The sequence below is a fragment of the Nomascus leucogenys genome, chromosome 9 (assembly GCF_006542625.1).
Source record: "Nomascus leucogenys isolate Asia chromosome 9, Asia_NLE_v1, whole genome shotgun sequence".
NCBI classification, from domain to species: Eukaryota; Metazoa; Chordata; class Mammalia; order Primates; family Hylobatidae; genus Nomascus; species Nomascus leucogenys.
The window spans coordinates 39,271,812-39,560,169 of NC_044389.1; the positions used below are offsets into that span (position 1 = coordinate 39,271,812).

At 34.8% G+C, this 288,358-nt stretch overlaps 1 protein-coding gene across 2 annotated transcripts; it reads left to right on the plus strand.

Moving 5' to 3' along the window:
• Positions 1-12,396: 12,396 nt before the first annotated feature.
• Positions 12,397-160,619, plus strand: TECRL (trans-2,3-enoyl-CoA reductase like). 2 transcript variants are annotated; one of them, XM_030818425.1, is made up of 12 exons: positions 12,397-12,740; positions 49,975-50,026; positions 98,291-98,335; positions 104,031-104,134; positions 111,899-112,014; positions 116,394-116,499; positions 121,048-121,120; positions 126,278-126,321; positions 136,424-136,481; positions 144,618-144,703; positions 145,084-145,129; positions 159,872-160,619. In XM_030818425.1, the coding sequence occupies exons 1-12, from the start codon at positions 12,507-12,509 to the stop codon at positions 159,886-159,888; spliced, it is 981 nt and encodes a 326-aa protein (XP_030674285.1). In that variant the 5' UTR covers positions 12,397-12,506; the 3' UTR covers positions 159,889-160,619. The 2 variants fall into 2 exon arrangements, with proteins under 2 accessions (XP_030674285.1, XP_003268463.3); XM_003268415.4 differs by lacking the exon at positions 159,872-160,619 and adding an exon at positions 145,974-146,648 and having other exon boundaries at positions 12,403-12,740.
• Positions 160,620-288,358: the final 127,739 nt, after the last annotated feature.

Below are 288,358 nucleotides of genomic sequence, written 5' to 3' on the forward strand. Positions count from 1 at the left end.
GAGTGGGCTCTGACTTGAGGTGGGAAAATAGTCCATCTATGCAGTATAAGTACATAGAAGGACTATATGAACACAATATCAGGTTTATTGATCGATGAAAATTTCCTATGATTGCCTATATTTTCTTATTGAAATATAAAAAAAGTCAACAGTTGAGAGAAAGGAATGGGGGTAAATGTATTGAAAGTAGAATGAAGAAGAGAAATCCTCAGACTCTCAGATATGTTCAGCTAAATACAGATGTACAGGACCACATGCTCTAATGTAAGGGTTAGCTCTTTCCAAACAAAGTATGGTCCTATACATACTGAACAAAAGATAAATTACTTTATAGTAGATAATTTTCTGTTTACTTTTATTACTAAGAAATGATTTTTCATATATGGTTTGATATAGTTGAATATTTTAATATATGGATATATACACATTTTCTTCATCTGTATCTAACCATGTCTTTTTCATCAGTATTTAACCTTTAATAGTTTTGATTTAATTTTCAGTGTTTTTTCAGCTTGGAGACTTTGAGGTTAACAAGCATAACAATAATATTTATCAACACAATAGTTCATAGAAATAACACTAGTTTGGCATATCAACGAATAAAGTTAAAACAATACTAAAGAAAAAATATATATGTGTAGATATATTACCTTGTATTTTATCAGTTAGAGTTATATAATAAGCACACTGACATTTATCACTGTCACTTAGCAAATGACCTATATGATATTTGCAATTCAGTTTTAGGTTGTTTGTATTAATATAATTATCCTGCAGATTTGCTAATATTTACAAAGAAAAGAAAAATCATGAGAAATTACTCTAAAATAAGGAGAAAAACAGTGATGATTTTTATGGCATTTTCTCAGAGTTCCTGGTGTCAAATAGTTATTGCAATATGTATTTTGTAATAATTTTATGGTGATTATTCCTTTTCAGACTTGATTGAGTGCCCTTTCTGTGTAGACTACACAGATGACAATATGTCATTTAATATCATTGCAGTGAAACTCCTTGTTCTGAAGGTTAGCCATGAGGTGTCATGGATCTAGAAAGTAAAATTCTAGATTCCTACATTTGATATCATTGCAAATGAGAAAAACATGGAAAACTACGGGCTTCTCTACTTACATACTTACTTTTCATCCCTTTTGAATGTTGTATATGAGGGTCTCTTCATTTGTAAAAATAAATATCTCTTATTTTGAAATAATTACAAGCTGAAAAAGGAGTTAGAATGGAAAGCAGAGTGAGTATCTTTAACCCAGGTTAATATCCTTAACCCGAACACATTTTTGACATTTATGAATATATTATTTATTCCCAAACTATTTGAGATTCATTTCTGGATATCAGGGCCATATCTCCCTAAGTAACTCAGCAAAACTATAATAAAATTTAATATTTATACAGTGACATTATTTAATATATAGTTAATTCTTACTTAAGTGACCTCAAATTCATTCTGTATAGCATTGCAGAAATTTCTTCTTGGCCCTGGATCTAATTATAAATATTATTATTAACATTTCTTTAGTCTCCCTTAATATAAAATAATTATTTACTTGTCTTATCCATTGCAATTTTTGGAGAATTTAGTCCAGTTGACTGTCTACTATCTGACATTTACTTATATTTAGAGTAAACTTTATTTTTCACAAGAGTGACACAGAATTCCTATTATATCCTATTCAGTGAATTATATCAAGGGATACAAGATACCAGTTTATCCTATGCTTGTTGATATTAACATAAATCACATGGTCATTGTTGTGGCCCCCAGGTTTCAATGATATTCCCAGTTTTTCCTCAGTAAATAGTAATTATACTACATGGAGATACTTTGGAACTATGTAAATATCTTGTTTTGTCGTCCACTGAATAATCTTGCATGAAAAATTTGTTCTACAGTGGTAGCAAAATGTTGTCTTTGAGATGCCAATTTTTTATTAATTGATATTCTATAACAAATATTTTGCCTTTGTTCACTATTTCTGAGCTTATAATCGGACAGACAGGACATACAAAACATACCTGAGACTTTTATCTTCCGTATATATGATTATTTTTTCTCTATCTGTTGTTTGTTCATTCTGCCAGGAGACAGACACAGTCGAATCTAGGTAGCACTATTCTTGACTGGATCTTTATTTCCTTATGAAATCATAGGAATATTCTGGTCTCACATAGACTCTAATTCAATTCTGACAGCTACTGTATTTGTTAACATAAAACTACATTTAACTCATATATTTTTACTACATTGTCTTAAGCATAATTTTTATGTTGACATTTATACATTTATTCACTAAACTTTATTGAAAGCTGACCATACTATGCATAAGGTACTGTGCTGTGCTCTTTAAAAACGAGATGAAGTAAGGTAAATCCTAAGATTTTAAAAAATACAATCTTGGCCGGGCGCGGTGGCTCACGCCTGTAATACCAGCACTTTGGGAGGCCGAGGCGGGAAGATCACGAGGTCAGGAGATAGAGACCATCCTGGCTAACACGGTGAAACCCCGTCTCTACTAAAAATACGAAAAATTAGCTGGGCCTGGTGGGGGCGCCTGTAGTCCCAGCTACTCGGGAGGCTGAGGCAGGAGAATGGCGGGAACCCGGGAGGCGGAGCTTGCAGTGAGCCGAGATCGCACCACTGCACTCCAGCCTGGGCGACAGAGCGAGACTCCATCTCAAAAAAAAAAAAAAAAAAAAAAATCTTATTTATAATAAGGCAAATACCAAAATACACTGTTACAGTACATTGCTGTTCAGTACAGTATGACTTAATTTCCTTATGTAGTAAACATAATGAACCTGTGAGGGCCCTCGTCAATCTTTAAGAAAACTGTCTAACTCTGAGTTTAACTATTAACTCAGAGTTTAAGAAAACTGTCTAACTCTGAGTTTAACTACTAACTCTGGCCCTGTAAATCCCAGAATGTTTGAGATGTAGGAATTGCAGAAAAAGTGACCGATGATATTAATTTAGAGTTATTGAAGGTCAGAGAAACATGAGCCTATTTACCTGTCAAGAAGCATCACGTTTTTCTATTTCATTAAGAGCAAACTTGTCAAAAGCATCACTAATGTTTGTAAGTTCTTAGTTCCTAAGGAATCACTCACACAGACACACACACACACACACATACACACACAAAGATAGTCACACATGGAAGACATTGTGTGTGAAGGATCCCTGGGTTTTAAAAATTGTCATTGAAAAATGTGTATATCTTTCTATTTTGCAGTCCCAATTATATCTTTTTTTTTTAGACGGAGTCAATTATATCTTTTTTTTTTTAGACGGAGTCTCGCTCTGTCGCTAGGCTCGAGTACAGTGGCACGATCTTGGCGCACTGTAATCTACACCTTGCAGGTTGAAGCGATTCTCCTGCCTCAGCCTCCCGAGTAGCTGGGACTACAGGCACGCACCACCACCTCCAGCTAATTATTGTATTTTTAGTAGAGACGGGGTTTCACCATGTTGGCCAGGATGGTCTCCATCCCTTGACCTCGTGATCTCCCTGCCTTAGCCTACCAAAGTGCTGAGATTACAGGAGCCAGCCACCATGCCTGGCCCCCAATTATATCTTGATAGTATATGCATATTTCTGCATACAATGATTTTAAGTATAATGATAAATAATGGACACCCGCATATGTATTTAGCTGTGTATATTTGTGTGGTCATAAAAATGATGCTGTGAAGTGATTAACAGCTTAGACTTCTTCATGACTAGTTGTGCCACTTTTTGAATGTTATCACTTTGGTTAAGTTATTCCAACTCTGTAACATTTAGCTTCTGCGTCTGTAATAATAGCTACCTTATAGAGTTGTTAGGTGGTTAAGCACTGCAAAAATTGCCTCAGCCATAATAAGCCTCACATGAGCATTAACTATTGTTATGTGAATCATGAGTACTTCAATACAGACATAACTTTTTAAAATGTAGATTGATCTATGCAAATCTTGTGGCATAAAGTATATTTCAAAATAAAAATATTCTCAGAATCAGAAGGCAAGATCATAGTATAATGATAGTCAATATCTCTGCTTCTAGGGATAAATATACATCAAACATCCAAGATTATATTACTAAAATTATTTGATATGTGCATATTGACATGAATAAAAATAATAGTGATTTTTTTAAATTATAGAGAAGAAATGTCAGCTCCCTCACTCTGTACTGTTTCATTCTTATCTGACTGGTATATTTTAAGTTTTCATGAATATCTATGAAACAAAGAAATGTACTGTCCTTGATCCCCTCACTGCCATGAAAAAAAAACAGCTACATATAATTTAATAAAAGTAAACTTAGTTCTTGATTCTCAAATTAAATCTTAACTTTTTTGGGTTATAATTCTCTCACAACTTACCAAACTATTTAGAAGTCAAGGTACATAAGAAATGTGTAGTTTTGTTTCTATGTGTGTGGATCTCGAGCAAGGGGATTTTTTTTTTTTTTAAGTTATTTCAATGTTGGTAAAGGAACTCTTTGTGATAAGAAATCCCTGAAAGGAAAAGAAGAAATAGGCATGGCCTCAGCTCCCAAAATAAAGGGCAGCATGTGCCAACACAAAGAGGGGAACAACTGCAATAGCAAGGCTCAGATTCGGGAAGGGCAGAGTGGAATGATCTGGAAACTCTCCAGGAATGATTCAGAGAACACAGAAGGTAGAGCCAACTGCCCTAATAAAAGAATAGCATGCAATTAAAGAGAATGTAGCAGGCAGGGCTGAGTTAAAGATAGACTGAATGATTTGTAGTGAGTTTGTATAAACTGTTCTAAGAAAACATTTTTGTAAATATTCATATAAATTTTCAAAAGACAATCAAGTTAGTGGCTTGGTTCAAATTGACTTTGAAGAAAGTTCTGTTCCCTCTTTTTTTCCGCCTTTTCCATACATCTGTTAATTTTACAAGTAACTTGAATCTTGTACACACAAGATGAGACAATTTTCCCTAGCTTTCTTAAAGGAAGATTAAATCTCAGTCTGATTTATATTCTCTATAGGAAACCATTTAATTTTACCATAGTCTTAAGTAAAGAGCCTTCCACCTCTGTCTGGTGTATTAATTATTAATATGGTCGTAGAAAGTCATAGTATATTTTTACAGATATTAATCTGTACAATAATCTTTTCAGGGAAGAGCTTTGTGCAGATTTTATCTATTGCGCAGTTTTAACTTTTTAGCTAACACTGATTTTAAATAGGAAACAAACTTTCAAAAATTGGTTAGAAATCATAGAAGGGTCATTAGAAATCATGTTGAGGATGACTTCATTTTATGAATTAGATAATTTGTGTTCGGCCAGGTTACCCGGTTTATTCAATATCATACATCATACACTGGCAAAGTTTGAAAAATAATTCCCATATCTGACTTTTAACTCTGAAGCACTTTACGTTGCAGCTACACTGTTTTTTAGAAGAGCAATACCATTTATGTATAATGACATTAACTGATTTATTTTTGTTTCTTATTGATAATCATTTTAGGTCAGCAAATTCTGCTTCGTTGTTCAAAACTTTAAAACTGATATTTTGTTGTAACAACACTTATTTTTACCTTTTCTCCCTTTTCTGCTTTTACAAGGGATATATTTCAAGTAACCAAAATAATTTTGTAATTGTTATATATTAGTTGAAATGTTAACACTGGTGCTTTTAATTTTATTGGTCAAATAGTTTTTTTTTTTTTTTTTTTTTTTTTAGCTATTTCAGAAGCTTGAGATTCAGAAAATAGTTTATTTCTGTGTCATTAAGATCTCTTCGTCTGGGCGTGGTGGCTCACATCTGTAATCCCAGCACTTTGGGAGGCCAAGGTGGGTGGATCACAAGGTCAGGAGTTTGAGACCAGCCTGACTAACATGGTGAAACCCTGTCTCTACTAAAAATACAAAAATTAGCTGGGCGTGGTGGTGTGCACCTGTAACCCCAGCTACTCAGGAGGTTAAGGCAGGAGAATCGCTTGAACCCGGGAGGCGGAGGTTGCAGTGAGCCCAGATCATGCCACTGCACTCCAGCCTGGGCAACAGAGTGAGACTCGATCTCTAAAAAAATAAAAAAAAGTAATTGGAAAAAGAAATGAAATGAGACTATATAAACTTTATGGGTGAAGAGGATAATGTACTTGAAGATATTTCTGTGAGTCAATTGACCTGGTTAGAACCCAGTGCCAATAATAAACCTAAAGGATACAATCCTAAATGCCATAATCCTGAAATCAGAAAAGATTTTAAACAATCTCTATAGATAAATATTCCCAAAGTCTGAAATTCCTAATGTCTTAAGTCTAAAATTCCTAATGTCTTAAATCTCAAAAGATTAAAATCCCAAATATCAAAACCCTGAATGCTGAATGCTAAATGCTAGGTAAGAGATTAGTGTGTTTTCAGTTGTATGCAGGATAGTTGCATCATGTTAGTGGCATCATGTTAGATTAAACTACTACCTTGTTACTGTCTTTATTTGGAAATTAAGTGTGATTTAAGGAGATGAATATGGTGGCCAGGTTGACAAAGGTTGGAATTGTGGACTTAATTTTAAGTGTCAACTGGATTAAGGGTATCTAGAAACCTTATAAAATATTATTTTGGGTGTGACTCTGCGGTGTTTCCATAGCAGATTACTGTGTAAGTCTGGGTGGACCAGGTGGAATAGATCTCTCCTCATTGTTGCCATGGACCATCAAATCAACTGGGCTCCCAGAGAAAATGAATACATAAGGATACTTGATATTTCTCTGAGAGCTGAGACAGACTTTTCTTTTGCTGCCTTAGAGATCAGATCTTCAGGTTCTCCATCTTTTGGACAAAGCCCTGTTACTGACATCCCAGGGTCTCCAGCTCACAGATGGCCTGTTGTGGGACTTCAAAACCACAATAATTGCATGAGTAGACTTCCTTATCAAGTCCTCTTTTATTTATCTCTCTATATATCCTATTGATTCTGTTTCTCTGGAGAACCATAATATAGATTTTGTATTGGGGAAGCCAAATATTATTCCTTTTTACTGTATTTCTTACAATACAATAGAAGAGACTAGTGAAATTGTTCTCTCACAAAATGCTATTAAAATTAAATTTACTAGACCACTGAATGGTGAAATATGAAGTCTTAAAGGTCATTATTATCAGTGTTTCGAAGGCAGAGAATTTTTTAATTGCAGTGGCTGTGCAATAACCAGATATTCCAATGGGCAGCATATACTTACAGATTTAGTAGGCCACAACCATTCTCCAAATATAAGTGCAGTGAGTGTTTCAAAGAATGCAGAAGTAAAAATTCAGGCAAAAAATACAACAAATCTTCCCTGCCAAATTATTTAATATCATATAACCTTTTCCTCTTCACATATAGCACCAATTTACTATGCTATGTATTCCATCTTTGCCTAATTCTCAATACTGGGGGGATATATATTGTGTAAAGATATTTAGATCATTCTAATTTGTTTTATGCATTTTTTTGCAAATTTGATTTCATGAACGTGTATTATCACAACATTGTGTTAGTGTTGTCAAATACAGAAAGTCCTTGAAATTTCCTCAGTAAATTAAGAGGTGTCACTTTTGTATATCTGCATTTGCACACAATAAAATTTCTCAAGATCTTAGCTCTTTAAGCAACTGCACCCGTCACAGTTTTTGATCAATCTTATAAGAACAATTAGGTAGTCCATTATGGTACTTTAAATTACTGCAGTTAAAAGCTAAAAAAATTGGTGAACAAAATTGCCAACTACAGTGCTATGTGTTTACACATTTTACTTTTTGACCTATTTATTTATGAATATGGTTCATCTGCTCATACTTTATAGTGATGTGACAGTTCTTAGTATACGAGTGTCTATACTTGCAAAAATATGCATGTCATTATTTCCTAATTTATTATGTAAAGTGGTCCATGAAGTATTCTTTCATATTTTTAATGTTTCTGAAGTAAATCTATTTAAACATATAAATAAACATTTTATAGAATTTTTAAATACTTTTTTTCAGAATTATATTTTTGGGATTTTGATCTTCCAGGACTTTGATTTACAGAGTTTTAAACTGTAGGAATTTTTATCTTTTGGGATTTCAGCATCCAGGGTCATGGCATTCAAGATTGTGTCTTTGGGGATCAAGGCCCAAACCTATTAAAACAGTTTGCCTATTAGTATACTTATTACTATTAAATGTATTACAACCATTTAAATTTTGAAAGAGAAAGCACAGAAATAATTTTAATGTTTGAGCAGGGTGATGGGGAGAAGAAAGACACATAAATCTGATTTGAAAAACATAGATCTGTTTATATATATAATCTGTTCATATATATATAAAGCCTTCTGTTTTCAAAAAAATTCCGTTTATATGAATTTTCTTATTAGATTCCATAAAAGTCCTATAAGATTCATAATGTTATAAAAATGTGTCAGTTAATAGAAATCTTGAGGTCATATAACTCTTTAATTAGAAGAAAGAGCTTCTTGAATCCATACAATTTCCAGTAAATGATGCCATTTTCTATATGTATATTTCTTACCTATGTGTTTGCCTACATCTAACAATAATGTAGCTTGATGTATACAGTATTTTGAAAATCTACTCATTACATAAATTCCTGAATTCCAATTCTTTTTATCCAATATGTAACATTTTTGCATGAATACTAACACAAAATAATACAGGGCAAGTGGTTTGCCTTTAGAGTCCTATTTTGTTTTCACTTTCACCAGCCCATCCCCAGGTTCAGTGTCTTCCAACATATATTTGGGTAGCATTTAGCATAGATTAAAAACACAATTTTTATTGTGAGGTCCTCGAAGAGAAACCACAGACTGGAAGTTTGTATTTGTAACACATATATCTGATGAAGGAGCTATATCTATAATGTACTAAGAACTCTTAAAACTCAAAAATAAGAAAACAAATTAATTACAAAATGGACAAAAGATGTGAACGAACACCTCACCAAAGAAGATATACAATTATCAAATATGCATATTAAAGTATATTCAGTATCACATATCATTATGAAATAAGACAAAGAGATGCCACAGAACATCAGTTAGATATGGCTAAAACCCAAAACACTGACAGTACCAAATGCTGGAGAGGATGTGGGTGATAGCAGCTCCCATTCATTGCTGGGTGGGATGCAAAATGATACAACCACTTTAAAAGACATTCTGGCAGTTTCTTATAAAGTTAACCATAAGCTTACCATTCATTCCCGCAATTATAGCTATTTACCAAATAAATTTAAAATTATATTCACGTAAAAACCTGCACACAAATACTTATAGCAACAACCAAGGTTTCCTTTAATAGGAAGGACAAGCAAAATATGGTACATCCATACAACTAGGTATTTTTCAGCAATTAAAAACAATTAATGAGCTGTTAAGCTATGAAAGAACATGGAGGAAGTTTAAATGTGAATTGCTAAGTGAGAGAAGCCAGTCTGAAAACATTATGTGCTACATATTCCAACTAATGACATTATGGGAAAAGCAAAACTATGAAAATGATAAAATCATCAGTGATTTCCAGGGCTTAGAGGGGCTAAGGAGGGATGAACAATTGGTAGATAGAATATTTTAGGTCACCAAAACTATTCTGTATAATATTGTCATGGTGGATACATTATGCATTTGTCACAACACAGTAAAACACAAACTGGGAAACCTAAAATAACCTAGTGAAATTAGTTAATGATAATATATCAATGTTGGTTCTTCAACTGCAAAAATTGTACTACACTATGAAAGATGTTAAATAATAATTAAAGAAACTGATGTTGGGGATGTGCGAGGGATTATTAGGAAAATCTATGCCTTATGCTCAATTTTTCTGTAAATTAAAACTGCTCTAAGCATGTTGTTAATGTTAAAAATGAGCTGAAAAGAAGTAACACCTCAAATGGAGACTAATCTGAAATGAAATGCTTTTTGTCAAAAAATATAAAAAATAGGAAGTGAATATAATGTAATTTTTTCTGTTCAGTGTTTTTAACAACTAAATGCAACTGGAATGAAGATTCCATCTTGTGACTGTGTATTTTTATTAATGTGTGTGTATTTTTATTATTTTTTAATTTTAAATATATTTTAAATTGCAATATAGTTTACCAAATGATATCCATTATCTAGTACGAGTATTAATTCAGTGTTATTTTCATTGTGATATGTTTAGCAAAAGCCATTTATTAATTTATTTATTATGTATTCAATCATTTATTTATAATGGTATGAACTGCTAGGTATACTGTTTTGTGAATTTGAACCCATTATTATTAGTACTTATTTTGTTGCTTGAATTGGCTATGAGAGCTCTTTCAAATTGGCTTCTGAATTCTTTTGACTATTTCTTTTTCTTTTTATTTTTTGAGACGGAGTCTTGCTCTGTCACCCAGGCTACAGTGGAGTGGCATGATCTTGGCTCTCAGCAACCTCCACCTCCTGAGTTCAGCCTCCCAAGTAGCTGGGTCTACAGGCGCTTGCCACCACACCCAGCTAATTTTTGTATTTTTAGTAGAGACGGGGTTTCACTATGTTGGCCAGGTTGGTCTCGAACTCCTGACCGTGTGATGTGCCCACCTTGGCCTCCCAAAGTGCTGGGATTACAGGCATGACCCACTGCACCCAGCCAACTATTCCTTTTTTTAAATAAAAAAAAAATCTGGAGAAACATTCTATGAATAGTGTTTAGGTCATTTCAATATAATGCAGTAACTTAGCACCACATCATTCTGTTACACATTCAAATTACACTTTTTGGTCATTAATTAATTTATTTAATACAGTTTATGGATCACCAGTCTATGTTAGAAACTGTTCTAAATGCTGTAAATAGGTTAGGGGATATGGTCAGAGAGATGTCATAGGGTGCTGGGTGATGCAGAACTTTGCAAACCTTTGCAAAGATCTTTGGCTTTTTTTTTTTTAACATAAAATAGAGAGCCCCTGCAGTGTGTTGAGCAGATTAAGTTACCCACTTAATAGCCAGGTCACTCCAGCTACTGGGTTAAAAATAGACTGTAGATTGACTAGTGTTGGGGTAGGAAGAGCAGTTTGGATATGCAATACAGGTGAGATTCATGCCTGCATTGTAACTGTGAACAGATTGTGTAGTGGATCTCTGATGGATTAGATGTGAGGTGTGGGAGAAATGGAGAAGTTAAAGATGATTCCAAGTTCGAAGTGCTGAACAACTAGATGATAAAGTTGCATAATGTGTGCCCGCACATGTGTGTAAAAACAGACACATATCCCTATCATTTATATTTTTGAAAATATAAAATATTGAGTGTAATGTAATATAAAATATTAAGTGTGAACATACTAACTGAAGAGTGTAAATTGAATCTCTAGGGCATAATGTATAATAAAACTAAAAATGAATACATTATTTTAGTTGTTTATAAAAGTAAAGATTAGCCTCAGGGAGATAACCGGTTTCCTCCCCTATATATTTTGTGTCATTTTATTTTTATGTTTTCATTGAAAATCACATTCCAGAATATTTTCCTTTAATATCATTTTGAATCAGTGATAATATATTTTGGATTTTTTTTTCAGTTGTTTCTTCATCAGATTTACATATCTCAGAGGACTAGGAGTTTTTCTAAAAGCTCTTTTCCAGGATGTTTTTCAGATTTCATTTTTCATTCTGAGGCTATCTGTATTTTCCATAACATAGTGTTATAGAAAATGTGATGCTTACTACAGATTTTGTATATCAGTTCAACAGATTTCCAAAGACATACAATGTTAAAATAATGTTTACTTCTTTTTCCCCAAGTTACAAAATTGTTCTCTATCAAATTCTAATCTCATAGTTTGCTATCTTTTCAATGTTTATATGAAGTGAAGAATTCATCATTTTTTATTGTGTAACAGTTATTTTAAGTTAGTTGGGATTTATAATTAGTACTGACAAAAATAAATTTTTCATTTTAGAATGCTTTAAATGCACATGCACATATAACATATTTATATATAAAACATATATAAACATATATATGCCACTTCTCTTTATCTTAGACAGCATTTTTTAAATGTTACATAGTAATGTACTAGGACTTTTAAAAATTTAACTTTAAGATAGCACTTTGCTAATGTTAAATACATCTCAATGCAAATGTGCGTGTGTGTTTGAAGATTAGCGCATCCAGAACTCAGAGATAATGAAAATGTTCTGTCTATTCTTGCTTTGGAATTTCAGATAAGAGTAGTCATATTACAAAGCAGAGATAAAAGGAGAAAGCAAGAAATCATTCAATTGCTGGTAAAGTAATACTCTTCACAGCCAATCACAATAGCGTGTTATATATAGAAATAAGATCAGTCATTGTTTTCAAGCCTGCTAAATAAAACTGAACTCTTGGAATGGCATACCATTTGACCTTTCGAAGGTTCTCTAAGCAGTATTTAACTGATGCAAAAGGAACATACTTGCAATTGTCTACTTTTGACATGACAGACCCTCCTCTTAGTTCACACAATGTTCAAAAGGCACAAGTCCCTCGCTTCAGAACGCAAGAGAGCATTACTTTCCCAAAGAGCTACACGGTTCATACTGAAGGATGATATGAGAAATTTTCACTTTTTGTCAAAACTTGTACTCTCAGCGGGGCCTCTAAAACCAATTCCAGCAGTCAAACATTCAAAAACGACTCACTTTGAGATTGAAATACTTGATGCTCAAACAAGGAAACAGATATGTATTCTGGATAAGGTGAGTTTATTTATTTATTTATTTATTTGTTTGTTTGTTTGTTTGTTTTTTGTTTAAGTGTTTCTTCTCTGCCCCAAATATTATTGATTGCTTGATTAAATTCTAACACGACTGTTCTGAAATACATTTCTGACTTCTACCTTAATTTTGTGGTGAACAGGGTGCATACTCTATACATTGTTTTAATAGAAGATGTTCAATGCATCTCTCGTACTCAATTTAAATTAATTAAATGGTAGATACTAATGCGGTTCTGTCATTGGTCTGTGAATTTTATGCTGTCATTGACCATTGTCCACAGGTAAAATTACAAATGCTCAACCTATTTTCCTACATGTAAAATGTCTCCAGGTTTTTGTCTTCGTGTACTTCATTGTATATACAAATTATCATAGAGTTTGATTAGTTTCTATAGAAAATAGTAAGCAAAAGCCACAGTAGTTGTTAGAAGTAACATGTAATATGTCTGAAAAAATTTAATCATTTAAGCATTATTTTGAATTGATTTTATTATTTTTCTTAAAAAGTGACTACCTCACTTTTTATGAAAGTTTACTTGCTTCAAAAACACTATATAAGTTCATGAAAATAATGTTTTGAAATGTTACTCATCCAAATCCATATTCACAGATGTCGCATTAAGGAATGAGAAAATATACTCTTCTTAGGTTAGAAAACTAAATTATAAATATATGTTTATATTTTAGATAAACATATGCATAAGTAATATTCCAAGCATTTTCAGTTTTTAATAAATTTGAAAAGTACTATTAATTTAACTTAATATAAGAAAGGCATATTTGTACAGGTAATAAAATAGAGCTTGATTTTGTTTTACAAAAATGTTGAATACGTTTTTGTTGCTGTGTTCTAAAAATAAAATGCACTCACTCATTCCATTTTTCCATGTTCTAGCTAGGTCTTTAGAAAAAAGGAAAAAAGAAACTGTTTAGTCCTCTCTTTAATAATTGCCAAGTACATAATATATAATTTCTTATTCAGTAATTATAACACTATGAGCAGTTTATAAATTGAGTTATATTAACTTTAATTCATAGATGGAAAAGAAAGATTAAGACCTTTTATAAGTGCACACAGGTCATCAATTGAACTTAAAAGATCTAAAACCATTTCCGTACAGTTTTAAATCATATGCTTTTTCTATAGTTCTACTGAGGCCATATATAAGCGGTGAATATATATCATATAAAATAGAATTTTGATATATTAGTTTCAGGACTTCTATAATTTACTTTTATTTTAGTATCAAGGTGAAGTTTTGAGATTTTTAAATATCATACAAAATATTTAATATTCAAATATATTACACAAATATTTAATATTTAAATATCATAATAAAAATAAAAAAATAAAATTACTCTTCAGAAGTTGCTAATGTTTACAATATTCCACTATGAAAAACACAAATCTTACAAGAAAAAACACAGTTAAATTCAAGGACACAATGCAACAAATGGAATGAAAATCAAATAAGACAAGGATTTCCAAAGACTATGATTCTAAAATGATACTGGTTATTGTGTCCTTTCTGACATGTGTGTAGACCCTGACAGGCAATCCACCTTAAAGTAATGAAAAACTAATGATGTTTAAATGTTCTTTTACCTAATTACACACACACACACGCACACACACACACACACACATGCCGATGAGTTCCTAATTATTTGCCTCATACATTTAAATTTTTTCTTATTCATATTTTATTTGAAGGTAAGACAGGGATTTTTATATTTTTAGGTGTTAATTAAATTGTGAAAAAAACATTTAGAAGAAATGACATTTAAGTATTCATTATTTAGAGATAAGAATTTTGCAATTTTGCATGGGAATCTCATGTTTGAACTATGAGAGTCCTGACATTTGCATCTCAAGTGGCAGATCTTTATAGAAACTTAGCAGGCTAAATAGAGGATTAACACTGGATTGCTCATAATCCTTTATTGCACAATCAGCCCTATATAATGTGCAATTTACTGCATTCAAATCTTTGACGTCTGAGTAGAACTGGATCTTGTTGTGTCTTGTTTTAGTTTGTAAATTGATAAACTTTCATAATAGTGGTGAGACACTTGAGAGAAAAAAGTCTTCTAGATTAATTTTTTTTTTTGCTTATTGATTTCTAACATTTTGAATTTTTAAACATAAAAAAGACTGATTTATTAATTATTATTATTATTCCTGATGTTATTTTTCTTAGACAAATTAACAACTTCATAGTAAGATCATATTAAGTGCCCTTCATTGTACCTGGCTCTACCCAGTGTACAAAAGAAATGTTGCTTGTAACTTAGTGCCTGTCTTTCAATACTTACTATGCTGTAAAGTGGTACAAATTACATACCATGTACTTTGGAATTAAGCATATCTGGACTCAATCCCTGTTACATCATTTGTGTCTATCAAGGATTAAGAAAGTCACTGAATTGCTCATTCCCAAGACCCTTATTTAGAATATGGGTTAATAAAATCATATCAGTAAAGTTAATAAATTTTACTTTGGAAACGTCTAGTAGAGTAGGGATAATATATGTTACATGCTTAGAATAGTGCCTTGACCATAATATGGACAAAATTATTATTATTATTTTATTTTTAATAATCATTTGGAGAGAGAAAGTAATGTACATAAAAATATAAAAATAATAAATGCTGAGCCTTTTGATAACTGGCTAAGAATTTAAATTTGACTTCTTAATATTTAATTATTCTTTGACATGATTTGTTATAATGCTTAGGATAGATATAATGTTTTTCAAATATCTTAAATGAGAAGTATTATCTTAGTAATATATGTTCTAACAGAAACTTTGTTTTATGTTTATTACTCAAACTTTAAAATGGACAAAGTATGGACTCAAAATACGCATGAGATAAACATTTTGATAAAAGTCCTGGGATGAAAGAGAATATATTTATTATGTTCTTTAACTTAATCACAAACACACACACACGCACGCGTGCACCTAACAAATAAAAAAACTTTCTCTTGCCTCTGCTGTCTTCTCTAGTTTTTGCCCATTTCTCTCATTACTTTCCTCAGGTATTCATATTGTCAGCTTTCATTTGCCTCCTCTCACTGTATCCTAGTCCCAATTCATTTGGGCATTCTCTTCCATCAGTTCTCAGAATCTGAACTTACTGAGGTCACCAGTGAGGCACGGCAAATGCTTTGCTAAACGCAGAGGTCTATTCTCACATCTTATCTTACTGGGTATATCAACAACATTTTCCACTGTTAATCGCCTCCTCCTTAACTAGCATTTGTTATTTGAGTTCCAGGAGAATATACACGTTTTTTAACCAACTTCATTGGCTTTTCCCTTTCCTTATTGCTGATTCTTCATCTGACTTATTAGGAATGGACTTTCAAGAACTGAGTCATCACAACTTCTCCTCCTCTACAATAATTTACTTTATTCAGTTCCATAATTAAAAAAAAAACTTCCTAGTGATGTCTCATAAATATATACTGTAACCTATTATTTTCCTTCGACTGTAAATCTACCTATCTATATATCGATTTAATCTATTGAGCTATCTGGATGTTTACCAGGCATATCAAACTTAATACCTCTAAAACTGACCACTTGGTCTTCTCCCAAACATCTTCCACAGAGCTACTTAAGCCAATAAGTGGTAACTACATCCTTCACATAGCTCAGGCCAAACACTTGGAGAAATCATGACTTGTCTTTTAATCTCACACTTCACATACAATCCATCTTCTTGGCAATAGCTTCAAAATACATCAACCCTTCTACTTCTAGCACTCCTGATTCTTCCCCCTGCTTGTGTCTTTATCACTTTCAATATATCCCCTACTAACAACAAGAACTAACCTGTTAAATCCTGGCAGATAATATCATTTGCTCCTCAAAACTAGTCAATGCTTTTCTTTAGGTCTTAACTGTTAACATTTCCTGGAGGCTTTTCCTGACTACTAAGAGAGCAAAGCTAGCCAACATTTTTTATTATGCTTCCTTGTTTTATTTCTTTACTAGACTTATTGCCAACTAAGCTACTATTTATTTTTCTTTCTTTCTTTAGTTCATTATTTGGCCTACCCTTAGTATATAAGCACAAAAATATCAGATTGTTTGTTTTACACACTTGTATCTTCAGCATTAATAGCAATGTTTAACACAGAAAGTGTTTAAATAATATGTGTTGAATAAGTGCACTCCTGTTCAAGAAATATGTGAATTTGACACAGCATTCATGTTCGGTAGTGATAGTTTTGAGATGGAGGAGTATAATATTTGAAAATAAAGTTTGTTATTTTCTATATCATATCAAATTATTGTTAGAATATTTGTTCATCCATTCACATAAAAAGACATTCTCTCAAACCATATGCTCAAATTCTCCCCAGCTTATCCTGAAAACAAATACATATAATTTAACTTTGTGTTAGTGTATAATTCATTAATAGACAGTTATGTTCTGCTGACAATTTTAATAAGATTTTCATAAAGCAGATGGGAATATTTATTTAGCTCAGTTCCCATGAATGATTAAAATAACTAATCTTGGATAACAAAATGGAGAGCAGATTTAAAATAACTGTTAAATACCATTTTCAAGTATTTGTTGGGACATTAAAAATATGAGATTGTAGGAAAAATAAATTTTGTAAATATAACAATGAATCATTTCCAGTTGCTGCCTGCTGTTGTCTCATTTCTTTCTTGTAAAATGTCAGAAGCTTATCTACTGATAAGTCAATGATTCAAGAGCATGCAAGAACTCTAAGAGCCTGAGCTGATAAATGGTAAATGTTTCCAATATCATCTCATTCTATTTTCTTCAATCTTTTCTCCAAGTAACCTGACCTCAAGAGCTCTCTTTCTCCTATTGTTTTTTTTGTTTTTGTTTTTTTTTTGGTAAAACTCTCAAAAGCTTTTTAAATATTTCTTATGAATAAAACAAAGCATTCAATAATTCTCTAATTCTTCTAATAGTAAAAGTAACAATTGTCCTCAGAAAACAGTAGAAATAATTATAGGATAGTAAGAGTGCATACAAATTGTACCTTTGTAACCTTAGAAATTTTGACAATTCTTAATTTTTGACTTTGCCATTTTAATACTTTACCTTGTACATGATACTTAGCATATTTATGCCTTAGTTTGTTCATCTGTAAAATGGGAATAGTATCTGCCTTAGAATGGCCACGTGGCAGTTTTCAGAATTTCATGTACATGCAAATGACAGTATCTTCTTTTTTTTTTGTCTTTCTGTTCATTTTTCCTTCTCTTTTGTTCCATCTACTCTTGTGCCTCTTCCTCACATTCCTGTCCCCCTTTTCCTCCTCCTCATGCCCCTTCATTCTTCTTTTTCCTATTTCTTATGATGTTTCATGATATAAGAATTAATCAAAAGCATATGCGAGTTGAATTCAGAAAGTCTAGTATATTAGTATAAATCTGAGAGTGTGATTTCTTTTTCCTTAGGCATGGTCTGGTATCTCTGACTTTTATTCATTTTTTATGTAACAGGAAGGCTTTCCTGGAGAAGTTATATTTATGTGTGTCCTAGATAGTTTATAAGAAGAATATAACAGGGAGATATGCCTGAGGCTAAAATAATTTACTAAGTCTGTGTGTGTGTGTGTGTGTGTCTGTGTGTGTGTGTGTGTGTGTGTGCAGGGAGGGAAGAATATTGTTTGCTTGCTTGTTTGCTAGCTTGCTTTCTTATTTTGAGTGCAGACAAGTAGACAGGAAGTTAGAAATCATCCTTTTTTTTTTTTTTCATTTTGAGTTGGAGATTCCTGTGAGATATCCAAGCAGAGTTAACCATTAGACCTTTGGCTGTGAACTCAGGAGAGTGGTCATGGTTAAATATGTTGATTTGGAAATTTAAAATGTATAGGCGATCTTTGTAGCTGTTGGATGAGAGAAGATACATTTGTAAAGAACAATGTAACGAGTAGGAAGAGAAAAGAACCAGTTACAGAGGCCTGAGAAACTTCAGCATGTGTTTTAAATAAAGAGAAGATGACAAGGGAAAACAAGGAGAATGTACCAGAGAGATAGAAACACGGGGAATGTTGCATCACAGAAACCTCAGCGAGATAATTTAAGTAAAAAGGACAAGATTAGTTGTGTCAAATATGGCTAAGAAGCACAGAGAAATGCAATAAGTATCCCTTATATTAAATGGTGTGACGTTCATTGAGTTTAACTAGCCTATTTTAGGCAGAGTGATTTAGGGAGAACTCTAATCTGGAATGGGGGATTATAAACAATGGGAGATAAGACGCGTGAGTTCACTGGAAGGCATTTCTTTTGTAGGTAGCAGATCTTTCAACAGACTTACCCTTCATTTTTCAACTTTATACGTCTCTTATGTACCCCAATTCACATTCTTGAGATTACTTTCTAGCTCTTCTCTATTACTACGTGTGTCAACATTCTATACTACTTATCAGGCTCAAAACACATTTTGTAACTTTTATGTCTTGAGTTTCAGGAAAATTTGATTCCCTTGCTTGGAGTGTGCTCCGTCACAATCTGTATAGTTCATATTCATTCCGTATTGTCCAAAAGAGATGACAACTCCTTTATGTGCCACTTAGGATCTCCTATAAGCAGATGCACTCCTCATCCCAGTAATGATTCAAATATCTATTATTACTGTATATAATCCAATAGTTAGGAATGGGCATTTGTAAGCTATCATATCATAGACATTTAAAAGAGATATTTTATGCTTGCCCAATCTAATATTTTAATCATAAAATAGTGAGGTTTATATATGATATATGAATATTTTTTTCTAATAGTTTATTTTCATTGTATTTTACAAATGTATCAGTCCATGACAAAATAGAAGTTTTAAAAAAATTTACATAGTTTGAGAAGCACCAAATTAGATGACATGGAAATATTTTTAAAACTGCCATGATTTAAACATATGAAAGTCATCTAAATGTTATTTTACAATAAAAATATCTTGGGTTCAAAAAAAAGAATAGGTCATATCCAGGCTTTTCTTGAATTTGATTCTAAAGTTTGCATTTCCCTTGGTAGGCAAGGGAAAAGTAACTCTCAAATGTTTGTTTTGTACATATAAAAAATAGCAAAAATGACTTAATTTTTTTAGACCAATGAAAAGTGAATAAATTGTTTTCTTTGGAAATTTTCTACTTAAAATAGTAAATCTGAGAAGATGAGGTAAACAAAGAAATGCTAACCATTAAAGGAATAAAATTAAGGGGAGCATATTGTGCAAATAAAAGAAAACCTATTTCCTATTAAATCAAGATTGAATGAATAAAGTTAATACTGGAAACACTTGTTTAAAAACATACATAAAGCTTAGACAACATTTCTGTCTACAGAAACTAGCAGTGAAGTGGTGACTATATCAAGAGAGACATACACATTTGAGAGAGCTATGCCTGCTTTGTTATTCAAATAGTTTAGATTACATGAAGCTTATAATGAAATGTATTTGCTAACCTTAAAATGCATGAATTTAATTGGAAAGACAGATAACACATTTAAAACAAATTACAATATAATAAATAGCATACACAAGTTCAACACAAATTATACTGAGAAGTCTAGGGAAATATTTCTTTTATGTAAAAGAAATTTAGGTATGAGTATGAGAGTCAAAGAATTGCGTAGCTGAAGATGACACTTGAAAAGATCTTAAAAAATATATAGTATAGAACATTAGCCTGGTTGAGGTCGAAAGAGCAACCCAGGAAGAAAATTTAACATACCCGAGAAAAAAGAGGCAGGTAAGTAATAAGCCAAGCCTCTTGGGCTGGTGTAATTAAGTACATGGTGTGATACTTCAAAATGGAGCAAACTGAGATTAAAATGTTACAGCTGGGACTGATGAGAAAGGGCCTGATTGCCTTGCTAGGGCATTTAGACTATTTTGTCTTTGAACAGGGTAATCATTTTTTTTTAGATCTGCCTTTCAGGAGTTAAATCTGTCACCTACATGGAATATAAAATGTGTAGTAGAAACCCTGAAGACAGTTCTGTAAAACGGAGAAGAAATCTTGAGTGAGCTTGTTCAAGACTGCCACATTTGGGAGGCAAGATAGTATTGGGATCTGCTTAGGCTTTAAGACACTCAGCCACCTCACACACTTATCCAGGTTGTGACACTGGGCAAACTTACCATGTTTTCCCTTATATTTGTTGCATTAGGCCATTCTCACATTGCTATGAAGAAATATCTGAGACTGGGTAATTTATAAAGAAAAGATGTTTAATTGGCTCACAGTTCTGCAGGCTGTACAGGAAGCCTAGTGGCATCTGCTTCTGGGGAGGCCTCAGGAAGTTTCCAATTGTTGCAGAACGCTAAGGGGGAGCAGGCACTTCACATGACCAAAGCAGGAGAAAAGAGGAAGAAAGGGGAGATGGCACACACTTTTAAACCATCAGATCCTGCAAGAACTCACTCACTATGAAAAGCACAGTACCAAGAGAATGGTACTAAACCATTCATGAGAAATCTTCTCTCATGATCCAATCACCTCCCACCAGGCCCCACCTACAACACTGGGGATTCCATTTAAACATGAGATTTGGGCAGGGACAGATTCCCAAACTATATTTTTCTGCCCTTGGTCCCTCCAAAATCTCATGCCCTTCTCACATTTCAAAATACCCTCATGCCTTCCCAATAATCCCCCAAAGTCTTAACTCATTTTAGTGTTACCTCAAAAGTCCAATGTCTGAAGTCTCTCTGAGACAAGGCAAGTCTTTTCCACCTATGAGCCTGTAAAATCAAAAACAAGTTAGTTACATCCAAGATACAATGGAGGTACAAGCATTGAGTAAACATTCCCATTCCAAAAAGGAGAAGCCCACTAAAAGAAAGTGGCTACAGGGTCCATGCAAGTCTAAAACCTAGTAGAACAATCATTAAATCTTAAAGCTCCAGAATAATCTCCTTTGATGTTGTGTCTCCCATCCAAGACACACTGGTTTGATAAAGTGAGCTCCCAAAGTCTTGGATAGCTCCACCCCTGTGACTTCGCAGGGTTCAGTCCCTGTGGCTGCTCTAACAGGCTGGTAGGTTGGCATTGATTGCCAGCAACTTTTCCAGGCAAACATTGCAAGCTGGTGGATATATCATTCTTGGGATCTGGAGGACAGTGGCCCTCTTCTCACATCAAGAGGCAGTGACCCCGTGAGGACTCTGCGTGGAGACTCCAACTTCACACTCTGCACTGCCCTAGTAGTGGTTCTCCATGATGGTTCCACCCCTGCATCAGGCTTTTGCTTGGACACCCAGGCTTTTTCATATATCCGCTGGAATCTAGGCAATGGTTCCCAAGCCTCAACTTTGGAACTTTGTGCACCTGCAGGCTTAAAACCACATGGAAACTGCCAATGCTTATGGCTTAAACTCCCTGAAGCAGCATCCCAAGCTGTACATAGGTCCCTTTGCACCATGGTTGAAGCTCCAGCAGCCAGGAGGCAAAAGCAGTGTGCTGGGTCTAGGCAAGGCAGCCGGGCTCAAAACCTGGCCCAGGAAACCATTCTGTTCTCCTAGGCCTCAGGGCTTGTGGTGGGAGGGGCTGCCTCTTAGCTATTTGAGATGCCTACCAGGCCTTTTTCTCATTGTCTTGGCTATCAGCACTTGCTTTCTTCTTAGTTACACAAATTTCTCTAGCAAGTGGTTGCTTAGTAGCCTGCTTGAATTCCTTCTCAAAAAACTGTTTTTTTTCTATGCCAGGTGGCCAGGCTACTTTTTTTTTTGCAAACATTTGTGCTCTGCTTCTCTTTTAAATATAAGTTCCAACTTCAAGTTATTCCTTTGCTACTGCCTCTGAAATTAGGCTATGAGAAGTAGCCAGTGTGCATCTTGAACACTTTGCTGCTTAGAAATTTCTTCCACAACCAGAGGTGTCCCAGGGAGAGAATACAGTCATGGGTTCTGAGTTTCTGTTTCTGGTTGGGCCAGTAAAGCCTCTTCTTCATCTCTCTTTTCTGCTCATCACTGAAGACAGAAACTAAAACCATGTCTACAGGCTGCTTCAAGCCTAAAACAACAAAATAAAACAGCAACAACAAAGTAAGGCAGGCTGGGCACGCTTGCATCATTCTCAAGTTTAAAGTTCCACGGATCCCTAGGGCACAGGCACAATGCACCCATGCTCTTTGCTATTTTATAACAAAGTGACCTTTTCTCCAGTTCCCAATAAGTTTCTCAGTTTCATCTGAGACATCTTCAGCCTAGAATTCATTGTCCGTATCATTATCAGAATTTTGGTCCCAATCATTTACTCAGTCTTTAAGTTTCAAACTTTCCCTCATCTTCCTTTCTTCTTCTGAACTCTCAAAAGTCTTCCAACCTCTACCTGTTACCGAATTCCAAAGCTACTTCCAGATTCTCAGGTGTGCAATACTTCACCCTGCATTAGGCTGTTCTCACAGTGCTATAAAAAATACCTGAGACTCGGTAATTTATAAAGGAAAGAGGTTTAATTGGCCCATAGTTCTGCGGGCCATACAGGAAGTATGGCGGCGTGACACCTGTTTATGGGGAGGCCTCAGGAATCTTACAATTATAACAGAAGGTGAAGAGGGAGCAGGTGTATCATATGGTGAAAATAAAAGCAAAGAGACAGAAGAGATGTGACACACCTTTAAACAATCAGATCTTGTGAGAACTCACTCACTTATTTTGAGGACAGTACCAAGAGAATGGTATTAAATCATTCATGAGAAATCAGCCCCCATGATTCAATTCCCTCCCACCAGGCTACGTCTCCAGCATTGGAGTTTCCATTTCAACATGAGATTTGAGCAGGGACAACATCCAAACTATATGATTTAATGATATGAGCTTTCTCATTACAGGCACCTGAGAAATACAACCTTCCATAAGAAAATTTTCCCTAGGAAATGGCTATGGGACAGAGCCTCGAATAAATTAGGACATAGATAACAAATTCAAATTTACAAGTTAAATAATAACATGAAAATTCTCACATCCACTAAATTTATCAAACTACTATAAAATAAAGGAATGTTTAATGAAAAGTACTCATTGTAATAAAATTGTTAGAGATAATTACTTTTTAATATATGTGTTTATAAACAGTGTTTGGGGAATAAGTATAAAACAACTGAAGTTAAATATAAGTCATTGGACACATTTTTTAGGACACACTTGAAACTATTAGAAATACACAAACACACACACACGCACATATTTCTTTTCTATCTTAATTTTTACAGAACACCATCTGAAAGAGTAAAGGCAGACCCAGAGCACGCCAAACGCAGTCAAGAGATCTTTATTAGCAGAGTCAGGTCAGGTGGCGCAGAGAGAGAGAGTGCTGTTGGGATGGGATATTTATATCCCTTAGGGCTACGTGGTTATCGATGATTGGGTCTGGGGGGCGGGCCTGGGGATGAGCGGGGCGGGGGGAGCGGGAGGTGTTATTTTCTTATTGGGTCTTTCTTGGCGGGTTTAACATTGCGTCAGGTGTGGAGAGGGAGGAAGAACCCGGTCGCCATCTTGTGGTACGTTACGTGTCTGCGCCACCCAACAGTCCTCCCTTTTGTTTTCTTTAAGAGGGGGTTGAGGGGCGTAGTGATTCGTCTGGCTACTTCCTGCTGAGTGGGGGCGTTGTAAGGGGGAAAGAGAGTTTTAGGGAGGGCTGTTAGGGAGGTTTGACACGGGGTATGATGGGTATAATAGGAGAACACCGCTTGGGCGGTGTAGTCTGTGAAGGTCCCTTGAAGATCCAGATCTTCTAATGCCGTAAGCCATCCGAGCGGTAACGATGGATCAGCGAAGAGCCAGCTGTCAGTGCAGAGATCGTTGAAGAACTGCTGGAATCGGTATGTTGTTGTCATTTCGAAGACTGATGTTTGACTGAAGGGCCGTTAGCAGGCTGTGAGACCGTCTATGGAGCCTGCTTCGTCTTCACAGGTAGGTAAAAGTTGAGAATTTCTAAGGAGAAGCTGGTTAAATGTCTAGGGATTGGGCTGTAAGTCTGAAAGTTGGGACACACTATATCCTAGTGAAGTGGCTGCTAACCCTGTGCCTAGGAGAGAAGTTGTTAGAGAGATTCCGAGCATGATGGGTAAAAAGATTGCTCGTTTTTGTCGAGGGCCTGTGATAGAATTGGACTCAGGGTGATCAAACTGGTAGGCCTGGAGGCCTTCAGAGAAGGAGAGTAATGTGAGTTGAGAGACTAGAGTGGTAGGTATACAGGGGCCGGGGAGGGAGGAATTGATGGATTTGAAGCAGTCGGAAGTGGGAACTTGAGAGGCATTAAATAGAAGTAGTCCTTGATAGAGGAATAGTTGCCAAGAGGAGTGTATGGGGATGGTGTTGACTGGTGAGTGTAATTGTGATTGTAGTTGTGACTGTAATTCGGTCTCACCTAGCGAGATATGCTCGTTGACTTGAGACAAGGCTTGTTGAGAATTAGTTTTGAGTGTGCGGGTGATGGTTAGGGTTTGTGCTGGGTAGGACCAGGCATTGCTTGGGTATCAACTGAGGACGCGTTAATGGGGCACCGAGTGTAGCTGATGACATTTGTGTGTGACCTTCTGTGAGCGTTGTAGGTTTCTTTTACAGTGAATAGGTAATAAGGTTGTGATGAGAGACTGCTAGGGGAGGAAAGTCCATGGAGGAGGATATAAGAGGCGGAGAGCCAGAAGAGAGGGCCTGGAGTATGAAGTTTATATTTCTGGAATAGGGGAAAGAGGAGGTGTTTTGGAGATGCGGATCTTGAGGGGGTTGTTTGGTATGGGTGTGCAGGTATAGTTTGTAGGACGGTGTGAGGCAGGTAGGCTCCTCGTTTGATCCGGGTTGGTAGCTGGCTTCAACCTGGAAATGTGAAGCCAGGGGGTTAGTTGTCCTGGAGATTCTTGGAGTCTGGCAGCAGTGGGAGTGCAGAGCACAATTTGGAGGGGCCCTTTCCATTTTGGGGTCAAAGATATTGGCTGAGTGTGACTGGGCGGTAAGTAAAACACCCATTCACCTGGCGTGAGGGGAAAGGTGGTTTCTGTGTTACTGGCATCCGGCAGGAGACACTCTTGTCTTTTCCATAGTTCACAGCGGATGAATGATAGGAGGGGAGAAGTTATGTGTTGTGGGGCTGTTGGGGAGGTGGGATTAATGCCGGGTGGAAGTGCTGGGCGGCCGTACATGACTTCAAAGGGGGATATAAGGGTGGGCTTCTTTGGGAGGACCCAGAGTTTGAATAAGGCTGTAGGGAGTAACTTTATCCAGTCTAGACGGAGTTCTAATGACGGTTTAGTGAGGGTTTCCTTGAGTGGACGGTCGGTGCGTTCAACCTTTCCAGAGGATCGGGGGTGATAGGGGATGTGGAAATGCCACGGGGTGTTAAGAGCGGCAGCTATATTTTGTGAGACATGGGATGTAAATTCGGGACCATTGTCAGTTTGGAGGGATGTGGGGATTCCGAACCTCGGAATGATTTCTGATAGGAGGATTGAGGCAATGGTACTTGCCTTTTTATTGGTGGTTGGGAAAGCCTCAACCCATCCGGAGAAGGTGTCAATGAGAACTAAAAGGTAATTAAATTTTTTTATGGAGGGCATGTGAGTAAAATCAAGTTGCCAATCGCTGCCTGGAATGTGTCCTCTGGCCTGATGGGTCGGGAAGGGTCCTGGCCTTAAGGGAGTTTGTGGGTTTGTTCGTTGACAGATGGGGCAGGCAGATGTGAGCTGTTTAAGGAATTGTAGGTCAGAGGAATCTAGGGTGAAGAAGGAGTTGAGGAAGGTTTTCAGTGTTTGAGGATTTGTGTGGAAAATAGAGTGAAGGTACGAGAAGAGGGCGTGTTTTGAGAGGTTAGGCGACTGTGTTGGTGGTGGCTGTGTGAGTTGTAAAGGGCTTGATGGCTCGCCTATGGTTAACATGAGAGTGGGGGGTAGAGCTGATAAAGCTGCCTGTCTGGCCTCCTGATCTGCTTTGTTGTTACCTTGTGTCACTGGGGACGAGTCAATTTGGTGGGACTTGCAGTGAGTGATGCCTATTTTAGTAGGAAGTAAGGAAGCTTGGAGGAGGCGAGTGATGAGGGTGGCATTAGTAATAGATGTTCCTTTGGTTGTCAGGAGTCCTCTTTCCTTCCAAATGGAACGTGATGGAGGTTTTGAATTTAGAGAGGATATCCCTTCCTAGTAGGGGAAGGGGGCATTGGGGCATGACTAGAAACCAGTGAGAAAATATGTGGCCGGAGAAGGTGCAGGAGAGAGGAGGGGTGGCTCTTGGACATATGGTTTGGCCTCCAACCCCGACTATAGGGGATCCAAAAAGGGATATTCATCCCGGTTATGATAAACCTTGAACGCCGTTGCCAATATCTCGGATTGAGGGGTGAAGGGGCCTCTGTCTAACTTCTTTAGTTTTTGTCTGATGTCGGGAAAACTTTGTGCAAAGAAATGGGACATGAGGAGTTGTCTACCATCGGGAGTTTCTGGGTCTATGTTGGTGTATTGTTGGAGTGCCTTTGTAAGGGTTTTCATGTTTGTCTTGTATTATTTCTTGGAGTTTTTCAAAATTAACTGCCTTTTGGGCTGCTTTGCTTAGTCCAGCCATTAGGCAGGTAGCAAAATGGTCTCTGGCTGCTACTCCATTTTGGGTGTTATAGTCCCAGTTAGGCTCTCGCTTGGGCACTGCCTGCGCCCCCAGTGGCAAGGCTGGGGTCGTTTGGTGAACCTCATCTGCGTAAGTGCGAGCGTGTTCCCAGACTCGTCTATGCTCCTCAGGAAGAAGGGTGTTGGAGAGGACTGTGTAGATGTCATGGAAGGTGAGGCTGTAAGCTTGGAGAAGGTACTGAAATTCCTTAATGTAGGAAGCGGAATTGGAGGTGTGGGAACCTAAGCGTTTTTCGATTTGGGATAAGTCAGCTATGGAGAAGGTAATGTGGACTCGGACGATACCTTCTACTCCAGCTACTTCTCTAAGGGGGGCGAGAATGGGATGGTGAGATCTCGAGTGGGTGTTGGGAGGGCTAAATGATGGGGGGGGAGGGCCGGCAGAAGTGACGAGGAAGAAGGGGAGGAAGGGGGGGCGAGTTGGGGAGGGTGGCGGCCGGAAGGGTGGTGGCCGGAAGGCGAGGCGGAGGGTGGTGGTATGGGAGGGGCTCGTGGGCTGGGTCGAAGTCGGGGGCAGAGGGAGGGGTTGGCAGTTTAAGAGCGGCAAGGAGCTGCTGGGGTTCGCAAAGGAGGCAGAGGTTAGGTCTGTCCCGTAGGAGGAAGAAGCCATGAATATATGAGATCTCTACCCATTTTCCTGTTCGCTTGCAGTAGTTGTAGAGATCTTGAAGGAGATTGGGATCAAGGGACCCGTACGTGGGCCATTTGTTTTGGTTGTCTAAGGGATAAGTGGGCCAATTTTGAGTGCAGAGTTCAATTAAGCGTCTAGGCTTGATATCTGAGGCGAGGCCTAGAGCGGATAGGTTGTTTTAGAAACATTGTAAAGGGGAGTCGGCTGGCAGGGATGCAGAGTCTCCCATTATGAGAGGAGGGGAATATACGGCGTCGGGCTGGGTAGGGTGTCCCCTAGTAGCCGATCGACCGTGTGGTGAGTCAGAGCTTCTGAGTCGATCGTCACCGAAACGGAAGGACTGATGGGCCTTTGGAAGGCCGAGGGCTGTGGGCCACCTGGTACCAGGATTTTAGTGAGTGAGAAGGAGGGGCCCAGGCTGGGCGAGTGAGAGGGAGGGAGAAAACTCAGTTCCCTGGAGGCGGAGACTGGGTTGGGTAACTTGGGGTCCACCGTGGCCTTAAGAGCCCTCGGCGAGCTATGTCTGTTTTGAGAGTGGCTAGGGTGGGGATCGAAGGGCTATGTTAACGGTCTGCCTGAAAGGTAGGCCCCGGAGGGGAAGACTTACCGAAATGAGGCTGGTGTTGTGCGGAGAGGTCGGTGAACAGGAAAATGGGTGAAGACTGGTTTGGGGTCTGGGTCGGGCCTGGAAAACGATCGGGATCCCACTGAAGGGTGGGGAGTCCCGATCCGAGTCATGGCACCAATGAAAGAGTAAAGGCAGACCCAGAGCACACCAAACTCAGTCAAGAGATCTTTATTAGCAGAGTCAGGTCAGGTCGCGCAGAGAGAGAGAGTGCTGTTGGGGTGGGATATTTATATCCCTTAGGGCTACGTGGTTATCGATGATTGGGTCTGGGGGGCGGGCCTGGGGATGAGCGGGGGAGCGGGAGGTGTTATTTTCTTATTGGGTCTTTCTTGGCGGGTTTAACATTGCGTCAGGTGTGGAGAGGGAGGAAGAACCCGGAACTGTCGCCATCTTGTGGTACCTTACGTGTCTGCGCCACCCAACACCAACCTTGTGTTTAAGTCATTTTGAGCTACTGTAACAAAAATATAAAATACCAAGTGGCTTATAAACAACAGAAATCTGTGCTAGATTCAGCAGCACATTGGAACAATAAAGAGATTAGCATGGCTGCTATATAGCAATGACATACACATTCGTGAAGTGTTCTGTATTTTTCTTCTGGTTAGTAAAAACAGAAAAAAATATTTCTTATAGTTCAAGAGACTGAGACATCCAGAATTAAGGCACCAGCAGATTCGGTACCTAAACAGGGCCGGCTTCCTGGTTCATAGTTTATGGCCATCTTCTGCCTGTGTATTTACATGGCTGAAGTAGCCTGGGAGTTTTCTCAGGCCTTTTTTGTAAGGGTGCTAATCCCTAATAACCTCACGAAGGCACCACCTCCCAATGCCATCATCTGGGCATTAAAATTTCAACATATTAGTTTTAGGAGGATCTAAACATTCATCTTAGGACCATGTATGTAACAAAACTTAATAAATGTACCATAGTTCCTTTCAAAGATACTTACAGCCACATAGGTTAGGCAAACTTATATATCCAGGGGTAATACAATTTAGAGTGTGGTATTACAGAGAAAATAAATATGATATTCCATTGTCACTTATTTTAGTTAAATTTAGTTTAACCTAGATTTTACCCTTTGGGTATACAATGAATGAAGGCAGTCTCCCTATATAGAAACCTGAAAATGTGCATGACACACTAATTAGCAAAAAAGTTCAAGATAATTTTTTTTGTTATTTTGTAATATAAGAGTTCAAACAAAATAGATAAAGATGTGTGGCTTTATTTCTGGGTTCTCTCTCATGTTCTAGTAGTTCATGTGTCTGGTTTTGTAAGCTGTTTTGGTTATTGTAGCCTTGTAGTACAGTCTGAAATCAGATAGTGTGATGATCTTCAACACAGCCAACAAAAACAAGCAATGGGGAAAGGGCTTCCTATTCACTTAATAGTGCTGGAATAACTGGCTAATCATATGCAGAAGACTGATACTGGACACCTTCCTGTCACCATGTACAAAAATCAACTCACAATGGAATAAAGACTCAAATGTGAAACCTAAAACTGTAAAAGCCCTGGAAGAAAAACTAAGAAATATAATCATGGAACTAGGAACTGGCAAAGATTGTACGGTGAAGACTCCCAAAGCAATTACAGCGGAAGAAAAAAATGACAACTGGGACCTATGGAAATTAAAGAGGCTCTTTACAGCAAAAGAAACTACCAACAGAGTAAACAGACAACCTATGGAAAGAAAGAAAGTGTTTGTAAACTATGCATCTGATAAACTCTAATATCCAAGATCTATAAGGAACTTAATTGAACATGCAAAAAAAAAAAACAACCATATTTAAAAATGGACAAAGGACATGAAAAGATACATGTAACCAACAAGAATATGAAAAAATACTCAACATTACTAATCATTAGAGAAATGCTAATCAAAACCACAGTGAGAAACCATCACACACCAGTCAGAATGGTTACTATTAAAGTCAAAAATTAGGAAATGCTGGCAAGGTTCTAGAGAAAAGGGAATGCTTATGTACTCCTGGTGGAAATGTAAATTCATTCAATCATTGAGGAAAGAAGTTGGAGATTTCTCAAAGAATTTAAAGCAGAACTACCATTCAGCCCAGAAATTCCATTCATATTTCCACAGGAATATAAATTGTTCTACTAGGAAGACAAATACATGCACATGTATATTCATCACAGCACTATTCACAATAGCAAAGACATGGAATCAACCTAAATGCCCATCAGTGGTAGAATGGATATAGTCAACATGATACATGTATACCATGGAATACTACACAGCCATAAAAAAAAAATTCATGTCCTTAGTAGCAACATGGATGAAGCTGGAGGCCATTATCCTAAGTGAATTAACTCAGGGACAGAAAACCAAAGACTGCATGTTCTTACTTATAAATAGGAGCTAAACATTGATTATACATGGACACGTAAAAGGGAACAATAGACACTGGGGCCTACCTGACGGTGGAGGGTAGAAGGAGAATAAGAATAAAAAAACTAACTATTGGCTACTATGTTTATTACCTGGGTTGTTTCATACTAAGCTAAAACTCCTATGTCATGCAGTTTACCCCCATAACAAACCTGCACATGTACCCTCTCAATCTACAATAAAAATTAAATAGAAAAAGATGATAAAGATTTTTCTTATATAATGTATTTGTATTTTTGGGAAATAGTATCAGTTTGCCCTTTTTATGGTTTTGTTTGATACTTATTTTAGAAGTCAAGTCCAGATTACATGATATTGATATATTTTGGTAGCCTGACAATGAATCTATCAAATCATTAGCTAGCTTGGTTCTATGATCTTAGTGTGTACTTAAATATAACACATTGTGATTGTGTTAATTGTTCTTTTTCACTAAGGTTTTGTGCTCAAACTTATCTAGTGACAACTTTCTTTCCTCATAAAATTAGCATTTAATAAATGAGCAGTTATTTATGACAATAGTAAGTAACTTTTATAACTTAGGTTAAAGGTCCATGTATGCAATTGATTAAGTATTTAAATATAATTTGGCTGAAATACTTAATTTACAGGGCTTAAAAAATTTCACGTTTGGCTGGGAGCAGTGGCTCATGTCTGTAATCCCAGCACTTTGGGAGTTCGAGGCAGGAGGATCACCTGAGGCCAGGAGTTTGAGACCAGTCTGGCCAACATAGACCAGCCTGGCCAGTCTGTTTCTACCAAAAATACAAAAATTAGCCAGGTGTGGAGGCGGGTGCCTGTAATACCAGCTACTCAGGAGGTTGAGGCAGAAGAATTGTTTGAACCCAGGAGATGAATGTTGTGGAGAGCTGAGATTGTGCCACTGCACACCAGTCTGGGTAACAGAGTGAGACTCTGTCTCAAAAAAAAAAAAAAAAAAAATCATGTTTGTTAATTTGTCGACTTGTAACATTAGGAAAATATTTATATTTCATGATCTCAAATTTTTTTATCTTTTAAAGAGCTCAGTGTTTCCTACTTCACAAGGTTATTCATGATGATCAAATGTTTATCTGTATACGTAGTAAAGTAGTACCTGCTGCACAGTAAATGCCCAATAAATTTTTCTCCTCCTATTTCCATTTTACTCTCTTCCACCACGTAGTGTAGTATAGTGGTTAAGGACAAGTATGGAAACACTCTGTGTTCAAATCCTATCTTTACTGTTAACTGTGTGACCTTGTTAAATAACCTTGTTAATTATTAACCTTGTTAATATCCACTTTGGGTCACAGTATTTTCATTTGTAAAACGTAAGCAAAATATATATTTTAAGCCACGGGAATTGTGAGTGAATTAAATTTTTTAATGAAGATAAAATTCTTGGACTAGTACCTTTGGCTGCCTTTTCTACATTAAAGTCTGTGAAATGAATACATTATGGAAGGTATGTCCACTACAACTATCGAAGATTACGCTTTCCACTTTCAAAAGACACTAGTAGTGTTAATTTTTAAAAATCTAGCTGCACAACAATGAGGAAAATGGTGCTATTATCATGTCTAATAGTTGTCTCTTCTATACCATAAGGAGCAGAGGCTAAGCTACCTGCCAGACTGCAGTGGAGAGGAAATTTTTATTATTATCTGCAATGATGATTTTACAGTCACTATACATAGCAGGTCATGTTGGTAATGAAAGCGACATCATAATTCACATAACAAAATAGTCGATAGTATATTTTTAACATCAGATGAGCTGACCATTTTTATTTATCTTATTTTGCCCAAGAAATGAATGTGTTGGTTAAGGACGGAGAGAACATATTTTGAAGAAGGAAAAACTAAATTACATTTCTTATCATATTTTCCTCCTCCAAAAAAGTCTGAATTTTCCAACAGCATTATATATATGTGTATATTTAGACATATACATAATGCTTAAAATATATATGTAACATTGTATTTTTATCTATCTAGCTAGCTCTTCAGAAAGAAAAATAATATGCATGATGGATTCTTCAGACTCAGAGAAAATATTGTAATCGTAACTGGGACTCTGATCTTCTTGAATACTCCAGATAATAATTTTTTTAATTTTAACAATTCTTCCTTGAGTCCATAATTTCTAAATACAATCATATATGATGTATTAACAATACATATATTAGATTCATTATATTAATACTTATTTTCTGTAAGATAGTATAACTACTCAATACAGAAGCAGAAATGGGAAAGCTATGAACTCTAAGTCTGATAAAATATATTTTAAGAAATTAAAATATCCTCATATTGTTTTCAATTTTAATGTCCTTAGGAGGGCAGCATAATCAAAGCAACTTAACTCCTCTTACAAGGAGGAATTTGTAAAATTATTATACAAATAATTTTGAAAGTAACTTTTCCATTCGAATATCTCTGTGATTGCGGGATTGTTATGGATAAGGCAGGAGCATTATTTATCTTTCCATATACACGGAAGGAATTCATGTTCCCCCCTTTGCAGTCAAAATCACGTTTGGATTTGGAATCACCTCTATCCCTTTGGAGTTACATATGATCACATGCTTTTGCAAATAAAAAAGTGTAAAACTAAGTGATGCATGTCCTTTTTTGCCAAAGATTTCAGTCAGGGAGAATTCGGAATATTTTCCCCCCTCTAATTTAAATGCCAAAAGCCTTCTAGGTAATAGGTTTACTATCAATTACATCACAGATTTTGGTAATAGAAACAGACTGAACTATTGGTAGAAATGTAGCATCATCAACCAATCACTATTATTTCCAGATTCTGGGACTTCGGGGTTTGTTAGTCAAGCACAAATGACACTACAGCACCACCTCATTCCTAGCACCAAGTTATGTACTAAGCAGGACAGTAGAGTGACTAGTATATAACTTGATGCTAGGAATGAGGTGGTGCTGTAAGACATATTTAAACGATGTAGAGATGGCTTAATTGTTCATTGTTGAGTAGTGAGACAAACATCAGAAGCTGGAAAGATGAAAATCCAGGTCATGCTGTGGTAATTTGTAAAGTGCTGTGGATAGCAACTTATAAAGTACAGCATAGACCTGATGAAATTGCTGATCTAGAAAAAAGTTGTTAATACCACCTGTGGTATCCAATAAAAGTTGGATGCTTATAGCAACGCATTTCAGGAGAGAAGAGTTTATATGAAAACTTGCAAAGCTGACCGACAATAAATATAAAAGCAGAGTTTACGTCTTAAATTCAAAATATCTATCAGCCTCGACTAAAAAAATTACTTTATAAGCCTTAAAATTATTGTTTTCTCCCCAAATGCTTGGGGGTAGCTAATGGGCTCTAGGAAGGCAGATAATGTCTTTTAGTTCACACGTTGCTAGGTTAAATAGGCATCTCTTATATCATTCAGACAGTCCGGAGTTTGAGCTCGATGTCATGATTAGAAGGGGTTTTGTGTTTCTTCAGGATATGGTTGTGTATTTTGAAAATGTAAAGGAGATTGGACTAAATAGTTGATGATCAGAAGTGTAGACGCTAATAAATATTACTATTTTGATTATGGTTTTTAACTGGTTCTCATACAGGAACATGGTAGGATTTAATTCACCTACCTCCCTGAGGTAACGTGTTTTGTGCTGGTGAAATATGGGTGGAAGGCATACATTTATTAGCAGACCGAAGCTGGAAGAACCTAACCTAATTTAATTACCTTTTCTTTTAGCCTTTGCCTTAGTGACAGTCAATGTTGCAGATGACTTCTGCTTTGTCAGTATAGATTCTAAAGTGAGGAGAATGCGGAGTAGATACACCAGTTAATCTGTGATATATATGCAGTTGTGTGTAGACAATAAGCATGGGCTGTTTTAAACCACTGGGTTTGCAACACAACCTAGACTATTCTAGCAGGTGCATTCAATTAAATTTGAATGAAAGACAGCTTTTGTGATTTTGTCAGGTTATTATTAAAGATCCTTCAATCATTAGAAGAACCTATAACAAAAGAGAGTGTGAGAGCAGTTTTCTGTATCATTGTAACATATTTCTTCTTAAATTATTGCTTGTATATCAATGTCATATATTACATTTAAAAATGGGAGGCATATTTATAATGTGTTTTATTGTTCACATAAGACCATTCAATAAATTGGCTATATGAGTTAATCTATCCAGTCTCTGTTAATGTCTTCAATGAATGTACCTCCTATATACTAGGATCTCTAGTCAATAATATTGAGAATAAAGACAGCAGAAATGAGCTTATCTTAAATATATGAAGTTGTACCAAAAGAATGATGAGATTTCTTAGATAATTAAGTTGAATGATCAGAGTTGACGTAAAGATTCTGGCTTAAAAACTGTTTGAGTGTTGATGTTATTAATGGGGTAGACATAGTTTTTTGCCTAATACATATAGTACTCAGTTCTGGTCATTTAACTTTGAAATTACTCTGAGACAATCATGCAGACTGGTTAAACATCCAGTTGTATGTGTAAGTTTGCAGCTGTGAAAACAAGTTGGTGCTGGTAATATACATTTGAGAATATGAAAATATATGGCATTCAAAGTAATGGGAATGAGTGAGATCAACTTCCTTGATAAAACATAAGCTATTTTTACATAGGATCACCAAAGCAATTCAATTATGCGTTGAACCTTCATGGTTCATTTAATCATCAAACTTTTTTTAGAATTTCAGACCTACGTAATGATAAAATTTTCATTGTTCTCTATAATGTCAGATACTCTGAATTTGTTTATATGTTGAGGACAAATTCATCCAAGAGCCTGCAATCCACATAGTTAAATTTAAAAAGTAATGCAATCATTTTTAGTGGCTGGCAATATGTAGTAGCATTTATGAGGACAGTGAGCCAATGATGCAGAAATAATTGGAGCCTCTATCTCTGTGGTTTGATGTCAAACAATTCATTAGTAATATGAACGTTCTAAAATTGATTTTCCTCCCTAATTATTTTTGCTTGAAACTCATTTCATATTTGCCATATTTTAAAAACTGTAATATAAATCTTTAAGTAGGAAAAATAAATATATGACCATCACTTCAAAATTTGAAGTGCTCTAAATTTTTGAAATCAGTCTTAAATCTGTTATCTCTCAGGGATATAGGATGTGAGTTTTTTTATGTCAGTAGATTTAATCTAGTTATCTTAAAAAAAAAACACACCACTTGGACAATATAGACGATATACAATTAATAAGAGGACTGCTCAGTTTAAAATAAGCAATGACTCCAAATAATCAATAATGTACAATAACAAAAGTCTAATGCTCACTTATATGACATGACGAAAGTGGAAGAACTGTAGCTTTCCTCAAAGACCTATTTATTATGGAGCAGATTAAATTAAATGGTCCACATTTTCACCATGGACTCCTCTAATCCTAGCCCTGGGATAGCCCCTCAGCCCTCATGGGCCCCAAGACTAGTATAAGGAGCTGCCTGGAGTCCACACAATGACATTATTCCAGAGAGGGCGTTCACATTGGGTTACACACATCTCTTAAGACTCAAATTGGCGGCTGCACTGCTCCATTTTGAGAGCTCAGTCCCCAATGAATTATATCCTGCCTTGGGGCCCAACAACCCCTGCATCTCCACATTCCTAGAGCCTCACTGACATCCCCTCATATCCACCTAGAAAGCTATGGCAACGTGACACCAGATGGACATAGCAGCTCGGATGGTTCTTCAGCACCCAGCCGATGCAGTATCCTGTGTCCCAAGAAACAGGAGGGGGTATAGTGCATGAGGAGGCGGCTGCCAGGACAAAGAGAGTTAAAGTACACACTCCCACAAGCCTGAGAGCTGCCTGTTTGCAGCCACTGCAACATTGCACCATGACCTCTCTAGCAACAGGCTGCTCCAAACCTGCATGCTCCAGGGTGTCTGGGGACTGGCCAAATTGGACACTATCCTGGGGCCTGAAGACAGGCCTGCCTCACACACCAATACTACTCCACAACTGGCCAACATGCTGTTCAGGAGCTTAAGGATCAATCCACCTGGCCCACCACAGCTAGTAAGCATGTGAACCATCAGGGGCCTGGGGACTGGCCCACCTGGTCACCAGAGCCACCAGCCTCTATGAGGATTGTGCAGGAACTGGAGGATTGACCCACCCATCTGTCTGTCCCTGGTACCCACATACACCATCAGGAAAACCTGACAGCAGATCCACCCCACCCACAGCCATTAACTGTGTGCATCATCCATGGGCCTGGGAACTGATCTGCACTGCCCACCACTACCACTGCTGGATGTAAGCACACTATTTGGAGGCCTGTTTCACCCACCATAGCCTATGCCTGCAGATAACATTGGGGAGAACTGAGGACAGGCCCACCCAACCTGGGACCACCTTTTCCAGTGTCTGTGCACATTATCTAGGGGGCTGAAGCCACAAGAACTCAAGCATAACTTCCAGGAGGCTGGGGACTGGCCTATTCATGCTGTCAGGGCCCTATACAATGTCCAGAGGTATGAAGATAAATCAGCCACAACCTGTGTCCATGCACACCATCGGGGGCCTGAGAACAGGTCCATACAAACTGGCACTGCCCCTACCAAAGCTTGCATGCATCATTTAAGGGTGTAAGGATTGACCCCTCCATCCACTACCACCAGTACCTATAAATGCATTCTAGGGGGCCTGAGAATGGGACTTTAGCCTACTGATGACTGCACACATTGTCTAGCGCTCTGAGGATTCACCTGTTCCATCTGTCACCACCAGTGCCTGCATGTGCCTCTTGAAAGCCTGAGGATGGCCCCTCCCAGCCTGCCACCACCACAGTTAACAGCACTCATTTGCATATGCCAACTTGGGGCCTCAGGACTGCCCCATTCGTCCAGTTGCCACCACTGCTGACACTTGTGCATGCTACCAGAGGTCTTAAGGGTTGGCCCACAGACAGGACTGGCATGAACACCCCAAAGCAAGAGGCCTGAGTACCCACCTGCCTACCCAGCTGAATACTGTCACTGTAAGCACATGAGAAGCCACCAAGAGGCCCAAGAATCATCCCATCTGGAATACACCACCTAGGTGCCTGCATACACCACCTGGGCACCCAATGACTGGCACACATAGCCTGCTGCTGACACCACTGATGTCTAAGGATTACCCACATGATGTTCTAATTTCCAGTAAAGCCTCACCACAGCCTTCACCTACAACTGCAGCCTAAACCTCTGAGTACCACACAGACAATACTGATGCTTATTACAGCATAAATCATACAGAGACTAGAATACTGCACCCACCAAGAATCAAAGGCAAAGTGCCCTGCCCAACGAACACTGTAGGGACATCTACAGGAAATTTTTTTTCCATGAAAGCCAATCCATAAAATTAGAAGAAGCAACTGTTACATCAGATCTGCAGATATCAGCATATTGAGGCAAGAAACATGATAAAACGAGAAATCATGGCAAGAAATGTAATAATTTTCTGGCAACAGATCTCAATGAAAAGAAATCTATGAAATCCCTAAAAATAAATTCAAAATAATATTAAAGATGCTTGGTGAGATATAAAAAAGCACAAAAAATACAAATTAATCAAAAACATTTGTAATCTAAATGAGAAATTTAACAAAAAGATAGATATAATAAAAAACATTTAAACCATACTTCAGAAACTGAAGAACTCAATTAATTAAATAAAAATACAACGGAGAGCTTCCACAATAGACTAGATCAAGCAGAAGAAATAATTTCTAAACTTGAAGACATGTCTTTTGAAATAACCCAGACAGACAAAAAGAAAAGAATAAAGAAGAATGAAGAGAGCCTGCCTGACATATGGGGCATCATAAAGCAACCAAATATTCAAAGTTTGAGTGTTCCAGAAGGGAGACAGACAAAAGTATAGAAACTCCACCTAAAGACATAATAGCTGAAATTTCCCATCTTGCAAGATATAGACATCCAGATACAGGAGCTTAAAAATGCCCAAATATATCCAACCAAAAAGATATTATTTAAGACATGTTGTAATCACACTGTCAAAAATCAAAGACAGAGAGAATACTAAAAAAACAGCAAGAGAAAAGCATCAAGTCACATATAAAGGAAGCTTCATCAAACAAACAGCTAATTTCTCAGCAGAAACCATTAAGGACAGGAGAGAATAGGATAACCTATTAAAAGTACTGACAATCAAGAATACCATATGTAGCAAAGTCATCCTCCAAAAATCAAGGACAAATAAGTATTTTCCAGATAAGCAAAAACTGAAAGAAATCATTACCACTAAACTGATCCTACAAGAAATGCTTAAGAGAATCCTACATCTGAAAGCAAAAGGATGATATCTACCACCATGAAAATACAAAAAAGGATAAAACTCTTGGGTGAGCCGGGCACGGTGGCTTACGCTTGTAATCCCAGCACTTTGGGAAGCCGAGGCGGGTGGATCATGAGGTCAGGAGATCGAGACCACGGTGAAACCCCATCTCTACTAAAAATACAAAAAATTAGCCGGGCGTGGTGGCGGGCGCCTGTAGTCCCAGCTACTCGGAGAGGCTGAGGCAGGAGAATGGCGTGAACCCGGGAGATGGAGCTTGCAGTGAGCCGAGATCGCGCCACTGCACTCCAGCCTGGGTGACAGAGCAAGACTCCGTCTCAAAAAAAAAAAAAAAAAAAAAACTCTTGGGTGGAGCAGACACAATAAGAAAGGGAAGGACTCAAATATTACCACTACAGAAAACCACCAAACTGCAATGATAATAAGAAAATAAAGAAAGGATCAAAGGACATACAAAATAATAAAATAACAGTTATAAAAATTACAGGAATAAGTTGTATCCTGTAAGTAACAACCTACAATATAAAGAGATTAAATTTTTCATTTATAAGATACAGATTGGTTGATTAGGTTACAAACTTGACCCAACTATGTATTGCCTACAAGAAGCTCACTTTATCTGTAAAAACATGTATAGAATGAAAATGAGCAGATGAAAAGATATTCCATACAAACGAAAACCAAAAGAAGACAGGATTAGTTAAGTTAGTTAAATTTGTAAATAAAAAACTTAAAAAGAGACAAAGAAGGTCATTATATAATGATGAAAAGGCCAATCCAGCAAGAGGATATAACGATTCTAAATATATATACACCTAACAACAAACACCTAACAATACCTAACAACACTATATAGTGTGTGTGTGTATGTGTGTATATGTGTGTGTATGTATATATATACAGAAATTTCTTCTGAACATACACAACCTACTAATATTGGGTCAGAAAGAAATAGAAAATTTGAAGACCAATAATGAGTAACAAAACTGAATCAGTAATAAAACATCTCCCAACAAAGAAAAGCCCAGCACTGGGTTGCTATACTGGTGAATTCTATCAAACTTGTAAATAAGAACTAATGATAATTTTTCTCATACTATTCCAAAAATTTTAAAAGAAAGGAATTCTTTGTAACATTCCATTGTCCAGCTTTATCCTGAAACCAAACCATATGATCACACATGCACACATCCCCCTACACACACACGCGCATGTGTGTGCACACACACACACGCAAATAATACTACAGGCCAATATTCCTGATGAAAAAAGACACAAAAATCTTTGAAAAGTACTAGCGAATAAAATCTTACAACACATCAAAAAGATAATACACTATGATTTAGTAGGATTTATTCCAGGAATAAATGTATACTTCGATATGTGCAAATCAATGAATATGATATATCCTATCAACAGATTGAAAGATAAAACTCATATGATTATTGTAATAGATAACAAATAAAGCATTTAATACAATGCTCAATCCCTTTATGATTAAAAAAATAAACCTCTCAACAAATTAGGTATGGAATGAACATACCTCAACATAAGGGGCGTATATGACAAACCTTCAGCTAACATCATTCTGAATGGGGAAGAAAACGACAGTGTTTTATCTAAGAACTGGAACAAGACAAGGATACCCACTCTTATTCAACACAGTACAGGAAATCCTATTCAGAGGAATCAGGAAAGAAAAAGGAAAAAAAAAGGGCATCCAAATTGGAAAAGTGGAAGTTAAGTTGTCCTTTGTAGATGGCATAATCTTATATATGTAATAACATAAAAACACCACCAAAAATATTTTAGAACTGATAAATAAATTCAGTAAACTTTCAGAATACAAAATCAGCATACAAAAATCAGTAGCATTTTTATACACCAATGAGAAACTGGCTGAAAACCAAATAAATAATTTTATCTCATTTACAATAGGTACCAAAAAAAATTTGAATAAATTTAACCAGGAAAGAGAAGGAACTTTGCAAGGAAAACTGCAAAACTCTGATAAAAGAAGTTGAAGAGGACACAAACAAATGGAAAGACATCTGATGCTAATGGATTAGAAGAATTAATATTGTTGAAATATCCACACCATCCCACCCAAAGCAATCTACAAATTCAATACATTCCCTATCAAAACACCAATGACATTCTTTACAAAATAGAAAAACAATAGTAAAATTTATATGGAACCACAAAAGACCCTGTATAGACAAAGCAATATTGAGCAAAAACAACAAAGCTGGAGGCATCATACTTCCTGACTTAAAATATACTTCAAAGCTATAGTAACCAAAACAGCATTGCATTGGTACAAGAATAGACATAGACCTATGAAACAGAGAACCCAGATATAAATCCTTGCATTTATAGTCAACTGATTGTCTTCAAAGATGCCAACAATATACATTGAAGAAAAGACAAGTTCTTTAATATATGGTGCTAAAAATACTGGATATCTATATGCAGAAGAATGTAATTAGACCCCATCTTTTATCAAACACTAAAACTCAACTGAAAATTCATTGGAAACTTAAATGCTAAGACCCCAAACCATAAACTACTAAAAGAAAACATAGGAGAAATGATTCAGGACATTAGGTGAAAAATTCATAACTAAGACCTCAAAAGTATAGGTAGCAAAAACAAAAATACACAAATGGGAACATGTTAAAATAATAAACTTCTGCATAACAAAGGAAATAACAGAGTGAAGAGGCAAAAGAGTGGAAGAAAATATTTGCACATTATTCCTCTGACGAGGGACTAATATTCAGAACTAAATAAGGAACTAAAATACCTCAATTCCCAGAAGCATAAAAACAAGCAAACAAATGATTCCATGGAAAATTGGGCAAAGAATCTGAGTAGACATTTCTCTAAAGAAGACATACAAATCGCCAACAGATATATAACAAAGTGGTCAACATCACTAACATCAGGGAAATACAAATCAAAGCTACAATTAGATATTATCTCACCCCGATATGAATGGATATTATGGAAAGACAAAGACAAAACAAATGCTAGTGAGGATGAAGATCAAAGGAAATTCTTATACATCGGTGGAAATGAAATTAGTACAGACATTATGGAAAACAGTAGAAAGTGCCTCAGAAAACAAAAATAAAATTTTTATAAATTCCAGACTTCCACCCTGGGTATTTATCCAATGGAAAACAAATCAGTATATCAAAGGGATACCTGCATCCTCATGATTATTGCAACACTATTCACAATAACCAAGCTATAGAATCAACTATTATTTGCAGCAACATAGATGGAACTAGAGGTCATTATATTAACTGAAAAATGCCAGGCATTGAAAGACAAATATTGCATGTTCTCATTCATGTGTGGGGGTTTAAAAAGAAGTTTAACATTATAAAAAGTTTATCTCATGAAGGTACAGAGTATAAAATTTACCAGAGGCTGGGAACAACAGTGAAGGAATGAAGAGGGGTTAGTTAATGGGTAGAAACATACAGTTAGAGGCTACATACAGAAGTAGCTTCTACTGTTTGATAGCATAGTAGGGTGACTATAATTAACAATTAGCATACACTGTATATTTCAAAATAGCTAGAAGAGAGGATTTGAAATGCTTCCAACACAAATAAATGGTAAGTGTTTAAGGTGATGGATATTCTAAATACTGTTTTGATCATATCACATTTTATGTACATATCAATATAGCACACGCACCCCATAAATATGTATAATTATTAGATATCAATAAAAATTGTCTTAAAATATGACTACATGGTGGGTTGTCACCTCTGCATTGTGCAAGGGTCAAGTGTGTGTGTGTGTGTGTGTGTGTGTGTGTGTGTGTGCATAAATAAAAGACCAGTAATGTTTTAGGCTGTACTTCTAAATAAAATTTACACATAAGTTCCTAGAAATAAAAATTTTCACATGAAAGAGCATTATTCGGATAAAAACTTTCTTTGGTAAATACTTTAACAAAATCAATTTATATGTTAATTTTTACATTATTTTTCAATAGAAAAGGCATAATTGATATTAACCAAATTGTTATTGCAATATAAAAAGAAACATTTTGTATGATACAAAACCAGGATATGTGTGTATGCATGCACATATATGTATATACATATAGTTTTACTTAACAAAGAACTAATTTTAAATGATTTAGTTTATAAATAAATAAAACTGATACACTATAAAACATTTCAATTTCTTAAATAAAATTCAGTTAAATTTAAAAGGCGAAAGATTTATATGATCTGAAGAGAAAACATAGTATAATTCAGTTAAATTTAAACATTTAAACCTTGTTAAAACTCATATTTCTTGAGATTCACTGTGTGCTGTCAATTTTATTCATAGTGAAAATTCTTCCTATTCTACAAAATACTGAACACATTTTGATTGTATAAAAATTATTTTCTATAGATTACCTACTTATCTGAGCAATCTGAATGTTACTTATTAGTAAAATAACGTCTGCTTACAGAGAAAATCCTTGTCCATTCTGAATAAAATATGCAAATTTACATTCTATTTGCTAATCTACTACATTCTTTATCTTTGTTTGTTTGTTTGTTTGAGACAGGGTTTCCCTCTGTCACCCAGGCTCCAGCATAGCTGGGACTACAGACACACCCCTCATGCCCTGCTAATTTTTTTTTTCTTTTGGAGAGATGGGATTTCTGCCATGTTGCCCAGGCTTGTCTTAAAGCCCTGGGCTCAAGTGATCCTTCTGCCTTGGTTTCCAAAAGTGTTTATTCTACAAGCCTGAGCCAACAAGTCTGGCCTAAAATCTTCTAATGGAAATTCTCAGAGCTATTTTTTCCATTTTCCTGAATTAATCAAGCTTAACATGTGATTCTTTTGGCAATTTTCTTCCTTCTGTCTTCAAAAATAGCTCTGTTTACTTAGGAAACCTGCATTTGGCATTTTGTATTTCTCTGTGTATCTGTGTCTGCATTTTCACACCACTATATCTAATTATTTATATCAGTTTATCTTTTACTTTGGTTTTATTTCTGTACTTTTACTTCTGGACAAGTTCTTTGTTTTAATAAAGTTTAGTGACAAATTTAGGTTTTTATACTACAAAAACCCCATCAAATGAATGTCAAGTGGTTGCTTTTTTTTCTTACAATTTAATTTTTATTGCTCTAATCAGGATGAGCAGTATTTTGGAGACATCTGTCCATCTTAAGAATTTACTTTGGCAAATTCCTAAGATGGACAGATGTCTCCAATAACAGGCTCTGAAATTGTGGAAATAATCAATAGATTACCAACCAAAAAAGGTCCAGGGCCAGATGGATTCACAGCCAAATTCTACCAGAGGTACAAGTAGGAGCTGGTACCATTCCTTCTGAAACTATTCCAATCAATAGAAAAAGAGGGAATCCTCCCTAAATCATTTTATGAGGCCAGCATCATTCTGATACCAAAGCCTGGCAGAGACGCAAACATAAAAGAGAATTTTAGACTAATATCCTTGATGAACATTGATGCAAAAATCCTCAATAAAATACTGGCAAACAGAATCCAGCAGCACATCAAAAAGCTTATCCACCATGATCAAGTGGGCTTCATCCCTGGGAGGCAAGGCTGGTTCAACATACACAAATCAATCAATGTAATCCAGCATATAAAAAGAACCAAAGACAAAAACTACATGATTATCTCAATAGATGCAGAAAAGACCAATGACAAAATTCAACAGCGCTTCATGCTAAAAACTCTCAATAAATTAGGTATTGATGGGACGTATCTCAAAATAATAAGAGCTATCTATGACAAACCCACAGCCAATATCATACTGAATGGGCAAAAACTGGAAGCTTTCCCTTTGAAAACTGGCCCAAGACAGAGATGCCCTCTCTCACCACTCGTATTCAACATAGTGTTGGAAGTTCTGGCCAGGGCAATCAGGCAGGAGAAGGAAATAAAGGGTATTCAATTAGGAAAAGAGGAAGTCAAATTGTCCCTGTTTGCAGATGACATGATTGTATATCTAGAAAACCCCATCGTCTCAGCCCAAAATCTCCTTAAGCTGATAAGCAACTTCAGCAAAGTCTCAGGATACAAAATCAATGTGCAAAAATCGTAAGCATTCTTATACACCAATAACAGACAGACAGCCAAATCATGAGTGAACTCCCATTCACAATTGCTTCAAAGAGAATAAAATACCTAGGAATCCAACTTAAAAGGGATGTGAAGGACCTCTTCAAGGAGAACTACAAATCACTGCTCAATGAAATAAAAGAGGATACAAACAAATGGAAGTACATTCCATTCCCCTTGGTAGGAAGAATCAATATCGTGAAAATGGCCATAAAGCCCAAGGTAATTTATAGATTCAATGCCATCCCCATCAAGCTACCAATGACTTTCTTCACAGAATTGGAAAAAACTACTTTAAAGTTCATATGGAACCAAAAAAGAGCCCGCATCGCCAAGTCAATCCTAAGCCAAAAGAACAAAGCCGGAGGCATCATGCTACCTGACTTTGAACTATACTACAAGGCTACAGTAACCAAAACAGCATGGTACTGGTACCACAGCAGAGATATAGATCAATGGAACAGAACAGAGCCCTCAGAAATAATGCTGCATATCTACAACCATCTGATCTTTGACAAACCTGACAAAAACAAGCAATGGGGAATGGATTCCCTATTTAATAAATGGTGCTGGGAAAACTGGCTAGCCCTATGTAGAAAGCTGAAACTGGATTCCTTCCTTACACCTTATACAAAAATTAATTCAAGATGGATTAAAGACTTACATGTTAGACCTAAAACCATAAAAACCCTAGAAGAAAACCTAGGCAATACCATTCAGGACATAGGCATGGGCAAAGACTTCATGTCTAAAACCCCAAAAGCAATAGCAACAAAAGCCAAAATCGACAAATGGGATCTAATTAAACTAAAGAGCTTCTGCACAGCAAAGAAACTACCATCAGCGTGAACAGGCAACCTACAAAATGGGAGAAAATGTTCACAACCTACTCATCTGACAAAGGGCTAATATCCAGAATCTACAATGAACTCAAACAAATTTACAAGACAAAAACAAACAACCCCATCAAAAAGTGAGTGAAGGACATGAACAGACACTTCTCAAAAGAAGACATTTCTGCAGCCAAAAAACACATGAAAAAATGCTCATCATCACTGGCCTTCAGAGAAATGCAAATCAAAACCACAGTGAGATACCATCTCACACCAGTTAGAATGGCCATCATTAAAAAGTCAGGAAACAACAGGTGATGGAGAGGATGTGGAGAAATAAGAACACTTTTACACTGTTGGTGGGACTGTAAATTAGTTCAACCATTGTGGAAGACAGTGTGGCGATTCCTCAGGGATCTAGAACTAGAAATACCATTTGACCCAGCCATCCCATTACTGGGTATATACCCAAATGATTATAAATCATGCTGCTATAAAGACACATGCACACGTATGTTTATTGTGGCACTATTCACAATAGCAGAGACTTGGAACCAACCCAAATATCCAACAACGATGGACTAGATTAAGAAAATGTGGGACATATACACCATGGAATACTATGCAGCCATAAAAAATGATGAGTTCATGTCCTTTGTAGGGACATGGATGAAACTGGAAACCGTCATTCTCAGCAAACTATCGCAATGATAAAAAACCAAACACCGCATGTTCTCACTCATAGGTGGGAATTGAACAATGAGAACACATGGACACGGGAAGGGGAACATCACACTCTGGGGACTGTTGTGGGATGGGGGGAGGGGGGAGGGATAGAATTAGGAGATATACCTAATGCTAAAGGACGAGTTAATGGGTGCAGCACACCAACATGGCACATGTATACATCTGTAACAAACCTGCACATTGTGCACATGTACCCTAAAACTTAAAGTATAATAATAATAAATTTTAAAAAAAGAATTTACTGTGAAAATGGCTACAATACGGTTTTAAAAAGAAGCAATATTACAAAAAAAGGTTTCTGTGAAAAACTGTGGTAAATGCATATTGGGCAAATTCAAATAAATTCCAGATTAAATGCTTGAATGAAAAAGCTTTTTTGTTTTCATCAACTTAAATGTAGGGTAAAGTAATAATAACTCAAATTTTAACTATAATCAGTTAAAATTTAGAAGTAAATTTTTGGCTTAACTAACATCATTTGCCTTGCCTACTCACTATTTTAAGATTCATTTTCTTTTAAGAGGAAGAAACATTAATGAAGGGAATATTAAGGTTTCAAATGTAGGGTTTCAAGTAACTCCCATCTGTATAATTATGGAAATGAATAAATTATCATGATGATCGTTTATCCTTTTTAAGATGTTGTAAAACTGACTAAAAAGTGGAAGTTGTGAAAACTAAACTCCCTGATGAAGCCACTGAGACATCAATTTAGTCATCAGAAGCTCTTATATGCTCAGTTAATTATCATATTTTCCTCTCTTCGTGCTTTCAGTACAACTAAAGGACTGAAAAGAACAGAGCAAGCACAATCCTGGGGCTAATTGAATATGTGTCTGAATCATTTAGGAGTTAACTTCTTTCTGATTTATTTTGTCCAAAATTACTGCAGAAAGGGCAGTTCTCAAGGATTTATTCAACATCAGCACTTTTCTAACACGTGAAAGTCAAATGAAAATTTTTAAAAATGTTAAGAGCTCATAATACATCCCTATTCCACATGAAGGTTTCTTTCAAGAAAACAGTGTTAGTCTTGAAAATAAGGAAATTCAAAGCAAAATGCATATATAAATTAGAAGGTTGCCTATTGCATTATTCTGATGTGGAGAATAGCATACAGCTTTTGCATATCAGATTAAGAAACCTTGATCTTACTCTGTTTTTACGTGTTTGCACTCACAGCTTTATTTTTGACTTCTACAAAAGTTAATTAAAGCTTATTATATGCTCTGTGGTGTACTACATGATAAAACAAAACAAAAGTAACACTGGGTCATTATCCTCAGCTCTGTATAGATTAAACAACCAATGCATAATACAAGATAATGTGCCCTCATAAAGTGCTAGAGGAACACATATCAAACTCAAATTGAGGGATTATTGATTATGAAAATTATTTTTTGTTTAAAATTACATGGCCCTTGATACTACTAATGGACAAATATTTGTTACTCTAGGGAATATCACTTGGCCTTTACTCCACTCTCTCAGAGAAAGCAACATATAAAGGTGCTGAATGAATAAGAAACATTGAGATTAAACAATGGACACTGTTAAAACAATATTTTAAAAATAAAATTTAAATATTAAAGGTTAATAACCAAAATTAAAATATATGCACAAGTATATAAATATATGTTACTCTCTCTATAAACTGTTTTTAAATTTTTTTCTAACATCTTTCAGAGAAGAGCAATGCCATGAAATATTTATAATTTTATATACACAGAATGTTTTAGGATCACTTTTCTATTAACAGCATAACACAAATTAGAATTCCTATTACTTTTTAGGGCTTAAATCTTATAACTGTCTTATTTAGTAAATCATATACACACAGGAAATCATAAAAAAATTCTGAACAGTATACTGAATGCTTAGTCACAATCCTGTTAAGTAGAAGGCAAAATATGTTAAAATAAATGTATTTGTTGTTATACTTTCAGTGTATAATAAAACATCAAATGTAATGTAACAATATTAAGAACTACATGGTTCTTATGGACTATCATGCACCAAGATTTTATGCATTTTTTATTTAACCCTTTCAAAACAGCTCTAAGGGGATTTTAGTGTAGCATAAATAAATCATGTAGACATATGATTATAATAAATTTCACTAGTATCATATGCTTATTCAGGGAAAGGAAATATATTTTCTTGAATTATCATAAAAATTTCTTTTGAGACAAATTCAGAAAGTCAAAAAAGCATCATGATGGCTTGAAGTGTTTGTATGGAACTTTAGTACTCAATAATTTTTAAATTTAGATGAATAAAAAATATTTTATTCATTTTTTAATTTATAGATTTTGTTTTAGTAATTTAGTACCAAAGATTTTGTCAAATTACTATGTACCTAAGGAATCCAAAAAATATATCTCACATGTGTTTTAATAGACCTTTAGTACTTTTATTTGGGGATTTAAATAATGTCAGTAGGGGGCTTAAGGTGACTTTTGTCTTATAATATTCTGAGATAAACATTTCTCTCATTTGTCCATATAAATTAACTTCACATCCTTGGGTACTATTGCTATACATTCTTTTACATTCCTGTGTATTAAAACATATTTTTAATTAATAGTTTTATGAGATGTGGAAAAATACATTGACTATTTTGGACAAAGAAAATTCAAAAATATATCTTAGGGACACGAATTGGATTGAATCAATGTAATAAAGCTATTACTGTTGTATACAAACAAAATTTTAAGAAAATTACATTGTTACTGATTGCAACATTTAAAGTTTGTCTAAATAGTAATCACTAAAAAGATAAATGAAGCAAAAATTCTTATTGTGTAAGAATTTTATGATATATTTAAATTTTTTTTCTTAAATGGATAGAAAACAAATTAACAGTTTTTAAAAATAACTCTATTTTCTTTTCCTTTTCAGGTGACACAATCATCTACTATTCATGATGTTAAGCAAAAGTTTCACAAAACATGTAAGTTTTATATATTATTTAGAATTTACATCATAAAGTTTTATTTTCAAATAGGTTTAAATTTTTCTATAAGTGCAATATATGATAGAGTGTATGAAAACCATAGTTTTACAAGGAACTCAAAAACAATAGTTTGCTTAATATTTCTTTGGCATAAATATTCTAGCATTTAACTCTAATTGATCCTTTAATCTCCAGCATTTCCAATTTTTCTTCACAAAGTTGTTTTAATTTATATTTAAACTTGATTTTATTATAACAGGAAACTTTCTATATGTTAAATACATTAATTGATGCAAGTATTTATTTATATTTAAGCAAAATATTAGGCAAATTTTTGCTTCATGTATTTATACTGGCCAAGTATCATTCACATAGAAATCCTTCACACTGTTCATCTAAATTATAGTGTTTAATTTTATTAATAGACCTAAAATTAATAGGTAAATTAAATTTACCTCTTCAACTAATCTTTTATTATTTACTTAAAAATATTTATATTTGATGTATTTCAATTATATTTTATTTGTATACCTTCTTGATAAAGTTTACTCCAAATGTTAAACATAAAAATGTCTATAATTACTGGCAAATATTGTTTTTACAAACTTTATTTTTGGAGCAGTTTTTGTTTCATAGAAAAAAATTAAGTAGAAAGTACAGAAATTTCCCATATAACAATGTCCCCACACATGCATGGCCTCCCGCATTATAAATATCCCTCAACAGACTGGCACATTTGTTGAAATTAATGAGTCCTTTGGCAGACCAGAGTAACCAAAATTCTATCGTTTAAAGTTCTGAAACTGATCCAATAGTCCCATAGACAGTTATTTTTGTATAAACAACGAAATTAACCCTTCTGTTCTTAAAGCTTTATACTTTTATTTTATCTGAGTTCTTTCCTCAGGAAAGGGTCCCTTAGCCCTCTCAAAAAGTATCAAAAAACTAAAACTCACCAGATCACCACATCCAGACAATGAGATGCTGGACCCCTCATTCATCATAACTGTGTCCTTTCCCCTCCATAGTTCCTGTTTTCTTACACAGTTACATTTCCTCCCTGTTATATAAACCCCTGGTTTTAGTCAGTCAGGGAGACAGATTTGAGACAGCTCCTATCTCCTCGACTGCAGCACCCAATTAAAGCCTTCTTCTTTGGCAACACTTGTAGTCTCAGTTACTGGCTTTCTGTGCTATCAGCACCCAGACCTAGACTGAATCCCTGGAATTTTGCTAATGGTTCACTGTTGGTGTTGTATATTCTGTGAGTTTTGGTAGGGAACATTTTTAATATTTTAGATTTAGTTGAGCAATGTTTATGTTGTGAAAATAATCATGAAACTCATAATTTAATGCCTTAAATTAATTATATTTCACAGTAAATAAGTAGAACTCTTATATTACTTTATTTTAGGACAAACACAGAATAACTACTGAGTACTTTCTGTACATATGGCATTATGACAAACATAAAGACTAATTCAGTAAAGGTAGAAAATGTGCCATAAATTGTCAAAAAGTAGTCTTATGTGGAAGACAATATAATCATCTAAATAATATAGAAATAAATTGCAAATAGTGAATGTACCTAAAATTTATAAACATTTGAGTACAATCTATTTAAAATTTGTGATGAAACAGAAAGCCTACACAGGAAGGAATATAATTGCTTGAAATATGCTTACTCTGTTTAAAATTTTTGAGGAAGGTGACATTTTTTATTTTGCTATAAAGTCATATAGGAATTGGTTATGCTGAAAAGTGCCAGAAAAGCATTATAGTAAGGGACAAAGAACAAAACCAAAAAGATATATATCACTATATACGGTATATATATATATAGTATATATATAGTGTGTATATATAGTATATATATAGTATACATATAGTGGATTAAGTTTCTAACTATTGGATTATAGTTGTTAGCTATAGTTTTATAACAGTATTTTCTAATACATTGAGCTTTTTATCAAACTCATATTTTTATCTAATCACATAATCTATATGAGCCATGTTACTCTGATTATCTCTATAAGTATTTTTGGTGTATTTCTACTTAAAATAAATTTATTTTAATAGTTATTTCTATCTTAGCATAAAACATGGATCTCATTAAGCTAGTAATTGAATTGCCACCTGTGTAATGACTTAGACCAATTCTATCTAATAAAGTGGCTCCAGAAAGTTTAGATTACAGTAGTAAGTAGGAAGACATTTGAAAATGACTTTTTAATATAAAGTAGAAAGGGGTAACAAGATGATTGTGTGTAAAACAATAATAACAAAGTCATTTCTATTGTTGGAAAATGAGTAAATGAATCAAAGTCGAATTTATGTGTAAAAGAATGTGCAGTCACCCTCACAAAAAAGTATTATTTTTATAATAATTTATGTCAACTAATAGACATAACAATTACTTGAAATCTTAAACTTTTAAAGGAACGCGTTTTGTGTTGATGTGATTTAGAGTCTGATTCTAATAATTAGGAAACTGAAGTCAAGCAGCTTACAAAAAATCCTGGAAATATCCTGTTGCAAAAGTAGATAGCTGACAATATGACAATAGTCTAGTTTCCTATATCAGGACAAGAATTATTGATAGCTATTATTTTATTTTCCTTTGTAAGTACTAATCTTTAACAGCTTTACTTAAATTGTGACTTTTTTCACTTTTTCAAAATTATCTTTATTTTGATATTATTTAAATCATCTAAAATATAAAAATAATATTTCAGCATTTTCCCATATATCATAGTGCATTTCAAAATTTTATTGATCTTTAGGTTTTACAAATTGAAGACACAGAAAAACACTTTTTGCTGCATTACATTATACAAAGTATTTAAAAGAATGTATTTGCCAATTTTTGAAAGACATTGAAAAATCTTGCTAATCCTGAAAAATCTTTAAACACATGGACATCAGTAAAAATAACTTCTCTCAATGGCCTTTGGATCTTATCTTTTTAGCATATTTTAAAACTAGATAACATTGAATACTTATTAAAGTACATAAATATATACCAAAGAGATTACTCATATACCTACAAAGCCACATTTGTCAGGTTTTAAAAAACTTTACTTTTTGACACCAAATTAATTTTTATGACATTTCTGACATTGTTTGTTTTCAGGCCCTGGAGTAGGAATTTAATCTTGGGAAGAAAAAAAAATATCTTATCAGAAGACATTATTTCCTGAAGGCAGAATTCTTGTTATATGTCTTTTATCTCTATCTTTTGTTCTCGTTTTGATCAATCCTGATATTTTGTCTTCCTGCGATTTCTCAGACTTATCAGCTTTACATTTTTCTTTGTTTTATTTTAGAACTTTTTTTATGTTCTAAAAAAATATGTCTTCTATACAATGACAATCTTAATGTTCTCCCAAGGTTTATAATTTTTAAGTTCTGCTTTGTTACAAGAATAATCTCTTAGGTTACCCTAGTAATGCCACAACAATCAGACCGGTGAAGAAACAGAAAGAGAGAAAACCACTATTCATGAGTTAGCTGCTAAGGCAAGGAGACAGGAATGTTTTTCATGAAAAATAGAAGCATATAAAACTACAAACTGGATCTATGCATACACATACAAACAAATAATTTCACCCATTTCTTATGCTTTTCTCATTTAATGCAGCAAAAATGTATGAAATGTCCCCAGCTGCAAATCCTCAACTGATCTTTCTTTATCTTGATCTATTTGTTTCTTAACACTGTAATTATTGTTCTTGTCTGCATCTTCAACTCTCTTCTAGAGAGCTTAAGAAATTTTCACGCTTATGTCTCTTTATATCATGCTCTATCATGTTCATCTGCTCACAAGTATTCCATACAGGAATTGTACATTATTTTAAAAACCTAGCTGAAAAATAAAGAATTATTAGTCCCAGTGACACTCTGACTAAATCTGTGTAAATATTTTTTAACATTTTTAAGAGATTTTTAAAACTTCTGTGTGTCTTTATTATTTATTCTAGCAGAGTAATACCACTCTATTTCTATTGTTACCCAGTTCAACAAATAACCTACTTTTCTCTTGGGATAAAATATGACTTTATTAGAACATGTTTGGAAACAAAATCATAACAAATTTCATTTAAAGAAATAATTGATGGTTATTAGCTACTTATAAATTGGGCAGTATCTTATCTAGATAAGACGTAAGTAGAAAAGAGCTTCAATAAGCGTGACAGAACAGTTGATTTTATAAAGCGGCTACCTGGAGCAGGAATGAGAAAAATGTTTCTGCCTCCAAAGAAAAGTGAAAAATTCCAATAGTCTAGGTTTCCACAGAAAAGTAGATGAATGTGATATTTTGCATTAATAAAATAAAAAATATATTTGTGTAAATACTTTGAAAAATTGATAAAGTGAAGGTATATTTAATATGTTCCATAGGAACTGCAGCACGAATTATTGTAAGCCAGGAAATCTCTAACAGAGATTCGGAAATAGCACTGTATGAACATGTATAAAGGTAGCATTTTGCATAAAAACAGTTTGTAAAATTATTTCTAATTATTTATTATTTAATTGTTTATTATTATAATTATTTGGTTTTGATTAAATGTAATTAATTGTAATTGTGATTGTTTTACAATTTAGTTAATTATAATGACAAGGTAATTGTATTTTATTATTGAATTGTATTTATAATTTACAATGTAAATTACAATATAATTAATATAAAAGTAATTATGTATTATTATTACTGGGTTTGTTGTTAAAAGTGATTTGTTTTCACAAGATAAGATGCCCTCAATGGAGCTCCAAATAGCGTGTACAGTTTCTACAGCTATCCGTCAGTTATAATGGATGACCACTTCTGTGATTATTCAATGTGGGTAAACACTATAATTACAATTAAGATCACAGGTTTGAAGTTGGGTGAAAAAAATAGTGTGCGAAAACATTGAATGAGGTTCAATCTTCATGCAGTAGCAAATCATGCCCTTTATTAAATATTTTCAAAATTATATCAGAACATATTTTCAAAGCTTATGTCAAAGCTCATACAAAATGTACAGTATGAACTATGTGATATTTTAGTTTAGATTAGCATATTACTAAGCACATGATTAATAGTTTTCTTTCTGGATAATTCATCATAAATATTGTGGATCCTTACTTGAGATAAAAGTTTTATTACATGTTTTGGTAATTTTTTTTCTTTTTTATGATGATTCTTATTATACTTTAAGTTTTAGGGTACATGTGCACAATGTGCAGGTTTGTTACATATGCATCCATGTGCCATGTTGGTGTGCTGCACCCATTAACTCGTCATTTAGCATTAGGTATAACTCCTAATGCTATCCCTCCCCCCTCCCCCCACCCCACAACAGTCCCCAGAGTGTGATGTTCCCCTTCCCGTGTCCATGTGTTCTCATTGTTCAATTCCCACCCATGAGTGAGAACATGCGGTGTTTGGTTTTTTGTCCTTGAGATAGTTTACTGAGAATGACGGTTTCCAGTTTCATCCATGTCCCTACAAAGGACATGAACTCATCATTTTTTATGGCTGCATAGTATTCCATGGTGTATATGTGCCACATTTTCTTATTCCAGTCTATCGTTGTTGGACAATTGGGTTGGTTCCAAGTCTTTGCTATTGTGAATAGTGCTGCAATAAACATACATGTGCATGTGTCTTTATAGCAGCATGATTTATAATCTTTTGGTTATATACCCAGTAATGGGATGGCTGGGTCAAATGGTATTTCTAGTTCTAGATCCCTGAGGAATCGCCACACTGACTTCCACAATGGTTGAACTAGTTTACAGTCCCACAAACAGTGTGAAAGTGTTCCTATTTCTCCACATCCTCTCCAGCACCTGTTGTTTCCTGACTTTTTAAGTATCACCATTCTAACTGGTGTGAGATGGTATCTCACTGTGGTTTTGATTTGCATTTCTCTGATGGCCAGTGATGATGAGCATTTTTTCATGTGTTTTTTGGCTGCATAAATGTCTTCCTTTGAGAAGTGTTTGTTCATGTCCTTTGCCCACTTTTTGATGGGGTTGTTTGTTTTTGTCTTGTAAATTTGTTTGAGTTCATTGTAGATTCTGTATATTAGCCCTTTGTTCGCAATTTTTAAGTAGTAAATACTTTTTAGGATTTCTGGATCACATTTCTTTCTATATTACCAAAATTATTTAGGATGACCTAAGATTAAATAGAGAGAACCATCAGAAATAACACCCTTATGAAATTAGGATGATATTACATGGAATTTTTCTACTCACTGATTTTGTGTGGACTAGTAACATATTAGTCAAATTGATAAAAAATATTTGCATTTAAGATAACTAGAGATAATAATGAAAAGGTAAAGATATGAAAAAATCTTCCTGCTTGTGAAATTTATCTTGTTATTGCTCTTCTTTCTTTTCTCAAATCTAAATGTCTCTGAGAAATTATTAGCCTCCCGTGCTTTTCAAATATTATCCCTCAGAAACATAACTCTCTTAGCTTTCACTGGCATTCTTCGCCTGGTGAAATCTATCTTTTTTTTGGAGAATCTATTTCTAAAACCTACAAAGTTTATCTCCAAAAGATTGTCTCCTCATACTTAACATCCATATTTCTTCTTCAAATGAATTTCTATTTGTTAAATTTCTTATTTTCTACCAATGTTATAGCATCGTTATTTCTTGGTTTTTTGACCATTTGAACTACCTTTAAAACATTTTTCTTTAAGTTTAAATTGTCTCTTATGCAAAGTATTCCTATACCTTTCTCCATGTTTTTTCACATCTTTTTTATGCCAGTAAGAATCATCTTTCTCTGTTTAAAAACCTCCACTTAATTATCAAGATATATATGCCTTTGTGCTACGAAAATTTTCCTTACTCCTTCAATCTGTACTCTCATTTTTTCTATATAATTTAAAAATTATAGTTAATCACAAAGTGTAGCACTAGTTGTCAAATACAATGTCTTATAATATCACTACATGTCCTACTCTATTTTGCATTAACATTTTTAATACTAATAATAAAAACAATTAACTTTTTTCAAAATTGATTCTGTGCCACGGACCTAAAATATTTCTATTGTAGCATAGTTTTAAAACAATTGTGCCAATATTATGATCATTTAGGTACAATTATAATTTTTATGTTTCAGATAAAAATATTTAAAGAAATATTATATAACTTGCCCCAGGTCACCCAACTAATAAGTGACAAAGATGGAAGTAAACTCAGGCAGCATGACTCTGTACCCTGTACCGTGATCACTAACCTCCATTCCCTCTATTTTCCTGAAAAAATCTCATCAATTTCTTCAGGCAGAAGTCCCAGTAGTACCCAGTTATTTTACTTGAGAAAGGTTACTTATCTTCAAATAGAAAACTACAAAGTTTGTTTTAGAAATTATGCAATGAATAAAAACACAGTAAATCTGAACATAGTTCACAATTGGTTACAATAACTGAAATCCCTGTCTAAGGTCATATGGCAGTGTAAAAAAACTACTAAATTATTAATAAAAACAACAGCTAATATGAATGTAGAAGAAGAGTGAAAATATGGCTTAAAATTGCTAATGAAATATTCTCCTTTGAGATTGTTCTCAAAAGTAGTAATATATAAATTGAAAGAGTCAATGAATGATTAACAGCTGAAGTATAATTTGTACACTGACTCCGTGTCATAAAAATTTCTGAACAAAAAAAGCAAAATCACTTTGCACATGACTTTTGTGTTATCTATTAGTTGAAAACACCATACAAAGTTTTAGTGATGTTTGTTGTCTATCAGACTACTTGTCTAAGCAATTCCCAGAAAGAACCATGGGGAACAAAGCAAAGTAAGAAACAATGAAATTAGCAGGACAATTGTAGTTTCAGCCACAAGAAAGGGTATATAATTTATTGTGACAGTTGGAATGCATATAAATCTTTGCCAAAATGCTGGGGGATACAAACAATGCTAAACTTTGAAAGGTTCAAGGATAATAACTCAGGACAAAGATAGCAGAGCAGGAGGATTTATCACATATAGTAGAAAATAATGAGTGTTCTCTAAGCAGTTTCGAAGCAGCCCCCTGGACAAGGCTGTGGAATTCCCTGAACTCTTAACAAAAAAAGCCAGAAAAATGATAAATGCAACCAACGAAAAAAGTGGCAGAATGCTTTAAAAAAATAAAATCTCTACTGCTAACTCGGAAAGTACCTAAGATTCTCCCTCTAGTTTGTTGGGTTAAAAAACAATTATGAAGGCCGGGCACGGTGGCTCATGCCTGTAATCCCAGCACTTTCGGAGGCCAAGGAGGGTGGATCACGAGGTCAAGAGTTCAAGACCAGCCTGGTCAACATGGTGAAATCCCGTCTCTACTAAAAATACAAAAATTGGCTGGGTGTGGTGTGCCTGTAATCCCAGCTACTCAGGAGGCTGAGGCAGGAGAATCGCTTGAATCTCATAGGCAGAGGTTGAGTGAGCCAAGATCGTGCCTTTGCACTCCAGCCTGGGCAACAAGAGCAAGACTCTGTCTCAAAAAAACAAACAAAAAAAGAAAACAAACAAACAAAACATTTATGATCCTTGTCAACATTTTAGATGGAGAATTATGATAATTTGCCAAATTATTCATATTTATTTTTTGGTAACATTGTAACATTTTTTGGTAACAGACATGGTTATATATTATGAAAGCTATATACACAAGTGATCATTCTAAGAACCTTCTAGGAACTTTAGTCAGGAAGGTCCAATAAGGCCTTTTATTATTGGGCAGCAATATCACCAGCTTTTTCATAGTATATGTGGCTTTCAAGACTGACATGTGTTCACAAAACCCGTTAGTGTTGATGCCCTTGTTATGGAGGAAATCTTAACAAATGTGCCCACTGGAGACAAAGAAACTGAATTATGAACTCCCTTCCCACAGTTGAGCATCATAAAAGAGATACATCAGCATCTTCTGTGGACTTGAAATGAATATTTCAGCAGAAGTGAAAGCATTTTTATGAATCATATTTTACCAATTTACAATTGAAAAAATTTTAAAAATTTCTACTCTTTATTTAGCATACTACATACATTCTTTGACAATTTTATACCATATATTGTTATTATTCTTCAGTTTTAGACAAAAGATCATTATGATTTTGAAGGTCATTATTATTTGGTAACAAAAACTTTCTTATTTGGCATTAAAAATTGTCTACTCAGTGTGATTGCAATAAAATGCTGGTCAAATTTATTTTGCAGTATATTTAATGTCATTAGGTATTCATGTAAGTGATGAGAATTCTATGTGGTATATGACACTTTTTGTATTTGTATTTTGTCTTGGTTTTTTGCCCACATACATGCACAAATTGAAAGACATTCTGGAATGTATTAATGATTGCATTAGTTTTAAAATTAGGAGAATTTTATTTTATTATTTTATTCAACTTTTAGATTCAGGGGGTGCATGTGCAGGTTTGTTATATGAGTAAATTGCTTGTTGCTGGGGTTGGTGTACAAATGATTTTATTACCCGTGTTGTGAACATAGTAACGAATGGGTAGATTTTTGACCTTCACCCTCCTCCAACCCTCCACCCTCAAGCAGGCTCCAGTGTTTATTGTTCCTCTCTTAGTATCCGTGTGTACTCAGTGCTTTGCTCCCACTTATAAGTGAGAACACGTGGTATTTGGTTTTCTGTTCCTGTGTTAATTTACATATGATAATGGCCTCCAGCTCCATCCATGTTGATGCAAAGGACATAATTTTATTTTTTTATGGCTGCATAGTACTCCATGGCATTATATGTACCATATTTTCTTTAACCAGTCCACTGTTGATGAGCTTCTAGGTTGATTTCATGACTTTGCTATTGTGAATAGTGCTGCAATGAACGTGAGTACATGTGTCTCTTTGGTAGAATGACTTATATTCTTTTGGGCATATAAACAGTAAGGGTATTGCTGGGCCAAACAATAGTTCTGTTTTAAATTCATTGAGAAATCTCCAACTGTGACTGAACTAATTTACACCACCACCAATAGTGTATAAGTGTCCCCTTTTCTCTACAACCTTGCCAACATCTGTTATATGGTGACTTTTTAACAATAGCCATTTTGACTGGTGTGAGATCATAGTTCATTGTGGTTTTGATTTGCATCTCTCTAATGATTAGCGACACTGAGCTTTTTTTTCATATGCGTGTATATCGTCTTTTACATGTCTATTAATGTTATTTTCCCATTTTTAATGGAGTCGTTTGTTATACGCTTATTCAATTGTTTAAGTTCCTGCTAGGAGCTGGATACTAGACCTTTGTCAGATGCATAGTTTGCAAATATTTTCTCCCATTCTGTAGGTTGTTTGTTCACTTCGTTGATAGTTTCTTTTGCTGTACAGAAGCTCTTGAGTTTAATCAGAACACATTTGTTAATCATTGCTTTTGTTGCAATTGGTTTTGGCATTTTTGTCATGAAATCTTTCCCAGTTCCCTGTGTCTGGAATGGTATTACCCTATCTTGTTTTCCAGGGTTTTTACAGTTTGGATTTTACATTTCAGTCTTTAATCCATCTTTACATTTAAATATTTAATTCACCAAATCAAGCTGAATTTTGTATATAGTGAAAGAAGGATGCCCAGTTTCAATCTTCTGCATATAGCTAGCCAGTTATCCAAGTGCCATTTATTGAATGGGGAGTTCTTTTCTCCATTCCTTGTTATTGACAACGTTGCCAAAGATCAGATTATTGTATTTGTGTGGCTTTTTTTCTGGGCTTCCTATTCTGTTCCATTGATCTATGTGTCTGTTTTTGTGCTAGTACCATACTGTTTTGATTACTATTGCCTTGTAGTAGAGTTTCAAGTTAGGTCATGTGATGCTTCCAGCTTTATTCATTTGCTTAGGATTCCTTTGGCTGTTTGGGATCTTTATTGGTTCTACATAAATTTTAGAATAGTTTTATTATTCTAATTCTGTGAAAAAAATGTCACTGGTAGTTTGACATGAATAACATTGAGTCTGTACATTGCTTTGGTCTGTATGGCCATTTTAACAATATTGATTCTTTTTATACATGAGCATGTAATTTTTTTTTGTTTCTTTGTGTCATCTCTAATTTCCTTCAGCAGTGTTTTGTAATTCTCATTGTAGACATCATCCACCTCTCTGATTAGCTATATTCCTAGGTATTTATATTTTTGTTGCTATTGTGAATGAGATTGTATTTTTGTTTTGGCTCTCAGCTTTAGTACTATTGGTGTATAGAAATGTTACTGATTTTTGTACATTGATTTTGTATTGTAAAATTTGCTGAGGTGGTTTATTAATTCTAGGAGCCTTTGAGCCCAGACTATGGAGTTTTCTAGATACAGAATCATATCCTCTATGAAGAGAGATAGTTTGACTTCCTCTCTTCCTATTTAGATGCCCTTTTTTTCTTTATTTTGCCGAATTGCTCTGGCTAGGATTTCCAGTACTACGTTGAATAGGAATGGTAAGAGTAGGACTCCTTGTCTTGTTTTCCGTATGTTTCCAGGTTTTGCCTGTTTAGTACAATGTTGGCAAAGACGGCTTTTATTATTTTGAGGTATGTTCCTTTTGTGTATAGTTTGTTGTTTTTTTTTTAACAGGAAGCAATATTGAATTTAATGAAAAGCCTTTTTGCATCTATTGAGGCGATCATGTGAGTTTTGGGTTTAGTTCTGTTTATATGATAAATTGCATTTTACAACACCTATTATCCTGTGAAGCCTATTTTATTATGGCCAATTTTGATGTGCTGCTGAATTCAGTTTGTTACAGTTTTGTCGGCAATTTTGAACATATCTTCATCGGGGTTATTGTCCTCAGGTTTTCTTATTTTGTTGTGTCTCTGCCAGATTTTGGTATCAGAATAATGCTGTCCTCATAGAATGAGTTAGGGAGGAGTCCTTCTTCCTCAATTAAAAAAAATAGTCTTAGTAGCATTGGTACCAGTTCGTTTTGAAAGTCTGGTAAAGTTTGGCTGCGATTCTGTCTGGCTAGGGCTTTTTCTCATTGGTAGGTTTTTTATTCCTGATTCAATTTTGGAATTTATTATTGGTCTGTTCAGGATTTCAATTTCTTATTTTCAATTTCAATCTTGGGAGGCTGTATGTTTCCAGGAATTTATCGATTTCTTCTAGGTGTTCTAGTTTCTGTGCACACAGGTGTTTGTAATAGTCTCTGAGTTTCTTTTTGTATTTCTTTGGGGTAATGTTATCTATATCATTTCTGCTTGTGTTTGTTTGGAACTTCTCTGTTTTGTTTTTCATTAGTCTAGCTAGCCATTTATCAATCTTATTTATTATTTTAAAAAATAAACTTTTGGTTTTGTTGATCTTTTATGTGGTTTTTAACATATCAATTTCATTCGGTTCAGCTGTGATTTTTGATATTTCTTTCCATCTACTAGCTTTGGATGGTTTGCTACTGCTTTTCTCTAGATGTTCCTCTAGATGTGACATTGTTAATGTGAGAGCTTACTAACTTCTTCATGTAGATGTTTTGCTATAAACTTTTCTGTTAACACTGCTTTAGTTGTGGCCTAGAGATTCTGGTATGTTGTATCTTTGTTTTCATTAGTTTGGAAGATTTTTTTTTAAATTTCTGCCCTAATTTTATTATTTACCCAAAAGTTATTCAGGAGCAGATTGTTTAATTTCTACGTAGATATATGGCTCTGAGAGATCTTCTTAGTGTTGATTTCTATTTTTATTGTGCTGTGCTCTGAGTGTAACTGGAATAATTTCAATTTTTCATAATTTGTTGAGAATTGCTTCATGGCCAAGTATGTGGTTGATCTTAGATTATGTGTGGTGTGCAAATAAGAATGTCTATTTTTAAGGGTGCAGTATTATGTAGATATCTGTTAGGTTCATTTTCTAAAAAGTAAAGTAGAGGTTCCTCTTCGAAGACTTTCCTCCCCGTCTAATTAGGAAGAAACAGTAACTTCTCTTAGAAGCAAAATTTATTCAAAGACCTGTGCTAACATTCTTAAATATCTGCTAGCCATAATAAAGAAATCAATGTACATTACGTTCTTAGCTCCCACAATTTAGCCTAAATATTTGCCCTGACATGCTTATACTGGTCCAAGCAAGCATTAGGTGATAGCCTGTTCCTCTTCTTTATTTAAAAATGTTTTTACCTTTCTCAGCATTCCACAAGTTACTTCCTACTTCCTTTGTTCACCTCTTTTAAAAAGTTCTAAGTTGCTAGCCAATTGGGACAAATACAGAATGTGAAGTCCTGTTCCAGCCAATGGAAACCAGACACAACAGTAGGGTGGATGCGTCAGTTTATAAATGACCCTGTCTCCTTTGTTCGATGTACTCTTGTGGCAAAACTAATGGGTAGTGTACCCTTTCTGTAGGAAGTACATTAAATCTATGTTGAGTAAATTAAATTTATGTTCAAGTGCCATTTCTTTACGGCACCAGGGAACGAGCATTTCAAACAATTTCATAAAGTGTCGAGTTTAGGTCATGAATATCTTTGTTAGTTTTCTCCTTTGATAATCTGCCTAACACTGTCAGTTGGGTGTTGAAGTTTCTCACCATTATTCTGTGGTTATCTAAGTCTCTTCATAAACCTCTAAGAACTTGTTTTATTATTCTGGTGTTTACAGTGTTGGGTGAGTATATATTTAGGATAGTTAAGTCTTTTTGAATTGAATCCTTTATCATTACATAATGTCCTCCTTTGTCCTTTTTGATAGTTGTTTTAAAGTTTGTTTTGCCTAAAATTAGACTAGCAACCACTTCTTTTTTTTTCATTTGCCTAATATATCTGTCTGTATTCATTTATTTTAATCCTAGAGTGTCTTTTTATATGAGATGGGTCTCTTGAACATAGCCTACAGTTTGGTCTTGCTTCTTTATCCAACTTGCCACTGTGATTTTTAATGGATATTTAGACCATTTACATTGAGGTTAATATAGATATTTAAGGATATAATCTTGTCTTCATGTTGTTAACTGGTTGTTATGTACACTTGATTGTACAGTTGCTTTTAGAGTCAATGTACTATGTACTTGTGTGTATTTTTTGTGGTGGCAGGTTATGGTCTTTCATTTCCATGTTTAGCACTCCCTTAAGAACTTTTTGTAAGGCAGTCTGGTGGTAAGAAATTCTCATAGCATTTGCTTCTCTGAAAAAAGTTTTATTTTTTGTTTGCTTATGAAGCTCAATTGACTGGATATTAAATTCTTGGTTCAAATTTCTTTTTTTAATGGTGCTGAATATGGGCCCCAATCCCTTCTGGTTTGTATAATCTGTGTTGAAAGGTCTGGTGTTAGCCTGACGGGGTTATCTTTCAATGTGACCTGCCTCTTTCCTGTAGCTGCCTTTAATTTTTTTTTCTTTTGCTTGACTATGAAGAATCTGATGACTATAAGTCTTGGGGATGGTTGTTTTTCATAGCATGCCTCAGTGGTTCTCTGAGTTTCCTGAATTTGCATGTTGACCTTTCTAGAATGGTTGGGGAAATTTTTGTGGACAGAATCCTCAACTATGTTTTTCAAGTTGCTCCATCACTCCATCTCTTTCAGGGATTCCAATAAGTTGTAAGTTTGGTCTCTACATATTCTCACATTTCTGAGGTTTTGCTCATATTTAAAAATTCTTTTTCTTTGTTTTTGTCTGCTTGTGTTGATTTAAATGAGCATTCTTCAAGCTCTGAGATTCTTTTCTCAGCTTGGTCAATTATATTATGAATGCTTTCTATTGCATTTTGAAATTCCTGTAGTGAATTTTTTATTTCCAGAAGCTCAGTTTGTTATTTTCTTAAAATGGCTATATCATCTTTTAATACATGCACCATTTTAGTTTTTCTTGGATTGAATTTTAACCTTCTGCTGTATCTTGATGGGTCTCCTTCCTATCCAGATTCTGAATTCTATGTCTGTGATTTCAGCCATTTAAGCCTGGTTAAGAACTATTGCTGGGGAGTTAGTGCAGGTTTTTGGAGGTATGAAGTTACTCTGGCTTTTAAAGTTGCCAGAGTTCTTGCACTGGTTCTTTCTCATCTGTGTGGGCTGATGTTTCCTTAATCTTTGAAGCTGTCTCTCAGGGAATTTTGTTTTTGTGTTCTTTGGTGACCTTGAGGGTTTGGCTATGGAATAAGTTGAGTTTAGTTTATTGGTTTTCTTTCTGGTTGCTTTCAGGCAATGTAGGTTTAGCTCAGCACTCCTGGGCTGCATGTTTTAACACTGGAGGGCTGGGCCCAGGCCTGCAGCTTTGTTCTTTGACCTCTCAAGGTTAAGTGTGTACTGTGCTGGAGGGTCCAAGATGTTCCCAGTCTTCTGGCAACAACACTCCAATGGGGGCTGCATGAAAAATTTTTCAGTAGGGTAGAAGTGGGCCCTTGCACATTTGGGTAGGTGACGGCAGATGGTCCATGCATATGGGCACACCTGTAGATATACGCACACGTGTACATTGGTGGGATGATGACAGGTTTATCAGGTAGGTGTTCTGTGGATCCGTGTATGCGTATAAGCCAGTAAAGTGGCAGGTGGAAGGCTGCAGGCAAGTGTGCACTGGTGGAGGACTGCCGTGTGTGGGTGTTTGCTGGCAGAGGTCTGTCTGCAAAAGCACTCTGGTGGATAGGGTCGGCTGGTGAAAGCTATGGCAGTGACCACTGACAAGCTGAGGCTGTGCTGCAAGTGGCTGCAGTCATGCTGAGACCCTTGGAGAGGCTGACAGACAAAGGGCTGCTTAGATCAGACTGGCCCTGTCACGTAGGGAAGGCCACCCCGCTCTGTCTAGTCCAGCAGATAACAAAGGCTAATGCCACCTAGTGGAGTATGTTGAGCCTTGTGGGATGGGTGCCCATGGCTGTGCTCCACTGTGCCTGTTCCTGCACCAAACCTTCTGTGCCCTATGCAGGCTGGAGTTCTGTCTCTGCCAATCCCCCAGGCAGTTCTACCTGCCAGCTCAGATGTCCATGGAGAGTATACAGTCTCTCACCACTGGGATTCCAGAACTCCATGGCGAGAGTGGGCCATTCCACACCTACTGCACTCACCCCTTCCCCAGGAGCCATTCAGGGCCAGGAATGAGTCCCAATGCTTGGCAACCCCATGAAGGGTTCCCAGTTCCTTCCCCTTTTAACCCAGAATCTGTGTCTTCCCTCTGTTCACACTCAATTCCTTCCTTCTTTCTGAAGATCTGTTTATAGCGTGCTAATCTACTTGATGGTCTGGTCTCTCTTGGTGAGAGAAGTTCTTCCTGACTCCATCTAGTCAGCCATCTTGGCTGTTCCCCACAATTTTATTTTAAATTAATGTTAGCTAATGTTACTCTTTATGCTCACAGATGTTTTCTTGATTTTAAAGTTTGTCTGTCCGTTTTCATTTTACCTTTGCTGAAACGTACTTCAAAATAGTTCAACTTGAATATATTAATGAAAAGAATTGTCAAATCTTAGAAAAAGTAATTCTGAAGAAATTATTACTCAACTTTAAAATTGCAGATAAATTAATGATTCATTTGCCTCAAGTGACTATCCGAGATTAAAAAAAAATTAAATGTGTATCTCCCACTGCATTTATCTCCCATTATCTCATTATATTATCAAGAGCTGCAAACATACTGAGATAATACTATTTTGGGAGAAATCTACATTTCAAATATATCTGATGTAAGACATATTATCAATCAAAAAGTGTACGAATAAATCATACTTTGAACATATGGTTACTTACGATTTCTCGTTTCTGTTTTGAAGTTCAGCTAATGATATATAGAAGAATAAAATTTTCTTGTCTCTATGATTCTTGACAGTTTCACTAAAAGGTCTTTTAAGTACATCACTTAAATTTCTTACTTAAGCTGGTATTTTCTTTGTGCTTCAACAAAAAGTAACACATATACTATTCAGGCTGTATTTGGCATTGCAAATGAACCTATTTTCACTGTTACTACTTTAAAATACTAGTCAAATTTATATTGCTATATACTAATGTCATCGGATACTCATATAAATGGTGAGATTCTATTTACCTATGTGATATATGATTGTAAAATTGTAGGAGATCAAACCCTTATTAAGGGATAGCCATTTTGCCAGTCAAGGTTCATGTAATAAAACTGTCATAACTAATCATTCTTGAAGTGCATGAAATGTGATTCTATGAATGGTTTTGTTTGTCATTATGGCACAGCATTAAAACTATGTACTGCTGTGCAATGTCAATGTTATTTTGATTCATCTTTCATGACATGGTGATGTTTTCCAAGCCTGATATTATTGACATTTTTTTAAAATAATCATCAAGCATCTAGATGGTTGGGTTAGCAATATTTTAATGTGAGCAACACATTACAAATGCAATAACTATTTGAAAATATAGTCTATTTATAGCAGAATCATTTATTCTATTTGAATATGCCACAGTTTAATGGCATTTACAATTCAATGGGAGATTGATATCTGGACAGTGAGAAAAAGTAGTCATCACATTCTAAAGAATGCTCTCAATAATAAGAATTTTAAAAAATATACCCACAAACACACGCAGGCAATAAAAATATTGTTACTATAATCAAAGAAAGACTCTTAAACTTTAATAAGCACGCATACTTTTCCTTTCAACAGCTGGTGTTTCTGATTTAATTGCGTGCGTTAACAGGACTAGTGTATGACGAGTAATACAAAAATGCTAGAGAATCTTTTTTTCTCTTTAAAAAGATTTTCAGAAAACCATAAAATGCATCACAATGGAATTCCATGTAAACAATCTAAAAATAAATACATGAGCTTTTAAAATGCTTTATTAATAATACTTCATTATTGCAAGAAAATATCATAAATTATTGGTCCTTATGGATATTCTCATCAATATAGTTGATTTAAAATATCATTTATTTTTCACGTTTCCTAAAACAGGACATATTCAAAGTTATTTAGATTCTGCCTGTGATAAATCTTCTGAAAATATACGGAATCTCATTGCTAATTTCAGACGTGCTATATTGTATGTCAATATTTTCTGTCATTCCAAAAATAATATTGTGTCAATGCCTCATTTATAAAAACAATTTTTAAAATTTAATTTGTACATATTATGTTGGGAAGGCATCAGATTCAATACAATGAATTTATTTTTGAAAGATAATAATAGCTTCAGTTTTCTTTTTCTCTTTATTTTTTTTAGGAACAATTTATTAGCATTACTAGTGTTCCTACAGTCATGATACTGCACACTGCAATTTTATTTTTTTAATTTTATTATTACTGTACTTTAAGTTTTAGGGTACATGTGCACAGCATGCAGGTTTGTTACATATGTATACATGTGCCATGTTGGCGTGCTGCACCCATTAACTCGTCATTTAGCATTAGGTATATCTCCTAATGCTATCCCTCCCCCCTACCCCCACCCCACGACAGTCCCCGGAGTGTGATGTTCCCCTTCCTGTGTCCTCAGTTTTCAATATCATAAGATATATATACCAAATACATTTCCCAAAATACAAAAAATTACAAAGAATAAAGTATTATATACTTACTGCTAGCATATTCATTAATATGATGACCCCCCTGTTCTGATAGACACAAATTTTACCTATTGTTCTCCAATACCTTGTCCTATCAAAATATTTCTATATGTATTTCCACATAAATATATATTGATCCAAATAATATTATTGGAAATATACTTTTGCTTGACATGCAATATACATCCTGTAGATATAAATTCTAACTGCCTCCATAAGAAGGCAATATGATGATTATTTATGTAACAGTATTTGTTGGATGTTGAAAAATATTTCGTAAACATTTATAATATATCATACATTAAAATATTCGCTATGCTCATTTGTCCTTGTGAACTTCTTCAGTCATATTTGTAAGAATGATGCAAAACAAATGCTGTCATAAATAAGCTCATTTTAATGTTTAGCATACATTGCTGAATTTTATCTCCTAATTTACAGACTGAAAATGATAATTCAGAATGTCTTTTTTTTTCATTTTTTCAATAATACTGGATATTCACAGGCCTAGTAATTTTTAATAATTGGTGAGCAGAAAAGAGACTTCATTTAGTATTAGATTCTATTTTGGATTACTAGTGAATACATTTTTTCTCACTTATTATTTATATTTAGTTTTTGTAGAAATCACATGTTCATGGTCTTTACCCACATTCTTCTTCATTTGGATGCTTTCATTTTTCTTCCTAATATATAATGTCTTTATGAATTAATATATATGTCACAGATACTTTCCTCCTCTACTTCTGAAAAAAATGAATTTCAAACATCGAAATTTATCTATTACATATTTTATATTTTGGGTTTTGTATGGATTATTTAGAAATAATTATTTTTCATCTAATTTTTAAAATAGAATTTGTGCTCGTAATTTCTAGTTTTATTTTCTACATAAAATTTCTGAGTATAATTTATTTTGGCATAATGAATGAATAAAATTATTCTCATAATTTTTATTATAACTATTCTTTTTATAGTTTTAAATTTTATTATAATTGTTAATGAGTTTGTGTGACAGCTTTTTTCAGATAAATTTATATTAATTTCTTTGTTTTCAAAATAATATCTGAATATCAGAGAATTAATTCTGCTTTAAAAATTGTTTCCACGATCATTTATTTTGTAACGTGATTTGTCCATTTTTTTACCTGATAATTAAATTGTGATCAGATAACTTCTTGATATCTCTTCTATTTATTTTTAAGGGTAAACTTGAATACCAAACATTCTCAGAACTGTATTATTTTGTCAGTATTATAATCCAAATATTTATATAATACAGTTATATTTCATTTTTAATAGTTATCCAATATGATGCTGTATAGAATTCTTATCTTTCCATGACTTATTTTAATGAGTACTATTTTTTACATCTTGAAATGTGGTAATTTATTCTTTTTTTTTTGAGGTGGAGTCTTACTCTGTCGCCCAGGCTGGAGTGCAGTGGCGCAATCTCGGCTCACTGCAAGCTCCGCCTCCCGGGTTCACGCCATTCTCCTGCCTCAGCCTCCCGAGTAGCTGGGACCACAGGTGCCCGCCATCACGCCCGGCTAATTTTTTGTATTTTTAGTAGAGACGGGGTTTCACCATGTTAGCCAGATGGTCTCGATCTCCTGACCTTGTGATCTGCCTGCCTTGGCCTCCCAAAGTGCTGGGATTACAGGCTTGAGCCACCGCACCCGGCCAAATGTGGTAATTTATTCTTATAATACATTTACATTGACAGAGCTTTTAGTCATAATATCATTTAACTCATAGGAGGGTGATATTGTATGGCATTATATAAGAACTATCTGCATTTTAACATATAGGTCTCAATTATGGGTGCTAGTTTATATGTATTTGTGTGTGTGATTACATGGTAGAATATTGTCATAAAATAAACATATAAGTAAAATATTTACCTTTTCTACTATAGAGTTGAGAAAGTATAGAGATAATCTGGTTTTAGAAAATTATCAAATGCCTCTGTGAATTAATCTTCTCCATCCAACTTTCTTTAATGTACACTCATTGTTGAAGGAGGCCAGCCCTTCCACACCTGTGGGTAATTCTCGTCAGATGGGACGAGAGACTGAGAAAAGAAATAAGACACAGAGACAAAGTATGGAGAAAGAAAAATGGGCCCGGAGGACCGCCACCTAGCATATGGAGGACCCGCACCAGCATCGGCCTCTGAGTTCCCTCAGTTTTTATTGATTACTATTTTCACTATCTCAGCAAGAGGAATGTGGTAGGAGAGCAGGGTGATAATAAGGAGATCAGCAAAGAAACATGTGAGCAAAGGAATCTGTGTCACAAATAAGTTCAGGGGGAGGTACTATGCCTGGATGTGCACGTAGGCCAGATTTATGTTTCTCTCCACCCAAACATCTCAGTGGAGTAAAGAATAACAAGGCAGCATAGCTGCCAACATGTCTCGCCTCCCGCCACAGGGCGGCTTTACTCCTATCTCAGAATTGAACAAATGTACAATCGGGTTTTATACCGAGACATTCAGTTCCCAGGGGCAGGCAGGAGACAGTGGCCTTCCTCTATCTCAACTGCAAGAGGCTTTCCTCTTTTACTAACCCACCTCAGCACAGACCCTTTATGGGTGTCAGGCTGGGGGACGGTCAGGTTTTTCCCATCCCACGAGGCCATATTTCAGACTATCACATGGGGGGAAACCTTGGACAATACCCAGCTTTCCAGGGCAGAGGTCTCTGCAGCTTTCCGCAGTGCATCGTGCCCCTGGTTTATCGAGATTAGAGAATGGCGATGACTATTACCAAGTATACTGCTTGTAAACGTTTTGTTAACAAAGCACATCCTGCACAGCCCTAGATCCCTTAAACCTTGATTCCATACAACACATGTTTTTGTGAGCTCAAGGTTGAGGCAAAGTTACAGATTAACAGCATCTCAAGGCAAAGCAATTGTTCAGGATACAGGTCAAAATGGAGTCTCTTATGTCTTCCCTTTCTACATAGACACAGTAACAGCCTGATCACTCTTTCTTTTCCCTACGTTTGTTTTCAGGAACTCTATACCACGTTTATATTTTTAAAATATTTTTATAATTAATGTTTTAATTATTCTTTTTTTTTTTTTTTTTTGAGATGGAGTCTCGCTCTGTCACCCAGGCTGGAGTGCAGTGGTGCAATCTCGGCTCACTGCAAGCTCCGCCTCCCGGGTTCATGCCATTCTCCTGACTCAGCCTCCCAAGTAGCTGGGACTACAGGCGCCCCCACCACGCCTGGCTAATTCTTTTTTTGTATTTATAGTAGAGACAGGGTTTCACTGTGTTCACCAGGATGGTCTCGATCTCCTGACCTCTTCATCTGCCTACCTTGGCCTCCCAAAGTGCTGGGATTACAGGCGTGAGTCACCACGCCGGGTCTGTTTTAACTTATTCTTAATAATAAAACTTCTTCATTACCTTTTACATAATCTTTTGAGTCTAAAACCTATGTTGGTCATTTCTAATGTAATTTTTTTTTAATTTGGAAAGTACATAACTTAATATAGAAAAATATTTTAGGTAGAAAATTCCATAGCAACATCTTCATGTTGGCCAAATGTTTTTAGGGTGAAATGTACATATTTTCTGACAATCTACAGTACATTATTCATCTAATTTCCTTTTAATTTTTAACACATTAAATTTTCACTCACATAAAAACTCCACCTACTATGAGATTCATGTCATTCTAGTATATTACTTTTCATTCTTCTTTGTTTTATAATGACCTATCCAACTTTTCTCTGTTTCCTTTGAGGCCTCTGAAATGCAGCTTAAAGATTTCCCCAGTCTAAGCTTTGATGTTACAATGAAAATAAGTGAAATTATAATTCTAAAATGATGATATATCCAGTAGGCTAATCTCAAAACTACTAGCTTTCCTGGAATATTCACTTCCACTCTACTTTACTTACTCACTTACCATATCATGATTCTTTTTACTAAAGGAAAATAGTTTACTTACTAATCTACACCATGATTCTTTTCACTAGTTAAAACTGAGTTTTATTATTTGAAACTCTGAACAAAGTCAATTGACCTTCTGTCATTCTAATTGTCTCATTCTCTGGCTCCAGGACTCCAGGCTTCTAGAGCTCATAGGTATATATTGCCTAGAAGGTTTCCTTCTTCAGATTTATCACCTATCTTAGTTTATCTTATATTTTATCAACTGCTCTATTACTAGTTGGTCAATACAGATGCTTGGCTTTACCGTGCAAACCTCAGACCCCATTCCATCTAACCCTATTCTTTCTCTGTCATAAAAACTCCTTCACTAGAGCTCTATTAAAGAAAATCACAACCATCATGCCCCTCCAGCAAATTTGTTCATTCTCTGCTATATCACTTTGGGCTTTTAGCAATATCTTTAAGATTATCTACTTCTCCTATTTTGGGCAAATTTGAAAAATTTTCCTGAAATCTGTCATGTTATTCAAGCTACTTGTCCTATTGTAAAAGAGAGATTTGTTTCCTAGTTCATTAAAAATTTCATTCCCCTCTGTTATATTACTTACCATCCTCTGCTTCTCTACTTTTAAAGAAGGATAAGCAAATTATTCTGTAAATGATTGTCTATTTGTGCTATGATTTCCCTCTCCATATCCTAGAATATTTCCTCTTTTGATCTCGTTTTTTCTACAACTTCAAATTCTATCTTTCAAATTGTTCTTTTATCAAAATTTTTCCAACTTACAAACCACTGATAGCAATGTCATCACTTCCTCTTCTATCTATCATTTAACACTCACTTCAAAATGGTGTTCTTTGTCAGTATGCCAATGACCTTTCTAAGGTCATCAGCACTTTCTTTTGTGCTAAAGCATAAATCCGTATTTGAGCATGTCTAGCTTGAACTTTCAACTGCATTTGACGTGGCATACCATTCCCTTCTTTGACTCGTTTTGTTTGTTTGTTTGATTGTTTGATTTTAACTGTCTCTTCTCACTTGATTTGTAGTATATACTTTGTCTCTCCTGGCCTCTCATTTTCAGACTTCTTTGAGGGCTTTTTATCATTTTTTGGTCTCTTAAACGTTGGGATTGCCTAGATTCCATTTTCAACAATCTTCCCCTTTAATTCTACTTTTTTTTTTTTTTCTGGTGTGCTCTCAAACATTTGCATGGTTTAAAAAATATCATGGTGTAAAATAACTGAAAAATGAAATCAAAACTATCTGATTCCCAGAACTTTCTACTGTACATTAATCTGTCAGTGTGGCATCTCGATATCTTATATATTAGTATCTTGCAGATACTTCAACTTCAGCATGTTTTCTTGAGCTTGTTCTTCTTTTTCCTTATTCAATGAATACTAATTTAATTCAAATACTCTATCTTGAAATCTGTGTATCATTATAAACACCACTGTCTCTCTTATGTTCTATATCCGATTATCCACTCAGTTTATCAATTTTATACCATACTATATTTGCAATCAGTACATTACCTTAATTATAACAACCACAGTTCAAGTCTTTATACCTTTTAATCTGTATACCTATAATAGTCTCCTGTTGGATGCCTTATTCATGATTGCTCTGTTCTCTTATTTTATCCGTTCTTTATTCCCTGTAGCATCAAGTTGAAGCTCCTTATGATATATCAGCCCTCATAATATATGCACACTATGTATTAACTATGTTGAATTTTTCAATTTTTACTTTAACAGCATGGTATTTATTACTTTCCAAGAACTTCTTACATTATTCTGTGTTTATATCTTCACTTCTCAGCTTTCCACACTGTTAAACTGTAATTTACTAAAGAAAAATAGGTATACACTATTTATCTGTATTTACCATATAATTATTATGGCTCATCATTAGAAAAATACAACTAGTCCAATAGTATAAAAATTTGTGATTTAGAAACAAAGTATTGAATTGGGTGCAGTGGCTTGTGCCTGTAATCCAAGCTACTCAGGAGGCTGAGGCAGGAGGATCACTTGAGCTCAAAATGTTCACCAGCCTGGGCAGCAGATTGAGATTCCATCTGTAAAAACAATAATAAATAAATAAAAGTAGAAAAACGTTGTCAAAACAAGTTATATTTTTTTAGAGATATATTTGTCATCTATACTGTAAATAATGAGCATCGAAGACAATAACATACTTTGAATCTGATATTTTCTTATGCATTTGCCTAAACACATAGAAGTGCTTACATGTGGTGTGTGTGAGTGTTTGGATATGTATGTGCATGAGCATATACACTATACACGCTTTTACAGCAGCTTCAATTTTACTGTAGAGAAAGTAATGCTATAGTTAAAAAATAAAGACAGAAGTTAGCCAGAATTCACATACAAATTAACATCTACATAAGATATTGGTGATACATGTAACAATAAAATTTTCTGCCCTTTACTGTTCTTACTTGGTGAAACAGTAATTGAAATTATCTGAGCTCAGCATCTTCATTGGAGAAAAGCAATATTATTATGAATCATGCAGTGTTCCTGTAAAATGTAGATACTATCTCTATCCATGTATCTGTCTAAACTATCCACTTATTGATCTATCTATTCCTCTCTCAGGACAGATTTGGAATACAATAATTGTCTTCTAATGATGACTCAAGACTCTGTTCAATATTAGTTTCTTATCCTAGTTTCTTCAAGAGAAATTGTTGATCTGCCTTGGTGCTTGTATAGCCTATTCATCAATGCACTAATATTGTACTTTGAATTTTTTGTATGTCTGTTATTGGTAGACTCAGGTATTTGAAGTAATAAACTGTGTATTTCATTTTATTACTATTGACACCAGGAAACAGCTAGCTTATAATACCATTCATCAATATTTCTTTAAATATTTGTCTTAGAATTTGAACAAAAATAGTTTTAAGAATTGGAAAATGATAAGGCAATCAATATTAGTTCAATTTTTCTTTTCAGGGCTAGTTAGGCCTTGATCCAAATGCTTAACATAAATGCTTATTTTTCAATAAGGATCTGATGTCAGTGCTTTGAGCAGATTAATTAGTAAGATTTAAGGCATTCAGTGGATTGGTATTAGGCATGTTTTGCTCTATACTGCATTAGACTAATTTATAAAGTGTAGTTCACAAGTGCCCTCCATAAATAACATATACCATTTATTATACAACTAGACTGCCACTCTTCTTATTAAAAATGTTTGTCGTATACAATGTTTTAAAATCTTTTTTGTCAATTCATAATAATTTACATATTCATGGAGTACATGTTGTATTTTGTTACATGCATAGAATTTGTAATGATCAAGTCAGGGTATTTATGGTATACATCACCTTATTTATCATTTCTATTAATATGTATTGGGAAAATTTAAAGTTGTCCCTTTGGCTGGGCACAGTGACTCACTCTTGTAATCCCAGAACTTTGGGAGACTGAGGTGGGAGGATCACTTAAGTCCAGGAGGTGAGACCAGCCTTGGCAATATAGTGAGATCTCATCCTTCTAAAAATTTAAAAATTAGCTAAGTGTGGTGGTATGTGTCTCCTTCCCAGCTACTTCAGAGGCTGAGACAGGAGGACTGCTTGAGCTCAAGGCTGAAGTGAGCCATCCTCATGCCACTGCACACCAGACTCAGTGACGAAATGAGACTCTGCCAAAAAAAAAAGTTCCCTTTTGTAGCTACTTTGAAATATACAATACACAGTTTTCGACTACAGTCACTCTATTCTGCAATCAAACATTAGAGCTTATACGTGATGTCTAATTGTATATTCATATCCATTAACCAATCTCTCTTCATGCCCCTTTCCCATCCAATCACCCTTCTTAACCTCTGGTATCTTTCTAGTCTCTGCTTGCATGAGATCAGCTTTTTTAGTTTCTAAATATGAGTGAGAACTGTGAAAGTTGTCCTTCTGTGTCTGGCTTTTTTCACTTGTTATAATGATCTCCAGTTCCTACTTTGGTCTTATCCACCATAACCCATATTTTACTTGGGGGTACTTACATAAATTATCAGCTTAAAAGGTTAACTATTGAAACTGATTATTAAAATCACTGATTTCTTTAAAACTTTTCACACAACCTGACTATATTACCATATTTATTAAATTAGTTGGAGTTTCTAGAGAAACAGAACCAAAAGAATGTGGAGGGTGGCTCATGTGATTGTGGAGGCTTGGCAAGTCCAAACTGATGGGATAGGCGGGCAGACTGGAGACTCAGGGAAAAACTGCTGTTTGAGTTAAAAGACAGTCTGCTGGCAAATTTTCTTCTTCTTCAAAGGAGATCAGTCTTTATCAAGTGAGGCCTTCAATTAATTGGATATGGCTCCACCACATTCCAAATGGCAATCTGCTTTATTCAAAGTCCACCTATTTAAATGTTAATCTCTTAACTTACATAATCTTAATATTAGTCAATAAAAACTTGCCAAGAATAAAATATAATAAAATGTTAATCTCATTCAAAAAACACCTTCATAGAAACATCCAGAATCATGTTTGACCAAATATTTGGGAATTGTCACCCAGCCAATTCATCAGATAAAATTAACCTTCACACCTAGTTATGTAATTTGAACTTTTATTAAGGGAAATAGGTTGCATTATTCTGTCTACTTCATTCAGAGCTGAGATCCACAGGACGTTTTTCTGAAAGCATCACAATGACAACAACACTGTAAGCTAAATAAAATATGAAAATGCTACTATTTTGGCAGTTATTTTTCTTGTTGAGAAAATAAATCAATGACAATGTTTTTACCGAATAAATTGAAACTAAAAAGATGTGTTCTGATTCAGTTTAGCCATACATTAAGATACAGTTTTGTGGGACATTGACAACTTTTTATTTAAGTAAATGCCTAGCACTGTTTCTGTCAACAGACAGATGTTGATTCTTTCCTTATGTTAAAATGCAGAAAAGCACACTCCATATTCATTAAATGTGAATCATTAAATAATGTTAAGTATTTTATAATTTCTCATAAGCAGTGCATTTATTATCTGAGAAATCAACTCTGAAAAAAATATCATTGAGAATTGAATTAGTGTCTGCTTAAGTTGGTAAGTAGTCTTTTTGTTTTCAACCACACTATTATTCTTCACGTGTAAATTCCATTATTATTTTTGATGTATAGTCAACTTATTTCTATAATGAAATTGCCCTTCTGGAAATGTTGGAATTCAATTCATGGGTCGAACTCTTGTATTATCTCTTCGAGGCCTGGCTGTGCACCACAATGTAATGTGATATATTCCTAAGTCTTACTCCATAGTTCTCAATTAAATTAACATATTCAATCACTATATGCTAAGTAATATTAATATTTAAAACTATGCCTTGAGTTATAATTCGCTTACATCACACAGCATTTGCAATTGTGTTAAAGCTTAGAATCTAGGTTCATCTTCAGGAATAATGTCTTCAAGGATTTTGGATTTTCACTCAGGGTAATCAAACTCTTCCATATTTCAAAGCAAGATCAAAGCAATGGGACCCTGATATGCTTATTCTTAAAAGGATCTTACAGGCTGGGGGAGGTGGCTCACACCTATAATCTTAGCACTTTGGGAGGCCGCAGTGGGAGGATCACAAAGTCAGGAGTTTGAGACCAGCCTGGCCAACATGGAGAAACCCCGTCTCTACTAAAAATACAAAAATTAGCTTGGTGTAGGGGTGCGTGCCTGTAGTCCCAGCTACTCGGGAGGTTGAGGCAGGAGAATTGCTTGAACCCAGGAGGCAGAGGTTGTGGTGAGCCGATATCATTCCATTGCACTACAGCCTGATCAACAAGAGCGAAACTCCATCTGAAAAAAAAAAAAAAGTTTTTATAAATTATTTTCACATTTTATTTAAAAAAATTATGAAAATTTTAGGGTTTTTTTTTTTTTTTTTGTAATTTCCAAAAAGCCTCTAGTAAAGGAATTACATTTGAAGACAAGATGGAGTTTTGCAATTTTGTTTCTCTTGAATCTGTTCTCCTGATTGGAGGCACCAGACATTGTATCCTGAAGAATCCAAGATGTTCTCAGGACTGAGGTAACTGGAACAAAGAGGAGGGATCTCTTCCATGCCATTACCTGTGCAGTGGACACTAGATATTTTCCCTGAGTACAGCATCACTTTCCCGGGATGTAGAGTGGTCAATCTCACTGGGAACCATGAAAAATTGTATATAGGAAGAGACATGTTCTGAGCTACAATTTTTTAAAAACCCCAAAGATTGCTCAGACAAAGAATGGACTAGAATTGGGAAAGACAGTGGAAGCAGGGACACAGTAAGGAATATGCTAGAACAGACTCTACGAGACTAAAGTGGGGTATAGACCACTTTGATGTCAGTAGATGAGACAGAAGTGATCAGATTCTGGGTAGATCAAAATGACAGCACCGGAAAAAAGAATTCCTGCTGCATTAGGTGTGGAAGCGAGAGGTAGGATCAAAAATAAAGAGTGAAATAACTTTCCACATTTACCTACCAGAATATCTGGAAGAATGGCAATGGTGAAGTTATATGGTTTGGCTCTGTGTACCCACACAAATCTTGCCTTGAATTGTAGTCCTCACATGTTGAGGGCGGGAGGTGATAGGATCCTGGGGGTGCTTTTCTCGAAACCATGCTGTTCTCCTGATAGTGAGTGAATTCTCGCAAGATCTGATGGTTTCATAAATGGCAGTTTCCTCTGTGCTTTCTTTTTCTCTCTTTTCTGCCACCTTGTGAAGAAGGTCCTTGCTTCGCCTTTGCCTTCCGCCATGATTGTATCTTTCCTGAGACCTCCCCAGCCATGTGGAACCATGACTCAATTAAAGCTCCTTGGTTCATAAATTACCCAGTCTTGGGTAATGCTTTATAGCAGTATGAAAACAGACTACTACGGTAAATTGGTACCCGGAGTGGGGCAGTGCTATAAACATAACATGAAAATGTGGAAGCAACTTTGGAACTGGGTAATGAGTGGAAGTTTACACAGTCTAGAGGGCTCAGAAGAAGACAGGAAGATGTGAGAAAGTTTGAAACTTCCTAGAGACTTGCTGACTGGTTGTCGCCAAAATGCCAGAAGACTACTGGGAAGGCATGATTGGTTTTAATGTGAAAAGACATCAGATTTGGGAGGCGCCATGGGGTAAATGATATGGTTTGGCTCTGGGTCCCGACCCAAACCTCATCTCAATTGTAATCCCTGCATGTCAAGGGAGGGACCTGTAATCCCCACATACAGAGAGAGGGCAGTTAGTGGATCATGGGGGCGGTTTCCTCCTTGCCGTTCTTATGATAGTGAATGAGTTATGATGAGACATGATGGCTTTATAAATGGCAATTTCCCATGTGCTTTCTTTTTCTCTCTCCTGCAACCTTGTGAAGAAGGTGCCTGCTTCCCCTTTGCCTTCCGCCATGATTGTAAGTTTCCTGAGGCCTCCCCAGCCATGCAGAACTGTGAGTCAACGAAACCTCTTTCCTTTATAAATTACCCTGTCTTGGGTAGTATCTTTACAGTTGTGTGAAAATGAGCTAATATAGGAAGTTATAAAGGAGTAGATTTTAAGGCCATTAGGCATTAAATTTATGAACACATTGATTTTGAGATGTCCCAGAATAAAATTGTCACATGGGCAGCTGGACGCATTCCCATGCCACAGAAATGCCTATGAACTCTAGGAAGGGCTGTGTGGTATTTGAGGATATGGCCATTTACTTTTTTCCAGATAAGTCAGTGTTATTTTATGTGACTCAAAGATTCCTGTATCATGTTGGAGTGGTGGATTATTTTGCACTATGGCCTCACTGCATTAATGGCGTGGAGTGGAGGATGAAGAGGCAACTTTTTGAACAGGCTATTTATGTAAAAATGTCACAATTCAGGATTGTAAAGGCAGATCTGTGCATTTATATGGCCCACTCTTGTGAGATACCTGTCCTTGACTTAAAGGATGTTTTTCACCTGACGTAATGTCAAATAACACAATTCTGGGTAGAAAGTGTACAGACGTAGGCACACACAGAACAGGCTTCAAGTTCAGCAAAATTTTCACCAGAACAAGAAGCAAAACAGTAGCGATAAATTTTTCAGAAGTAAGGACAGGGCTTAGTTTGTAAAGAAACTAAAAACAAACATGAAAACAGTCCTTCATATACAGGAGACTGGGAGAAACTTGCAGTCCAGTGCTGCAGTACCAGGCCACTCATGTTCAGGGAAAGCCACACTTAATCACCAAGACAATAGGGACAGTTCTCCAGGGCATCTCAGAGACCTTCACAGCAGCTGCTTCCATCACAGGTCCGGAAAACTAAGAGGAAAAAATGGTTCTGTGGGCCTGACCCAGGGCCACCCTGTTCTGTGCAGTCTCAGGACTTGTTGCCTTGTGTCTCAGCTGCTCCAGTTCTGGTCATCACTAAAAGGGGCCAATGTACAGCTTAGGCTTCAGAGGGTGCAAGCCCCTAGGCTTGGGAGCTTGCACGTGGTGTCGAGCCTGCAGGTACACAGAACCTCTTCTAGAATAGTGCAGAGGGGAAACGTGGGGTCGGAGCCACCACACAAAGTACTCACTGGGGCACTGCCTAGTGGAGCTGTGAGAAAGCGGCCACCATCCTCCAGACCCCAGGATGGTAGATCCACTGACAGCTTGCAAAGTACACCTGGAAAAGCCACAGATGCTTCTTTCTTGAGTTGAAAGATGACTTTTGAATATTTAGTAGCAAGAAAGTATTTTTCCCATAACAACATCTAATGAGATGAACAAAATTATATTTACTAGAATTCATTTTTGTTAAAGAGTAAATTTGTCTGGAAAGAATGTTTTAAGTAAGCCTGTGTGTGTTTGTGTGTGTTGTGTTTATATTCTTGTGTGTGTGCTTCTGTATGCATATTTATCTTAGTGGCAGTAAATAAAAATCCACTCAATACTTTGAGGGATATGATAAATTTTTTTTTTTGCTGTTAAGGCACCCAGCAGCGTTGGGTTAGTCTTATTACAGTGGAAGAAGATGTTACAATGTGTAGTCAAAGTGGAAAAGATTACCTGCAACCATACAGTTCTTCTATATCAGTTAATCCACACAGGAGAAAGGCATTAGGTTCAACAGGACCGTAACTGGGGTCTGCTTGTGACTTAGAAAACCTTTAGCTTCTTTTTTTCTATTATTATACTTTAAGTTTTAGGGTACATGTGCACAATGTGCAGGTTTGTTACATATGTATCCATGTGCCATGTTGGTGTGCTGCACCCATTAACTCGTCATTTAGCATTAGGTATATCTCCTAATGCTATCCCTCCCCTCTCCCCCCACCCCACAACAGTCCCCGGAGTGTGATGTTCCCCTTCCTGTGTCCATGTGTTCTCATTGTTCAATTCCCACCTATGAGTGAGAACATGCAGTGTTTGGTTTTTTGTCCTTGCGATAGTTTGCTGAGAATGATGGTTTCCAGCTTCATCCATGTCCCTACAAACGACATGAACTCATCATTTTTTATGGCTGCATAGTATTCCATGGTGTATATGTGCCACATTTTCTTAATCCAGTCTAACATTGTTGGACATTTGGATTGGTTCCAAGTCTTTGCTATTGTAAATAGTGCCGCAGTAAACATATGTGTGCATGTGTCTTTATAGCAGCGTGATTTATATTCCTTTGGGTATATACCCAGTAATGGGATGGCTGGGTCAAATAGTATTTCTAGTTCTAGATCCCTGAGGAATCGCCACACTCTCTTCCACAATGGTTGAACTAGTTTACAGTCCCACCAACAGTGTAAAAGTGTTCCTATTTCTCCACATCCTCTCCAGCACCTGTTGTTTCCTAACTTTTTAATGATGGCCATTCTAACTGGTGTGAGATGGTATCTCATTGTGGTTTTGATTTGCATTTCTCTGATGGCCAGAAAACCTTTAACTTCTTTATGGACAATGTTAATCTCACTTGACTTGTGATGGATTCGTTTAACCTCCATGTCACTCAGTCAAGAGCTACCTGACTCACATTGGCCTGGTGTGTGAAATAATAAATGTCTTATTGTTTAAGACAATAAAAACAGACAAACAAACAAAAAACAAGATGGAGAATAAAAATCTTTCTGAAACATTTTCAGATTGTAATTTTGTTTTTCTGTTTTCTCTTACCAATATCCACTTTGCTGAGAGCTATGGTTGGTAGCATGTAGTTTCATTCAAAGCCTTAAAGCCATTACATTTCACATGGGAGCTTTGTTTTAAATTACACCTTAATTTTAAATTACACTTTGTTTTAAGTTTAAATTAAACGGCAGGCACCATTTTCAACACTCACCATTAATGTTTGTGCATTTGAATAGTAAGCAAGTGTAAAGTCTCTCATCTCATTCTATTTTCCAATCTGAATGCAAATAACTCCAGATGCTGCCTTTTCCATAATTTATATAAAATGTCATAAATTGTGTTTTTTTCACAAGGACAGAGCTTCTCAAAATGCACCAAGAATTTCAGACTCCTACATCAAAACTAAACAAATATAACATCAAATATCATGTCTTTATATCTATCATATATCAATAAAATTTCATAGATATGTAGATATAGATTCTTATAGATAGATATAGACATAGGTATATAGAGATATAAACAGATTATATTTGTATCATCTTATATGTATAAATATGTTATATATGGAGCTATAATATATATGTATAGATGTGTGTATATATATATATGAGTTTTTTCCTATGATTTTGTCCTATTACTCCCTATTCTAAATGCTGACAATTAAAAAAAAATCAATGCAAATGGTAACCTAGCTGGTTTGCATTGGATTCACTTATAAGTTTCACAGATGTTTATACACAGATTACTGTGGGGGAGGTTGAGGATAGACCCCTTCCTCTCATCTATTAGTATTTATTTTCTTAAAAATTTTATGTTTTCATGTATTTTTTTAAAAGCTTTCTATAGATTACAAATGAAAGCAGGACAAAATGTTCTCCACAAGCCATGACATTTTGTTCATACTTTATTTTTTCTCTCCGTGGTTCTAAGGTGTGTAATTGAGGTTAATCTTTTGGCAAACTAATGTATCAACAATCAACCAGCAAGATTTTGAAAGAAAAGCATTCTTTCATGAGTTGAAATCTAACTGTTGAATAATTTGTAGCAAGAAAGTATTTTCCCCATAACAAGGTTGAATGAGATGAATAAAATTCTATTTACCAGAATTTACTTTTGTTAAAGCATTAAATTTGCCTGGAAAGAATGTTTTAAGTAAGTGTGTGTGTGTGTGTGTGTGTGTGTGTGTGTTTGTGTGTGTGTGTGTCTGTGTGCATGTTTATCTTAGTGACAGTAAATAAATATCCATTTAATGCTTTGAGGGATATCATAATAAATGTTTCTTTGATTTCTTTCCCGTTGAGCAACAACTACATTTGACTATAAGAATATGTTACTTGGTTATATAGTTCGCTTTATTTGTCTCTGTAACTTTAATTAACTCATGCAAAATTGGTAAATAGGGTAATGGTATCAGTATGATGTGGAATCTACAATTGTTTATATACCTTTCTTTGAGCATGGTATCATTTTGCACCACCAAGTAACACTAGCTGAGCACAAACTATACAACATAAACACAGAGAGATATAAGCTATTAATATACACTGTATCACAATATCTATTTCTTACCAAGCTCCTTTAGCTAGGTGCTCTTAGAAATGTATTTTGTCTAATTTCCCTTTATCTTTGTTAATTTAAGCACTGGAAAATCATTCTTACACACATTTTCATCACCCTTTATTCCCCTTTTTTAAAGAAGGCGAACTATATTTTCTGTTGAATTTTTTATTAGAAACATAATTTTAACTGTACTGTTATTTTTATTATGACTATTGCTGGTTTTGTTAGTGATCACAACACAGAGTTGTAAAGATTTTAACTAATCTTTCCCTAACTTTATGTTTTTATAACCCTGTATTTTCATAGTGTTATTTTTTCAGAAAATGTGTCTCAGGAATGCATATATCATGTTTTAGCAGAAATGCTTCCATCAATACAAATGACCAAAAGTTTTTAATGTTGCTTTAAAACTATAATTTAATAGTATCTTTAATGAGTTCTTAATAATTTTTTCATAATTTGACATATTATTACATTTATTCCTCACAATGTCCTGAATAGATGGATACTTTTGTGCCCTCTATTTGTTTTTGTTTTTATTGTTTGTTTCACAGGTGAGAACACTAAGATTCATGGAAGTCATTTACCTGAGAATAATAAAACAACAACAGAGTATAATTTCAGATTTTAAGCACAGTGAATGTGGACAGACTTTGGTGGTTAAGCAGTAATCACCTTCTCTTCAGATAGGGAAAGGATTATAAGTAACAGTCTCACATTTAACTAAAATCATGGTATATATAAATATAAATAAACACACACACATACACACACACGCATATATAAAACTACTACCAAGTCTTCTTCTAAAAAAGGCCATGCATCTATTTAAATATTATAAAGTCACATCACACATTCTTCAGTGTCATGCAGTCCTCCAATCACTGCATATACTAGTGGTGATCAAAATGATCCAGAGTACTTGTTCTCATGCAGATTTCACAACAGTAATGAGAAATGGACACTAAAAATCTTAATAGACATAAGTAATTGCAGATATAAAGACCAGAAACAGGGAAGTGGGGAAACAATAACAGGTGGAAAATACTAGGATCTGCTACGTCTGGCAGTATTTTTATGAGGTTTTTAGGGTGTTGCTTTTCTGGCTGGAAACTTGTGGCTAGTGATGCCTTTGCCTGAGTTTTCCTTGGGCCTGCTGGGCTCATTCTACCCACTCGGCCTGGCAGGCTGCACTGAGCTCATGCTACTGGCCTGGATCCCACGCCTCAAAGGGAAACTGAAGTCAGGTGTGGAGAGACAACGGGTATGTGAGTGAGTGTTGGATCAGGCCACTGCACAGTCAGACATGCTGGCTCCTGCCACAGGGTGGACACCTCCAGGTGCCAGCATGGGTGTTAGCTCTCTGTGCGGCTGCAGCTGGACCAGGCACACCACAAGCTGCTTCCCCAGCTGTCACGAGGTAGTGTGATGGCACCCAGAAGCTTAGAAATGCCAGAAACCACAGGGGCCCAAAGAGGAAGTCACAGGCCTGGCTCCGGAAGCTCCCAGGTCTGGGCTCCCTGAAGCGCTGCAGCTTTACTCTCCTTCTCTTCACATGCAACGTGGCAAGCAAGGGGCATGTTTTAGCCCCACCTTTATTTGTTTTTTTTTTTAGATGGAGTTTTACGCTTGTCACCCAGGCTGGAGTGCAATGGTGTGATCTCAGCTCACTGAAACCTCACTTCCGCCTCCCAGGTTCAAGTGATTCTCCTGCCTCAGCCTCCCAAATAGCTGGGATTACAGGCATGTGCCACCACCCGCAGCTAATTTTTGTATTTTTAGTAGAGATGGGTTTTTGCCATGTTGGTTAGGCTGGTCTCAAATCATGATCTCAGGTGATCCCCACACCTCAACCTCCCAAAGTGCTGAGATTAAAGGTGTCAGCCACCTCACCCGGCCTTCAGCTCCATTTTTGTTATAGCTCTTTTAGCCTTGCTGTTGGGTGATCCTGTGTTCTTGTCTGGCAAACAGCAAGAATGAAGTATGAAGACAAGTGGAGGGTGGGCAAGATGAAGAGGAGCTTTACTGAGCAGTAGAACAGCTCAGAGAAAACCTATAGGGAAAGCTCCTTTCTGCCACCAGGGTCTCCCAACAAGTGTTCAAGTCTTAGCAGAGAGGAGACCCTAGAGTGGGAAGCTCCTCTCCATGGGCGGGTTGTCCCATCATCTCTGCAGCTCTCAGCAGAGAGGAGGTCCTGCAATGGGTTGTTCTTCTCTGCATGCAGGTCATCCTGTTGTCTTCCAAGCTCTCAGCAAAGAGAAGGACCTGGAATGGGTTGTTCCTCTCTGCAGCTGGTAGTTCCTGTCTCTGCTCAGCTCTGCCTGAGCCTGGGGCTTTTACGGGCCTCAGACGGAAGGAAGTGTATTCTGATTGGTCCATGGGCAGTCAAGGGAGGGCCCAGAAAAGACACCGCAAGTTCGCACTCCAGTTTGTGAGACTGGCAGCCAGGTCCCCATCCTTCAGGCACTTCCTGTCCTGAAGATGGGGCCTCACCAGGAACTGGCCCCCTCTGCCCAGGAGCCTGTCTGCTTCCTACTGCTGTTTATGGTGCCCAGGCTGTTCATGCCAAGGGGCATCTACAGGCCAGCGCCAAGCTGCCCTTAGCACCCCTGTGGCTTTCCTCCCTTGCTTGTCAGTGCCCAAAGTCCAGAGGGGGCTGAAGCAGCAGGCAGCAGGCAGCAGGGGGCTGGTGTGTCAGCACTGCTCCAAGTGTGCACAAACCTGGTCAGGCTGTCACAGTGCCTGGGCTCGGTCCCAACTTTGCTCTGAAATTGGAGTGGGCACTGACAGCAGAGAGAAGCCAGACAGCTGGGGCAGACACTTCCAAGCCTGTGAAGGCAGCAGGGCCTCTCCAGACCTCTGAGAGTGCAGGGATTCCTGGGCCTGCAGTCATGATTTGGGTGGCTGCAGCTGTGTTCGGTGGGATGCTTGTCATGCCTGCTCCATGGAGTGAGAGGCTGGGGTCTGCAGCCACAGTTTGGATGGCTGCAGCAGAACCCAGGGAACTCCTGCCCCTACTCAAAAGGGGTGAGACTCCCACTTGTTCCTGGCTTCTGACAGCTCCATGGAGTATGCAGTCCTGGTCTCACCTCCCTATTGCAGCTGGCATGATGGCAACAGCCTCTACAGATAACCTGCTGCTGCTATCGGTATCAGGAAAATTCTCTCTGTTAAGAGTAATTCAGTAACTCAGAAAGTCAAATAGCTGAGTAAAACGAGGTTTATGGTTGCCCATAGTGAGACTAAGAGAGAAGAGGGCAAAGTAAAGTAGGTCTGTTCCTCAGGTTGTGATTTGTTATGGATCCTAGAATTTAGTCCAGAATAGCATGAAATTTAGGAGAAATGAGGAATTTATGATCGTGAAAATAGTAGAATAATTCTTGGAAAATCAAGGAATATTTTAAAGAGAATTATTAGTGTAAATAAGCAGAAAGGAGAGATGGTGATTATAAGAAGTAAGATATTTGAAATCTCTATTTTTGGGGTAGTGCATTTTTTAGTATAATACTCTGGGAAAGAGTTGCAGAGCAGAGAATCTTCAGATTTGAGTAGATCAAGGACCTAAAGGACAGAAAATTAAAGTGACATTAAAATCATCAACATTGATAAGTAAATAGTGGAGGAGAAGATGTTCTGTGCTAAAATGATCAGTGATTTAGGTGGAAAGAACATTAGAGATAGCAATTAGAAGAAATAATATTAGATAGTAAAGTCTAGTGATATGCATTCCACAAGGAAAATGGAAAACAAATATTTGTCTTTATATATATATATATTTTTTATTATACTTTAAGTTCTAGGGTACATGTGCACAACATGCAGGTTTGTTACATATGTATACATGTGCCATGTTGGTGTGCTGTACCCATTAACTTCTCATTTACATTAGGTATATCTCCTAATGCTATCCCTCCCCCCTCCCTCACCCTACAACAGGCCCCAGTGTGTGATGTTCCCCATCCTGTTTCCAAGTGTTCTCATTGTTCAATTCCCACCTATCAGTGAGAACATGTGGTGTTTGGTTTTTTGTCCTTGAGATAGTTTACTGAGAATGATGGTTTCCAGCTTCATCCATGTCTCTACAAAGGACAGGACTCATCTTTTTTCTTTTTTTTTTTTTTTTTTTTTTTTTTTTTTTTTTTTTCTATTTATGTCCTAATAATGTTTTGTTTTTACAGCATGATTTATATTCCTTTGGGTATATACCCAGTAATGGGATGGCTGGGTCAAATGGTATTTCTAGGTCTAGATCCCCGAGGAATCGCCACACTGACTTCCACAATGGTTGAACTAGTTTACAGTCCCACCAACAGTGTAAAAGTGTTCCTATTTCTCCACATCCTCTCCAGCACCTGTTGTTTCCTGACTTTTTAATGATCGCCATTCTAACTGGTGTCAGATGATATTTCATTTTGGTTTTGATTTGCTTTCTCTGATGGCCAGTGATGATGAGCATTTTTTCATGTGTCTGTTGGCTGCATAAATGTCTTTTTTTGAGAAGTGTCTGTTCATATCCTTTGCCCACTTGTTGATAGGGTTGTTTGTTTTTTTCTTGTACATTTGCTTGAGTTCTTTGTAGATTCTGGATATTAGCCCTTTGTCAGATGAGTAGATTGCAAAAATTTTCTCCCATTCTTTAGGTTGCCTGTTCAATCTGATGGTAGTTTCTTTTGCTGTGCAGAAGCTCTTTAGTTTAATTAGATCCCATTTGTTAATTTTGTTGCCATTGCTTTTGGTGTTTAAGACATGAAGTCCTTGCCCATTCCTATGTCCTGAATGGTATTGCCTATGTTTTCTTCTAGGGTTTTTATGGTTTTAGATCTAACATTTAAGTTTTTAATCCATCTTGAATTAATTTTTTGTATAAGGTGTAAGGAAGGGATCCAGTTTCAGCTTTCTACATATGGCTAGCCAGTTTTCCCAGCACCATTTGTTAAATAGGGACTCCTGTCCCCATTTCTTGTTTTTGTCAGGTTTGTCAAAGATCAGATGGTTATAGATGTGTGGTATTATTTCTGACGGCTCTGTTCTGTTCCATTTGTCTCTATCTCTATTTTGGTACCAGTACCATGCTGTTTTGGTTACTGTAGCCTTGTAGTGTAGTTTGAAGTCAGGTAGCATGATGCCTCCAGCTTTGTTCTTTTGGCTTAGGATTGACTTGGCAATGCAGGCTCTTTTTTGGCTCCATAAGAACTTTAAAGTAGTTTTTTCCAATTCTATGAAGAAAGTCATTGGTAGCTTGATAGGGATGGCATTGAATCTACAAATTACCTTGGGCAGTATGGCCATTTTCACAATATTGATTCTTCCTATCCATGAGCATGGAATGTTCTTCCATTTGTTTGTGTCCTCTCCTCTTTTATTTCGTTGAGCAGTGGTTTATAGTTCTCCCTGAAGAGGTCCTTCACATCCCTTGAAAGTTGGATTCCTAGGTATTTTATTCTCTTTGAAGCAATTGTGAATGGGACTTCACTCATGATTTGGCTCTCCGTTTGTCTGTTATTGGTGTATAAGAATGCTTGTGATTTTTGCATATTGATTTTGTATCCTGAGACTTTGCTGAAGGTGCTAATCAGTTTAAGGAGATTTTGGGCTGAGACAATGTGGTTTTCTAGATATACAATCATGTCATCTGCAAACAGGGACAATTTGACTTCCTCTTTTCCTAATTGAATACCCTTTATTTCCTTCTCCTGCCTGATTGCCCTGGCCAGAACTTCCAACACTATGTTGAATAGGAGTGGTGAGAGAGGGCATCCCTGTCTTGTGCCAGCTTTCAAAGGGAAGGCTTCCAGTTTTTGCCCATTCGGTATGATATTGGCTCTGTGTTTGTCATAAATAGTTCTTATTATTTTGAGATACGTCCCATCAATATCTAATTTATTGAGAGTTTTTAGCATGAAGGGCTGTTGAATTTTGTCAAAGGCTTTTTCTGCATCTATTGAGATAATCATGTGTTTTTTGTCATTGGTTCTGTTTATATTCTGGATTACGTTTATTGATTTGCACATGGGAGACTTTAACACCCCACTGTCAACATTAGACAGATCAATGAGACAGAAAGTTAACAAGGATATCCAGGAAATGAATGCAGCTCTGCACCAAGCGGAGCTAATAGACATCTACAGAACTCTCCACCCCAAATCAACAGAATGTACATTCTTCTCAGCACCACACCACACCTATTCCAAAACTGACCACATAGTTGGAAGTAAAGCACTCCTCAGCAAATGTAAAAGAACAGAAATGATAACAAACTGTCTCTCAGACCACAGTGCAATCAAACTAGAACTCAGGATTAAGAATCTCACTCAAAACCACTCAACTACATGGAAACTGAACAACCTGCTCCTGAAGGACTACTGGGTACATAACAAAATGAAGGCAGAAATAAACATGTTCTTTGAAACCAATGAGAACAAAGACACAACATACCAGAATCTCTGGGACACATTTAAAGCAGTTTATAGAGAGAAATTTATAGCACTAAATGCCCACAAGAGAAAGAAGGAAAGATCTAAAATGGACACCCTAACATCACAATGAAAACAACTAGAGAAGTAAGAGCAAACACATTCAAAAGCTAGCAGAAGGCAAGAAAGAACTAAAATCAGAGCAGAACTGAAGGAGATAGAGACACAAAAAACCCTTCAAAAAATCAATGAATCCAGGAGCTGGTTTTTTGAAAAGATCAACAAAATTGATAAACCACTAGCAAGACTAATAAAGAAGAAAAGAGAGAAGATTCAAATAGATGCAATAAAAAATGATAAAGGGGATATCACCACCGATCCCACAGAAATACAAACTACCAGCAGAGAATACTACAAACACCTCTATGCAAATAAACTAGAAAATCTAGAAGAAATGGATAAATTCCTGGACACATACTCCCTCCCAAGACTAAACCAGGAAGAAGTTGAGTCTCTGAATAGACCAATAACAGGCTCTGAAATTGAGGCAATAATTAATAGCTTACCAACCAAAAAATGTCCAGGTCCAGATGGATTCACAGCTGAATTCTACCAGACATACAAGGAGGAGCTGGTACCATTCCTTCTGAAACTATTCCAATCAATAGAAAAAGAGGGAATCCTCCCTGACTCATTTTATGAGGCCAGCATCATCCTGATACCAAAGCCTGCCAGAAACACAACAATAAAAAAGAGAATTTTAGACCAATATCCCTGAAGAACATCGATGCAAAAATCCCCAATAAAATACTGGCAAACCGAATCCAGCAGCACGTCAAAAAGCTTATCCACCATGATCAAGACGGCTTCATCCCTGGGATGCAAGGGTGGTTCAACATACGCGAAAAAGAAAACATGTTTTTGAAGCAGAATTTAATAAGAAAAATGACTCCTAACACTGTTTCTGACATACAATCGTGTGAATTTATTATGAAGTATAAATACCAGTTGAAGAAGAGGAAGAAAAGTTTTATATTATAGCAGGACAATGAAGGAATCTTTGGAGTGGAATTTGATGATTTAGAAGAGAGATCATGAGTGTCCTAACGCAGCAGTCCCCAACCTTTTTGGCACCAGGGACCAGTTTCATGGAAGGCAAGTTCTCCACACACTGGGGGTGGTAGGGAGTGGTTTCAGGGTGATTCAAGCACATTACATTTATTTTGCACTTTATTTCTATCATTATGACATTGTAATATATAATGAAATAATTATGCAGGTCACCAAAATGTAGAATCAGTGGCAGTCCTGAGCTTGTTTTCCCAAAACTAGACAGTATCCTCTTGGGGTGATGGGAGATAGAGCCCATTAGGCATTAGATTCTCATAAGGAGCATGCAACCTAGATTCCTCACATGCGCAGTTCACAATAGGGTAGGTGCTGCTATGATAATCTAATGCTGCCACTCATTTGACAGGAGCCAGAGCTCAGATGGTAATGCGAGTAATGGGGAATGGCTGCAAACACCGATGAGGCCTCGCTCACATGCCCACCACTCACCATGTGCTGTGCAGCCAGGTTCCTAATAGGCCATGGACCAGGACTGGTCTTTGGCCCGGGGGTTGGAGACCCCTGCCTTAAAGTATATTGGAAAATCTGAGAAGGTAAGAAGAGGTGGACCATCAGGTCTGATTAGTGTTTCTGCAAAGTAAAATTGGGAGGAGTGTCACTGAGTTAAAGGGTCCTGTGGAAGACTTACACAGCGGATAGTATCTAATGTAAATGGGGACATAGGTATGATGACCAGTCTTGCTACTTGCTTAGATGATGGTGGGTAATTCAATGAGCAAACGGTTACAAATTGTAACCAGTGAGCATAAATAAATAGTCTGGTTGCAATCGGTCTTCCTGCCCCACATAATTCTTGCTTTGTGCTTTGGATCACAAGCAACCAGCTTGTTGCTTTATGCATCCTTCCTTCATCCTATTTTTTATTGTATAATTCAGAGATTTTGTGCAGCTTTAAAATTTTCCATTTCTAGAAGCATGTGTTTGTTTTCCTATAGAAACTTTTTTCTGCAGTTGCTGATTATATTGTGTTAGAGCACTCTGTCTTTGTAAAAGTAAACTCTTTAGCAGTTGCATTGTTTTTCAAGGTCAGCAAAATTATAGACATTGATTGGTGCTGGTTTCAGAGTTAAACACTTTTAGTTGCTGAGAATGAGAGTGGAAACAGTTTTCTCATTTTTCAGATACATAAACACTATCATACATCTCGTACTAAACCATTAAATGTCTCACTGGCATCCTTGGTTTAATTCTGGCTTGATCACTTAATTATGTAGGTAGCATTTACAAGACTGCAAAGAAATGGTTTACAGAGAATAAAACGGTCCATTTAATCCCAGTGAAGTACTGTACTAAATGAATCATTTTTAACAAAATAAACCCAGCTAATTTAACAATATTAAATCAGCAGCCAGTATCTTTAGCACATCAAGGAAGAATTTTGGGTAATATTTGATGTTTATTTCTTAAGAAGAAGGACAAGAATTCATGTGCCTGCCCCTTTTCTTAGGTCTGTAGGCTTCCACTGTTTAGAAGGAGTATAACAATTCTAATAAAATAACATATTCAAAGTGACAATGCAATTTACACAGGACATTCTTTCATGCTATGACACTTCCTATTTAGCATTCCATTCCCAATTAATACTTCCTATTCCTTAATTTTGTTTTGTACATTCTTCCTAAATTTACAGGATGGTTTAAAGTCAAAGAATACTTCTCATTTTGTACATTATGGTTGTATATATTTTTTGTATATGTGCATACATTATTAGTAGTAATATAATCATATTGTATATAATCAAGTTATAAGATATTCTGCTTTTTTATATGGAATTATCCATATGCGTGCCAGAATTTCCTCAATATTGTTTTATTTATCTCATCATCTCATTCCTTTCTCTTGAACTCAATTTCTTTTTATCAAATTGGTCCCTTAGATGTTAATCTAATGATAGAAAGAAGTGTTCTAATGACAGTAAGTCTTGTTAGTCTAATTAAACTTGTCCTTATTTTACATTTTCTTTCAATAGTGTTTTATTTAAAAGCTATTTGGCCAATATCTTATATTGCTCTTTAGAACTCTTCTATTTGTTTAATTGCCATTCATTTGTTGGTAATATTTATGACATTTTTTGTTGTTTTTTAATCTGTTTTTTAAAAATATTTTTCTATTATTGTTTCAAACGGTTTAGCAATTATATGGTTACATCTAGTTTTCATTACATATATGTTCAGTATATATATCTTGCCATCATATGTCTTTAATTATATATCAATATATGTGTATGTGTACATTTTATTTTATATATCTATATAGTTATTTACAGTAATTCTTTAATATTTATCTTGGTATATTTTGCCAGTATTGGAAAACTCTCAGCCATCACATCATTCAATATATAGCTTTTTCACTTTTCTTTAACTTTTTTATTCTCACACTTCAGTGTCACATATATTAGAATCATGTACTTTTTCATGGTTCATCATGTATATATCCTACACCTTTCCCGTTCCACATATTTATCTCTCTTTGCTTTAGTTGGGATATTTTCTTCTAAATTCCAGTTCACTATTTTTCTCTCTACCATGAAATGATATCTCATAAACCCACTTACTATACTTTACAGTTCCAAAATGTCTGTTTCTTTCCATAGTTTCTAGATTTCCAAATAATTCTGTCTTGTATTTTATGTTTATATCAATCACAGTTATTCTTAATTGTGTATGAAAACTTTATCTGAATTGTTGGTGAATCTCTATAATACCTTTTTAATTTCCCCCTGGTTTTTCATCATGTCTTGTCCTCTAGCATTCTTCGTTATATTTTATTGAGGCCTGGTATTACATATGAAAAAATTTAGAGGTAATTATAGGGTCTGAATAAAGAAACGATCTCCTTCCAGAGAAGATTTACATTTGCCTCTGCCGGCAGTAAGGCTGAACTTTGGAGGTTACAGATCACTTTAATTCAAACAGGGATGGAGATGATTCAAAATTGGGCTTAATTTCCTTTAAGAATTGATTGATTTCTGATTCATCCTTATTTAAGGGTAACGACTGAAAGTGTGAACTTTTACCAGGGCTTCTCTTTGTGCATAAAGTTTGATTTTTGTCCCATTAGGCTCATAGGTGTGTGAAAAGCCCTGCTTAGCTTCCTCGCCTCTTAGCTCCTTCTTCCAATATAAACAGGTACCCTTAGGGGAATGAGGCTAAGGGTAGTTGCTGGACTCAGCTTTCTGAGCTTCTCCTGTCTCCCAGATCTTGGTTCCCTAATTCTTTTTATTTTTCTTAACCACTCTGTGGAGATTTTGATAAAATATTTTCTCATACTTTTTCAGTTGTTCTCAGCAGGAGGGATGGATGAGATGGAATATGTAGTTTGTCATTGCAATTAATGGACTTTTTTTGCTTATTATTGTGGATGCCTGTGAACATATGTTATATCATTTAATTTTGGTCCCTATTTCTTTTAATCTGTCTTTCATATTTTCTTAATCCCCTTCTGCTTTCTGACTAGGTTCTTCAGGCTCATCCTTTCATTGACTAATTCTTCTGTTTGTTCTGCATGACTACACTATCATTCCATTACATTTTAATCATAAGGTACAAAAGGTTTTATTTCAGTAAATTTTACTTGATCTTTTCTCAAAAAATCCTGTAGGTTTTTGCAGTACCATGTTTTTCTAATATTTTTGATTCTTTATTTTAAATCTTCCAATCATCTTTAAGTGATTTAGGTGACTTTCTATGAGATTCCATATTTCCAATGTTCTCTGGAGTTAATCTTATTATTTATCATGTCCCTGGACACTGTCTGATGGTAGATTAGTTTTTATATGATTTTTAAAACTTAAATTGTAAGTTTACCTACTTGAGGGTTTTAAGCTATGTTACCTAAACTGCATGGATAGTCCTCCAGTGGGTTATTTTTCCTAGGGCCAGATGTCCCAGAAGTATTACAGCTTGAGACCACCATTAGTGGAACACTACTAAAGTTTCAATAAAAGTATTCCAAAAACCTGACAGTAATATTATAATATATACTTGAGCATCAAAAGCTAATATGGAACCAGTGGCTGTTTACAAATTCTCGGGAGATATCTATTTTCTATCTTTGAACAGGCAGAGATTGACATATTTTACCTGTACTGGAGGTGAATTTCTTTCTAGTTCTCTCTTTTAATTAAAGATGTTTATCTGTGCATGGGAATCAATACCAACACTAGTACTGGCCTAGGCTTTATATAGATTCCCAATGTGCAAGAAAACCAAATAAATTGTGTAAACCCCAAAACTTACTGAATTGTTTCTCATGTTCTTGATTATTTCCTATAATTGGGTTTTCCTTTTTTGTCTTGTGATCTCTATGCATAAAAGTTATATTTTATCTAAGAATAATAGTTATATGCAGTGTCTATATTGCCAGAAATAAAATATGTTCATCTTTAGGATGTGGTATTTGTTTAGAATAGAATTGCCATTCTTATTATATTGACTGCATGCTTCAACTTTAGTTAATAACAAATATAATTCTGTTTTTCTTGACAACTAGAATGTTTTCTCCCATTAATCACTTTATTTGGGGGGAGGATCAGCTATGGTCTAACATGAATTCAGTGATATTCACCTTTGTTATTTCTTTCTATGGGATAAAGTTTTGTGATTAATTAAACTTTTATTTGTGGTGGAGACAGAGTCTCATTATATTGCACAGGCTAGTCTTGAACTCCCAGGGTCAAGTATTCTTCCCGTCTTGGCCTCCCCAAGTGTTGTGATTACAGGTGTGAACCACCACACTCAGCTGATTAATTAAAGTTTAACATTAATGAACATCTTTTTTACTTGAGATATATTTTACTCCTATTATAATGTTAACACCACCTTACAGGCTATCAACATTTGAACAATTGATCAATATTGAATTAAATTTCTACATGTGCAATGACCATATATATCCTGTCAATCATTAAGTATCCTTAAGAGGTCGCTAATGTTCTGTTGCAAACAGGAGCTTTGTAAGGTCTTAGAATTACAAGAGACAACATTTAATTCATTTTAGTGTTCATATTTCAGAAAATAGACTGGCAGGTTTTATTTCTGTAAATCTGTTAAGACTTCCAGACACTTCACAGTTCTTCTAACATTGTTGCATTCAATGCGTAATCAGGTGTTGCTAAGCAGCACATTATGACTTTATTATTTCAGGTAGCATATAAACATATTTTGGTTACTTTAAGCCATGATAGATGTTTCTCTGATTTTTTTCCTCATTTTTAGTTTTTCCTTTTTCTCCTTCCTCAACAGTACAGAAAAATAGTAAAGTAGAACCCTCAGTTTTCCCTTATAAAATAGAATAAGAATTTTATGTATCATTCTGTGGACTTTCAACATTTATTGTACTATATTCAATCTTTCAAATATTTGTTATTTAAAAAGTACTAATAATTGAGTATATTAATTTGACTTTTCATATCATGGCTATATTTTGGGTATTTATTTATTATTATTGTAAATGCATTGAAAAGTTGTAATCAAAACGATATAATTTTTAACCAAATAACATTACTTGGCTATAGAAAGTCATGGAGCTAATTATCTCTAAATAGCATCTCTCAGCTATGTTTTATGTTTTGATTTACTAGTTTTAGGAAAATAACATACTTTCTAGATAGTTAAATTTACTTCAGTGTATGCATTTACAATACCCACACATAATAGACTTTAGAAGGTAAAAGATACAATATATTCTTAAAATTACCCACATACATTTTTCATCCGACCTTCCTTTTACACTTTTCTTTCAACTAGTAATATATTACCTATGAATAGAGGCTCTGTCCATGGTTTCTCATTTCCATGAAGTACTCTCATGCCTTTCTAGTCCTGAGTCATCTCTGCTTTCTCCCATGAATGTATTGAAAAAAAAGAGAATTGTGGAAAATTCCTTTAAAAATACTCTTTTAAAAATTTATTATATGTGTGGTAAATTTGTTTAAAGTTTAATCTCAAAGTTAAGAAGTAAACTTTTAATGGAGACTTTAAAATGATGGTATAGAATTTATTTTAAGATAAAGTTATATTCTGATAATTGTGAATCAACTCTTCATTATGGCAGTGTATAATAAAGATGATTTGATTTTTCTATAGAGATAGAATTATTTAGTGCTCTCTTTATTCCTAATGGTAGTACAAAGAGAAAATTTCAAGTGATGCTTCTGCTATGACCAATAAACGCATAATATTAAAAGTCAATGATACATATAATTCTGATAGACATCTTAGTATTTACTCTTGATAGAGAAAATAACCCAATTTCAGGTGCAAATATTAGATGAATTTTAAATGAGATTAAAGTTCCCAATTTTAAATATGTTCCAGCTTTTTATTGATGAAAAACTTACATAGACTGAAGTGTACAAGTCATAGGTCATACTATTTGATGCATGTCCAAAACCTGAACGCACTTATGTAACAAGCCCCGAAATAAAAGAGCAGAAATTGACCACTTTTAAAGCTTTCCTCATGCTTTCTCTCCATCACTATCCATCATTGCTGGTCAGCAACCTACAAAAGGTAACCACTATTTCTATTTCTGACACTAGATAACCCATTTTATTTACTTCCTAGATCTAAATTGTCTTCCCATGGAAACAGTTAGTTTTATAAGCTATAGTTACACTTTTTCTGACAATTAAATGTTATTTTTCATTGAATAGGTCCAAAGTGGTACCCTTCTCGAGTTGGTCTGCAGCTAGAATGTGGTAAGAAGCATTTTTCACTGGTGTGTTTATTTAATTTATAATCCTTTTTCTATTTTCAAAAGCTGACATTCACTTATCACTCAGTAAATATACAAATATTAGTATTATTTGATTGATTCTCCCAACAAACTAGAGCTCTACTTTTATAAATGAATAATTTAGTCTCAAATAGATATTTTTTACATATTCACTGTCTGTGAGTTTTAGAAGCAGATCCTGAAACTAAAATATTTTTGTCTGTGAAGCTTTAACTGGTCATCTGTGAAGCTTTAACTGGTCACCTTCTCGTTCTACTGCCCCATAATATATTCTTAAGGTTAATGCTTAGCTTTTTCAATTTTTTCTTTTTCTTTTTGCTGTTATAAAGCAGAGCAAGTGACATAAGGAACAAAACTAATGAATTTGGAGAAGAAGCATTATGCCCACTATTAAACCTCAAATTTCTCAGATTTTTAAACCCTATGATCTCAAGAAATTTATCAATAAATGCACTTAAAAATGGCTCCTACCAGTAATTACTGTTACTGACACTACATCAACTTTATTTTAAATTTGGAGTTTTAAATTTTAATGAAAGCTGTGGGTAGCATGTACTTTTTTTTAGGATAGAGTGAAAAAGCCTTTAATAGTAAATCTATTCCTCTTAAGGAATTTCAATCTCCCAATTTTTCATAAATAATGAGTTGAATTTTTTTTTCTATTGCTTTGCCTAATATTTAGGTTGTCCTCTCTTAGGTATTACATGCACTTAAAGACAAATGATTATTTCTTTGAGTCTCTCAAAACTGTTATGAGTGTTTTCACTGCTGTCTTAAACATTTAATCTTTCTCTGAGACCTGTATGTTCAAAACAAAGAAATATGCAAGATTTCTAGGAGCCGCACTTTTTTGATTCTCTCAAATTGATTTTTGCTCAAATGTTCAAGACAAATTCCCACCTACCTAGAGTTTAAGAAAGAAAAATTATTGTCTCATCTATTTTTGCCTTCATAAGGCCTAGCACATGTCAGCACATAAGTGCCTTTCAATACATGGATGTTGACATATACGAAATGAAATTGACTCTTACACAAAGAAGCCTCAAAGAATGTCACAGACAACATTGTCAAATGTAACTTCCATTTGAAGGACACTGTAAGACACTGATAAATTTCTGTTAGTTCACTGTTCTGGTGAATATGACATATTCCTTTTCTCCCAAATTTATTTACTTAGTTGAGTGTACCGGGATGGGGTGTGAGATGAGTAAAATATAGTTGTCTAAGTGTCCATAAAAAGAAATGTAATGATGTGTTTGAAAGAAAAGTCAATTGATTTAATGAGATATGGTACAAAGAAATCAAAATCCAAAGCTCATTTGGAGTGACTCAGATTTCTACATTTGATTGACTCTCATACTTACTTGCCTACAGGGTCTTCTTTTATATGGCAGAGCTAAAAAAAACACTTAAATCCTTTTTAAAGTGTTAGAGTTTGTTTGTTTATAATGCATATGATGATTGGCACAGGCTAGTTGCTCCACCAATCTTAGTCATAACTATTAATATTAAGAAGAACAGAAGACAATACCAAAACAAAGCAGGGTCTTAGTATTTATACGTTTGCTCCCAAAATATACTTACTAGAATCGTTGATCTTATATGAATATTAGAGACTTCTATAGTTTCCTCACACAAAAGAAACCTTTAAAACACAAATAAAATAGAAGCATTGATTTTCATGGGTAAAATTTTAACCAGTTCTTTAGCTCTGCGTCTCTGCTGAGCTGCGCTATATTTAGCTGAACTTGGCTAGGTTCATGCGTGCAGCTGCAGTGAGCTGCTGGGCTGTTAGGGAGTGATTGGTCTACAATAACCACAACTTTCATGAAATTCCCTTTGTTCTATGTGGTCTCTCACCCCTCAGCAAAATAGTTTGGACTACTCACAAGCTGGGAGTAGAGGTATAAAAATGAGCAGAGGTACTAAAGAATTGTTGAAGCCCAGGTTTGGAACTAGCAAATGATCGCTTGTCCTGAAAGTCACTAGTTAGCCCATATTCAAGGGGTGGGAATATAAGGACAGCTATCACTGAGAAGAACTACAAAGTCATACTGTATATGGTGTGCATATGGTGAAGAATTTCAGCAATTTTTACAATAAATCTGTCATATAAACTGGTAAGTAAAATATTTTCTATATTCCTACCTTTATTAATATGCTTTATAATGTCCTGGAAGGACTGGGAAAATTCCTAATGTTTAAAATGATTGGATTTCTACATAGAAAAAATAGGTTTTTTTTCCATCACTGTTTCCAAGCAATACATCAAAGCTCCATCCACATCCTTTATACAATAGTCTTGACAAACCACTAGGTTTGTTGTGTACCCCAGTTCCAGGCCCATACTTGGGAGGGAATATCCGAAGACCAGGTTGTGTTTGTGTTAATTTGGTCAGGAAATTCAGGGCCCTTAAGTATGATCTAGAAAGATATGTCATGGGATCTAGTTAGGCATGTCCTGTCCTCTTGGCCCCACATATTCCTCTCCCTTTGATAAGGGACATAATCATGGAAAGCCGAAGACAATGGTTCCTTTTTCTTGAGTCTGAACACTATGATTAATGATACATCTAGATTTTATCAAGTCATTTTTTCAAAATCTCATATTGATGGGACCACATTTTAAAAACAGAATGCCAATGATCTGTTCTTTGAAGTTGGCAAGGATGATAGAAGGGTAGAAACTAACCCCTTTTCTAAGGGTGCTAATAGATGTATATTGGAAACATATTTTCAGCACACTTTCAAGTGATACAAAGCCAGCTGAATTTTTTGTCCTTCTTAACATTTTCTTGTCTTATACATAATTGTCATAATACTACTGACAATTTTGATATCAAAGCCTTCAACTTGATCCATATTGCAAAAGTTTTGTATCGCTATGTAACAAATTTACACAAATTTAGCAGTATAAAAAACTATCATTTATTGGATTGAAGCCATATTATGGCTTGATTCTCTGATTAGGATAGTATAAGACTGGAATCAGAGTGTTGACTGAGCTGAATTCTTATGTGAAGACTCTTGACAAAAAGCCACTTCCATCTTCTTTTGTGTTATTGGAAGAGTTTGTGTTGGAAATGCTTGTTCCCTGTTGCCACAAAGAAATAGCACTCGAACATAAATTTAATTCTCTCAGCAAGGCAATTATTACTTTCTACAGAAAGGGTGCTCATCACAGATGGAATAATGGCGAGAGCACCCTTTTGCATTTTATGTTTGTTTGTTTGTCTGTTTGTTTGGTCTTTGCAGTTGCATGAGAGAAGTTCCTGTGTTCTTGCTGGCTGTCACTTCCTAGAGGTAGCTGTCTTTTCTCAAAGGCCACTTGTATCCTTGACATTGACCTTCTCCATCTTCAAGCCAGCAATAGCACAGTGAATCTTCCCAATGCACTGAATCTCTGAATTCCTCTGTCTCTGATTTCTGCACACAGATTGTAAAAACTCATACAATAAATCAGTACTACCTAGATTATCCCATTTTTTAAAGCCATGCAATATAATCAACACAGTAATAGTCTATCATATGCAGAACCTCAGGGATTATACAGGGAGCAGAAATCCTGAGGATTATCTAAGAAATCTGCCTACCACACATGTGTTCTTAGGTAAACACAGGACTACGTTCACATTTTCAAAGCAATACTAAATTATATGTAATTATGTATATATATATGTATTTTACAAATAGTAATCAATTTGCATGAAATTTCTAAAATATAACTGTGAAATGGTTTCCAATAAAGTACCCAGAGAACCATATACATTAACATGACCACCTGAGTTATCTGGCTGTTAAAAGTGGATTTGTCAAATTTCTGCCTTCAAATGTAGTATACAATAATTGTATATTTTTCATTTCCTCTTAAAAGACCTTTAATTATAAATGTAAGTAGATATTTTGGATTCTGAAAGATCATCTAATGGCAGATGCAAATTAACATTTTTTTATTTATTTCAAAAATAGAGACTGGAATGATGCCTTTTAATGATGTAGATAATATAAATCACAAATAACATATGTTAAGTATAACAATAATAATAACAAGAATAATAGGATTATATTTGAGAGATTAATCCATTTTTGTATATGAGCTCTAGTCTACTCATTTTTCTTCCTGCTTGGTATACATTTCTTTAAATAAAACAAAATATTTATCTCTTACCTTATTAAATAATATTTAAGTTTTTTCAAATATTTTATTATAAATAATGCTTAAAAAGATTTTTTTATATATCTTCCCATATACATATTCCAGACTTGTCTGATGGTTATTTTTAAGAATGGAGTCAATTATGTTTATTTTACATCTATCTTATGAGTAGCTCCTTTCAGTAACCTTTGCTATATCTTTGTCTTACTATGTCTAAAGTCTGTAATACTGGAAACCTTAGTGTGTTTTCATTCCTTTCTTTCCATGCTGAATACACAAACAATTTCATGAAGCCCCATGGTTTTAAATGTTAATGACTTTCAAATATCTACACACACTTCTACCCTGCTGCCTATTTGTCAGCTCTTTCTTGAATGTCTAAGAGATACCACACACTTAAAATACCTTAAGGACTCTTCATTTTTACCCTCAGATCTTACTTTTTCTGTACTCTTCTTCATGTCAGTTAGTGACATTACAATGCACTTAAGTACTCAGGCCAGAAATCTAACTGTCTTTACCTCACTGAATCTTCTCCTTTCAATCAGTTTATCAAGAAGTTGAATCTAGGCTATGTTCAAAATATATTTACAATTGATACATTTTAACATTTTCGCCAGTACCACCTTAAGCCCAACAAACATCAGCTCCAGCTAGATTAATTTTAAATGTCTCCTAAATAATCATCTTGCTTCCCTTCTTTCTATTTTTCACACAACATCCAGAATATATTTCAAAAAGATAAATTATGCCATTCTCCTGGTGCTTTGGAGGGACCATTCATCTATCCACCACTAATTTATGCTATTATAAAATCATTTAGAAATTAGTTGAGACATAGTTCTACTAACACTCAAAATTATACTTTTTGTTGGTTTGTTTTGTTTTCATTTTGAGGCAGGGTCTCACTTTGTCACCCAGACTGGAGTGCAGTGAAGCGATCACAGTTCACTGCAGCCTTGACGTCCCTGGCTCAAGCAATCCTCCCACCTCAGCCTCCTGAATTGCTGGGCCTACAGGCACACAGCACCACACCTGGCTAATTTTCTTCTTTTTTTTGTAGAGACAGGGTTTCGCCATGTCACCAAGATGGCTGGAACTCCTGGCCCCAAGCGATCTGCTCACCTCAGCTCGACAAAATGTTGAGATTACAGATGTGAGCCTTCACACTCGTCCTAAAATTACACTTTAAAAAAATTCCTGTATGTTATTCGTTTAAGTCCTAATATGACATGTTCTCAGAAATAATAAGATAGTAACTAATGGTAGTCTAAACTTTGGTTAGATGGTATTGGGAAACCACTGTGCATATGAAAAGTTGCTAGATATATGTTATAAAATGGCATTGTTCACATTTTGTTTTACTTTGAAGATTTCTTGTACATTGTAATTTCCACATAAAATTAATCGTTAGCTTTTACTGATTTTACACTAAGAAATTCTTTATCATTATGCTAAGAAATTGTATTAAAATAACATTTTCTTGTTATTTTTATTTTAGGCGGGCCTTTTTTGAAGGACTATGTTACCATTCAAAGTATTGCAGCTTCCTCCATTGTCACACTGTATGCTACAGACCTAGGTCAACAAGTCAGTTGGACCACAGTAAGTGTTAATTTGAAATGTAACATACATGCCTCATATTTTGCTCTAAATAATTCATTGACAGACTAATTCTATCAAATAAACTCATAGCAAAACAAAATGTACTGAATGGCATTTTTAATTTTCTATTCTTACTATGACCAGTGGCCAAAGTTCTACTCAAGTATTGGAGCAATAGAAAACCACAGTTTTGAAAAAGGAAGATGAGTTCCTTTTTTTTTTTTTTAATGTCGATGCACTCTATGACTGGGAGCTTCAACTTTGTTACCAAAACACCAGAGGTTGGGTCTAGGTCCTGCTGCTCACTGCACAGAAAGCCAGTGATGGTGATGACAAGTATTGCCAAGGAAGAAGTCTTCAGTTGAAGCTGCAGCTGAGGAGATGGGAGCTCAGTCTCAAATCCATCTGCCTGACTGACTAAAACTAGGGGTTTATATAGCAGGGAAGAAATGTAACAATGTGTAAGAAAACAGGTACTAGGGAGGGACAAGGAGGCATCTAGTGAGGTGATCTGATGAGTTTCAGTTCTTTGATACTCTTTTGAGAGGGCTGAAGGTTCTTTCCTGAGGAATCAGCTTAGGTAGAACAGATACAAGTTTCAAACTTTAACAGTAATGAGGGTCAATTTCTACATTTATCCAAAAATAACTGTCTATGGGACTGTCGGGCTGGTTTCATCTGCTCTACCTATGCTTCGTTATTTACATGGTATCTCTTTACCTTTTCCTTCTAGTAATCTAGGGACATCACAGACTCTTTTGACACTGGAGAGAACAGTATAGAATATCCAGTTAAAAAGGAGGTTCTTAGGCAGAGAAACAAACTTTTGGCATCTGACCATGAAAAAGTAAACTTCCTTCAGCCTGTGAAAATGTTCTTTTGGCTCTTTTTGGAGGAAAATAGCAGGTGTTAAAATCATGGTATTTGAAAATGGCATTAGAAGAATGAGGACTACATTGAAAAGACATAGAGGGTTAAGAGGCAGTGAAAATACTTGGTGCTAGTGCACAGTGTTGAAACACTCATGGGTAATGGAATAAATCAATGGAATAGCTTCAACAGGAAGAGGAGATGTTCATATGATATTTAGTAACAGAGGCAGTGAAAGAATTAATAAATAGTTTTGATATACAAAAAATAGTGAGCTCCTTTTCTTTCAATTATATTAAACTTCTGTTATTTGTATTATTTAAACTATGGAAGTTTTTCTTTGCGGTTACATTCCACTCCACATTTGTGATTACTTTTAATATTTTTCTATTCAAAATGACTTTTCTTTATGCCACAATTAACAATTGACATTACCATTCATAGTGATTTGAGCTGTTTCTTTACAATTAAACAACCAATTTTTGTAAGTATTACAAAGGTATGACAATTTATACATTAATATTTAAATGCTAATTTTAATCTAACACAAATTTAATTTTAAATTTATTAATTAAAATATTGGTACATCTGTTAATATTTTCTAACAATCTTTCCTTTTAAGATATATTTCCCATGTAATTAATTAGTTCTATTTTATGTTTTCATTAAATAGTTGATTTATTTTCCAAAGTATATTGAGCTTTTGAATACTAACTTGTACCACTGAAGATTGAGTTTAGAATCTTATGAATTCTTGTGAAGCATATTTTAATGTTTAGAAAACAACCTATAGAAGATGCATGCATTTGCAAATAAAGTTTTAATACTGAACTTAAATGTGATGTCTACAGACCTTTGCTTAAAGAGATTTTAGAAAAGAGTGTTTGGTCTTCAAAGGTTCAAATATTCACAGGGTCTTTGTCCACATTTAGGATGAAAAGGGAACTCTGTTTACAGAAATTGTGTCAGGGTGAGCAGCATTAAACCATCAAATCATTAGAAATTTCAGCTTCATCACTTGGATAAGCACTGAGAAGAAAGCACACTAAAGTGGAATTATTTGACAATTGTACTAGAAAATTATAGCTTATTTGAGAGGAAAATCATCTGTGTGACAAAGAGAACTCTGCAAATAGGCTGGATATTTTTAAATCAACCCCATGGATCACACATCCTTTTGCTCCAAATGAGTCCGTTCTATTAAATGCTAAAAATATACACATTACATTGCAATTACACCCATTTTGTATCCACTAAATTATGCAACAAAAGTAATGTTTTACCACATATGACATTCTTGTTCATTGAAAAATATGAAAATGTGTTCCTATAATAAAACATTTCATAGATTTTTGGGGAAATAATCTAATTTAGCAAGGTTAAAATTAAGATTTTAATATTTTTCTCCAACTAACAGTGTGTTACAAAATATTGAGTAAAATCTTGCTTCATTTAACTTACTAAAAAACTTAGGATAAAAGATTAATATGATAATATAACAATTCTCATTATATGAATACTGTTAAAGTTATGCAGTTTTCACCATTTTTGTATTAATTCATGTATGTATGTGTTAATGTGTAATTCTATGCAAGTCATCCCTTGTATAAATTCATGTATCTAACACCAATGTCAAGATAGAGAATTGCTTCATCCTTAAGAAGGAACTTCTTTCTGTTATCTTTGCATAGTTACATACACTTTTTCCTATCCTGGAGTAACCACTGATGTGTTCTTCATCTCCCTACTTTTGTCATGTGCAGAATGCTCTATAAAAGGATTCAAACAATATTCTGAGATTTATGTTTATTTTTCTGTAAGCATAGTGTCCTTGAAATCCATCCTGATTTTTGTTTGTATCAATAATCTGTTCCTTTACATTGGTGAGTAGTATTCAGTTATATGGATGTAATGGACTTAGTTTAACCATTTACTTTTTGAATTACATTTGGGTGGTTTTTGGTACTTTGCTATTACAAATAAAACTTCAGTGAATATTAGGGGTATTTGTATGAACTTTAAAAAAAAATTATCTGGGATACAGTGTTGAGTCTTGAGAATTCTTTATATAATGTAGATACGAGTCCTTGTATATGTGGTTTGGAAATATTTTCTCTCATTCTTTAACTTGTCTTTTCATCATCTTAGCAGAACTTTTCACTGAAAGAATTGTTTTCAATTTTAATGCAGTCTAATTTATCAAGGTTTTCTTTAAAGATTACGCTTTTACTTTCATATATAAGAATCCTTCAACTTAGTTCTAGGTCCTGGAGTTTCTCTCCTGTGTTTTCTTATGAGTTTAATAGTTTTATGTTTAACACTGTAATGATAGTCTATTTTTACTGTAAATTCCACATTTTTAATCTCTAAATCTAATTTTCTTCAATTTGTCTCAGGTGTTCTATAACGCTTTTTTCTTTTTTTTCTTACCTTATTTTGAATTAATTGTATTGCTGTCTTTTTTATTACCTTTGTTTTATTTTGGTATTTATATCTTCTATTTTACTAATTCTAGGGGTTACCAAAGAGATTACAGAGTGAACCCTTGAGACATTAAATGCTAATATACATTTTTACATTTGATTTTACTAATGTAAAAATACTTCATAAATATTGAATATAAAGTTGAATGACTTTATATTTGAGCTCCTCCTGACTCATTTTTCATGGTTTTGGTATAATATAATTTTCCATATATCTTAAATACAAATACTTTACTAAAATTTTATCTAACAAATACCTTATCCTTTAGATTTATCCTTTTTGCTGCAATTTAGTTATTTCTTCTAATGCTGAGCTTACATCTAGTCTCCCTTTCCCTGAATAACATCTTTAGTATTTTATTGTAGTTCTGTCATTGATGAATTATCTCCATTCTTGTTTATCTTAACATGTCCTTATTAACTTTTATTGTTAAAGAATATTTTTACATAAAAATAAGTTTATGTTGGCAGTTCTCTTTTCTTCACTTCAGAATATTTTATTTTTTTAATTTCTGAATTCCATTGTTTCTGTTGAAAAGTCAGCTTTACTCCTTTGAAAGTAATGTGTCTTTTCTAAACAATTCTTGTTTGGTTTTGTTATCAGCAACTTGACTATGATATGCGCAATTATAATCATATTTTTATTTATCTTGCTTTAGTTTTATCTGAGTTGGTGGTTTCATGTGTTCATGGGCACACACATACATGCATACAATTTGAAAAACTAGCTACCATTATCTATTCAACTATTGCTTGTCCATTATTCTCTTTAAATTCTTCTTTTAAATTTTACATTACATTTCAATATTTTTCTTTTCAAAGTTTTTACGTATCTGAAAATCTCAACCTTATCTTTCATTTAACACATAAAAGATAGTTTTTGTTAAAGTTTGTGTCTGATACTCCTGTCGTGTGCATCTTCAATTTTTTTTTTTTTTTTTTTTTTTTTTGCTATTTCTCTTGGTTTTGCTCACAGTCTGTTTGGTCTTTGTATACCTGCATATTTCTAAGTACAGAAAATGTATGTGAAAAATTTTAATGATAGCTGAGACCTAGGGTGATTTTTATCTTCTTTCAAAGAAAAGTTACCATCTTCCAAATGAATGAATTGCATTATTGGGTCCAAGTCATCTTGATCCAATCAATGACTGAAATGATTTTAGGTTGAGCTTTAGAATCCGTGGAGACAGTTTTATGAGGCCACCTTCATCCTTTGGAGATGATGAACAACTGGTTTTGTTTTTTTCATTCCCAGGCCCCGTCAAAAATCTGTTCTTATCAGGCTCATATGAGGCTTCTTATGCAAGGTTCAATCTCTTCTCTGGATCACCCATTTCAAAATTCTTGACCTTCTAATTCCTCAATGACATTAAATCTCTGAAGGCTGAAAAAAGCTTTTTTAGAATATTTTGATCAGTTTTTCTGACTAGACTCATTAGTATTCTGTGTTTGAATTAGCTAGAATAGAAATCTCCATTATATGTTATTTATTTGACAAACTAGAAAAAAACACAATCTTTATATAGCATGATACTAACTTCAACAGTATTCATTAAGTACAAAGTGATATTACTGTATTACAACTGATAAATGCTCCCCAAACTTTATGTAACACCCTTATCTTCAGGAGATTAAGGTTAAAACTACTTTATTTTCAACAATTCTGAAATATACAATTTTTAAACTGCTGATAGCAATTTTAGAAAAAGAGATAGTAAATCCAACAATGCCCTAATAATGATAGCACTAATATTTTTTTCAAGACAACATGAAATGCATTAAGCACAGTTTAAGCACATGGACTCTAACCAATTCACAATTGCAGCCTCATATTTCAATGTATTTTTTAAGCAGATTATTACCTTTTTCTTTTTTTTTTTTTTTTTTTTTTTGAGACGGAGTCTGGCTCTGTCACCCAGCCTGGAGTGCAGTGGCGCGATCTCGGCTCACTGCAAGCTCCGCCTCCCAGGTTCACCCCATTCTCCTGCCTCTGCCTCCCGAGTAGCTGGGACTCCAGGCACCCGCCACCACGCCCGGCTAATTTTTTATATTTTTAGTAGAGACGGGGTTTCACCGTGTTAGCCAGGATGGTCTCTATCTCCTGACCTTGTGATCTGCCCGCCTCGGCCTCCCTAAGTGCTGGGATTACAGGCGTGAGCCACCGTGCCTGGCCGATTATTACCTTTTTCAATTTATACATATATCACATTGAAGATTCCACTGAGGTTTCAAAGACTCTCAATTTCCTTGCTTGCCTAGTACAAATAATGAATTTTGTATTCAAAACAAAAGATTAGTTTAATACAGTTAACTTTTTGAAAGAGGAAATATAAACATGATTTGATAATAGAAATAAATTGAAATTTCTATATAGTGTTTATCTTCAAAATAAGGAGAAGGTGTATCTGCCTCTTTAGAATATAGAGTCTTCAGTATAATTTTGTATTATAGGGGAGTTTCTAGTCTTTGTAAGTTCTTGTGATGTACTTGGTTTGTATATGCCTGCTTATCTGTTTACTTGATTGTATTTGGTTTTGATTTTGTTTTATTTCCCTTTATTTAGTAGAAAAGACCAGTTCCATTTTCAGAAGACCATATTAATATTTGTCTATCTAGCCCTCGTTTTCTTCATCTTGAACTATATTCTGATTACTTTCTAAGTTTAATAAATCATCTTTTCTCCTTTCTTCCATTTGCACTGAAATAATTTTTTAAATGCATTGTCCAAAAGTCACTTATCATTCTCTAGTGCTTTCAGGACATATTATTCATAACCCTCCATATTCTAGCAGAAAAATATTCTTTATAAAATATTAAGCCTTCTAAAACATATTTTATATACTAGTAGGCTCTCTTGAATTATTTTTGAGAGATGATTGAGATAAGATTATAGTTTAATTTCCTCTCATCCAAAGAAACTTCAGATCTGCGACAGCATTTTTATTAAGTTAATAAAGAGTGACACTTGATCTAACTATTGTACACAGCATTTTATATTCCTGATATATTCTTAGACAATTGCTCAAATTTGACTTCACTAGATCAATTGGTGTTGAAGTAACTTTTTTAAACTTTTATTGTACTAAAACAATTACCCTCTTCATTATTCCAGAGTTTTGGCATTCTATCATGACACATTCACAAGTGGCAAACATTTTCTTTATATCTGAATAATGAGGTATTTTGTAAGCCATAAATTACTACAGTCTCTCAAATGAGATTGCTTTTTATAATGAATTGAGCAGAAGTTGCATTGTTTTTACTTCTCACACACAAATCTTTCTTGGCACATGAGAAAATATATATATTTCTGAAACGCAGAATTATAACTGAAGAAACCTCCATATGTAAATTACTATTTACGTATTTGTGCGTAATGATATATATATAACCTTTAAATAATTACACACACATATGTATATGAATATATATGAAACCATGCATATATATATTATTCATTCTAACAATCTTCTCAACAGAGCTGCGAACATGATTTCTAACCAATGTGCACAGCTAACTGCATTTTTGAGCAAAACGTGCAGATTCAAATTTTTTCTTAAAAAAATGGTAGCAGATGAAGAGAAAATAGTTAATGGCAGTCAAATTTATTATTGTTAAATTGTATTTTTTTTCTCTTTGAACACTCCAAAGTAAATTACTTTCCCTTCTCTGTCTAAATGCTTCAGAGGAAATTAACATGATTTTAGCACTAAAAAATCAAACAGTTACCAAATTTACACCAGTTAGCCAATTAATCTTTTGCAATCACTTGGTCTTGTTTTCAATTACCTTTCCAAATATTGTTAGTGTCTCTCTATAGTTCAAATATGGTTACCCCCACTCAGCTCAAGCACTCAAAAGTTAATTCTTTTAACCACACAACCAGACTCATTAGAATTAAAGTATAAAATTTCTAATAGAGAAGACTGAATTGTTTCCATTTGAATTAGAGTCAAATCAATGGATTCAAGCTGACAGGCCCATGGAGGGTAGGGTAGGGAAGAAAAGAATGAGAAAAAGAAAAAGAAAAAAGATACTCTAGCTCATTCAATTTATTGGCAGGGACAGCTTATACATAAGATTACGTGTGTATTGGACTGGGCAAATACACAGAAAAATATATTAATAATGGTTTGTTTATGAAAATAAAATCTCCTTTTTACTATATCTGAAGAAAGAAACCAGTTTATTAAGTTCAATATTTATTTTTATTCCAAATTAACTATACATATATTAGGCTTTCTCCCCCTGATTCTTCCAAGGAAGTCATTATTTGCAATATCACTTAATCTAGTTGCAAAATAATTTACCTGTTTCACCAATTTATGCAGTAGGCTAATACTCATAGACACAAATGAACCTTAAAAACATCTATTTTTATTGTTTAATCTAAATCATGTTTTATTTTCAGGTATTTTTGGCTGAATACACAGGACCTCTGCTAATATACCTCCTCTTTTATTTGAGGATCCCATGTATATATGATGGAAAACAGAGTGCTAGAAGATTACGCCACCCGGTGGTACAGTAAGTGATACACACACACACACACACACACACACACACACACACACACAACATGCACGTTAAGGGAAGATGAACTAGTAAGCAGGTAAAATATTAATAAAGGTTGTTAGTAAACGCGATTAAAGTGGATATAATTTTATGGAAATGTATTTTAGATAGCCACAAATAGTGTATGGACACCAGCTTCCAAATTTGTAAACTATTAGGTATACCTTAAAATAGAGGTAATTTGTGTTAACAATGATCACAGCTGTCAAGAGAAACTGTGAAATTCAGAAATATAGTTAAAAGATGTTTACAATTATAAAATTGAGAGACCATGTATAGGACATAAAATACAAATGCTTCCCTAAAAATGTATTTATTTATTTAGCAATGTTGCATGGGAAAGAAATAATGACCTAAGTAATGAACAGGAAGAAAAAAGTTTACAAGTTACTTTTTTTGTTTGTTTGTTTTATTTTATTATTAGTATTATTTTTTGAGACAGAATTTCGCTTGGTCACCCAGGCTGGAGTGCAGTGGTGTGATCTCGGCTCACTGCAAGCTCTGCCTCCTGGGTTCACGCTATTCTCCTGCCTCAGCCTCCTGAGTAGCTGGGACTACAGGTGCCCGACAACATGCCCGGCTGATTTTTTTTTTTTTTTTTTGTATTTTTAGTAGAGACGTGGTTTCACGGTGTTAGCCAGGGTGGTCTCGATCTCCTGACCTCGTGATCCACCCGCCTTGGCTTCCCAAAGTGCTGGGATTACAGTCATGAGCCACCACACTCGGCCACAAGTTAGTTTTTACAAGTCAAAATCCAAAATTAAATACCATTTTGAAGTATGACAAAAAAAGAGTAAGGCAATAAACAAGGTATTCTATATAATTGTGGTGTTTAGCATATTGTGAAAATAATCTCTCTCTGTCTCTCTGTAAGAAACATATGCCAAATTAAATCAAAAGAGAATATTTATTCAAGATGCCATAGTGGGATCTGGGGAGAGAAATTTGTTGAAAAAAAAAAAAAAGACCTGAACAAATTTTATGCATTAAATAAACTCCAAGTGAATTAAGAAGCAAACTGTAAATATTTAGGTCATATGGATACTAAAAGATAGAGAACTAATTTCATCCTAACTTTCTTACCTCGAATCAAGTTTTGTCTACCTTTAATTACAGTACTCCAGCCACACTGACCTCCTTTCTTGTCCTGATTAGCTACTGTGTTAGTTCGTTCTCATGTTGCTATGAAGAAATACCCAAGCCTGAGTAATTTATAAAGAAAAAAATATTTAATTGACTCACAGTTCCACAAGGCTGGGGAGGCCTCAAGAAACTTACAATTATGGCAGAAAGTACCTCTTCACGTTTTCGTAAGTGAAAGGAATGACTAATTATTTTTAAAAGAGGCTGGGATAAAGAGATTGGAAAGAGAATCTAAAAGCATTCATTTTTTTAGGCTAAATATGTAATATATACCAGATATGTAGCAGAGCATGAAAAAAGAAGTTTTCTTCAGTGTTACTCTCAAAGGAATTGACTCATATTTGCCTTTTTTTTTTTTTTTTTTTTTTTTTGAGACAGGGTCTTGCCCTGTAGCCCAGGCGAGAGTGCGGTAGCTCAAATTATGGCTCATTGCAGCCGCACTCTTCAGGGCTCAAGCCATCTTCCCACCTCAGCCCCCTAAGTAGCTGAGACTATAGGTGTACACCATCACAACCAGCTAATGTTTAAAAAAATTTTAGAGATGAAGTCTCATTATGTTGCCCAGGCTGTTCTTGAACTCCTGGGCTCAAGGGATCCTCCTGCCTCAGTCTCCCAAAGTGCTTGGATTATAGGCATGCACCACTGCACCAGCCTTACTATTCTTAAACAGAAATACAGCATGTTTGGTAGTATCTCAGTGATGAATGTGTTTGTGCCACATTGTTCCCAAATAACAAATATGTAAAGTTTATATAAAGTAATTCCACAGCAGATACACAAACTACTTTTGAAGTTTAGGTATCTAATTTTAGGTACCTAGATTTAGGTATCTAGATTTAGAAAATGATCACAGGGCTTCTGTCACCTAATTTTCAGGATGATGTTGTTTTAAGATGAATTGTTAAATGCCACATCCAATTGAAACACAGTAAAATGTTGTCTCCAAAATTGCTTTGAATCATATTATAATGTCAAAATAATTTTCTGCCAAGTTCCTATAGAAGGCAGATTTCTATATGTGACCCAACCACCACAAAGTTCTTCAGATCACTTAGAAACCTCACGCACTGGGAGTAAAGGCATATCTCCTGTAGGAACTGTATCCACATCAAGTATCTTATGAACCTGTTACCTGAACAATTTCCTTGTCTTCTTCAACAGAAACCAGAAACCTGGTGTAGCGCCATTGCCTCCCTTGCTATTTGTAAAGTTGAAGCTGCGCTTTCCTGAACCTTACTTGATTTAAAATAAATAAGATTTTATCAAGACTCTGGTTGGGGAAAAGAATTGGATTCATGCCTATTTATGGTTTTACAGTTAATTTAGCAATCCACAAAAAATAATCAGTATTTGGAAGTTAAACATAATTAAATATAATAATAATATTTTGAAATAAAATCAAACTTGGTGAGTTAGCAGTGATGTGCATGGTGGCATATATATAAACTAAGTTTCTAGCTGTACATTCTATGGGGGTTTCTATGCTCCCATGATATAATATGAAATAAGTGAATGTACTAATTTCGAGAAATCATAGCTTGAACCAAAATTTCTCACTTAGGGCTCTGCTACATTGCTGCTTTTTTATAAAACAAAAAAAAATTTATTACACAGGGGTTTTTGTAACTACTTCTACAAAAGAACAATAAAATGAGGAGAGTTACCAATTTCCTTACCTACCCTGTGTACTCACAAGGCAGCTTCTTGTATCTGGACTTTTGCTTTTGTTTGTCTGACTTTCCAGAAAGCTCTTCCCCCAGATATTCATGTTGCTTGCTCTCACCTTTTTCAGAGTTTGCCTGCCATTATACTTATAGGTATCTGCACCACATAAAACATTTATGTTACATAACGGGTACACAATTTTGTTTTTATGAATTAATGAATAATGATAAATTTGCTGCTGACTTAACCAGGTTAGTGTTTATTTAATTATTTGTTTTTCCTAAAGTCACCCTATTCATACCAGAAATCATTTCCACTAAAATCAACTCCCAAACTTATAAACTCAATGTCTGATTTTATTATTATAGAGAGTAAATGATATGCTAATTTTTATGCTCAACCTTTACTGGTTAAAGTATGTCATCAGTCAGATGTGGTGTCTCATGCCTGTAATCCGAGCACTTGGGGAGCCCCAGGCAAGTTGATTACGTGAGCCCAGGAGTTTGAGACTAGCCTGGGCAACAAGGTTTAACCCGTTTCTACAAAAAATACAAAAAAATTAGCCAGGCATGGTGTCATGGTCCTGTAGTCTAGTTACTCAGGAAGGTGAGGTGGGAGGATTGCTGGAGCCTGAGAGTTTAAGCCATGATCCTGCCACTGCACTGCAGCCTGGACAGCAGAGCAAGATCCTGTCTCTAACAACAAAACAAACAACACACAAAAAGTAGGTCTTCTTTGATCTGTATTGATTTCTTTAATAGCAACCAAAGTTTTTGAAATTTCACATTTTTATATATAACAAAATAAGTACAAATCTTAATGAAAAATACATTGTTTATAGTATATCCAGAAAAATATACTGCTGTAAATCAATCACATTTTACATTTACTTTTAAGATAGTAATTATATAAAAATGATAAGACGAGGTGGTAACTTAGAGTACAGCAACACAAACAAACACACAGAGACAAAATATTACAATATTAGGTAGGAAAAAACAAACAAAACAAAAACAAAGCACAAAGCTACATTATTACTGCACAGAAAATGAAATTTAAATTTTCTCAACCTTAGTACTTGCTAAAGGACAACCAGACAATTAAAAAGTTATTCTGAATATTATAAAATGTCAAATACATTCCAAGTAGGCTTTGGATATTTTTAAAACTTGTAAATTGTCTGTTTCAGTCGAGGCATTTTGATATGAACATATTTGCAATTATTATATTTATACCCACTCCTGGGACAGGTGTGAGCATAACAGTTTATGACTGGCATTATAAAATATTTCTAATGTCATCAGAAGTAAATTTATAGACACTGTTATAACAATTACTTTTATTACTAAATTTAGAAAATTGTGAAAATAAGATATTAAAACAAGCATTTGTGTTTTAGCTACCAGAAACAATGTTTCCTAATAGCTAGCATGTTAAACTAAAAACATTAAAATGTATCATGCATGAGGCAAGCCAGAATTTCAAAAAGATTTTCATGTTTATGTTTTTTTTTTTTTTTCCAGTTTGGCTTGCTTCTGTCATTGTATACACTACATCCGATACCTTTTGGAAACCTTATTTGTTCACAAAGTTTCTGCAGGACACACACCTTTGAAAAATTTGATAATGGTGAGGATGCTTTGTATTTTTAGTAATGATTGAGACATTTTATATGTCGGGTCCTTTGCAAAATATTGAATCATTGTTTCCTTCCGAAACTTAGATTTTTCATGTTTAATTGTATAAGCATATCTTAAACACTCTTTTCCTAAAATGCCATTTTATGCGTGATATATTTAATTTGAACTTAACCCTATAGAAAGATTTGTCCTTACCTCATATTACAAGACAAGCTAGATACTCCTAGGAATCTTTTAATTTTGATAATACTAAGCATTGAATTCAGATTCTTTGAGTGCCACTTGAAGAGAAGAATATCATATAAGAACGTTCCTACAAATATATATCTGTGTGGGATTAAAATGGTGATACTATATTCCATTATTATGGCAGTTGTCAATATGATGCTAGTGTGTTTGCTCTTCTAGAAATTGTGAATGCAACAGTTATCAACTATCAAATAACTACCAAAACATGAAAAAATATGTAAAATATTGACATGGAAAAGTACATTAGACAGCATGTTGAAACTCAGTTTTCAATTTAAGCTAAATTATATTTTTCAATTTAAAATCTATTTTCAAAAAAAAGGTTGTCTGTACAAAAAGGGTCCTGTTTTTTGTCAAATATCTGCTTTGTAATATTGCAAAAGAACAGCCATTCTATTGTTGTCACTGCAATAAAGCAGTAAACTCTGAAATTCGGAGACCTCAGAAGTCATTTAGGACTGCTTTTTTAATAGAAGATATTACAATTAATCAAATCAGTTCAAGATCACCATTATAGACTACAACTCCTAAATCCGAGCCATTTCCATTCCAGTCAATCAACATGTGTTACTACCAATTATCAAATAATTTATTTTTAAATTCACTAATTATTGGAAAAATATTAGTGTATCTTATGCAATTGATAATTTATGTTTTATTTTTAGTAATTCATTTATATTTACTACTTGCTAGACAAAATAATTCTTACCAAATTTTTCTAAAATATTCTGTTAACTTGACATATATCACAAATATCCATTAATATTAGTACAAGTGGAGCAAAGAAATGCATTTTCTTAGTGATATCAAAATTGTATTCATAAAATGCTACTGTTACCATCTCCTTATGCTTTAGTTTAGTGAGGTCTGAGTTCTTGTCTCTCAACCATGAAGAATTAAGACACATGGCCACCAGACAGTGATTAGGGCAGAGTAGGATTTATTAAACAACATAAAAGCTCTCAGCAGCTGGAGGGTGCCTGAAGAGGGTTGCCAGAAATGGGGCTAAATTCTGGGTCTTTTATGTGGCAAAGACAGGGAAGCCTTCTGTGGCTTACACCATAAGGGGAGGGGTAGAGTTCCCCCTGGGGTTGTTGCATCAGCATATGCCTGGGGTTGGCCATAGATACTCCATCTTAGCTATTACCCATGAGTGCCTAATGAAAACCTGTGGAGGGGGGAAGGTTAAGCCACAATGCTAATGGCACTATGAGTTCAGGATCAGGATCAATTTAGTATGCATCTCCGTTCTTGTCTGCATCTGCGGGGGTGGCTAGAGAGTTTCTTCTGAGTAAGCATCTTGATGTAAGAGGAAATTCTTAACCACATTTCCTTCTGCCAGCTACATAACATAATGGGTGGTTCAGGTGTGTTGTTGTAGGCATTGTCCCTCTTGCAAGACCCTCCATCTCTGTCTGCCTAATCAGCCCCTACCTACCTCCTCTCTCATTCCCCACTCTGGAGTGTTACCCGTAACTGCCATTAGGAGGAACAGAGAGATAACTGCTCTGGCTTTTTCAGGCTGTGAGAGAGTGTTGTTCCGGAAATGCAGAGGGATTCTCATATGGTCCTAACGCTAGTCCTTCGTAAGCCCTCCAGTATGCACATTTGAAAGTGTTTTCTCCTCCATTTTCCCATATTGTCATTAGGATCCTATTTAGGGTCGTTCAGTGGTACTGCTGTCTTTCCAACTGGATAAGGCCTTCCCCTGTCTCTGGTATTATATGAGATACGAAGCTCATATCCGAATTTCTTTACTGCTTGCAAGGCTGCCTGTTTCTCAGCAGTGGTCAGAGTTTGATTTAAGAGTAAGAGTAACATATCATCCTTTCTGGAAAGCCTCTATAAATGAGTGGTGTTGGAGCTTTCCCAGAGTGAACATTAGGGTCTGAGGGTAAAAGGAGTCCCAGTGATCAGGTTGTTCTTAAGGGGAGTGCAAGCTGACGATGGATTGTTACACATATGGAGAGGGGAGAAAAGGCATTCCTTAGTCTGTCTTCCACTTATAGGGTGAACTTGGATGGGGAGAGAGAGAGAAAAGGCATCTCCTTTCTCCTCTCCTCCTCCTTGTATCCTCTGGGTCCCAGCAACATTTATAGGTGTCGCCTGTGGATGCAAGTGTGACCTCCAACAACAGACCAGGAGTGCTGGAAGGTAGGAATAGTCACATTTACCTATGCTGCACCCCAGCTCTCCAGTGTTGACCACCTTTGGGGTCCCTCAGATCTGTTTCTTCTTTTGAGCTTCATACCCAAAGCTTCCCACTTGAAACTTGGAAAATACCTTGAAGTAATTGAACTGGGGCAAGAAACATTAATGGAGGGGGGTGTCCTTAAATCTTTAAAGAGCATCCCTTGACTGATAGGTAATGGACAGAGCCAGATCATAGCATTCAAGGAAATAACAGTGACTGACCTCCAAAACCAGCCCCTTCTTCCTGCGCAGGGGTTGTTAAACTTGGAGGAAGAATATGTGTCTTTGAAAATGTAGGTGTTGGCTTGGCTAATTCTGTGTGCTAGTAGCCAGGCAATTAGGGCTTCCCCAGACATAGGACCTATCGAGCTCCCCACAGAAACAAATTCTTGCCTTGTCAGGCACCTTGACAAAGTTTGGAATGTTAGCCTGTAACTTTTTGTCCAAATTCTTTTCAGACAGAGGTTTGAAAGAGAGGAGTTTGGTCCTTGGTGGGCATCCCACAAAATAAGCCTCCTGGGAGAAGAAAATTGATTTCTCACATAGTGCACACTTCTATACTTGCTGAGCAGTGCTAGCTTCTCTCATGGAAATAAGAAGCAGCCTAGATGGAGAGGAGAATAGTCACCCAGGGAGAAATAGCCTCCTGTACAGTGCCAGTGGGTCTCCTTGACTAGAAAAAGGAAACTCTAAATCTTTGTATATCCCTTGTTCTAAGAACAGGTGAAAGCAACATTGTTCTGGGTTACACGTCTGATGAGTAAGCAAGGTACTCAATTTTCCCAATAATATTATCTCTCCTGGTTGCAAAAACATTCATAACATTGAACATAAAGAAGGGAGAGCAACCATGATAGTCTCAAAAGAAAGAAAATGTGATAGAAAATACTGGAAATCTTTAACCAACACCCTAATGGGGTGCCTGGGACTGGAGCCAGTCCAAGGGCCTTTGTGTAACACCAAGATGTAGCCTCAGCCAGATACCTTCAGTTGCCCCAGGACATCCTTCTAAGTCCCACACAACGGCTAGAGCTCCATGAAGGGAAACTGGATTGGAACAGAATAAACATTCCCGACATCCACGGATGAAGAGGTTTTGACAAAGCCCTCATCAGTACGCTTGTCTTCTGAGTCTTGTAGGAGCAACAGCCATGCTACCTACTCTTAACTGGCTGACAGAGGCCCAGTGTTTTGCTTGGTTTCATATAATAAAGAGAGCCAAGAGCTCTTGGAAATGAAAGTAAAAGAAGTCTGCTCTTACTCACCCTTCCCATGATCCTCAGCAATCCCCCAAAATGTTGCAGTCTCCTTATTCCTTATTTTAGTGAGGTCCAAATTCTTGTCCCATGACCAAGAAGAATAAGGAACATGGACACCAGAGAGGGTGTAAGGCAGAGTAGCATTTATTAAGCAATAGAAATGCTCTCAGCAGCAACAGGGGACCTGAAGAGGGTTGTAAGAAATGGGGCTGAGTCCTCAGTCGTTTATGTGGCAAAGACAAGGAAGTCTTTTGTGGGTTCTACCCTAAGGGGAGGGGTAAAATTCCCCCTGGGGGTGTTGCATCTGTGCATGCCTGGGGTTGGCTATAGCTACTCCATCTTGGTTATTACTCATGAGTGCCTAAGTGAAACCCATGGAGCAGGGAGGGTTAAAGCACAATGCTAATAGCATTATAACGTGGTCAGGATCATTTTAGGACACCCTCAGTCCTTGTCCTCTGCGGGTGGCTGGAAGGTCCCTTCTGAGCAAACATCTTGGTATAACAGGAAATTCTTAACCATATTTTCTTCTGCTAACTACATAACAGGGTCAGTGCAGGCACAGTCCCACAGGTGTTGGCCCTCTTCTGAGACCCTCCCTCTCTGCCTGCCTAACCAGCCCCTACCTGGCTCCTCTCTCACTATTATATTGGGCAAAGAAATATTCCATTTATTTAGCTTAGACAATTTGTACCATTTTACATATAAATGCTGCAGTGTCTAATATAAATGTATGTGGTGGTTTCAAATTGTGGCATGCATATAATATAAATGTATGTCATAATTGAAATATATATAACATATTTTTCCTAACTTTTGTTTTGTTTTGTTTGCAGAGTTGTGCCTTTTACTGGGGATTTACTTCTTGGATTGCCTACTACATTAATCATCCACTATATACACCACCATGTATGTAGGGTTTCTTCTTTACCTACCCTATACTAAAGGACCAACCTAAAAACTCTATTCTAAATGACATACATAATATGAACAGCAGAGCATAAAGGAATAAGTAAAAAATGAAACAATTCATTTTTAAATTGCTTTCATATTTCTTTAAATGTTTATATAGGCTTAAAAGACCAATTTGACTCATATATTTTTATTTATTTTGTTTCTACACGAACCACCAAAAATATTAGTAGGTTGTAAGCCTCCAAAAAAACAGCTAATAAAATGAAAAAACAACAATTAAAGATAAAATTATTATATAATTATACAATAATATACTAATCAGCTATCAGATATTTTACAAGTAAATGATAAACATTTAATTATTCTTTTAAACATAATTCAACAAAAAATAGGGGCCAATTTTTCTGTGACATATTAGTTTCTATTTATGATTTGATTTACTAAAATATCATGGCTCTTGACTCAGATGAACAATTTGGTTGAATGTACACTCGATGAAACCTAATTCCTTGGTTCTTAACCTTCAAGAAACAAGTTTGCCCTGATCAAGGAATTTCATTTCTTCCTTCAATGTAGACTTTTCTCTCTTCAGCTTTTACTCTAGCACATAAGGCACGCAATGTAAAACTCAATAATTAAATGGTTTCTCATTTATTTGACAATTATTTTTGCAGGCTATTTCTGGTGTTTACAAAGTTTAAAATAAATGGAAATAAATGGTATATTCAAACTTTATTTTAAATTTTAGAAAATAACTTAAACTTCCTTTTATTTCTTGGCTGAAGTTTTAATATAGAGAATTACACTGTTCAGGGTCTTTGCCAAAACCAACAAGTTCAGTCTAGGAAGTGAAGAGTCATTGATTTCAATGATTAAAACTTCAGCTGGTCTTAATACTAACAATTAACTATGAATGTTGAAAGTGAAAATTTCTTGTATCTTCTGATTTTTCAAATATTTTATAAGATATTATCTTTACAACGTTAGCACATAGAAGTATTGCTCCAGACTATGTTAATAAGATATGCTTCAGAAAAATGCTTCATTTCCATATTGGATACAAAACAATAATAGTAGTTACTTTTGTTAATATACGTAAAACATTTATTGAAAACTGAATATTTGTTAATAACTGTAAATATGCTATTTATTTTTACTTAAAAACATTATTTTGTGGCTTTAATATTCCCCATTGAAGGCTAGAAAAATGATGCCATGTAAAGATAACTTCACTATGCTCAAGATCTTTAAATGCATAAGATATAAGTAGGACTCAAATTCTGTGAAAACGTATCATAGCATTTTAATACTGATGACAAGTAGAAAATGAAGATCTTGCCTAGGAAGTCCACACTTAACGTGGCTGTAATATACATGAGATACAGCTATTATGCTTTAGTTAAATCATGCTAAATAATAATGTGACTTCTAAAACTGTGTATGATAGAATAAGTTGCTTTTTCCTTTAATAGAGAAAGCATAAATTAACTTTTATTAAGGCTTCCTATTAGGTACAATGCTAGACAGTTGGCACATTTTGTCTCATTGAATCCTCATGAAAATTATACTGTTTGTATTCCCACTTTACAGATGAATATCTAAACTTTAGAAAATGTAGGCCGATTTTCCAAATTTACTCAGCAAATAACTGGAAAATAATCTATAGCGTAGATACAGATGACAGTAAACTGTGCAAGAGGTTAGCCAATCCACAGCCAGCCAGACACATAAATTCTGTATAGACATCATCATGGAGACCCCCTTCACAAAAATAAGCATCTCACCCTTATCTTGAGTTTTGATCCAGGTAGTAGAGGCTCCTATTCCTTAAACTGTTAGTTATATGGGCTTAGGATACCTAACACACATTGTTGACAAATGACAGGACCCAGAGACTGTCTCTAATTTGTTCCATGCTTATGCCATTTATTTTTTTTTTTCTGTAAAATTTCACTCTTTTCTATATTTATGCTGCAAAAAACCTTCCCTTTCATTTCTTATCACTTTCTAAGACTTTAGTAGAATATTTTCCCATTTCAAAACTTTGATTATAATTAATAGATTTATTTTAATTTTAAAAATTGATTATTACCTCATAAAAATTCAGTTCTGTACTCACAAAGCAGAAATAGCACAAACTACATTATCTTTAGGTGAGATAAAATAAACCTTAAAAGTATGATATAAGCACAAAAAAATTCTTAAAAAATAAAATAAGGTGATATTTAAAAACACTTCCTAAATTATTTTAATAGTAAAAGATATAATAATAATTTCAGAGCAACTATGACAAGGTAACAGAAAAGAAAATTGTACATATTAAAGCTGTTTTCAGCAAAGCAGGTATAATCTTAATAAATAATCATATTTAAAGAAGATGAAACACTTCAATTAAACAAATCAGTAATTCTTTTAATTTTTGTTTTAATATATCTTACTTTGCCACGTTAAATCCATCTGCTTAAGGTTACAAAACAGACAATGGATCCAATTTTTATATTGTTCCTCTTGAAAATGTTCATTAAATTATGCATGCTTTCAACACAGTCTCCCTCATTTTTACCCTCAAAATTGGAAAAAAAAGTTATTGGACTTTTGGACTTTACCTGTTTACTCTTTAATCACATATTCTGTACTTTCACCTTATATAAGATATGCTCTTTCAACATACATAATTAAGTCTTTGATTCAGGATTTTTTTCTTACATTACTGCCATGATTATTATTTTTTCTGGTTTTCTGTTGTTTTTTTGTCATAGCTGACACTGCTGTTTTTGTGCTCTATGCCAAGTGGTCTTTTTCCCACTTCTTTCGGAATTCTCTGCGGTAACAGTGTTTGACTTTTATCACAATTCTCACCACCATCTATTCTCATCAAATCTGGCTGCATAAAGTTAATAGCATCTGTATGTTAATACACAAAAGCTAACTTAATTGAAGAACAACATGTTCTATACATATTTCCAACACATATTCTACTAGAGAGTTTATTTTCCATACTTCCTTAATAATAATTAAATACAACTAAATGAAATACATTATCAAAATTGTAAAACTGCCCAATGGCAGGAACATTTTAATATACCCAAATCAGAATGTATATGTTCAAAAATCTTAATATATAAATGTCTACTATCAACATAATCAAAGAATAATGGCCTATTAGGTTATTTTTACCTATCTAAATGTGAAACATTATAAAAATTATAAAATATTATTAAACATTTTAATAAGTGTTATAGTGACTAATGTAAAGAGGAAGTTTATTTCTCTTTATACTACCTATAACTTTATTTTTTTGGAAATAAATATGAAAAATATTAGACTCTTCACTCGTTACTTGTTTTTATCACATCATTATTCATTTTCACTTAAAAATAAGAATAAGGCATGTTTACTGCCCTCTGTCTAATGTGCTCTGAACCCTCCCTTCTCTATACTAATGCCTATTCATTTTTATAAATCAAAGCCTAATTGTGTACTCAAAAGAATCTTCCCTGATCTCCCAGATTACAAAATATCCTTTTCAGTTATTTTATTAAATATTACATAGATCTGTATAGTAGCACTTACCAATTTTGCAAACTTCCATTTGTTATCATGTGATTAGTACTTTTCCGGGTCAGACTGTAAGTTCAATTAAGATTGCCTTCGGCTTTCTCTGTACTTTATCACAAGCACACAGCTCAGTGCCTGTCATGAGAATTCTTGATAACTATAGCTGAATGAGTAAAGTTACAATGAATAATAGGTATAAATAAAAGAATTATGGCTGATACAGATGCATATCAACCAATTGTGATTTGGCAAGAGCAGAATGTTTAATTATATGGCAAAATTGGTATAACATTATGTTAAGAGAAAAATATTATAAAATTATTATATCAAATATTATAAAAATGTACAACATATATGAATATGTCAAAGGGGAAAATCCTAATATTCACTGGTTTTCTATGGCTGATGAGATTTTAGTCCATTTTCTTTTCTCTTACTACTTTTCTCTATTTCCTAAATATTCTCTGTTAATATATTTTATTTTACTATTAGATATATAAACTTCATAAAAACAAAACTTCCAATTCATGTACATATGGTTTGTATATATATATTCTATGAATATATATCTGTGCAAAATTCATATATAACCTTTAACTAAAATATGCTTTTGAATTTCTAGCCCAAGAAAACAAAATTTAGTAAAAGATTTATACATAAAGATGTTCAAAGCAGTATTATTTATCACACATAAAATTAAAGTGACCTTTTCAGCCATTCTATAATTAATGTTTTAAGAGCTAGCCACATCTTGCATTATTATGAAGATTCAATTACAGTTATGACAATGAGTGTTTAATATTGAAAAATCTTTAAATATATCGTTGGGTGAAAAAATGCACACTTTAAAATGAGGGATAATAGTTTTATGTGTAGATGTAAATGTGTTTATATAAATACAATTTATATGCTCACATACATAAAACAAGAAGATAGGAATGCAACTGTTAATAAACATGATGATAGGTTTATCAAATAATTCTATTTTTATTATTATTGAGTATTCCAACTTTTCCACAGTGAGCAACCCTCCCTTTAGAACATTGCTTTAAATGGTGTTTTCTACATTATTCTTTATCTGCCCTTTGGAACTTAACCTATATTTTACTTTATTTTAAAGTCAGACAAGTAATACATCATATATTTGTTATAATAAAAATATAAAATACTTATAATTCTACCTGTTACAAAACATCAATGTAGAAAACAAATGACTATAATCAGCATTTTTCTTTTTATTGTTAAACACTAAAAATGAGAGTTATTTTGTGGTGCCATTATATGCTTGGCCATATTAAGTGTGCTTTTAAAATGGGACAAATACTAAATCTACCTTCAAGGAGTTTAATAATACAAATTAATAATATATTCCATTTGTAATTTAAATATCATTATGTTAATAAAAAAAGTACATGTGAAAAAAGTCAACACTTTAGATTGCAAAAATATCATCCCAAAAGGTGAATTATATACTAGACAGTTCTATTGATTATAGAATAATTATACCCAATAAATACTACCTGAATTATGTCTATATATTTGACAATCCAAACTATGAGTACCTGCATGACATATTTTTTTTCTACTCTCCAGCATTTGGAAACAGGCAAATCACAGTATCTGCTATCAATTTTCTGGTATGTATCATATATATATTTTGCTATTCATGCTCCAATTTTGGTATTATTAAGAAGAAAAACAAACTGCATCTGAACATTTGCCATGTAGAAAATATGATATATATTTATATAATATACATAATGATATAAAATGAAGTAAATAATATAACTTTCTATAATCAAGTCTTTAGCTCTCTAAATTTTATAATCAAAATGTTGTAGTCATCTCTAAAGGTTGATTAGAATTATTTGAAGTACAATAAATATTTGAAAAATATATACTCACTGATCCTACTGTATGCACATTTACCAACCTATAAAGAGCAAAAATTTTTTGCAAATCGTACAGGCAAACACCCCAAAAACACTTTGGCATAATTGTTAATTTAACTAATTCAAGATGAACACAGAGTTTGCCTTTTTAATAAAACCTGGCTCTTTCTAAATTGTTCTCATTCAATTTCTTTAGATTGTTCTATGTAAATAAACATATACGTAGCTAAAATTGTGTGAAAATCAATCTGGTACACAAGACTCTTGATTATTTCTAAAATGCATTATTTCATTTGACAATTTTTTTTAGTGCTTATAAGCTCTATAACTCATCGCTTTCATTCTGTGTTCATGTTCTCCTTTCATCCCTGTCATGGATAAATTAGTTAACTCCTATGATTCATCTACAAGTTCGTATTTCTTGCAAAGTTTGTGTTCAACAAGTTATTTCTAACCATTTTATACAAGTCATAAATCACCCGCCACACTTTGTAAGGGGCTCTCACATGACCCCCTCTTGCTTTCTCTCTCTCTACATATCTTTAGTTATTAGTTTAGGTAAGAATATCCTCCACTGTGTTGGCTTTGAAAAGGGCAGATCTTTTTTTTGTCTTTTCAGCATATAGTTTGGCATAGCAGGAGCTCATTACTTGTTTGAATAAATGGCACAGATTATTTATGGATTTGGAATTTCTTCAACAATATGTAATTTTCCAGTTGTGCCTACTGTTCAAGGAGAGGAATTCTGTGGTTCACGTGCTGTAACAGCGTTATGCAACATTGTATACAGCGTACCATAACCCCTGTTGTATTAAGACTAATGTTCTGACATTAACTACTCAGTAAATCTGAGGGAAGAGAAGAATAAATTCATGGATAAACAAAATAATAGCCGCTTATTAGTAATGTCAGTATGTTTTAGATTAATATCTGATTATTATTCTTTTTTTTCTCCTCCTTATGATGTTGCCCACTTTTTCAAAAAAATTATGGGTTATAATTTTTTTCTGTGTAATTAAGACAACTCCCTTTTCTTATAATATTATTGATTTCTTCCCTTTTCTCAAATATAATATGGCTATGTATTTATTCCCTCTTTTCAAATGTGTATGACAATACTATAAAAACCTTTAATAAGCCATTTATTTAAAAAAGTTATGTTACTATAGATATGTTATAATATTTTTCTTAAAATGTTAATTGGCATAATTAGACATAAGCAAAATTCTAATAGCTTGCAATTATACTTTTTTTCCCCAGAGTCTTAAAAATTCTGCTTTCTTATTAAGCTACTGGTTTTTCCTCTTCACATATCACTTTATTAATCAAGTATATTTCATAGAGCCCCAGGCAATAATTAATAAACCACAAGATGCTAAATTAGACAAACACTGACAGATGGTGTAATAGACTATGTCCAATAGAGATGAAGTAGCTAAATGTGATAACTTTAATTCCACATTTAAGCACATAACAAGCATTGTGTTTCAATCACATATTTAACAATTTGATAAACTTTAAATTTCTATAATCTTTAGATTTATTTTTTAAATATTGAAAGTAATATAATTAAAACCTGTGCTTTTAACTATAGATAGTATTATATTAAGTATAGGTGAAAACCTTACTTAAAAGTGAAAAAATTGAATGCGGTTATATTCCATAGAAAAGCAAAATTTAGAAATAAGATAGAGTGGCCACTGTGACTCTTTTACACACATAAATTGTCATAAGAAATAAAGAAGACCTGTTAGTCCTGAAATTTCTTAGTAGTGTTTACTGTTAAGACATATTTAACTTTCACAAATAATATATGATATTAAGATATTAGTGTTAGGAAACTGAATCCAATATAAGACATAAAAACAAAAACAAATTAGTTGATCGAGTTTGCCTATAAACATAAAGAGGCCTGCTATTCATTGAAAGCATAACACTCTGCAATTTAAAGTCTATTCTTCAATTTATAATAACTGAATATATGTGTATGTATGTTTGAAAGTTATTATAAGTACTATATGTGCAAATGATTTGGAAGGAATAGTCAGCATATGTCAAGTCCAATGCATTTGAAATTATATTCTACTACATACTGTTTATTGTAATATAAACTAACAGTAGATAGTACAATCCATATTGTACAGAAGAACAAAGGAGAAATTAATGGATCAATCTTATATAATATGCAGTTCAACCAGAAAATACTTATCTTAATTCTAAATGCTATTTTTTTGCTGATGAAATGTTATATTAACAAAACTTATTTTTGACCTATGTACTCTTTTAATATAAGATGAAGAAAGTATTATTCACTTAAATTGATTTTGCCCCTGTTGTTATATAAAATCAGATTATCACCTAGTAAGAATAGAACCATGTTGAATAGAGTTGTAGTTAATTCTCGATTACCCATCTCAGATTCATCTATTTTGTAGACTATTACTGATTATAAATTTATTTTCATCTCCCTCTGATTTTTTCTACTACTATTCTGAGTTTCCTAACATATTAAGCAAAATATATTGTGAGGAAAACAAAATAATTTACAATGTGTACATAATATGTTGTAAAATCAGGTTCCTATTTCGTGGAAAATTCTTTGATTTTGGTGAGGTTTTTTCTATCTCTATTATAGCCAAAGAAATAGTCTATCACCTCTCCCTTGGTTTAAATTATTTCTAACTTTCAACACAAGTTTGATCCCTCAGATATGTTCAGGTATCACAAATCTACAGGGAAAATTAAGGAGAATCAAATACAGGCAAATTTATGAAGACATCAGAATAACTTTCCACACAAATTTTAGATGCGATCTTGTTGTCTGATGTAAATATTGTGAATACATTTTATAATTTAGACTCTTTATATTTCCATGACCCCGCCTCATCCTCTGAATCCAATTCCACCCAAAAGCCAACAAATAAAAATACCAAAATCACAATTACAAAACAAAATATACTTTACATAAAGAACCTTCCTATTTTCTTTATCTTCTTGTCCCCTTAACTTTATTTTTACTCTCCAGAAGCAATTAAAGTTTGCCAATTCTTTGCAGAATGAGGATTTTACCAAAAAGGAACTCTTTTTCTTGCCTTTTTTAATGTCTTCAAAAATGAAGGAAATGGAAGAAATTGATAATAACATATAAGATATGGCTTACCACTATTTTCCCCAGTTTTGCCTCTGTGTCTTCAGTGTTCTCATTAATTATTCAGTCACTTAGGTGTTTTAAAATTATCCCTAAAATGCAAATGATCTTGGAGAAGAAAAAAAAATATGCTTTTATCAAGTAGGTACACCTCTTTTTGTAATATTTAGCTGAAAAGAACCTCGGGTACAGAAGTGGTCATTGATTAGTGAAGAGGATGCTGGGAACAACACGTATCATAGCTTTTAAAACAGGAGAGCAAGGCCCTACTATATAAACCACAGAAAGGTCAAGAAACTGCTTATGAAATTTGGCATTTATGGATGAGATGCATGAAAGAAAAAAGGGTGCCAAAGTTCAGTGCTTTCATTCTCAGCAGTCTACTGAGATTTGGTTATGACAAATTTTCTGATCACTTACCTACCATTGATAGGTACCAGTAAAAAGATTTATACTTATTGACTGAAAACAAAGTCTAGTACTCTGTGTGTTTTCATCATTTGCCATTTTGCTTTCATCTCAAATTTCCTGAAGCATCTGATATAAAGAATAACATACATAGGAATCAATTTTTGTACTTAAATTTTTGGGGATCACTACTTATTAAAAATCTATTTTGCAAACTAGTTGACTAATTAAAGATATAAAATTAATGGTGATATTGTGCTTCACTCATTTCATTATAATTTATAATAATTGTCTATTTTGAGCTACGACTAACTTACTCCAAACTGCAGAAATATGAGTAATGATTTAAATCAAAATTAGCAGTGATTATAAAACTATAAAGATTTCATTTCTTAGAATATGTGATATCAAATTTAATGTAAAAAGAACTCCTGTGAAAAAATCGTGTATGTTTTCAATCATCATTTACTTCAGAGTTAGTGTATGTAAACTAACTTTCTTTCAGAAGATATTTACTTTATGGTGGTATTTTTATGCTATATTTTCATACTTTTATGTTATACGATATTGCATGAGAGCTCTATAAATTAAAAAATAATTCTGATATTTCCAAGGTTGTGATAATTAGATGGACCATCATAGTAGAGATGAAATAATTTTAAGCCTTAAGCAAATTCCAAAATCAAATGATTTGTATTATTTTTATTGATTGATAATAGCATCTCCTATATCAAAGTTTTTGCAATAAAATAATTGTTTCATGCAAAAAAATAAATTCATAAAATATAAATATATATTTCACATTATGTAATAATATAAATGCAATATCTGAACTTTTATTTAGAGTCTTAACATTATTTATTTTGAAAACTGAAAATATATTGGTTAGTATATGTATTTTTGGTTAAACCCAAAATTTAAACTCAATGTATTTCTTTTAAAGCACAATACATGTTATCCTTATGTCTGTATTAAAGATAGAAATGTGTATGAACGAGCTTCATAATAAAAGTGCAGAAAGTACAAATTGAAAAAAAGGCCTATAATTTTATGAACATAGTAATATAAATTATCATAAGATAAAATATTTATAAATGCTGAAGCATTGTGATACTGGCTTATATTGTCAAAAGCACTTAATTCTATGTGGATATGCATTATCTATTAAAGTAGAAATTAAATTGTCCAAGATCAGAATAGTTAATAAATTTCCTAAGTGAAACTTTGTAATAATATATTTAGCTACAATCCTTGGTTTTGAAATATTGATTCAGGTAAAATAAATAAAACATAAGATATAATTATTATTACTATTATTGTTGCTATAGATAAAATAATAATAACTGAAACTCTAAACAAACTGAGCATATGTTATTACCACGTTTCTTTCTACATTGGTTCATACTACACAGATTTACAATTCCAGTTTTGGAAGACATGTAAGTGTGCTTTCTTGGAGATTCATCAGACGCTTTTTTTTTTGTCCGTGAAGGCAAATGTTTATTAGAGAAACACCTTTGTAAGCAAACCATGAGTATATTATTACAACATGTTTCCTCATTGGTACCTATTAGGACATATTTTCATGTCTAGCTATAACAGGAAAATACAAGTATGCTTTGCCAAAGATGCATCATAACCTATTTTCTTTCAGTGAATAAATGTTTGGCAAAGGAAAAAGATGAAAAGTAGTAGTGTTAGGAACATTTTAGCAATGTCTATATTTCAATTAAATTAATACAATGACTATTACTTATTGCTCCAATGGTGAAATTATAAGATATTGCACCTGCCGGCTGGGCGCGGTGGCTCATGCCTGTAATCCCAGCTCTTTGCTAGGCTGAGGTGGGGTGGTTCACTTGAGGTCAGGAGTTTGAGAACAGTCTGGCCAACATGGTGAAACCCCGTCTCTACTAAAAATACAAAAATTAGGTGGGCGTGGTGGCATGCACCTGTAATCCCAGTTACTCGGGAGGCTGAGTCAGGAAAATTGCTTGAGCCCGGGAGGCAGAGGTTGTAGTGAGCCAAGATCATGCCACTGCACTCTAGCCTGAGTAACAGAGCAAGATTCCATCTCCAAAAAAGAAAAAAATATATATATATATAGCACCTGCCAAAAATTAAAAATGATATTAACAATATCAATGCATATAAAAGTGAGAACAGTTACATTAAAAGATAAAACAAATCATTTTAATTCCTATGAAAATATTATGAGATCACAGTATTAGGATTAATTATTTTTATTGTGGAAACAAAAAGGATTTTACTAACACAAAATGACAGAGCCTGACTGATGGCTACCAATTCTATATTAGGACATGTGAGTTTTGTTCTATTGATACATCATTTTCATTTATTTAAGGAAGAGAATGATCAACTTGATGAGGCCTGTAAAAAATTAACAGCATTTAAATGTTGTAAAAGTGGATCATTGCAAGCTGTCCTCCCTCGACCCCTTGCTTTAGTCATTGGTAATTGGTATCATTCCACAATGACAGCAGGTTACTGACCAAGACACAATGCTTAACAGTAAAAGATGAACAACTTTATTGCTGAAATCCCATATATTATAATTCAATTGTGTCTTTCAAACTGAGAGTGAGATTTAACAGGGTGTATTTTAAAAAAAAATTGTAGAGCACAGTATGCTGCATAATACATCACTTCTAATAATATACATTAACAAAAGTCCTTTGTAGGTTATTAATTTGATACTGCCCTACACTGAACTTTGTTAAATATTTGGAAGTACTGATTAAAAATGAAATTAATAGGTCAGAGAAATGAGAGTATAGAAGGTCCCGAAAAAGTAAGTGTTATTTACTTTCTTGATCAAAGTATTTATTTAAGCAAAAGATTATTTTTGTGTGTAGACACTGATTCTTCAATATTGTATTAGTTGACAATTTATTTTATATTTATCCTTATAATGATAACTCTAGAAAATAGAATGGATTATTCTTTCATTAACATTCTGCTATTATTCAAATGAATGCTAGTTTGAAGCAAGAAGTATTCAAATTACTCAATAAAGATTATATGATATAACTACAAATAAATATTTTTAAATTTGCTTTAAGCCACACCTGTGCATAAAAATGTAAGGTTCATTTAAATTTTTTTAATTTATCATCCTAAAGTTCATTATTACTTAAAACACTAGCACCTAGTGGATTTTTTATTAATTATGGGGAAAAAGCACATTCCATACTATTTACCGTCTTAACCATTTTAGTGAACACCTTATTAGTGTTAAATATAATCACACTGTAGAGTAACAAGCACCTGGTTACTTTTTATTAAATCAATCTAGGCCATCTTGTTCTTGACAACAGAAGCAGTTCCCGCAGTGTCCCTGGGTTGCTTACAGTTCTTTGAGTGTGTTTAGAAAATGTAAACATTTTTATTTGATAGGTTAAACTTTTTGACTAGAAGTACAATTATTGAAAATTTTTAATTGTGAATGATTAAGCCATTTAATATTCTTAATTCGTTATACTATAATAATGTAGGAAAATGATGCTGCCTCTTACATGTAGTGTTCAAGTACTATTTCTTTCTGAATTTATCTGGGCAATGTTTTCTTAGTATTTTTATTAAGTTACTGTGTGTTTATTGTCTAGAATATCTTGAACATCTGTGTCACATAAGGGCCACACATAGGTAATATGTAGCATCTCATGTTTTATTATGTAAGATAATTTTAACTTTTAATAATGTAAAATCAAACTTCTTTATAGCATCTGCCCCAAACTTTGTTTATGAAATTTCTTTTTAAACTTACTGTATGCCAAATGAATATATATTTAGATAAACATCAATCCAGGAGAAATATGTGTCATGCTGAGAACTGTTACAGTGTTTCACATTTAATTGGCTCTGCAATTACAATCAGTAATAGAACAATACATTGAGTTTTACAGCACTGACTGAGCTTCTTGATCTTGCTTAGCCTTTACCTAAAAGGAAATTATATCACCAGTTTTATCTAATTACGTTAGCATCGCAAACTGTATTGGATTCACTTGAAGGTGTAAAAGCCAGTGCTTAAAATTGAAATTACTAGTTATTATTGCTCTTTAAAATCCTTAAGAAGTTGCTAAATTGATATTTAAGAATCTCTAGGCATAGAGATACAGTTGTTTTTTCTCCCCATTCTTAACCATGTAAGCATTTCATCAGTAGATAGCAAAATGGAAAAGCTGGCTTCTTCACCACTTTTTTTTTCTGCCTTTCTCTCTCATATTTTTTGTTTTAGTATATAATTCTGTTTTCTTCTAGGGGCACGTAATGATTCACCTAATGATAAATTTGGTGTTATTATAAATCTATCAAGTCTCTAACTAAACCTACATGGTATTTTTTTCATGGCTTATTATTTGGTTAAACAATTGACGTTCCAATATTTAGTTTTGTTGTGATAAATAAGCAGGAAGAAGAAAATATTTTGATGTTTGAATGAGTATGAAAATATTAATAATCTCAAAACAAATATGTTTCATTAGAAATATAAAACATTTTTTTTCACAAATTTTGGTAACAACTTGCTTTTTAATAAATATTTTACAATATTTTCTATTTTTGTGTTTGGCACTGTGAGTGATGGAAAACAAATATGACAAGCTGTCTGAGTTGAAAGATGTACAAAAGATACGAAGACTAAACAGAAATGTAACAAACCATTATTTTAGTAATTATGGGTTTTGTAGTGCTAACGATTTGGTAAAATGAAGTCTAGAGAAGTGACATTACTGTAGGATAATCTGTGGAAGTTTTTATTGATTAAATTGATAACTAAAATTATCACAATAATTTTATTGAGCAAATAGGATGTGCAGGGTACTTGACTTCATTCAATCGTCATGAATTCTCTAGAGACAGAAATTAATATTTGCATTTAGGTGAAGAAATGGAATTCCAAATGTGAAATTCACTTAATCTCTCATACATAGTAAATGAAATATGTGGCATGTGAATGCAGGTTCATGCCACAAAAGCCCACACACTTATCCACATTTACATGTAAAAATTTCAACTTAAAAAGTATTACCTGAAAATTCAAAATTCCACTTTGTCTTTCTAATGATAACTTAAGAAACCAAAAGCCTTTTCTATAATTATTTTGTATAGTTATGTTGGTACAAAATTTGTATTTGTATTGTTTTCTGGATCTTTAAATACAGATTTAATATATTTGGTGTATTTATTTACATTATGTCCTGGGTGAATTAATTTATTCAAGTTGATTATTTTAAGTAGCATTTTTACCTAACAGTTCTAGATGTTGAAAATGGATTTAAATTTTCTCTTTCAATCTATTTTTTCCTAAAATTTGGAAAGTGTTGAAATATATACCAGTTATTTACTGCGAGAAACATCCAGAAATTAAAGTCCATAGAACTATTATTATATATGAAAAATGCATACAGAAATGGTTGAAAAGAACAAAATCAGATATATTTTGTGAGATTAATAACATTAAAGGCACTGAGTTTAATGGGTGCTCAACTTTTGGGATATATTACAAGTTGAATGACTTCAAACAACAACGATTTTGAATAACATATTCTGTTATCAGTAACATAGTAATCATATGTCAAATACATACCTGATGTTAAATCAGATAAGGTATACATGGCAGACAAAGGAAGGGTCTTCCCCTCACAGGACACATGTTGCAAGCTGGGAACATTATTAGTCTCAGGCCATGGTGGTGAGCCTTTGATCTTGGAGGGACATAGTGGCCTATTAACAGGGACAGCTAGTAGAGTGCATATGATCAAGAGGTCATGATGACAGATAAGCAGCAGGTTTCTTTGGGTGGCAGCACTGCTCACAGTAGGTTTTCTAAACTGAGCTGAAACTAGCTGGAAATCAAACAATCACCATTTCACTAGAAATATTTTTACTGTTAATGAACTGAGATTAATATAAAGCTATGCCAAATTTGTCTTCAGCAAGAGTTGTCTCTGTATGATCTGGAAGTCTCCCCACAGTAACAAGTACAAAGCTGATTAACAAGACAATTTAAACTTGATTATCAGTGTGAAAAATATCTTCAGAATTTCCAACTTGTTGTGACTAATTATTTTTATTCAATATGTGCCAGCAACAGCTTCTTTCATTGTTGTAATTAAAAAAATACTTCTCTTTATGATTAGAATAAAATATATATCTTTTGAATCTTTGGGATTAATGTACAATACAAATTTTATATAACTCTAGAATATGTTTTTTTAAAAACAGGCAGAGGTGTATCACACTGAAAATGTTGAAAATGTTTTGCAGATTTGTGAAGCTGGGAATCATTTCATCAATGTAATGTTGTCTCATCCCAGTCACACAGGTTAGTTGTTTTTTCTTTTTCTTTTCTTTAGAGTGAATTATGTTAACAATTATTTTTATAATCTTACTTCAAAAAATCTTTAAAAATCAAAATATCAATAGTCGGAAATACGTATGCCACATTTTCCCTTTTATGTCTAGTTTTTCCAAATATTTGAACCAAGTCATATTCTCTAACAATGATTTCTCTAAAATGAAGTGTGCATGCACACTCTCACCCTCCCAACATACACTAAACAACATCACTTAAATATGTAAATAAATGAACTAATGAATAAGAACAAAAGCAGTACAAAATCACTTGATGAATATCCAAATTACTAAACTCTCAATATTGATCTCATTTGTACAATATTTGCTACAGTCCTACTATTTCAAATTACCTTTAGTTTTTTTTTTTTGTGATGGTAATCTTTCATTGAAAAACACAATGGCACTGAAATATCAATGCCTGGGAGGACATTTCAAAGTTAGTAGTATATTTAGGTTGGTGCAGAAGTAACTGTGGTTTTGGACCATGAATTTTAAATCATTATAACTAGTCTCATACACATCTTTATTAATCAAAATAGGAACCATTATAATCAACACATTTTTGCCAGTGAAAAATAGTTTATTCTTGTAGTATAAAAATCCATGCTTCAGAATTCAGCAAACTCTTGAAAAGCATTTTCTGCCCCCTGCTGATAGTGGAAGCATTTTCCCTGCAAAACCTTGTCCAGATGCTTGAAGAAGTGGTATAGTCAGTTAGTGAGAGGTCAGGCGAATGTGGTGGATGAGGCAAAACTTTGTAACTTAATTCATTCAACTTTTAAAGTGTTGGTTGTGTGACGTGCAGTCAGACACTGTCATGGAGAAGAATTGGGTCCTTTCTGTTGACCAACGTTGGCTGCAGACATTGCCGTTTTCAATGCATCTCATTGATTTGCTGAACATATTTCTCAAATATACTGGTTTTGCTAGGATTCAGAAAGCTGTGGTGGATCAGACTGGCAGCAGACCACCAAACAGTGACCATGACCTTTTTTGGGGGGTGGCAAGTTTGGCTTTAGGAAGTGCTTTGGAGCTTCTTCTCAGTCCAACCACTGAGCTGGTCATCACCAGTTATATAAAATCCACTTTTTGTTGCACGTTAAATTCCAATCAAGAAATGGTTCATTGTTCTTACATAGAATAAGAAAAGACAACACTTCAAAATGACTTTTTTTATATATATTTTCGATCAGCTTGTGAGGAACTGACTTACCGAGCTTTTTCACCTTTCCAGTCTGTTTCAAATGCCAAAGGACTGTAGAATGATCGACGTTGAGTTCTTCAGCAACTTCTCCTGTAGTTGTTAAGAGGATCAGCTTTGATGATTCATCTTAATTTGTCAATGTCAACTTCTGATGGCCAGTCACTATGCTCCTCATTTTCAAGGCTCTCACAAAACTTCTTAAACCACCACTGCATTGTGTGTTCATTAGCAGTTCCTGGGCCAAATGTCTTGTTGATGTTGTGAGTTGTCTCCAATGCTTCATGACCCATTTTGTATTTTTTTTTTTTTTTTTTTTTTAGATGGAGTCTCGCTCTTGTAGCACAGGCTGGAGTGCAATGGTGTGGTCTTGCCTCACTGCAACTTCTGCCTTCCTGGTTTCAAGCGATTCTCCTGCCTCAGCCTCCTGAGTAGCTGGGATTACAGGTGCACACCACCATGCCCAGCTAATTTTGTATTTTTGGTAGAGACAGGGTTTCACCATGTTGGCCAGGCTGGTCTCAAACTCCTGACCTCAGGTGATCTGCCTGCCTCGGCCTCCCAAAGTGCTGGGATTACAGACATGAGCCACCGTGCCTGGCCCATGACCCATTTTGAACTCAATTAAGAAAATTGCTCCAATTTGCTTTTTATCTAACATCATTTCCATAGACTAAAATAAACATAAAATACCAGCAAGTAATAAGTCACTAGCAAAAAACATAAAGTGAGAAGTGCCCAATAAAATGTTGTATAACATAACCACATTTATTTAATAATGTATTCCAATATAAAACAGCAAATTTCAACAATGCAAAAACTCAATTACTTCCATACTCACTTATGCATTTGAAAAAGTTTACAGAGTCTCCATTATTTAAAGATATTTTTGGTAAATCAGTCATCTCATTTAGGCTCAATTATATGTAGGGATTCCCAACTGCTAACCCTATATAATATATAATTTACTGTAAATTCAAATAGAAATGATAAACATTCAACATCAACTTGAATTTCTTAACATTTTCTTGCCTTCCACGCTTCTGGCCGGCTAGTGAAACATATAAAACATTTTCCAGAATAGTTGTTGTGTAAAATAAAATACATATATTTACAATGGAAAATTATTATATTAGAACAATTGTGGATATATGAGAAAGCTATAATATAAGCATATGTTTGTTATTACACATTACATAATATTGTGATGAGTACTCAACTTTTTGAGTATTGGTGATAAATTATGTATACGCAGATTTAAAAAGAAGTGTACTGTGACTTAAAAATACCTGTGCTTTATCTTGGTGAAAAAAAATTACATGTAAGGCCAATACTGTTGTAGTTTGTGGTCCTCATTTGCAATGGAGTGAAGCCTATATTTCATTAAGAGATTGAATGCCATTTTTATCTGATCCAAATTCACAGATACATTGAATTTTGTTTGGATGCATGTGAACCACAAGTGAAAAATATCTGAGAGTCTAAATTTTTTTAGTAGAGAAGCAAAACACAATATAATCTAATAAAATGCTAGCATTGCCAAAGTTAGAAATACCACAAATTTTAGTCTTATCTAGGTGACTAGCAATGTAATTAACTCAAGCTTCTTATCTGGAATATGGTGTCATCATTTGAAAATGAAAATTTTAAGTCATCCAGTAATTTTGAAATTGTTCATGTAAGAAGGCCGCCCTCTTTTGATGTTCACTCTTTATCTTGCTTTGTATATTGCTCTTGAGGAATCAGATGCCAACCTAATTCTCTCTCTTTTGTCAAATGATGGTTTTTTTTTGCTTTGATGCGCAGGTGACTTTTATTATAAAAGTCTATGAATTTTGAGGGAGTGTCTAAGGGTTGATGATTCCCAACCAATTTCCCCAGATCACTTGGTACTCTTCTAGTAGGTTAATCCATGTTTTTTTTTTTTAAGTTCTAAAAAATTTCCTCAAATTACAATTTTAAAATTAGTTTTATTACATTGTGGAGTATGAGGGGGGTTACACTGTACTTATGTTCCTTCTTCTGTCTCTAGCTTCTCTGTCACTTTCTCTTTGACTATCTTTGTCCCTTTTTTGGCTATTCTTTTTATCTGCTTAATATCCTCTGTTCTGTTGAATACTACATTCTTAAGCAAATGAAAATGTATTTCGTATTACTGGGAAAGTTTCTTCTTTGTCCACTATTTCTTGAGTACAATCAACTCTTATTTTGTATTATGTCTTCTTGTTTTTTTTCCATATCTATTTTCAGTTTTGGGATTTCTTAAGGTTACATTCTTTGGTAATTGTGTTTGTGTGTGTTCTGTAAATTTTGTTTTGTTTTCCTTGTGGGGGGTTAGTTTTTGTGTGCAAACAAAAACACTTTCTAGTTTATTGACACAGAAGCATCATGTAAATGCTGATTGATTTACATTTATTATTAAATGTGTGAATTGACTTTGAAGAAAAATAAGTTTTTTACAGATGAGGTTACTGAAATCTCTACAAAACAAAGTGTGTTCTGGAAACAGAGGAAGTTTTTCATTGTGTCTTCTCATCCTCAAACATCCTTGTTTTCTAAATTCCTTGAATCCCAGAACATGCTTCCTTCTTTCCCTTCCCTTCTAAGCTTCCACATGATGCCTTCCCTCTCTGAGCAAACTTCTCTGGGCATCATTTACTTTCTTGGAAACAATGTCTTCCAAGATGACAACCTCTGGCCTCAATTAATTTCAGATAATTGTATTCAATTTCTCCCTATCCAGGGTTCTGATCTATCAGGTCCCAGATCTTTTCTCAAAGGGAACTCTCATCTTCTGATTATGAATTCTTAATAGCTACATACTCAATGCATTATTTTTCCTTACATAAAATCTTTATCAGTTCCTGTGTCAGCTCTAAATTGGTGTCTCCTACTCTTGAATTTTTATTCCCTCACTTACATATTAATTGGAGTTTGTTGTAATATCTATTAGATGTGCTTTAGGCATGGGTTATGTCTAGAAGGGAACCATTTAATATTGATTGTACAAAGTGTCATGAGTCATATTCTCAGGTGGCAGAAATTGGTATAAAAAAGGTTATTAGGAATTATGGAAAAGAGGCAAGGAATGAGAACTATGCCAAAGGGGAAGTTGAGCTGTGATGTAGTCACAAGAATGGATTCAGTCAACTCTATTGGGTATCTGAAGCTACCATAACCCTGTAGAGGTGTCAAGAGTTGGAATGACTAGAGACAGATAAGTTGGATGTGAGTCTACCTGGGGAAGAAAAAGACTTTGTAAGGCAGTTCCCTTTAGTCAAGGCCATTTTCTCAGAGGGTATGACAGTTGAAAGAAAGCTTCAGCAAATATAGATATTGTGCAAACTACAAAGTATATATATTCCAATTATTATTTATTTACGATCTGGATAAATTACCACCTTTGTGAACCCACTTTGTCTAACAGTATTTAAAATGTGAAAATGCCACTTTTTCTAGTATATGGTTCCGTGAATCAATGAAGTCCTTTTAGTAAAGATCACTGAAATCATTATCATGTGCATTTGTTTTGGTGTTACAGTATCTTTCCTCCCAGACTATTCTTCCCTCAGTGAGTTTGGAGTCTTAGAACTGATTCACGTTCCAATACTGGGAAAGGAATAGTAGATCTGACATTGCGCCAGCTGTCTCAAGTCTCTTAACTATTCATCTATAATTTATTTTGTTTGTCTAAATTTAGCAGTAGCATTGTTGGGTATCCAACTATCTAGCTTCTAGAGACATTGTGTTCTACTAGCCAAACATAACTTTCTGCGGGTCAAGCCTCCTATGAACAGGCCACTCATTTTGGCTCATGAAGAATTAAGTACTGTATTTGGAACTGCCTTGATTTTCTAGGGAGTGGTGTGGGAAAGGGTCCTTTAATCGCATTCACTACTGTTCATCTCAATTCTAAGATGGTTTCACTTACAGTAAGCCTGGTACAGCAAAGAGCCAACGCGAATCTTAGTGATGATGGTGTTCCTTTCACTACCATATTCCTTGTGTTTTTGAAAAGTGGTGCATCCTATTGGCTCTCCCGTGGAACGTAAGAAAAAAAACCTGAGAACACGAAACAGGGGGATAAATTCCTTGCATAGAAAGAAGCACTCTCTTTTCAGCCTTGCATAGACTGTTTGCTCTAGGATTCCTATTTCTCTAAGGCACTTAGCACCTTCTTTCCCAGCCTGCCATGGAAATTCTAACATTTCTTCTTTGCTTATTGTGGGCCATTGCTTTGTTCACACTTCCAGGTGCATATCAGTAGTGTGTTTGTACAATCTTAGCGGGATATTTACTCCTATATTCCAGGACAGTGCTCTAAAAACATAAACAAATCTTTATTCAATTTTATACTTTACCCCTCTTTTCAAACACCCTCAGATTCCAACCCCATGTGTATTCTCCTATAATCTGTTGGTTCATGCTGGCTAGGTCCTGCAGCTCCTTTGGGGCATGATCTTTTTTGTTCTCTGTCAGCCCCAGAACAGCCTCAGGTAGTTTATATTGTGATATAACCCTAGCTGTAGTGGCTAGAAGAAAAGGTAGGGGAGATCTTCAAGGGGGGTATTCTTGTAGTGTAGTGCCTTCTGTGTTGCTTTTAAGGAAGGATGTGCTCAACTTTCATAGGGAAGAGTGGGCCACCTCTGCAGGCTCAAGGAATTTATGAAAACCTAGACATTCCAAGATTTTGCGGTAAACAAACTTGACTTAACAGATCTGCATTGGACTGGAGTTGTACATTCTTTAGAGTTTTACTACTTTTGCAATTAAGACCTGGACCTGTTCCTTAGCTTTCTCTGCCCTCTTCGAGCCTCTTTGCATACTATCTAGGTGGACCTCTAACTTTCACAACTGGCTTTTAATTGCCAATTAGCAGTTTGTTTTAGATGTGTTTGTTGAGCCATTCAATCCCACTTGTAATATTAGACGAGCTAGAATATTGTTTTCAACCACTATAACATAACAATATACCAGTAGTAAAAGGTTTTTACACGTGGATTGTTACCCTGTACCAGTAGCTATCTGTCTGCACCTACCATCAGCTATGGAGTACTCATTGCAGACCTTTTGGTAAGTCATTCAACTCTAAAATGCCCTTCCAACATCTGCCTTTTGAGCCATTCCTGGTGCCAACTGTGCAAGCTGGGTTTTCTGGAATGCAAATGCCAGGATGGAGATTAACACTCAGGAGGATTGTTAAGGCGTCGTTTTATGGATTGAAGAAATAGATTGTATTTAGGTAGGAAATTGAGAGCACTATAGTCTGAACAAGTCTCCAGTGATTGCATGGGACATTCTAAAACTGGGATGAACAATCCATGGTCTCCTGAATCGAGTTAATCAATTTTCATTATTGATCGAATACCATATTAAGGCTAAATCAGTGAGTGTGACCTTGGGTGAGGTTGCTTCCAGCTATAGGGAGTACTGAAAGTTGAAGGTTCTCTGCCAGTAGCACTCCCTGAAGCAATGAAATAAACCTTATATGCCTAAAGAAGAATCTGGTGGTGCAGCATTTTAATGTAAAAAACCTCCTGACTTTAATTTAATAGAAGCTCTATTATAATAACTATAGGTTGAGAGAACATTTATGAAGAATGTAAGTATTAAATTAGTAACTCCTAAACTTATTTAATATTACAGTTAACAGCAACTGTGTATACTTGAAACAATATTATCTATATACATATATTTTTCTGTGTCATAAGGCATATCCATTATTTAATCTACAAACTAGATCTGGAAAAAATGTAGATTTGTAGACCCTTGATCATTCCCCACCTCTAGGGGCTGAACACTCACAAACTACAGGCTCTGAAGCAGATGATTCCCTGAACCTTCTGCCTCTGAAATTCAGTGACTATAACTTGGTAGATTCCTCAATTATCTTTTTTTATTAATATACGACATTACACAAAGGTGTCTACATAAATGCTGTAAAAAATCAGTAACGACGAAAGGCCTACATATGTATTTTTATGAACAGTTGTAAAATATGCACAATACTTAGCATAATTTTTAACTTTGATATTTCAGCAATTGTTACAATTTTGGAAACACAATGACATTTTATTATGACTTTAGAGTTATAAGTAAAAGAGTTTAGCTGATTTGTTATCTGATTAAATCTTGGTATGGAGAATAAAACAGTAATTTTATAATTCATATTTACTTTTACAAATGTCACAGCTCCAAGTTCAACCTGAAATCATTAAAAATTTGTTATCTAAAATGTTTCTTAAAAACAATTGAAAGGGGAAAAATAATTAACAAAAATAAAGTGACAATATGTGAAGTATAATGAGAGATGTAAATATCAATCCTGACTGCTGAACAGAAATGTAGTATCTCAGAATATTAACTATACTGATATTCAGTGTAATCCTTTTATTAGAAGTGTACATACTTTTCTGGTATAAATGACATCTTTATAACATTCCTTATGACTTTCACCAATTTAATACAGGGAATCTTGAGGTATTTAATCATCTCAAACAAATATATCTTCTTTGATAGTAAAGGGGAATGTGAAGAGGTGGGCAAATGTTAAAACACTTTATAATTTCAGTATGTAGTACTATTTCAACTATTATAATGTAAAAATAATTTATATATATATTTAAGATCTTAAGGAACTGATTATCCTTATGTACTCTGCAATGTTACAGCAACATAGCCCTAGACATGGTATGAAAATCACAGCTATTTTATTTGAGTCAAAAGGTTATAACATTTCAAGCTGGGTCTCTTCTGAGTAATTTGCGAAATAGGTTGCTATAAATATGTGATGACATTTCATGTGGTACACAGTTATTTTGGGGAACTTAGTATTATATAATAAGCATATGATCAGATTTGCAATATGTAGCATCATTAACATTTTACTTTCCTTTGAAAAAGGAAGCAATGCCTGTTTCCCAAGTCCAAATTATAACCCCTTCACATGGATGTTTTTCCTGGTTTCATGTCCTAACTACACCTATGAGGTATGTAATTTATGTATGTAAATACTTGAATCCTATTCATGATATACTAAATGCATGTGCTTATGTATTTACATGTATTATAAATTGATATATACAGGAAAAATACAGAGGTCTTATCCATAGATCATGGTATAACAAAATAGAACATTTCAATCACAATTTTTTCAAATATTAAAGTCTTTCATTTTCTTATAAATATGATCCCATTTTATGAGATTGCATATGACTTTATATGTAAAAATTAAATTATTTCTTGAAAATGTATTCCTAACTATAAGTTTTCTAATATTTTAAGCCTTAAAATTACCTATTAAAGCCACAAGTGAACAAATTACTAGATTCCATTTATGTATATGCTAATTTAAGTTTTAATATAACAGATTGGATCATGGATTAGTTTCACAGTCATGACCCAAACACTGCCAGGTAAGACCTAGATTTACTGACAATTAATCAAAATAAATGCATCTTTAGGATAAATGGTTTCTGAGAAAAAGTTATTATAGTACTAAAGTATAGCATGATTGTAAAACGATTTTATAGTTTCATATTGAGTTTGATTTTTAGCAGTATTAAAATATCCTGAAGTACTTTTGCTCTTTATCTCTGTATAATTGTTGCTTAATCCAAGCCAGGAATTGTAATCCAAATGTATTTATTAAGCAATGAAGTTTTGTTTATAAGAAGTTTTGATAACAATGCATTTCGCTTGAAACTTCTTCTTGTGCATGTGCACAGGCATGTTTATGTGTTTTGTCTTCAAAGGAAGAGTTGAGGTGTATGAGAGTTCATCTTGAATACTGAGCATTTTAACACACACTAAAAAGTTGAATTGCATGATTTCCATATAGTAGAAGGGACATATGTAATGTCCATTTTATCCATTTTGTTATATTTTACAAGAGTTTTGAATCAAAATTAATGTGGTTTATTATATTATGTGCATGTAGAGGAGTATTATATGCATATAGGCAACTATTATTGAAAATTTTTAAATACAAAAATAAATCCTTATTTGGGAGTATTTTGTGGCAATGGTATATAAAAAATGTAGATTCATTTTTAATTTTGTAATGTATTTTCTGTGTTTACTCATTCACGTGATATTGATTGGCTATTGCTAGGGAATGGGTATGAATAATGAAAATTGATAAATTATGCAACATTTGAGAAACGTCTTAAAAGCTAAACATGCTAGTGATACTTTTCCTAATATAACTTATTTCATAGAAATAAGAAAGAAATAATAATTATTTCTTTTTTCTTCTAGTTGGAATTTTTACACTTCTGATGAGTATCCAGATGTCTTTGTGGGCACAAAAGAAACATAAGATTTATCTGAGAAAATTCAACCCATATATTCATAGAAAATCAGCAATGATTCCATTCATATTGTAAAAAAAAAATCTTATCTCCTATAGAAAACGGCAATATATAAATTCAATAAATAAGACTTAGTTAAGGACAGTTAACTGTTATACTCCAACAATTCATGAGCAACAGTATATACACTGAGTAAAAATATAAAATAGTAAAATTTCACTAAATTTAGAGTAATGCACATGGTAATAAAAAGTATAAATTATAAATGCAATTAACTAAGAACAGCTCTGAATGTATTTGCATGGGATTGGTCCTTGAATAAAATTGTCTTACTTCATTAATACTTTACAATACTATTTGCATAAGACAAAATATCACAGGAAAAAATTCTGATTAAAAAATGAAAAAGTGATCTGAACAGACATTTCCCAAAAGACGACATATACATGGCCAATAAGTATATTTATTTTTAAAATGCTCAGTATTAACTATTCATAACGGAAATGCAAATCAAAACCACAATAAGATATCTTCTCATCCTAATTAGGGTGACTGTTTTCAAAAAGACAAAAAATATGACAGCCGTGGTGGCTCATGTCTGTAATCCTAACACTTTGACAGGCCAAGGCAGGAGAAATGCTTGAGTCCAGAAGTTTGAGATTGGGGCAACATATTGAGACTCTGTCTCTAAAAAGCATATCAAGATTCTGTCGCTACAAAAAATTTTGAAAAGTAAAAATTAGCTAGGCATGGTGGCACATGCCAGTAGGTAGTCCCAGCTACTCGAGATTGCTCCAGCTTAGGAGTTCAAGGCTACAGCGAGCCATGATTAAATCAAGGCACTCCAGCCTGGGTGACAGAGTAAGACTGCCTCAAAATAAAATATAAAATAAAAAAATAAAATAAAATAAAATAAAATGTAAAAAACATATTGGTGAAGATGCAGAAAAAAAATGAACTCTTAGACACTGCTGGTGGGAATGTAAACTAGAGCAGCCACTGTGGAGAACAATATAGAGTTTCTTCAAAAATTACAAATAGAACTGTCATATGATCCAGCAATACCATTACTGGAAAAAGGAAATATGTATATTAAAGAGACATTTGTACCCTATGTTTATTGCAGCACTATTCACAATAGCTAAGATACAGAAGCAACCTAGGTGTCCAACAACAGATGAATGGATAAAGAAAATGTGGTATATATACACAATAGAATACTATGCAGCCATAAAAAGAGAATTCCTGTCATTCAGGACAACATGGATGGAATTGGAGGGCATATGTTAAGTGAAACAAGCCAGGAACAGAAAGTTAAACATTGCATGTTATTACTTATACGTGGAAGCTAAAAAAATTGATATCATAGAAGTAAAAAATAAAACGGAGGATACTACAGGCTGGGAAAGCTGCAGCAAAGGGAGACTAGAGAGAGATTTGTTAAAGGATATGAAGTTACAGCTAGGTAGGAGGAATAATTTCTGGTGTTCTATACCACTGTAGGATGACTAGAAATAACTAAAATCAGAGCAGAACTGAAGGAAATAGAGACACAAAAAACCCTTCAAAAAATTAATGAATCCAGGAGCTGGTTTTTTGAAAAGATCAACAAAATTGATAGACCGCTAGCAAGACTAATAAAGAAGAAAAGAGAGAAGAATCAAATGGATGCAATAAAAAATGAAAAAGGGGATATCACCACCGATCCCACAGAAATACAATCTACCATCAGAGAATACTACAAACACCTCTATGCAAATAAACTAGAAAATCTAGAAGAAATGGATAAATTCCTCGACAAATACACCCTCCCAAGACTAAACCAGGAAGAAGTTGAATCTCTGAATAGACCAATAACAGGCTCTGAAATTATGGCAATAATCAATAGCTTACCAACCAAAGAGTCCAGGACCTGATGGATTCCCAGCCGAATTCTACCAGAGGTACAAGGAGGAACTGGTACCATTCCTTCTGAAACTATTCCAATCGATAGAAAAAGAGGGAATCCTCCCTAACACATTTTATGAAGCCAGCATCGTCCTGATACCAAAGCCTGGCAGAGACATAACCAAAAAAGAGAATTTCAGACCAATATACTTGATGAACATTGATGCAAAAATCCTCAATAAAATACTGGCAAACCAAATCCAGTAGCACATCAAAAAGCTTATACACCATGATCAACTGGGCTTCATCCCTGGGATGCAAGGCTGGTTCAACATACGCAAATCAATAAATGTAATCCAGCATATAAACAGAACCAAAGACAAAAACCACATGATTGGTCGGGAGCCAAGATGGCCAAATAGGAACAGCTCCGGTCTCCAGCTCCCAGCCCGAGCGACACAGAAGACTGGTGATTTCTGCATTTCTGCTTGAGGTACTGGTTTCATCTCACTAGGGAGTGCCAAACAGTGGGTGAAGGACAGTCAGTGAGGCGCACTGTGCACGAGCCAAAGCAGGGCGAGGCACTGCCTCACTCGGGAAGCGCAAGGGGTCAGGGAGTTCCCTTTCCTAGTCAAAGAAAGGGGTAACAGACGGCACCTGGAAAATCGGGTCAGTCCCACCCTAATACTGTGCTTTTCCAACGGGCCTGGAAAATGGCACACTAGGAGATTGTGTCCCGCACATGGCTCAGAGGGTCCTATGCCCACGGAGTCTCCCTGATTACTAGCACAGCAGTCTGAGATTAAACTGCAAGGTGGCAGCAAGGCTGGGGGAGGGGCGCCCGCCATTGCCCAGGCTTGCTTAGGTAAACAAAGCAGCCAGGAAGCTCGAACTGGGTGGAGCCCACCACAGCTCAAGGAGGTCTGCCTGCCTCTGTAGGCTCCACCTCTGGGGGCAGGGCACAGACAAACAAAAACTCAGCAGGAACCTCTGCAGACTTAAATGTCCCTGTCTGATTGACAGCTTTGAAGAGAGTAGTGGTTCTCCCAGCACGCAGCTGGAGATCTGAGAATGGACAGACTGCCTCCTAAAGTGGGTCCCTCACCCCCGAGCAGCCTAACTGGGAGGCACCCCCCAGTAGGGATAGACTGACACCTCACTCGGCCGGGTACTCCTCTGAGACAAAACTTCCAGAGGAACTATCAGACAGCTGAATTTGTGGTCTCACGAAAATCTGCTGTTCTGCAGCCACTGCTGCTGACACCCAGCCAAACAGGGTCCGGAGTGGACCTCTAGTAAACTCCAACAGACCTGCAGCTGAGGGTCCTGTCTGGTAGAAGGAAAACTAACAAACAGAAAGGACATCCACACCAAAAACCCATCTGTACATCACCACCATCAAAGACCAAAAGTAGATAAAACAACAAAGATGGGGAAAAAACAGAGTAGAAAAACTGGAAACTCTAAAAAGCAGAGCACCTCTCCTCCTCCAGAGGAACTCAGTTCCTCACCAGCAATGGAACAAAGCTGGACGGAGGATGACTCTGACGAGTTGAGAGAAGAAGGCTTCAGACGATCAAACTACTCCAAGCTACGGGAGGAAATTCAAAACAATAGCAAAGACGTTAAAAAGTTTGAAAAAAAATTAGACAAATGGATAACTAGAATAACCAATGGAGAGAAGGGCTTAAAGGAGCTGATGGAGCTGAAAGCCAAGTATCGAGAACTATGTGAAGATTGAAGAAGCCTCGGTAGCAGATGCGATCAACTGGAAGAAAGGATATCGATGATGGAAGATGAAATGAATGAAATGAAGCGAGAAGGGAAGTTTAGAGAAAAAAGAATAAAAAGAAATGAACAAAGCCTCCAAGAAATTTGGGACTATGTGAAAAGACCAAACCTACGTCTGATTGGTGTACCTGAAAATGACGCGGAGAATGGAACCAAATTGGAAAACATTCTGCAAGATATTATCCAGGAGAACTTCCCCAATCTAGCAAGGCAGGCCAACATTCAGATTCAGGAAATACAGAGAACGCCACAAAGGTACTCCTCGAGAAGAGCAACTCCAAGACACATAATTGTCAGATTCACCAAAGTTGAAGTGAAGGAAAAAATGTTAAGGGCAGCCAGAGAGAAAGGTCGGGTTACCCACAAAGGGGAGCCCATCAGACTAACAGCTGATCTCTCGGCAGAAACTCTACAAGCCAGAAGAGAGTGGGGGCCAATATTCAACATTCTTAAAGAACAGAATTTTCAACCTAGAATTTCATATCCAGCCAAACTAAGCTTCATAAGTGAAGGAGAAATAAAATACTTCACAGACAAGCAAACGCTGAGTGATTTTGTCACCACCAGGCCTGCCCTAAAAGAGCTCCTGAAGGAAGCACTAACCATGGAAAGGAACAACCGGTACCAGCCCCTGCAAAAACATGCAAATTGTAAAGACCATCGAGGCTAGGAAGAAACTGCATCAACTAACGAGCAAAATAACCAACTAACATCATAATGACAGGATCAGATTCACACATAACAATATTAACTTTAAATGTAAATGGACTAAATGCTCCAATTAAAAGACACAGACTGGCAAACTGGATAAGGAGTCAGGACCCATCAGTGTGCTGTATTCAGGAAACCCATCTCACGTGCAGAGACACACATAGACTCAAAATAAAGGGATGGAGGAAGATCTATCAAGCAAATGGAAAACAAAAAAAGGCAGGGGTTGCAATCCTAGTCTCTGATAAAATAGACTTTAAACCAACAAAGATCAAAAGAGACAAAGAAGGGCATTACATAATGGTAAAGGGATCAATTCAACAAGAAGAGCTAACTATCCTAAATATATATGCACCCAACACAGGAGCACCCAGATTCATAAAGCAAGTCCTGAGTGACCTACAAAGGGACTTAAACTCCCACACAATAATAATGGGAGATCTTAACACCCCACTGTCCACATTAGACAGATCATCGAGACAGAAAGTTAACAAGGATATCCAGGAATTGAACTCAGCTCTAAACAAAGTGGACCTAATAGACATCTACAGAACTCTCCACCCCAAATCAACAGAATATACATTTTTTTCAGCACCACACCACACCTATTCCAAAATTGACCACATAGTTGGAACTGAAGCTCTCCTCAGCAAATGTAAAAGAACAGAAATTATAACAAACTGTCTCTCAGACCACAGTGCAAACAAGCTAGAACTCAGGATTAAAAAACTCACTCAGAACTGCTCAACTACATGGAAACTGAACAACCTGCTCCTGAATGACTATTGGTTACATAATGAAATGAAGGCAGAAATAAAGATGTTCTTTGAAACCAACGAGAACAAAGACACAACATACCAGAATCTCTGGGACACATTCAAAGCAGTGTGTAGAGGGAAATTTATAGCACTAAATGCCCACAAGAGAAAGCAGGAAAGATCCAAAATTGACACCCTAACATCACAATTAAAAGAACTAGAAAAGCAAGAGCAAACACATTAAAAAGCTAGCAGAAGGCTAGAAATAACTAAAATCAGAGCAGAACTGAAGGAAATAGAGACACAGAAAACCCTTCAAGAAATTAATGAATCCAGGAGCTGGTTTTTTGAGAAGATCAACAAAATTGATAGAACACTAGCAAGACTAATAAAGAAGAAAAGAGAGAAGAATCAAATAGATGCAATAAAAAATGAAAAAGGGGATATCACCACCGATCCCACAGAAATACAATCTACCATCAGAGAATACTACAAACACCTCTATGCAAATAAACTAGAAAATCTAGAAGAAATGGATAAATTCCTCGACAAATACACCCTCCCAAGACTAAATCAGGAAGAAGTCGAATCTCTGAATAGACCAATAACAGGTTCTGAAATTGTGGCAATAATCAATAGCTTACCAACCAAAAAGAGTCCAGGACCTGATGGATTCACAGCTGAATTCTACCAGAGGTACAAGGAGGAACTGGTACCATTCCTTCTGAAACTATTCCAATCGATAGAAAAAGAGGGAATCCTCCCTAACACATTCTATGAAGCCAGCATCATCCTCATACCAAAGCCAGGCAGAGACACAACCAAAAAAGAGAATATTAGACCAATATCCTTGATGAACATTGATGCAAAAATCCTCAATAAAATACTGGCAAAACGAATCCAGCAGCACATCAAAAAGCTTATACACCATGATCAAGTGGGCTTCATCCCTGGGATGCAAGGCTGGTTCAACATACGCAAATCAATAAATGTAATCCAGCATCTAAACAGAACCAAAGACAAAAACCACATGATTATCTCAATAGATGCAGAAAAGGCCTTTGGCAAAATTCAACAACCCTTCATGCTAAAAACTCTCAATAAATTCGGTATTGATGGGACGTATCTCAAAATAATAAGAGCTATATACGACAAACCCACAGCCAATATCATACTGAATGGGCAAAAACTGGAAGCATTCCCTTTGAAAACTGGCACAAGACAGGGATGCCCTCTCTCACCACTCCTATTCAACATAGTGCTGGAAGTTCTGGCCAGGGCAATCAGGCAGGAGAAGGAAATAAAGGGTATTCAATTAGGAAAAGAGGAAGTCAAATTGTCCCTGTTTGCAGATGACATGATTGTATATCTAGAAAATCCCATTGTCTCAGCCCAAAATCTCCTTAAGCTGATTAGCAACTTCAGCAAAGTCTCAGGATACAAAATCAATGTACAAAAATCACAAGCATTCTTGTACACCAATCACAGACAAACAGAGAGCCAAATCATGAGTGAACTCCCATTCACAATTGCTTCAAAGAGGATAAAATACCTAGGAATCCAACTTACAAGGGATGTGAAGGACCTCTTCAAGGAGAACTAGAAACCACTGCTCAATGAAATAAAAGAGGATACAAACAAATGGAAGAACATTCCATGCTCATGGGTTGGAAGAATCAATATTGTGAAAATGGCCATACTGCCCAAGGTAATTTATAGATTCAATGCCATCCCCATCAAGCTAGCAATGACTTTCTTCACAGAATTGGAAAAAACTACTTTAAAGTTCATATGGAACCAAAAAAGAGCCTGCATCGCCAAGTCAATCCTAAGCCAAAAGAACAAAGCTGGAGGCATCACGCTACCTGACTTCAAACTATACTACAAGGCTACAGTAACGAAAACAGCATGGTACTGGTACCACAACAGAGATATAGATCAATGGAACAGAACAGAGCCCTCAGAAATGATGCCGCATATCTACAACTATCTGATCTTTGACAAACCTGACAAAAACAAGCAATGGGGAAAGGATTCCCTATTTAATAAATGGTGCTGGGAAAACTGGCTAGCCATATGTAGAAAGCTGAAACTGGATCCCTTCCTAACACCTTATACAAAAATTAATTCAAGATGGATTAAAGACTTAAATGTTAGACCTAAAACCATTAAAATCCTACAAGAAAACCTAGGCAATACCATTCAGGACATAGGCATGGGCAAGGACTTCATGTCTAAAACACCAAAAGCAATGGCAACAAAAGCCAAAATTGACAAATGGGATCTAATTAAACTAAAGAGCTTCTGCACAGCAAAAGAAACTACCATCAGAGTGAACAGGCAACCTACAGAATGGGAGAAAATTTTTGCAACCTACTCATCTGACAAAGGGCTAATATCCAGAATCTACAATGAACTCAAACAAATTTACAAGAAAAAAACAACCCCATCAAAAAGTGGGCAAAGGACATGAACAGACACTTCTCAAAAGAAGACATTTATGCAGCCAAAAAACACATGAAGAAAAATGCTCATCATCACTGGCCATCAGAGAAATGCAAATCAAAACCACAGTGAGATACCATCTCACACCAGTTAGAATGGCCATCATTAAAAAAGCAGGAAACAACAGGTGCTGGAGAGGATGTGGAGAAGTAGGAACACTTTTACACTGTTGGTGGGACTGTAAACTAGTTCAACCATTGTGGAAGTCAGTGTGGCGATTCCTCAGGGTTCTAGAACTAGAATTACCATTTGACCCAGCCATCCCATTACTGGGTATATACCCAAAGGATTATAAATCATGCTGCTATAAAGACACATGCACACGTATGTTTACTGCGGCACTATTCACAATAGCAAAGACTTGGAACCAACCCAAATGTCCAACAACGATAGACTGGATTAAGAAAATGTGGCACATATACACCATGGAATACTATGCAGCCATAAAAAATGATGAGTTCATGTCCTTTGTAGGGACATGGATGAAACTGGAAAACATCATTCTCAGTAAACTATCGCAAGGACAAAAAACCAAACACTGCATGTTCTCACTCATAGGTGGGAATTGAACAATGAGAACTCATGGACACAGGAAGGGGAACATCACATTCCAGGGACTGTTGTGGGGTGGGGGGAGGGGGGAGGGACAGCATTAGGAGATATACCTAATGCTAAATGACGAGTTAATGGGTGCAGGAAATCAACATGGCACATGGATACATATGTAACAAACCTGCACATTGTGCACATGTACCCTAAAACCTAAAGTATAAAAAAAAAAAAAAACCACGATTATCTCAATAGATGCAGAAAAAGCCTTTGACAAAATTCAACAACCCTTCATGCTAAAAACTCTCAATAAATTAGGTATTGATGGGACATATCTCAAAATAATAAGAGCTATCTATGACAAACCCACAGCCAATGTCATACTGAATGGGCAAAAATTGGAAGCATTCCCTTTGAAAACTGGCACAAGACAGGGATGCCCTCTCTCACCACTCCTATTCAACATAGTGCTGGAAGTTCTGGCCAGAGCAGTCAGGCAGGAGAAGGAAATAAAGGGTATTCAATTAGGAAAAGAGGAAGTCAAATTGTCCCTGTTTGCAGATGACATGATTGTATATCTAGAAGACCCCCATTGTCTCAGCCCAAAATCTCCTTAAGCTGATTAGCAACTTCGGCAAAGTTTTAGGATACAAAATCAATGTACAAAAATCACAAGCATTCTTGTACACCAATCACAGACAAACAGAGAGCCAAATCATGAGTGAACTCCCATTCACAATTGCTTCAAAGAGAATAAAATACCTAGGAATCCAACTTACAAGGGATGTGAAGGACCTCTTCAAGGAGAACTACAAACCACTGCTCAATGAAATAAAAGAGGATACAAACAAATGGAAGAACATTCCATGCTCATGGGTTGGAAGAATCAATATTGTGAAAATGGCCATACTGCCCAAGGTAATTTATAGATTCAATGCCATCCCCATCAAGCTAGCAATGACTTTCTTCACAGAATTGGAAAAAACTACTTTAAAGTTCATATGGAACCAAAAAAGAGCCCGCATCGCCAAGTCAATCCTAAGCCAAAAGAACAAAGCTGGAGGCATCACGCTACCTGACTTCAAACTATACTACAAGGCTACAGTAACGAAAACAGCATGGTACTGGTACCACAACAGAGATATAGATCAATGGAACAGAACAGAGCCCTCAGAAATGATGCCGCATATCTACAACTATCTGATCTTTGACAAACCTGACAAAAACAAGCAATGGGGAAAGGATTCCCTATTTAATAAATGGTGCTGGGAAAACTGGCTAGCCATATGTAGAAAGCTGAAACTGGATCCCTTCCTAACACCTTATACAAAAATTAATTCAAGATGGATTAAAGACTTATATGTTAGACCTAAAACCATTAAAATCCTACAAGAAAACCTTGGCAATACCATTCAGGACATAGGCGTGGGCAAGGACTTCATGTCTAAAACACCAAAAGCAATGGCAACAAAAGCCAAAATTGACAAATGGGATCTAATTAAACTAAAGAGCTTCTGCACAGCAAAAGAAACTACCATCAGAGTGAACAGGCAACCTACAGAATGGGAGAAAATTTTTGCAACCTACTCATCTGACAAAGGGCTAATATCCAGAATCTACAATGAACTCAAACAAATTTACAAGAAAAAAACAACCCCATCAAAAAGTGGGCAAAGGACATGAACAGACACTTCTCAAAAGAAGACATTTATGCAGCCAAAAAACACATGAAGAAAAATGCTCATCATCACTGGCCATCAGAGAAATGCAAATCAAAACCACAGTGAGATACCATTTCACACCAGTTAGAATGGCCATCATTAAAAAAGCAGGAAACAACAGGTGCTGGAGAGGATGTGGAGAAGTAGGAACACTTTTACACTGTTGGTGGGACTGTAAACTAGTTCAACCATTGTGGAAGTCAGTGTGGCGATTCCTCAGGGTTCTAGAACTAGAATTACCATTTGACCCAGCCATCCCATTACTGGGTATATACCCAAAGGATTATAAATCATGCTGCTATAAAGACACATGCACATGTATGTTTACTGCGGCACTATTCACAATAGCAAAGACTTGGAACCAACCCAAATGTCCAACAACGTTAGACTGGATTAAGAAAATGTGGCACATATACACCATGGAATACTATGCAGCCATAAAAAATGATGGGTTCATGTCCTTTGTAGGGACATGGATGAAACTGGAAAACATCATTCTCAGTAAACTATCGCAAGGACAAAAAACCAAACACTGCATGTTCTCACTCATAGGTGGGAATTGAACAATGAGAACTCATGGACACAGGAAGGGGAACATCACATTCCAGGGACTGTTGTGGGGTGGGGGGAGGGGGGAGGGACAGCATTAGGAGATATACCTAATGCTAAATGACGAGTTAATGGGTGCAGGAAATCAACATGGCACATGGATACATATGTAACAAACCTGCACATTGTGCACATGTACCCTAAAACCTAAAGTATAAAAAAAAAAAAAAAACCACGATTATCTCAATAGATGCAGAAAAAGCCTTTGACAAAATTCAACAACCCTTCATGCTAAAAACTCTCAATAAATTAGGTATTGATGGGACATATCTCAAAATAATAAGAGCTATCTACGACAAACCCACAGCCAATGTCATACTGAATGGGCAAAAATTGGAAGCATTCCCTTTGAAAACTGGCACAAGACAGGGATGCCCTCTCTCACCACTCCTATTCAACATAGTGCTGGAAGTTCTGGCCAGAGCAGTCAGGCAGGAGAAGGAAATAAAGGGTATTCAATTAGGAAAAGAGGAAGTCAAATTGTCCCTGTTTGCAGATGACATGATTGTATATCTAGAAGACCCCCATTGTCTCAGCCCAAAATCTTCTTAAGCTGATTAGCAACTTCGGCAAAGTTTTAGGATACAAAATCAATGTACAAAAATCACAAGCATTCTTGTACACCAATCACAGACAAACAGAGAGCCAAATCATGAGTGAACTCCCATTCACAATTGCTTCAAAGAGAATAAAATACCTAGGAATCCAACTTACGAGGGATGTGAAGGACCTCTTCAAGGAGAACTACAAACCACTGCTCAATGAAATAAAAGAGGATACAAACAAATGGAAGAACATTCCATGCTCATGGGTTGGAAGAATCAATATCGTGAAAGGTAATTTATAGATTCACTGCCATCCCTATCAAGCTACCAATGACTTTCTTCACAGAATTGGAAAAAACTACTTTAAAGTTCATATGGAACCTAAAAAGAGCCTGCATTGCCAAGTCAATCCTAAGCCAAAAGATCAAAGCTGGAGGCATCAGGCTACCTGACTTCAAACTATACTACAAGGCTACAGTAACCAAAATAGGATGGTACTGGTACCACAACAGAGACGTAAATCAACGGAACAGAACAGAACCCTCAGAAACAATGCCGCATATCTACAACTATCTGATCTTTGACAAACCTGACAAAAGCAATGGGGAAAGGATTCCCTATTTAATAAATGGTGCTGGGAAAACTGGCTAGCCATATGTAGAAAGCTGAAACTGGATCCCTTCCTTACACCTTATAGAAAAATTAATTCAAGATGGATTAAAGACTTAAATGTTAGACCTAAAACTATTAAAATCCTACAAGAAAACCTAGGCAATACCATTCAGGACATAGGTGTGGGCAAGGACTTCATGTCTAAAACACTAAAAGCAATGGCAACAAAAGCCAAAATTGACAAATGGGATCTAATTAAACTAAAGAGCTTCTGCACAGCAAAAGAAACTACCATCAGAGTGAACAGGCAACCTACAGAATGGGAGAAAATTTTTGCAACCTACTCATCTGACAAAGGGCTAATACCCAGAATCTACAATGAACTCAAACAAATTTAGAAGAAAAAAACAAACAACCCCATCAAAAAGTGGGCAAAGGACATGAACAGACACTTCTCAAAAGACATTTATGGAGCCAAAAAACACATGAAAAAATGCTCATCATCACTGGCCATCAGAAAAATGCAAATCAAAACCACAGTGAGATACCATCTCACACCAGTTAGAATGGCCATCATTAAAAAATCAGGAAACAACGGGTGCTGGAGAGGATGTGGAGAAATAGGAACACTTTTACACTGTTAGTGGGACTGTAAACTAGTTCAACCATTGTGGAAGTCAGTGAGGCTGTTCCTCGGGGATCTAGAACTAGAAATACCATTTGACCCAGCCATCCCATTACTGGGTATATACCCAAAGGACTATAAATCATGCTGCTATAAAGACACATGCACACATATGTTTATTGCAGCACTATTCACAATAGTAAAGAGTTGGAACCAACCCAAATGTCCAACAACGATAGATTGGATTAAGAAAATGTGGCACATATACACCATGGAATACTATGCAGCCATAAAAAATGATGAGTTCATGTCCTTTGTAGGGACATGGATGAAACTGGAAACCATCATTCTCAGTAAACTATCACAGGGACAAAAAACCAATCACCGCATGTTCTCACTCATAGGTGGGAATTTAACAATGAGAACACATGGACACAGGAAGGGGAACATCACACTCCAGGGACTGTTGTGGGGTTGCGGGAGGGGGGAGGGACAGCATTAGGAGATATACCTAATGTTAAATGACGAGTTAATGGGTGCAGGAAAACAACATGGCACATGGATACATATGTAACAAACCTGCACATTGTGCACATGTACCCTAAAACCTAAAGTATAATAATAAAAAAATAGAAAAAGGAAAAAGAAGAAAAAAAAATACTTATCTTCTCTGAAAGCCTATGTGCATTTGTGTGTGTGTATGAGTTTGTATGTGAGCGTGCTTATATACTTGACAAAGAGATGACCTATATAAATCAAAGTACACATTATTTAAGAAATTTCAGTTGCTTCATTTTTAAATTGTGTTTCTTTAGATTTGTTAGTCTATGGAGCATTTTCAATTCTCAGATTATACATATGTAATAAAATATGTTCATTAAAGCTCTTAGATTATATGCATCTATGACAATATATAAATATATGACAATGTATACATATACGACTATATATATATATATGACAATATATTGTAAAGTAAGTCTATATGCACTGGGCAGGGGCTGTTTATTACTAACATATGTGGCCACTAAAGAAATAACAAAAAGCCCTTTAAAAGCCTTATAATTCCCAAAGCATACTATTAAAATTTCTAAGGAGGAAACAATAACAATAAAATTCTCACTCCCTAATATCTTTTCAGCTAAATTGTATGATATCATTTAACGATCTTAAAAAGAAATGTCAATGCATTAAATCACATATACCTAATGCAGCTATATGATCAACTACTTGTGATAAATGTCCCTTTTTTGAAAGACTATGAATAGTTTCTGTTTTTGTAACTGGATCCTGACAAATAGTAACCTAGGAAGTTTGCTCATTCTTGTAGGACTAGAAGAAGGTCTTTAAGTATGGAGTACCTATATGACAGACATTTTTCTTCCCATTGTGCTACATTCCCTTATGCCAGTTGCTCCACCATATTTTTTTTATATCAGTTATTCCCTTACTGCTGGCAGACATACCTTAGTTAAAGGATACCTTAATTATGAAATGTGTTTTTTAAATTTATTTCTCGTTTTTATTTCCAGGTGGTCTCACTGCCTAAGACATCAAAAGAAAAATCCTGACAAATTTACACCATCTTGTTATCAATAGTAATGCTACAGGTATAATCCTGCAGTAGCCATGTACACATTTTTAGCCTTTAAAACCTAACCTTCATTTATAGGTTTTAGGAGTTACTATTCATAAGTATGTACACATATGCCTATGTATATGGGTGGGTGTGTAAATGTGCACACTTACAAACTTTAATGATACTCTCTAATATATAAGATTTATGTAAATAATAAGTTTGCATTGCTGACTAAAAAATTGTGCATTTCCTTTAATATAAAACAAATCTATATAATCTCACATATTCATGGTTTTTTTGCCACATATCTAAGTAACTTAATTTTAGCTCATGGAGTATTTTGCAGGAGCAGCATTCAACACTGCATAGATTAGTTGTAGGTGTCTCAGTTACATTTACATATCAGTGTATTTGGTGGGGAAAGAAGACGAAAAATAGAACATTTAAATATAAAATTAAAATAAAATATGACATTTATTTATGATAGATGTCATGATTTGATCATATTCATAGGAAAAACATTAATGAAAAATTTAAATGCAGAAAAATATATACACACACTACACAAATTAACTATAACATTACTACCATAGTTACTTATTGAAGTAATATGCTGTCCTAAATATGTTTCGTTATACCATGCTCTCTCAGAGTTAACACTCTCATCCTATAAATAAAAGATATATTTTCAAATTCTAAAATTCTTGTGTGTGTAATTCCAACAGTTGTTATTTTTATGTCAAGATAAATATTATGATAATATTAGCAACTTTTAAATTCTATGCTTTGAGACATATAGGCCTCATTTCTAATTTAATAAGGTATGTATATATTTGATATTTTCATAAAAGCAATACAGGGTTTGGCCAAGAAGTTTTGCCATCTGTGAAAGGCACGCATTTGATGCTGTTATAAGCCATATTAACTGGAGAACATTTCTAAAATACTTCCATTTCACATGCAAATTTTATACTCTATATATTGATGGATTTGTTTATGAGATTGAGATTCAGATGTGGCAATTAATCAGTGAGAGAGGAAACAGGTACAAGGCAGCCTCTACTTTTTAGATAATTTGCTTGTTTAAGACAAAACAAGTTCAAGTTTAATTGAAATATTGCATATTTGCTTGCTTAATTACTCTGTTAAACCTTAAATATTCTTTATAATAAGCATGTCTTTGAACATGAAATAAAATTAACAAGTCTGAGCGTGAAACTTTTCCCATGATGAGGGACATTTTAGTCAGCCTCATCACAAGACTTTTGCTTTTCTCAAACCATCCCATATTTCTTTTTGACACTTGGAAGTATCCCTCTGCTTCTTATATTTATTTTAAACATTCTGGAGCTTTTGTTGTTTTGTTGTAACCATTGCCAAATTTATAATTGTTAGATGACAGATGTCCTTAAAAAGTGTTTTTCAGTAATTGTGCCTAAAGAAATACAATTATAATTGTCATCAAACTAATTTGGTATGCATGCTTTTACCTCCAAAACCATAAATTGTCCTCTTCCTCAGGACACTGTAAACCTTGAATTAGAATCAAATCAACAATTTGCATTATTGTAATGTAGAAATCAGTTCATTTTTTAAACACAGGTATCAAAGTCTGGCTGGCTTACATATCCTAAACAGTTTTAATATGAAAAAAATATAAATGTTTGGAAAAAAATTAGTAGAATTAATTAAAATCAATTAGAATATGTGTATTAAAAGCAATATTAAGTTGTATCCATATTTTGTTCTTTTATTCTTTGGGTTACATGGGGTATAAAGGGATTGACATAACCTCAACCTGTAAATGCTTCTTTAAAAATCATGGAATTATGAATCTGTTTCCCATTTTCAGTCTTCCCTAAGGCCCTTTCTCTATTATAATTTCTTAGACTGTATTTGCTCTTCTTTTCTATAACTTTTGCCGAATATGTCATTTATTAAAACAAAACAAAGCAAACAAAACTCTAAAAACTAAAAATACACCATTACTGGTTATAAGCCTTTCTTCAGATAAATGCATAGTTCTGTAAATTCATGCCCCATGATATCTTCACAGATTATCCATTGGTTTTCTTGTTGTTTAGCAATTCTTGTACATATCCAAAGATAGGTCAGTTCAGAGGGTCTTAAGGAAGATGAAACTGCTAAAATAAAGACTGGGCCAGGTTGGGAAATGGGTCTCACTTAAAACAAAGATTGATAATAATCTCAAGCAAAAGTGGGAAAATATCATAACAGGAGGTCTCTTGCCAAACTATAGCTTTGCACATCCCATTTGGAGTTTAAGACTAGTAACCAGTAATTTAAATATTTAAATTTATCAGCATAGTAAGAAATATGAGATTTGATAACCTCAGAGTTTTCTAATACTAGATTTTGATAACATAATTTTTAAAAAATCAACAGTTCCTTTAATTATTATTCTAGTAGTTCCTTTTAGAAAAATTGTTTGATTTAATTTTCTATCCCAAGACAATTTGTCAAAAAAAAACCCAGTGTTTTTAAAATGCCACATCTTTGTCTTTCCCAGTATTTTCATAAAAAATAGCTGGAGAGAGAAAAACAAAACAAAACAAAGAGATGCATCAGCTGCAGCTACACATCAATTACCGCATAACTGCTTCCAGTGCCTAACCCTTCTATCTCCAATTTCTACTTTCTCTACCTCTAGTTGTTACTTTTAAAATGCATTCTGGGCTGGGCATGGTGGCTCACACCTGTAATCCCAGCACTTTGGGAGCCCGAGGTGGGTGGATCACCTGAGGTCAGGAGTTCGAGACCAGCCTGACAAACATGGAGAAACCTCGTCTCTACTAAAAATACAAAATTAGCCAGGCATGGTGGCACATGCCTGTAATCCCAGCTACTCAGGAGGCTGAGGCAGGAGAATCACTTGAATCCGGGAGGCGGAGGTTGCAGTGAGCCGAGATTGTGCCATTGTACTCCAGCCTGGGCAACAAGAGGGAAAGTGGGTCTCAAAAAAAAAAAAAAAAAAAAAAAAATTCTGTTTGACTATATGTGTGCATTTTTAGTTTTTGGCTAACTGTGACTCAAAATAGACTGCAGTGCATTTTGTTTGTTAGCAACACTGGTGGAAAAAAATGTTAATCTCTGACTCATACACAGACACACACACAGATCAATTTTAAACATTACTCCTTAAATGAAGCATACAAAATGAAAATAGTCTCATTTTTAAAATGTGTATGTTCAATTTTATTTCTCTAAAAATACTATTTCCAAAATTAACCCTAAGAAAATAGTAAAATTCATAATGATATTTAATTATTTTATATATGACCTTTACCTTTATTCCAGTAATTAAACATATTTCCAAGATATTTAAGTTCAATTTTAAGGAACTAGCATTCAGTACATGTTAAATTTTAGCAGCTGACATATGTCAATGATAACATTTGTGCTCATAAAAAAAGTTCATGAATCAATAATGAGGGTTATTTTAATTTTTATTAAAAAATTTAAAATCCTGAGTTTGCTCCTGAATGTTAGAGGTGATTATAACAATTTTGCCTTGTAAATACAATTACAGGTATTTTTGCAGCTTTTGCATAATGATAATTTAAAAACTTATTTTAAAGGCTGCTTAAAAGTTAATTTGCACCAGGTGCATAATGAAGCCTGTAATTAGGCCTCCTTCAGAAGGAGGTTTGATTGTGAAAATACACAGCAGCATTTCCTGAGATAAAAGTTCCTGCTAAAATGGGATTTGGGTTTTTAACTTTAGTTTGCTAATGGTTCTTGAAATGTGAGAAAAAAAGTCGTTCAGAAATATTTACAAAACAAATGCATAATTATTGATTTTATTGAGAATATAGAAGACATTTTCATACCATGTGTTTGGGAAATGAAATCCCGTAGTCTGTTGCCAGAAATAAAACTATTAAAAATATAAGAAGTACTCTCAATAATCTCAGTACATAATTTCTGGTTTATCCCATTGTTCTGTCAGCTTGTAAGCGAGAGTCGTTTACGTCACAGGATACTTTGGGTGTCACTTCTTGCCAGCCAGAAACCTCTGTGGCTGGTGGTGCCTCTGCTTGAGTTTTGTTCGCACCTGCAGAGCTTGTTCCCCCAACTTGGACCAGCAGGTTGCACTTGGCTCCCGCTAACAGCCCGGAACCCACGCCTGCTGAGAGTGAGCCAAGTGCGGGGCTACGAGGGGTGTTAAGCGAGCAAGTTCAGGATCCAGCCACTGGGCACAACAAGGCGCTGTGGCTGCTGTGGTGCAGCGGGCAGCTCCAGGTGCCTGCACAGGTGCCAGTGTTGTATAAGGCTGCGGCTGGGCCAGGCGTACAGCAAGCAGTTTCTGCTGCAGGCGCTGGGGTCTGGATGAGGGGAATGTGGGGAACGTGGTGGCACAGAAAAAGGTGGAGACGCCAGCAACTGCAGAACCCCAAGGGGTGCGGGGTGCTACAACTCTCTCATTCCCACAGCCGGCATCTCAGGAATTTATCATTTTTAAATTACATTTATTTATTTAGTTGGTTAATTATTATGCTGATCATTTTTCGTGTTTTTAAAATGCTAACTCATTGAAACCGTATTCTTGTTCATTCATATTTCCCAGGGACATAGACCAAGGCTTAGGATATAAAAGGTGCCAATAAATATTTCTTAAGTGACTAAGATTATAACGGCTTTGTTAGTCCTGCCACCTTGCTCCCACCTAGAACTCCCTGGTTATCTCAGCCCTGCCCATCACTTCCCATCACATGGTGTGGCCACGAGGGCTATAGTGTTACAGCTCTGGCTTGGGGAATCCTGATGAGGTCTGGGCCCCCAGAAGTGTTGGCCCTCTTCACTTTCACTTTCACAGTCTGATGATCGGGATGGTGTCACCACCCACAGCTGGGCGAGCTGGCCAGGAATGTGTTACAGCCCTTTGCAGGCCTGCCCACAGCTCAGCAAGAAGGCCAGGAAAGTGTTACAGCCTTTTCAGCCTCTGCCATTCGGTGGGGCCCAAGCTCTTGTCCACATCCAGAAAGAATGAGGTTACACCAACAACTGGAGGGTGAGCGTGGCAGAAGACTTTTACCCAGTGACAGAACAGCTCTTAGCAGAGAAGAGACCCAAAGTGGGTAGCTCCTACCCGCAGGGGGGCACTCCTGATGTCTGTCCGAGTCTGACTGTCCGGGGGTTTTTATGGGCTCAGAATGAAGTACATGCTCATTGGTCTATGGGAAGGAGGAAGTGTTTGCTGAGTGGTCCGTGAGTGGGCCTGGAAAAAGCATCATTTGACTGGCTAACAGGCATCAAGGAAGTTTTCACTCTGGGTGTGGATTCTACGCAAAACTGGCAGCCTGGGGTTCAGATTTCAGGCTGTCCCCAGCCAGAAGGTGGGGTTTCACGGGAAACCTGCCCCTATTTGCCTAGGAATTTGCCTCCTGCTGCTCTCATTTCTTTGATAAACTAATACTCACAATTCCTTCCTCCTCCATCAATGATCTACTTACTACCAATTCTTCAGATGGTTCATTTTCCAAAAGCTTTCTCAAACTTCCTCACAGAGTCTCCAAGTAGAAAAAATTGTTGTGCTTTATCTAATCACCTATATTGACTCATACAATAGAGTACAGTTGGATATATAATTCAAATAAGATTTTCTTTTAAATCTAAGTACTTTTACTTTAAGAAGAAGGTAAGGGTCTCAGAAAATAAGTTATTTAGGAAATATAACTGGTTTATCCTAAACTATCTGACACTGGATAACTATGTTTACCTGTTTAGACATGAGTTTTCTTATCTGTAAAGCAAGATGTTTAGATAACTTATAATACTTTTTCTCTATTTTTACAGAAATAATTGTAGATTTAAATAGTTGTCAATTTTCATTACTTCTAAAATTATATATTATAAAGCCAATGTTTAAATTCTATGAAAAATATTTATTTAATATAAAATCACTTGAGGTGTTCTGTCCTCACCAGTTGAGTGTTTCTATGGGGAGATCATATGCCAGTTGAACGCTCCCATTTTTTCTGTTAGTAAGCATGCTCGAATGCACTCGCCCAGCTTCTGAGACCTTGTCAGGAAGCTGCTGATCACCAGTTTCGATGTTGCTATCTATTGGGAGACCGCCTTTCCCTAGCACTGGCTGCAACTAACTATTATTTTAGACAGACAGTCGTAACAACTGCCTGACCATCACCTTATGGTTGCCTGATGCTCCTGGGGGATTTGGCTCTCCTGCCCTGTTCATGTCTACCTATGTACCATAATACTACCAAAGAAAAAAAAAAGCAGGGTTATTTATATTAATTGTATAATGTAAAAAAGAGAATCACACAAAAGACATAACCAAAAATATACAATTGTTTGGGGCTGGGAGTATTAAAAATATATTTTTTCTTTCTACTGTTCTATGCTTTCTAGAATTTCCATGTAAAAGTATAATCTATTCCACTATAAGGTTTGAAAAAAATTATTAAACCCACCAGACTCTATGAACTGTCTCCTATATTTTTCCCCTGGTATTATCTTCAAACATATTTTCTCATACTTCCTGTGTTCAAGAAATACAGATCGATGTAATATGTATTGGACACCTCATGTTATTTTATACAGCCAGGTTTCTACATATGTTCTTCACTCTACAATTTAAGCATTCTTTAAGAGTTTTTAAAAATATATTAAAATTCAGCTTCATGGCTGGGCACAGTGGCTCATACCTGTAATCCCAGCACTTTGGGAGGCCAAGGCAGGTGAATCAAGAGGTCAAGAAATTGAGACCATCCTGGCCAACATGGTGAAACCCTGTCTCTACGAAAAATAAAAATTAGCTGTGCGTGGTGGCGTGCACCTGTAGTCCCAGCCATTCAGGAGGCTGAGGCAGAAGAATCACTTGAACCCGGGAGGCAGAGGTTGCAGTAAGCTGAGATCGCACCACTGAACTCCAGCTTGGTGACACAGTGAGACTCTGTCTCAAAAAAAAAAAAAAAAATTCAGCTTCATATATAAAATACATATCAAATATTATATATTTTTATAAATATTGTACACCAAAAATACAATTCTCAGGATCCCTAACTGACTGAACAGGTCCTCTCCTGGCCTCAAGGACCTCAGAGTGACTTAAAAAACTGAATTCCTGGCCTGATGGAAAAAGGGTTCCCAGACATGCCTTGTTACATTCCCTCCCTTTTGGAGTTTACCTCAATGTAGAAATAGTAAGATGGACAAAACAGACTATTTATGGAAATAAGGTACCTATTTATAAACAAATCCTAAGGCAATGCATGGCAAGGGTTAAGCCATACCCTAAAAACCATACAATTTCATTAAAATTTTTTTTAAAATTATTCTGGTGTAATGTGGCTTGCTTTCTAACCTGACTCTGGTATAGCATCACATGACAGCAGACCTTGAAGGAAATAAAAATATTTTACCCGAGAGTATATCTTTTTGACATACTTTGAAAAGTCCTACAAGGTCCTCTTTTGTGGGAGAAAATCACGTTAGTAGAGAATCTCCATTATTGCAGCCAGGTCTTCCCTTTCTATGTTTAGGAGAGATTAACAGAGAGCTTGATGGCTTTATGGCACTTCATCTGCATAAGAAGGGCTTTGGCCTCCCCAACTCCCCTTATCTTAAAAGCATTTCTTTCTACTGACTTCAAGTCTTTAGATAAAGCTTATTTCTATTAACCAATTACCAATCAGAATCTTTGAATCAATCTGTGACCTGTAAGCCCCCACGTCAACATATTCCCCTTCTTTAGGCTGAACCAATGTATACCTTCCATGTATTGATTTCTTATTTTACCTACAATTTCTGTTTTTCTATAATTTATAAAACCAAATTGTAACCAGAGTGCCTCACACACACTTTCTCAGAACCTCTTGAGACTGTTCCCTGAAAATGGTCACTCACATTGGCTCAGAATAAACCTCTTAGAAATATTTACAGAGTTTGTTTTTCCATTAACATTATAAAATATTTTTTATAACCTAAGCCTATCCAAATTATTTCAGAAACAAAAAATTTCCAGCATCCTAAAGAGTCCCCTGCCTCTTCCTACCTTGTGGTCATTAAAATCCTTCAAAAATGAAGGTGACTTCTAATAGTACATTATAGATTAATTTTGAAAGTTTTGTGCTGCAAAAAACACAATAAAGTGTTTGCTCCTGTATTTATTTTCTCCTTTTTTCTTTCAAAGCATGTGAGATTAGAATTGTTCATAGGGCTATGCATAGTATTTTTAATTGTTGTATGTGATATATTTAATTTTTCTACCCCATTGATCTCTACTATTTCACTATCTCCTTTCTTTCCCTTTGTTTTCTTTAGGGTTTATTTGCTGTTTTTTTTTTTCTTTTTTTTTTCCCCCTAACTTTCTTGGTATGAAGCACAAATAATCATTAATTTTTAACATTTATGATTTTTTATTTTATAATAAATATTCTACTAAACACAGCTTTTGTTCCATCCCATAAGTTTTGATATATCATGCATTTGTCAGAGGTGTTTAAACCGGAGAAACCCCATCTTTAATAAAGGCTGCGTAAAATAAGGCTAAGACATACTGGGCTGCATTCTCAGACAGTTAGGCATTCTAAGTCACAGGATGAGATAGGAATTCAGCACAAAATACAGGTCATAAAGACCTTGCTGATAAAACTGGTTGCATTAAAGAAGCTGTCCCAAACCCACCAAAACCAAGATGGTGATGAGAGTGATCTCTGGTCACCCTCACTGCTACACTCCCACCAGTGCCATGACAATTTACAAATGCCATGATGACGTCAGAAATTTACCCTATGTCGTCTAAAAATGGGAGGCATGAATATTCTACTGCTTGTTTAGTTAGCATATAATGAAGAAATAACCAAGAAATAACCATAAAAATGGGCAACCAGCAGTTCTTGGGGCCGCTCTGCCTATGGAGTAGCCATTCCTTTATTTCTTTACTTTTTAATAAACTTGCTTTAACTTTACTCCACAAACTCACCCTGAATTATCTCTTGGGTGAAATCCAACAGCCCTTTTTTGAGGCCTGGACCAGGACCCTTTTCCAGTAACATCTTTCTGACAACGCCCCCCAAAAAACAATACTCAAGAGACCCTGATATAGTTTGGATGTGTCCCCACCCAAATCTCATCTAGAATTGTAGCTCCCACAATTCCCTTGTGTTGTGGGAATGACCTAGTGGGAGATAACTGAATCATAGGGGTGGTTTCCCCCATAATGTTCTTATGATAGTGAAAAAGTTTCATGAGATCTGACAGTTTTATAACCCCTTTCACTTGACTCTCATTTTTATTTTATCGGCCACCATATGAGACATGCCTTTCACCTTCCACCATGACTGTGAAGCCTCCCCTGCCATGTGGAAATGTGAGTCCATTAAACCTCTTTCTTTTGTAAACTGCCCAGTCCCAGCTATGTCTTTATCACCAGTGTGAAAACAGACTAATACAGTAAATTGGTACTGGGAGTGAGGTGCTTCTGAAAAGACACCTGAAAATATGGAAGTGACTTTGGAACTGGGTACCAGGCAGAGGGTGAAACAGTTTGGAGGGCTCAGAAGAAGACAGAAAAATGTGGGAAAGTTTGGAACTCCCTAGAGACTTTTTCAGTGCCTTTGACTAAAATGCTAATATGGACAATGAAATCCAAGCTGAGATGGTCTCAGATGGAGATGAGGAACTTGTTGGGAACTGAAGCAAAGGTGACTCATTATGATTTAGAAAAGAAACTGGGAGCATTTTGCCCTTGGCCTAGAGATTTGTGTAACATTGAACTTGAGAGAGATGATTTAGGGTATCTGGCAGAAGAAATTTCTAAGCAGCAAAGGGTTCAAGAGTTGATTTGGGTGCTGCTAAAGGCATTCAGTTTTAAAAGGGTAACAGAGCATAAAAGTTCAGAAAATTTGCAGCCTGACAATGTGATAGAAAATGAAATTTCATTTTCTGAGGAGTAACTCAAGTCAGCTGCAGAAATTTGCATATGTGAAGAGGAGCTGAATGTTAATCACTAAGACAAAGGGGAAAATGTCTCCAGGACATGTCCGAGATCTTTGTGGCAGCCCCTCCCAACACATGCCTGGAGGTCTAGGAGAAAAAATGGTTTCTTGGATGGGGCCAAGTGTCTCGGCTGTGTGCAGCCTAGGGACTTGGTGCCCTGTGTCTCAGCCACTCTAGCCATGACTAAAAGTGGCCAAGGTACAGCTCAAGCCATAGCTTCAGAGAGTGCAAGCCCCAAGCCTTGGCAGCCTCCATGTGGTGTTTAGCCTGTGAGTGCCTATAAGTCAAGAATTGAGTTTTGGGAACCTCTGCCTAGATTTCGAAGATGTATGGAAATGCCTTGTTGTCCAGCCAATAGTTTGCTGCAGGGATGGAGCTCTCATGGAGAACCTCTACTAGGGAAGTGGGAAAGGGAAATACGGGGTGGGCACACAAACACAGAGTGTCTACTGGGGTGCTGTCTACTAGAGCTGTGAGAAGAGTGCTACTGTCCTCGAGACCCCAGAAAGGTAGATGTAGCTATAGCTTGCACCATGCACCTGGAAAAGCCACAGACACACAATGCCAGCCTGTGAAAGCAGACAGGAGGGAGGCTATACTCTGCAAAGCCACAGGGGTGGAGCTGCCCAACATCATGGGAACCCACCTCTTGCATCAGCATGACCCAGATGAAAGACATGGAGTCAAAGAAGATCATTTTGGAAATTTAAGATTTGACTGCCCTGCTGGATTTCAGACTTTCATGGAGCCTGTAACCCCTTTGTTTTAATCAATTTCTCCCACTTGGTACAGCTGTATTTACCCAATGCCTGTACCCCTATTGTATCTCAGAAGTAACTAACTTACTTTAGATTTTACAGACGCATAGGCAGAAGCAAATTGCCTTGTCTTGGATGAGACTTTGGACTGTGGACTTTGAGTTAATGCTGAGATGAGTTAAGGCTTTGGGGGACTGTTGGGAAGGCTTGATTGGTTTTGAAATGTGAGAACATGAGATTTGGGAGGGGCCGGGGCAGAATAATATGGTTTGGCATTGTGTCCCTATCCAAATCTCATCTTGAATTGTAACTTCCATAATTCTGTCATGTTGTGGGAGTAACCCTGTGGGAGATAATCAAATCATGGGAGTGGTTTCCCCCAGACTGTTCTCATGATAGTGAATAAGTCTCACGAGATCTGATGGTTTTATAAGGGGAAACCCCTTTCACTTGACTCTTATTCTTCTCTTGTCTACACTATGTGAGAGGTGGCTTCTACCTTCCACCATAATTGTGAGGCCTCCCCAACCACATGGAACTGTGAGTTCATTAAACTTCTTCTTTTGTAAATTGCCCATTCTCGGCTATGTCTTTGTCAGCAGTGTGAAAACAGAGTAATACAGACCCCAAAGCCAAAAGGGAATCATTTATGCATACCAATTGGCCAACTTTGTGTAAGTGGGGTGCTTTTTTACCCAGATAAAGAATGAGATTCGGTTAGAGGCCCACCTTAGGGGAGTTAGAGTCTCTCCTGAAACAGAGAGGGTTAAAGGCTCCTCTCGGTAAAAGGCAAGAACTCTTGACCAAACCTGGGTTCAAGGCCCAAAACTTGGGAAGTTTAGAGTTCTTCCTATGATTTAGGGGGTTAGAGGCCTCTCTCTCAGTAAAGTCATTCTCTGCTAAGAACTGATCTGGTGCTATGGGATGTTAACCGCTATTCTCTTTGAATTAATCTGCCTTGCACTCCTTGCTGTTGGCTGTGGGTGACAGCATTAGGCATAAGTAGGATTATGAAACATTGGGACCTTTTTCTCCCTAAAAGAGGAAAACTTGAGGGCTGATGGGACTGCTGGAAAACGTCCCTTAGCGACCAAGAAGCAGGTGCCTGAACTTTTAATTCAATGTCACTGTAATGGTGAATCTTTCTCTGGCCTCCCTGAGCATTTCACCTTTTTCACCCCACCCCAGGCAATGATTTTCTCCCTTCTCTTTCCTTCTCTCTCTATGCAAACTGGTTAAATGAATGTTAAGAATCACAGTTTATCTCCTCTTTAAAGTTTTGATTTATTGGAAAAAAAATTGTGAGGCTAGTCTTAAGCTGTAGTGAATCTGTTGTACTCTGTACTATGAATTTGTCTTTCTGTATCTTTCTATCAGAAAGAGAGGTACTTTAGGTTAGAATGTGGGCACAGGACACCTGTAAGCCTGCTGTTCAAGACAGCCCAACAAACTGGTCAGTTATGTCCTTGGGAGCTTGACCTTGTAACCCCTTGGTGGTACTTTCTCTTGGTCTCCATTGTCTAGGGAACAGGAAGTTTGGGATTTGTGCCATATTTAGCTCTAAAATTTATCTTGATCAGTTAAAAGCCTTTGCAAGCTCAAAACTGGCTGCTTAGGCTCCTTCTAGGAAGAGCAGTGGAAACTACCAATGCTGTAGCTTGGCAGCTAAGTCTTTGTCATTTTGTAACGATGGCCTGGGTTCAATTCCTAGCTTAGGGAATGAGTCCCTTCTGGGTTTATATCTGTGTGAACTTTTTCATTTGTTGATTCTCTTCCCCTCCAAGAATCATCTTGAATTTTCTTTTCTCTGAGCACCTGGGAGGTTACATTTGGTAAAGTTCAAAAGCCAGAAATACTGACCTTTTTTTTTTTTTTAGAATGTTATGGTTAACAGTCAGCTTAATTAGAAGCAAATATTCAAGTTTTAACAGCTTGGGATTCCTTGAAAAAAACAGAGGTGGAACCACAGACCCTGTTTTGGGAAAAAAAAACAACCCTCTGTTTTCTTTATAAATCCCCAGGAATTAAAAGTGGATAGATCCCTCTCAAAATCTAAGGCTCTGTTCTGTTTTGCATTGCATAATCTGAAGTTTTTAACTTTGGGGGGTATCAGAAATTACTTCACATTATGAGAGAACTTTGATGTGTAATAAATAGGTAGGAAATATACTTTTGGGAACAACTAATGGCAGTTCCAGGGAAATACTCAGCTCTGCATGTTTGGATCAGAGAAACATGCTCTTGGCCACCTAGACAGTATGGAGATGTTCCCACCCTGCATTGAGAGATACGACTTCCATGGGATGGGCTGATTCCCTGTTTTTGGGATCTAAGATCTGGTATAAAAACAGTACCCTTAATTTTGGGGAATCTGTTTTGCCTTCCAGCTGTGCCTGCTTATTTGACCATAAAAACTGCATGCTTTAAAGGGAAACTTCAAAACTGGCAAATGAAAAATCTTACAACTACAGGATCTTCTGTCTTTCTTTGTATCATAGGTGTTGTGTGTGTAATTTTTTACATATAAAAGAGCTTTAATTGGTTTAAAAATAGTAGGTGCTTAAATCAAATATTGTTAGAAAAGTAAAAAGTATAATGCCTTTTAGTTCATGTGACTTTAGTAAACTTTGGAAATAAATACAGTTCTACATGTAAGGTGTGCAATTAAAATAGAATATGCTTTTGGTAAAAGATTATAAGAAGGCATGGGAATATGATTTTTTGGCCTAGAATAAAGGGTTAAAGGATTGTTTTAAGTTAAATAAGATAAAGCTGAAGGTTTGAGCAAGTTGTGGGACAATGTGTAAAGGATTAATCTTGCAAAATAAATTTTGTGTATGAATATAGTAGCTAAATGGTAATATTCAGTTTTTCCATAGATTGAACAGTTTTTTCTTACAGCACTGATCTGCTTTTTAACAAAAATTTGTAAAGAGTTACAAAAGGTTAATGAAAAATACTACCTTATGGTCCCAGATGTTAAAATTGGATAGATTTGTCTATAAGTTTTTATTAATAATTGGGTTTCTCATTAATACTACACTAATGCAAAGATAAAATTTGGCTTATTTGGTATAAAAATTATACAGAAACTATTGTCAAATATAAAATGGTATTTGGCTTTCTTTGGGCTGTATTTGTATAAATATGTTTTTGGTATGTGTTCAAAATTATGGAAAACGCCTATAATTCTAATGTAACTTATATATGTTATTAATAGTTATAATTGTCATGTGAAATCATTGTATGCCACAGAGGTAACCAAAGTTCTTTGTCAATTGTGTTTTTCACTCTAGATGCCCTAACAGATTTTCTAATTCACAGATAATTGTTGTCTTTTTTTAATTCTCTTCAAAAGGTGGTTTATAATCAGCTACAGGATTTTCCCAGGTACTCTTAAATGCAGGTTTCTTATAATTTTGGGAATTGTGACAATAAAATAGAGAAAAACAATTTCAGGACTCATGAAAAGCTGAAATGTTCATGACTATCAAGCAGAACAGGAGTTCACTGCATGAACCAAATCAACAGAAGACTAAAGTAATCCTTGTGACTTGGCTTAATACATTGCTGATCTTTGTTTTGTTTTAAAAAGTCAAAACTTTTACTTTGAGCTATTTACAGTTTATAGCAATTGAGTAAAGTATGTTTCTGTGAGCAAAATTTGGAGGATATTTGCTTCTCTGTACCTGATTTCTCCAGAATTTGGAATTAGTTGTGCATATTATTAACTTATGTCAATATAGTTATTTGCATAAGTACAGGAATCTGTTTTCTTTTGCAACAAGACACAATTGGAGAAACTGATTATTTTACCGAGGCTTTAAGAAATCAAATTTGATTTATAAAGCCAATAAAAAGCCCCTTGGGAAAACTGGCCTCATACCTTGTCTACGGAGTTACCGTGCAGCATTTCTGAAGTGTGGTAAGTAAAGAACGTCACTTTCTAACAGGCCCAGGAGCCCCAAGTTATCCTGGAACCTCAATAGGAGAGGAATTTACCCAACTCATAGGTATTTGAGGGTCCAAATCCATGGAGGGTCTCAGCTTTAAAAAAAAAAAAGTCTTACCTGAAATTTCTTCTATGGAACAGAGTTCCACTGAAGCCAATTTTAAAGGCCTATGTAAAAAATAATTATTCCTGCTGTATTGTATACAAATCTTCAGGCCAAGTATAATAAAGTAAACTTGTCTTACTGTGTGCGGAATTGGTGGGTTCCTGGTCTCACTGACTTCAAGAATGAAGCCGCGGACCCTCGCGGTGTTACAGCTCTTAAGGTGGTGCGTCTGGAGTTGTTCGTTCCTTCTGATGTTCAGATGTGTTCGGAGTTTCCTCCTTCTGGTGGGTTCGTGGTCTCGCTGGCTCAGGAGTGAAGCTGCAGACCTTCCTGGAGTGTTACAGCTCTTAAGGCGGCGCGTCTGGAGTTGTTCGTTCCTCCGGTGGGCTCGTGGTCTCACTGGCTTCAGGAGTGAAGCTGCAGACCTTCGCGGTGAGTGTTACAGCTCATAAAAGCAGTGTGGACCCGAAGAATGAGCAGTAGCAAGATTTATTGCAAAGAGCGAAAGAACAAAGTTTCCGCAGAAGGGAACCCGAGCGGATTGCCACTGCTGGCTCGGGCAGCCTGCCGTTAGTCTATCTGGCCCCACCCACGTCCTGCTGATTGGTAGAGCCAAGTGGTCTGTTCTGACAGGGTGCTGATTGGTGTGTTTACCATCCCTGAGCTAGACATAAAGGTTCTCCACGTCTCCACCAGACTCAGGAGCCCAGCTGGCTTCACTCAGTGGATCCTGCACCAGGGGCTGCAGGTGGAGCTGCCTGCCAGTCCCGCGCGTGCGCTCGCGCTCCTCAGCCCTTGGGTGGTCGATGGGACTGGGCGCCGTGGAGCAGGGGGCGGCGCTCATCGGGGAGGCTCCGGCCGCACAGGAGCCCATGGAAGGGGTGGGAGGCTCAGGCATGGCGGCTGCAGGTCCCGAGCCCTGCCCCGCGGGAAGTCAGCTAAGGTCCGGTGAGAAATCGAGCACAGCGCCCGTGGGCTGGCACTGCTGGGGGACCCAGTACACCCTCCGCAGCTGCTGGCCCAGGTGCTAAGTCCCTCATTGCCCGGGGCCGGCAGGGCCCGCCGGCTGCTCTGAGTGAGGGGCCCGCCAAGCCCACGCCCACCCGGAACTCCAGCCGGCCCGCAAGCGCCGCGCACAGCCCCGGTTTCCGCTCGCGCCTCTCCCTCCACACTCCCTGCAAGCTGAGGGAGGGGCTCTCGCCTTGGCCAGCCCAGAAAGGGGCACTCACAGTGCAGCGGTGGCTGAAGGGCTCCTCAAGTGCCGCCAAAGTGGGAGCCCAGGCAGAGGGAGGTGCCCAGAGCAAGCGAGGGCTGTGAGGACTGCCAGCATGCTGTCACCTCTCATTACCATGATTTGTCTTTTGTAAAAATGGGAAACTGGATGGAGAATAATTATGTTTCAAGAACTATGGTTAAATTTTTATTAGATTCTATTCTCATTGTTTTATAATCTTTTCCTGCAGTTTAGATTAACTGCTTGTTCCTGTAAACAAGTAGTGATCTCTAGCTGCAGCTTAGAAGAAACAAGATGGATGAGTGATGTAAAAATCTGGATTAATATTCTAATTCTTGGCATGTATTAGAATCAGCTAGCAACCCTATAGCATCTTGGTTCCAACAGTTGCCCAGTGCATGAAAGCATTTCTTAGTTTACTTGCAATAATTTTACTTTACTGTTGTGGAATAAATTGCTGTTGTACTTTTTGTGTAGGAATAAAGTTTTCTGAAATTAAATACTTATTAATCTTCTAGATGTTACCTTTTGTCAGAACTCAGACTTATGAATGGCCCTGGACATATCAATGCTTTCTTCTCTACCCAGAATACAATAGACCCTACTAGTTAAGCAGGAATATCATTGCCCCTATTCAGCCTGAAGAAGTTACAGAAGATGGATATTCATCTCTCTGTAACCCCTAGGATTAAGAATTCTCTTAAAAAAGAGAGGAGAGAAATGTCAGAGGCATTTGAACCAGTGCAACTCCATCTTTAAGGGGCTGGATAAAATAAGGCTGAGACCTACTGGGCTGGTACCTCACATTTACTACTTATTTGAATTAATCTAATTGCCATCTCTTTATTTAATAGTACTATCCAAAGACTTCAAATTTCACAATAAATCCTGTTTCCTCTTAGGGCTTTGCTTTATCCATTATCTTAAAACACACAGTTGTATCTATTGACTTGAGTTAACCATGTCTTCTTCTGTCTTCATTTCCCAGAAAAATCTAACATAATCACAATTCTATTGATACATTTTTTAAACTGGTAGATAAAAACAAGTCAATAATAAATATTGATAAAGTAATCCTTTGTGAAATATGCATCTCAATAATTAAAATATATGTTTTACAAAGAAGCAAAATATATCTATATATTAATATACATTGTAACAATAAAAATAACATGGGCAGTGCGCAGTGTAATCCCAGCACTTTGGGAGGCTGACGTGGGCGGATCATGAGTTCAGGAGCTCAAGACCAGCCTGGCTAGCATGGTGAAACCCTGCCTCTTATAAAAATACAAAAATTAACTGGGCATGGTAGCAAATGTCTGTAATCAGTTAATTGGGAGGCTGAGGCAGGAGAATTGCTTGAACCTGGGAGACAGAGGTTGCAGTGAGCTGAGATCACACCACTGCACCCCAGCCTGGGCAACAGAGCAATATTCCATCTCAAAACAAACAAACAAATAAATAAAATAAAAATAACATGAATAGCTAACATTTATTGACAATCAGGAACAATGTGTTTTCATTTTATATTCCCAACCACCTAGTTCTGTTTAAGATCCCCATGTAACTGTTGAAGATATTGAGGTTTAGAGAGGGTATACAACAGCAGTTCTCCAACAGGAGTGATTTCATCAAATAAAAGATACGAATAGTGTCAATATTGAAAATCCCTGATATGTACAATAGTTACCTTTGTCCAAAATCACATTGTCAATAATTAGTAGACTGAAATAAGCTTTACTTATAAAAATATATGTCAAAACTTATTTTTAAAGGTATGTTATAAATTGCTCTACTCTATTACCTTTAGTTTAATAACTTTCACATTTTGTGGCATTATTAAAACAACTCATGATTGATATAGGCATTATTGCAGCAAGATAGATAAAGAGACACACCAAATCTGGACGTATGTCTCCCATATTTAAAGCGGTTCTCCATCTATATTATAATTACTCATCTGTTTACTTTGGTATGTAGCACTTTGTCAATTAGAAAGTAGTGAACTGGTTCCAACTATCCTCAAATTATTTACAATGTACATAAGAAAACAAACAAAACAAAATCAATCATTTTAGGTTTTAAAATATTTATGTGTATTTAATAGTTATCCAAAACCATATCAAAATTGTGTTTAAAATTTCATGGGGGAAATCCATTAGTATCCATGAATTCTTCATTTGGAAAAATTCCCCAAACTCCATATTTCACAAATACCATCAATAGGCACACCGTGAGTGTTTAGTGAAAATGACATTCTAAGTTGGTAGCACTATGCAATTATATCTTGGCTTTTGATGCCATAATTAAAAAGTTATTTATATGCCTGAGGCCACTTTCAATATTGTTACACATTATCCTGCCAAACTGAGCTTTAAATCTGGGTTGGAAATTGAGAACTTGTTGTTAGTGTATAAAGTTGTTCCATTACAACAGCAGCTCTTACTTAGAGCCTAATTTCTCATTTCTTTATACTCTAGGCGCTTGCATCTACTGAAACATTTCCAAATTTCTCCCCAGTTTATCCTCTACTTGTCCAGAAAATATTCTATTAACTAATTTTTTGGTGCACTTTCAGCATTTTAATATATATAATCTCTATTAATGTAATGACTTCACTATCCAAAACAAGTTAGGAAAAGCAACAGCAAAACAAAATTAATAAAAACAATTTTTTCTTTTAGCTATTTTATGATTTTACATATTTTATTGTAAATAACAGTTTTCTCCTGCGAGTTGATAACCTACCCCTCTGATTTAAATAAATGTGTCCTATTACAGTTGAATCAGTACATGTATACTTTTAAATGCTATGACTCTGATTATAATTACTTGTCACTATTTATTAAGAATGTCCAACTGAATTAACATGGATTTAAGATAAATTCAAGTGTAAGTGAAAAAGATAATCTGCCTTCTGGTAATACCAATCTCTAAGCCAACTGAGTAGCAATATATGAGGCCAAATTTTAATATTCAAAATGTTCACTGAAGACATTTGTCTAATCTAACTTTCACCAGCCATCATAGAAATTAAATTTATGTGTGTGTGTGTGTGTGTGTTTGTCTTTATCCCCAAAGGAGCAAAATCATAAAGCTACAAAATCATCTTTAAAGGTGAGCTAATGTCAGGTTTTCGATAAAACTTTCCCAGTGTGATTCTTTATATGCCTCATCTTTTCGGCAAGTGATGGTTGTTATTTTCTCTGGGCTCTCAAATATACTCACTTCATTATATTCAAATGTACTTTTATAGCAGTTCGTACACCATATATAACATTATATGTGCTTCTTATCTGTCTGCCTTAGTAGATAGTGTACACTGTGCATTTGTTGAAGGCATGAATTAAGTCTTAATGATCTTTGTATCTGCTATAATGAGCAAATATTCCAGAATATTACAAGGGTTTAATCTCTAGATGACATAACTATAAGAGTTTAGTTTTAGGGCTCTTTCCTTCTTCTACTTTTATTTTTAACTTGGAATGTTGAAATAAAAGTTACTAAGGCAAAATCAGTTTCTATTATACAATAGTGTAATTCAGATAATTTTTTTTTTCTGGCAAGCGCTACATGAGGAAAAGTTCAATTTTAAACAACTGACAACTGAACTGTTATTCAGTAGGTCTTTAGAAAAGTGATCATTTTCATCTACTTGAACTCAGTCTATTTAAGGCCACTAAATCTGGACAAGTACAACAGGCTATTCGAGAATGCTGATCAAAGCAAGCAGTTTTATGTCCTGTGGACTATAAAAATATATCATGTGAGAAAATATCTTAAATTTTTACATTGTTAGAGTGAATATAATGGATGATCACACTGCTTCTATGCTATCTTTTGTGAATAATGCATTTTTCAGAAATACTTTGAAAATGGAAATACAATTCTATTTCTCAGAGCACTCAAATATATCATTGACATATACAATCTGTAGACTGCTTATAACACAGAAACAATTACAGAATCAGAAAAGTTGACAAAGGAGAATAGTAATATGTGGTGCTATTTGATTAGTTAAATTAATGAGTTAGTAATATACTAGGTAGTTTGCTGAAAGGTGTCAAAACACTAATACATGTATGTGGCATTAAACTAAAAGTGTTAGGCCATACTGAATCAAAATTACACACCAATATATTTGCCAAATCAACATTTACATTCAGAAAACAGTGATGTAGTAATTTAACTAGAAATACATTTATATGTAGTTCTAGTCTATCAGTGATTAAAGTAAGATTTCATTTCAGAAAGTTTATCTGCATTGTGTATTTTTAAAGTCATTTGATAGTTGTATTTCATGGAATTATAACTTGATGTTTTCCTTCCAAAATGGTGCTGAAAATGTAAAGGTAAAATTCACACATTGTTTTATTGGCAAGTTATGTGTGCATTAAAAATTCTATGGTCCTGGATTGATAAATTCTCCCTTTAATCCACTGAATCAGAAGGTTTCTGAAGTAGACATTTAAAATTCAAAATAATATTAATAAGAGACAAATGTAAACATATTTAATTTTATAAATTTTCAAAGAAACATAATTTAAAACGCAATAGCATTTAAAATTAACTTATTACAAAAATATAATAAAAGACAAGAATATAAACATTCAAAAAGCTCCATGAACTTCAAATAGGATGAGTTCAAAAAGACCCATAGTAAGGCACATTATAATCAAATTTTGAAGGCCAAAGACAAAGAAACAATGTTTCTAAAATGCAAGGGATGGCCAGGCGTGGTGGCTCACACCTGTAATCCCAGCACTTTGGGAGGCTGACGTGGGCTGATCACAAGGTCAAGAGATCGAGACCATCCTGGCGAACATGGTGAAACCCCGTCTCTACTAAAAGTACAAAAAACATTAGCTGGGCATGGTGGTGGGCGCCTGTAGTCCCAGCTACTCAGGAGGCTGAGGCAGGAACATGGCATGAACCCGGGAGGCGGAGCTTGCAGTGAGCAGAGATTGCGCCACTGCACTCCAGCCTGGGCGATGGAGTGAGACTCCGTCTCAAAAAAAAACAAGGGAGAAGAGAGATCATATACAAGGGATCCTCTATAAAATTGTCAGTGAATTTCTCATTAGAAACTTTGAAAAACTAAAGGCATTTGGATGATATATTCAAAGTGTTAATGGGGGGAAAGCCCTACCAATCAAAAATATTACATTTACCAATAATGTTCTCCAAAAGTGAGAGAAAAATTAAGACATTCTCAGCTCTATGAAAGCAGAGAGAGTTTGTTGTCAAAAGATCTGTCTTGCAGGAGATTCTAGAACCCTGCCAGTTGGAATGAAAGGAGACTAGACAGAAACTCACAGACAAATATAGAAATAAAAATCCCAATAAATGTGAATAAATTTATAATTATAAAAAGTATAATTATTGTAGCAATGCTTTGTAACTGCATTTTTGTTTTTACATAACTTAAGAGATAAATACATTATTAAAAATTATTAGATTATTAATCTAAAAGCCATTATTATTGTGACTTTGATTTGTAACTTTATGTTTTGTTTTCTACATAAGACACTGACATGTTAAAAATTTGTAGTTTATAATTTGAGACGCCAATGTACAAAGATGCAATTTGTGACATCAATGAATACAAAGGATTAAATGAGAAGATTTTATGTGTTATTGAACTTAAACTGGTATAATATCAATTTAGAGCACTATAATTTTAGAATTTAAATGTAATCTCCATGGCATCCACGAATAATACATAGAATATATACAAAAAGACATGAGGACATACACAATATAGAATACACAAAAAGAAATTAGTTTTACTTCAATATCAACCAAATGCAAAAGGGATAGTAATGCCAAATACTAGGGCCAAAAATGTTATAAGTTAATATGGAAAACAAATAGAAAAATGACTGAAGTCCCCTCTCATCAGCAATTATTTGAAATGTAAATGGGTTAACCTCTTCAATCAAAAGAAAGAGTTTGGCAGAACACATTTTAAAAGATAATCTTGGAGTATGCTGTCTACAAGGGACTCACTTTAAATCCAAAAATACAAACAGATTCATAGTGAAAGAATAAAAAACAAGATATATGCAAATCATAATAAAAAGGAAGTTGATCCCTGAATGAGAGTTTAAGTACTCTGATTTTAATCAGCTTATATAATCTCTAAGTCAGAATTTCAAATGTTTATTTTATAAAAATGAGAATTAACATATCAAATTTATGGTAATATTATCAGATTAAATAAAATCAGACTTACATGCCTAAAGCATCTGCCACATAATAGGTACTTAATAAAACTAATTACTTTTTAATTATTCTCACTTAAGCTTGCCAATTGATAAATTTTTAGGGCTTTAGCCCAGTCGGCTTCAATCTTTCCTCTTGAACCCCACAGTTTGTTTCTAAATCATTTAATCAACATTACATTTATTTATTCTTCATTTTCATTTTCTTTTGGTTTTGAAATTTTGCCTGGATGTGTAGCCCTAATGTGTTAATAAAAGTATTTATTGAACCCATAGTGCTAGAAAGTTGCAATTTGCTTGTTGAAACATTGAGTGTTGGATTAACCAAATAGAATGTCTGGAACCTACACCATACTGCATCACATAATAAATGTCACTACAACCCCCAAACTTCAACTTCCACATTCTTCTGCTTTTCTGCCAAGAGAACCTGGTAAGTCATGCAACTAATCCCACCTGGTTTAATTAAATAATTTCCTCTCCATATAAGAAAACACTGAAGACATATTTTATGTCAAATATATTTGTATTTCAAGCTAATTTAGTCTCATGTGAAAATCATCAAGGTAATCTAAACAAAATTTATAGGGCATTGTACTTTACATTATAACACTTCCTGCTTCCTAAGTGGCAAATTCTTAGTTACATGTAACCTGGAAATTAGGGAAAAACACTGAACTCGAAGGAAGAATTTTCATTTTAGTTAAATAACTTTGTTCTACAACAGGACAATTATTGAACCTCTGTTTTCTCATATATATAGTGAGGCTTTTGAACTAAATAATTAGTTTTTAAAGAGGAAGTTCCTTTTTTTCCAACAAAACCTCAGGCAACTCTTAGCAATCTGAATTAAAATATGCAATTATATGGGCAATTTTTCACAGTTTTCTTTACTGAAAGTCTCAAAACAGACACCTATAAAGATATTATAAAAATAATTAAAATATTTTCAGTTTCCTTAAAAGGTCATAAAATCTAGAAATGCATGCTAGAGTGAAAAGCAAAAGCACTGAAATATCCCTTTCATTCATTTATCTTTTCAAAGGCCTATTTAAAATTATAGTTTCTCTAATAAAAATGTTACTATAATTTATGTGTTTATATTCTGGATGTGTTATTAAAATATAAACAGATGTAAGATTTTAAAACATTAATCAGCGTATATGTTCAGTTTATATGGTCATTTATATGTTCAATACTCATATCTTCTTCCTCACAAAGTTAAAATATAATGCTCAAAGGTCTTAAAGAATAATATTAAGACAAAAATATTCTAAAGCTATGTTGGCAAATGAGATCTAAAAGCACATTCTAATTAACCATAAATAATGACAAAGATGGGATGTCATCGTTATTTCTATCTCATTATTTATTTTTTTCTGGATGTTTTATATGCTCATATTTCTTAATTTTAATTGTTCATTTATTTTCAGATTATTTTTGTAGATGCAATATCTTATCATCCTTAAACCTGCTTTTAATGTGTTAATAATTGTAAGCTGTATATTATGGTTCTAAATGTGAATTAATTGTGCCATTTCACTGAAAAAGGAGGGGATCAATTTTTCTGGTATGAAGCATATAAACAAAAGAAAAATGAACTTTCATATGTAAAACACCCTTCACGTTTCAATATTGAATATGCAGCCAAGTGTTTCACTGTAGTTCTTTTTCAAAAGACTGTCTTGTTATGGAAATACTCACATATTTATTTCACTTGAGAAGATTCATCAGTCTAATGTATCTCCACTAAACTTTATTTTTGTCCTGCCCTGTGGCAGTAAAGAGTGGATCATACACCCAATTATAATATTTAACAAGTATTGTTGTCAGGCCAATTTAATAAGCCTAAAGGAAAAGATTGGCTGTCTGCCTCATTAGCATAAGATACTGTACCTAAGTGTATTCATTGTACAACATTATTGATTCAAGTACACAGGTCCAGGTTCTGCTGAAAGAAATCCACCTGGTGGCAGGAGTGAAAATATCTATGAGTAGCTAATGGCTGAAATTGACCTTAGGTTTTTAATAGCTTGGTTTCTCTGCAAGAATATAAAAGTATCACTAATGCTCATTATATCCTATTCAATCCATTATCCTGATCAATGCAGTATTGCTTTTATGGTTCATTTGCTAGACTTTCCTTGAAACTGAAATCATAAAATTTTCAAGCTAGAAGAGATTTTCGAATAATAAAACTAAAGATACAGAAAGGTTAAATGTCTTTTCTTTTATTCACTCTTCTGAAACTGCATTCTATTTTAACCTGAATGTTATGTAAAGATAATTAGAAATATGCCCTATTAGTTTTCCGCTGTGTAGCCCAGACCAATTTGCTAGTTGAACATATTGCAAAGGCTTGGGTTTGTGCTTTAATAACAGTTTAAGGGAAAAATCATCTAAACAACAAAATTAAGCAACCAGCAAAAATTTAATTGGGGCTTTCACAAATGGCATAGTGAAAGATACTTGCTATTCGGCAAATACTTTTGGAAAATTTGATGACATCACAACACTGAAAAAAAATTTTTGCAGCTGTCTTGGACCATAGGATCACAGGTCATTATTAGGAACATAATAGAAAATTCTGTTTTACATTAATTTTATTCATCACAAAATATAATTTATTAATTAATGTCAAAATATAATTCTGCTGTTATTTCTCATAAATTCTATTCAATGTCTTTCTTCATGTGACATGAACATTGTTTGTCTAACATTTAAAGACTTACAATTCAAAAACAACAATTTTTAAAGTTCAAGTTGCCAAAATAAAATTAAATCTCTTCATGTTGTTGTTTCCTTGTTACTGTTACATGAAGTAAAAAAAAATGAAAGTTATATTTTTCATACTAATATCATAGCAATTATTATTCTATCAATATTTATTTTGACTCATGGTTCCATATTTTTTTTTTTTGGAGACAGATCTTGCTCTTTTCGCCCAAGCTGGACTGCAGTGGCGTTATTTCAGCTCGCTGCAAGCTCTGCCTCTCGGGTTCACACCATTCTCCTGCCTCAGCCTCCCAAGTAGCTGGGACTACAGGCGCCCGCCACCATGCCTGGCTAATTTTTTTTTTTTTTGTATTTTTAGTAGAGACGGAGTTTCACCGTGTTAGCCAGGATGGTCTCGATCTCCTGACCTTGTGATCCACCCGCCTCAGTCTCCCAAAGTGCTGGGATTCCATTTTTTAATATATGGATATGCATATACATTTTTACTACCAGAAAAACAGTTACATGCCCAATTAGGCATGTCATTTTAAGGAACTTGAGGATGATAAAATATGTCCATGTATCTCATTGAAACTTAAATTCAAAGTAATTTTCTGAATAAATTTCTAAGTGGAAAATATTATTATTTACTTAGGAAGGAGGCTGACATTCACTTTAAATGTCTAAAATTTATTCTCAATGTACTGAGACAACCAACCTCTGTAGCCGATAGTGCTTTAACATTTTTAATAATGCCATGTCATAAGAAGGAAAAAATTCCTCTAATCAGTCACTGTTCAAAGTCAAATCATAGTGATATAAATATTTAATAATATTTTAACTTGTATAAAAAAGAATGGATTTTGTAAGTGCAAAAGTAATTCTCCCTTCAGAGAAATATAATATTTAAAACTCACATTAGTAATATTTGCTGATAAAGATTTTTATGTTTTGAGTGGCATACATAATGTGTGTGGATTTAAGCCAACAAATGATCCACTTTAAGCAGTTTGGACATGTTATAAGAAAGGAACAGCTGGCTGTCAGTAGTGTTTACTCTGACTTTAACAGACAACAACAGCTACAGAATGCAAAGCTTTATGAAAAGAAGGCTTTAAATCTGTCTATAGATACAATTACAAATGTTTCAGGAATGTCACAGTAATTTATTTTCTTTTAAGAGCCACCAAATAAATCTGATTCCATCTCCTGAAAGAGGTGAAGTCCAAGAATTTTAACAAATTCTTCAGGCTCTTTGAACACTAGTTTCATTTATTCTTCTTGTTTTTCAGCCCTTAAGTATTATATTATTAGCAGAAGCAAAGGGAATAAATCCTTAAATTTGTTTGACAAACTAAATTTCAGTACCATGGGACTCCATCAATTTGTATTTCATGCGCCACTATTTCCCTTCTCACTTTACCATAAAGAGATCTCACACATTTACCAGATTCCCATCATGAATACAAGAGGATATGTAATATGATTAGCTGATGGACAAGAGAATGTGAGAGCATAAGTCAAAATAATTTGGCAGTAGTTATGTGGAATTAGATATTAATTTAAAATGTGTTGAGTATGTGAAAAGCTGAAGCATAGTATCTAAGTTACATAGTGTCAAAAGGAAAATATATATGTGATAGAAATTAAGAAGTAATGAATAAGGTAGAAAAGTATAATAAAATATGTATTTTATACATAGCAATTTTATATGTTGAAATAGAGTAGGGTCTAGCATGGAAGAGATTGTAATTCTATAGACCATGATTTAGCAAAATACAGTTAATTCCCTTATTTGGGAGCACTCTTGGCCCTTTTGAGATTGACATGGCTGCAGTGAAATAATCACACCTGAGTAAAAGTAGTGGCTAAGAAAGCCAAAGAACAAACATGGAACTAGGCTCTGTTGTAAGATTTCGGATTTTACTTGAGTAAAATAATGAGCCATAACATAACCTGTCTGTTATTTTAATGGACTCACTCTCCTGACTCTGTTGAGATTAGAATTGGAGGAAGGAAGAAATTATGAGACAAGCAGAGGAATCCAGGCAGAAAAGATGGTGACTAAAACTAAGGTGCTGGAAATGAGGACAGTGAAGAGTGGTCAGGTTCTGAGTATATTTTGAAGACAGAGTTAATAGAACATCCTTGTGTAGAGGATTGGGTATGAGAAAAAAAAGAGCTATTTAGGAAAACTTTAATTTCTTTGGCTTGAGAAACTAGATGGGTGATATTGTAATATAACTAAGTTACCTGTGAGTCCATTAATTTTACTGTGTTCCCTTCAGCCACATGCTCCTTTTTCCAGGAATTAAATTCTTCCTTTAAAACTGCCAAAATAATTAAACTTATTATTACCTTTTTATACAGCATCTCATTTAAATATGTATGAGTAGACACTCTATTTGTTTATTAAAATTCTTTCTTGCCTCCTAAGCTTCAGCGGTTATCGTTCTTCACTCTAAAGTGTATCTTTATGTCCCTTAAAAGAAATGCAAACAATTTTTTTTAAAAGATAACATCTTTAGGAGGTGCTCTAGGAAATCTCTATGTCAGCATTAATTGTGCTTTATAATATTTTTCAGCCTAATAAGTGATGTTACATTCTTATATTTCTCTGATTACCCATTAGTTTGAGCAGTGTTTCATATTATTTTTAGTTTGCTGTTTTTCTTTTGTTGTAAAGATTTCAAATGCTCTATTTGGTTGCACTCTGTTGCCTTTACATCACTTGACTATTTTCAGACATTTTAGATAATGCGTCTTTGTCGTTTTCACACTTTGCAATTATTTTCTGTATGAGGCATATGCTCATTAGCTCTATTTACTGTGTCCTTAAATAAATATAAATCACAAAATTTGCTAAATTATATTATTTATTAAATAAATCTACTATATTAAAAGGCTTATTTTTGCCATGGCAAATGCAGTATTATTATAAAGCAGTTTTGTGCATCTATGTTGCAAAAATAATTTTGAAGATTTCACTGTATTTAATTTTACATTTAGGCTACTATCTTAATTCACATGCATTTCACATAGATACATGTATTGTCTGAAAGGACTTAATGTTTTTATTGTTTTGATTTTCTCCTTATATTTAGGCATTTTTCCCAACATCATATACTAATCTTTTATTTTTTCTCCCATTATTTGGCAGTACAAATTTTACATAAATTGATTGTCCATGTTTATTTTCCTATTAGGTCATGCCAGTAAGAGATTATTAATCTTACAGATTAGAAGCGACATATCTTCCTTCTATCATAATAAAAGCCATATATGACAGACTCACAGCAAGTATTATACTGAATAGGGATAAAGAGAAAGCTTTCCCAATGAGATCTGAAACAATAAAAGGGTGCCCACTGTAACCCCTTTTATTTCACATAGTACTGGAAGTCATAGTTAGAGCAATGAGACAAGAGAAAGATACAAAGTGCATCCAAATGGGAAAGAAAAAACTAGAACACTTGTTTGCAGATCATAGGATCTTATATTTTGAAAAACCTAAAGACTCCAAAGGAAAACTATTAGAATGGAAAAACAAATTCTGTAGTTTCAGTATACAAAATCAACATATAAAAATCAGTAGAGTTTCTATAAGTGAACAGTGTAAAAAAATGAAAAGTAATCCTATTTATAATATCCACACATAAATTAAGCACAGGAATTAACCAAAGAAGTGAAGAATCTTTGTAATGAAAACTGTAACACACTGATGAAAGAAATTGAAAAGGACATCAAAAAAAAGGGAAAAATATTATATATCCAGGAATTGGAATAATCAAGAATTGGTTAATTGGGGATATTGTGGCTGGTTTGATCTCCTATCCAGACCACTAAAACTTTGTATTAGCAATAATGCTGTTTTGCTTTTTTATCATTCATATGTTTGCTGGAATAGCACTTACAATTATTTTGGGAAAGGATTAGCTGCAATCGTAGAAGATGGCAAACTTAATCAATGATTGTTGTGTTTGTTCTAATTTTTTAACTGATCATCAGTTTCTCTATCTGTCTTCCTACACTTGGGCCTCCCTATTCCCTAAGAGCCAACAATATTTAAATTAGGCAAATTGATAACTCTATAATGGCCTCTAAGTGTTCAAGTGAAACCAAGAATTGCATGTGTCTCATTTTAAATAAAAATTCAGAAATTATTAAGCTTAGTGAGGAAGGCACCTTGAAAGCGGAGACAGGTCAAAAGCTACGTCTCCTGTGTCAAACAGCCAAGTCATGAATGCGAAAGAAAAGGTATTGAAGAAAATTGGTTAAATGTAATTACAATAATTACAATCGCCACATTTAAGCTCACTGATCACAGATCACCATAACAGATATCGATAATGAAAAAGTCAAAAATATAGTGAGAATTATCCAAATGTGACACAGAGACAAATGCTGTTGCACAAATTCAGTCGATGGACTTGGCAACACAACTTGCCATAAAACACATTTGGTAAAACATGCAATATCTGTAAAATGCAATAAAATGAAGCCCAATGAAGTGAAGTATGCCTATACTGACTCAGTTTGATCATCTCATGCATTTATTTTCAAGTAAACTATTGAAGCTTAATTAAATCATAAGTGTACATTTGATGGTGTTTTACATAGGGAAAATATTCTCATAACCGTTCCATGGATTACGATATAAATTATTATTTGTCTGCCTCTCAGAAGCCTGTATTATGTCATTCTCTCCACTCAAATTGCTCTTCAAAGTCCTTTCACCATTTATTAGGTTTGCCTGCTTTTAAACTTTTTTATAATGGATGGATCATATTGAATATAATTTTGTGTCTGATTTCATTTGCTCAGACATTTTTCTGAGGGCTGTAAGCATACTGTTTTCTGTTGCAGGAGTTTGGTCATTTTTATTGCTATATAATATTCTACTGAAAAAATTTGCATCTTATTGTGTGAAATTTCTTTGAAAATATTCTGTCCATGATGCATTGTGGGTGTTAAGTATGCAATTGAATTCCATTTGACTTGGGAGAGTTAATTTTTTTTTTTTCCCTGACCTGTTTCCTTAAGATTTCAATTACAATAGAGGCCTCGCCTATTGCAAGTGAGTGGTTGTTTTGAGAGTTTTGAGATTCAGGTTTTAGGGCTCTCTCTGCTACTACTGCAGTTGCTAATCCCATGATGGTGTATTAGGAGTCATGCTTTAGTGGGAAGTTTGCCCCTAACAAGATACATTTGGAGGTTATAGGGATACTTTGTTAGATAGTTTCTGGAATGTGTCTGTGTGTGCATCTGCACGCATGTTGCTTTGCCATCCTAACTGATCTGTTGCTGTATGTGAGTATATTTCTAGAGATTCAAAAACTATTCCCCATGATCTTCCTTCTCAGAAATCCCTCTAACTATATTTTCAGTGAGCAAGGAAATATGCGTAATTATACGGTTATCAAGATTAGTTGGTCAGAACATGTCAGGGAAGAGAGAGGTGTGTGAAGAGATATGTTAAAAAAAAAAAACAAAATACCTCTGTTTCAAAGTAAATATATCGAAATGTAGTGTATATAAATCTAAATAATATCTCTAACTGTAATTGCAAATATGTAAACATAACCAAATATAGTGATGTGTATAGAGAAGAAAACATAAAATTGTCCCTAATATTTTTATGTCAAATGAATAGCAATATGATATAAACTTCCAAGGAAACTTTAGATTACAGAACATTGAGATTGCTTATGGTTTAGTTTTTTGAAAAGTAAGCAAAATATAGCTTATATTAGAAGGCTTATAATTGAAAAACTATTTGACTTGGCATCTACCACTATGTTTAGTTTCATGTATTCTCTACTCCAGTCAGGCAAATATTGTGTAAGTCAAGATTCAAAATAATTATGGCAGAATCTTTTTTTCTAACACTCTGTCATATTAAGTTTCTATATCCCTCCATTCTTTTAAAAAATATTTTACTTAAAGGCATGTTGAAGTGTTTTTTAAATACGATTATAAAGGTTGGATGTTTCCTTGAATGAAGAAAATTCATTTTCAGTTGTTAAGGACATAACAACATACATGCTATTTGAACATAACAGGAGGAAGCTACAGAACAGTCCATAAGATCAAATAGCACCTTAGAAAACCTCCTGAAGGTGGCAAACTTGGCCCTTTACAATAGGGAACAGGAGGAGACCCAGGACAAAGAGAGGAAGCAGAGGCTAAAAGAGTCTTTGACCAATTAAAGCAAGCCTTGCTTAAGGCACCAGCTCTTAGTCTTCCCATAGAGAAGACATTAAATCTTTTTGTATCAGAAATGAAAGGAATGGCCCCTGGGAGTTCCAACCCAGGCCCAAGGTCCAGCTCATGGGCTGCCTAAGAAAGGAGCTTGATTTGGTGGCTAAGGGATGGCCAGCCTGCTTCTGGGCACTTGCAGCAGTAGCCTTGCAGGTGCCAGAGGCTATGAAATTAACTATGGGAATAACTGTCCTGTTATTTAACCAATAATGTGGCAGGACTGCAGTCTTTCTAAAAGGAGTCTCTGGCTAACAGACAACTGCCTCCTCAAATATCAGGCTTTGCTGTTAGAGGGCTCTACGGTCCAGTTAAAATCCTGTCCCTGTCTAAACCCAGCCACCTTCCTCCCCTCAAAAGCTAGAGAGCCTGAGCATGACTGTGCACAGCTAATGGTGCAAACCTATGTGGTCAAGGGGGACCTCAAAGAAACTCCCTTAGAAAACCCAGACTAGATTCTCTTTATGGACGGAAATGCTTCGTAGAGCAAAAATTCTGTAAAGCAGGATATGCAGTAGTTCACCCTGAATGACATTATTAAGAATCTGCCTCTCTCACCAGGCACACACGCTCAACCAGCTGAGCTAATTACTCTCACAAGGGTGCTTGAGTTAAGCATAGGGAAAGCAGTTAACATTTATGTTGACTCTAAGTGTGCTTTCTTAGTCCTCTATGCCCATGCCACTATCTGGAAAGAGAGATCTTTCTTCATAGCTAATGAGTCTCCCCTTAAATACCACTAGGAATTTGACAGACTATTATCCTCAGTTTTCCTTCCATGGGAAGAGGCAGTAATACATTATAAAGACTACTAAAAGGTCTACCACCCTTACAAGCAGGCACCGCAAACTCCAGGGTGGCCACAGTGCTTCTACATTCCTTTCATTTCAGCCCCTCCGTTTATACAATCTATAAGAAGTCCACCACTGGGGATAGGGGCCACACTCAAGAAAGCAAAGACCCCCTTTGGAATGTCACAAATTATACATGTAGTAAAGAATTAAACTTTTTTATTACCACATTTACCACAGGAAGTATATCTTGCACTTCTGGCACATTTACTAGAAATGCTTTGAGAAGCCAAATACAATTTAAAAATACCACTCATTTTCCTAAATGTTTCCGACACTTTTCTGGAAATGTAAGAGCAGTTCCAGAAATCCAACCATTCAAACTACTAGTCTGGTACAAAGACAGGGGGCCCACCCTCCTTGATAAGAGATAATTTCTCTAGTACTCCTCAATACCTTGTGTTCCCACCTGGATACAAACAACAACATGAAACACCATATGTCATAGGGCAGGGATCTTTACTTACAATTTTGATTCCTTCCCAGATTTTGCTTATCAAATGTTTAATGGAAGTAGATGTATTAAAACATGTCAGAACAAAACAGTTTAGACAGTTAATGCCTACATTCAACATATGTGGGCAAATTCAATTGATGGCAACTTAACAAACCACTTTGCCTTACAAAAAACAAGAGCATGGACTGGCAGTTCTTGGTGTCCTTTATGAACTGGATCAAATGTCCCAAACTGAACATTCAGCCAGGACTTATGAAAGTGAGTGAATTTACTCAGTAACACCACTACCATTTGTGGACCTCAGGGACTATGGTTCGTTTGTGCAGACCAGTAGCAAAAATTATGGGCCTTGAATTTTCTAGACCTCACAGTGTTAAGAGGAATGTATTCACTGGGATGAGTGTTACTCGTGGAGGGTTCCCTACAAATATACCAGGATCTTCTCATTGTCCCTTCCCTTCAGGAATATACTTGACAGAAATAAAGAGTAGGTCTTACAGCCTTTGATGTAATAACAGCAGTTACATCCACAGGCAGCTAGGTGAGAGGAATTGTTTACAATGCATATACAATCCAGAATGGATCAAGTTTAACTGAACAAAATGCTGAAGATCCTAGTCAAGGTCTTAAGGCCCTCAAACGTCATCAGACTCACTTGTTAACCAGGTAATGGATAATAGAATAGCCCTTGATTTTTCCTCAGCAGAAAAAGGAGGGGTATGTGCTATAGCAAATACTTCTTGTTGCTTTTATGTTAACCCCTCAGGAGAGGTTAAGTTTAGAGCCAACCTGCTACTTCATAGAGCTAAATGACTCAGAGACACTAAGATCCATTTAGCTGGAGATATATGGAATACCATTAAAAGGTATCTCCCTTCAATGTTTCAATGTCATAGTTTCTCCCCTTAATAGGACCTCTATAATGATTATGTTAGCTCTACTTTTTGGAACCTGCATATTAAACCTTCTTGTAAAATTTGTTTCTTTTCACCTAGTCATTAAATTCCAGATGGATGACGTAAGTGGAACCATGCATGAAGAAGTCCTTTTTCTGAGGCCTTCTAGACTGCCCTCTGGAGGATCCCTGATTGCCACACAAGCAACACTCTCACAGCTTGAATAAGCGAGAGTGGTCATCTCCCCTTATCCCTTAATGGCAGTTAGGGTCATCAATCCAGAGCGGAGAAGGAAAGAGGAGGCAGGTAGGGGCTGATTAGGCAGATAGAGAAGGAGGGTCTAGGGAGAAGGACAGAGAAAGGCAATGTTCATGCGAACAACCACGGGACAGCACTTAAACCACCTCTGCAGCTAATACGAAGAACTATGGTTAAGAACTTCCCCTTGTGCCAAGATGTTGCTCAAAAGGGACAGTCACAACTTAGGTACAGGTACAATAAATCAACCTAAATGTCATTAACTTGACCCAGCTCATTATAAAGTCATTAGCATGATATTAGCATTGTGGTTTTAGCACCCTCATGGGTTTAACTTAGGTACTCATGGGTAATAACCAAGATGAAGTCATTCTGGCCAATCCCAGGCATGCACAAATGTAATACCTCTAGGAGGAAATTCTACCACTCCCATTTGGGCAGAACCCACAGAAGAATTCCTTGTCTTTGGAACTCTTAAAAGACCCAGAACTCAGCTCCATTTCTGGTAAGCTGCTTTTATATCCCCTCTCTTTGTTAAGAGCTTTCCTTTTGCTTAATAAATTCAATTATACTCACTCTTGGGTGTCCACTTGGCTCTTTCTTCTTGGTCGTGGGACAAGAACTTAGACCTAGCTGAAGTAGGGACTAAGCAGACTACAATTATTGTATTTGTTTGTGAGTGAAAACAATGGTTTCACTTTTATTACATAAATATAAGATTTTCAATGTTACTTTTAATACTTCTGATAATTAATTTCAGATGATGCAAATAGAAAATTAAAACACATGATGTTATTTTGTGTATTTATTTCACATATTTTTTACAAATATACCTCAAAGCCTGTTTGCTATTTATAGATTACATTGTATAAATATAGTGGAATTACACAAATAATAGACACAGATCCAGTTTGTATACACAAAAATTTAATACAAATAAAGTACATTTCTGATTGAATTGTTATTCAAACCCAGTCTTACCTAATTGGATAGTAATTTTTATAAGAATCCAGAGCTTTTCTTTTTTTTTTTTAAGTGCACATTTTGAAAGCAAAATGTAAGTGGGAATGTTAATGGGAATTATCTTACTTTTGAATTGTAAGCGAGAAACACATTGAATTTTATTTTTGGAGTTTGGAACATACTTATTACTTTAAATCTGTTTATGAAAGGAGAGAGATATAATAAGAGGAGAAAAAGAAGGTCAGGGTAAACAGCAAATGAGACTGTCATTGCCATGTTGCATCAACGGAGAAAATGCCACAGGCCATTATTCAACTAATCAGGGATAACAGGAATGTCCCCATTCTGTCAGAAAATATGTATGAAAATGACCTCTCCTTTTACCATGAACAGTTTGATACAATAGCTTGAGCATTATGTATAGATAGTTTTATTTTTTATTTCCTTATTTCTCAGGGATTCATCCTAACATCTTTTTTCTTATCACACAGTATTCTTCATATCTGAACATTTAGAATAAAATATTAACAGAAATTCTAAAACCATCTATTTTATTGTATAGTATTTTTTCACTAATAATTAAATTTTAATACTAGATTTTAAGGCAATTGAAATGTATAATATTATGTAAGACGTTACTCTTCTTATGAGTTTTAAAAGCAAAAATAAGTGTAGAAAATCACAATACTTTAATGGCAAAACTATCCCAAATTATCATTGATTTAAAACTATGTCCTTGAATAATATGTGAATAACAGTAACCAGCTTATAGTAAAATCATCATTGGTTTACATAGTTGATGAATAATATTAAAAAATAAAATTATCTTTATTTACATAAAATTATGTAAAATATCAAATTATGAAATACAGTAGCCTACCTTTTTTATACGGAATATATCCTAAGACTCTCTGTGGATGCCTGAAACCATGTATAATACTTAACCCTATATATAACGTTTTTTCCTACACATACATAGTTATAACAAAGTTTATAGTTACATTAAGAAGTTAACAACTAATAATAAAATAGAACAATTATAACAATCTAGTGTAATAAAAGTTCTGTGAATGTGGTCTCTCTCTCTCGTCTCTCAAAATACCTTATTGTACTGTATTCACCCTTTTTCCTGTGATGATCTGAGATAACAAAATGCTGAGATGGTTTGGTTCTGTTTACTCCCTCGAATCTCATCTCAAGTTGTAATCCCCACATGTGGAGGAAGGAACCTGGTGGGAGGTGATTGGATTATGGGGACGTTCCCCCATGCTGTTCTCCTGAATGTGATTGAGTTCTCATGATATCTAATGATTTAAAAGTGTGGCACTTCCCCTTCTCTAGCTCTCTCTCTTTCCTGCTGTTTTGTAAAGACATGCCTCTCTTCCCTTTCACCTTATGCCATGATTGTAAGTTTCATGAGGTTTCACCAGCCATCTGGAACTGTGAGTCAATTAAACCTCTTCTGTTTATAAATTACCCAATCTCAGGTATTTCTTTATAGCAATGCGAAAACTTACTAATACAGATGCCTATGGACAGACGAAGTAAGGTGACAGTGTTAGACGACTATATACCTTGTGACAATATGTCAAAAGGCAGATTATCTGCTTTGAGTGACCTGGATTATCAAGTCATGACAATGTTGATGGTTGAATAACAGGAGCAGAGGATACTGATGACTAAAGTGGTGGGTAGCATATACAGTGTGGATATGCAACATAAACATCTGGACAAGGGGAAGATGTGTGTCCCAGGCAGAACAGAATAACATGGAATAGGACTGTGTGAGATTTCATCATGGTGATTCCAGTGGTGCACAATGTAAAACTTATGAATTCTTTATTTCCGAAATTTTTTACTTAATATTTTTAGACCAGAGTTCATTGTGGGTAACTGAAACCTGGAGATCAAAACTACAAATAAACAGGGGCTATTCTGCCCTTTTTCTATAAAGCAGGATTAAAAGTTTTTATCCTAATGTTAAATAAAATTTTTAAAACTTAAAAACAAGGCCATGCATGGTAGCTCACACCTGTAATCCCAGCCCTTTGGGAAGCTGAGGAGGGCAGATCACCTGAGGTCGGGAGTTCGAAACCAGCCTGAGCAACATGGAGAAACCCATCTTTACTAAAAATACAAAATTAGACAGGCGTGGTGGCCCATGGCTGTAATCTCAGCTACTCAGGAGGCTAAGGAAGGAGAATCGCTTGAACCCAGGAGGCGGAGGTTGCAGTAAGCTGAGATCTCACCATTGCACTCCAGCCTGGGCAACGAGGGCAAAACTCCGTCTCAAAAAAAAAAAAAAATTAAAAACAAAGTAACTAGTTTCACAGAAATTTCTTAAAATATTCTCTGTTGCTCTTTAAACTTGGGAAATAAGAAAAATGTAAAGTACTTGTCACTATGTTTATGAAAATATCCTTAATAAATATTGTTATAATTTTTTCCTTTGCATAAATTACGTACATTGCCGTAAAAATATTTGCTAAGAAAATGTTGACCTTGTCATCAGGATCTGGTAAAAACGGTATTTTATCTTTTTAAAATTTGTACCAAATTTTCTTTCAAGTAAGAAAAAGCCAATAAATACTTTCCTACTTTTCCCCTCAGGCTTAGGAAGGAAATAAGCCCATGAGAGATAATTATTTTTTCAATTGTAGCAGCCTTCACCCAAGACCCCTGGAGAAAATTGATATTCGAGAGTAGGCTTTCTTCTGGAAGAACAGAAAACGCAGAATGTCAGTCAAGGTTGGGGCTCCTTTGTTAAAAACTCTGTGTCTTTACATTATTTTGTGATTAAATTTTACATCACCATGTAACAAAAGAAGTATTCAAAAGATGGAGGTCTATCACAGCTAATTATTATTTTAAGGGAAGCCATTAGTTCTACATTATATTTATCTTTATGCATAATCTTCTTGAAAATGATTACAAAGATTATTGCAGATTCTATCTTAATGCTGTGATAGCATAAAGGCAGTGGAGAGTGACACCATTGTTCTTTCACTCCTCTTTTCTTCTCATTTGACCTTCAATTACCTGCATCTTATTGGCTCTTATTAAAGTGGGATAGAGGAAAGCGAAGTTGCCTAAGCTTAGCACACATGCAATATTACAGAAGAGGCTACTGATCTTTCTCAGTTCAGGAGGTTATTGCATGAGTATACACGGGATTTTTTCAGTTATTTCCAATTTATGATCACAAGTTATTAGCAGCCAATAAAAACAGAATAAAATGGGGGGAGCATGTTTCATAATTTGATTTTAAATAAAGTATAAGGATGAGATTTTTTGTGCGTGATATAAATGTGTTGGAGTAGTAATGATAGTATTACAATAAAAGAGCCAAATGAGCAGGAATCACTTTTCCATTCTGTTAACTGTGGTATTCCTAGTATCTATATCTAGAACAGTGTCTACAAAAATAATATCAATGAATACGTGTTCACTGAAATTTTTGCTAAATAAAATAATTCTCATGTGCCATTCAAGGGTCAGTTCTTAATTTTTCCAACTTTTTAATTACTTTAGTGTTATTCTTAAAGTTGATACATTATCTATAGTATGTGTTGTTTAATCACTTTTTAAATCTTCACTTTAAAATATTTTAATTAAAATTTTAGTATATGAAATCATACTTTGTGTACAGTATTGACATAATTTTTTAACTTTTTATTTCTATTTCTTAAATAATATTATTTGACTTGAGGTAAAGCCTTATCATTTTATTTTTCTTAACTTTTATTGTCATTAAAGCAAAAAGAAAACTGTATGATGCACTCCTACTTTAACAATCTGTTTACTTTTTATTCAAATATAGGATTACTTTTTGTTTTATTTACATATTTGCAATTATAAACCCAGTATTGTCTGAAGCATGCCTTCAAGTTAGAAATAATCTAAAATTAAAATGGAAAGCCGCAGTTAGAAAAAATGTTATTTCCTTGATACTAGTTATGCAATATAAGCATATCAAATCAATATAAAAAGCATAACTTATTGGAATTTACCAAGAAAGAAGTCAATATCTACTTTTGCTATAATTTCCACCATTTAATTCATTATATGTGTGTCAATAATTAACATCACTTGAAAATTTATTAACATGATACTTGTAATTCCAGAATGTTTTTTCTTGGATGATTTTTTAACTAACTTTCTGACTGTATAAAACAATGCTGCTTGTAAATAAAATCTCTGCTTGGCATCTGTTTACAACAGTAGTGCTAAAGCACAATTTTAAATATTGAATATTGTGCACTTCAGAAATTTACTCACTTTTAAGGCTTTAAGCAATATCTCACTGAAAATAACTCAGGTTACCACATGATTTCTTAAACATTATTATCTCTTGATAGCCATTTTCCAAACCTCCAGTCCATCTTTCAAACTGTTCAACACATAACTAACACTAAAAGGTAGGTTCTTTTTTTTCTAAACCCTGGTATAGTGTTTAGGAGCTCCTGGTTTGGAAGACGCTGACCAGAATTGAAGCCCTTTCTTCTCGAATTTTGACTCTGGATCAATTATACAGACTCTCTGTGCCTCATATTTCTCATCTGCAACATGAATTAATTACTCCTACTTTGTAAGATATTATTGAATTAAAATTAGATGATGTATATAAAATACTTAACACAATGGTTGATATATATTATAATTTAGTAGTAGTTATTATTGTCAAAATTTTTCTTCTGGATTGTAGTTTTTATGACTCTCAAGTATTAAACTAAGATCAAATGCTAAGGAATTTCATTTTTTTAACAAAATATTTAATAAATAGCAATAATCATAATTTTGTTCAAGCACCTATACTGAAGCATGTTAAACCATGTGTAATTTTTAGAGTAGAACTCAATCACTGGTGCTTTAGTGCCAATGATTGAGATCTACTCTAATAATGTCCAATACTATTGACTTCTTATCTTCAGATTATTTATTTATTTATTTATTTATTTTATTATACTTTAAGTTCTAGGGTACATGTGCACAATGTGCAGGTTTGTTACATATGTATACATGTGCCGTGTTGGTGTGCTGCACCCATTAACTCGTCATTTACATTAGGTATGTCTCCTAATGCTATCCCTCCTCCCTCCCCCCACCCCAAAACAGGGCCCCGTGTGTGATGTTCCCCTACGCTGTGTCCAAAGATAATTTAAAATGAAAAATTTTGCATTAAACTTTAGCCTCTATGACAAAAGAATTAAATCAATTATTTATCTGTTCCACAGCATCCTGTATATACCTCATATTTATTTAAAAGATCTATAAGTTTCATGCCACTGGTCAGAAAAATGTTTTTTCACATGCGTATTTATATTATTGAATAATATTTTCTGGTTCAGGAGAGATATTTAGGGAGCAATAAGGAGCCATACAGTGTTAACCTATTCAGCTCAATTAAATAAATTGCTCAATGGAGGAACATATGTCTAAATCAATCACATTCATAGTCAAACCATTTTATATATTTGTTACCTACTATTTTAAGTAGTATTAGAAGTGCCACTACCCAGATATATCTTATGTCTTTTATAATTATGAGCTGCTTAAGAACAGGAACACATACTTACTTATTTTGGACATTTTATATTGCCTCTCAGACCGCTTGGTGTCTTTAAAAAAATAGGTTGTCATTAAAAAGTTAATAATAACAATAAAATAAAAATGGTTTAAATTCAAAACTCAATAGGAGAAAAGTCCTATCTGACATAATAATAAAAAGGATAAGTTATCTAAACAGTATATATATATATACTTTTATATATATATAACAGTATATATATATACTGTTATATATATATAACAGTATATATACATATATATAAATAATAAAAAAGATAAGTTCTCTAAACAGTATATATACTGTTTATATATATAAAATAGTATATATACATATATATGTATATATATATAACAGTATATATACATATATGTGTATATATCTATAACAGTATATATACATATATATGTATATAGGTTTTTTTGTTTTGCAACATAAATGAGAAAACTTCCCAAGATACACAAAGTGGACTTGAACAAATTGAAAATAAATGCTGTGCCCTTCGATAGGAAGACTCTTGTCAGGAAAAAAAATAATGTCACTCTTCTGCAAGCCAACTGACAGATTTATAATTTATTCACTGTGCTTCCTGGAAAAGAATTAATACATCCCAATTGTTGCCACAGGACTTGCAGTGCTTCACTGAGGGAGGATACTTCTGTGCCTACTGAGTTGAACATGGCCATCTTTGGCCACCAGCTTTGGCCAAAAAAAGTAAGAAAAATTGAGCTGTGCCACTTCGCAGAGAAAGTTGAGGAGATTCCTTGTGGTTTCACCATGCTCTTTCCAAATTCTGCTTCAAAACTGAGATGGAAACTTTATCCCTCAATGTGGTTTCAGAATGAATGTCAAAACTAATACAGACATTAGGATGAGATTAGTGGATCCTTTGTTACTGCAGCAGAAAGCACTAACATGGGGGTTAGTTGTAATCTCTACTTCATGGGAGTTCATTGTAATCTCTACTTCAAATGTACATTTGGAAATTATTAAAAGAACATGTTTGCAAAATATTAAAAATGAACCAGGACGACATGTTGTCATTAGAAATATATCATCAATGATTTAATCTAAAATGATATTCTAGCCCAAAAAAGTGCTTCATTTAGATTGAGAAAAACGTTTTATTATCAAATCATACTTCAACCTATTTTTGTAGAATGTGTATGTCTTTACATGAAAATTAATAATTTAAGGGAAAGTATTACATATGCACATTTTAAACACTAAATATAGCCCAGGCTGCACAAACAGGGTGTCTCGTTTAATCTTTAAAATTCTGTCAGTTATATATAATTTTCTCTATTTTCTAGGAACTCAGATTCCTGTATAGAGTAGGGCTGTATTTAAAAACAGTTGTGTTCATCAATTTTTATTTGGATAGAAATGCTTACTATATTTAGGAACAATCCATAATTTTAAGTTGGGTTATTGGATTTTTTTTTCACTTTTCTCCCTCTACTTTTAATGTGGTGCATAATCCTGTCAATTATGTTCAGATTATCATCTCCTTATTTTGTTTTTAAAATGTTTTTCAAAATAAAAATAAAAAAACTGTAAAATTTCTTTTTAATATACAAACTTCATGAAACATTGTTTTTTGATAAGCATTCTATCCGCAACATACTTGCTTGAGAATGAAAGGCAAAGGTTAACAGAACAGGAATAGTTGTGTCAAAACTTTCCATGATTAGTTTTTATGTATTATATTTCATACAAATGCATGTAACTGGATTAGTTGTGCAATAGATTAAATTTACTCACAAATCAGAACTTAAACAAAAGCAGGCGCTGCTTTTCCCATAATGCCTATTCCCATAATGAGTTTTACAGACATGTGAATCTTCAATTTACATTCTGCATTTTATAAAACTTCCTGCTACTGTAAAGCCTCAAGAGAACTACACATTTTAAATTGGTTCTTAATTTGAGGGCCTTTGAATATTTAGACATAAAAAGATAATTTTAAATTCCATAGCATTTCTGTTGAAGCATTCATGTTATTTAAACATTTTTATTACTTATAAGAAGTCACTATATTACATAATGGTTAATTTCAATAAGAAACCTTAAAAACGTTGAGGAATACTAGTAGAGTTCATTGGAATTTTTCAATAGGCAGATTTGTTGACAAGCACAGGCATTGCAGGGATTTTTGGAAAACAGATTAAAGCTATGATTATCTATTTTTGTGTTTAAGATTTGTTGCAAAGGGCAAAATAGCATTTGATAATATTTGAATTATTCCTTCATAAATTATTAACAGAGTTATAATTATTACTTTCTATATTATTCTAAATACGAATAATATTTAGAAAGTTTTATCATTCTAAATATGAATAATATTTAGAAAGTTTTATTATCATCCTAAATATGAATCACTTAACTATTACCTACTTTAGCTCCTATCTTTTCACCTCTGAGATGTTTTGAAAGTAGCAATGAAGAGTAAAGTGGACCATACTTAACCTCTAGGAAATATGATAGGTAGAGATTCAGGAACAGCTAATATTTGGTAGTGCCGCAGGGGCAGGTGTGTTCCTATAGGACAGACAGAATGCAAAGAGGGCAGAGCTCAGCACTGCATTGCCCTCTCTTAAATCCTGAGGAAAGTTGTCCAATTTATAAAATTTCTTGTTTATATTTTTAATAGATCTGCTTATAAGAGAGTGTTTACAGAATATTCAGTTCTTGACTTACTTGTGTATCATTACTCCGTGGCTTTTAGTTTCTTGCTCTGGCAGAGTTAATTACAGAAAGCTACTCTTCTGTATCTTAGCATTATGTTACACAAAGCGCTGGTTAAAAGACATATCAGGTACAACAGTGGATGTTATTTTTAAAAGTTGCTGTATACCACATATATTTACAGCAGGTATTGGAACCCAATCTGGCTGACAGGTGAGTGAAGGATGTTGATTAAATCTTTCTTTGTTGGTGAACTCTACAATATAAAATAGGACAGAAATTTGCAAGAGAGTAAGCATAACTGTTATAAGATATGCAAGCATGAAAAGGAAGTGAGCAGTGCGTGTGTGTGTGTGTAGTAAACAGTTAAAATGAGAATGGGAGGTTTACAGAGAACTAACTATTGTTATAGGGGAGAAGCAGAGAAAACCTGGCCCTAAATATGTATAGGAATATTTTACAATTCAAATGTATAATATTTTGGAAAAAAGTCAATGTTTAACATTTAAAAATATATCTAGAAATATCTGTTCTGTATTAAATCTCTACATATTCTCTTTAGAATCATTTATTTGTGAAACAGATGTGACAGCAGATGGTAGTAAACAATGCATTTTTTTTATAACTGATTAACAATTTTTGCCAAATGCCAGTGGCAAATAATGAAATCTACTTTAACTTGGACTACAAGGAATTAAATATTCAGTGATAATAAGTCAACAGTATCAGGTTTACCTGAATATCACTTGTCTTTTGAGTGGTGTTAAATGGTAGCAACTTGGTCTAAACTTAGCTCTGCTTTTACATTGCCATGTTTCAGCTAAGTAAGGCAGCTATTCTATTTCATGAAGGCAAGATAAATCTTTAATCAATTTTGTCATGTCTTGATTATTTGTGAAACAGGATGACAGACAGACAGAAAAGAAGTAAAATCTGTCCAGCATAAGGTGAAATTTATTGCTGTAATTTTACAGAAGAGTCCCTTTGATGTCATAAACTACAAGAATAAAGCGTGAACAGTTTATTAAAAAACATAAGAATAGTGAGATGAGATTGCAGCCGTTATAGTGCTCCACACTTTATATTGGATAATTCATTTTTTCTCCATTGTGGAAAATAGTAAATTGATTTTGATTTCATATACAGCTGTCCCATTAATTTCCAAAGCATAACCTTATGAAGATCAAAGTTGTAGAATTTGCTGACATCAGCTTCACAGCAGAACTTATTACTCCCTAAAGAAAAAAAAATGTGTCATCAAGAAACACATCTGCAGGTCCATTGTCTAAGACTCATGACATAGAAATTATTGATGCTGCACAGTTGATGTTGCACATTTCCCTAAAACTGTAAAACAAAATGGTTTAAACCTCAGGAAATGAGAGCCATGCCTTTAATGGTACTATCTGCTTTAGGTTTTTTTTTTTTTCTCTCATCATAACACTTTTCATATTTTCACTAATTCTGTGCAAGAGATACCTAATGACAAAAGCTAATTTAGCATGAATTGAGATTCAAATAATTAATTGAACAATCATTTAATTTACAATAAAATCATTTTATGTTTGGTTATGATCATTTTGTTTGGGTCAGAAAAATGTACCTTATGTCTGTGACTTCTAATAATATTCTCAAGATGTTTTCCTCCTAAAATAGATTTTACATTGCAATTTAGTATAGCTGGATTTTTAAGCCTGCGTATGTGTATGTGTGTGTGTGTGGCAATTTTAAAAAATGGACTGAAATATTAGCTATTTTGCTGTTTATAACAAGCATTTATAAGACATAAATATTTAAGGTGATAGATATCTCAGTTACCCTGACTTGATCACATTATATGAATGTATCAAATGATCACATATACCCCCAAAACATGTACATATATTATGTACCAATAAATAAGATTCTAAAAAATAAATCAAATTTTTTGTAGCAAGGGGTGTGCATCCTTATATTACTGGAGGTAGGTATTTGTTTTATTTCTAGTTCAGGATTTATCCACCTTAAACTAGAGGGAAGGTGGAAGACAATTGTCACCTTAATCATTTATTATTTTGGTCTCATATAAAGCCCATAATAAATATCAACAGTGTCTCCAAGACTCAATTTAAAAAATTATGTCCCATTTGCATTATTTTTATTTTATTATCTGAAAGTTTCAAAAATTGAAACCATGTATGTACATTTAAATGGGAAGACAATTGATGCCAGGCATCTCAACAGAGAAAAACAGTTGTGAAAAATTATTTTTCATTTGAGTCTGTGTTCATGACAGAGGTAAATCTAGTGTAAACACATTACAAATCCAAAGACCTTGGCCAAGCACACTAATTTGTTTTTCAGCTTAACTTGCCTAATGTTAAGAAAAATGTTTGAATGCACTTACTTCTTAAATCATGTGGAAGATTCATAAGACCTCATTTATTATATATATATGTGTGTGTGTGTGTGTACATGAAAACTAGGAAACTGTCTAAAACTTAACTCATTACACATTCCGCTCCCAGTAGTTCTCTTCCTGTTTTATATATCCAATGATGTTATCACTATTTGTTGTCACCAAAACTTATATAATCCTTGCCTCCTTGACATTGTGCTGTTATACCCAGGTCAATAATTCATCACTTTTACTCTAATTCCTAAATATTTTTGGAAAATGTTTAACAGCCCTTCATCCTTATTGACATTTTTCTGGGAAAGGTCATATCATCTGCCACATGAATTACTTCAACAGCATGCTAATTCCTGTCTTCATTCTCCATATTACAATCAAAAGAAACTTTTAAAAATTTCTTTAAAGTTTATTTTCAGAACATTTTTATATTTACAGAAAAAGTTTTATGGTAGTACACAAAGATTCCATATACCCAGCACCCAGTTTCTTCAAGCATTAATATCTTACATTTTTGTGGTACAATTAATGCATTCTTTTGTTTTTTTTTTTTCTTTTAGACAAGGACTCAGACTGTCACACGGCCTGGAGTGCAGTGGTACGATCTTGGCTCACTGCAGCTCCTACCTCTCAGTCTCAAATGACCCTCTAAACTCAGCCTCCCAAGTAGCTGGGACCATAGGCTTGCATCACCATGCCCAGCTAATTTTTGTATTTTTGTAGACATGGGGTTTCACCATGTTGCCCAGGCTGGTCTCACACTCCTGGGCTCACGAAATCCACCCGACTTGACCTCGAAAACTGTTGGGACCACAGGCATGAGCCATTATGCCTGGCAATTAATCAGATCTTATCCATAAATTATTATCAAGTAAAGTGTACAATTTACTCAGATTTCCTTATTTGATGCTTATTTGATGCCTTTTTCTGTTCCAAGATCTCATCCGAGATACCACATTATATTTACTCATTATATTAACTTAGGCTTTTGTTGGTTGTGGCAACTTTTTGACTTTTCCTTTTTATTATTTAAAGATCTTCATAGTTTTGAGGGGTACTGGTTAGGTATTTTGCAGAAATTTCTTCAGTTAGGATTTGTCTGAAGTGTTTCTCATGATTAGAACGAAGGGATATATTTTTGGTGGAAGACCACAGAAGTAAAGTATTATTTTATTAACCAAGCAGTTTAGCTTCAAACATTTTAAATCTATTTTTTCCTTTCCTATCTTCTCCCCAGTTTTGATGTGTAGCTATGAGATAAACTACAAAAGTGTTTTACAGCCTAAAATAAATGTTTCCTCCTTTCTCCCCAGTTTCAAGATGTATCTTTGAGACAAACTACAAATGTGTTTTCTTTTGTCTTGAAATGCAGTCTGGGTGTGTGCTTCACTCCCTTCCCCCTCCCACTTCATGCTCCCATGCCTTATGCACATGTATTTACTTTAAATGCTTGTTAAGCACACATCATGCTCACTTATCTGGTCGTATATTTCCTTAGAAGCTTCAGGGGCAGAATCCTGATACCGACCAGACACCTCTGGAATTCCTCCCCAGTAAAAGATTACTTCAAGGCCAGAACTCACTCCCTGCTAGAGATTGACTGCAAAATTGACTGCTATTGATTTGTAACCTTGTTGAGGCCATGATGGCACCAGCTTCTTCACCAGATAGAGCAATAATTCAAGACAAACTGTCAGAGCAGTTCACACCACTTGACGCTGTGCTCACACCTTTTAGCCCTGCTGCCTTTCCTGCATTCCTAACCTTTCTCCTTAAACATTCATGTATTCCCTTCACAGACTGGAAAGTGAGAATTTTTGGAAAGAATTCCATCCATTCTCCATCCTTGCTAGCATATAACAAAGTGTGCTCTTTTTATCACACCTCATTCTTGTTATTTTGACTTTGTGCTACAAGCAGTGAGCAGCTGAACCCTCTTTGCTGATTATATTTCATCACATTTTCCTCATTCTTCTGTTTCATTTTTACTGCCTTTCTGTGAGTTACCGAGACATTTTTAAGAATTCATCTTTATTAATGATTTTTAAGGTATATAACTTATATACCTTTATTAGTGATTCTCTGGATATTAAAATATGTGACTTACCACTATCTACTGGACATAGGGAAAATAAAACCCAAACAAAATGACAGACTTGAGCTGTAACTTACCAAAATTATCTAAAATGTGAAAATATAAATATTATAATTACCAGTAAGACAAATATTTGCAGAGTTTTTTTTCCAAATGACCCAGCAACAAAACTATTTCCCAGAAACTTACTTCAAATTCAATGACATAGGTAATTTGAAAGTAAAAGAATGGGACCATGCACAGTGGCTCATACCTGTAATCCCAGCACTTTGGTAGGCCAAGGCTGGTGGATCACTTGAGGTCAGGAGTTTGAGACCAGCCTGGCCAACATGGGGAAACCTTGTCTCTACTAAACACACAAAAATTAGCTGGGCATGGTGGCGTGCACCTGTAATCCTAGCTAGTTGGGAGGCTGAGGCACGAGAATTGTTTGAACTCAGGAGGTGGAGGTTGCAGTGTGCCAAGATCATGCCATGAAACTCCAGCCTAGGAGACAGAGAAGCTATAAACTATAAAAACCCTAGAAGACAACCTAGGCAATACCATCCTGGATATAGGAATGAGCAAAAATTTCATGACAGAGATACCAAAAGAAATCACAACAAAAGCAAAGATTGACAAGTGGGATCTAATTAAATTTAAGACTTTCTGGCCAGGCATGGTGGCTCATGCCTGTAATCCTAGCACTTTGGGAGCTGAGGCAGGCAGATCACAAGGTCAGGAGATCGAGACCATCCTGGCTAACATGGTGAAACCCCGTCTCTACTAAAAATACAAAAAATTAGCTGGGCGTGGTGGTGGGTGCCTGTAGTCCCAGCTACTCCGGAGGCTGAGGCAGGAGAATGGTGTGAACCCGGGAGGCAGAGCTTGCAGTGAGCCGAGATCGCGCCAGTGCACTCCAGCTTGGGTGACAAAGTGAGACTCTGTCTCAAAAATAAAAAAGAATTTCTATACAGTAAAAGAGACTATCAACAGAGTAAACAGACAACCTACAGAATGGGAGAAAATATTTGCAAATTATGCATTTGACAAAGGTCTAATATCCAGCATCTATAAGGAACTTAAAGAAATTCACAAGAGAAAAACAATCTCATTAATAAGTAAGCAAAGATCATGAATAAACAATTTTCAAAAGAAGACATACATGTGGCCAATAAGAATATGAAAAAATGTTCAATATCACTGATCATTAGAAAATTGCAAATTAAAACTGCAGAGAGATACCATCTCACATCAGTAAGGATTGCTATTACAGTAGTAAAAAGTAAAAAAATAACAGATGCTGGTGAGGTTGCAGAGAAAAAGGAACACTTATACACTGTTGATGGAAGTGTTGACTGGTTCAATCATTGTGGAAAGCAGAGTGGCTATTCTTCAAACAGCTGGGAGCACAACTGCCATTGGGCCCAGCAATCCCATTACTGGATATATACCCAGAGGAGCATACATCATTCTGTCATAAAGACACATGCATGCAAATGTTCATTGCAGCGCTATTCACAGTAGCAATGACATTGAATCAACCCAAATGTCCACCAATAACAGATTGGATAAGGAAAATACAGTACATATATAACATAGAATACTATGCAGCAATTAAAAGAACAAGATCATGTCTTTTAAATTTAAGAATTTCTACACAGTAAACGAGACTATCAACACAGTAAACAGACAACCTACAGAATGGGAACGTGGGAAGGTGGATAAAGCTGGAGGCTATTATCCTTAGCAAACTAACACAGAAACAGAAAATCAAATGCTGAATGTTCTCATAAGTGGGAGGTAAATGATAGGAATCTATAAACACAAAGGAAGGAAACAACAGACATTGCAGTCTACTTGAGGGTGGAGAGTGGGAGGAGAGAGAAGAGCAGAAAAGATAACTATTGGGTACTGGACTTAATTCCTGGATAATGAGATAATCTGTACAACAAACCCCCGTGACATGAGTTTATGTATGTAACACAGCTTCATAGGTACCTCCAAATCTAAAATAAAAGTTAAAAGAAAAGAGGTAGATAAGGTTGAAAAAAAAAAGAAAGAATGAAAAGGAGGAAAAAAGAAACAACAACAGAGATGTGGTTTGCACTTCATACAGTCTAAATTTCTTGCAAATACTTGTATGACTGAAATTCATCTGCTCTGGAAAATGCCAAATAACTCTCTTTAATTAGACCATTTAAATTCAGTTAAATACTTTATGGAAAGTTCAAGCTCCAATATGTTCAAAAGCTTAGCTGATTATTGAAATAAAAAAGCCCAAAGATATTTCTCTTCTCATTATCTTTTAAACAGAAGAAATAAAAAATGATTAATAACCCTGAGGTGCTGAACTAAAGTAAACTTGAAGATGCAAGGGGAGGAGAAAATGAAATGAAAAATGCTCTGTGCTTCCATAGCTTCCACTTTCAACATGAGAGTGAAAAATAAAAAAGAGAATAAAATAAAACAAAATTACAAAACAATTACTGGTATCATTCTAAGGGTGGAGATTGCTTTTTTTTTTTTTTTGACAGTCTCACTGTGTTACTCAGGCCATAGTGCAGTGGCACAATCCAGGCTCACCCCAGCCTCAATCTCCCGGGCTCAGGTGATCCTCCCACCTCAGCACTGTTTGTAGCTGGGACTACAGGGGATCATCACCATACCTGACTAATTTTTGCATTTTTTGCAGAGACTGGTTTTGCCATGTTGCTGGATGGTCTTGAACACCTGGACTCACACAGGCCTTCGCCCTCCAAAGTGCTAGGATTACAGGAATGAACCACCGCACCTGGCCCTATATACTTCTTTAAAAAATTTACTTTAAATAAAAATTCAGCCTTAGCAGCAGAGAACTGGAAATCTCTGGCTTAAAAATATATTGATTTTTTTTTCATTTCTCTAAAATAAGTTCAAGGTTAAGCAACCTGGAACTTGTGTGCAAACAATGTCCTGAGCAATTTATCACCCATTCTTAGCTTGTCGTTCCAAACATATAGTAATATCTTGTTCTTGAGTACAAGATGATCACCGCAGCTCCTGGCCTATTTTCTGTATTCACATGATAAAGGAGAAAAAGCAAATAGCCTGTAAAAACACCTACCTATGGAGTCAGGTCACTTTAAAAAGCCTTTTCCATAAAAAATAATCCAACAACTTCTCTTTCCAATCTTTAGCCGTGCTTAAGTTAAATGCATGAAACCAATCCAATCACTTCCATCTTTCCCAGGGATGCAGTACCAGGTTACCCATGACCTCATTTGAAAAAAATCATTTTACACTAAACTCAAAGGAAATGTTGGAGAGATGTTCAAACTTCATTTTTTTCCTCAGCATAAGAGGGTGAACTTGTGGTGATAGCATGATACCAGACACTGAAGTGAAATATATAGGGAGTATACACACAGACACACCTTTTAATAGCTTATTTTTCTCAAGATTTTACAGAAATTGTTGCTACGCTTTAATGTGTCATGTCTATAGATCCCACAGTGAAGCCTGTTAAACAGCATCATGGCAACCAGGACAGCTCTCTGTTTCCTTTCCTGGACATAAAGATAGTTGTTATGTTTAACATGCCAGAGTAAATGGAAACAACTATTGCATGATTATTGGTTGTGTAAGTATTCAATTATATGTATTGTTTATGTATTTTTTGGATAGATGTTAGAGTGAGCATTTGCTATTCATTACCATGCAAAACCTTTTTAAACAAATGATTATATGTATCAGTATGAGATTTTATTTCAGACAGAAGCAATAAGAAATGAAAAATAGGGTAACTGCACAAATAGCAATAGAAAAAGCACGGTTCTTGATTAACGGAAGTAACAGCAGCCTCCTGACTCTGGTAAGACAAAGTGATTCTGTCTATAAATATCTCAAGCATTAAACAACAGCTTAACCTCCAACGGCACCCTAGAAATGCATCCAGATACTTTCTTTAAGCTCTGCCAAAAGTTTTGTGAATTAGTTTATAATTTGTTTAATCTCATTTTAGAAAATTCCTTCCTGTTTAAAACAGCTAATTTTAGTATCTGAAACCAATTATGTTGGTAAATAAAAAGTACCAAGACTGGTTTCAGACAAAAAGACTTTGAGAAAAGTAGAAATCTGGTTAATTTTGGAAGAAGTTATATCCAAATTAGCATCAAAAGTTATAATTCTTATAGTTTTTACCACATGGTAAGTGAAGTATTTTTCCATCTGTTTTAAATTTTCACAGATAAAGGATCATCCGTCCTGATGTTTCTACTGAAAGCAAGGCAACCCATTTTGTAGAATGAATATTTGCTGTTATAAATTATGGCTCTGGTCATAAAGATTATAAGAATGAATAAGCTGGTTGAGTACATATAACTGCTATGAAAAGCTTATAGAAAGACAATTTCAAGCCTGCCATTTTATGTTCTTGTATAAAAGGAGAATCAAAGAACCATGCAATCTCTAGACTGCCTCGGAAGAATTACATTTTTTTTTGTAGCCATGAAAAGATGTAGAAAGAAATAAGATTATGGTCCTATAAAGAACTGAATTACAATAAATCTATAGTAGAGAAACTTATGCTAGATGTACACCCATGTCCAGAGACAGCTGAAACAGATGGGAATGATGGCAATTGTTCACTTGATTGGTAGACAATGTTGATTGGTACTCAAGGTTGGCTTATTCTAAAATATTTGAGATGTCATAAATTATGATAAATTATATAGAGAAGTAATCCAAATGCCAGGAGATACATAAGTTGAAAAAATGTGTGGATCATTCACTATTCTTCAATTATATCCCTGGAGATGTGTCTGAGAACATTCCCTTCAGGAAAGGAAAGGAAAGGAAAATTGCACTAGTGAGGAAAACGGCAACAATCTGGAGAACCTCTGTATCAACTGTCCGCAGAAGATAGGGATGGAAGTGAGAGATTCTGCAATGGACCCCCAAATGCATGGAGTAAAGTCAGATAGAGTCACTTAGCAAACAGATACAAGAAGGTATTGTATGCTTGTCAGATTAGACAGCAGGTCAGAAGTGGCAAGCCAAAAAGCTACACTCTCAGAGCCCTTTGCTAGTAGTTGATTATTCATTTATCCCAGGGATCAACTTAACAAAGAACCTAGCAGATCTTTGTTAACCAGGGGGGAAAAAGAGCCCTATGGTGGACAGCATGCCTGATATGGGATCTTTCTTGTAGAAGCAGTCAGATTTAGACCAGCTTCTTTAGGCTTGTTCAATGCTGGTAAAAAATGTTTCTTTGGTGTCAAATATAAAGTATACTCAAGGGCTTGGTAACCTAAGTTTTCTTTCACCACAGATCATCTGACACCTAATGTTCTTCGGTAAAAACTTCCCAGAAATTTTGTTGCTCCTGCTCATCCAAATAATCTGTGAACTTCCAAGCATTACTCAACCAACCCTTTACTGCTTAAACTACTGGGTATGCATTTGCTGTCTGAAAATAAAAACTTTGACCCAGAAGTCAGTCTTTGAATAAGTTTATTGGAAAGCAGTTAAACATATTTAAATGATTTTATTATATTATATATGGTAAATTCTATTGCCATTGCATACTTTAGATAAGAAAATAAATCAGTATGTTTTTCTTAATGATCATCACTGTCAGGTGGTGAACCACTGGTAAAAAGAGTTGAGATTTTAAGAATCGTATCAGGTGAAAACTGTGAAAACATAAAATAATAATAATATAACACCTTACATTTTCCCATAAAGAGTATAAAGTCAATCGTCAATCCCAAACAAGAAAATTGCATTCAGGCTTTATTTATTTTATTTATTTATTTATTTAGAGACGGAGTCTCACTGTCACGTGGGCTGGAATGCAGTGGCGTGATCTCAGCTCACTGCAACCTCTGACTCCTGGATTTAAGTGATTCTCCTGCCTCAGCCTCCCGAGTAGCTGGAGACTACAGGTGCACGCCATCACACCCAGCTAATTTTTTGTATTTTTAGTAGAGATGGGGTTTCACCATGTTGGCCAGGATGGTCTCTATCTCTTGACCTGCATTCAGGATTTATTAACAAACAAACAAAACCAATATAACATAGGTTCATAATGTTCTTGGCTTCTTCCTCTATGACATTTAGATAAAATGAAGATACAAGTAATTACCAATAATAGGCCTTCATAAGGTGTCTTAAGCTGTATCACTTTTAAAGATTGAAACCCCCTTCTCAGGAAGTACCTCATAAGATTATCAACAACCCCAAACTTAGAACTGCTTTCTACCTGACATACACCTCCTCCATGGATGCTTGCTGAATAAGATCATATCAAATACTTTTGACGACTCACTCTCCTAATAGGTGCTAGAATCTATGAACTGTAATAAAAATTCTCTTGCAAGGAATTCCTTGTTTCAGCTGGTTAAGAGGATATATAAGGCCCTTCTCCAATCATTACTCCCTGTTGGAATTAATGGAAAGGAATTTAAATTGTTTACAAGGGATCTCATGCCTCCATGGGAGGACAGGATTTAAAATACTTGTGCAACTGAAATATGTTTGACATATTTTAAGCTAAACTTGTGCATGAGGAGTTGAAACTGTATTTTCAAGTAGAAAAGAAAAAAAAGGTAGGCATTGGAAGTTTGTAGAACAGTAGTACTGTCTATCTTGGGTTTCTAACCTATTACATCTACTCTATTAGCTTTCAAAGACACCTCCAGAAAAGGGAGTATTTCCCCAACTGACAGAAACTCAAGCTTTTAAATGTAGTATGAAGTCATTTCATCTCATTCTAAAACTTCCCAGATGAGTAATCTCTTCAAGATCATAATAAGTACATATTTGATAAAGCATGCTATTTGCAATTCTAAATTTTCCCTTATGAGGAAAATTCCTTATATGACAACAGAATATAGCTATGCATCACCATTAGCATTTGTTAAAACTATCAGAAATTTTAATAAACGCTTCAGTCAAAATATAATACAAACTAAATTATGACAACGCAAGTTCTCATGCCGTATTTAATGTAGGTACAAAGATAGTTTCTTTTGCCGTCAGACAGTTGGCAACATAGAATCTAGTTCCATTTGCTGCATTTGTGTATTGCCAAATATTGATCATGGTATTTATCTCATTGTTAGTTCAGAAAGATGGTCATATGTGATGAGACATCTCTGTGTTATCTAAAGGAGTTGCTTAAAAACAAGCAGATAGCTCTGTTTCACTGTACTGTGTAAACATACAAGGGAAAATGTAGTCTAAGATAAACATTCCATGTTGTATGTATAATAACTTACTACTTGTAGATTTGTGGAAAAATAAAGTCACTGCTGTTGGGTGTTGAATTATGGCAATACAAATGATAGGGCATATGATTTGTAAAATATGATCTTCCAAATTCTATTCCCATAAATTATAGTCTTTATTGTCAGACTTACTATTACCTTGCAGCAATGCCTTCACACATACCCTCATTGCAGTTACTATTCTTAAACTGTCTTAAGTTTAACTTACCCAGATTTTCTTCTTTAATTAATCACATTTTTCTACCATGTATATTTAAGTGTTGATTATTAAATAATATAGTATTTTGTATTAGCATCTGGGCATGTCTTTATGAATTCCCTTTGCAATTGTACAGTAGATTTTTGATCTGTTTTTCCTAGCCAAAAGATACATCAACATGATAATAATTTCAACACTTCTTAAAAATTTTTTTCTGGAAATTCTAAATAAATGCAAAACTGCATTCTAAGGTGAATGTAATCAATCTGTTTTCTGTAGATTTAGGTATGTTTGTGTTAGTATGTGTGCACGTGTGTGTGTGTGTGTGTGTTGTCAAAACTTCTGGTTTTGATTGTTTTGATTTTGTATAGATCAAGACTGTGACTTCAAATATCCTGCTTAACCCAATCCCATCTTCATTTTCTTTTGTGGAAGAAAAGCATAATTTTAAATACTAACATATCCCATGCTTTGATAATTATTATCCCCAGGAAAATAATTCTAGATTCACAATAGAGCATCAAAGAACCTTCATTATGCATTCAAATAATAAAAAAAATATAGTTCAGGGAATAAGAGAAAGCAGCCAGAAATAATCTCTTCCAGTCTGAGAACAAGAATTTGAGGAGTGACACATACCCTTAATGTTAGAGTTAGACTAGGATGATGAAGAATTAATTTTTTGATGTTTCCCAGCCCTTCCTTGTGAGAGTCAGGCCTTTGGGGCTCTGGTGTCCAAATGCCTTAGATCAAATCCAAGTCTCACTCAAAATAAGTAATGGGATGCCAGCTTCCTTAAATCTCTTGGTTTCTATTTTCATTTTTATAAAGTAGATGTAATAATGCGAAGTATTTCAAATATTATATTTTTTATAAAGTAATTTACTGAAAAACACTTTGTGGACTTTCAAGCCTATAATAAACACTCAATACAACTTAATTAATGGTAGTTTTTGTAACTCTGGAAATAAAATCTACCTCACTTTTTGTCAAATGATAGTCCCCTAAATATTATAATTACAAATGTGTATTTAATACTGCAAATGTATATTTAATCTATGCATTTAATAAAATTAGATCAGCAATCTATATTTAGCAAACAATAGAAAAAGCGAGTCACCAATTTTCAAATAGCAAAATAATAATAATAAAGGTGAGTTTTTAATATCGATTAAAAAGTATGTGTTTATAATACCTAAATCTACTTTGTTTTAATTTCAGATTTGCAAAACAAACACTATATGACAACACTATATATTTTTTTTCTATTTCATGCAGTCATGGTTTAGGAAAATCTGCTTTCATATAAAGAATAATAAAAGCAAGTCATTTAGCATAAATCTAGGGCAACCAATCATAACCGCATATGTACTATAGTATTTATTAAAGCATTACATTAGAAATTCTTGATTTAATAGCCAATACATTTATCACCTCTTGAAACTTCAGCATATATGCTTTACATCACACAGGAGGAAAGAGTTCTGCACGCACAAATGTTCACAAAATAACAAAAAGCAGAATAAACTAAATTCCTAGGAAAATCATAATGATTTGTATGAAAAAGTGTTGTTTCAAAAAAGATTTCTGTAGTTCTTTAAATAAGACTTCTTTAGTAAAGGAGTTCAGAAAATAAATCCATTTATCTAACTATCTGTCTTTTCATTCATCTCTCCATTCATCCATCCATGCATATATACATTCATACATACATAAAAAAATCACAGAACACACATCCTTTTCAAGGTCATTGCAATTGCATTTCAGGTTTTCATAATTCTATGCTACTAACTATAAAAAAGCACGCCTCAAAATAGCCAGTAATCAAATTGTCTAATTTTCTTAATTTTAAGAAATATTATGATAACTAATATAAAATGATGTAGAATTACTGAAAAAAAAAGATGTTAAAAAAGACCAAATTTAAAGATCATTGACTTACACTCTCATGTAGATGATGTGTTAGGCGGTTCTTGCATTGTTATAAAGAAATACCTGAGACTAAGTAATTTATAAGAAAAGAGGCTTAATTGGCTCATCGTTTTGCAGGCTGTACAAGAAGCATAGTGGCATCTGCTTCTAGGGAGGCCTCAGGAAGCTTCCAATTGTGGCAGAAAGCAAAGGCAGAGCAAACCTATCACACAATGAGAATAGAGCAAGACAGAGAATGGGTGGGGAGGGACCGCACACTGCTTAATGACCAGATCTTCTTTAAACTCAGAGAAAGGGCTCACTTATCAGCAAGGGGATGGCCTAAATAGCGATTCATGAGGAATTTACCCTCATAATCCAAACACAACCTACTGGGCCCCATCTCCAACACTGGGGATTACATTTCAACATGAGATTTGGAAGAGGCATCCAAATTATATCAGATGCTCAAATACTTTCTACTTGTTAAGTGATCACACTTCCTTATCTAGACTGTAACATATCTCCAAGTCCTGGCCTTATAATCAGTTCTTTCTCGATAAAGTGATAGTATTCATTGATTTCTGAAAATAACTACCATATTGGATTAGTCCGTTTTCTCACCGCTATAAAGAACTACCTGAGACTGATAATTTATGAAGAAAAGAGATTTAACTGAATTGCAGTTTTGCAGGCTTAACAGGAAGCATGACTGGGAAGCCTAAGGAAACTTACAATAGCGGTGGAAGGCGAAGGGGAAGCAAGCACCCCTTACCACGGCACAGCAGGAGAGAGAGAGAGCGAAGGTGGGATTGCCACACATTTTCTAGCAACCAGATCTCATGAGAATTCAATATCACAAAAACAGCAAGAAGTTAGTCCATTTCCATGGTTCAATCATCTCCCACCAGGCTCCTCTCCGAACACGTGGGAATTCCAATTTGAGATGAGATTTGGTTGGCCACACAGAGCCAATCCATATCACGTATGTTTTTTTTGAGACGGAGTCTCTCTGTTGCCCAGGCTGGAGTGCAGTGGCATGACCTTGGCTCACTGCAACCTCCACCTCCCGAGTTCAAGTGATTCTCCTGCCTCAACCTCCCAAGTAGCTGGGATTATAGTCGCGTGCCACTGCGACTGGCTAATTTTTGTATTTTTAGTGGAGATGGGGGTTTCACCATGTTGGCCAGGCTATTCTCTGCCCGCCTGGCCTCCCAAAGTGCTGGGATTACAGGCATGAGCCACTGCACCCGGCCCACATATGATATTTCATAAAATAAAACAGGCATGCGAAGCTTACAAAATTAAAAAACAAATCACTAATTTTAATACTCTAGCTTTTATATATAAACCTATTATCTACAAATAGAAACCAATGAACAGATAGATAGAGAAATAGGTAGATAGATAGATATGTAAAGAAATAGATATATGGGAAACAATATGATCTTCATTCAAGGGAAGTCTTGATAGCATTAATCATTAAAAAAATAAGGTAATGTGTTATAAATACTGATGCAAAACAACTTGCTTTGTAATTAGAATAATTTTATTTAATTCAAGTTTAATTAAATTTAAGCGCCTGGATACCTACAATTTTCAAGATATGAAAAAGGCCTATTTTTTTTCGAAACTTTAGGGAAATTTGGAATATAAACTTTAAAATATATAAGGGATTTCTTACCTTTTTAACTGATCTTTTAACTAATGTTTGCCATTGCCCTTAAACGAAAATTGTTTTAAAATAAATTTATTTGACTTTTAACTTTTTTTTAATGCTCTGAAAAGTAAATATTAGTCACCTGGATAAGCATTTTGCCACAGTGCATAGGACAGATAAGAACACAAGGATTGTGGGAATATTCCAGAGTAATAATCGAACCCAAATAGTGTATTTTGCAACAAGAGAATGTGAAGTACATTAGAAATATCTAGGCTCATAGCAAATATAAAAACTTGACCCTCGAAACCATCACATTATTGATCCACTTCTCAAGGAACAATTCGTGTGTTGGCTTCCTGTGTATCTGCAAGATACATCAGAATATCAGTGGGCAGACGCCACCTAGTGGTTGTCTGTGTCGAGAAAATGAGAAGTTCAGCAATTTAGAAGATACCTTCTTTTACACGTCTTTTTAGCTCATTCAGCAACTTATGTTGCTAGGAACATTGATACTTGGATTTTAAATGCTTAACTAGGTGGCTTGTGTGGTTTCTTAATTCTGCTTTTGTCAGCAAGATCCCAAAGAGAGTTTTGCTGACACTCAAAAACAAAACAAAATAGCAATGAATACAGCAAACAATGAAATCAAAATGAAAGTTGAAAACATAAAACAGTAAAACTTATAGTTAAAGATACAAAATGCTAGAAATAGCATTTCTATTAATGCTAATAGAAAATAGCATTCTATTTTCTATTTCATTTACTGTTACATTCCAGCATGTAAAGAGAAGCCACCTGCAACTGTTTTTTCTTCAGGTTAAACAATTATTTACTGTAATTAAATTAAGCCAACAAAGGAATAAAATAAACATGAAAATAAGTCTCCCCAAATTAATTACTTTGTCTATTCTATATTTGTGACGTAGTCTAAGTCCAGGGAAGTTCTTTAGGTGTTATGTTAATCAAGGTTTAATTAAACTATTTTAATCATTTTTTTCTGCTATATCTAAAAGTTTTCTGAATTACAGTTAAACAATTATCATTTTGGGTAAAAAATATGCTTATATGCTTAAATCAAATGAACGTGGTGTTTTTGCCTGGTTTTCTTATTTCATTCACTTAAAAATTGAATCAAACTAATTCTAATTGTAAAATCTCATATGAGTGTCTGACTTATATTTACATTTTACTCAGATACTTATAGTAAATTTAGAACTATTGAATTATCTGGAATCAAAATTGCTTAATAAGCAAAATGTCTCATTATCTACAGCAGTGTGATATGGTTTGGCACTGTGCCCACACCCAAATCTCATGTTAAATTGTGATCTCCAGTGTTGGAGGTGGAACCAACTGGTGGGAGGTGGTTGGATCATGGGGATGGTTTCGAATGGTTTAACACTATCCCCCTAGTGCTGTCTTGTGAGTGAGTTCTCACAAGATCTGGTTGTTTAAAAGTCTGTAGCACTTCCCCCTTCACTCCTTTTCTTTCTTGTGCTGCCATGGTAAGACGTGCTTGCGTCCCCTCACCTCCTGCCATGATTGTGTGTTTCCTGAGGCCTCCCAGCCATGCATCCTGTACAGCCTATGGAACTGTGAGTCAATTAAACCTCTTTTCTTCATAAATTACCCAGTCTCAGGAGTTCTTTATAGCAGTGTGAGAACAGACTAGTAAAGAAAATTGGTAGAGAAGTAGGGCATTGCTTTAAACAAACCTGAAAATGAGGAAGTGACTTTGGAACTGGGAAATGGGCACAGGTTGGAACAGTTTGAGCTCCACAGAAGACAGGAAGATGAGGAAAAGTTTGCAACTTCTTAGAGAATTGTTGAAGGCTTGTAACCAAAATGCTGATAGTGATATAGACAATGAAGCCCAGGCTTAGGTGGTCTCAAATGGAGATGAGAAACTTATTGGGAACTGAAGTAAAAGTCATCTTGCTGTGCTTTAGAAAAGGGACTGGTAGCATTTTGCCCCGATCTAGAGATCTGTGGAACTTTGACCTTGAAAGAGATGATTTAGGGTATCTGATGGAAAAATTTTCTAATCAGGAAAGCATTCAAGAGGTGGCCTGGCTGCTTCTAAAAGCCTATGCTCATTTGCATAAAAAAGAGATTATCTGAAACTGGAACTTATATCTAAAAGGAAAGTAGAGCATAAAAGCTTGGAAAATTTGCAGCTGTACTATGTGGTAGAAAAGCAAAACCCATTTTCTGAAGAGAAATTCAAGCCAAATGCTGAAATTTGCATTAGTAAAGAGAAGCTGTATGTTAATAGTCAAGGCAATGGGTTATATGTCTCCAGGGCATTTCAGAGACCTTGGTGGCATCCCCTCCCATCAAAGACCTTGAGGCCTAGAAGGAAAACATGATTTTGTAGGCCAGGCCCAGGGCCATGCTGCTCTTGGAAGCCTCAAGATATGGTGCCCTGTGTCCCAGCCACTTTCAACTCCAGCCGTGGCTAAAAGGAGCCAAGGTACAGCTCAGGCCATTGCTTCAGAGGATGCAAGCTGCAAGCCTTGTTAGCTTCCATGTGGTATTTGGCTTGCAACGGCAACAGTTGAGGTTTAGGAGTCTCTGCCTGGATTTCAGAGGATGTATGAAAACACCTCTGTGTGCAAGAAAAAGTCTTCTGCATGATTGTAGCCCTCATGGAGAACCTCTACTAGGACATTGCAGAAAGGAATGGTAGGGTTGGAGCCCCCACACAGAGTCCCCACTGGGGCACTGCCTAATGGAGCTGTGAAAAGAGGGCCACCATCCTCCAGATCCCAGAATGGTAGATCCACTGACAGCTTGCACGGTGTACCTGGAAAAGCTGAAGGCACTCAATGCCAGCCCATGAAAGCAGCCACATGGGCTGCACCCTGCAGAGCCACGGGGCAGAGCAGCTGAAAGGCCTTGAGAGCCCACTCCTTGCATTGGCAAGCCCTGAATGTGAAACATGAAGTCAAAGGTGATTATTTTGAAGCTTTAATATTTGATGACTGACCTGCTGGGTTCTGGACTTGCATGGGGCCTGTATCCTTTTTGTGTTAGCCAATTTTTCCCTTTTTGAATGGAAGCATTTACCCAATTACAGTGCCCCACTGTATCTCTTTTTTTGTTTTACAGGCTCATTTGTGAGGCTTATTGGTGGAGGAGACTTGTCTCAGATGAGACTTCAGACCGAGAGTTTTGAGTTAATGCCAAAATGAGTTAAGATTTTGGAAGCTGTTAAGAAGGCATTATTGTGTTCTGAAATGTGATAAAAACATGAAATTTGGCAGGGGCCAGGGGTCAAATGATGTGGTTTGGCTGTGTCTCCCCACCCAAATCTCATGTTGAATTGTGATCTTCAATGTTGGAGGTGGAGCCTGGTATTGGATCATGCAGGTAGCTTCTAATGGTTTATCAACATCCCCTAGTGCTGTCTTGGTAGTTAGTTGTCACAAGATCTTGTTGTTTAAAAGTGTGTAGCACATTGCCCTTTGCTCTCTTTCTGTATCCTGCTCCATCATGGTAAGATGCTAAGACATGCTTGCTGCCCTTTTGCCTTCCACCGTGATTGTAAGCTTCCTAAAGCCTCTCTCCCCAGCCATGCCTCTTGTACAGCCTGTGGAACTATGGGCAAATAAAACTATATATATGGTTTATTAAACACACATATATATGTGTGTGTGTGTGTGTGTGTGTGTGTATTTCCCAGTCTCAGGTAGTTCTTTATAGCAATGGGAGAACATACTAATACACAGTGATTCAAGAACATTGCTGAAATATTATTTATTGAAAAAAATTGATGGCAGGAATGGAGAAGAATGAATGGAAATACATTTTTTGTTTGCATATGTCAGAAGACAGTTCGTTCCAATCAATAAGATGTCATGAAAAATATGTGAGGACTCCCCTTTATTTGTTGGCTTTCATTGTATGGTGACACATTTCAGTGTAAATTTTTCACCAAAAAATAGATCTATAGGATATTTTAATTTTCACTAAACTAATCCACAATAGTGAACAAAAACCAAAATATTCTTATAAAGTAAGCATAGATGGATGATACTGATATTATAAAGGATTAGTGGAAAAATAATAACCAAACTGTCTGCTTTACTAATTTTTCAAAATATTTTTTATTAATTATACTGTAGTTTTTAAAATAATAAGCTCACTAGATCTGAAAAGAGTTTTCTCTATATCATAAAATTAAGAAAATGACTTTCTGAAATATGAGCTTAAAAACTATTGCTAATCAATAATTGTATACATTATGCCTTAAAAAATTAAGCTACAATTTTTCCAGAGATCAATATTTATAAAACATTAAAAAACTTAATATCTGGGTAAGTAAGGCAAACTAGAAAATAAATTAGCCATGCTTTAAGTGATATCATAAATTTCTACTACATAGCATTTATAGATACATACATATAGAATATGTATATGGAGTTTATATATATGTATAATTAATAAATGTATTTTTGAAAATCAGTTTTAGTGAATTGCATTCACCACAATAATATTCATCATTTTACTTTATAGAGTAAAAGTAAATGTTTTGGTACATAAAACCACCACCATTTTCTAAATATATGGCATCTTATTACGTAAAAAATTTCTTTTGTGTGCCTTTGTTGTCAATCATCTTCCCTATTCCCTCTTCAAAAATTGTGAAGATATAAAATAGCATTAAATTTTTAAAACATTTTTAATATATTGATATATACATATAGATAGATAGATCTTTCTATATACATATGTTTGTATATATGTATGTGTGTGTGTGTGTATGTGTATATATATACACACATACACACACACACACACACATATATATATAGTCTCAACAAAGTGAGACTAGATAGATAGATAGTCTCACTTTGTTGCCTGGGCTAGAGTGCAGTGGCCTGATCATAGGTCCTTGTAGCCTCAAACCCCTGGGGCTCAAGTGATCCTCCCAACTCAGCTTCCTGAGTAGCTGGGAGATTAGGTACATGCTTTTGTGCCCAGCTAATTTTTGGTAATATTTTATGTACGTAGATTTTGCCATGTTGCCTAGGCTGGTCTTGAACTTCTGGGCTCAGGGGATTTGCCTTCCTTGACCTCTCAAAGTGCTGGAATTACAGGTGTGAGCCACTGTGCCTGGTGGAATATTTAAAATAGCAATACTAACGTCTTCTGGGTAGATAGATATGTATAAGTGAAGTTCATGTAAATCATAGCACAAGGCATGGAAAGAAAATATACTTGTTTGGGACAAAAAACCAAACACCGCATGTTCTCACTCATAGGTGGGAATTGAACAATGAGAACTCATGGACACAGGAAGGGGAACATCACACTCCGGAGACTGTTGTGGGGTTAGGGGAGGGGGGAGGGACAGCATTAGGAGATATACCTAATGCTAAATGACGAGTTAATGGGTGCAGGAAACCAACATGGCACATGGATACTTATGTAACAAACCTGCACATTGTGCACATGTGCCCTAAAACCTAAAGTATAATAATAAAAAAAAAAGAAAATATACTTCATTAAATTGTTAAAATGTCTTTTCATTGTTAACCAAGTGCTAAAAGTACTATTTTGAGTTGAACTTTAGTAAGTCAATGTGTCGTATTGAAATCTTCTCTCTGAACTCATCAAGACTAACAGGAGAAAATTTCTATATTTCAGGAATTTTTTTTTTTTACATTCAAAAATCAACAAAAGAAAAAATAAATGATTATTTTAATTCATGGGGAAAAATCATGAAAAAGTTAACTCTCACATATAAAACACAACCTCTTTTATGTGATAATAAGGACTTAAACTGCAGCAAATGATATAGTAAAAATAAAACACAATAATAAAATAAAATATTAGTATATATCTTTAAATTTCTGTGTTCATAAGATTGGAAACAAGGCAAGTATATCTGATCTAACCAATTCCAATAAACATTGTGAAAAAGACTCAAGTAGGTGCAATATGCCAGAAAATATAAAATTAACAGGCACTGTTATCAGAAAAGTAAACATTATCTGTCATTATTTGCACATAATGTATGTAGATAATTTTAAAGTAATAAAAACTACTAAACTTAATATGTGACAGAAAAGATTGTGGGATACAAGATTAATATACAAAATAGTTTGTATTTCTATATATTAGGGATACTTAAAATTCAATTAACTAATCCATATTTGACAAAGTATACAGTAAAAGTAGGTTTAACAGTTATGAAGTACATTACAAAATTATCAGCACAAAAACAATCATGAAAAAACTATAGAAAACTTCCTAAATATTTAAGATATTAATATCTAAAAGAAGAGCAAAGAAAATAGACAATGCACAACACAAGCATAGCAATATATAATTCACCATAAATAAAACATAAAATTGTACCGATGTAATTGGGACCCTGTATGTCCATCATGTCAGTAATTGTTCATAAGTTTTAACCACCTGTTTACAAAGCAACTGCATTATATATTGGTGTATAAAGCAGAATTCAACTTAATGTTGTATATAAGAAACACATCTAAAGCCAAATGACTTTAAGACTCTAAAACAAAAGTGAAGAACAAACGTAATGAGCAATAATTATTAGAAAAGGATATATATAAATCATAAATTATTTGATGTTATAAAGAAAAATGCTTTATGACTAAAACACAATTTACAATAAAAATGAAAATACTATTATCAATGTAACCAATGAATATAGCTAATATTTTGACAAGGAGATTAGCAAAATGGAGAGAAACAAGTAGAAGACATTTATAACTTAAATGCTATTATTAATGAGCACAAACAACTAAAATATATATTTCCAACACAAAAAGCTAAAGTCTGTAACAAATAATTTATTAGATAAAAACAATTACAAGGAAATAGAAAAAATAGTAGAATAAATAGATAAATTGAAAGTCTAGTCCTTTGAAAAATTTAACACTTTATTTTGAATAATTTACATCTTTATCTTTAAAAATTAGGTAATTATACAAATATATAAAATGTCTGACACAGCAACATCCTGTTTTGTTTACTATTGTTCAATATATGTGTAGCATTTCAGTCGTGCCTGTGGTTTAGGATTAATTTTTTATGTTAACAGTATTCTTTGTCATTAGATTTGGCTTGACTTTGGTTTTAATTACTAAAAGCCACTTTATCTGAAAAAATCAACAGAGACTTTAGCTGTTAGAAAGACATTAAATGAAAAGGCATTGTAAGAGAGGATCTCAAGTGACACTGAATGCTTTAATTTGCTTCTTTTTATTGGCTTGGAGTGTTCTTATTGAACTCCCTTAAAGATTGCCAGAAAAAGAAGCAATGTTATTAGTTTGGTTTTTGACTGAGTTAATTGGTAATTATGTGTCACTGAGCACAAAGAATAAGAACATCAGAATAGAAAGAGAAACTCAAATTAATCCTAGTCAACCAAAATTCTTTCTTTGTTCATTTTGTGCCCAAAATTAATACAATGTAAACTTACTGATTCAAGCATAATACTTGTACAAAAATATTTTCTTTCTATTAGAATAATGAGTACAACTAGAAGCTTAATTGCAAACTGAGTAATTAACATAGTAAATGAATCATTAACACATTATGGACACATGTTTATTTTATCTTGCTGGAACCATCAATTTGAATAAAGTGTTCTATAAATTAGTATATATCTCTCATTTCCTACTGTTTGGTTTTGGCTTAAATCATTTGACTTAAGATTACTCATAGATCTTATATTTATAGTATGGTCATTATATTTCAATTTAATTAGAATTCACCAAATTGCATTTGAGGTTTCTGATTTAAAGACTTTAAATATATTCAACCACTCATCTGTAGAAGAAAAAAATAAAAACATTTTCTTAAATTTAATATGTTTTAAATTTTATGTCATCTACATACTAGAAAAATAAATAAAACTTACTATTTCCTAATTTTGTCTACCCCAACCATGTATTAGACAGTCCTGACTTCAGCCAGTTGCAAACAGAGCATATGGACAATGTACTTTTTTTTTTTCACTACACACTGTTGGTATATAAAACATTTATGAGAAAAATAAGTTAAATTTTGTATTTCAAAGTAGAAAAGAAAATATTTTACATAAGCTGATTGATGTTACCAGTCAAAGTATATATCCAGTGAAATGATTGGGAACATACAAGTATTACTAGAATGAGATGATGTTCCATTGATGTAACAAAGCTGAAACAAAAAATGCAAAAGGTTTTGAGTAGTAAGAAATTCCTTGACCTTCTCCCCTTATCATGAGTTTCATTCAGAAAGAGCAAAGCACACATACATAAAAGAACTGTGTTTCTGAACATTTACAGTAGGTGGCTGCTGTTGCTATTGTATAAGCTAAAATTATGTTTGCTTCATCTACACCAAGTTTTTTAACTATTTTATTAAAACCTCTTTTTGACTGCAACTTTCACAAAAGGAAAAAAAATGCAAAAATATTGGAGGCGTGGTGGGCTTGATGGTAGTACAATGTATTCTAGAAACAGAATTGACAAAAATCAAGCAGACATAAAAGAGTACAGAGACATGAAGGACTCTGTTAATAATACACAATGAGGATCATGCAATTCTATATTTTTCCAACCTTCACCTCGCTGGAAGTAGGAAAGCGAGACTTACTCTAGTAGAACTGAATCAGATGTTAGCCTTCTGGATCCATAGTGGTTCTCTACCTTCACTGTACATTAGAATTATCTGTGGGATTTTTTTAAAATATGGTAATAGAACACCAATATTAAATAGATATTTCATATTTTAAGCTCTGTAAGTAATTCTGATGTAAAATCAGCTTGAAGATTGAAGCTTTTATGCATATTAGGAAATAATTTAATTTTGTATACATTAAACAGTTATGCTGATTTGTATGGGAGACGGAGATTTGAGCAGGATCTAATTGGACTACTTGTTAATAACTTACATAATGAACAAGTCTTGGAGCCCATTCTACACAAAGGTATTTATAAACAAATGAGTAAATCACTGACATATTAATAAAAATAAAGGGAACAATTTGTAATATAAGATATATGTCTCCAAATATGTAGCAAGTGCCCATTATGTCTATTCATTGAAAGAATACTAACTAAAATAGAGAAATACTACTTCAACTATAAAATTGTCAATATTTTAAAGAATAATACTTGTGGCTGGCAATGTGTAATGAGAGAGGCATTTTGTTGGTGGAGATGTAAATCAATCCAATCCAATCTAGAAAACAAATGAATAACAATTGCAAAACACTTAAATACACTCCAGAGTTGAATAGACATATTTATTATAAATTGGTAGACATGTGGAAAGTTTCAACAGTGATTTGGGTCTCATTTTGAGAATATTTATGACAAAATGCTATGAGACATAAATGTAGAACAGTAATTTTCATTTCTAATTTTCCTCTAGGGGAAGGATATTTGAAGTGGTTTAATTCAATAATTAACTAGTAAATAAAGTATAACTGGAGTACTTCAGAATATTCACAGTACTGTTTAAAGAGATGCACCTACTGCTTTCCCATAGATAGGAAATCCTCTGACACATATGCTAATGTCTGAGAGACCAAATTGTTTTGCTCAAGATACCAAATTTGACTTCCATATGAAATATTCTTTAACAAGAAAGAATCAATAGTGTGAAAGGAAGGATGTGGGTTACAACAACTTTATTCTTTCTATGTCTTTAAAACTTAAGTAGTGACTCCAACAAACTCCTGGAGAGTCTTGAACAATAGTTAAACTAAGGAGAGAGTCTCTGAGCCAGGTGGACTGAGTTAATATTCTAGCTTTGTTGTTTCCAAGTAATTTGACCTTGGGCAAATTATTTAACTTTGCAGAAGGTTATTATAAAAGTGGCTTGAGTTAATACATGTTTTGGAAATTTACCAGACTTGCTATAAACACTATAATTATTGTAATAGTATATAGTCAGGCACAGGTCTAACGTAGCACCATTTTATTTGAATCAACTTGTGATGAACAAAAAACAATGGTATTTGCCTCCACAAAAGTAAAAAGAAAACCATCAAATATTCAAGTAGGTTAAGAGATTTGAAAACTGATCAATGACCTCAGAATGACCTATGACCTCATATTTGTCAGTCTCAGCTTACTGTGTTTTGATTCTATATCAGCCCTAACTTATGAGCATCTTCACTCAAGTGAGTGTCTTTTCCTGTAAAACGGCACACATATTATGCAGTCAACAATTTGGCTTATGAGGTAAAAACTCATTAACATTATTAGTAAAATAATTCCGTTTATGAGTGAAGTTTTGAATCTGATTTTGGCTTTAATGAACATCTGCAGCATCTGGTTTTGATTGGAATATAAATGACTTTTGTTTTCAGCAAAGTACCATGCTAATGAGCTCTCAGCTGGCAAAACCTTATTTAAATGTTACATTAGCTGAAGTTAAGTTTAGTAATGTAAGTTTGAAGTTTGTAAATAAAAGAAGTGCTTTATTTTTATTAATAAAAGATGTTCATAGAAAAATATGTAACAATGAAAAATGCAAATAATAGCTCTTTCCACACTTAACAATGTGTTTGAGCATCAGCAACATACTCTAATAATGTAATTATTTGGGTTCTCAGCTAAATACATAGCCTTTTCCAAGTTTGAATGAGCTACGTATTTAGTTAAGATCTTTAAATACGTTCATGAAAATGCTGATTCTAATAATACATCTCTTTCATTGCTTTTTAGTATACAAATATAGTATCAAATAATGATAATATTTTCCCAGATTCAGTTTTGATTGGAAGCTTTTGAAATAAGAGATATTCCCTAGCAAATTCTATAGTAGGCACTAATCAAAATACTCTTCAGTTTCTCATTATTGTTAATGAACCACAAAAAATAAAATACATTTACTAAATCTTTAGTCAATCAATAAATTGGTAAATGAAGATATTAAAACAATTTAATCCAAAATTTTAATAAGGATATCAGCATTTACTATACCATCTCAGTTGCTGAAGATTTCTGTATAACAGCTCAATACAAGTGTGATGGAGAGCATTTATTTGGCCAAGTCTGAACTTGGAAATATCCAGTCATTGGTATTATAGTATATGAATTCCAATCTTATGGTAGCAATAATAGAATATTGAATCTCCATGAGCAAAATGACAGTGATATAAACTAATTATCAGCTCCCACCTGCAAGCTACTCTTCTAGATATTGCTGATACAGTAGTGACGTAAAAGCAGCCCAGCCCCTTCCTAATTACACTTACATTGTAGGGGGAAAGATAGGAATGAAACTAACAAATTAATAATTTTATTTTGACTTTAAGGATAAATGCTTAACAGAGATAATAAAGTTAATATAAGAATGTCATGAGGAACTAAAGCTGCTTTTTTACATAAAGTGATCTAGGATATATTCTTAAGGAAGGTGATGATTGATCAGGGAACTAACAGAGGCAGGAAAACATGTTATGGTGATAGATCAGGGAAGACAGTTCTGGTCAGAAGAAATGCCCAGCACCTATTCCTGACATGGAGCCTCCTAAGAATCTTCCAAGAGCAGCAACAGATGAGCGTGAATGAGTAAGATGCTTTTCTCTGAAAACTGGTATAGTAGGCAGGCATGGCACGGGATTTCCTTTCCACCGAAGGAGAGAGAAGGAGCAGGATCATTTGGCTGCATCTGAATATTCATTGTGCCTGAAACTTGCCGCATTTTCATAGAAGCCTTTCTATTATTTGCATCCTTTTGAACTGCAAAATCAGTTCCAACAGTGAACAGCTCTAAGAATCATTAAGAAAAATATGGATTTTTCCAGCATATAGACTACATCATTAGTGAATTCTACTTTGAAAGTGTAGTCTTTTGAAACAAAGATAATTATGTGTCACATATGACTCACTGCTAACTGAATTCAGGCAAATGGTATTTGGGATCTAATTAGGTGAATTGTCTTTATTGTTCTGTAACTTTCTTTTCTAAGAAACTAGCCAAAGTTGGAGCTGTATGATTTGAAATATCAGATGTTTGTAAATGTTTAATCTGTAGTCAAATAAGCCCTCTTTTAGCCAAATGATTGGTGTCATCTAAATACAGTCTAATTTGTTATGATACTTGATGACTTGATTTTTCATTTTTCACATTTGTCTTCTATGTAGTTTAGTGATCAGAACATTGGGCTAAGAGTTATATGACATGGTTTCAAGATCAAGTCTGTTACTAAGTTGCTATAGCAACATTATAAATCTTTAAACCACAATTTCCCTTTTTTTTTTTAAGAATACAAGTTATCTACATTCTTACAGAGTTATTTTGAAAAATAGAAGGAGTAATGTATAAAGATACTCTTTGAAATTGTAAAGCACTGTTCAAAGCTATCATTATACCAACAAAAAGATGATTTAATATGGGTGTTTTCTTGTAATGATAGGAAACCCATGTGTTAAGAAAATATACCAATATGGCATTACACTTGTGTAGAATTAGTAAATTATAATTTTTCAGGGAAATAAAAAGATATCTTTTCTAGAAATGTCATCTTTCAGTTTGAATTCTATATGCTACTAGTTTTTATGGGCAGCTTATCTGCATTATTATGCTTGGCATCTTATGGCTTTGTATAAAAAAGGTGTATAGTAATATACTTGTAAATGTAAAGTTAATATATTAATGTTTAAAAGGCACTCTGTGCTTAAAAAGAAAAGGCTGGGCCAGGCACAGTGGCTCACACCTATAATCCCAGCACTTTGGGGGCCAAGGTGGACGGATCACCGGAGGTCAGGAGTTTGAAACCAGCCTGGCCAACATGGCGAAACCCCATCTCTACTAAAAATACAAAATTATCTGCGTGTGGTAGCATGCACCTATAATCCCAGCTACTCGGGAGGCTGAGGCAGAAGAATTGCTTGAATCCAGGAGGCAGAGGTTGCAGTAAGCTGAGATTGTGCCACTAAACTCCAGCCTGGGTGACAGAGAAAGACTCTGTCTAAAAAATAAAAATAAAAAACAAAAAATTATAATAATAACAATAAAAGACAAGGCTGAAAAGCCATGTCTTCAAATATCTACTGCACTATAAGCAACATGAAGTAAATTTATGAAAATATCTAAGCAGATGAATTTGCTAGTTTTAACAGGTCAAATTCAGGAATTAATAAATGCCAATTATTGTAGTAGTTATTATCTTGTAATAATAAATCAGTCACTAAAATCTAATTAAACTGACTTAAAATAATGTGTATACATGTATCTATCTAGTAGTATAAATGTGCTAGTAAAATTATGGTTGCTTTATCACCCCCCTGGTTTAATCTTTTTTTTTTTTTTTTTTTTTTTGAGACAAGTTCTTGTTCTGTTGTGTTGCGGGAAGTCAGGGACCCTGAATGGAGAGACCGGCTGGAGCCACGGCAGAGGAACATAAACTGTGAAGATTTCATTTTAATATGGACATATATCAGTTCCCAAAATTAATACTTTTATAATTTCTTATGACTATCTTACTTTAATCTCTTAATCCTGTTATCTTCGTAAACTGAGGATGTACGTCACTTCAGGATCACTGTGATAATTGTATCTAACTGTACAAATCGATTGTAAAGAATGTGTCTTTGAACAATATGAAATCAGTGCACCTTGAAAAAGAACAGAATAGCAATGATTTTCAGGGAACAAGGGAAGACAACCATAAGGTCTGACTGCTTGTGGGGTTGGGCAGAATACAGCCATATTGTTCTTCTTGCAGAGAGCCTATAAATGGACATGTAAGTAGGGAAGATATCACTGAATTCTTTTCCTAGCAAGGAATATTAATAATTAAGATCCTGGGAAAGGAATGCATTCCTGGGGGGAGGTCTATAAACGGCTGCTCTGGGAGTGCCTGTCTTATGCGGTTGAGATAACTACTGAAATACCCCCTGTTCTCCTGCAGTACCCTCAGGCTTATTAGGGTGGGGAAGAAACCCCACCCTGGTAAATTTGAGGTCGGACCAGTTCTCTGCCCTCGAGCCCTGTTTTCTGTTGTTTAAGATGTTTATCAAGACAATAAGTGCACAGCTGAACATAGACCCTCATCAGTAATTCTAATTTTGCCCTTTGCCTTGTGATCTTTGTTTTTGTCCTTTCCCTCTTTCCTCAGAAGCATGTGATCTTGGTTCTCCCTTTTGCCCTTTGAAGCATGTGATCTTTGTGACCTACTCCCTGTTCGTACACCCCCTCCCCTTTTGAAATCCTTAATAAAAACTTGCTGGTTTTGTGGCTCAGGTGGGCCTCATGGTCCTACTCATATGTGATGTCACCCCCGGAGGCCCAGCTGTAAAATTCCTCTCTTTGTACTCTTTCTCTTTATTTCTCAGCCGGCTGACACTTAGGGAAAATAGAAAGAACCTACATTGACATATTGGGGGCTTGTTCCCCTGATATCTGGAGCGCCAACATGGTTTTTCTTTTTCTTAAGTGCATGTGAGAACCTGATTCCCTTTGGTAGGTGCGGAGAAACGTTCATTGGTTCGGTTCACAGAAACGTGTGTTCGGTTCCCTGACGACTGGTGAGTTGTCTGTGAATTGTCCGGGTCAACTATGGGTCACATGGAGTCTAAACAGTATGCTTATCTCTGCTATATTAAACTCCTGTTAAAACAGGAGGGAGTTTGAGTGTCCATGGAAAATATGGTCACTCTAGTCAGGGCAGTGGAAGAACCCTGTCTTTGGTTTCCTGAAAAAGGAACCTTAGATGTGGAAGTAAGGGATCATGTTTGTGCAAAATTCCAGGAACTGGTCCTGACAGGAAATTATGTTCCTGTCACTGTTTGGGGTGATTGGCCCACGGTACATGGCATCCCAATGACATACCAATCCCATGACCCCCTGCAGTTACCACAATTTTCTAAATCTGGCAACCCTCTACCTCTTCCTCAGCTTTCCTCTCCTGCTTGGACTTTGTTATCTGATCAGCCTCTCCCTCCGCCTACTCCTCCCCCACCTGACAATGTTGAGAATTCAATATCTAACTCTGGTGACTTTTACTTACCATCATCCCCTGATGATATTATTTCTTTTCACAAAGAGCCGATACTTGTAGCTCCTGTGGCCCTGACTTGGACAGCCCAAGACCATAAACTTTTGGGTAACATTAATTATTTAAGACCTACTTTAGGCATTCCAACATATGCTCTGTCTAACTTGTTTTCTATGCTGTGTGGAGATTCCAATCTCCACAGTCCCAGGACTTTGACCCCTGAGGCTTTACTGGAACTGGAATTCATGGAAGAAAGAATCCAGACTGCTCAGCTGTCTAGAGTACAGCTGTCTCAGCCTTTTCAGCTTCTGGTTTTTGCTTCATTGCACTCCCCTACCAGGCTAATAATTCAACATAATGATTTAGTGGAGTGGTGTTTTCTTCCTCATTTTGTGTCAAAAACTTTGTCTGTTTATCTGGACCAAATGGCCGCCCTAATTGGACAAGCTTGGTGTAGAATACTTAAATTTTCCAGAATTTGATCTGAATTTAATTGTGGTTCCTTTAAATTGGCTCAAAGTTCAAGCCGCTTTTCAACATTCCATACTGTGGCAAATTCACTTGGCTGATTTTATTGGTGTTATTGACAATCATTATCCAAAAAACAAATTGTTTGATTTTATAAAAATGACTTCTTGGGGGGTCTCTCAGTTGACCAAAGATCAGCCCATTCTTGAGGCTGTTACAGTGTTCACTGATGGTTCCAATGACAGAAATTCTGGTTATGTGGGTCCTACAGACAAGCTTATTTCTACCCCTTATGCCTCTGCTCAAAAGGCAGAGTTAATTGCTGTAATTACTGCCTTACAGGATTTCCTCAAACTTTAAATATTGTCTCTGATTCTGCTTGTGTTGTACATGCCACTAAAAATGTGGAAACCGCTACTATCAAACATGTTGATAAATCTGAATTGGCTTCTTTATTTTCAAGGTTACAACAGGTGGTTTGCCAATGTAGACACCCTTTCTATATTACACATATTAGATGTCATACCACTTTACTGGGACTCATATCTGCTGGTAACCAAAAGGTTGACAGTTTGGTCTCTTTTGCAACCCAAGAAGCTCAGGAGTTCCATAATCTCACTCATGTCAATGCTGCTGGATTAAAAAATAAATTTGCTCTCACCTGGAAGGAGGCTGAGCTAATTGTTCACATCTGCCCTCAGTGTCAGGTCTTTGTACTTCCAAATCAGGAACCTGGCATTAATCCCAGAGGCCTAACTCCTAATGATTTATGGCAAATGGATGTAACTCATGTTAGCTCCTTTGGCAGACTTTCATATGTACATGTTTCTGTAGATACCATCTCAGGTTTTATCTGGGCTACTTGCCAAACAGGAGAAGGCACGGCTCATGTAAAAAAAAAATCTGTATTCTTGTTTACAGTTATGGGGCTTCCATATCAGATAAAAACAGACAATACCCCTGGATATGTTAGTAAGGCTTTTGATTTATCTATGCAACAGTGGGGAATTTCCCACATTACCAGAATCCCTTACAATCCTCTGGGACAGGCTGTGGTGGAACGGGCCAATCACACCTTAAAAACTCAATTGTCCAACAGTCTGAAAACAAAAGCATAATTTGGCTACTCCCCACTCCCAATTACATTTAGCATTGTTTACTTTAAACTTTCTAAATGTTCCTAAAGACAATACTCTGACTGCAGCTGAATGCCATTATATAGGCAAAAAATTCTCCCTAAACGAAGGCAAGCCATTGTTATGGAAAAACTCCCAAACCAATACCTGGGAACCTGGAACAATTATAACATGGGGGAGAGGGTATGCTTGTGTGTCACCAGCAGATCATCAATCCCCTGTCGGGGTGCCCACTAGAAGACTTAAACTTCGTGTGAATACTGACAATGAAAACCACAGGGAAAAGACATCCATGTCAGAGACTGTCCTCGTACATGGTGAGATCTGTGCCGACTCCTCAGAAACTGGCACACCAAATCAAAATGGGTCTGGTTCAATCCTCCCTCATGGCAATGGAGACCCCTCTAACTAATCCCACTTCTCTTAATTACCTTTCTTTTTCTCCTTACAAACCTAAAAATCTCACCATTTCTATTAGCCTGAAAATAACACCCCTCTGTTCTTAGCTTCCTCCTTCAGCACTGGATCTCGCTTACAATAGGTTTTATTTAACGATTCTCCTCCTTATACTTTCTGTCTCACCAGTTTCCCCTCACACTGATTTACCTGTTACACAAAATTATTCTTACTGGGCTTATTTGCCTTTTCCTCCACTTATTTGACCTCTCACCTGGGTGGATGCTCCTGAGGAAATCTATATTAATGATAGTGTGTGGATGCCTGGAGCTACAGATGACCATTGCCCCGCTCAACCAGGAGAAGAAGGCACTGCATTTAATGTTACTATGGGTTATAAATACCACCCTCTGTGCCTCAGACATGCACCTGGTTGTATCCATCTAGAAACTCAAGTCTGGGCTGCTTATCTTCCAGAGAGATTAGCTACAGAGGAACCAGGACATTTGTCTCCGGCCTCTTCCTTTCTCCTTTAAGACAAATGAAAGGGGGAGTAATAGGAGATACTCCATATTTTCAATATAAATCTGCAGGAAAACCATGTCCCAAAAATTTTGAGGGCCCATCTAAAACTTTAATTTGGGAAGATTGTGTTAACTCACATGAAATAGTATTAAAAAATGACTCATATGGTTTAGTAATAGACTGGGCACCAAAGGGCTATTTAAAAAACAATTGCTCCTGTGGTGGAAAGGAATGCCTGGAGGCTACTTATTTTATTTCTTATTGGGAGGACAAGGATTATCATCCTACTTTGCATAGGAGGTTCAGCTCATTCTTTCCCTTAAAATGGGAAGATAAGGGCATTACCCCCCCAAGCCCTCATATATACTCCCCATTCTGAGCCCAGAACACCCAGAACTTTGGAAATTGGCTATTGCCACGTCCGGACTGCGAGTATGGGAAGGGGAAACTTTTCTGTCTGTTGTCCCCACTACCGCCTCTCGCATCTGTGATTCTGAACCCCATGATAAATCCCCTTTCGACCCTTTTCCTCTTTTTGAAGCCAATCTTCCTTTATGGGACTACAATTGGCATTATAATAATGCTTCTCAACCCAGGTATGCCCCTCTACCTCTTTGGCATCCCAGGGTGCCTCAGATTGCTTCTTTACAGCAGAGAACATCAGGTGTGGCCACCGCCACTCCTCTCCCTCAGTATCAACATAGATTCAGACATTCTGCTTTGTTTACCTCCAACCTAATTATTCCTATACAGGGTTGTGTTAAGCCTCCTTACATGCTGTTAGTGGGAAATATCAAGATTTGGATGAACAATCAAATTGTCCAATGCATTGATTGTCATTTATACACTGTGTTAACTCTTGTTTTGACTCCAGGAAAAATATAATGTTGGTTCGAGCTTGAGAAGGAATCTGGATACCGGTAACTTTGCCCAGACATTGGGAATGCTCCCCCTCAGTACATTTAATTAATGAAGTGTTACAAGGGATTCTCAAAGATCTAAGAGATTTGTTTTCATTTTAATCGCTGTGATCATGGGCCTAATTACAGTCACTGCACTGGCCACCACTGCCATCAAACGGCTCATTTTGTTAATGATTGGCAAGCCAATTCCACCCAAATGTGGAATTCTCAACAAGGAATTGATCAAAAATTGGCTAATCAAATTAATGATTTAAGATAGTCTGTTATTTGGCTTCGGGATCAGCTTATGAGTCTCAAACATTGCATGCAAATGCAGTCCGATTGGAATACTTCTGATTTCTGTATCACACCATATTCCTACAACAAGACTGATCATTCATGGGAAATGGTCAAAGGACACCTTGTGGGTGGGGAAGATAATTTATCCTTGGACATAACCAGATTAAAAAAAAATTTTTTTTTGAAGCTTCTCAAGCTCATTTATCCATTGTGCCTGGAGCTGAGGCATTAGATCAGGTGGCAGAAAGTCTTTCTGGACTAAACCCCATGACTTGGATTAAGTCTACTGGGGGCTCCATTTTGGAATTATGTTTCTCTGTTTAATCGGCTTGTTTTTAGTGTGCCAGACCAGTCAAAGAATCCTGCGTCAAAATTGAGAGAACGAACAAGACTTCATCGCCACGGCACATTTATATAAAAAGAAAGGGAGAGATGTTGCAGGAAGCCAGGGACCCTGAACGGAGGGACTGGCTGGAGTCGCGGCAGAGGAACATAAATTGTGAAGATTTCATTTTATTATGGACATATATCAGTTCCCAAAATTAATACTTTTATAATTTCTTATGCCTGTCTTACTTTAATCTCTTAATCCTGTTATCTTCGTAAGCTGAGGATATACGTCACCTCAGGATCACTGTAATAATTGTATCTAACTGTACAAATTACAAAAAGAGATACAAAAAGAAGCTGGTATCATTCCTTCCGAAACTACTCCGAACAATTGAAAAGGAGGGACTCCTCTCTAACTCATTTTATAAGGCCAGCATCATCCTGGTACCAAAACCTGGCAGAGATAAAAAGAAAATAAACCCTTCAGGCCAATATCCCTGATGAACATCGATGTGAAAATCCTCAATAAAATATTGGCTAACTGAATCCAGTAGCACATCAAAAAGTTTATCCACCATGATCAAGTTGGGTTCATCCCAGTGATGCAAGGCTGGTTCAGCTTATGGAAACCAATAAACATAATCCATCACATAAATAGAACCAATGACAAAAACCACATGATTATCTCAATAAAATTTTGATAAAATTTAACATCCCTTCAAGTTAAAAACTCTCAATAAACTAGATATCAATGGAACATATCTCAAAATAATAAGAGCTATTTATGACAAACCCACAGCCAATATCACACTGAATGGGCAAAAGCTGGAAATATTCCCTTTGAAAACCAGCACAAGACAAACATGTCCTCTCTCACCTCTCCTATTTAACATAATATTGGAAGTTCTGGCCAGGGCAATCAAGCAAGAGGAAGAAATAAAGGGTATTCAAATAGGAATAGAGGAAGTCAAATTGTCTCTATTTGCAGATGACATGATTCCATATTTAGAAAACCCCAGCATCTCAGCCCAAAAACTCCTTCACCTGATAAGAAACTTCAGCAGTCTCAGGATACAAAATCAATGTGCAAAAATCACAAGCATTCCTATACACCAACAATAGACAAGCAGAGAGCCAAATCACAAATGAACTCCCATTCACAGTTGCTACAAAGAGAATAAAATACCTAGAAATGCAGCTAACAAGGGATGTGAAGGACCTCTTCAAAGATAACTACAACCCATTGCTCAAGAAATAAGAGAGGACACAAACAAATGGGAAAACATTCCATCCTCATGGATAGGAAGAATCAATATCGTGAAAATGGCCATACTGCCCAAAGCAATTTACAGATTCAATGCTATTCTCATTAAACTACCATTGACATTCTTCACAGAATTAGAAAAAAGCCACTTAAAATTTCATATAGAACCAAAAAACTGTCTGAGTCGCCAAGACAATCCTAAGGAAAAAATAAAGCTGGAGGCATTATGCTACCTTACTTTATACTACAAAGCTATCATAACCAAAAAGCATGGTATTGGTACCAAAACAGACATTTAGATGAATGGGACAGAACAGAGACCTCAGAAATAACAAGCAATGGGGACAAAACAAGCAATGAGGAAAGGATTCCTTATTTAATAAATGATGCCGGGAAAACTGGCTAGCCATATGCACAGAACTGAAACTGGACCCCTTCCTTACACCTTATACAAAAATTAGCTCAAGATGGTTTAAAGACTTAGATGTAAAACAAAAAATCATAAAAATTCTAGAAGAAAACCTAGGCAATACCATTCAGGACATAGGCATGGGCAAAGACTTCATGACAAAAAATGTCAAAAGCAATTGCAAAAAAAGCCAAAATTCACAAATGGGATCTAATCAAACTAAAAAGCTTCTGTGCAATAAAAGAAACTATCATCAGAGTGAACAGGCAATGTACAGAATGGGAGAAAATTTTTGCAGTTTACCCATATGACAAAGGTCTAGTATCCAGAGCCTACAAGGAACTTAAACAAATTTGCAAGAAAAAAAGCAAACAACCCCAACAAAAAGTGCACAAAGGATATGCACAGACACTTCTCAAAAGACATTTATGTGGCCAACAAACATATGAAAAAAAGCTCAGCATCACTGATCATTACAGAAGTGCATATCAAAACCACAATGAGATACCATCTCATGCCAGTCAGAATGACGATTGTTAAAAAGTCAAGAAACGAGGCTATGGAGAAATGGGAATGCTTTTACACTGTTGGTGGGAATGTAAATTAGTTCAATTATTGTGGAAGATAATGTAGCAATTCCTTAAGGATCTAGAACCAGATGTACCATTTGACCCAGCAATCCCATTACTGGGTATATACCCAAAGGAATATCAACAATTATTCTATAAAGACAGACGCACACATATGTTTATTGCAGCACTATTTACAATAGCAAAGACATGGAACCAATCCAAATGCCCATCCATGATAGACTGGATAAAGAAAATATGCTACATATACATCACGGAAAACTATGCAGTCATAAAAAGGAATGAGATCATGTCGTTTGCAAGGACATGGATGAAGCTGGAAGCCACCATCCTCAGCAAACAGGAACACAAAACCAAACACCACATGTTCTCACTCACAAGTGGGAGTTGAACAGTGAGAACACACAGACACAGGGAGGGGAACAACACATACCGGGGGCAGTTGGGGGATTGGGGACAAGGGGAGAGAGAGCATTAGGACAAGTAGCTAATGCATGTGGGGTTTAAAACCCAGACGACCGTTGACAGGTGCAGCAAAACAACATTGCACATGTCTACCTATGTAACAAACCTACACATTCTGCACTTGTATCCCAGAACTTAAAGTACAATAAAAAATAAAAAAAGAAAATTTAAAAAGGGATACTTCGTCTTAGCAGAATTTTTTCACAAAAATTTTAAAAAGTAAATAAAAACAGAGCCAAAGCAAGTCTAGGCAGCTCATTTTTTGCTAAGGGAAATTTTTGCTTATGATGAATTCTTTAAATATTTTTTTTATTGCAGTAGCCAGAGAAAAGTATTCAAATAAAATAAACTTTTTAAGATTATTAGACTTTGGCAAGAACAGTTGCTAGAAGAGTTCAGGACATTAGGAATAAACTCAATATTCACTTAAAAAACAAGAAAAATTACTCAAGAGGTTTGCCTTTTTCTTGGTATGTTCACAGATGCTACTGATACTGCAAAGCGGTTGTTTGAAGAGACAATGCCAAGTCTGAAGTGACAGCAAAAGAAGTTCCTACAAAATATTTCGCATGAAACAACTACAGGTGACAAGATTTTTAAAGAAATTGAGGAGGCAGTAATGCAGTACAACTTGTAGTGGAATCTGCTGAGATGTTTTATGGCTGATTGTGGAAAAAAAGTATAGAGCAGAAAAAGACATTTAAATAAACTCACAAAGCTTGTAAAAATGCAAGGCTTTAAAGCTTATAGTTATCCAATACATTATTTTCGAGCAAATACTTTGTAGGAAATATTTAAACCTATCATATGTAATTGTGCCAGTAGTGTCAATGGTAAGCTTCATTTCTTCTCATGAACTTAAAATAGAAGCTGAATATTCTGGCTTGCTTTACCACAAAGAAGTTTTATGACTTTAAAATAATGAAGTTTTATTGTGATTGTGTTAGTTGAGGGCATAGATTTTTTTTTCTGAAACAGCACCACCCTCAACCACTAATGTTAAACATTAAATAGCATTGGAAAATAACTTTTGCTGCAGACCTCATAAAGTTCTTAATGATTTTTTTAGTGAAATTACAAAGCAAAATAGTACTTATCGTTTTAACGTGTATTGTAAAAATCTGAACAACTGCTTATATCACTGGGATCACAGATCCTAACAATTTGATTTATATATGGTTAAAGTTAAAACCTTTTTAGACATGCTGCAAAGTTAAAATAAAAATCAAGAGTCCTATACCCCCAACAAATTTGAAGCAGATATATTTGGTGAACTCATTACAGTTCTAGCAGTGTTTTTTAGGACTCAATGCAAGTCCAAAGAAAGTGTCCACATTTTAAAATCTGTTTAACTGTGCAATTGAGATTTTATATAATCTTCAATTAGAAGTGATTAATTTTCAATATTAAGACATGTTAAAAGGGCACCATCAAGAGAAAAATCAAATAACATTCAATAAGTATCTTCCAACAAATCATGGATTGATAGCATTATTTGGAAGTTCCTATATGTATAAAAAGTAAGAAGACTTTTGAAAAATGAAATATGCAAATCTCACTACACTTCAGCCTTATATGTTAGATGAATACTTGCAATCAATTTTGATGATATGGAATACTCACTTTGAATCTCATTTAAGTGAAATGTTATTATCCTTCCCAAATATATTACTTTTGTTGGTATACCTGTATTATAAAAATATTCTATTGTTATTATTCTTTGAATTATGAAAATACAATTTTGAGGAAGCATGTTATTTCTTGTTATATAAGTCCATACATCATATTCTCTATTTTGTCTTTTTGGCCTGAAAGGCATAAAATATTTACTATCAGACACTACAGAACATATTTGCAATGACGTAATTTTATTTGAGAATAATATTTAATTCAAAAGCATAAAAATGTACCGTACATTTACATAAGTTATTGTTATCATAATAAACTTTACAACTTATATTATTGCACAGTATTTTATTAATAATATCTACATTCATGGTTTTAGTTATATTTCTATATATTAAAAGTCCTACATTTGAACCCATATTTTAGAAATATTATGTCAATATCAGTTAGTTAGAAAATATTTCCAAAGCTTTAATTTTTCAGGCTCTTGTTCATACAGCTATTTCAATATACAGTCATGCGTAGCTTAAAGACGGGTATAAGCTCTGAGAAATGCGCCTTTAGGTAATTGCATTATTAGATAATTTTGTCTTTGTACAAACATCATACAGTGTACTTACACATGCCTATATGGTATAGCCTTCTACATACCTATATGGTATAGCCTTCTACATACCTATATGGTATAACCTATTGCTCCTGGGTTACAAACCTGTACAGTATGTTGCTGTACTGAATGCTGTAGGCAATTGTAACACAATAATAAGTATTTGTGCATCTAAACATAGAAAAGGCATAGTAAACATGTTTTACGAGATAAAAAGTGGTACCCCTGTATAGGACACTTATCATAAATAAAATCTGCAAGGCTGAAAGTTATTCTCAAGGAGTCTGTGAGTGAGTGGTGAGTGAATGTGAAGGCATAGGACATGCTGTACACTACTATAGACTTTCTAAACACTGTAGACTTAGGCTACACTAGATTTTTTTTTTAAATGTGCTATAAAATTATGACAACTGTGGTGTCACTAGGCACTAGAAACTTTTCAGCTCCATTACAATCTTTTGAGATGAATAGAATTTTTAACAACAATATATTTTAAAAAATTAAGATAGTAGTCCTGATATTCTGAATTTGGGTACTGTCTTTTTTTTTTTTTGTGATGGAGTCTCACTCTGTTGCCCAGGCTGGAGTGCAGTGGTGCCATCTCAACAACCTCTGCCTCTCCAGGTTCAAGCAATTCTCTTGCCTCAGCCTCCTGAGTAGCTGAGACTATGCCTGGCTAATTGTTGCATTTTTAGTAGAGATGGGGCTTCACCATGTTGGCCAGGCTGGTCTTGAACTCCTGACCTCAGGTGATTCACCCACCTCGGCCTCCCAAAGTGCTGAGATTACAGGCTTGAGCCACTGCTCCCAGCCTGGTACTGTCGTTTCCTTTTTATTTCCCTTTCCTTCCTTTGCCTTGCCTTCACTTCACTTCTGTTTTTTCTTCTCTCTTCCCCTTGCCTGGCATTGTCAGGCCCTTCTCTCCCCACCATTGATCTCTCCAGAAAAGCTTCCTTACAGATAAAGTCTTCTTAATTAATACACAATCTTAGATGCATCATTACTATATTATTCTTCTGGAGCAATATTTACTTCGTTTTGGAGTTCTTTGAAACATCTATAAATCTAATATAAATCTAATATGTTCACACACACATGCGCACACACACACATCAAAACAAAACAAACAAGAAATCTCCACACATTCTTCCAATTGCCTCTTGGTAAAAAACATGGCTTAAACAATTGAGCTTTCATTTTTTATTTATTATAAATTCTTTCTGCTCTGTTCTTATATTTATAATCTGTATTAATTTAATTCCTTTTCATTTTTATCTGAAAACTGACATTATTCCTTAACAATTCTTTCTCTGAAATGTATCAGATCCTAATCCTTCCCCTTGTTTTTGTACTTGGTCTCACTCCGTGGCCAGGCTGGAGTTCAAGAGATTCTCCTGCCTCAGCATCCCGAGTAGCTGGGATTACAGGCGTGCACCACCACGCCCAGATGATTTTTGTATTTTTAGTAGAGATGGGGTTTCACCATGTTGGCCAGGATGGTCTCGATCTCTTGACCTCGTGATCCACCTGCCTCGGCCTCCCAAAGGGCTGATATTACAGGCAAGAGCCACCTCACCCGGCTCCCTTGTTTTTTAAGTCCAGAATTAGCATCATGCATTTAGAATTAGATTGGCTTTTCCACGTCAGCTAATGTAATCTTGGCTTCCACAATTGAGTCAAAGGTGTGATCAAATATTGAGACATTATTTGCATGCACATAAGATGGGCTGCCATTTCCCATCCATTTTACATAATGTTGCCAAACCCGTTCACCCGATACATATTTTCAATCATTTCATCAACTGAAAAAATATTCAGTCATTTCTTTTTCCTATTGAATGACATCAAAACTCAGTCTCAAAATCAATTATTTATATCCGCGTTTTCCCAATGTTGTTCTGTAAAACAGAAGTTTGTCCAGACATCAAAAGTTACGTAGAAAAAATAAGAAATATTGTGTGTGGTGGTCAATTAAGCATGGGAAACTCAGTTAAAGAAATTTAGAAAATTTATTTCCCGAAATACCTCTTAAAAATTTTCACTTCATTTTTCTACTCCCCTCAAGGGGTTGTTTTCAGGCTTTAATATGCATATTCTATATTCTTATTCTTATTTAGAACTCTGTATTCACTTCATACTATATTTACTTCTGTTTGCTCCCTGGGGGTCTTGTGTTTTCCCAACACACATTTTCACATTCTGAAATGAGCATTTTTTACTTAGAAACTATTTAAAGTCTTATCATGGTGAAGTTTTCAAACAAAAAGCCAGCATATAATGCTCACTCCTTACTCTGATCAGTTGATTGTACTTGACAGTTATAAATAATCAAATACTATATTGTGCCACCGTTCTCTTGCCTTTTGGATTATCCACAGGATCAAGCACATTATCCACACAAGTATTTTCATCTTTTTAAGAAAATGTGTTGGTACAGAGTAGGTATATATATTTTTGAGGTTACATGGGATATTTTGATTCGGCATGCAATGTATAATAATTACATTGGGGTAAAATGGTTATTTATTACCTCAAGTATTTATCCTTTATGTTACAATTTAATTGTACTCTTTTAGTTATTTTAAAATGTACAATTAAATTATTTTGACAATATTAACCCCGTTGTGCTAGCAAATACTAAACCCTATTCATTCTTAGTAACTATTTTTTTTTGTACCCATTAGCCATCCCCACATCCCTAATTGAAGTACAAAAAATTTAGGTTCTCCGGGAGGCAGAGCTTGCAGTGAGCAGAGATTGCGCCACTGCACTCCAGCCTGGGCGACAGAGCGAGACTCCGTCTCAAAAAAAAAAAAAATTTAGGTTCTTCCTTAGTTGTACTATTTCTGAGAAAAATCAAAAGCTATTGGAATTCGTAATACATTGAAGCAAGTAGAAACGCAGTATAAAGTTTATGCTAAAAGAACTGTAATTAAAAGCAAACTTGAATTTTAGTTGTCAGTGTATATATAATTAATTCATATTTAGTTACCTAACAACCCATTGCCCCTTTATGTAAATTATGTTGTAAGATTATTTCTGCCAATTCTTGAACTCTTCAGTAGTCTTCTGCCTGCTCTATGGAGAAACATTTGCAAACTAAAAATTATAAAAATTTTAGGCTTCATGGATGGGCGTGGTGGCTCACGCCTGTAATCCCAGCACTTTGGGAGACTGAGCTGGGGGGATCACCTGAGGTCAGAAGTTCAAGACCAGCCTGGCCAACATGGTGAAACCCCGTGTCTACTAAAAATACCAAAAATTAGCCAGGCGTATTAGCGGGCGCCTGTAATCACACCTACTCAGGAGGCTGAGACAGGAGAATCTCTTGAACCCGGAAGGCGGAAGTTGCAGTGAGCTGAGATGGCACAATTGCACTTCAGCCTGGACAACAAGAGTGAAACTCTGTCTCAAAAAAAAAAAAAATTAGGCTTCATTCACATCGTCAAGTGTGTATGAATTTATGTTCCTACTACATTTTGAAATGTTTTTTTCTGTACACTTTGTCTTACAGCAACATTGAACTTTGTTTAACATTTGAAAACAAATGCAGTCGTAACAAGAATTGAAAAATAATGTGGTTTACATGAAATACTCTATTGTTTTAAAGTTAGGCAAAAACATTTGTGTCAAGAAAGGCAAAGTGCTTTCATTTATTGTAACTTGTGTCATTACAACTTTTTTTAAATGTATTTTTTTCTCTCCAATTAGTACTTGCACCCAAAATGGGTAACAGTATTCTTAAAAATAAAATTTATAAATTATGTGTAATTCACTATTTTACCTTAAATGGTAACATGATTCATATATATATACCTTGTAAAACTTTAAAATATAAGTACAATACAGTATGTGTACCTGTGTATATATATTTATCATATATATATACAAACGTACATATATAGCATGTATACAATAAATAAACAATCAAATGCAAAAACAAATAAAACTCACTATAAGCCACATCACCTCACTGTTTGATTGGTCTGTTCTATTTAATTTGGAACTAAGCTTTACTTAAGACTTTTTCCTTTGAATGACACTGGAAAAAACTCACCAAGTGTCTGAACAATATTAATGAAAGGAATAAAGAGAAAAAACACTTTTTATTAGCATATTTACCTAATACCATAATATTAAATTATATCTTGAAATGTTGCTATGTTGCTACTGACTGAGCTGCTTTTTAACTAAAGAGTTTTCTATAATATGGAACATAACAAAGTAAAATAACATGCACTAATATATGTTTCCATATATTTCTTCCTGTGTTTTGTTCTGAATAAGAAATTTATAGACTTATTTGCAAATCTCATTTCTTTAAAAATAATAAAACCTAAATTTATGTAGATGACAAAATGAGCATAATTGTGCTAATCTTTTTTTTTTTTTGAGACAGTCTCCCTCTGTCACCCAGGCTGGAGTGCAGTGACATGATCTCAGCTCACTGCAACCTCCTCCTCCCAGGTTTAAGTGATTCTTCAGCCTCAGCCTCCCAAGTAGCTGGGACTACAGGCATGTGTCACTGTGTTTGGCTAATTTTTTTTTTTTTTTTTGTATTTTTATTAGAGACAGCGTTTCACCATGTTGGAGAGGCTGGTCTCAAACTCCTGACATCAGGTGATATGCTCCCCTCAGCCTCCCAAAGTGCTGGGATTACACACATAAGCTACCATGCCCGGCCAATTGTGGTAATCTTAAACAATAAATCACATTGGACACAGTGAAGGATATTCATGCTCTGCCTTGTGTTCTGTGTTTAGCGCCCTTGTGTCACTTTCCACAAACTGCACATCCAGTGATCACACAATCAGAGAGCTAATTATATCTTTATTAAGAAGCTCATCCTTAATCCTTGAACTCAGACATTATTATTTGCGCATTATTGAGCCAAAAGACTGCCTAAAGAAAATAATATGCAATGCTCTCCATATTAAAATAGCTAATTTTACAAAATTTTTGGTCAGACACCAGAAAAAAAAAAGTGACACATACGGATACAGACAATAGTTTACCAGGGTATTTTCAGTATTCTAATACAAACAAAAGATAAAAACAATATATTATGCTGGAATTACAGATGTAACTGTATAATGAAAATATACTAGTCAGGGAATGGCATGAAATGATAAGGAATTTAAAAAATACTATCCCAAAGCTTAATTTTATATATTTATAAAATTTTAGTTTAGATTATTAAAACACTTGAAGATAATTTTTTGGCTTAATTATTACTTCTTCATATGCAAAATAAAATATATAAATTGAATATTAAGATGTATTTCAAAATATCCCCTAGTTAACATAAGAATTGTTATTTCTTGCTTTTAGGAATGTATACAAGTGGTTTTTAATTTTGTTAAATAAAATGCAGTCTAGGCAGCATACGTTTTCAGAAATTTTTTTAAAAAAATGATCTTTGCTAGAAAATTTAGCCGTATTATTGCCCTTTGGATAGAAAGTATCAATAGAAGTAAAGTTGCTTTTTTCCTCTGTTAATATTGCAACCATTCTTCATTAGATTCTCTGCCCTTTGTCAATAGCTGTCACACAATAAACTTTTTTTATTTCCTAGCAAAGACAGTATTTATTAAATGGCTTTTGTAAAGGTTGTCTGTAGTTATGTTGGGAATAGATAGCTATTTGTAATCCCAAAGCTCTGCAATAACATTAATTCTAAACTAAAGGTTAAAACCATAAATTTTTCCAATATCCCCTGCAGGAAGACCAACTTTGCAATCAACAAAATGAAAACAATAATGCTATTTCACAAGTTTTTAATTTAATTTTTGAAACATTCTAAGGTATTATGTGGTTTTTATATGGAAATATGCTGTTGGCTTGTCGTATTTCTTTATAACCCAACTATGATGAAGGCATAACCCTTGATATGCCTTTAATACGTGCTCCAAAAATATATATTTCAGAATTAATTAAATTATTGCAGCATTTTTACTTGACATATTGTTAATAATCAACAGACTCAAATTGAAGCATCCTTCTGATATAAATTGGATTTGAAAAACTTACATAATATATAAACATAAATCAATTTGTAGTCATTACTATAGTCTAAACTAATAGGATTGTCTTAGTTTTGACACTGTCGAAAATGTTATAGATATTTTCAGGTACTGAAAAATACTTATCTAAGTTAGAAGGAAACTGACTCCTAAGCTCTGTGGCTATCACTGGTTCCTAATCTTCGTCAATTTTGCTGGTATTCAGAGAAGACATAGGCAATGTTTGAACATATCATATATCAGGTAACTATAATATCCAGTCCATGAGTATTCTTATAATTTTCTTCCACATTTAGGATTGATATAGGAGTTAAAAAGAAATTACTTAGGCTGATAGTGAGGGTAGCGGAGTCCTAGGTACGGTTTTCCTTTTTAATGAAAAGCAGCCCCAAATCATTTTCTAACAAAGAGCAGCCTGTAAAATCGAGCTGTGGATACCGACAAGCAAGCTGGAGGCTTACAATGGTGAATGCCAGCAGGAGGGAACTGCCTGAGACTAGATATGTTCAAACTGGAGGCTTCATCTTCCCTTCCCTTTGTCAGCCACCTGTACAGTGAAGAGCAGACAAGATGGTGCCAGTCAACTGGAAATTATATTTGCATAATAAGATTAGGGTGGGGTGGCCAGCCTTCTTGTGCACTATGTAAATGTCACACCTGATCAAACCAATCTGTGGGCTCTACATAAATCATACACCACCTCCTCAAGCCTGTCTATAAAATCCTACAAACTCCACTGCTAGCCAGTCTTTCCTTTCAGAAGTTCCTCTCTGTCACTACAGAGACAGCTGTCTCTTTTTTCTTTCTTTTGCATATTAAATTTCCACTTCTAAAGTCCTCATGGGTGTACATGTCCTAAATTTTCTTGGCATGAGACAACGAATCCTGGGTATCTACCCCAGATGACAAAGCTGCTTCAGGATCATGTGGCATTACAGTTTTCCAAAGTTGAAGTACGGAATTTCATTACATTTGCAAACTAAAATATGCTGTATAGTTAGAGTGCTAAAATATCCTATTTTGCTTACATATAATGTCTTCAGATAACACTTTGAATATGTGAATATTATGTTATTTTTAATACATACTCAAAATTTTTTGACATGTCACCTATTAAGATGTCAGGTTTCCTTATTAATGACTTCTTTCACCAATAAACAGTGAAAGTGATATTTTGTAATTTCTGAGACTGGGTCACAAAAGATCGTGTAACATCTCTGTTGTTTTCATTGATCTTTTAGCCACTATGCAAGAAGTTCAGCTATTCTGAAGCATCCATGGTATGAGGAAGCTCAAACCACATGGGTACATGGGAAGCCATGTGTAGCAGATCTGGTTGGCAGTTCCAGTTGAGCCCAGTCTTTGTTTCAGCACAGCACAAGCATCACACTTTTGAAAAAAGAAACTGTCCAATATTTTCAGCTCCTGGTCATTTTAATTATGCTTAGGGGTGAAAGTCTTCCCAATTGTGGCCATAAGCAGAGCAGAACAAATCATTTTTCACCCGAATTCCTGACCCACAGATTATGTGACCCACAGATTAAGTGAGCACTTAAAAAAGAGTTGACTAGATTTGCTCATGTAGATTTGATAACTCAAGTATTTTAAGTCCTTTGTATATTACTTGGACCTGTGGTAAATGATATTTATTTTGTGATATACAGAAAAAAAATTATGTACTGTTTTTCAACCTTAGATTAAACTTTTATACACAAATCACATAGAGTATACTTTTGGTTCCAGAGCAAAACATACCTATTATTATCTTTACTATAAAAGTGGATGTTGCCATGACAAAGCCTATGAAAACAGACAGCAGAGAAATGGTAGTGAGATTTTGGCAGTGCAAGCATCCCCATCTCATAAAGTACTATGTCAAAAAATATTGCGTATACTTGCTAAAAAAGAAAAAGAAATTTAGAATGTCATTCAACATTGAAGTATTATGTAACAATAGGAAAAAGAGAAAGCAGAGATAGGTAATGTTACAAGTAAGTTAGACCTCTATATGCCTAGCTTTCTTTAAGTGATAACATAGTTTTCTTTATTCTCAATAAAGACTATTTCTATTAACCACATATGTAAAATATTAAAAGCATATAAATATGTATATATTTGATATAGAAATATATATAGTTACATATTAAAAAATGTATAAAATACATAAAATATTCCTATCAACCAGAAGAATAAAACATCTGCTGAGGGATGAGGCAGAGGGCTTATTTTTGTTGTCAGCTTTTCTGTATAACAGTTGAATTTTTAATTGCGTGCATACATTTTCTTGACAAGTAATTTAAATTGATAATCAAATAAAATATATTGAATTCATTGATTTTAAGAGGGAAGTGGGAGCTCACTTAAGGTATGACACTAAAAATGCAAGTAGGGTGCAAGTATTACAGCGATATGGTCAGTGGATATGGCAACTAATTACATGAAGAGTGAAGTAGATGAAAGACTAAGAAATGGGAGATTGGGCTAAAGAGATACTATTAATCTGAAATCCAGTCAGACACAAGGAACAACAAGGATATGAAAAGTTCATTTGAAGAACTAAAAGAGGATACAGAGAGTAGATCATTCAATTATAGAAGTCTGTGGGCAGATAAGCATTATAAATATTAATATAGTAGCCATATGTATAGTAGTTATTGCTAATAAACAAGACATGGTTTTGAAACAGAAAAATATAATCGGTTTACCAATGGAAAGTAAAATTACTATCTTCAAGACAGTATGATTATATTTCATGGAAATGCCATTAGGAGAAATGAAAACTTACTGGAACTAATGAAAAGTTTGCAAATTGACAAGCTGGAAAGAAAAATACACACGAATTCAGACTTCCATGATTTACCAGTAAATATTAATAATTTTAAAATAACATCAAAAAAGAACATTTAATCTATGTGCCAAATTATTGATTGTTAACTATCTCTGTATTAGTAGTAATTAGCAACATTTTTCTTCATTTTCTTATATGTTTTATACACTAAACAGAAAATTATTTTTTAAAAAGAAAATAATTTATATGTTATATGTGTAATACATAGTGAAAAAAAGTATTAAATGACACTAAATATAAAGAAGCATTTAAAAAATGAAGAATAATTAAACAAGTGGCTGTTTGGAAATGCCAGAACACATTAAGAAAGGATTATAACCATGGCACACGTTTACCTATGTAACAAACCTGCACATTCTGCACATATATCCCGGAATCTAAGATAAAATAAAATTTAAGAAATATAATAAAAATAAAATAAAATATCCTTCTTTGTTTCAGTAATAATTTTTATGTTAAAGTGTATTTTGCCTGATATTAGTATATCCATTCTAGCTCTCTTTTGCTCACTGTTTGTTTTTTAATCCTTTATACTTTCAACCTATTTGTGTCTGACTCTAAAGTGTATGCCTGTTGTAAACAGTATGGAATTGGTTTACAGTTTTTAAAATCTATTTTGTCAATCTCTGCCTTTAAATTGGAGTGCTTAAAGCACTTACATTTAATGTAATTGTTGATAAGGTAGAATTTACATTTGTCATTTTGCTATTTCATTTCCATATGTCTTATTTCCTTTTTGTTTGGTCTTATTTCCTTTTTGTTTGCATATTCTGCCATTAACTAACTTCTTTTGTATTAAATAGATATTTTCTATTACACCATCAAAAAAAGAAAAAGGATTATAAGGATTATGAAAAAAATAACAATTATGAAAATATAGAAAGTAAAGACATAGATAATTTACAAAATGAGAATTCAACATGTCTAATCCTAAAAAAAAAACTGTGTTGATATTGTTGATTAGCATATTTTCTGTAACAATAAGAACTAACCACAAAAGAGTTAATGTATTTTGAATTTCAAATTTTACAGTTGGTTTTCTTGTTATACACCACATATATATATATATTTTCCTGAAGAAAGAATAATTATATTTCTGGATAAGTTATCCTCGTTTATGCTTGTTAAAAAACTATAATAGAAGGGTTTTACAGGCAAACACTGAATAGCAGTCTTGCTATTGGATTACCATTGGGATACAAGAGATGTTTCCAAGGTGACCGAAAGATTGGATAGTATTAATGCAATTAATTTCCGGAACTCAAATTCTTTTTGCACTATTTCCTAAAATGTATCTTCCTGAGACTGTGCATATGTTGTTCTGGCTTTATGACACCAATTCAAATTGCATGTTTGTAATCTTCCTTCTTCTACTTTACGTTGGAAAGGCAAACAGTTACCCATTCAAACTCTTACCTGCTCAGGGGTACAAAAAACTGTCAGGAACAATTGGCAATAATTGATGCATCTACTGTAAAAGTGAATGACTCTAAAATGGCTCAAAAGTTCTTTTTGCATGTAGGTGCTTGTAATTATCTGTTTTTAATAAAATAAGGGAGATTCAAATTAATTTTTTAAGTAATGAATGATTCAAATTAATTCTAATGATGCAGAAATATGAGATTAAGTTGTATACTTTACAAGAAATTTTTAAAAACTGAGTTTTATTGCTATACTTTCCTATTTCTACATAAATATTTATGTGAAAGGTTTCTTCAACAGTTACATGTATAAAAAAATGAGAAACAGGCCAGGTGCAGTGGCTCATACCTGTAATCCCGGCACTTTGGGAGGCTGAGGCGGGTGGATAACTTGAGATCAGGCGTTTGAGACCAGACTGAGCCTGGCCAACATGGGAAAACCCTGTCTCTACTAAAAATACAAACATCAGCCATGCATTGTGGTGCACGCCTGTAATCCCAGCCACTCAAGAAGCTGAGGCAGGAGAATCTCTTGTACCCAGGAGGTGGAGGTTGCCATGAGCCAAGATCATGCCACCGCACTCCAGCCTGGGTGACAGAGTGAGACTCTGTCTCAAAAAAAAAAAAAAAAGAGGAACAAAAAAATAATAAATTTTGCCCCCTTGAATCAGTATAAGTAATATTTATCCATGAGCACAACAACCAATTTTGTGTTAGTTATAGTATTCTCACTAAGAGGAGTATATCTAATTAAATACTATTTACAAAATAATTATAAAAAATTTTAAGTATCTGTATAATTTTGGTTAAATTTACAGTAATCATATGTTGAATAATTAAGTCGTAATAAGCTCTAACATGAAAAATTATTTTTAAAATTTAAACATATATTTCTTTGTTCAGACTGCTGTAACGAAATACCATTGATTGGGAAACTTCTAAACAACATAAATGTATTTGTCACAGTTCATGAGGCTTGGAAATCCAAGTTCAGGGTGCTGTCAGATTTGATGTCTGCTAAGAGCATGTTTCCTGATTTACAGATGGTGCCTTTCTCACTGTGTCCTCATATGGTGGAAGGGATTAGGCTCTCGGAGGCCCAGGCTCTTTGAGGCATCTTTTATAAGGGCCCTAGTCCCATTCATAAAAGCCTCCACTTTCCCAATCTAATCACTTTCCCAAAGGCCTCATGTCTTAATATCTTCATCCTGGGGATTAGTTTCAACATATACATTTTGTGGGACACAAATATTCAGGCTTTAAAAATCTATATTTAAAATTTACATAGATATAATAACAAATATAAAAAATGTACAAGGAAAGACTTTCAGTATTTCAGTATGTCATCATGATGTAATCTATTAGTGAAGTATAATTGAAAAGGATTAAATTAGAGGTTGTTTGTAAATTGTATTTTTCATTGAATGTTAGTGCACATCAAATCATCTTGTTTAGATAGCACTAGATTCATTGAAAAACGAGGCAATAGTTTATATTAAAATTTTACTGCTAAATATGCATTATTAAAATATTAAAGTATTTAACGGCAAGTTAAATTATTTACTCTCTTTTAAAATAAAAGTATACTTTTTATAAAGAAAAGGATAAGATAACTTGTTTTCTCAGAAGCTTTTAGGGGATACACTAGTAACATTTTGAGGACAAACTATATACAGAAGCACAAGAGAGTTGGGTGTGGGCAGGTTGAAGTTAAAAAATGTGTTTTGCATGAACAATTAAGAAATGATTATTAAATGTATTCACCCATTAGAAGTATTCGGGGATTTAAAAAAAAAATGCTGATGCTGAAGGTCCACCCCAAACCAACTGAATCAGCATTTCTGGACAGAGAAGCCAGTTGTGAGCATTTTATTATATCTATTTATTATTTAAAAGCACCTCAGTTTTTTTCTAGTGTGAAATAAGAGATGTCTCTAAGGTCAATTCATTAAAAAATAAAACATAAGAAATGATACGGGTTCACTTGAGAAGAAGAGTTTTTCTCCCTAGTATTAATATCTGTGACTGTTTTGTAAATAATTTGTCTCCTTCTCCTCCTCTTCCACAAAAAGTGTAAAGAGATAATGAGTTTTCAGTATTGCAGCTTCTCAGACGTTAGGAAGGAAGGAGAAGAAAAGGTAGAATACAGTAAGGTCTAGACAAAGGAAAGATTTGCAACTGGGATAAGATAAAAGGTTTTTCTTTTGATTTTGTTTGGTTTTCTCTTTTATGCTTCTTTGTTTTACAATTGACTTCTATCCTTAGAGGAATTCTAATGAAAAAAGATAATTTTACTTACTGTTTAAATCCAGGAATGATAAACAGAGAAACAAAAAGATTGCAAGATTTTTAGGTAGCTAAATGAGAATTGCTCATCAAGTCACCTAGGAATTCAGCGGCTATTGTCAATATTACTAATTCCAATTGGTATAAAAATGCAATTGATATTTCTGATAAAGCTTTTTATAATACCTTCTCTGTTATTGGTTATTTTGGAATTTAAATAAAAGAGCTCAAAAAGAGGAATGTGATAATATGAAATATACCATACAATAAATACTTAGAGATATCATAAAAACCTGTAAGACATATGTCACCTAACGTACTTCTTTTAAGAATATAAATTTACTTTGTTTCTAGACAAATGCAGTTTTTCATTATATTAGTTCATATTTTTCCAGTCGCTTATACTGTGACTCCAGAATTTGGTTTCTGCATATTCATCGTGTTAAAAGCAGGGTTGAAATCAAATTGCATACATTTAACTGCCTAAATGCTACGACACCAGGACTGAGATTTGCTGCTTTGTTGAAATGTCCTACCTTCTGTCATATCCAAAATTAGTATTTCTGTAATCCTTATAAATTGGTTTATACGGACTGTCAATCACCCCTCCAGGGCTCACTGTAAAGCAGAGAGATTCTGTCCATGTAATATAATAGCTTATTTCAACAGTCCACAGACATTTACTTCTAATTGGTCACATTGAATATATGAAAATCAAACTGAAAGGTTAGCTATCCCTAAAGGAAGAACAAAATATTTTCTTTATATCTATCATAATTTGTCTCATTAAGGCCATAACTTAGTCATGACATTTTATACTTGTACAGTGTTTCTTAATTTGAGATTTCAGAGCCAAACTATATAAAACTTTTGGCATATCCAATGATCACATTTAATGAATATCCACTTTAGTTTCCTCGTTATAATGTTATTTCTCAGATTCAACTATTATTTTTCATACGTAAAACCTTAAAATTGTCAAAGTATAATTAATTAATACTAATAGTTAATAATCATTTATAGAATATTTATTATAAAATATTTTAACAAATATTTGTCAATCAAAAAGCTACAGTCAGGATTATTAAAATATTTCCTCTTCAATATAGTTCTAAGAACTTCATATTTAAGTAGAAACAAAACTTATAATAAAGATAAAAACCTATGATGATCTTATTCTACATTTAGTAAAAAAATATATTTTAAAATATTCAAATATTTATTTATGCAAACTTGTTTGGATTTGAATCTTCTAATATTTTCTAATTTTCTAAGTAAATGACAGAATATAAAACATATATATATACACCCAAAAAATATTGTCTTATGTACACATTTTGTTAAATGTATATGAAATATACATACATGAAAAATACAAACATGCATTATATTTATTCATCTATGATATATATTTTTAAATATTATACATATATTTATTTTTTAATGAATTAGTGTGTAATTACTCAAATTACACATTATATAATACAATTTGAACTTACAGATTATTTTACTGGCTTTTCTTTCAGGATTTTTCTCCTATTTTAAATTCCAGTTACCCTTTTCAAGGCTGTTTTTGCATATCACATTTTCATGAAGGCTAATGCTTAGGCAACTGAACTAGCATTAAAGAGTTAATCTTGGGTTTTCGGAGGGCGAGATGGCCGACTAGACACAGCCAGGTGGAACTGCTGCCATCCAGGGACCCAGATGACGGCTGTACTTCTCACAGATCTTCCCTTGGGGGTAGGGAAACATACAGAAGCAAGGGTGAATGGGGAGAAAGCTGGAACCCTACACAGTGCTACTGAGCACCTGGATTCATTCCTGGCCCCCAGTGACTCCAGGGGCATGGGTTAGTTGAACTGGCAAGGAGCAACCAGCTCTCGCCACGGGACCTCTGGAACTCTGGCAAGAGGAGATCCCTCAATCACCAGGAGACTGGAGTTGGCAGGGAGATCTGCTTAAAGAAGTGGTAGGGGCAGCACACCAACTGAAATGGAGCCCAGAGGGTTTGGTGTAGGAGCCTCTGTAGGATGCATGGATAGAGAAGGCCATCCCCATAGGCTAGACTTGCTACCATACCAGACTTTAACCCTAGGGAAACTGCAGGTCCTGAACTATGCAGGGTGGTCTTGCCCATCGGATGGGGCCTGTCTGACCTTAGCACCCCTTGGTCTGCTGTCCTCTCCAGCAGCCCCAGCCTGGTCACGCCTACTTGCATGGCAGCCTCAGTGCCCTGAAAATCTGTATCATAGCTTCTGTGCTAGCAGGACCCTGCCTTACCAGTGGAGAGCTTCAGATGGGCAGCCCCCATGGCCACCCACCAGCCTACCTGCTCCCTCCCCTCACTGCAGCTTCCCTTGGACCCATCGCAGTTCCCCACATTACTTTGCTGGTGTTGTGTCTGAACAGGTGGGTTTTGCCTTCCTTGCTCCACCAGTAAGTAAATGTGAGTGCACCCTGCCCTGCCTGTGGACACTGCTGCCAGGTGAATACAGTCCATCCCCTTAACCCCTGGCAACTGCAGACGGAGACTTGGAGGGCACAGAGTCAGCCAGCCCACCCTTGCACTAACACTACCACAGGAGTGAAACTAGGCATAGAGAACAAAGAATCCTCCCCCGCCCTGAGTGCCCACTCCTGCTTGTGATGCACAGAGAAGGTACACAAACCCAGATCTACCAGTGCTCCACCCCAGAGACAACACCAGCACCCGTGCAACCAGAACATAGTCACCAGCAAAGACCCTCCTCCCCCGACTATCTCCTCCCGCTAACTTCCCAGCCTCCTCCACTGTGATTAATGCCTGCAGGGAAGCAGGTACCCTGGCACCTACTAACACCTTGCCACAGCCAACAAGCATGCACCCCACAGCACTACCACTGTGGCTGCTGCTGGCATATGTGAAGGAGGACAAATCCCACTGTCCCCACACTGTGAAAAGCTTGGGTGACACCAGCTATTAGTGGTGGTCCAGGAGCAACTTAGCTTCCCACAATGCAGTGGATTCCTAACCTCAAGGAGCTAGAGAACAAAGCTGAGCCCAATGGAAGTCTCCACAAGTTAGAGAATTTAGTCCTGTAGTTGGGAGCTAAGCATTGCCCCATAGCATCTCCCAGAAATGATGTGACTCAGCTGATTCTACCATATACTACAATCAAACCCTCGTGGTCACCAAATAAGATTAAAAAAAAAAATTTCCAAAGGTCAGCAACTGCAAAGATTAAAGGAATATTATCCCATAAAGATAAGAAAAAACCGGCACAAGAACTCTGACAAAATCCAGAGTGCCTTCTTCCCTCCAAATGACTGCATCACCTCCCCAGTGAGATTTCTGAATGGAGCTTAGTGACTGAAATGACAGAAATAGAATTCAGAATACGGATAGGATCTTTTTGAAGATCTTTGAGTTACAAAAATACATTGAAACCTAATCCAAAGAATCTTAAAAAACAAGATAAAACAATGCAGGAGTGGACAGACAAAATAGCCAGTACAGAAAAGAACGTAAGCAACCAGATAGAGCTGAAAAACACACTACAAGAATTTCAAATGCAATCATAAGTATTAATAGCAGAATAGGCCGAGCAGAGGAAAGAATCTCAGAGCTTGAAGACTATCATTCTAAAATAAGACAGACAAGAATAGAGAAGAATGAAAAGAAACAAACAAAACCTCTGAGAAATATGGGATTATGTAAAGAGAACAAATCTATGACTCATTGGTGTCCCTGAAAGAGATAGGAAGAATGGAACCAACTTGGAAAACATATTTCAGAATATGATTCATGAGAACTTCCCTAACCTATCTAGAGAGGCCAACATTCAAATTCAGAAAATGCAGAGAACCCTAGTAAGATATTCACAAAAAGATTATACTCAAGACACATAATCATCAGAATCTCCAAGGTTGAAATGAAAGAAAAAATGTTAAAGGCAGATAGAAAGGTTAGGTCACCTACAAAGGGAAGTCCATCAGATTAACAGTGAACCTCTCAGCAGAAACCCAAGAAGTGAGAGGAGATTGAGAGCCAATATTTAATATTCTTAAAGAAAAAAATTTCAATCCAGAATATCATATCCAGCCAAACTAAGCTTCATAAGCTAAGGAGAGATAAAATCTTTTGCAGATAAGCAAATGCTGAGGGAATTCATTACCACCAGACCCGCCTTTATTAGACTAATAAAGAAGAAAAGAGAGACGATCCAAATAAGCACATTAAGAAACAAGGGTATATTACCACTGACACCACAGAAATACAGACAGCCATCAGAGAATTATGAACACCTCTATGCTAATAAACTAGAAAATCTAGAAGAAAGGGATAAATTCCTGGACACATATACCCTCCCAAACCGAACCAGGAAGACATTGAATCCCTGAACAGATCAATAATGGGCTCCGAAATTGAGTCAGTAATAAATAGCCTACCAACCAAAAAATATAAATAAAAAACAAAAGCCTAGGACTAGATGAATTCATAGTTGAGTTCTACCATATATACAAAGAAGACCTGATACCAAGCCTTCCTCAAAAAAAATGAGGAAGAAAGACCCCTCCCTAATTCATTCTATGAGGCCAGCATCATTCTGATGCCAAAACCTGGCAGAGACACAACAAAAAAGAAAACTTAAGATCAATACCCTTAAAGAACATAGATGCAAAATTCCTCAACATAATACTGGCAAACCAAATCCAGCAGCACATCAAGAAACTGTATCCACCATGATAAAGTAGGTTTTATCCCTGGGATGCAAGGTTGATTCAACATATGCAAATATATAAATATGATTCACCACATAAACAGAACTAAAGACAAAAACCACATGGTTATCTCAATTAACTCAGGAAAGGCTTTCAATAAAATTCAACTCCCTTTCATGTTAAAAACTCTCAATAAACTTGGTATTGAAAGAACATACTGCAAAATAATAAGGTCCATCTCTGTCAAACTCAATGCCAACATTATACTGAATGGAAAAAAAGCTGGAAGCATTCCTCTTGAAAAAAGGCACACGACAAGGATGCCGTGTTGCACCATTCCTATTCAACAAAGTATCGGAGGTTCTGGCCAGAGCAATAAGGCAAAAGAAATAAATAAATGGCATCCACATAGGAAGAGAGGAAGTGAAACTCTCTCTGTTTTCAGACAACATAATTCTATATTTAGAAAACCCCATAGTTTTGACCCAAAAGCTCCTTGAGCTGATAAACAACTTAAGCAGTCTCAGGATACAAAATCAATGTGCAAAAATTGCTAGCATTCCTATAACCGAACAACAGTCAGGTGGAAAGCCAAATCAGGAATGCAGTCCCATTCACAATTGCCACAAGGAGAATAAAATACCTAGGAATATAGCTAATCAGGGAGGTGAAATAACTCTTCAAGGGAAACTATAAAACACTGCTCAAAGAAATTGGATGACATATAGAAATGGAAAAACTTTCCATGCTCATGGATAGAAAGAGTCAATATCATTAAAATGGCCATACTTCCCAAAGCAATTTATAGATTCAATGTTATTCTTATTAAACTAGCAATGACGTTCTTCACAGAACCAGAAAACACTATTTTAAAATGCATATGGAACCAAAGAAGAGCCCAAATAACTAAGGCAATCCTAAGCAGTAAGATCACACTACTTGACTTCAAACTGTACTACAGGGCTACAGTAATTAAAACAGCATAGTACTGGTATAAAAACACACACTTAGACTAATGGGGCAGAATAGAGAACCTAGAAATAGGCTCCTCACCTACAATCATCTGATCTTAAACAAATCTGACAAAAACAAAAAAAGCAATGGAGAATGGACTTCTTATTGAATAAATGGTGCTGGGATAACTGGCTAGCCATGTACAGAATATTGAAACTGGACCCCTTCCTTACAACATTTTAAAAAAACTAACTGGATTTAAAGATGGATTAAGGACTTAAATGTAAAACCCCAAACTATAAAAACCTGGGCAAACAACCTAGGCAATATCATTCTGGCCATAGGAATGGTCAAAGATTTTGTGACTAAGATGCCACAGTAATTGCAACAAAAACAAAAATTGACAAATGGGATCTAAGTAAATTAAAGATCTTCTGCTCAGCAAAAGAAACTATCAACAGAGTGAAACCCCGTCTCTACTAAAAATACAAAAAAAAAAAAAAAAAGAAAAAATTAGCCGGGCTTGGTGGCAGATGCTACTCAGCATCTACTGTAATCCCAGCTACTCAGTGGGCTGAGGTAGGGGAATTGCTTGAACCAGGGAGGTGGAGGTTGCAATGAGCCGAGATCACACCACTACACCACAGCCTGGGCGACAGAGTGAGACTCCGTCTAAAAAAAAATAATAAAAATAAAATAAAGAAAAATTCAAATCAAGAGCAAAATGAGATATGATGTCACATCAGTCAGAATGGCTATTATTAAATACTGAGAAAAAATAATAGATACTGGTGAGATTAATTTGTTGAACTATTGTGGAAGATAGTGTAGGCAATTTCTCAAAGACATTAAAACATAAATATCACTTTATCCAGCAATTCCATTACTAGGTATATACCCAAAAGAATATCAATCATTCTATCATAAAGACACATACATGTGTATGTTCATTGCGGCACTATTTGCAATAACAAAGACATGGAATAAGCCTAAATGCTCATCAATTATAGATTGGGTAGAGAAAATATGGTACATATACACCATGGAATACTATGCAGCCATAAAAAGTAACAAGATTATGTTCTTTACAGGAACATGGATGGAGCTGGAGGCCATTATCCTTAGCAACCTAACTCAGGAATAGAAAACCAAATACCACATGTTCTCACCTGTTTTTTTCTTTTTTTTTTTTTTTTTTTTTTTGAGACAGAGTCTTGCTCTGTCCTCCAGGCTGGAGTGCAGTGGTGCCATCTCAGCTCACTGCAAGCTCTACCTCCTGGGTTCATGCCATTCTCCTGCCTCAGCCTCCCAAATAGCTGCGACTACAGGCGCCCTCCAACACCCCTGGCAAATTTTTTTTTTTTTAGTAGGGATGGGGTTTCACCATGTTAGCCAGGATGGTCTCGATTTCCTGACCTCTTGATCCGCCCGTCTTGGCCTCCCAAAGTGCTGGGATTACAGGCGTGAGCCACCGTGCCTGGCCCACATGTTCTCACTTTAATGTAGGAGCTAAATGATGAGAACACGTGGATACACAAAGAGAAACAACACACACTGCAGAATATTGGAGGTTGGTTGGAGGATGGGAAAAGGGAGAGGATCACAAACAAAAACTAATAGGTACTAGGCTTAATACCTGGGTGATGAAATAATCTGTAAACCAAACACCCATGACATAAGTTTACCTGTATAACAAACCTGCACGTGTACCCCGAACTTAAAATAAAAGTTAAATCTGTAAAAGGTAATCTTCAATATATACTTGTTGTCTAAGCATAAATTGATATGCTTAGAAATATAAGTAAAGCATAAAAAACATAAATCCTGTTTCTTCATGTTATCTCTTAGGAAAAATTTTATTTTACTTCAGGTAGAAGGACTAGAAAATTCATTTTGATTCACTAAATATTTGTTGAATTGTGAGCATTCTTTTCTTTGTCAACTGATGTTGATTGAAGAAAATATTTTTGGTTTCAAAACAGGTACTCTCTACCTTAAGGGGAAGAGACAGAAAAGATGATACTAAAGTAGAAAATTATTTCACAATGTCTATTGTCCTGTTAATGATACATGGAACTATTAAATGGAGACGAGAAAGTATTCCTGAGTAGGTGGTCGAGGAATGTTTGTTCCGTCACTCTTGAAAAATAAGAAGAGCTCATTAAGTGGACAAAATGACTAAGACAATAAAGAAAAGAGCATTTCCTACAAGATTAATATAATGTAGAAATAAATTAATTAAGTAGGTACGTATTTATTTTCAGAAATCAAGGAATAGCCATGTAAAAATACAGCCTAAAGTTACATTATGAGTTATGGTTAGAAATGTGACTGGATTTTAGATTGTAAATGTTCTTGATAAGCCATTCTAAAGTACTTTAACTTTATTAAATAAGCAACATGGGGGCAGAAAAATATCAAAATCAGTGTTTTAAATTAGGCTAGTCACAATCAGATCATATTTTCTGAAAAATAGCAGTGGTATGCAATGTTGACTAGAGTGTTAAAATGAGATAACAAATAAGTTAGAAGAATGTTCACATTTTGTAGTCAGACACATAGGTACAAAGCAAAATTTTTATATTTATTTGTGTTGGAATTGGATAACATTTAAAAAAAATCTAAAACTTGTACAAATTCTTTCATTCATTCATACGTTCATTGACATATCTGTTAATATTCCTGGCCTTTAATATTTGATTAATAAAAGGAATGTGCATTTCAGTCAAATAAATAAACACATATACTAGTAACTATGATGCAGAGAATTAAGAAAGGGTAATAGGCAATTAGCGACATAATGATAACAAGATCTTGGGAGGCTGAGGTTTTGGAGGAGTACCCTTTGAAAAGATGACATTTAGTTAAGCTTTGACTGACAAAAAGAGTAAGCAACTGTTTTTGAAGCATATGATGCATATATGATGGAACTAGATTTGCAAGTCTGAGAATTTAAAAAAAGCCATAATATTTGTCATTATTAAAGGAAAATACACACACATACAAAGATAATATATGAAGATGTAAGAATTAGGAGTGTCATAACATAAAAAACTGTTAACCATATAGTCTATATACTGTGTTTTTTGAAATTCCCACCTTTTCAACCAATTACAGAATTTGGTACATTATCAGTTTCAAAGAATTCTTAGAGAGTGATCTTTGCCATTCTGTGGGGTAGATGACGTAGGATAAAAGTGAAGCAGATAGAATCATAAAAGGCAGGAAATGATTTTATTCATTGCTATTTTCTGAATTTGAATTTGTGCATGTATTTTCTACTTACAAACTAAATAGCTTAGAAAGTTAGTTTGAATATGGTTATCCTTAGAGAAAGATGTTAAAATTACTTTTGTTAGTACAAAAACCTGATAAAGTCCCCAATTATGAGATTAGATAATACTATTGAGATTTTTATAATTTAAATAAGCATTTTTTTCTTTTGCTTTTAAAACTGCTTGCAAGTATTTAGCTTAATTAAATTCAGCGGAAGTCATATAAATCTTTTTCATACTTTTTATTTCTAAAACTACTTCACAATTTCATTTATAGAAACATTGAACATAATTATTAAAAATAAAAAGAACACTGAAAGCTATCCCTTTTAAATTCAACATCTATTATGAACTGGACAATGAATTGAAGGCTTTATATCAAGTCTTTAATTTTAGCATTAAAGTAGAGTTTATTGATATTTTATAGATGAAAAAATAGAAGAGGTTTGGCGATAAATAAGTTGTACAAATGCACACATCAGATATATGGTCTATCCAAGATTCCACTTCATGTCTGTTTTACTTCAAAACGCATAGTGCTGGAGTATGCAATATCTCGTGTGTTACATTATGATCAGTGATGGAAATTTACAGATGAGGAATTGGTTTATTTCTTATGCTGAGAATGAGGGGAGAGGCTCGTAGACAACTGAAGGCATGCGTCTACAGATTCAAAACTTGCATTAATCAAAATATTTTTGACAAATATGGACCTTCCAAATATTAACATCTAAATTTTGATCACATTAATGAGTAAACAAAAATTGTGCCTTATATCTTGGCAAATATTTTATCATGTTTATGTTCCTGACCCCTTTATGTTGACTTTAAAATTTCATAATATATTTTCTATGTAAGAAATGTAACATCACTTTGAGGACTGAAAACATTGATAGAGTAATAACTGTTTATTCTTACCATTTTCTGAGCCATTATGCACATACATTCATATTTATGTGTGTGTGCCTGTATGTGTAGTTACAAACTTCTCAAATATGGCACACTGTGCTTCTGAGGGGATTATACATCAATATTGAGTAAGAAGTTTAATATAAAATGGTAAATTATGAAAAAAATTCTAGTATCTGAATATGATGTACACATTGCATTTTTAAAACTTCGGTTAATGATGGTTTAACACTTTGCAGCCTTGAAGCCTTCTGAAATATTTCATTAAATATAATTTAGCTTTGTTTAAAAGTTAGGTGACTTTGGATTTGACTAAAATGCAATTTAAATTGGCATAAGCAAAAAGGAACCACCATTGTGAAAATATTATCAAATGCAAGTGTAGATATATTGTTAGGTCTCAGTAAAAAGTAGAAATGGGAACTTCCAATTGTTGGGTCTCAGTAAAAACTAGAAATGGGAACTTCCATGGCCTGAGGACTTTCTTCATTTCTTCTGTTCCCGCCCATTCTTTACTGCCTCCAACAGAGATGTTTTTCCTATGCTACTTTAATATACAACGCAAGAAACATGGATCCAAGCAACTCTATGATTTTCCATAATTCTCTTTCAGCTAGGAAAGGAACCCAGGTCATACTCTTTATTCCAATCCATAATAATAAAGAAACATAAGATTAGTTTGTCCAGTTTTGTAGTATATTGTATATCAGACCAAAACTTCTGGCTTAAGGGCAATTTATGTAATAAGGCCTTCTTGCTGAAAGTCATGAGACGAGGAAATGAGGTGGGGATCAAAAGACTGGTGCCAGAAAATAATCTAGGCCAGGAAGAAAATTCTGTTTATATTTATTATAGTCTATATAAATGTTATTATATATCATTATGCTTTAATTTATTGTACATTTTTGAGAATCAATAATCTATATCAAGTAAGTTTTATTTAACCAAAAGTTTTTATGAGCCAGGATGCCTTTTCTCTGACAACGATATCAAAAAACATCTCAAGAAAGAGCTAAAATAAGCTTCCTAATCTCTCATATGTTTTCTTCTAAAATACTTTAGGAGTTGATTAAGTTGACTATTTTTTTGACTTATTAGAGAATATTTTCTTATTTTTGCATTTGTACATGTATATTTACATTTAACTTGTAAAGCCCTCTTCTGTTTGTGGTTGGATAACTGAATTTATCTTAAAATTTATTTGGTAAGATGCAAATTATTCTTTCACTTTCATTGGTATTTAAACTGTCATAAAGTTAGAAATAATTTATCATTGTACATTCAAGAAGTATAACATACTACGTGGAAAAAACTGTAGATGAAAGAGAAAATAGATCTTAGATTATTGTTATATTTATCCCATATGTCAATTATTTTCATGACAAACACAACAGTTCATAGATTGATTCTTTCTGTCATACTCCATTTTTACTTCTGATTATTATAGCCAGACAGACTGTATGACTGTGTATAAATTATTAAAACTAAATAAAAGTGTTTCATGAATCATATATTGGCTCTTCTGAATTCAAGAGTACAGTTGCAGGACTAATCCTGGGTTCTGATTGGCTACTTATTGTCTAGGCATACAGTTTCACTAATGAAATTAGTGAAATAAATAGGTTGAAATTCAAATAAGACATACTAAATTGCATCATTAAAAAACTCATGAGATTTTAGACCTGAAATCAGTGTAAATATTAAATTAATATCTAAAGAAGCATAATTTATATTTTTACTAAAATAGGCACTTCATGAATACTGGCTAATTTCAAAATTGCTTGAAAATTAATACAGTTGGGAATGACTAACCACACTATCAAATAGCTATGCCACATTAAATGTGTTTCATTGCAGAGCACAAAAAAAAAAAACAGAGTGCATATTTGAAATGTAATACTCTTAATTTACCTAGACTATTCAGGTAAAGTAGTCTCTAATTTTTTTAGGATATGTGATATAGGTATTGCGATTCAGAAAACAAATAAAAATATTTTTGAAAGAAGTAATGTTATACTGATATTGTACTTTTAAAAGTTCTAAATAAATTTAAGTTCTATGTTGGTTAGACATTTCAGACTATACTTCAAGGGGGCTTACAGTATTGATTAGTATAACATGAATACTTGTTTTACTTTTGTATATGTTTGTAGATAATTTGTGTAAATATTTTAAATAGTAAATATTTTGTGACGCTTTTAAAGTTAAAAGTATATTTAATATGTTATAGAGAAAAAGGTATATAACTTACTTAAGTACATAGAACTGCAAGTATCCATTAGACATTCAATTAATGAATAGATACAGCAGTCAGAATAAAATGTAATCATAATAATGCATCATTTTAGAAAACAAATTATAAACCACAAGATGGAGCTGGAATTACATTTTCTATAAAAAGTGAACAAATTTTACTTAAGTCATGTTTTCAAAATGTATGTACTCTATGCAGTACATATAATTTTTAAAACACATATAAGATTGTATGTATTTCCAAAGTGCTCATACATGTACAGTCACAAATATTATCATTATTTAAAATATGTCTCACAATATACATGTAAACCCATTGTTAAAAGACAAAATTATAGAAAAATTTAATTTAAAGATTGAGTTGGCTTTTATTTGTAATTTTAGAATTAGGCAACACCTCTTACTATAAAATGACATGAGTATCCTGATAAACTGAACAGAGAAGTTTGGTTTTATAGGCAGAAAAGGGCTAAAGAAGGCAAAATCAAAGAACAAAAATGGATTGGTTATTTAAAAGTTACTTGCTTTACAGGCTTAAAACAGAGGAGACTTCCTTACTGTGCTAACTCAGAGTGACTAAAATTTTCTGTTTTTGTAGAAAAACTGACCCATTTTCAAGTTCAGTTTGATCAAATGGCACTAAGCATAATTGGCTTCATTTGATCTGGTCAGTTGGGACCTAATATGGAAGGGTAGTCCAAAATAATGACATGTTAACACTATAAAATTTCATCTATCAAAATTATGTTAAAATTTTCACAGAAATATTTCTGTTTTATAATAAGAAGAAGCGGTATAACAAACCAGGCTGAAGGAAATTTTTGAAAATGACCGCTGAACTGTTGTCTCTATTAGTTACCAAACAATAAAGTGATATTCATTATGGAAAAAGTATTTTAGCATGATACTCACAGACGATCATTTAGATAGTCTTATATGCACATATATACCTTATACATTATAATATATTATATAAAATGCCATTTATTAAAAATGATATTTGGTGAGAACCAGTTACATCCTTCTTGCTTGTATCTGTTTTCCTGTCTTTGATATTTTTGTGAACTGAGACAAAATTCACTTTGTAGAACTTCCATTTGAAAAACTTATTTGTAGACTCGTGGCTTAACTTCCATGCTTATGAAACAATATGTAGCAGAGTCACCTTAACCAGAGGAAAACCTCAAAAGCACTGCTAATGATAACAATAGATTTTTAAGCTATGGTAGACAGTTTATTAGCTGTGAAACTATTTTTGTTTAATATTTTATTTCTAGATTTTTAACAAAATATTGAATAGTGATAGCCGGGGGACTTCATCAAAAATTGTTAGAGGTAATATACAAATTCAATTAAATTGTAGAATACAAAATCAACAAATAAAAATCTGTTGCATTCCTACAAAAAACTTTTTTTAATTTTAAATTGTTAAATTGAGCAGAGATCATGTATTCCCTTTAAATTAAGATAATTCGTTACTCAACAAGAATATACGCTGCCAGAAAGATTATACTTTATTGCTTAAGAGTATCCAGCATCAATGATATATGTCATAAAGTCTGCTATAATATGAACATTTTAAAATTATCTCCAGATTTGTTTAGAAGTGGGATGTAGGCTCAAAGTTTCTTCGTTTTGTGCAATCTGCATTAGATATGTTGAAACAAAAACTATTGAAATAAGCTATTTATTTAGAAAATTATGTAAACATTCTTAAAGTACTGTAATTTAAGTAATGTTAAGGGCCCTTCTGGGGCGCTGAGGAAGTTCTAAGAAACTTCATGGCACAGATTTTTGTTCTAGCCCCTCCTATGCTATCTTAGCTGCACTCTCTCTCTTAAATTTAATAACTCATTTCAGTCTGATCAACTACAAGGAAATTACTTCAACAATTTTTTAAACTAAAAAAATAAGGGTTTTTGTAATTTAAAAAATATTCACTCAGTGAAATGGCTAGCCTTTTATGAAGAATTTATGCTAGAAAAGTCTCCTGGAAAGTCAGGAGTGAGTTTACTGTCCTGCTATTGCATTGAATGGTCTCTTTAGATAACCCAATCCTGCAGAACTGGGAGGTTGGATCCGGAGCCACTAGGCAGATAAGACTGGTTGTATTGAAGAAGAGAAAAAAAGATGAGCACTTTAAACATTCAGTTTCTTTTGAACAACAAGATAGTTTTGCTCCAGTACATAAAAAAAATTATGTGTTTTGCCATGAAACTGAGGATCTGATAAGAATAGGTGACAACAGTGCTAGTATATAATGCCATTCAAATTAAAATATCCAAATCCGGGCCAAGATTAATGATTCACCCTTCAAAACTGGAACCTATACAAGATTGGAGAAGAGGTTTTTAGGCATCAAAGGACACTTAGAAATCCCAGGATATTACAAATGGAAGGGATTTTAAGAATAATCTCATCTTAAATTACAAATAGTTTTCATTGTCCAAGCCACATCCAAATAGTTGATGCTGACTGGCTGAAGCACTGTGTGGATTCAGGTAAATTCAGATTTATCTGTAAGAAATATTTCAACTTATAAACAAGATTCATCAGTTAGAGGAGTTGCTGCATACCTGCAGTACATCATGTAAATCTAAACATCATCTAAAAATCATCACCACACTTAAAGATATGCCCAATATAAAATAGCATTATATCACTTAGAGGCAAGGCTATAAAAGTACGGTCTTTGTATTTAGCACTTAGTCCATTTTGCTATTCTAGAAGTATCAGAGCAATCTGCATATAAATTTTGATAGTTCACTAGTAATTTCTAGCTCAGAAACAAGCAGTTAATATATGCTATACATAAAATAGCTAGTGGATCATTAGTATTTATTTTTAAAATTATATTTGCGTTGTATTTCTTAAAATCTATTAATCATCCTGAAATGGATAACTTTTGTGGATTGAAATATTGCCCTCGTTATTTTGATTCCCCCTCTTTCTATGGTTTTCTGATAGTGATAATGCACTTCCTAGCCTCTTAATTTTGGGTTTAGCCATGTCACAGTAAAGCTTAATGTGAAATGTTACTTGAATAATTTTTTAAAGGACAAACTACCAAAGTTTGTAATTTATGTCTACAATATAAGGAGCACCCTCATTGTGTCATTATCTAAGCCATGCCAAGTTTCAACTAAGTATCTCTTAGCAGAAGAGTTTCAGATTGTTTTCAAGAGAAAACAATGATTATTTATACAATAAGGAACAAATGTATCTTTTTCCCAACATGTTTGCCTATATTAGGTATGCATAAAGGTAAAATGTTATTTTATTGCATTAGATTGTTTATTTATTCATTTTATTTTTAGGTTCACAGGTCAAGTCATGCCTGACTGTTAACAAAAAGTTCTGCTCTGAATCAATGTTACATTATGTCTTTGTAGAAAACTCAGACAATAAGCATACTTTGTATTTCTGGTTAAATATCATGGTATTCTCAAATTATTTTAACTCCTTGAGGGACAGGGATATCCACTGCTACAGTTTTTAACCTTAGTCTATTAGACACATGTGGAGCTTAATATATAGAGAGATGTTTGGTTCTGCCTCTTCACTTAGCATCTCTTGCACCTGGGGACAATATAGATTTGCTTATGAAACAACAACCACAGGTATATCCACTACTGGTGCAAAATCAGGGTCAAAATTCATTGAAGTTAGCAATACTTCTTTAGTCTCAGATCAGCTAAAAGATAACAAAATGCTACTAGGTGTGTGTTATGTCATATCACTGCCAGGAACAGTTTGTTGTATCTGTTTAAACAAAGTACTTTCCACTTAATTGCCACAATTCTAAATGGACATTTTAAGAATACTCAGTATTGGTTGCATATACAATTCAGGATAAAAATAATACTAACTTTGCAGTATAATCAGAATATCAGATAAAGGTATTTTAAGATATCTACTAATTAATTGAAGTTATACATAAAGACATTAATGAACATACACATGTAAATCCATATTTCTAAAGATTTCTCCAAAGATAGTAAAAACTAAGCCATGTGATCAAGTTATAAAATTTAGTCTAAACTTGCCTTTGATGAAAGGCAGCGAACACAGAGGAAGCAAATAGACTTGCTTAGTTAATAATGGAAGGTGCTCCCAGCATGCTTGCTTTCAGTATATCAATTTATCATCCCTCTAGTTTTTTTGGTTAACAATTGATTATTAGTAGTCAGGTCAGGAACCATAGCGCTTGTAATCCCAGCACTTTGGGAGGCCGAGGCGGGCGGATCACGAGGTCAGGAGATCGAGACCACGGTGAAACCCCGTCTCTACTAAAAAAAAATACAAAAAATTAGCCGGGCGTGGTGGCGGGCGCCTGTAGTCCCAGCTACTCGGAGAGGCTGAGGCAGGAGAATGGCGTGAACCTTGGAGGCGGAGCTTGCAGTGAGCCGAGATTGCGCCACTGCACTCCAGCCTGGGCGACAGAGCGAGACTCCGTCTCAAAAAAAAAAAAAAAAAAAAAAAAAAAGAAAAGAAGAATGTTCAAGTTTTCAACACCAAGATTTCAATTTAACATCTGTCAGCTAGAAACTAAGTAGATGGCAAAAGATTTATTCGATCTGAAGAGAAGGGCCAGGCGCGGTGGCTCATGCCTGTAATCCCAGCACTTTGGGAGGCCGAGATGGGCGGATCATGAGGTCACGAGATCAAGACCATCCTGGCTAACACGGTGAAACCCCATCTTTACTAAAAAAAATACAAAAAATTAGCCGGCCTGGTGGCAGGAGCCTGTAGTCCCAGCTACTCGGAAGGCTGAGGCAGGAGAATGGCGTGAACCCAGGAGGCAGAGCTTGCAGTGAGCCGAGACTGCACTACTGCACTCCAGCCTGGGCAACAGAGCGAGACTGTCTCAAAAAAAAAAAAAAAAAAAAGAAAAAAAAAAAAAAGAAACTAAGTAGATGGCAACTTATACACCATACTACTCATATGACTCAATATTTGAGTACTCATTACACTCAAATAATTAATGATGTTTCCATGTTTTGCAAGCCATTTTCTAACTAACTTCCAAACTGCCATGTTTGTGTAAAGGCAATTAACAAAGGACATTTTAACATAATGTGGAAATAACTAACTTATTACATGAATTATAGAAGTCAGCAAGTCTGAAACAGTTGGTCTCTGCATTAAACTAGTGCTCTGTCACCTCATTGGGTAGTTAGTTAACCTCATTATAAAATAGGTGTGGTGAAGACAAGGAAAAGCAGTAAAGAGGAAAACTGGAGAGACAGATCCTGGAGAGACAGTTACGTGTTCTGCTTGAAGCATCATACATTACTAAACTGCAGAGATATGTATGTCCAAATCAAAAATGCCTGTATCTCTAAATACTTCTACATATTTGCAGGTAACTACACTTTCTTCTGACTCTGTGATGTCTGAAAGGTGATCGTGCACCAGTGGCATTTTGTTAGTCTCAGCTCCTCACTCTATAGATAATGTGTTTTTCTCTGCCCTGAAGGTGCAGCCAACAGAGTTTCAGCAATAAATCTACTATTTACAAACCAGTTTAATGGCATCATAAAAACATTCACAAAATATCATTAAAGGTCGGCAATAAACTGCCTAAATCTTTTTGCCTTTTAAATATATGGGTGTCCAGCATATCCCCAAAAGCTATGAGTTTGAAAATTAGCTGCTGAGCATGCACTGCAGTTAATTTTCATAGCTGCTTAAATATGATGCATCAGCAACATAATAAACCATACTCCTGCATAATAAACCCTTCTTTGATGCAAATCAATAGGGAGTAGTGCTATATAAAAATAAGCTAAATACATGGGAACTCTGGGACACCTATGAATAGCCAGAGCACATACAAGCATCACAAAGCCCATTAAACCATTTTTTGATATGAGTTTTGGAGCAAACTAGTAATGGCCAACTGTCTTAGAAAATACAAAACAAATATAAGACAATCAAATAAGACCCAGATTATAGAAGTCTGGCTCTCTCACGATTGTTTCCTAGGTAACCAGGACAGTGAAATAGAAATTTCTCAAAACAATCAAAACCACAAGTTAGATAACATTAAAATGCTCTTGCACTTATATCTTTACTGATCCACAAGAACAAAATTCAATTTAAGTAAAATCCAGGGATAACTTTGAAAGAAGAAAAGTGAGTTCATACTAACACCATCACGTTATTTCAGCAGTAACAGTCACTGCCTTCCAGTGTTTGTAGGTGAGATAATTTGATAAATTTGCCTTAACACGTATTCATATTCTCGTTTCATCTAATTAAATTGAAAAGATAAGGTCATAAAGGTAAAGCTTTTGTGAACTGCTACTTCAGACTCTTAACAATATTCAGTCTTCTGAGAAACATTAGTATTGAAATGCTGGGTATAGCACAGAAATAGTTGCTGCTTTTGACACGTATGTTCTTAATAGATTTGAATGACTTTCTTTGGATATTAGATAAAAGTTAGGTGAGTTTTAAGAACTTCAGATGACAACTCTGCTGGATGTAAAGTAGCACCAAATTGCTAGGGACCCACTCACAAGAGTGCCACATTCAGTTTTAAAATGACCACTTTTAATATTTGACAGTAACACTGAGAAAGCATTCGACTTTTCAGTGCTTCTATCTACTCCCTGTTAAGTTAAAATGGCCATTTATAATATTTTAAAATGACCACTTTTAATATTTGACAGTACCACTAACAAAGCATTTGAATTTCCAGTGCTTCTACTTCCTCACTGTAAACTTAGCAATGATATCTGCATGCTTCATTCTATCCAAAGGAAAAATGAAAACTAAAAGGATGATGTTTTATGCATACTTGTACTCTAATTGATTCCCGACTTTTAATTGTTTCACCACATACGCTGGTGTTTTCAAAATGTTTCTATATCCTGGGATGCACATAATCCTCAGCAGCACACATTGTTTTATGTTCTGGCAGTAACTGATCCAGAGACTTTCTCCCTGAAACTTACTTGTTCTCTTTAACATTGTCTAGAAAGTGAACTGTTACCTAGGCTATTAAGTGGAACTTTTCCAAGATATATAATGCTTTCCAATAAAACATCACTGAATCATTTATTCATTCATTAATTTTTCAGATTTTAATGGATCACCTAGCCTGAGTAGGCACTTTGTCAGATGATGGGGGAAAAGGGCAACTGTGACCAAGTAAATCCTGTTAAGGAGTCTTCTCTTGTAGAAATTTGTACGAATGTGCACAGACTGTAAATAGTTTAATTATACTCCCTTTACACAAATACTGTAATGTCAATATTATCTTTGTTTTGTAACTAAGAAGGCAGAGATTTAAATAAATTATCCATTGTTCATTGGAACAGCAAACCAACTAACCATGTCTCTCATGGCACTAAGCCTAAACCAAAAACAGGTGAACAAAAAAATCTGCAAAAGCATATAATCAAAGATAAAGCAAAAAAAAGAAAAAAACAACAAAAACAGAAATGTCATGTAAGCAGAATCTTAAAGATAATATCTGATCCTTCAAATTGTTGTAGACATAACTGGCAGTCCTGTGAGAGATCAAATACATTGAACAAAAAATAAAGGCAAATGTTTTTCCTTATCTCAGAATTTCAGCTAAAGCCACAACATTAGGGAAAGAAGGCAGTTAGCATCCCCATGTCTTAAAGTGCCAAGGAGTTGCAATACATAGTCCTGTGCTTATCGTAAAGTGAACAAACTGAAAATCTTTAACTCTAAATTCAGTACTAGATTCAGCCCATATAATATGACATCAGAATGTCAAAAGAAAGATCTATATTTTGTGAGCTTGGCTAAGTGAGAGGTTGATCAAGAGTTTTCTTTTATTTTCTGTCTTCCCTTCACATTGAACCAAGTAAGGATGGATATACAACTGTTTTTTCATCTCACTCCTGTCTTAGATTATTGAAGAAGATAGGAAAACCTAAAGGCCCACCCAAGTGCCATAGAATAACAGATGAAAAGTAAGTCTATAGGAAAGCTTCATATGTGTTTTTTGCAATGAGACAGAAATTCTTTTTTTTGTTTGAGATGGAGTCTCACTGTCTCCCAGGCTGGGGCTCACTGCAACCTCTGCCTCCCAGGTTCAAGCGATTCTTCTGCCCCAGCCTCTCTAGTAGCTGGGACTACAGGCACATGCCACCATGCCCATCTAATTTTTGTATTTTTAGTAGAGATGAGCTTTCACCATATTGGCCAGGCTGGTCTCGAACTCCTGACCTCATGATCCGCCTGCCTCGGCCTCCCAAAGTGCTGGGATTATAGGTGTGAGCCACCACGCCCAGCCAGGTTCATGATTTTTATATGAAGACTCCAGAATATAAAAGATTGCTGGTTCAGTTCATAAAGACAAGGGAGAAGAGAAAGAGCCCTGGAAGATCTACTCATTCTGCCATATTTGCCATGGCAAGAAGTAAGTCTCCCATGGGGATTAACAGTTTTTTCATTTCATTCGTGAAGTACTTGCATCTATACCCCCCACCTCACTTGCCCTCACTACCATCTCAGTACATGACACCCCTTCCCCTGGACTCTTAAACCTTCTCATATTCTAGAAATTGAAGGGACAATAAATTTCTACCTTTTTTCCGGCATGAGCATTATGATGCAAAAATGGATAGAGGTTTTCTTTATTTTAGTGCTTGACAAAGCCGACGTGCATACTGGGGAAGAGACAGCAAGTAATTAGGGGTCACACTTTGTTAGGAACTCTGTAAAGTAGTTATGTGGCTTCAGGAAAAAGAGATTTTCTCAGATATATACATAAAGGAAAAATGCTACACAGCTCTAAAACTTTTTCCTTATATCAATTCAGGCTGTGTACATATTGTTTTCTTCTCTTACACAGCATGACAGTTTTGACAATTCCCTGAGTCAGTGTACTTATTCATAGTTATACTTTATTTCATTTTTTTCCTTCTGTGTATGTAACATTAAAGTGCCTGTAAATCAATACAGGTAAATGGCTAGAGATACATAATCTTAATGAATAATCGCTGACGATTTCTCAATGATAGTCCAATTAAAAAAAAAATCAGAGATCCTGGTGCCTTCCTTCTTGCAATATCTCCATCTTTCTGGATTTTTAAAAGTTATACGATGATGATACTGCTTTGATCTGGTCTACAAACAAAGACATCAAGAAAGGAAGATCTCTCGGCCTGCCCACAGTAATATACATCTCTACTACCCAGGCTTATTGAACCTCTCTCAGAACATACTTATTGTCAAGGAGATGGGGACATGGACCCTACAGTCCTCTAAGAACCTCTGAGCATCTTGTCTATCCTGACCACATCCTACATAGAAAAAAAATTTGCATGATTGGAAATATTATCTCAATATTTCCTCCTCTTTTAAACCAATTAACACATTTACTTAGAAGGAGTATTGTGGTAGACTGAATTACACTCCCCTGAAATTCCTATGTTGAAACCCTAACCCTCAACGTGAGAATATTTGGAGACAGGTCTTTAAAGAGGCTATTAAGGTTAAATGAGTTCATAAGAGTAGGGCTCTAGTTTAATATAATTGCTATCCTTATAAGAAGAGAAAGACATGAGGATGTGCACATGGAGACAAGGCGGAGGAAAGGCAACGCGGAGACAATGAGAAGATAACCATCTGAAAGCCAAGGAGAGGCCTCAAGAATAACCAACCAGCTGGCACCTCTATCTCGGACATCCAGGCTCCAAAATTTTGAGAAGTAAATTTCTGTTGTTTAAGCCATGCAGTCTGTAATATTTTGTTATGGCAGCCCTAGCAGAATAATCCAAGTATTGTCCTTTTTGTTTGTGTAAATGTCTGAAGTACTCCTCTGAATTTCAACATAAAAGTTCTTGAATGGAATCAAATTATCTTAACCCTTACCTTTCAAGCTTTCATTCTTCTCTTTGGCTCCTCTTATTTTTCTTGGTATAATTCATAAATATTAAATATATATGCTGTGTAGGTATCATATACAGAGCAAAAAATTCCAAGGGAAAATATAAAGTGTTAGGGGAAAGAGACTACTTACGTGTCTCTCATTGACAAAATGGAAAAAAAAGTCATGAAAGCATTGAAGTTGTTATAATGACAGTGCCTCGACTTTGGCTGAAATCTCATCCCGTGAGATAAACACACAGAGGAGTTAAAAAAAAAAAAGGCATGCCAACAACAAAAATCCTAAAAAGAGATTATTGTTTTTCATTCAGTTATCTTTTAGAGTGCTCATATGCCTGCAAACCCTTATTGATATAAAATCACCTGTCTCAGAACGAAATTTAGAAGTACTACACTCAGAGAGGTGCTACATGCAAGTTTTTACTATAATATCTTTCTGTGATAAATGACTGGTTTTGAGTACAAAATCCCATGGAAAATTTCAATAAATCTATTTCATGTCAATAGAGATGGCAAGCAGGAATAAGAAATGTATTGAAAAAATGACAAGTCTTCTCTGTCTATACTCTGCTCTAGTTAGAATATTTACAAAATAGATCTTCCTGCCATGTTTTTTTAATCTATGTTTTATACTTATTCCTACTTACATGTATGAAGAAAGTGGATAACATCCTAGTACACCCAATTTCTAAGATTAGACGGGTAATTGCTTTAGGCTAAAAGTATTAAGTCCTCTAAATTGACAAAGCTGGTACTTCAAATGTTGACAATAAATTGAGTAATTTACAGAAACCTTTACATGGTAAGTAGAATTCTAGGCACTAATATGGTCTTAAAATTATATTTCCTTACCGTATTATTTACAACTGTAAACGTTTAAATATAGACAAAAAGGTAGACATAAATCAACACAAAATCCATAAAAAATTAAAATCAGTACTAATAATGCAAAATATTAAATTAATACCATTATATTCATGTGATGAATGCCGTTGTGCTAAATATGATGTTACATTCATAAAGTAGAATCACTATGACAGATGTAACATATGCTATGTAAAACCACCTCTTCTGCATCTGTGTTCCTTTTAAGTTACAGTGATTTCCTCATTCATAATCAGGACGTATGGATAATTACAAACAAAACAAAACAAAACAAGCTATGGTGTTTGTTAGCCATCACTGGGCCAAAACTAACATATATACTTAAATTTCTTTGTAGTTCTGAGTTACTTTCATTAAAATGATTGAACAAATGTGATTGATTAAACACATTTTAAAATTAACTTTAAGTAAAAACAGCAGAATTCTTGGTAGCTAAACACATTTCATGAGCTACACTAAACTTAATTTGGATAAAAGTGGCAACAGATGTCAAGACTCTTAAATCCTAACAAATAACAATATTGTGAAAATTACCTTGGAATTCTACAATAAAGTTTACAATTTGGAAAATATAATGTACACTAAAAGATCACGAGATATTGCTGTTAATGATATTCAATTTTCACACCAATAAAAATGTAAAACTAATAATACATGCAAAATAAGGTAACATTTGGCCTTTTTTCATTGTTTACTGCTTTTTACCAAAATTCTTTTCAAAAAAAATTGAAAGCAAATGTTTTCTTAAAAAGAAATCAAAATAAAAAATCAAGCTCTTTTTCTTTTCAAGGAGTATGTTCATATTTTCACAATTTATCTATCACAGCTAGAAAATATTTGTAAAAACTTTGCCACTTTAAAATTTTTAAGGAGTTGGGTCCAATATTTTTAAGCAGAAGCACTCTAAAAATGAATGTGAAAATTTGTTTGATCTCTATCAGTCATTCACTGCAGTGCCTAACATTAACCTTGTTTGCATATTGGGATCTATCTAGTTAGAATTAATTTTCAGTGAATAAATTCACCTTCTTGTCTGATATGTTGTTTGCATGTCAATAGGAAATCCCATTATGAGATAAAAACGCTGCATCATAAAAGAAAAAGGAATAAAAATTTATAGGTGATGCTTTATGTTTATATGCACATTAAGATAGAATTTGCAAACTTTTAGAATAGTAGGTTTATTAATTATCTTGTTTGAAATAATTAAGTAGAACTAAGAAAAATGTATGAACAAATGCAGTTTTATGAGAGAACCAACTTAAGTAGAAACAAATCAAAGGAAGTAAGTATAAAGAAATATCTCACTTACGTGAGGCGTGACACAAATATCAGGAGTCAGATTATCTTCAATAATATAGAGAATAGTGTAGAGAAATTGTGTGGGTTAAAAATATTTTCGTTAATTTTGTTGCAAACAATGAAACCATGAAAGTTTAAATTAATTCCAGTTATTAAAATATTTTATGTACAAAATTAGCCAGGCATGGTGGTGCATGCCTCTAATCCCAGCTACTTGGGAGGCTGAGGCAAGAGAATCACTTGAACCTGGGAGGTCAAGGTTGCAGGGGGCTAAGATCATGCCATCGCACTCCAGCCTGTGTGACAAGAGCAAATCTCTGTCTCAAAAAAAAGAAAAAAGTTTTTATGACTTAGTGTGTTGTAAAAGAGTAAGCTTTATATTATTTGTTTATTTTTATTATATTAACTTTTAAAATATGTCTTATTAATGTCAAGATTGGCCAACCAGATAATCCGTGTGACAACAAGATCAAAAGTTTAGCCAACTAATGCACGACATAACGCAAAGAAAATAACATCTTTAAGATATTATTATATAAAGTGTGAATTAGAAATAAAAGCAAAAATCTGACCCTTATGTAGATCTTTAACAACTGGAGAGAATCTGAAATTATTGGACACTCCAATGGACATCAAATGGCAGAGCCTAAATTTCAAGGTGGTTGAAATACACTGATTTAATAAAATAAATGTACTTAATTTAATTAAGATAGCCCTATATTGCTGTTATATTAAAGGCTTTCTAGGAACAAATAATTTACTTAACATTAAAATTATTTAATTTCATAATCACTTTGGAAAGTTTTGCTAGATCCTTTCTACCATCTTACACTAAAATGCAGACGTTTAATTTTAAAAAATTAAGCACCAAATACAATTGAAAAAATGATAAATACTATCTGCCCTGAACTTAGAGTTGATCATGAGACTCCAGCACTTATATCTATCTATATATAATCTTTTTATATTTGTTTCATAATGTTTAGTAGATATAATCATGTATTTCATATTTCCTAATCTGCAAGTAAGCAAATTTACACTGGCTAAATTTTCTTCACATTATTTAGAGCATGAAGTGTACTAATAACTAATCTCAGATTCAGGTGAATATGTTTCTATTCAGGATACACTGAGATTTCCAACATTATAGCAAAATAATGTAACAGTCAAATAATGGATCATCAGAATTACAGAAATCATGCAAGAATATTTAAATATTGAATAAATAATGATTACTTCTGCTAGTATTTCTACTTGTAAAAATGACAGTTAAAAATCTCAATTTTTTTTCAAATTACCTATATTTTGGTTTTCAGATGTATCTCCAGTTTCTTATATATTTGGTATAATACAATATATTACTGATTAATTATAATTGAGATATTATAATTAAAATGGTCAATTTAGAAGAAATAAGGACATCTTTTGTGGCATTTTCCATATTTTTGTCCCTTTATTGACAATGTTTAAAAATAAGCAATTTTGAAAATATTGTTTGAAATTAAAAGGACAGAACAAAAAAGTCAGAAAATGATACAAGTGATTAAAAGTAAAAGAATAAGATGAGAAACTTAGAAAAAAAATAGAAAAGTGTAAAATATTTAAAGTCAGTATAAAACACAACTTACTTTTACTCATGTTTCTAATACAACTGAATGTCTAGTCATACTATGATTAAACTTACACAATTGCATGCATTATTTATTATTTCATAGTCAGAATTATTTCAATAGAAATAAAGAAATGATTTTGAAAATTTATTGCATAACCAGAATAATCCAAATGTTTATTGATTAAAAAATAAATACCAATTTCTGTCACCAAGTAGGCATAATCATAATTCAAACAATATTTAAATTAATTTAAAAACGGCACATCATTTTGAGACTTTTCCTATTTTGACATAAGTTGCTCTTCAGTCTTTTCAATGGGAAAGGAAAAAGACTGAACAGGAAGAGGGATTCTGAGATATTGAGTAGTGTAGATGGGCTTTGAAAGCAGTAAGAATCGGGGAAGAGTTACTTTGCATGGTCTTTTTGCCCACACATTGATGGTGCTTGTCTATGTCTCTGTAAAATAATCAGTTTCCTGATAGTAAGCTAGATGCTACTCATGTTTATTATAGGTTTTCTCAGAAGTTTTTGTTTATAAATTGTCCTCTCCATCTCCCTCCCTTAGCCACTTTTTCTTTTCCTTTTCTTTTTTCACTGAGACGGAGTTTTGCTCTTGTTGCCCAGGCTGGAGTGCAATGGTGCAATCTCAGCTCACTGCAACCTCCACCTCCTGGGTTCAAGTGATTCTCCTGCCTCAGCATCCCGAGTAGCTGGGATTACAGGTGCCCGCCACCACACCCAGCTAATTTTTTTTGTATTTTTTACTACACGGGTTTTCCCCATGTTAGCCAGGCTAGTCTCGAACTCCTGACCTCAGGTGAGCCGCCCGCCTCGACCTCTCAAATTGCTGGGATTACAGGCGTGAGCCACTGCACCCGGCTCCCTTACCCATTTTTTAAAATTCTTATTTAGGACTTCCATTACTTCTTTTAAAGAAGGGAACAAATAAACATTATAAACAATCACAAAAATACTGTAAAGTTGGTGAATTCCTTGCGCATTTATACCTCTGATTCAAAGTTATTGGAAAAGGGGCTGAGGGGCCTTTGAGGGTTGAGAAGTGTTTTCTGACTACTGTTCTTCTGCACTAATGCGCTAATGAAATAGACTGGTATATATCTTCCTCCTCCATCGGCCCAGGCAAGCACAAGAAGTTTCTTTTAAGAACTCTCTGATAATACTCCAAACGCTGGTTCAATACTAGAGATACGTAACAAAGAACAACTACCCCAATAAATGACTAAATTGTTTCCCCAATAGTCGTGATGATGGCTGAGGAAAATGGTACTGTTGCTTTATTTAGTATGTCATAATTTGGTTAAAGAAATATAATAGGGCTGCATTTCTTCAATTAAGGTGAAAACTTAATTAAAGTAGTGGTGAGTGTTTACTCTTTAACTGGTTCTTCATGGCACCATTAGGAAAACAAAAGCATTTGAGGGTCTGAATACACCATCTTATTATTCTAAGCAACTTCCCTTGCCACTGATTTGTTCCTTACGAACTTTTACTTAGTTTTTTGTTTCTGGATAAGCCTTCTTTACTATTTGTGGATTTTAACTCATATTTTATTATTTGGATTAAAGGGAAGATTATGGTATACTAAAGCTTAATGCCTTAATGCTATAATCTAAGCTAAAAAGTTTATCAAACAAGCCATGTATAACAGTTTAGACATTACATTTTGATATTAAAACCTAATAGGAATAGACTTCTATTAAAGCATAGCCTTTAATTGCAATTAAGGGCTAAGAGAAAACCTGTATATTGCTACCATGAATACTTTTAATGCATGTCTTCTATCCCAACAGTACAGAGAAGTGTTTTCAAATTAAAACTATATTAAAATAGCCTATTCATAATTATGGAAATTTCAACTTTAAATAAAGCATATTTACTGTTTTAGGCAAATATCTTATACATTATGAATAAAGGATAGGTCTAGTCTGTGAAAGATTCTATGTCAATTAATATATTGTTAAAATTATGCATAATTTGTTATTCATATTATAATTATTAATAATAGCAATTGTATCTGACAATGATTTTATTTTTATTATTTTTATTGAGTGCTATGCTGAGAGCTTTATATGCATTTCTCTTGCCATCATATTCTTATGAAGCTGCAAATGTCTAGGTACAGATTTAGTGAGTGCTATATTCTACATTCACACCCAAGTCTACCTTCAGAGCTAGAGCCCTTAACCACTACACTACACTGAAGATAATTGAAATGTGAAAGTAAATATGAAAGTAAGTAATTGAAATATGTTTTCTAGGACTGATATACTTTCACAATCTAACAAATTAAGCTTGGTTTTATAGAAAACATTGTTTTAGCTACTCGCAGACTTTCTTACTTTTCCTCTTAGGTTAATTCTACATGTTCTGTCTCCAAGGCTAGGCGCTCCGGAAACAAAGTAAAAGAAAGAGATTTGCATGCAGAAAGTTTATGGAACAATTCTATTAGCAGCAATATCCACGACCGAGCGAAGGAACCAGGATGGAAAGAGCCACAAGTTGACCTTTGTTATATCTGTAAATAAATAGTCCTCAGCTAACTTCCAGAAAATCGATCAGCTAGAAGGCCTTTCTGAACTGTCCCAATTAAGCCAAGGGGAACTTACCTTTATTACTTCCTATCAGTCAGTGACCTGAATGTGGTATGCCTCCAAGGTGACATACTTGAGTGAGGCTGCTTTATTCCACCAATGGCAATTTCCAGGGTAAGAAGTTTTGAGTCCATAGGAAGTAATGCTCCAGGATTGAGTGCCTCCATTCGCAAACACACAGCAGTATCTACTTATGTTTGCTAAAAATTGGTTTTAAAACACTTTTCCATTCACAAGATATACCCCAAAGTTCAGTATATATGAAAATATCTCTTTAATTATATCTCTCAAAGTTATATAACACTAAAACAGAGTAATTCCATATTAAACATAATTACATAAAAGCATAATTACAGAGTAATTATGCTGTTTAGAAAGCAATGAGTTATACTATTACATGTTTCCATTATTTTTTTCTTTATACCATTTGATGTTATAAGACTTATGATAACTGGTGTCTATCCTGACCCAACAGTGTATGGATCAGTGTATTCTTTTGTATGATTAAAAGTTTATTTTTTGAATATGCTACCCTTTCTGATTGAGAAAAAAATAAAATTAGCATTTTCTTCTATCTTTAGTTTTAATTAACCAAAGTTTTACTTTTTATGATAAGATTTTTGTTTAGTTCACTAATGTGGTCTTAGGCATAAATTTTTCAGTTTGTCATCAAAAGCACTTAGATGCACCAGATTGTTTGAAACATCTGTCAAAAAAATAACATAAAGTAACACTCCAGAAGGTATCTCATTCATTAAACACCTTCATTAAGTTTTTAAAATTTTGATACATAATGATGTTGGTACTTCATGTTCCTATAAAGCTATTTTGCTATTAGGAAGCACTATTACTGACTGATAACAGTGATAAATCAGTCATTAAATTGGTGTGTAAAGGTCAAGACCTTGAGTGAAAAGGCCAGTCTTTTCCAGGCAATATTCGCTCCACAATTTCCCAGTGTAATTACTAATTTTTGTGAGTTTGGGTGGTCTTGGAAAGTATTCCACATGGATAAAGGATGAAGGAATACTACTGTATTTAGAGAAAGAAATAGATGATGGATAGATGATAGATAGATGGATAGAGAGATAGATAGATTAGTTATATCTGGGTAGAATAAGAGATGTGAGTGGCAAAATTCTGATTGTCCTTAATGTTCCTCTCCCTCATGCAGACCCTCTATATAATACCCTCCTCTTGAATTTAGCAAAACCTGTACATATGATGAGATATCATGCCCAGGGTTGTGGTCCAAACCAGTTAAGCTGAGTTAATCAAAATGTTGCCCTATCTAACCAGTTATATCCTTAAAATGGACAATGTCCAGCCTGAAAGAAGCATAAGAGAAATTCTGCTACTGGCAAGTTGCCAGGTTGTGAGACGACCTATGGAGGGGATAACATGGGAAAAACTGAAAGTGGTCTCTAGAAATAGAGAGTAGTACTCAGTTCACAGATAATAGATAAGGAGACATGAGGCCTGCAGCTTCAAGAAAATAAATTCTGCCAACAACCTGAGGGAGCATGGACCAGAGCTTTCCCTAGTACGGCCAGATCAGGACCCAGCCAACTCATACCACGATTCCAGGCTGTGAGACTGTTTTATATATGTATTTTTTATGAGATGGTGAGTCAGATGCAGTCACAAAAGGAGACAGAGAAGAGGCAAAAAAAAAAAAAAAGTGTGTTATACTCACAGGTCCTAGAGGCATGTCATGCAGGGCCACATGAGAAAGATGCTTGGGTGGAGGCAGAAGGCAGAAAACAAGAGCGAGGGGACGTTTTAGGCCATTGCCTTAAACGGAATTTTCCAGGGAAAGGTAAGACAGCACAGGTTTGAGATTGGCTATTTTGAATCGTATGGGCAGGTTTTGGGTGGTAGGGGTGGTCCAGGTACAAGGGCCTAGGATGATTAAAGCAGAGGAATATTGTCTCCTGCAGTATATGGGACAGATAGGGGGCGTATGGATTCAGCTTTGTTAGTTTGATTATCAAAGACATACTCCTTACTGGGCCCCTTGTTATCTTTAAGAGCTGACCAATCTTAAAGGGCAGATTCTCCCCAGTCAGAAAGGCTTTTTAATATGTCAAACTATCATAATATACAGACAAATTTAATACATTTTCAATATGGAGGCACTGAGCAGAAGATTTATTTGAAATATACCAGATGCCTAACCCATGGAAGATGTGAAATAATATTTTTTTTTTGTTTTAATCTATTAAACTTCTGGTAATTTGTTTGACAGAATATAAAACTACTAAAAAAGAGATTATATGCACCTCAACATTTAATTCATATTGTTATTTTATTTTTTCACATTGACCCTGTATTCTAGATTTATGTATATAATTAACCATAAATATATTTAAAGGGGTATTTTGAAGGAATTGTTTTAAATTGCAGCGAGCACATAGTAACAATATTTCATTAACGCTGAAGATAGAAAGCCTTAGTTATTGACTTTCCTGATATGATTTTGTAAATATCTCAGAAGAAATCAATTTTTACATAAAATTAATGCAAACATATTACAGAAAATGTAACACACCATAGCCTAATATCTATGATTGTGCCCTATAAAATCCCTTCCAGTTTCCTTGTCATTTCTAAATGTAAATGTGATATTCTAAGTTTGAAGTTTTTATTATTTGAGAATAAGCCACTGTGTGAAATTATATAATGCAGACACATAATAAATATGATTGGAGAAGTAGGTGGAAGAATTTTTGTTTGTAAGACTTTTTTATATTTTAGCCGTTACCTACCACCCTAGCTTTATCTCCTTCAGCACAGCCTTTGGTTAGGTTCACACTTGACCATCTTTTATATGTCCTCAACATGCCGTGTTCTTCTACATATCTGTGCTTTTGATTACAATGTACTCTTTCTCCATATTCTCCAAGTAATTTGCTTAGGAAAATTCTATTTATTTTTAAGGACTTTCACAGAAGCCGATTGAATTAGTTACTTGTTACTCGAATTTCAGTTATTGTTTTTTGCTTTCACGATTGGTTTTCATGCAGAATAAGCAATCCCCCAAAGTAGGGTATGTGGGTAAGTAAAATGCTTTACAAAAAGAGGAACTCAAAATTGCTTTCTAAATAAAAAGGGTTTAATTATTTATGTGCTAGACTAATTTTTAGTTATGAAGACCACTGTTGTTTAATGAAGTACATTAACTTCTATTAAATGAATAATTTTCTCCCTAGCATAACATTCTCTATCATTTTTGATTTCAAAATATTTTCTTGTTACTATTGGTTTGCTTTGTTGTCTTCAAAATGTTACAACCAATCCAGGAAAATGCTTGAGCATTTGTCTTATACTGTTTCTTTTCCACAAAGTAAAGACTTTGAGGAAAATATATATATTTTTAATTTAACCAGCTGCCATCTTCATTACATCACCATTTTTATAATACTTCAGAAAATATTTTGGCAATTACTTAGAGATTAAAAGTTATTTGAGATACCCAGAATCATAGAATAATCTAAATTATTCACTACTGGGCTCTACATAATGACTTGGTTGTAGATCATTGCTGTACACAATGAACCTGCTCCTACATTCTTATAATAATAGGCAATTCATCATCTTAGTAATATATTCTTCCTGTGAATCCTCTCCTAGATAAATTCATTATGACATATGAAATATTTGAGCTTTTTTTTTTGATGGAGTCTTGCTGTGTTGCCCAGGCTGGAGTGCAGTGGTGCCATCTTGCCTCACTGCAAGCTCCGCCTCCCAGGTTCAAGTGATTCTCCTGCCTCAGCCTTCTGAGTAGCTAGGACTACAGGTGCCCGCCACCATGCCCGGCTAACTTTTTTGTATTTTTAGTAGAGATGGTGTTTCACTGTGTTAGCCAGGATGGTCTTGATCTCCTCACCTCGTGATCCACCCGCCTTGGCCTCCAAAGTGCTGGGATTACAGGCGTGAGCCACCGCGCCCGGCCCTTGAGCATTTTCTTAAACTTAGGAATATCTATTAAATATTTCTCAAATTTGGAGGCTGGAAACATTTCAGGAATAGCGAAGTAAGAAAAATATGGTCCTCCACAAAAGCAATTTTTAAAAAATAATTATCCATTGATCCTTGTTAAAAAATGGTGATACGACTTTATTCAGATCCATTGCAATGGATATAGGGACTACTGCGGTGGGGTTTTGCAGTGGGAAAAAGAGATAGGGCTCAACTTTAAACACAGCATTGGCAAGTGGAAATTTATAGCCAAGGACCACAGTGAATAGAACATTACTATGAAGAAATATCAGTAATAAAGAAGATTCTGGATAAACTCACTTAAGAGGATTCTTGCTGAAAACAGGCCTGGTGATCAGATATCACCTAAGAGATGGTGGAAAATGAAGAATCTGATCAGATATTAAGGACGATCAGATATAAAGTTTGGGGAATCCTGATAACTGACTTAGCAGCATTCTCTCCTAAAACTGAATTTTGCAAAGAAGAACACAGATGAGCCTAGAAGTTTCCGAAACCTAACTAAAGTTTGGCCAAACAAAAACTGTTTGTCATAATGAGGACACAAATAGTTGCCAAAATTATAATTATCAGGACACAGACTCATACACACACACACACACGCAAGCACAGGTGCACACATGTGCGCGCACACACACACACACACACACCCCTTTGGCAAATGCTGAGAAACTAATTGGTTCAAGGATTTTAAGTATCTTTTAACCTAAAGGTGCAGGGAGCAAGATCTGATTTCCTGAATTGCCACAATATATTATTTAAAATGAAAATTTTCAACAAAAACTTCCAAGATGTGAAAAGAAATAGGAAATTCTAACTAACATTCAAGAAAATAAAAACAATTAATAGAAAATTATCTAAGAAAGGCCGGGTGTTAGGAATACTAGAGAAATTCTTTAAGTCAGTTATTAAAACATATGTAAGAAAGGAAACTGTGCCTAAGGAATGAAGAACAGCATGACAATAATGTCTGTCCAAACACAGAACATCAAGAGATAGAAGTTATAAAGATGAAACAAATAAAAATATTGGAAGTCAAAAGTAAAATAACTGAAAATA

What these genes read in the sequence shown, in the direction of transcription:
- TECRL (XM_003268415.4), top strand. Translation starts at nt 12,507, where the DNA reads ATGTTCAAAAGGCACAAGTCCCTCGCTTCAGAACGCAAGAGAGCATTA. An exon ending in AACAAGTCAGTTGGACCACA is followed by an intron (nt 104,135 to 111,898) that starts GTAAGTGTTAAT and finishes TTTTATTTTCAG; the next exon opens with GTATTTTTGGCTGAATACAC. An exon ending in TCCACTATATACACCACCAT is followed by an intron (nt 121,121 to 126,277) that starts GTATGTAGGGTT and finishes TCTACTCTCCAG; the next exon opens with CATTTGGAAACAGGCAAATC.